This window comes from Rhinolophus ferrumequinum, chromosome 8 (assembly GCF_004115265.2).
Source record: "Rhinolophus ferrumequinum isolate MPI-CBG mRhiFer1 chromosome 8, mRhiFer1_v1.p, whole genome shotgun sequence".
Lineage (NCBI taxonomy): Eukaryota > Metazoa > Chordata > Mammalia > Chiroptera > Rhinolophidae > Rhinolophus > Rhinolophus ferrumequinum.
Genome location: NC_046291.1, coordinates 7,517,061 through 7,743,631, shown reverse-complemented (window position 1 = coordinate 7,743,631; position 226,571 = coordinate 7,517,061). Strand labels below are relative to the sequence as shown.

The following is a 226,571-nucleotide window of genomic DNA, read 5'->3' as shown; positions in this document are numbered from 1 at the left end:
TAGCAGTGCCTAAGCAGAGATCCCAGCTAGTGGCTCTGCCCTTCTGCAGAGCACAGCCAGAAGTCCCATGTGGCTAGAGAGTTTGGTTGGCAGTTCAGCCTGATTTGGGTCCCCTGTCAGGCCATACCAACATGGAGCCCATTGTGCCACCCCACCCAGGTGGTAAAGCAACTTTGCAGCCCCAGCCAACTGCTGAGTATAGCTCCTGGCCTTCCTTTGCCATCCAGAAAGTCTGGCCAGGTGACTGGGAAGCTGCAGGGACAAGCCTATGGTACTGATGAGCAACAGAGCCCTGTCACCAGCCCTGCACAACAGCAGAGCCCCACCTATGGCCCTGTCCAATTGCCAAAACAGGTGTGTCCTCACCTACTTAGGAGCCAGTGAGCTCCCCCAATCAGAGATCATTGAACTCCATCCAATGGGGGGAACCTGGAGAGCAACCTTGCCAAACAACAGAGCAGTCTCTACTCACCCCCAAACGCAGGATACAGCTCGAGACCCTTCCAAACCAGAGTGTGGACAAAAACTGCCGAACAGCAGAACACAGACAGTGGCCTAACTGATTATGAAGCCAACCTGTGACCCTGCCAAATTCAGGGCACAGTTTTCTGCCTCATCTTATAACAGCACAGTATTGGGCTCCATGTGACAGCAAAATCCAACCTGTGGCCCCTCCTAAACATGGAGTCTAGCCAATGGCAACATCAGATTGGGGAGTATAGCCTGAAACTACCCAACCAGGAGCTATTGCAGGAACACCCTGTAACATTGACCAATCACAGAGTCCAACTGGTGGCATCAGCCTGGTAGCATAACCAGAACAAAGGCGATTGTAGAGCCAAGCAAGTGGGCCCCTCTGACTGTAGTGCACAGCCAACAACCCTGCACCATCAGAAATGTCACCCAACCACGAAGCTCAGCCAGCATCCACCCCTCAACCTCAGAGCGTGGCAATGGCCTTGCCCAGCTGAGACCCTGATAACATACCCCACCTGTCCATGGATGCTACCAGCTAGTCCATCCAGTACCCAAGCAGAGATGACAGATGAAGATCTTTTTCCCTACTGAAGTGAACCGGTAACTTCTGGAAGAGGAGACCGCTTACTCAAGTGCTGTGATACCAACAAAAAGAATCAAGAATCATGAAGAATCAAGTAAACATGACACTACCTAAGGAAACTAATAAATTCTAATATCTGCCCCTCAAGGAATGAAGACTTATAAACTGCCTGACCAAAAAAATCAGGCTAATCCTCTCAGAGAAGTTAACTACAAAAATACATGGACAATTCAATTGACTGAAGAAAACAATGCATAAACAAAATCAGAAGTTCAAAAAAGAAAGAAAAACTATCAAAAAGACAAACAAACAGAAATCCTAGAGCTGAAGAATACAATGAATGAACCGAAGAATTCAATGGAGAGCTTCAACAACAGACTGAATCAAGCAGAAGAAAAAAAAAGTGAACTAGAAGACAGGTTATTTGAAATTATTCCTCAGAGTGGCAAAGGAAAATTTAAAAAGAGTGAGGAATACCGAAAGAACCTAGGTGACACCATCAAGGAATATATACACACATTATGGGAATACTAGAAGGAGAAAGAAAAGGAAAGGGACAGAAAGTCTACCTAAAGCAAAAATAAGTGAAAACCCAAATTTTGGGAGAGAAATGACCATTCATATTCCTGAAGCCCAAAGGACTCAATACGTTGAAACATGACCTGAATTCTCGGTGGTACACATTTGGGTGCACTTTCTTCTTAGTTACATGCACAGCGATTTAGAGCAGAAAGGAGGCAGAGGGAAGGTTGTGGCCCAAATTCCTTGACAAGAGATGGCTGTGTGAATAATTTCCTGAAACAAAAACAACATTCCACAACCATTACTCAATCACTGCCTTTAGCAAAGAAAAAAGAAATTCTTAGGTTTTTTTTGGGGGGGGGGCAACAACTTATATGTCTAATCATTATAGATAGTTGTTAAGCATTAATTCCAACTGAAATTTTATAGTAACCCATGTCTTTTCACTACACATACTATTTGCTCTGTTATTTTGTTTACGAAACAAGCCCACTCTAAGCAGGTGTGTGTTTGTTCTCCCGTGAGCACAGAAGAACAAAGTGTGCGTAGTTCTGTTTGCGTGTCTCCTAACAAAGGTGTGCCTCTGATGCCCTGCGCATAGCATCGCTCCCCCTTAGCTGGGCAGGGGGTTCTGGGGCCCTGGAACCACTGGGGTCTCCAGAAGCAGGGCCGGGCCTGGAAATGGCCAGAGCTAGTCTGCTGCTGACGAGTGAGGACGGAGAATTCTGCTTCTGATCTACAGGAGTGAGCTCCTAACAAACTGGCCTCCTGCAGAAAACATCTAGAAACTGGACAATATTCGGAGAACAGCTGCCTGAGACTTCTGGAAAGTAACCAAAGGCGACTCTCAAGGGAAATCGAAACTCAGAGGGAGCCAGAGTGAAATATTTCCTGTTTACTATGGTCTGGCTGTGACAGCAGCCATAGGCTTGCATGGGGTGGCACAATCTTTGGTAGAAAATCTGCTTTCTTCCTGGTCAGCAAAGGCAGGCAAGAAGCCAGGGCAGCCAGGTATTCTGGAAAGCAAGAAGGGAAATCCCAGGAAGGAGAAAGTCACAACCAGGAAGCCCAAACTCTGGGTATAAACCCTCCCCAAGTCTTCTGACCTGACTTCTAAACTGACAAGTAAAAAGGTGAGGCAGATGGGGATCAAAATACCAGCTTTCTTCCTGCTAAAGCTGGATCGGGGATAAGGCTTACATGTATGGTCAGAAAGGATCCCTAAATCTGAACCCCAGAATAGGGCTTCACCACAAGGCCTCAGGCTGTTCCACCCACCGCACACCCCCACACCCCACAGGCTGCTGTCCCTGTGCACTTGAGCTTGGAGAAGCACAGAGCCCTGGCCTCTGCAGGCAGGATGAGCCCAGGAGGCCCACAAGCAGCAGACTCCCATTGTACCCCCAATCTGAGAGCCTCTCCAGAAAGAAGGGAGGAAGCAGTGGGACCAGGTGGTGATTAATGGGCTAGCTCCTAGAAGGGACATTGTGAGGACCTGAGTTTCCCACTGAGGTCCCAGGTGCCCGCTCCCTCTCCATTTCTGCATCCACAGAGGTGCTGAGGGTTTCCATCCTCTGGCCCAGTGGCCAGCGTTGCTGCTGTCATTAAATGCTCAGGTCTGGGACTCTACTGCCTCATCTCAGGGACAAACCTCTGTCCCCGCAGGGTCTCCCAGGTTGGAGACTCGGCCCCACTACTGAGGTCTGAATGAGGCTGCTCCTGGTAAAGCTTAGAACGCTGGTCCCCTTGGTGTGTCCTCCACCACGTGTCCCTCCTCACTCGCTGCCTCTCCTGCTTCCCAGGTTTCCAGGCCCAGTATCCCGGGCCGCCTCCCAGACAGCAGACGTGGTCCCTGGTGTCAGTGCTCCTTGCAGCCATGGAAATGCCCGAGGTGCTCCCTTATTTCCTTCAAATCAGTGTGGCAGTGTTGTTAGGATTCAACCTGCTTCTGAAGATGGTCCTGTCCAGTTCCTACCCGCGTGTGTCTGACATTCATTTCTGGATCAAGGAAACTTTGCTTTCTCTGCAGAGGCCTCCTGATTCCACGGAAAGCACAGCTGCTCTCGCAGAGTGGGGTGCCTGCCCAGCTTTCTTTGACACGACAGGAACATCTCCTTCCTTGGACAGGGCAACCCCAGTGTGGGAGTGCCCACCCAGAGAGCTGGCCCCTGTGGGTTTGCCACCCAGCAGCTGCTATCAGCCTCTAATTCAGGTGGTGTACTTGGTGACTGTAAGCAGACCCAGGGAAAAGTGTCACATTAATACCAACACCCAGTATGGTGGTGGCCTGGTCTGCCTGCTGCTCAGGGACAAAGGAGAGAGAGAGGTGACATTAGAAAACGCTGCTGTCTTATGTGTCAGACCCTATCTGGGCCCCGTGCACGATGGAGGATCGGAGCATAGGACAAGTGTGCCCTTCAGAGACTCAGCTTACTAGTCCTTCTACCCCCCAAGTAAGGGAAGGAGGGTGCAGCGACAGAGAGATCCCCACGTGTGCTGCTCCTTGTACACACTGACACCCTGCCCACTGGTAAAGGTGTCCTCATCTGTGTCCTGGTATCTCTTCCAACCAGAATGATGTTTGCTCCTTTTGGGGAAAGAAAGAAGTAGAGAGAGGGTAGAACCTTCCCCTGCATCTTAAACATAATCGGACAAGAACCTTATTCACAGCCAGAGGAAGTCGGATTCAGGGGAACAAATGTTGAAACCATGGCTCTAGAGTATGTCCGCTTCTCCAGCCCTGGGTCGGAACATGGGGAGCAAACTCTGTAAACTCTGCACCTCTTAGAAAGTGGGAGCAGCTGAGGACAGCGGGATTCACACAGATGATATTAGAGTCTTTGCACAAACAAGGGGGCTCCTGGGAGCTGGCCCTGCTCCTCCTTTGGGGTCCTCCTCCCCTGGCCTCCAGGCTCTGACTGTCACTCCTCGTCTTCCATTCCTGCTGCCACGATCGCTGAGAACCACCAGGGGCTGCAGGAGGAAGGAGACATGTCTGACAGCTCAGGGAATGTTACTTTCACTTCTCTTTTCCTTTATTGGGTGGAGCCTTCTCAGGGAGAGTCAGTTCACAAGCTTCCTGCTCAGGACTCCAGCCTCCCTGCGCTCAGGAGGGAGACACCGGAGGGGTCAGAATCCAGTCAGTTCCCGGGACAGAATGATGGCCAGTGGGAGCAGTGACCTCAGCACCAGGTCAGTCTATCTCCCTTAACTTTCCCTTTGGCTATGTTGCTGCTTTCCAGGCTGTTATTAGATACCTTAACCTAGATAAGAACCGTCACACACAATGTAATGAAATGCAGGAATCGGTAATGAGAAACCGGGTTTTTAAACTGCAGCAGGGTGGCTACTGGCATGAATTTAGCTTTCCACACTCACATGACTTGTTTCACAACGACTGCTCAGCTGGCAGGCCCATCTGGTCTCAGCTGTCCTTTCTGACGCTTCAAGGCAGTGATTGTTCTTTTCTCGTGATCTCTGAACCGTCTGATTTCCTTCTGGCCTCCTGACCTTCACTTAGGCTGTTTCAAAGAAGGTGCTTTAGAAAATATAAAATTCAGGATAAACACATGACTTGTTTGCACACACTGAGTGCGGTGGTCTCGTACGTGACCTGGGGATGGGTCAGCTCCAGGCCAAGTCCCATTTCTGGGTGTGGTTTGGGGTTCTTCCTCGACCGATCTCTTTTTTAAACATTTTTTTTAAATTATTAGTTTCAGGTGTATGAAACAACGTAGTGATTAGACATTTACACTGCTCACGAAGTGATAACCCCAATAAGTCTATTACCTACCAGACACTGTACATAGCCATTAGAATATTGTTGACTATATTCCCCATGTGTACGTCACATCCCAGTCAGTCTTCTACAAGCCAAAACTGCACTTCCCAATCCCTCCACCCTTCCCACCCAGCCCCGCAATCCCCTCCCGTTTAGCAACCACCAGGCTGCTCCCTGTATCTACGGGTCTGTTTCTGTTTTGTTTGTTTGTTTTCTTTTTTAGATTCCACATATAAGTGAGGTCATATGGTATTTGTCTTTGTCTTTCTCTGTCTGACTTATTTCAATCTTGATCAAAGGAGTAAAAAGAATAGAAAGGACACTAAAGACTAGTGCAGGCTGAGTATTTTCATTTTTATTTCGATTTTCTTCTCTGGGTTATACCTCTGACAAGGAAAAGGCTAGAAATCCTGTCCCCATCCCCCTCCCATCTGGCAACCATCAAAATGTTCTCTGTATCTTTGAGTTTGTTTCTGTTTTGTTTGTTTAATTTCTTCTTTAGATTCCATATGTAAGCAACATCACATTGCATTTGTCTTTCTCTGTTTAATATACTCCACTCAGCACAATACCCTCCAGGTCCATCCAGGCTGCCACAGATGGCAAGAATCCATTCTCTTCCATGGCCAAGCAATATTCCATTGTATATATGTACCACCTCCTCTTTATTCACTCATCCATCGACAGATACCTAGGCTGCCTCCACATCTTGGTCATTGTAACAATGCTGCAATGAACATATGGATGTACACATCCCCTCAAAGTAGCATTTTGGGTTTCTTTGGATAAATACCCAGAAGTGGGATTACTGGGTCCTTTTTGTCTCTTGTAGCCTTTGTTTTAAAGTCTATTTTGTCTGGTATAAGTATTGCTACCCCTTATTTTGTTTGTTTGTTTGTTTGTTTCCATTTCCATAAAATCTCTTTACTTTTCATCCCTTTACTTTCAATCTGTGTGTGTTTTTCAATCTGAATGAGTGTCTTGTAGGCAGTATATGTAAGGATTTTGTTTCCTTATCCATTTAGCCCTCTTATGTCTTTTGATTGAAGCATTTAATTAATTTACATTGAAAGTAATTGTTGATAGATATGTAGTCATTGCATTTTATTATTCTTAATTTTGATATGTGTATTTTTATCATCTGAAAGAAGTCCCTCTAATATTCCTTGTAATACTGGTTTGGAGGTGATGAACCCCTTTAGCTTTTTCTTGTCTGGGGAGCTCTTTAATCTGTCTTCGATTTTAAAAAATAGCCTTGCTGGATAGAGTACTCTTCTTGATCATAGGTCTTTTCATTGCTTTGAATATTTTGTGCCAATCCCTTCTGGCCTGCAAAGTTTCTGTTGAGAAATCAGCATGACAATCCACTGGGAGCTCCCCTATAAGTTACTTGTTGCCTTTCTCTTGCTGCTTTCAGGAGTCTCTCTTTGTCTTTAACCTTTGCCATTTTAATTATAATATGTCGTGGTGTGGGCCTCTTTGGGTTCATCCTGTTTGAGACTCTCTGCACTTCCTGGTTTGTATGTCTATCTCTTTTGCCAGATTATGAAAGTTTTCAGTCATTATTTCTTCAAATAGGCTCTCAATCCCTTGCTCTCTCCTCCTTAATGCCCCTATCATGCAAATGTTGTTACGCTTGATATTCTCCCAGAGGTCTCTTAAAGTATCCTCACCTTTGAGAATTCTTTTTTCTTTTTGCTGTTTCAACTGGGTGTTTTCTGATACTTTGTCTTCCCAGTGGGTGATTCGATTCTCTACATCATCTAGTCGGCTGGTGATTCCGTCTAGTGCATTCTTCATTTCAGTTATTGTATTCTTCTCTTCTGACTTGTTCTTTTTTATGATTTCTACATCCCTTTTTATGTTTTCTATCTCTTCGTTGAAGTTCTCACTAAGTGTCTTGAGCATCTTTATGACCATTGTTTTGAATTCTGTATCTGGTACGTAGCTTGCCTCCGTTTCATTTAGTTCTTTTTCTGGAATTTTCTCTTGTTTCATTTGGGATGTATTTCTTTGTGTCCTTATTTTGGCTACTTCTCTGTGTTTGTTTCTATGCATTAGGTAGATCTGCTACATCTCCCAGTCTTGGCTGGGTGGCTTATATAGTAGGTGCCCTGTGGGGCCACCCAGTCTTGGCTGGGTGGCTTATACAGTCTCCCTCATCACCTGAGCTGGGGGCTCCAAGGGTGCAAGGGTGTCCCTTGTGTGGGTTGTGTGTGTCCTCCTTATAGTTGAGCCTTGATTGCTGTTGTCACATCAGTGTGTGGGATTGACCCCCAGGCTGACTGGCTGTGGGGTTTGGCCATACCCACAGCTTACAGGATGCTATGCAGGGGTCTTGCCTCACTGAGTGGAATTTACCCCAGTGAACTCTGGTGCCTGTTGAGACCACCCTTTGTGTGTGCCACTTATGGGGTTGATGGGTGGTGCTCTGCTGTGGTCTGAAGCCAACCTCCAAGTATGTTGGTTCTGGGGCCTCTTGGGAGGGGCTCCAGTGCAGGTGCAGGTCACCCACTGCCTGTGACTGGCTGGGGGCTACTTGGTAGGAGCTACAAAGTGATCCATGATTGTTCACTGTCTGTTCTAAACTTGGAGGCACGTGGGAGAGGTCACACTGCAAACTGAGGATATCTGCCACCAGTACCAGGCCTGGGCTAGCTCTGCAAAAATTCAGGAAATCCTGAGGCCTGCTGCTACCTGCCAGCTCCTTTAAAGTTCAGTTGCTAATAAAGCCTCATGTAGCATGCACATTCGCTGAGGCAGGGGTCTCAGTGAGTTACTAGAGTGGGAAGCATTGTAGTCACCAGGTTAACGTAGATCCTGGTTTGCTTCCAGTGCTCAGCCTAGAGCTACTCAGCAAAAGTCTCAGAGCACATCAAGGCCAGTTGCCACCTGCCTGAGGCTGCAGACCCCAATAGTTATCCAAGAATGTGTGCAATGTGGGTAGAGCTGGTTGCTTGCCAAGAAAGTGCCTCTGGCAGTGGGGAAGATGGGTAGGGTGGGGTCCCTGTGAAGCTCACCAGAGGAATTCAGGCTCAGATTTTCCATGTGGGAGAGGGCTGAACACAGGAAAGATGGTGCCTGCCTGCTGGCTGCACAGGTAGAAGACCCCACACAGGGAAAATTGCACCTTTCCCTCCAATCCTCACTCTGCACCCACACAATTCAGTTTCTCCTTGTATGTCTTCGATACACCCCAAGTCACTGTCCTTCCACTGTAGCCCAGGATGAGTGTCTGTGAGCGAGCGAGGCTGTGTTTAGGTCCTTTAAGAGGACATCTGGTTTCCCACAGTCTTCTATACCACCGGAACAGGAGGAATCCCTACGTTTTCATAGCCAAATGTTGTGGGGGCTCCTCTTCCTGGCACCAGTACTCCAGCTGGGGAGCTTGGTGTGGACCTGGAGTCCCTTGCTCTTATGGGGGAAACCTACATGGCTGAGATAACCCACCCGGTTCTCCACAGCCACATGGAGGTTTGGGGCTGGCCCATCCCGCATCTCTGCCACTTTTACCAATCTCGATATGGCTTTTTCTTTCTATCCTTAGTTATAAAACTTCTGTTCAACTAGACTTCAGATGGTTCTCCAGGTAGATTGTTTTATAATTTAGCTGTAATGTTAATGTATTCATGGAAGGAGACAGGCACAGGATTTATCTACTCCACCATCTTGGATTTTTGTGTTTGCATTTTCTGATAAGATGTAATATACCTGTGGTTTGCCCTGATCCCAAAGGAGGACATCTAGGTCTTCAACAGAGAGACTGCATTCAAGTAGTATTCTCCACTTTTCAAATTTTTGTCATATTTTCAGCCATTTGCAGTATTAGAACTGAGAAAAGTTCTTGAGGAGAAAACCCAACTGAAATTTTAATTCTTTGAAGTCTCTACTTTTATATTCCAACTTCAGAGGCATCAAAACTTCTGTTAAGTTTCTTTGTCCTTCAGCCATAACCCTCTGCCTATACCAAGCCCATTTTATCAGCCTTTAGCTATGTCAGAATTGACATGTGTTCCCAGGGGACAAAGCGATTACATTTTGTAGTTAGATTATGACCCTCTTCAGGGCTTTCAACTCTGTCCCTTTATGTTCTATAGACCTCATCATAGTTATCATTGCCATTTCTGAATGGTAAGCCTGCAGATGATTCTGAGCTTTCCAGAGATTTTTGACATGGTTTCTCTAGCTTCTTGGCCTGGAAAACTTTACCAAGTGTCTTGATGGGGAATGTGACTGTATGTTGAGTCCCCTCGCCTGTAGCCCTGCATGACCATCACAAACTCTTCTGTCTTCCTTGATCCCAGCCCAGATTTGACCTTGACCAAGCCCAGATTCTCATTCTCTGCTCTGTGACTAGTCTTTTCATTTTCTTAAGGAGTCTTTTGAAGCACACATGATTAAATATTTTAAATTCTAAGTTATTGATTTTTTTAAAATTAAAATTTTTTAAATTTAAAATTTAGATTATGCTTTTGGTGTTACAGCTAGCTCCTTTTTGTCTAATCCAAAGTCACAAAGATTTTTTCCTACATAGTCTTCAAAAACTGTTATCATTTTCACTTTTCACGGGAACAGCTACATAATTTGTGGGATTCAGTAAAAAATGAAAGTGTTGGGAAGCCTTGTTCATAAATCATGAAGAATTTCAAAACGGTGACAGCAGAGCATTAAACCAAGCACAGGGCCTTGTGTGACCACATAGGACACATGCCCATGAAGCTGGCCTAGCCTCACATTTAAGTCTACAGTACATTTTTGCATTGATATTTTGTGTGATGTGAGGTAAAGGTATAAATTAATATTTGTACATGTGGATATCCAATTGTCCTAGCACCATTTATTGAAAAAATTAATTTTCCTCATTGAATTGCCTTGGCACCTTTGTTGAATTTTAATTAACCAAAAATATAAGGGTTTATTTCTGCACTCTCAATTCTTTTCCATTCATCCATATATGTATTTTTATGCCCGTACTATGTGTCACTTTTTCTTTTTTTATTAAAATATAGCTAACATACAATATAATATTAGGTTCAGATTACTGTAACTTCATATGTGTTGAAATCAGGAAGTATAAGTCCTCCAACTTTGTTTTTCTTTTTCCTGATTGTTTTGGCTTTTCTGGGTCCTTTGCATTTGCACATAAATGTTAGTATCAGTTTCTCAATTTCTGCAAAATGGACACTGGGGAAATGATAGGAATTGCATTAAATGTATTGATCCATTTAGGGAGAATTATCTTAAAATTATTGAGTCTTCCAATCTAAAAAAAAAATTAATGTCTCTATTTATTTAGATCTTTAATTTTTATGTGCAATATTTTTATAGTTTTCAGCATAAGTCTTCCATTCCATTGGTTTAATTTATTTCTAAAAATTTTAATCTTTGCCTACCTTTATTTTTAAATTTGAGAAGCCAACTTTTAAATTTCTAAGTTTCCTAGTTTATTGTTTTGTAAAAACAATATTAACTCATAAGCTATGTGGTAATAAATATACTTACTCTAAAGTCTTGTTCTATTGGCACTATTATTTCTATTTCCTCTGATCTCATCAAAAAATGGTGAAAGAAGGATCTGATGGGACCAGGGTAGAATCTTACACTCTTTACTAAGGCAATGTTAACAGCCTTGGATGTAGCATTACATGCCTTTCCCAACATTTCTTCCAAATATTACACATAAGATTTTTATTACTTTGACTTATATAAAAATAGAGTCATAATATATGAATCCAAAATTAATGTTTTTATCCATCTATAAAACTATGATCTTTCACCAAGTTACTAAAAATAAATAGCTACCATGTTTCCCCGAAAATAAGACCTAGCCATACAATCAGCTCTAATGCATCTTTTGGAGCAAAAATTAATATAAGACCCGGTCTTATTTTTATATAATATAAGACCGGGTAATATAATATAATGTAATATAATATAATATAATGTAATACCGGGTCTTATTTTAACATAAGACCAGGTATTTAGTATAATATAATATAATACCAGGTCTTATGTTAATGTTTGCTCCAAAAGATGCATTAGAGCTGATTGTCCGGCTAGGTCTTATTTTCGGGGAAACACGGTATATAATGTTCCAATAATGTGGATTTATCATAATCTATTCAACTATTCATCCAAATGGAAAATCAGGTTGCTTTTAGGTTTGGGGGTCATATTAAGTTATTATTATTGTTTTTTTCCACTACTAAAGACAATGCTTCAATAAATGCTTTTGTACTGATGAGTATCTAATCAACAAGTATTTATGGGCATGTTGTGTATATCAGGTACTCAAGAAAAATTAATAGACAAAATCTCTGTCCTAATTGCATATATATCTGGGGGAGGACAGTGACAATTATAAGATAATAAATACTAAATAAAATACATAAGTAATTAATTTGGTATGTTAGGGAGTAATAAGGGCATGGTAAAAAGTAATAGAGCTAGATTAGGAGGTAGGGGGTATATGAACAGAGTGGGGGGCTGTGGCTTTCATAGGTTGGTCAAAGTAGGTCTCATTGAGAAGGTGACATGGAAGAAGGACCTTAAGGCGATGAGGGTGTTAGTTCACCACATGGATATCTGGACAAAGAACACACTACACAGAGGAGACAGCCAGCACCAAGTTTCTAGGGCTGAAGTGTGCCTGGTGTGGTCAAGAAACAGCAGAGGCAGTTTGACCAGTGAGAAGTGAGCTAGGGGAGAGGAGAGAAGGGCTGGATTTTTTCGGACCCTTTAACACTGTAAGGACTTAGTTTTCCTCTGGGGGAAATAGGGAGGCCCTGAAAGTTCTGGAGCTCTAGTTTCTGTAAGATGCTTATCAATGTTTTTATTTCCATAGGATAGGTTCCAAAAGTGGGGCTGGCTGCTAGGCCAATAAATATGTAGTGCATCTTAAAATTTAGTAGATATGGCCAGATCTTTTCTGTAAGGCTATAGCAATTCACACTCACACCAGCAATGAATGTCTGTTTCTCTGAATCTTCTGCCGTGCTGCAGTGTCCCTTATGAAGTTGTGTTTGCCAATCTAATGGGCGAGCAATGGTTTCTCATTGATGTTTTAGTTTGGATGTATTCACATGGTTATTGGACATTTTAATTTTCCTTTCTCTAAGTGTCTGTTCAGGTCTGTTTTCTTTGGGATTATATCAGTAGGCTGGAGTCTTTGTATATCAGATATATTTACCCTTAGTCATGTGCTGACAATATTTTTCTACAATGTCTTTTAATATTTTAACTGCATTTTAAACATTTAAATCTATTAAATCTTCCTCTATGTACTTTCTTTTTATACTTTTCTTTGCTTGACTCGGATGTTTGTTCTTCTGGCATACAAATTTTTAAATTACTTTATCCAGTTTCAATGGGATTACTAGTCGAAAGTGCACCACACTTTTACAATAATTTCAGAAGGATTGACAGTTTTAAACTGCTATGTTTTCCTAATTGGGGACACCTTCTACATCTCCATTTATTTAGATCTTATTTAATTTTCTTCAATTAGACATTATAATTTCCTTCATATAGGTTCATACCTTTCAGTTGTTTATAAATATGTGTATGTGTATTTACTATTGTGTTTGAAGTATTATTTTATTTCTTTTCAATATATGTTGCTGCAAATAAAATGTGTTTTATGTATCCTTTTTTTTTTTTTTTACTCATGCTTCTTAGCAAATACTTTTTCTAGTTCTTAGGGATTTTAGTTATGTCTGTAGGGTTTCTCTGTACATAATCATCGACCACATAATGCTGTATCTTATTTTATATTTATACCAATGACTTCATTTTCTTATCCTATTGCATTAGCTAAAACGTATATGGTAGGCATCACTGTTTGTTTGTTTTTTTAATGACCTCATCATTTCAATAATTACTATAGTATTTGCTATTTTTTTGAAATTTTATATTCTGATAGCTTCCATCTATTTCATGTAATTTTTCTAAAAATAGCTGCGAGGTGTTTTCAAATTTCCTTTTAAAATTCTTTACCAATATAATTGTGTACTTTTTTCTGCTTTTGTTTATTGCTGTAATAAATTATATAAACAGGTTTTCTAATATTCAATATCTTTATTCAATCTCATTCCATTATTTCCCCTTTTCTTCTTCTTTTTCAAACTAGCCTCTAACTGCAAGTTCCATTTCACCTTTTACCCAACAGAGCGCTTTCTGTTTCATTTAATAAAAATCCGAGTGTTGTCTTTTCACATATAGACTGTTAAGCTTCTATTGTTTATAACGTTTTGATACTTCTATTGTGACCAAGATTATGATGATCCATATTCATACGCATTTCAAGGATATTCGAAAAAATTGTGTTCTCTATTTTTTGGACACAAGATTAGACATATCTTTCTTGCTAAATACAGAGCCTGTATATTTTTATCATTTTTACATATGCAAAGAGTCAAAAACTGGAGGTGAAGATTTTTCAATCTCTGACAACACGGATGATGAGCAAGAGAAGTCAGACACAGAAGCATATCTGATGTATTTTCCTTTTATGAAATCCAGTAACGGGCAACATTAACACCTGGTGACAAAAGGACAGCAATGTTTGCCACTGAAAGGCTGCCCGGAGGCAGGTGGTCAAGATGCAAGACGAGAGATGGAGGGTCCAAGGTCCTGTTCTTCATTTTTCAAATAACACGTCAGTTTTCAGCACCATGTGTCCCTCAATCTTCACTGTGTCTTCAAGATTCCCCAGGGCACACTGATTGCTTTCCTGGCCTAACGGCTGGGAGCAACCTTCCCCTACAATGGCAATTAATACTCCTCTGACCAATTTTTTGGTCCTACAGATTTTAGTTGAAATCTCTCATTTACTCATTGCCTCTCTATCATTCTCTTGGTTGTTGTGAACTTAATTTCTATATTATCATTTTAATGGAGTCTTTAATAAGAGAGAAAATAAATGCTTCTCTTCAACCTCTTATCTTTAATCAGAAACTTGTTTTTTGTTTGTTTTTTTCCTACAGAATTTGACACAATAATGTGACATTATTATTCCCTGTTGCATATTGGGTACTGGGAAGTGCCAATGATTCTCTTCTGGTTTGAAACAAGAAAGCTTATACATTTGCATAACATTTCGGAATATATGATGTGTATTAAAACATTGTCAGAGAAACAGAATGATCAACTATCATTATAGACTCTAGTTAACAATTACTATCACAGGAAACAGAAGCCATTTCTGAAATTCAGATGCCTAAAAAGATTCACTATATAATACAATACCACAGACAGATTTATACTGACATAAAGCAGAAGTCCCAGGAGAAATGACTGATATTCGTGTGAAATTTCAATTTATACCTACAATATCCTTATTAAACCACATCGTATCATTTATGAACTAGTTTTATTATGCAGAATGGTATTTTTCTCAACTGCTGTAGGTCAGAGGACACCTTGTATTTTTCATTCTGAGATTTCTTTTCTCTTAGTTTTTAATGAAGATGAATTTTTAAGGTTGGATTCTGTTGTTATTCCATTGTATCTTATTCCTCTGTGGATGACCTGTTTACTCCAGCTCTCTTTTGTCCAAATTTAAACAAAAATTTTCTATTTTTTAATTCTCGTCTCCCTATCTCTTCTTCTTCGACAACCATTGGCTTCTTTTCTGTATCTACAGGACTGTTTCTGTTTTGTTTATTCATTTATTTATTTATTTTTATTCCACATTAAGTGAGATCTATTTATCAGTATTTGTCTTTCTCTATCTGACTGATTTCACTTAGCATAATAACCTCTAGGTCCATTCATGTTTTCTCAATAGCAAGATTTCATTCTTTTTTATTGCTAAATAATATTCCATTGTGTGTGTGTATGTGTGTATCATATATATATCATATATGACATAGTATATATATCACATCTCATAAGACATTTTCAATCTTATGTCTGTCTTCCTTATGCTCCATGCTTCCTTCTATTATTTTTTCTTTATTGCTTCAATTCCATTCATTCTATTTGCTCAGGACCACTTATTTTATATTTGTTGGTTCTTCAAGTCTATCACATATAAAGTGTTACAGCCTCCATATGCATCTCAAGATCTTGATGACCATTTTATCATGGTACCCTTTCTCCCTAGGATATCTGCAGAAGACCAGAATATAGACGAGAGGTTTATCTGTAAGACTGTACTTGAGCACTTCAAAAAATGTAAGGTGGAGATTTCAGATGCAATAAAAACAACATTTCCTTTCCTTGAACTTCTCCGTGACCATGGATTTATCTCCAATAAAATATATGAAGTAAGTGAGGTTTAATATGTCACAATCTGATAAACCAGCCCCGAATTTAGTTATGCTTACATATTCTGCAATCAAAGTAGGGTTACATATAGCCGACTGAGGAGTCTCCTACGTTGGGGACCTTCTCCGGTATTGTTATAAGTGTTCCTATAAGGTAAAAAGGGAGAGAAGGAGCAGGCATCACTGGAGATAGTCCTGCTCCTAATTGAAGGAACAGTGCTCCATGGTGCCCCGTGGAGTTGGGGTGAATCGCACTGGAGATAGGATGGATCTTAAGTGGGTGTGCTCCGTAGATGTATAATACCTTGTAGGAATGCATCCAATGTAGCATAAACTAAGAATTAAAAGTTATTTTAATGAATGGATGAATAAATTGAATTGATTTAGTGAAATAATAATTGACACAGCACTTCATTTGAATGGACAGCGATTTAAATACTTAGGTCTGCGAACATTAAAACCCACAGAGAACTAATGTTTTGTTAAGACAAATTTGGAAGTAGATGCTTGCTCTCCTTCTCCAACAGTTTTCAGTTTCCTTTTCTTTTTTTCCTTAACTTTTGATATTTCTAGAATCTTGGGATTTAGGTTAGTTTTAGCAAAAAACAGGTGCAGAAATAGAGATGCAAAATTTCTCTTTCCATAGGAAGATGCTTTCTCTGTGGCAAAACTCACAGTAAGAAGAAAGTCGTCACCTGGTTTCCCTGAGCTCTTCCAGGCCCAGTCAGTCCTGAAGAAGGACTGACTTGGTTTGTCCAGTCAGTAGAATAGCTGTTCATCACCTACCTGCTAAGTCTATTTCTAATATATTTTGCCAGGTTCTGAAAGGGCTACACATTACTAAATTTGAACCCATTTTTATTCTTCAAAATTGTTCTTTCTTCCTTCTAATGTAAATGAGGGTATGGCGATCAGATTCACAAATAGGCATTTTTAAGGAGGAAAGATTTACTTATTTCACTTAGTAGCCATACAAACACATAGACATTTTAAACATTACTTGACAAGATAACAATGCAGGAAAATTTTAATACGTTATCAGTAAAATCCCTTTCTAGAGCTCTTCTGTAATTTGGAAATCTGTGTTTATATTTTCTTCCTTCAATGTTTTTTAAGGATTGTGAAGATTCTTCTAGAAACCAAGTCCCTGTACAGAGAGTGGTGTACAGTGTTCTCTGTGAACTAGAAAAGACATTTGACCTGCCACTTTTGGAAGTATTGTTCAGCAATGTCATCAGGAGGACCTATCCTGGTTTAAACAATGTCTATGAGAGCTTCAGAAATGGTAATTAGGTTTATTATCTACCTTTTAATGTCCAGGGTCAACTTTTTCGACACGTACATATTGAGCTTCTACCACGTGTCTCACATGGGGATATGCAGTGGGGATACAGCAGTTAAGAAAACACACATATCCTGAGCCCTCTCGAAGCTTATGATACGACGGCTATCCGCGCAACACCCACCCAGAGTTCTGCTTAACTAGACATTTAGACTCACAGGTCAACCAGACCCACAGTGGCATCACATTTACTTAGAAGGACAAATGACAGGACATGCAGCCTCCCAGTAAGGCAGCATCAGTTGCTCCTCCTCTGTGGGCCCCCTTGCAGCGATCCACACAGCAGTCCACCAAGTTGACTCTCACCATCCTTGAGTGACAGCTTAGCTGTGGGTGCAGGACCCACCCTGGCTTAGCAGCACCACACCCACGGGAGTCAAAGTCTCATGTAACAACTCTGTAGTCATAAGTTCCAGGAGCCCCACGAGGGACAGCCAAGTTACAAGCGTCACCCCACTGAAGGAAGACCAAAAGTGGCTGATAGTCCACACACAGTTCCTCCCAGGCCACACGCAAGTTACCTACCTACAGTCACAGGTCACTTTTCACCCTAAAGCCAGTGTTGGCCTAGAAACACCACGGAGAGGCCACCGTTAACTGGTTTACAGAGCAATGGGCAAGAAAGTTAACCCCAGGTCAAATTTGCTCTTAAAGAAGGAGACATGATTTTATTAAATCGCTCTCTACAACCGGATGATAAATAATCCAATATCACAAAACCAGTTGCTCTGCCAGAGATGATTTATGATACTGTACAAAACTATAGGTTTAATTCTCCACCTTTTTCCTGAGAAGGCACGGTTTTGTACTTTTTAATTGGTACTTGGTAAAGAATATGTTTCTCAATAATTTTTTTTACTTGCTTAGAATACTTTTTATTTCAGCAATTTAATATCAACCAGGATCTCCAATAAAGATGGAAAATTCACACATACACACACACAAATGATTATGTGAACTGAGGAGGGCAGATGCTACGGGCAAAGGCATAGAGTGTGAAAGGGTCCATTGTGTCTGCAAAACAAGGACAATTAGATTTTTCTCAATCAGAGACTGATAAGCACACCTTGGGAGTTGATTCAAAAGGGATAAATTTGAAGTAGATTTTGGAAGGTCTGGCACCTAAAGCTAAGGAATTCCAAGTTTACTTACTGGACATTAAAGAGATACTACAGGTTTACTGCCCCAGAAGATGCATTGCCATCAGCACTGAACAACGTGAACGCACTACCAGTCAAGTCTCCATCTCCCTGGACTCTCCCCAGATACCCATCCCCAGGCTTCTTGGTTTACTTCTTTTCTCTCTACATTTGCTGAGTCACCATTATGCAGGGGCCCTGGGCTGGTGCCCTGCCTGCTGTCTCTGGCAGCCTCCTGGGTCCCTGGTCCAGGCATCTCTGGACGTCCCCCAGCACCTCCTGCTTTCAGCTTTAGAGTGTCCTTCCTTTTTACCTGGGATCTGGACCCCCAGGAGGTCTGTCTAGTTCCTCTGGTTTGTCCTCTGATGTCCCTTTGGGAAGCGCTCACTCTCCGTGACCCAACTAACTCCAGCCCTCCTCGTGTCCAGCCCCATATGTAAAGCTGTTGGGCTTCCTCTTTTATACACGCGGACTCTCTAGGATTCTAGTCTTTCTACCTGTGTTTCTTCTTAACAGTTTGAAAACTGTTCAAACTGTTCAAACCTAACACAAGAAAATCCCTGTGTTTCTTCCTAACAGTTTGAACATGTCAGGAAACACATTTCACTTGCAGTGTTTATTTTGACATCTGCATTTTACATGAATTTACATGAGTAACAAGCTCACGATATTTCCATGACTCCTTTATCCTGACATTTGAGTGGCTCCCCCTGTGTGGGAGACATAAAGGCTCCCTTGTTGGGGGTTCTCCTTTCTGTCCCAGGGATGAGGGAGAATCTTTACCATGAGGATTGGGACCCACTAAGCCCTGAGCGACCCAAGGGCTGAAAATTCCTAAATGTGTAAATTTGAGATGTTGTCTGTGGTCTCTAATGAAGACCTTTAATTGTTTTCTCTCTCCCTCTGTTCAGTGATCAAAGAGAAAATTTTTCACCAAGCAAGTGACAGAGTTGAGAGTGTGGACGGCCGTAATATCCAGCTAAAGCTTGAACCAGGTGATTGCGACCAGATAAAAACCGATTCTCATCTGATAAGAGGAAAGGAGAAAGGGAGGTGGGGTCCTGTCCTGAGTGGAGATGGGGGGTCAGGGAAGAAACACTGAGGCGCATGGAGAAGGCAGGGAGGGGTGTTCGTATCAGCCTGTGACCAGAGGCCGATCCTGCAGGAGTGGCTGTGACAAGCCACTGTTGAGCCAATGACCAATTCAACAAAACAGAAACCCAGGTGTCAGTCAGGAAACCAGACTTAAAGAGAATGATGACCTGGAAGTAATTGTGATTTACAAGGGCCCTTAGGAGAAGATCAGCATGAAACTGTGACGGGCTAAGAACTATGGGCCCAAGGTCAACTCAAAGAGGAGACCCTTGATGATCATGGAAGAAGGAACTGATTTAAATGTGGGGGATGATGTGCAAGAGCAGGAATGTTTAAGGAGACAGGCAGTCGTCTAGAGATAGATGACAGGAAGCTGTAGAGATGTGGGAAGAGGATGTGGGTACTTTGTGAAAAGGAAGAAAGGGAAATGAAAGACAAGGAAAAGGGGTTAAAAAAAAAGCACAATAAAAACAACAGTGTTATTAAGTGCTCACTTATTGAACATTCACACTGGCAGTTGTGGTTTTAGTGCTCACAGCTGCCATTAGAGGTTAGTATTACTTAAGAGCCCATTTTGCAGATAAGGAAACTGAAATCAGAGAGACCAGGCGTGTGGGTCAAATGAGCAGGGATGGACCCAGGCATTCTGAACCCAGAGCCTGTGTTCTTAACCCTGGACACACCCAGGTAATCTCATGGAAAAGACAGAAACATGAGACCAGAAGAGGGAAACATATGCAGAGAGAGAGAGAGATACAGAAAGAATACCAGGAGCCGGAGGAAGTGGAGGAGCATCAGACACTGAAGCTCAGGGAAAGGCCAGCAAGAGAGAGTGAACAGGTGCAGAGGGCGGGTGTGGTGTGAGGGTGGGGAGCGAGGCACCAGGACTTTGTAGGAAGTAAGGTAAGGCCACTTACCTTATCAGCGGCAGCTCTGGGGACAGAGGCAGGTTTGCTATGGCCGTGGGCGACAAGAAAAGCCATCGCCAGTTATCTGGTAGCTTTTGGAGGACACACAGTGAGATGGCCTGGCTGATGTCCTCTCAGCCAGGGGTGCAGGTGATGGCGAGAGTCGTGTGGGTTCTTCCAGGTCCAGATGAGCTCTATATTGATACCAGGAGGGGGTTTTTAAGTTCTACTTTATAAAAATTAAAAAGGGATTAGGGGAGAATGGCACAGCACATACTTCAATTTCTGAAAAAAACTTCTAATTTCTGTCCCCTAGGAACTGTTGAAAACTCCCTCTCCTGGATGTACACAAACACCTGGAATGACAATGGTCTGTTTCTGTTGACTGTTCCTTGATCCTTTGCTGTTCTTGTCCCATTTTCTGGGCGTGAGAGTGGGGGTGGGAGGTGTTGCTTCTATATAGTCCTGGTTGCCCAGGATTGTCCATCCTTGCATCCTCGATTTCTCCAAGGATTTAGGTAACAGAGTCTTTATTCTCTTGGTTGCCTGAGATGTCTGCTCTGTCCATAGTCCTTAAACACACTTGCAGCCAGTTCCTCATGGCTCTGGGCCAGGACGTTTTTGTCTGTGCTCCAGGCTTCAGAGTTTTCCACCTCCATCCTGCTGGAATCCAGCCACGGCCTCTGTGCTTTGAGGTCACATCCAGCAGTGGGTGGGCAGCGCTGCAGTGAGAGAGATGAGGGAGGGGAGGGGAGTGTGTTCCTCCTGGGCCAGGGTCCCTCCCCTGTTGGGTCCCTCACAGAGGACCTTGCACACCGTCTGCCTCCCGAGCAAACCCTCTCCCATCAACCCTGGGGCAGCAGGCCAGGAGCTGCCTGCCGAACACCAGACAATGCTCTGAAAAAGCACCGGTACTTTAACAACCACTAACCACTGCTTATACCCTTGACTTTCCTTTAATCTATAACCCTCAATAATGTTATTAAACTAATTAAAATATTATAAATTTAAGACATTAGGTATAATGATTTAATTTTCTGATCAGTCACAATATGCCTTGTAATGATACAGGCAATATTTCATTTAATCTTCTCAAATGCCTTAAAATGATGGTCTATCATCCACGTTTTTCAGAGGACAAAGAATCAGCTTAGAGAGTTGGATATTTGTGTAAATTTACACCCCTTGACTAGGAATTGGACTCTACTATGATGCGGTGTCAGAGCAGGAGGACTGGTGACCAACCACCTGGCTTCACTCTGCCCTGTGATCTTGGGGACGTGACTGCCCCTCTTTGACCCCCAGTTTCATCATCTGTAAAATGGATGTGATAATAGTACCCACCTCAGAGGGTGATGGATTTTAAACAAGTTGTGTCGCGTCAAGCATTCACTCTCATGCCTGGTACTTCCTCAGTGTTCCATGCATTTATTAATATTGATGTATTTAATAATCATTATTATTTGTATCTGGTGCCACAGGCTAAGCCATTAACCACTATAGTAAACTGGGGATTTTCTCTGCTCACATATGTACTTTGTGGATTCAATTATCTCCCCGGCCATGGAGCGATGAGAAAAGCAATATCAGCCCCAATCCCAGGAAGATAAAGTGAGGGCCCCGGGTCCCCATCCTTAGAGCACACTGTAATGAACTTCATGTCTTTATTCCATGACTCTCGTTTGGAAATGAGGGACATGGAAGAGTCTCAGGGAACTTCGGGCACCGTGGAAAGTCCCCACTATGTAGCTTCCAGTGGGATGTGTTGTTTAAGAAAGAATGTTCTAAACTAGTAATACATTTTATAAAAGAAATAACTTTCAGAGTGATTTTTGAAAGCATAGTTATACTTTTATAAATCACATTTATGCAGAAAGTTAAAATTTCAGAATGTAAAATATACAACATGAATCAATCCAAATTCTTAGCTGTGCATGTACCAGGGCAGCTTGTGGGAACAGGAAAGTTTTAGTGGAAGGAATTGTGACTAGTAATGAGCAGAAGAGAAGAATTTCGTGTGTGTGTGTGTGTGTGTGTGTGTGTGACGTGAGGGAAGGAGGAAGCAAGAACATTATAACCCAAATGATGCACACCAACCCGCCGGTAAGTGTGTCCAAGAGTCTGACCCAGCGACATGCGCAGACGAGAGAAGGGCTGTGTCTCATGCCCACCGCCCCAAGAGGAGGCTCCGAAGAACTGTGAATGTGGCACAAGGCACGCATCAGGGCCCATGTTCTATATTAATATTCTGAGAATTATTTTTAAATCATACTTTACATAAATTGCTATATTTTAAAAAAATAGCACTAAATGAAAAAATCGAAATGCACTGAAAAAGTATTTATCCGTTCATACACTATTGAGGTTGGTGGGATTGAGTGGGATGGGTTGTTGGAATCATAGTGAGCAGAGGGGGTTGCCATGGGGAAGGGGCTGTGCTGGTCCTGGATGGTTTGCGCCGGGATTCATTCCTTATCGTTTCCTGCTCTGCTTTGCCTTCTCTCTCTGACCACTGGCCCCTGCAGACTTGCTGGCCAGCTCTTGCTCGCTGGCTTCCTGCTGGGTTCCAAACATGGGCAACACTAGCAAGAGAATAAGGAGTGGGAGCCAGGGAGAACCCGGGTATTTTCCCACCGTTGCCTCAGACAACAATTCTGGCAGCAGCTGCATCTCCCTCATGACTCTACTTTTCACAAAGCAGGTCAGACATGGTCCAGCTTCTACCCATCCGGTGACCCTGGCCTTTGGGCTCACCCATTATCCCTCCCATGGCTTTCTGATGACTATTCTTCCATTTTGACTTCTCAGTTCTTCACATCTGTGTAACCAACCCCTTCGATTCAATTCCCTCTACTGTAATAGCTTGGAGAGGTTTATTTGTTACTGTTGGATCCTGAGTGATACAGGGGTCAAATTAAATATGAATCAAAATGTGTTTTAGATACAACCCCATCTGAAAACGCACTCTCAGAGCACCTCTGTGAAACAGAGCAGATGAACTCAAGGATAAAAGACACAACCAGTGACAACAATGATGCACTAGAAAGTCAACAAGCAGGTGAACAACGTGCCCAAGACTCTGAGCCAGCAGGTAAGGCTGAGTGACTGGGTTTGATGAGTGTGGAGGAGAACAGGCAATTACAGGGACTCGAAGTGGTGAACAAAATTACAGGGGAAGATCATTGGTGACATGAAGAAAACACTGGGGGTGCCAATAAAATGGATACATGTGGACACTTTGGTCAACATTGCTCAAGCAGTAGTTCGCCATAATCAGATGCTGGATGCTGATGGTAACCACTCTGAGCACCTTTTGTAATTGCAGAAGTCAAATGTGACTTGTATTCATCTTTTGTTATAGGCATATATTAATACAGTTTTTTTCTTTCTTAAAATGTGTATACACTCTTTTGGCACCCTCTGTATAAAGGGACAAAATTATCTAGAAGAGGCATTTCCAGGTCACAATAATAATTAAGAAACAGGGATAGAATAGAAGAGACTGGGAAACATAACAGAATAGATAAACTGAAATATTACATAGAGGACAGCAGGGCCAGGTCTAGGATGAGGTAAGGGAGACCCTAGAGCACAGTTAAGGAGACCCTCGCTCTCAGCACTTTTTGTGTCCTAGACACCTCCTTTGCTTCACTCTAGACCCTGCTGGGCCGTAGAAACAGTAATAAAAAGTGTAGAGAAAGTGAGTATGAAGAGAGAATGAGATACAGAGGGAAATGAATACCAATAAACAAACAAAGAAACGAAAATGGGTGGAGGCACAATGAAAGCTATGTAGAAAATGAATAAAGGGCAATGAACGAAAAATTGGAAAGAATGGACCAGGTAAAGAGAGAGCATACAACTCATTGTCCGATTTGAGGAGACCGCAGCCAGGAAAAAGGCACAAAGTGCTGTACCTAATACCACAGAGAAGGTAAGGTGTCCACAATGATTAAAATGGCCCTGGAACCCTCTCAGATAAAAATAGACCTCTCCTCACACAAATAAAAGCAAAAACCCCAGAGTTATGAGAGGCATAAAGGGAGGGGCAGAGCTGAGCAGCTGGCAAGGATGGGGTGGGGGTAAGCTGTCTCTTGCAGAGGCATTACAGGGACAAGGGCTTGTTAATGGCAGTGAGGGGTGCCCACTCCTTTTTAAGAAGGCCAGAATAAAAAAAGAATAAAAATTCTTCGTTCATTACAATTTAGTCCAGGAACGGAGCTACCAAACCATGGAAAGCAAGTCAATTCTTGTTCTGTATATCTGGTAGGTATAAAGAAGGAAAAGACATGTCTTTTAACCCAAAAGTTGAACGGCAAGCCCAAGCAAAGACTGACTATAACAAGGCGTCTGACATAATAAGGAAGGCTGACAGAAAGAAAGTATAATGGGAATCACGGTACCAGGCAAATGTGTGGGACATGTCATCAGGGCCCATGGAGGCAGCCCAGGGGGCCTTGGTTAGAGGCAGGAAGGGGAGGGGACCAGCGCCTCGTGCAGTGGGTTTAATTCACGTGGAGACTAAAATGGAGAGCCAGAAAGGAGCCCAGCACTATGAGCCGGGGCACCAGAACTGGTGTCAGTAGAAAAAAAGAGACGGAAATGGTCCTTAAACATTGTTGTCATCACAAGCTCATCTGACATGTTAGTGGTCATAGAATATGTCAGACTATTGAGAACAATTAATTGTTTTCTCCCTTTACTAGGGGTAAAATATCTCAGCCCCAGACTCTGGGGACAGTGAAGAATAAATTATTGACCTAGAAGACACATGCATACAAAAGGCAGATCGTGGAGGTCTGAGAAAATGACAGTCTTGCCTTTGGTTTTCACAGCTTCCCTAGTATTTTCTCTGTTAATGCCTTTGTCATACACTGTGACCTTCAAGGGACACTTGCTTCTTCTGCAGAGAGAAGACATGAAGACTCTTTACAGTCCAGTGTGAAGGAGAACCCAGGAGCCGGGAGCTCTAGCCTGAGAAGTGATCCTGATGAGAAGAGTAAGGACGGCCAGCACTGGGTCCAGGACATCAGGAGCCTCAGTTCAGAGCTCCTGTTTCTCTGAGCACACACCACACCTGGGAGCCCATTGTCGGCATTGATCTCATGTGGCCATTTTGAAAACTGCAAAGAAAGAAATCATTATGAATTCAGGCTTGACAAGATGGCCCCAGTTGAATGGCAGTGCCGTCTTAGTACATGTTCTCAGACGTATTATCCCTGGAAGTATTAGATTATAGAGTAATGTCCATCCCTACTCACCACCTATTTTGTAGAGAGCAGAGAAAGTGAGATAGTCACCAATTGTTCAGTTTTTTCACAAACTTGTTCAAAACTCAAAAACTCTTGTCCTGCAGTCTATTGAAAGAAGGAAAAGCTTCTAGTTATTACCATCAAATTTAATTTATAACTTTTGACACGTGACCTCCAACATATTGGCCTATATCATGATATTTGAAAATATCTTTGAAAAAAGAAAAAATATCCTTTTACATTTACAACAATCTAAAAGGTAGGCCAGATGCTGTAGTTACCCCCATTCCACATAGGAGAAATTCCTTCATGAAAACTTTTAAGGATCTTTTACATATTACACATGGAAAATTACCAGAAGAGGCAGAATGAACAGCCTGGACCCTTAGCAAACATCCATAATTCTTTATTCAAAACCTCTGAAGCCAGATGTAAAATAATAATGTTTTATTGTTTTAGAAAGACACTGTGGTTTACATCCTATATGTTACAAACACCCAACAGGGTCTGGGGAAGAATTCCAATCTTACATATACAATATTAATGTTTTTGCGGCAAATTGTGGGAATTCACAAGTGTGATAAATAAAGATTTTATGGGACTCATGGCAGCTCAAGTGCAGATTCACTGCCAAATTAGTTAGCTGCAAACCAAGAAAAAATGTTGGTTTTCAAAACTTCTTTGATTTTTGTATATGGGCGAAAAAATTGTGGATTTTTGCTCCATTTCGTAGTGATCTCTTTCCTTTAGATGGGAAGAGACAGAAATAATCATCATCTCATCTTTATGTTCCAAATTCTTCTACAATGTGAGGAGTCATAAAATTTAACTCTTTTAGTTATAGGTTACTGGCTGTGTGTTCCTTTACTTCCATATACTGTGGACACCGAAAACAAATCTTTTTAGGGAACAGGCAATTAGAAAAGAGTTAAAAGCAGTAAAAACTTTTGATGTAACAAATATCTTTCTTTGTTAGTAAAGTTTGATTCAAATATTTTTGTTTTTTCCTGAAGATAAAAAAATTAATTTATTGAGATTTTAGATGATGTACATTAAACATTTTGAAGTAAGTGGGCTGGGCTAATTGGTATGAAAGTTTAATGGCTCAAGTGCAGTACAAGTTTATTTTTTACACAAATAAAAGGATAAATTAGTTCCGCTGTTCCACACAATCATTGAGGACACAGCAGAGGGGTCTCTGACGTCTCACAAAAATCTTAAGACCTAAACAGGATACAATACCTATTCCTATCCCTGACTGAACTGAAGTACAGAGATATTTAAGAGTATTTTTCAAAGTGCTATTGAGAAATAAAGAAGACTCAGGGCCCATCCTGGGCTCCTACTTCTCAATTTAGTAGGTTTTCAGAAGAAATAAATCAAACATCTCTATTAAACTCAAGCCATCCTAAGATTTGTAACTTTTATTTATTCATTTCTGTTTTGTCACCACCACCTATTATTTTCTAGATACTATGAATCTTGGAAACAATTCTACTTTGGGAAAAGCCAAGAGGAAAAGAGGTAAGAATGATTTTACTTGCTTTTGATGTTAGAAGTGAGTTTTCTCATGCCGGAGTTTCATCATTATTATTATTTACAATATTGTGGTAGGCAGAATGATGCCTCCCAATGATGTCCATGTACTAATCCCTGGAACCTATAATCTGTTCTCTTACGTGGGAAAAAGACTTTCTGATATAATTAAACAAGGGACCTTGAGATGGGGGAGATTGTCCTGGATTACCTGGATGGGCCCAATATACTCCCATAGGCCTTAAAGTGGAGAACCTTCTTGTCCGTAGAGAGAGGGAGAAGTGACTATGGAAGAATGGTCAGAGAGATGCAATATTGCTAGCTTTGAAGAAGTAAGAAGGGACTAGGGAATGTGGGTGACCTTAAGAAATAAGAAAATCAAGGAAACAGATTGTCTCCTATATCCTCCAGAAAGGAATGAAAGTCTACTAAAAACTTGATTTTAGCCAATGAGGGCTATGTCAGAATTCTAACTGACATTCATTGTAAGATAACAAATTTGTGTTGTTTTAAGCCACTATTTGTAGTAAATTGTGATGGCAGAAATATAGGACTACTACAGACTTTGGTTCTTGGAAGTGGGTTATGGCTCTAACACATTTCTAAAATGTGGCAGTGGCTTTGGGCAGTGGGTGGAGGCTTGAAGAATTGTAAGTAGAATGATAGAAAAAGCCTAGATTGCCTTGAGCAGTTTGTTTGTAGAAATGTGGATGCTAAAGATTGTTAGTGAGGACTCAGAAGGAGGTGAAGAGCATGGGGCAGAAAACCTGTATTATCTCAGAGAATCCGTAAATCATCCTGAACAGATGTCAGTATAAATATGGAGGTTAAAAGCCTGATGAGTGAGGAGGACTCAGAAGGAAATAAGGAACATGTTTTTGGAAACTGCATTCATTCGGGTCACCTTTTTTGTTCTTCAACAAAGTTCTATAGTTTTCATTATATAGATCATGCATGCTTTTACTTTTCTTGTCAGCTTTGCTGAGATACAATTTATATACAATATAATTCATCACCTTACAATTTTAATTGGATATGTTTAATTGGATATGTTTATAGTCATGTAAATACTATCATGATCATGACATAGAACGTCATTCCCCAAAGTCCACTTGTGTTGCTCTTTGCATTCTCTGGCTCTTGACAACAGCTGATCTGTTTCTGTCACTATAGTTTTTCTTTCTGGAATTTCATATAAATGAGTTCATACACTATGTAGTTAATTTATGTCTGTTCCCTTTCACTTAGCATAATGCTTTTGAGACACATCCACATTGTTGTGTGTATCAGTAGTTACTCCATTTTTATTACCGAGAAGTATTACCTTGTCTACAGGGTAATTGCTTATCTATTAACAATAGCTCTATTGATAGGCATTGAGCTATTTCCAGTTTGGCGTTATTACAAAATAAGCTACTAGGAGCATGTTCACACAAATGTTTGGGTGGACATATGTTTTAGTTTTTCTTGGATAAATCCTACAAGTAGTAGGGCGATATGAGCATAAGTGCACATTCAACACTTTGTGAATCTTCCAAAGTGTTTTCCAAAGTGGTTACACCATTTGACATTCCCACCAGCAACATATGAAGTTTGCATTGCTTCACATACTCACCAGTACTTGCTACCGTTAGTTTATTTTTTTATTTTAGTCATTCTTAGTGGTTGTGTAATGTTTTTTCCTTGTAGTTTTAATTTGCATTTCCCTATGACTAATAGTGCTCAGCATCTTTTCATGTACTTACTTGCCATCAATAGATCTCATTCGGTGAAGTGTATTATCATCTTTTGCCCTCATCTGTTTGGATTATCTCTTCATTTCTTTAGGTAAAAGGGTTATTTATATACTCTGGATTCAAGTCCTTTGTTGGTTGTCTTATAGTCTGTGGCTTACCTTTTCATTTTCTTGGTTCAATTTGTTGATGAGCAAAATTTTTCAATGTTAATGAAGTCTAACCATTTTTTTCTTTTATAATCTGTGATTTTGGGTTTCTGTTTAAGAAATCTTAGTCTGATTCAAGATCCTATGTGTTCTTCACGAAGTTTTATGGTTTAGCTCTTACATGTAGATCCATGATCCAGTTTAATTTTTGCATATGACATTAGCTAAGGTTTGTTTTCTTTTGGCGTATGGATATCTAATTGTTCCAGCATCGTGTATTGAAGACTATCATTTCTATACTGAATTAATTGCTTTGACTTTTTTTTTTTTGAATGTCAGTTGGCCATAGGAATTTGGGTGTATTTCTGGACTTCTTTTGTTGTTCTACTTATCTATATGTCCATCTTATGTCAGTAGTATGCCATCTTGATTACTCTAGCTTTACAATAAGTCTGGAAATCAGGTAGTAAGACCTACAATTTTGTTTCTCCTTTTCCAAATAGTTTTGGCTATGTTAGGCCCTGTGCATTTTGAAGCTTCCTCTACCTTTCAGTTTAGCCACTTTCAAGATCACATCGTTGTCCAAGGTGCCTGCTGAGCTTCAGTCACATGTCTGTGTTCTAGGCTACCCAAAGGAGAAATGGTGAAAAGCAAAAGATATCTTCCTGAAGAGGTCTATCCCTTTTGTGTGATGCTTTCCTAGAGGTCGCTTCTTCCCGTAATATTCTGCTTTCACCTCACTCTTCAAATCTTAACCTGGTGGTCTTGCCAGCTCTAAGGGAAATTATGAACTACAGTATTTTGTCTGCACTGTGACGTTTCCCTGAATCCAGATATTCTGTTAGTAAATTAAGAATTAAAAATTATGTTTGGAACACAATATAAAGCCTTGACTTCATTAATTCTTTAAAATTTGATGAAAGTCCCTTTGGAACCTAATCTGTGATCAGTATTTGTAAATGTTCTATGTCACTTTAAAATAATGTACATTTCAACTATTTGTTGGACTCTGGCTTCTTCCATATACACCCTCTTTTACAAGCACAACTTTGTTGTTTAAATCTATTGGTCCATAGCAAATTAGGTTGTATTTGTTCCATCAGGTTTGTATAGAGATGTGTTAAATGCCACATGGTTGTGTATTTGCCAATCCCTCCTTTTACTGTTGTTTTATTTTAAATAGTTGGAGGCTGTTCATGACTGTTATAACTTAGCGTATTTCTTCTTTTATAGTTACAGAGTGTTCCTCTTTATTCTTATTAATGCTTTTTGCTTTCAAATCTCTTTTGCGAGTTACTAATATTGTTACACTATCTTTTCTGTTTTATGTTTTTTACTCCTTTTTCATTAAGCCCTCCTATGCAGCTTTGTTTTATGTCTCTTGTAATGACACTTAGCTTTTTGTAATCTTCTCTGATAATCCTAATCTTTTAATAGTTAAATTTCATTGGTTACTTTTATCACGATTCCCGATATATGTGGACCTTTATATTCCATTTTATTGCTAAACATTCTTTTTGTGGGTTTTTGTGTCTCTTTCCTGCTTTCTGATCAATTGAGATGGAATTCTATATTCTACCTTTTTTCTCTGCTGGTTTGGAAATTGGAGATAAATTTCTGTAATCTCTTTAACCATGCCCTAATCTCAAAAAATGACAAGGATTTTAGTATGAATTCCCTCAAATTGAACATCCTATCTCTATCATTAAGCTATTGCTGTTTAACATTTTGTTTATTTTCGTGTAATTGTAAATTTTTAAATTATTATCATTTTGCAGTCAATATTTACTGAAACGAGTTTTTCATCATTTTATGATCTGATCATTTTTTTCCTTTGGTTTCACTTATTGTCGACCTGAACTCACACCTGGTTCTTTTAGTGAGGGTATCTAAGTGGCAAACCTACCAAGTGTTATATGTGCAAATTTGCCTTTATTTTGATAGAATTTTTAAATGAAAAATTCTAGGTGAATGTTTATTTCTTCTCAGCATAATAATGTGATCACTTCATTGTCTTCTAGAATCTATTGTGTGACTGATGAATATTTTCCTTTTATTGTAACTGACATTTTTGGTTAATAAGCTTTTCTTTGTCACCAAAATTTCTTCTCTCCATTATTGAATTATGAATATTTTAAAGGTACAGAAAATGGGAAATTTTACAGTCAATAAACATTGATTCACAATTAACATGTACTGTTCTTGCTTTATCACATTTCTGTTCATTTATCCATTTCTCTTTCCATATGCTAACTATCTTCAAATTTGAAACATTTCATAGTTGCCAACATCAGTGCACGTCCCCCCCAAACATGTCAGCATGCATGTTGTTAACTAGACCTCAACATTTGTTTGCAGTAATTTTCTTTGTCTTTTGAGATAAAATTTGTATTGAGATGCACAAATATTAATACTTGTGATTGAAATATTCTCCTTGTACAATCCAAATCTTTATCAAGACACAGAAATGACCATCACCCTGGAACTTAAGAAATCTCCTCTGGGGAGGAGAGGGAGACTTTAATATCATGGAATATTTCAGGAGGGAAATGTTCTCTATTTTATACTGGACAGGAAACAGCATTAACCCTTCTAGCTGTTTCCAAGGTGCTTTGTTATCCTAACATCTTTGAAAAGATAGTGTGAGGCATGTGGAAATGCCACAGAAAATCGCCTCCCAACACATTCACCTCACCCAGCAGACTCTGGCAATTTCCCATGAGAACACCAATCCACCAGCCACTCTGATTAATCTGACCAGTGGGGACTGGGACCAAATCCATTTAATTTGTTTCCTGCCACATTTAACTAATTTCATAAACCATGATTCTTTTAGGTCTCCAGTGATCACATTCTAAATGTAAGTCACCATGTTGGCATCAGAGGCAAGTGAATGTGGTGCCCATGAAAGGGAAGCATTTACAATTGTTAAGGTCTCTAAGGAGACATACATCAGCTGGGGGAAGATGGACAGTGCCTCCAATGTGGGCTCCTGGCCAGTTATAAGCCTTAGAGTTTGCCGTTCTCTTCACTGTGTCTAGTCCTTGATGAAGCCTGAGGGCTGCCTGAGGGCAGTCCATCCAATCTGTCCTCTCTGTCCGTGACACCAACCAAATGGCATTTGTCCTCCCACAAGCCTTCACTGAATAACTGAAAATCAGTGTGGGGTCACTGTCCTGATGTATTCTGCATGGGATGTGCAGAGCGGGCACCAGCCCCCATTTCCTTGTATCTGATACAAAATGGCAGACTTAGCAGCTTTATGGTGGAAGAGTTGTACCAAGGCGTTTTTCTCCAGAAAGAAGAATTCAGGGCACTTCTGAAAGACAGATATCATTAATGCTCCTCCATCTCCCATACCTTCTAGGTGCTTCCTCCTCAGTTACCTGGATTTTTGCTCTTCCCACAAAATCTGTGTGGGAAGTTACCATTCCACGGACTGTAACTTCATCTTTCTTCCCCAGTTATCTCCTATTCTCACTCAGAATTTTCATCCAGAAGGGTCAGGTGTAAGCAGGGCAAAGGAATTTCCATAAAGTATAACCTACATTAAATCTGAATCCCCTCAGCACTCCAAGGCTGTGCCCTCCACACTGGTTGGGGAAGAACGAAACATCATTACCAATGGTGGTCAGAACAGAACCCAGAACTTTCAGAATTGGTCTACATAACACCATTTATCATCCGCTGCTTTTGTCCTGATGAGGATGCAGGAAGGAGCTGATCCCTTTCTGGGGACGGTTGTCTTCAGTGACCACAGAGCCATAATAGAGGAGTATGGGACAGGAGGAGATGAAGACACAGAGTTAGACAGACAGTGTCTTGGGTGTAGCTTCTGAAGAAGGGCCCACCATGGTCACATTGCCATGGACCAGCCAGCCATGTAATTCACAGGTTGTTCTAGCACTCCCTGTGCTCTTCTTGCAGCTATGGAGAAAACTGACGTGAGGGAAAAATGAGACAAAGCAGAGAACACAAACTGCAGGCAGACACCATCTCCATCAGGATACCATCATTACCCTTTCTCTGCTCACTCAGTGAACTCACATAGGAAGAGGCATCTCCGGTCTCTGGCTTTGTCTCCTGCTACCTAACTGCAGTGAAATAGTGTAGCTGGAGAGTCCCCTGCAGAACTGTGACAGCAGCTGTATGTTTCATTGTCATACAAGAACCAGTGGGCTGACTACATTGGGAGTTAAGAGAGTTTTATCGATGCCTGGTGTTTCTGCTAAAGCATTCTGTTTTGTGTGAGATTTGAGACAAAAATCAAAGTGGACATTCTGTAGTTATGTATCAAAAATGCCACCAAAAGAAAGACTTGGAAACTCTAGAGATTTGTGGAATAAAGTTTCCTAAGTACCCCTACGTCTTTATAGGAACGGCCTCAACATGGCAGAAGGGGTAATGGGCAATTGTAAAATGAGACAGAATGAAGAAGTCTTCTCTTTCAGGATTCAAAAAGCACACAGATGGAAGTGTGAATTTTCATTGGGAAATACTTCCTGTGACCTGTGGTGAAATGAAGGGGATGTTGCATAAAAACAAATTCAAACAAGGTAGGTTTCATAGTCTACTTTAATTTACAATTCCTATATGTAGGTTCCCAAGAAATAATGGAATTCCCCATGTGAATTACACATCGTTCAAGGAAGTGCGACCCAAGTTTGGCTTGAGAGAAGGAGGAAGGGATTCCTAAGATGATATTTTCACACTTTAAGAAACGGTACATATCAAGTGCCCACATGGAAGTGTCTATGAGGAAGCCCAAAAAAACAAAGAGAAGTGCAAGGACTTCAGTCTATGGGTGAAAATATTGTATATTTTACTTGAATCAGAAATAAAAAGGGAAGAGGCCCTCAGCCTCCACATTCATGTCCTACGGAGAACGATCACCAGGGCAGGGTGCTTGGTGTAGTGACAAGATCACAGAATTTAGAATCAGAAATCCTTAGTCCCAGCCTCAATTATACCAAGAGTGACCAAGTAAAGAAGGGGACCTTTCTGAGTCTGAAAAAGGAGCAATAATTTAAAACCTGCCCATATGGTGTGACTTTGAGAGTTAATTTACATAATAAATGTAAAATATTTTGTGATTTTTAAATTACAAAGTTTTGCAATCATTGTCTCTTATGATGGATCATATCAGATTTCTCTCATTATGGTTATGTAAACACCAATTATTACCAATGTTTGCATCATAATGCAATGTTTGCACTATTTTTAAACAGCTTTACTAAGATATAACTCATACATTACAATTCACCATTTAGAGTGTAGAATTTTTTGTTGGGTTGTTTGTTTATTTGTTTGTGTTATATATTCATAAGATTATACGACCATCATCACAATCTAATTTTACAATATTTTTGTCCCCCACTAAATGAAACACCACACCTCCCAGTAGTGAATGCCCTTTCCCACCTCACCCCACGACCCAGCCGTAAGCAACCACTAATGTATTTTCTGCTCTATAATTGGCCTATTCTAGGCATTTCATATCAATTGACTCATATAACACGTGCCTCTTTCACTCAGCATATTTTCAAGTTTCATTCATTCATTCCTTTTATTGTCAAATAATACAATATTCCATGACATGGAGATACAATGTTTTGTTTATTATTAGTTTGCGTTGTTTTACTCTTCAGCTGTTATGAATAACACTGTTTTGAATATTCGTGTAAAGTTTTTGTGTGGATATATTTTTTCAATTCTTTTTTTTTTTTTAAAGGGATGGGGGCGGGGGTCTTCTGGTAGACACCAGAAGACCTACTAGACAAATTCAAAAAGAGCTGTAAGCACTATTTTTTTTTTTCCAATTCTTTTGGGTATATACTCTGGGGTTGAATTGCTGGATCATATGGTAATTCTATGTTTAACTTATTAAGGAAAAAGCAAACTATTTTCCACAGTAACACAGCAGTTTATATTCCCACCAGCAATGTCTGAGAACTCCCCCAAGTCCTCACGAACACATATTTATTGTCTGCCTTTTTTATTATGGCCATACTAGTGGGTGTGATGTAGTCTCTCGTTGTGGTTTTCATTTGCATTTCCCTAATGATTAATGTTATTAAGTGTATGACTATCTTTGGTATATAAGTTAAATTTTCTACTGAACAATAATTCACAATTATTTTAAGGTCAGCTACTCGTGATTTCAGGGTTGGAAAAATCTCTGGTCAATAATGCCATTAAACTTGGATGGAAAATGTTGTAATAGATGACACAGATGTTGCCGTGGTGCCATTCTGAGCTGCAGGGCCCCACCTGGGATCTCAGTCCAACCCTCGCTTCTGCCTCCACATTGCCCCAGGGCCATGAGAAAGTCTCGCCTGCTCTCTGTCCCAGAATTCAATAGCAAATTGAAATCCTCTCATTGTTCAGAATGCCTTACTTCAGAATGACTTACTTTTCCTTCTAGGTGATTTTGAAATAATTTTATAAGGTTGATTTTGATGGTAATGATCAATTTTTAGTTGCCCAAAGTTCAAAGAGATGTGCACACAAAGCAGAAATCTCCTTGGAGGGGACTTACACTCTGGGTTTCGGGATTCTAAATCTGACAGGGGAGGCCCGACTCTCTGGCTATTGATCTTGAGCCCACATTGCATGGCTCCAGATCCAGTATGGTGAGAGCTCTGGGAACAGAGATTTCAGCACTAACTTTCCCTCATTCATCTACAGGAAGTATGGTGAAGTCCATAAAGAGAGAGGACGGAAACTGGTTCACCCCCAGGGAATTTGAAATTGAAGGAGGCTACAAAAAATCAAGTCACTGGAAGCTGAGTGTGCGCTGTAGTGGGAGACCAATAAAATGGCTGATAGAGGTATTCCAGTGGCAGGGGGCGGGAGATGTGACTTTCTTTGTTGCACCTAAGATAAGGTCACTATTTGCTCACCAAATACTTGTTGAGTTCTAGCTAAAGCCCTGAGGCCCCTGAGTTTACCCTCTCACTGGGGACTGGGACCGCACACTCACATCTCACTACAAGGCAGCATTTCAGTGTTGTAAAGGGAGCTCTGTCAGTATAGATGCGGGAGCTTGGAGGAGGGAAGTTCATTCTGACTGGGGGGTCGGGGGGCCGGAGGGAGGGCTTGCAGACAACTTTACGCACTGAAAGGAAGAAGACACTCCGGAGAAAGAATGGCACGAAAACTAAAACCATGACTATCGTAGCTCCGTCGGTTGAGGTAGACAGATTGTGTGTGATGTGGGGTAATCCACCAACTGAGTGGTTTGTGAAGGGATTTAATGCCAGCTAAGGAGTTTAAACTCATCACATAGACAATGCAGAACCAATGAGGTCTCCCGAGGTGTGAAGTGACATATTTAAAACAGTATCTCAGCCATGGGGCCTTGAATGACCTCCCTGTCTTTCAGCCCCAACAAAACTATACTCAGTGTACCATGCTCAGCTTGGATGTCACTTGTCTCTGAATATTCCCTGACTGACCTGGCCTTGGACATCCCTTCCCTGGGCCCCTGAACACACTATTAATGTCCTTTTTACACTGTTGTATACTTATCCTTCCATGTATTCCCTTTTCTCCTTAGACCCTCTAGGGTTTGTCCATTTTTGTGTGGTCAAGATTGTCCAGAGTGTCTGACACCCAGACAGGATGGGATAAGTGTGTGTTGATTGAATAACTCTGGTAAAGGACTCAAGTTTGAGTGGCACCGGTGTGAATGGAAAAGAGATGAGAGGTGTCATAATATTGTGAAGGAAAACCTCGCACAACCTAAGGGAAAAAAAGAAAAACGAAAGACAGGGAAAAGGTTCTAAAGATGATCCAGCTATCACTGACTGAATTGTAGAAGAAGGACAGGTGAGGAGAGGGAGAGAATTTCTCATTTAGACACCCTGAGTTTGAGCTGACAGAGGGACTTTCAGGTTGAAATATTTACGAGGAGGTTGAAAATGCCATACTTACTAGACAGAAATACAGGCTAACCAGCTACTTGAATCTTCTCTTTCAGAAAGGATTTCTACCTGACTTTCCAAGAACACACAGTGGGAAAAAAAAGGTGATTGTTACTTTGTACAAGTTCTTATACATAACTGGTTTTATATGTTCAGCGTCTTTTTTTTACGATTTCTCAATTGTGTTATTATAATTAAGCATCCTCCTCTTCTCTACCTGCCTTTTATTCCACATGTCTTCACAGTTGCTACTTTGAACACTATGTTATATGCAAGGTCTTCTTTGAAAGGTAAACCATTTGTGATGGAGGTGATAAGGAGCCATCAAAAGAGATCTCAGATGAGTTTTAGCTGTCGATGCAAACATTGTAAGGGTGTCAAAATTGTAAAAGCAATATAATTATAAAATACATAAAAGCATTGCTTAATTAGGTCACAGGGTCATCTTCAATTCAAAGTCAGATATTTTTCATCAGTTTTCTACCTTTAATGAAATCTGATGAAGCAAAAGTTTGCTCACCATCAATCAGATAAACCAGGTCTAGTAGACAGTCTACCTTGGGACACATACGAAACCATATACCATTCTTTAAGACAGGCATCTAAAAGCATAATTCTCTTTACAGTCTTTACATCTCTTCCATTTTTCACTAAAATATACACGCAGACACACAGAATTATTTGTCAAGTGGAAATTATTTGCTCTTCATGAGGATTGTAGATTGCTATATTTTGTTTAAGGGCCTGACCTGGAAAATTGTTTACTTTGATGTCACCTCTTTGGCTCCACCTCAGGGGCTGTGCAGACCTCCTTTCTATCTGTGAAAGTGATTTCTCCTTTTGTGAAAAAAGGCTATGGAGGCAACAAACAAACATGTTAAGCGCAGTGTATATTCAGGACGTGGTAATGGATTTTCCGTGAGGGATAGAGTGAGAACTAGAGAAGGAGAGGCAGGTGAGAACTGGCATTCTCATAGTGCAGATAGCAGTGGCCATCCAGGACATTCACAGGTCCCTAAGATAGGTCACGCATCGCTGGCCACGGGCATTTCATGGTCCACCGGGAATGTGAGGTCCAGGCCTTTACATTGTCTGATGTTCTGGATGGTTTGAACTACAGTCCTTGGGACATTTCACCCACTGGGTTTGCTGAAGGGAATTAGTGATTGACCTGCTCACTGACTGCTTTAAAGAGCAGTGTGTCTACCACTCCTCAGGTGTCAAGACTTAGTGTAGATGACCTGAAAGAGCCAGCAAGTTCCTTGTCCATAGCTGCAATACTTGGCAGTAACAAGCTGCAGATCCCTCTACATTTTGTCTCCTTCATTAAGAACAGAAGTTCCCCAAAGTGACAGATCTCAGGACCCAGTACTACCTCTGTGGGTCCTCTGTGCCTCTCAGAACCCCTCTTGCTAATGGAGCCCCCTTCCTTCTGGAAACATCAGTTTCACTCTCAGCACCAGATGTCAGTTTCCTGTCTCCGGACAATGGCCATGTATACTACCTGGTGACAGCTGCTGTGTTGTGAAATAATCTGATCAACTCATCCAGAACAATCACTTATTTTATGCTATTATTTGCTTATGAGATAGCAAATAATCTCTTTACCTAAGTGAACAATACTCATCTGTTCATTGATTCACCATATAATTGTCACGTGCATACTGAATACCTATTGGCCATTACAGAAGATTGAAATAATACCTTGACATCAAGAATTCTTTCAAAATCTATGTAATTTTACTAACAATTGTCACCCCAATAAATTTAAAAAATAAATAAAAATAAAAAAGTTAAAAGGGGAAAAAACAAACAAACAAACAAAAAAACAAACAAAAAAATCATTCTTAATCTCTCAGAAAAAAAAAAAGAATTCTTTCAGTTTTATTGTCTGACATGGGAGAATAACTGATGGGGAGGGGAGGGGTATTCTAGGCCATACAAAGAGGTGGGCAGTGACATGCTACCTCTCAGGTCATTGCCCAGTGGATGACACTTGCCTCTGACCCTTCTGCCCTGGGCTGGAGCTAAAAGCTGAGGCTGCCTGAAGGGAAGGAGCCCAGTCATTCCACTGAACATGCAAAAGCAACGTAAGTCTAGTGGGCGGTAGTCGGTTACCTCTGAAAAATCAGTCAGCTGACCCTTGGGATTTGGATGGAGGGGCAGGGGAGGTGACCTTCAGGAAGAAGAATTGCAGTACCAGGGACCTTTGATTTATTTTATCTTTGAGGCTGTGTCCTAGTAGAGCTGCAGAATGTTGTGGAGTTCTTCTCTGGGACACTTCCATGGATCCAGGATCCTGTATGCTGTGGTCCTTTGGGGTGGATGGAGACACAGAAAGTCATGTCACACTACCCATGGCCAAGAGTCGGTGGGGAGGAGAGGGCAACTGTTTTGGAAAGGGTACCCTCACCCCTGTTAATAATCTATCCTGGGAGAGATATTACAGGCCAATTCAACATTGACTTGTAATACCCCTGCCTTAATAACCACACTTGCTCTGGCTAAATCCCTACTCAGCCTGTACCCTGAAATCCCCTGAAGACCTTTGTAAAATAGCGCTGCCTGGATCCCACCCTCAGTGAAATTCTGATTTAATCAGCCTGACCTATCACTTGGACATAGAATTGTATAATAGTCCATAGATGATACTGTTACACAAATTACTCTTTATGACTTAAAAAAATACAATGCCTGTGCTTCAATCCAGACCAATTGATTCACAATCTCCCCCAGGCTCCCATGGGGAAGGAACCAAAGAGCTCCATCCTCACCAGCGCCCTCGTGGTCATCTGTGCCCATGGTCTTATCAACCCAAAGGCACTGTCACAGCCCCAGGGCCCCTCTAGGCACAGAATCTACAGTCCAGGAAGCCCTCCCAGGCCCTTCAGCTCATGGGGAGCAAATAGCCACGAAAACAGGATATAGTCCTTACCTAGAAGTTTATTTTGTCTTATTAAATTCTCAATATACCATCTTTCCACAAGTCATTTTAGTCACTATGGTGTAGGCAAATGATTTAACATTTTATTTCAGACCTTGTTTTTTGTTTTGTTTTGTTTGTTTTTTTTCTGTATCTATGAGTTTTTGTCTGTTTGTTTCTCTTGTTCCTTTCTTTTTTCTTTTTAATTTTTTTATTAGTTTCAGGTATACCAAACAATATAATAGTTAGACATATACACCCCTCACAAAGTGATAACCCCCCTACCACACTCTACTACCCATCTGACATCTCATATGGCTGTTACAATTCCATTGACTCTATTTCAGGACCTTGTTTTATCTGCAAGGTAACAAAAATGACTCAGATTCATATAAAATCATTGTCTTGTTTTGTTGCTAGTCTTTCTGTGTTATAATCTCTGAGTTTATAGAGCCAAGTTTCTGCTGTAGCACACAGATCCCTCCTCCTGAATGTCACTGCAGACCACGATTTCTTCTTCTGAAATCTCCACTCCATGCTGTCCCTTCATAGCTCAGGGAGAAGCACATGTGTCCCTGCAGGTTCACAAACGGCTGTGAGTTCTAGATGCCCATCGTGCTGGTCTGTGGGGTCTCACCGGTGATATATTGTTTTACCTTCTAGCAGAAAAACTCAGCTGTGTGTGAGATCTGCCAGAAAAGAGGAAAGCTGTCCTGCTGTGGTACTTGTGCGAGATTCTTTCATGAGAACTGTCACCTCCCACCTATGGCAACTCAGAGGTTTGTGAGATGCGGTCCCCTCCTCCCTTATTAGGAATCCTTCTTCCTGCCAGTCACCCTCCCCCTGCAGAGTTCCTACTTGTGTCCTGATGGGGAAGAGCAGGACCACAGGCATGGGCTCCACCAGCATGATCCGGGGAGCTGTTTACAGACATTGGCAGCAGGAGGGTACCATTCTCTCTCCTCTGGGACGCTGAGGCCAGTGGCGGGGTCCTTTGCCTACATGCTGCTGCTGTCCTTTCCTAGAACTTTTCCAGCAAGGACTCCTGTTCACAGGGGTGGCAATGCCACTGGTTTGTGTTCTGTGCTTTTTCAGAAAAGACAGAAACTTGGCCTGGTTCCCTCATTTTGCCTTGTTCTCAACAGGCTAATGGAGGCCTGAGGCCCCCGGGAGTTACGGCCCAGTTCCCCACAATCGGGCCTGGTGGGTGGGGCTTCTTGTGCTCGCAGCAGCTCAGATGGGGAAAGAGAGGTCACCACTCACTCTGAGGTCACCCTCCATCCACTGACTTGCCAGCTGCTACCCTCAATGAGGGAAGGGGAGTCAGCAGCTTAGATCCTACGTGGGGGTCCTGGAGACGATGGAAGTGTCTCCTTTGTTCCTCAGCTGTGCTCATCAACAGTGGCAGCAGTAGGAATGCTGGCTGTTTCCAGGGGCCTTGCCCTTGCTCACTTATACCCCACCTCTCACAGCCTAGGGAGTTGCACCTTCTGCAGGATGAAGATGTCTACAAGAAGTCAGGAGTGTCACATGGGATCTGAGGTCCTGGCGAGGAAGATGGGACCTGAGGAGCAGTTGGTGAGTCAGATTCAAACCCCAGGCCTTGTCTTTTCTGCTCACACATGAGAAGTCAGTCACAGGGGGAGGCGGAAGGCCCAAGGGGAGCCTGCTCTTCTGAGCCATGTTTCAACCACACTGAAACTAGAACTTGTTTGCAGAAAAAACTGACTCAGCTGTTCCATGACTGGTTCCTACAGACATACCTGTTTGGGGAAACTTCCAGAAGTCTGTTATGGTCATGCCTCTGCCTAGGCATGCATGTGGGCTGTTCTCTCCAAGCTGCTTTTCATTCACAGCCTCCTTGTTTTTCAGAGATGTGAGTTCCTCCTCTTGAAAGTCTATTGCCGTTTAGGCGGCCCCATGTTTAAGAAGATTCCACGTGATATTTATGTGAGTAACAATCACACTCCATGATTACAGGCCGCCATGATGTTATCTGACCTTGACATGGGCACTTGTGGGATTTGTGATCTGAAGCCCGTGGGAGTGAGGGCATGAGCTGCTGTTGTCTTTACCTTGTTGTATTTCTGCTGCATTTTACGGGGAATCCACACAAGGCAGACATTGAAGTATGTGAGAAATTTTCTCAATGATATTTGTTTTCACCAGAAAAAGGAGATTCCTCAATGCGTAAAGGAACTTAAGATGTTTAACAAAATCAAGAAGAAACTAAATGAGCGGAGTTACCACGAAGTGGGGTTGTTCATGATGGACATGTATCGTATCTTTGAGAACCACAGGGCATGTGTCAAGGTAAGTGGCTCTCCTGCTCCCATCTCATTTTTGTTTTGTTTTGTTTTCGTTTTCATTGAGTCTCTTAGCCCTCATTTCCTGGTGCTGGGACATTTTATAGTTGATCTCATCTTATCACAAGCCTGTATAAGCAAAGGTTCTGGAAGTGAGTGGCTTTTTAAATTCAGAATGGAGAGTAAAAGTGTCCCTGCCACCAGAACCCCAGGACGCTGAGAGCTCATTCCTCTCCTCAAAGACTCGGGGTTCCCACTGAGAACAGTAGCATCCTCCCTGCTCCAAACAAAGGGGGAAGAGAACTGGGTCCTAAAATCCTACTGTGCTTCTTCTCTCTCCCCAATTATACTCACTCAAACTTCTCAGAAATCCCAAACTCCAGATTCCTTTGCGTGTGAATGAACCATTTAGTTAACAGGGGTCACCAGAGGGGAATAGAAGTGGCACTTACACATCTGTACTATTTGATTATTACAAAGACCTTAAATTACTTTTCTAACTATCACTAAAGTAAACAATCCAAACCAGTGAGTAAGAGTCCACAAGCACGGTAATGATTTTCCCATTTCTGTGTAGTTAATAATAAATAGTCATGCACTTAGGACACAGAGGTTACTCTTAGCCACATGAGTATTTAATCTTAACCCGGTTAATGTCATTTAGGTGCTCAAAGCAAGATTTTGATCATTGTCAATTGCAAGGCATCCTAAGATACTAATAGTGACTGTCATTATTTTTGTCTTTTTTTTTTTTTTTTTTTAGTGCAATTACTTTGGCCTAATGGGAATTAGACTGGAGAAAGAATTTGAGAAGAATTTCATGGAAGTGTTTGCCATTCAGGATACAAATGGGAGAAGTTCACAGGTGTAATGGATGCTGTTGGTACCATGAACAGTCCCCTTTTGGGGTGGACTTCTCCTCCCTCAGCCGCTATGAGAGCGAGAGCACCGAATCCTAACCACTACACCACCAGGGAGTCACTGCAGCCACTATGAGGATTGGCTGCCAGTGCCACCCCTCCCCAGAGTATTGCACTGCACCAAAATGAGCCTCCTTCACCTGGAGGGTACACTTGTTGACCTGGGGTACAGCCCCAGGCCCCAGGGTGGAACCAATGAGCGATGTGATTCATACTCCTGGGCTCTCTCTCCACTGGGATCAGACTGGAGCTAGTCTCCACCTTGACCACATCCTTGCTTAGCTTTCCCACCATGCTATCCTGCTTCCTTCACCCCTCACTTGCTGACATAATCATAATAAATCACTTACTTAAGAGCTTCATCTCAGGCTCTGCTTCTTGGGAACCCAGATTAAGGTAATTGTCCTAGCAAGCCAGCCCAAAGAATGGAGTTCTGGAGTTGGATCAATGTCCAGCCAAATGGTGACAGGTGGAATATTGATGTCCCAAGGGTGCTATAACAGTGCCGTCGCCCAAACTCCTACCTGTAGGAAACTGGATGAGACAGAGGGAAAGAGGTACACTAGCTGGTAAAATGTATGGGCATTTACAAAAGGCGAAAATAACTGTGAGAACTATGGATTTGGGTGGCTATTCTTAGTGTCACTGATATATTGGAAGTAGTAAATGGCAGGCTTAAATCTATTAGTCACCACCTAAAGCAAAGGGACTCTCGTACCTGCAACTGGAAGGCAGACGATTAGGTAGGCCTGTCACAGGCCCCAATTTTAAGAAAGGTAGAACTTCAGAGAAGACTGAATTCTAAGCTCAGGGGGCCTCTTATTCCAAAGTTAAGGCCCTGATAAAGGAGGAATGAAGCCTTGAGACTCAGAATGGGGCTTTCTGGGTAGATGCACGTGAGAACTCTGAACTCCAGGCCCCCCTGACCTCCTGGGTCCGCAAGAAGTATCCCCCACCCTTTATTAGAAAGCAGAGCCCTTTCCCTCCCCTCCATCTTTCTTGACTGAAGACTATGCAGAGTCCTCTCAGCATGACCCAATGGGCCAGTCCTGGGTGGGGCTGCTGGGGGAAGAGAGGGTTTCTCGTCCAGGGGAGCTGCAGGACTGGCCATCATGTATCAGCTGGTGCCAGGAGATTATGTCTGGGAGTAGAGCTTGGATTATGAATGACGGAATATGAAACAGGATAGGGAGAATTATCAATCCAAGAGCCCTCTTCTGTGCCACAGAGTTTAATTAGCCCGGTGTTGTGCAGGGGATCCTGCCGACTACACCAAGTGTCGTGCGGGGCGTCCGGCAGGGTCTCTGGTCCCACTCCCCATATAAGAACGCAGGACATGGTGAGGCCAAAAAGGAACACCCACGGAGCCATAGGTAGGGGAGTCATACCACTATACTCTCACTGGCGGCTTGGTTGGAGACACAGGAACCAGGAGCAACACAATTCTCAACCCTCACTGCGCCGCTTGCAGACTCAGCCACCATCTTCTTGCTAGCTCCTCCTTTTCCTGCTAGCCTAGCCACGGCAGTTATATTAGTGCCCAATGGCTCAATGGTTACAGCTGACGGCCAACTAGCCACAGCTGATGGCCATTTGATCACAGTCGATGGCCATTTACTACCTGAGCCAGCACCTTTCTATGTGAGGCTGAGAGCCTGGAAACTGCTTTTTGGGGCTCTGTCCCCACACCCGGCAAGGGCCAAGGTGATGATTCTAATATGCTCCTGGGTGGCTCTTTGATGTTTGCTATAAGCCATGGTACACACTAGCTGAAGAGGAAGTAGAGACCTGCCAGGGCGAACTATGGATAAAGGGGATTCAAAGGCCTCAGGAAGATGGCATGGCTCTACTCTCTACAGCTGGAAAACCCATCCTCAGATGACTGTGTCCTCAGGAAGCCTCACAGACACTAACTAAACAAGGTGAGAAGAAACACACTGCTGAGGGGGCACTGGCATCCTTGAGGTTCTCTGTAGGGGCTGTGCTCTGTGGTTTGGAATAATGTAGGAATGATTTATAGAACTGGATCCTAGTAGCAAAGGAGATGAGAGGATTCCAGAATAACCAAAGCAGGTGCAGCCTTAACTGTCAGAGCAAGATGAAGTCATCTCTATAATGGACAGCAAGGTTAGAATGACCGCCAGGGGCCTGGCCCATAGAGATGTATGTAGAGAGCTGAGAGAACATGGTTTTCTTATAGGAAGAGAGACGGGCAGCCAACAAGGACATGGCTGCATAGTTTCATCAGAAGAGATTGAAAATACGTGATCAGAGGTCTGATGTCAGCTTCCCCAATGCCCAGTTTCCAGGCCTGAGCCAATTCTTGGACCCTGAACCTGCTGGTGGAAATGAGAGCAGGTGTCAAGAGAAAATCTCTAACTCCACCCAACTGCAGCATACAGCTGAGGGCCCTCCAAACCAGAGAGTGAGGCCAACAATCAGACCCCAAAGCAGAGAAGAGCAGGCTGCCTAACTGACTGTGAAGCCAAACCTGTGGCCCTGCCAACTTTAGGAAACAGAATTCAGCCCTATCTAATTACAGAGCACAATGTACATAGTAGTGACTGCTGAGTTCTTTACCAAAGGGACAGATGACCATTTATTCAAGTAAACATATGCTGGACAAAGGAAAATAGACAGATCGTTTAAGTGTTGTTGATACAGCATCTGATATGCTAATAGCTGAGGATCCAAAACACCATCATGGCCCCTGTTAGAGTAGAGTGTATGGAGGTAAGGTAATGTCTGTCTAACCGTGAGTCCACTCCATCCACAGAGACACACAGCAATCATTTCCCAAGTTCCCAAATGTATACTCAGGATACACATAGCAGTTGGCCAAACTGATTCTTTAACCTGTTGTTCCTTAAACTACGAAGTAGCAATGACTGTCTTTGGAAAGGTCAAGCAGAAGGTCCTGAACCTGAAGTTTCTCATGGTGAGAATTGTAAGTTGAAAGCAACCTCATATTCCTGGGGAAGGACAGAATAACAGAAATTAGTGCCACCTGCAAAGATTTAAGGATGCTGGGGTCGTCATCCCCATTACATCCCCATTACATCTCCATTTGATTCAGCAGTCCGGCTTCTGGAAAAGCTAAGTGATTCATGGCTACTAGGTAACTACTAGAACTGTAAACAAGGGTGGGGCTTACAGCAACCAGCACTGTAGCTCTTAGTCCTGGCCGTTCTGAAAGCCTGGCCAGAAACTCAGACCTCGGTGGGCCACATTCCTGTTTGCAATGGTGCTGAAGCAGAGATCACAAGTAGTGGCTGTGCCATTTTCCAGAGCCAAACTGATGGTTCCTTCTGTCCTGAGAGCTCAGTTGGCAGGACATCTGCCTGATTTGGGTCCTCAGGCAGGCCACACCAGTCATGGAGCCCACTGCAGTACTCTATGCGGGTGGTAAAGCAACCTTGCAGCCCCTCCCAACTGCTGACTGTAGCTCTTAGTCCTGGCCATTCTGAAAACCTGGCCAGAAACTCAGGAAGCCACAGAGAAAAACATCTGGTACTGATGAGCCGCAGAACACAGTCCACTGCCCTGCCTAGAACCAGAGCCCAGCCTATGGCCCTGTCAAATTACCAAACAGCTTTGGACCTCAGCCATGCAGGGAGCCTACCTACGAGCCCACACATCATAGGGCATAGATTGCAGCCTCACCCAATGAGGGAGCCTGGATGGCAACCATGACCAGCTGTGGAGCAGTCTCTAACTCCACTCAATTGCAGGATACAGCTGAGGCCCCTCCAAACCAGAGAGTCTGGCCAAAAATCAAGCCCAAAAGCAGAGAAGAGCAGGCTGCCTAACTGATTGTGTAGCCAAATCTGTGGCCCTGCCAACTTTAGGGAACAGAATTCAGCCCTATCTAATTACAGAGCACAATCCTGAGCTCCCATCCAATAGTGAAGTATTGCCTGTGGATAGTGAAGTATACTAAACATGGAGTCTAGCCGTAGGTACCATCAGGCTGGGTAACATAGCCTGAAACTCCACCCACCGGGAGCTATTGCAGAGCCCACCCTGTAACATAGCCAAAACATGGAGTCCAACTAATATCACCACCCTTCCAGAGAACAAAGCCTGAAACTTCACCTGACCAGAGGTGATTGCAGAGCCCAGCTAGTGTCCCTAAATGACAGCAGAGCACAGTCAGCAGCCTGCGCAATCAGGTAGACCAACTAACAGGTGTACCCAACTATTGAGTTCAGCCAGCGTCCATCTCCCAAACTCAGGTCATGGTCTAACCTAACTGAGTTAGGCCTAGCCTAACTGAGACCGATAACATGCCCCAACTACATGGCTACTACCAACTATCCCATCTACTACCCATGCTGGGCTGACTGATAAAAGTCTTTCCCTGCTGAAGTGAACCTGTAATTTATGGAAGAGGAGACTACTTACTCAAGTGCAGTAATACCAACAAAAGGAATCAAGAATCACAGAATCAGGTAAACGTAATACTACCTAAGGAAACTATTAAATGCTAATAACTGCTCCTAAAGAAATAGAGATCTATTAACTGTCTGAAAAGAAAAATTCGAGATAATTCTCTTAGAGAAGTTAAATGAACTACACAAACATACAGACAACTAAATTAAATGAGAAAAACTAAGAATGAACAAAATCAGAATTCATCAAATAAAAAAAAAAAACTATCAGAAAGACAAACAGCTATCCTAGACCTGAAGAATACAATGACTGAAGTGAAAAGTTCAATGGAGAGCTTCAACAGAAGACTCAATCAAGCAGAAGAAAAAAATTGGTGAAGTAGAAGACAGGTTATTTGAAATTATCCAGTCAGAGATGCAAAAGAAGAATGAAAAAGAGTGAAGAATGCCTACAGGACTTAGGAGACAACATCATGACAGGCATATCTGCATTATGGGACTCCTAGAAGGAGAAAAGAAAAAGAAAGGGATAGAAAGTCTATTTAAAGCAATAATGATAGAAAACTACCAAATTTGGGGATGGAAATGAACATCTGTATTCTTAGAGCCCAAAGGACCCAATAGGTTGAAACTGAAAAGGGCTACAGAAACAATTTAATTTATAATTAAATTGTCAAAAGTCAAAGACAAACAGAATTTTGACAGAAAAAAGAAAAAAAGTAACTTGTCGCATACAAGGGAGTTCCCATAACACTATCAGTGAATTACTTAACAGACACTTTACAGGTCAAGAGAGAGGGATGATATATTCAAACTGTTGAAAAAACTGTCAACCAACATTAGTACTCAAGAAAGCTATCCCATAGAATTAAAGGAGAAATAGACTTTTCTAAACAAATGAAGCTGAACTGCCTTATAAGAAATGCTACAGGTTGTTCTTCAAGATAAAATAAAATGATGCAAATTAATATTGTAAAAACATAACCTGAACCTTCAGTTATATATATTTGGGTGCACTTTCTTCTTAGTTAATTGCACAGGGAATTTAGAGCAGGAAGAAAGCAGAGGGACGGCTATGGCCCAAATTCCTTGGAAACAGATGGCTGTATAAATAAGTCCTTGAAACAAAAACAAGATTCCACAACAATAACTCAATCTCCTCCTTTAGCAAAGAAAAAAATATTCTTAGGTTTCTGGGGGGTTTTTTGGCAACAACTTATATGTCTAATCATTATAGATAGTTAAGTATTAACTCTAGCTGAAATTTTATAGTAACCCATGTCTTTTCCCTAGGCATACTATTTGCTCTGTTATTTTGTTTATGAAACAAGCCCACTCTAAGCTGGTGTGTGTTTATGCTCCCGTGAGCACAGAAGAACAAAGTGTGCATAGTTCTGTTTGCGTGTCTCCTAACAAAGATGTGCCTCTGATGCCCTGCGCATAGCATCGCTTCCCGCTTAGCTGGGCAGGCGGCTTGGGAACACTGGAACCACCGGGGTCTATTGAAGCAGGGCTGGGCCTGGAAGTGGCCAGAGCTAGTCTGCTCCTTATGAGTGAGGACGGAGAATTCTGCTTCTGATCTACAGGAGTGAGCTCCTAACAAACTGGCCTCCTGCAGAAAACATCTAGAAACTCTGGACAATATTCAGAGAACAGCTTCCTGAGACTTTTGGAAAGTGACCAAAGGCAGGGCGACTCTGGAGAGAAATCAAAACTCAGAGGCAGCCAGAGTGCAATGTTTCCTGTTTACTATCGCCTGGCTGTGAGAGCAGCCACAGGCTTACATGGGGTGGCCCAATCTTTGGTAAAAAATCTGCTGTCTTCCTAGTCAGCAGAGGCAGGCAAGAAGCCAGGGCAGCCAGGTATTCTAGAAAGCATGAAGGCAAATCCCAGGAAGAAGAAAGTCACAACAAGAAAGCCCAAACTCTGGGTATAAACCCTCCCCAAGTCTTCTGACCTGACTTCTAAAATGACAAGTAAAAAGGTGAGACAGATGGGGATCAAAATACCAGCTTTATTTCCTTATAAAGCTAGATCGGAGATAAGGCTTACATGTATGGTCAGAAAGGATCCCTAAATATGAACCCCAGAATAGGGCTTCACCACAAGGCCTCAGGCTGTTCCACCCACCGCACACCCCCACACCCCACAGGCCGCTGTCCCTGTGCACTTGAGCTTGGAGAAGCACAGAGCCCTGGCCTCTGCAGGCAGGATGAGCCTAGGAGGCCCACAAGCAGCAGACTCACCTTTCTTATAACTGCCAATCCTAGAGTCTCCCCAGAAAGAACGGAGGGCAGGAGTCCCGCTGATGGATGCGCCACCTCCTAGAAAGAGACATTATGAGGACCTGAGGGTTTCCACTGAGGTCCCAGGTGCCCGCTCCCTCTCCATTTCTGCATCCACAGAGGTGCTGAGGGTTTCCATCCTCTGTCCCAGTGGCCAGCGTTGCTGCTGTCATTAAATGCTCAGGTCTGGGACTCTACTGCCTCATCTCAGGGACAAACCTCTGTCCCCGCAGGGTCTCCCAGGTTGGAGACTCGGCCCCACTACTGAGGTCTGAACGAGGCTGCTCCTGGTGAAGCTTAGGACGCTGGTCGCTTTGGTGTGTCCTCCACCAAGTGTCCCTCCTCACTCGCTGCCTCTCCTGCTTCCCAGGTTTCCAGGCCCAGTAGCCCAGGCTGCTTCCCTGTTTGTGGTGTCTGCACAAAAAGGGGGCTCCTAGGAGCTGGACCTGCTCCTCCTCTGGGGTCCTCCTCCTCCGGCTTCCAGGCTCTGACTGTCACTCTTAGTCCTCCATTCCTGCTGTCACATCTCATGATGGCTGAGAACCACCAAGGGGCTGCAGGAGGAGGGAGATACGTCTGACATCCCACGGAAATTTACTTTTACTTCTCTTTTCCTCATTTGGGTGGAGCCATTTCTGAGTTAGACGGTTCAGACTTCCTGCTCAGGACTCGGGCCACGCTGGACCCAGGCAGGGGAGACCGGAGGGATCAGAGGCCCAGGCTCCAGGCCTGGGCAGGGCCCAGGGCGGGAAGATGGCCAGTGGGGGCAGCGACCGCAGCATCAGGTCAGTCCATCTCCCCTCCTTTAACTTTCTCTCTGGCCACGTTTCTCCTTTAGGGGCTGTTATTAGACACTCATGTGAACCTTAACCTTAGATGAGAACACTCACTGCAGTGTAATGAAATGCAGGAGTATGTAATGAGAAATCCGGTTTTTAAACTGTAGCAGGACAGCTGCTCGTGTGAGTCCAGCTTTCCACACCCACTTGACTCTTGTTTTACAACTACTGGTCAGCTGACAGGATCGTATAGAGTCTGCTGTCCAGTCTGATGCTTTGAGGCTTTTGAGGCAGCGATTGTTATTTTCTTGTGACCTCTGAACCTTCTCATTTCCTCAAGCCTCCTGCACCTTCACCTAGGTTGTTTCAAAGAAGATACTTTAGAAAATGTGAAATTCAGGGTAAACACATGAGTTGTTTGCAAACACTGAGTGCTGTGATCTTGTACATGACCTGGGGATGGGTCAGCTCCGGGCCTAGTCCCATCTCTGGCCCTGGGTCTGGATTCTTTCTCCAGTGATATTGATCAAAGGGAGTAAACGGAAGAGAAATGACCAAGACATGAAAGACTAGTGCACGCTGTTTTTATTTTTATTTATTTTTAATTAATTAATTTTTTTAAATTAAAGTTTATTGGGGTGACAATTGTTAGTAAACTTACATAGATTTCAGGTGTACAATTCTGTAATACATTATCTATATCTCACATTATGTGTTCACCACCCAGAATCAGTTCTCTTTCCATCACCATATATTTGGCCCTGTTTACCCTCTTCTAGAACCCCCCAACCCCCTTACCCTCTGGTAACTCTAAACTATTGTCTATGTCTATGAGTTTTTGTTCCTTCATTTGTTTGTCTTGTTCTTTTGTTGTTTTCAGTTTTATATACCACATATCAGTGAAATCATATGGTTCTCTACTTTTTCTGTCTGACTTATATCACTCAACATAATAATCTCAAGATCCATCGATGTGGTCACAAATGGTACTATTTCATCTTTTCTTATGGCAGAATAGTATTCCATTGTGTATATATACCATGACTTCTTTATGCAATCATCTGTCGAAGGACACTTTGGTTGTTTCAATGTCTTGGCCACCGTAAATAAAGCTGCAATGAACATTGGAGCAGACTTTTAAATAAATGTTTTCAGATTTTTTTCAGACTTTTCAGATTTTTTTTCAGATTTTCAGATTTCAAATTTTTTTCAGATTTTCAGATCTTCAGATTTTCAGATTTTTTTTTCAGATTTTTTTTCAGATTTTCAGATTTCAGATTTTTCAGATTTTTTTCAGATTTTCAGATTTTTTTCAGATTTTCAGATTTCAATTTTTTTCAGATTTTTTTCAGATTTTCAGATCTTCAGATTTTTTTTCAGATTTTTTTTCAGATTTTTTCTGATTTTCAGATTTTTCAGATTTTCAGATTTTTTTCAGATTTTCAGATTTCAGATTTTTCAGATTTTTTTCAGATTTTCAGATTTTCAGATTTCAAATTTTTTTCAGATTTTTTTCAGATTTTCAGATCTTCAGATTTTTTTTTCAGATTTTTTTTCAGATTTTTTCTGATTTTCAGATTTTTCAGATTTTCAGATTTTTTTCAGATTTTCAGATTTCAGATTTTTCAGATTTTTTTCAGATTTTCAGATTTTTTTCAGATTTTCAGATTTCAATTTTTTTCAGATTTTTTTCAGATTTTTTCAGATTTTCAGATCTTCAGATTTTCATATTTTTTTCAGATTTTTTTTCAGATTTTCAGATTTCAAATTTTTTTCAGATTTTTTTCAGATTTTCAGATATTCAGATTTTCAGATTTTTTTTTCAGATTTTTTCTGATTTTCAGATTTTTCAGATTTTCAGATTTTTTTTCAGATTTTCAGATTTCAGATTTTTCAGATTTTTTTCAGATTTTCAGATTTTTTTTTCAGATTTTTAGATTTTTTTCAGATTTTCAGATTTTTTTCAGATTTTCAGATTTCAAATTTTTTTCAGATTTTTTTCAGATTTTTTTCAGATTTTCAGATCTTCAGATTTTCAGATTTTTTTTTCAGATTTTTCTTTCAGATTTTCAGATTTCACATTTTTTTCAGATTTTTTTCAGATTTTTTTCAGATTTTCAGATCTTCAGATTTTCAGATTTTTTTCAGATTTTTTTTTCAGATTTTTTTCTGATTTTCAGATTTTTTTCAGATTTTCAGATTTTTTTTCAGATTTTCAGATTTCAGATTTTTCAGATTTTTTTCAGATTTTCAGATTTTTTTCAGATTTTCAGATTTCAGATTTTTCAGAATTTTTTTTCAGATTTTTTTCAGATTTGTTGGGTAGACACCCAGGAGAAGGATTGCTGGGTCATATGGTAATTCTATTCTTAATTTTTTGAGGAACATCCACACTGCCTTCCATAGCGGCTTCACCAGTCTGCATTCCCACCAACAGTGTATGAGGGTTCCTTTTTCTCCACAGCCTCTGCAACACTTGTTATTATCTGTCTTGTTGATGATAGCCATTCTGACTGGTGTGAGGTGATATCTCTGATGATTAGTGATGTTGAGCATTTTTTTCATATGTCTATTTGCCATTTGTATGTCCTCTTTGGAGAAATGTCTCTTCAGGTTGTCTGCCCATTTTTCAATTGAGTTGTTTGTTTTTGTTGTTGTTGAGTTGTATGAGTTCCTTGTATATTTTGGATATTAGCCCCTTATCGGAGGCGTTGTTAGCAAAAATCTTCTCCCATTCGGTTGGTTCCCTCTTTATTTTATGGATGGTTTCTTTTGCTGTGCAGAAGCCTTTTTTTTTTTTTTAAGTTTATTGGGGTGACAATTGTTAGTAAAATTACATAGATTTCAGGTGTACAATTCTGTATTACATCATCTATAAATCCCATTGTGTGTTCACCACTCGGAGTCAGTTCTCCTTCCATCACCATATGTTTGATCCCCCTTACCCTCATCTCCCACCCCCTACCCCCCTTACCCTCTGGTAACCACTAAACTATTGTCTGTGTCTATGAGTTCTGTTTCTCATTTGTTTATCTTGTTCTTTTGTTGTTTTTGGCTTATATACCACATATCAGTGAAATCATATGGTCTCTGCTTTTTCTGTCTGACTTATTTCACTTAGCATTATAACCTCAAGATCCATTCATGTTGTCACAAATGTTCCTATATCATCTTTTCTTACCGCCGAATAATATTCCATTGTGTATATATACCACAACTTCTTTATCCATTCATCTATCGAAGGACATTTTGGTTGTTTCCACATCTTGGCCACTGTAAACAAAGCTGCAATGAACATTGGAGCACACGTGTCTTTATGTGAAGATGTTTTCAGATTTTTTGGGTAGATACCCAGGAGAGGGATTGCTGGGTCATATGGTAATTCTATTCGTAATGTTTTGAGGAACCTCCACACTGCCTTCCATAACGGCCTGCACCAGTCTGCATTCCCACCAACAGTGTATGAGGGTTCCTTTTTCTCCACAGCCTCTCCAACACTTGTTACTATTTGTCTTGTTGATGATAGCCATTCTGACTGGAGTGAGGTGATATCTCATTGTGGTTTTTATTTGCATTTCTCTGATGATTAGTGATGTTGAGCATTTTTTCATATGTCTATTTGCCATTTGTATGTCCTCTTTGGAGAAATGTCTCTTCAGGTCCTCTGCCCATTTATCAATTGGGTTGTTTGTTTTTTTTGTTGTTGAGTTTCATTTTTTGTTGAGATTTTTTGTTGAGTTTGTTCATGTTTTGTTGTTGAGTTCCTTGTATATTTTGGATATTAGCCCCTTTTCGGAGGCACTGTTTGCAAAAATCTTCTCCCATTCAGTTGGCAATCCCTCTCCTGAGTATCTACCAAAAAATCTGAAAACATCTACACATAAAGACACGTGTGCTCCAATGTTCATTGCAGCTTTGTTTACGGTGGCTAAGACATGGAAACAACCAAAATGCCCTTCAATAGATGAATGGATAAAGAAGTTGTGGTATATGTACGCAATGGAATATTATTCAGCGGTAAGAAAAGATGATATAGGAACATTTGTGACAACATGGATTGATCTGGAGAGTATAATGCTAAGCGAAATAAGTCAGACAGAAAAAGAACTATATGATTTCACTGATATGTGGTATGTAAGCCAAAAACAACAAAAGAACAAGACAAACAAATGAGAAACAAGAACTCATAGACACAGACAATAGTTTAGTGGTTACCAGAGGGTAAGGGGGGCGGGGGGGTGGGAGATGAGGGTAAGGGGGATCAAATATATGGTGATGGAAGGAGAACTGACTCCGAGTGGTGAACACACAATGGGATTTATAGATGATGTAATACAGAATTGTACACCTGAAATCTATGTAATTTTATTAACAATTGTCACCCCAATAAATTAAAAAAGAAAAAAAAAAGAAAAGGTATCTGAGTAAGTTTCAAGTTTTTTAAATGGAATCCAAATATCACCAGATGGGGCTTGGGTGGGGGGAGGGGCGATTCCCAAGTTACGTCTCAGAAGTTCACCAGAAATGTGGTGATAAAGTCCATGACTGACTGACAGGCCTGTAATATATTCAATAGTGCAATCAATGTCAAAAGAGCAGGCATCTGGTGATGATGAAAGTAGTAATCTGGGAGAGGAAGCTGAACATATATGAAGAAAATATAGATACAGACAAAGATTGCAATTATAAAAAAAAAGAAAAGATCAAGACAAGATTAAGAGAAATAGACTAGAAACAAAGAGCAAAAAAAACAGAAAGTGAAGTGATAATAGAAAGAGGATTATTTCAATAATAAAACTAGATCCAGACATAGAAGCATAGAAAAATAGATGGGAATGAGATGCATACAAGGAATAATGAACAGAGAGGAATTGGAGGAGGCACAAAGAGAACTACGTAGACAAAGGGTTAAGAGATGAGAGAAAAATGGTAGAGAAGAGGTGGCAGTGCAAAAGTCAAAGAGGAGAGAGATAGAGAAATTGTGGGATCCGAGATGATTATGAGACCAAAGCAATGTTGGTGCAAGGGGTGGTTCACACTAGCACTGAGTTTTCAGGGTAAGGTGTTCCCAGGTATCAAAATGGCCCCTATAATTCGCCCAAATTACAAGAGACCTCACCAGGCATTTCATCCACTCTTATGGCTTCAATCACCTACCACAACCTACGTCTCCAGCCCACCCCTTCTCCTAAGCTTCTAAACTCATTCATCCAATTGGCAGAAAGACCTCTGACCAACGTCCTGAAGACCTTGGCCTTCTCCACTTCAGTGTCTTTCAATGTTTTGAAACACAATCTTCCAAAACCGAGCACATCATCTTTTCCCCCTAAAGCCAGCATCTGCTCCTCCAATGTTCTCTATTTCTAAAACACACTATTAACGTACCCATTCTTTCAAGTTCAAATTCTCAGAGTCATCAAGGACTCTCCTTAATCAGTACACCCCTCTGTAACCTAACTCTATCAATTCTTCCTTTTAAATGTCTCTAACCTGTCCATACACCTCCATCCCCAATGCTGTCACTTAATCCATATCCATGTCACTTCTCACTGGAACTAGAGCTACAAGCTCCTGTTTGTTCTCCTGCTTCTAATCCTGTCCTCATCAAACATATTCTGTGATTTAGATAAATTGATCTTTCAAAAATGCAAATATGTCCATGCTGCTACCCTACATAAAATCCAATGTCCTTTAATTTCCTTTAGGATTGAGTCAATTCTCCTCCCTGTGACCCCCAAAGCGACTGACCTCAAGGTCCCTGCCTTTTGCTCCTTTTTCATCGGTTGCCACCCACTTTCCTACTCCATTCTCAGACATACTAAACCCCTTTTGGTTCCTTACATTTGCTGAATCTAGACCTCTGCACATGCTTCTCCATTCATTCAGGGCTATTGTCTTGCCCCTTCCTCCCTAATCTGGCTACCTCCTGCTTCCATGGTACATCTTCTAGAAGAGGTCTCTCATCTCAAACTTAGGGTGGTTCTTCCTGCCTTATGCTCCCCTAGAGTATCCTGTACAGTGTGTGTCCTAACACTCTTCAGCTTTCAATGTGCTCACTTCTTTATGTATCAATTTCATGGTTCCTGTTAAGACTGACGAGCTTCAGTAGGCTTATGTCCTGCGTCATTGCTGGTGTCCATTCAGCATCTGGCACATGAGAGAAGCTTAGCAAACTTGTTGAGTCGATGGAAAGACTTGTTCACTTTCTGTTTTTCAACATTTGGAAATATGTCTGGCAAAATTTAGCTTATTAGAGTAATTATGTGGAATGTCTAGAAAAATTATTTTAATGATTAAATTATGTATACATATGTGTAGACATAAATGTAACAATATTTCTGGAAAACAACAACATCACATAAAGTAAATACAAATGTTTGTAAAAAATGTCACTAAGGAATGGATGGGAGAAGCATATAAAGAAAAAATTAAAAAAAAAACACAGAGATACAGAATTGGGGCAGAGAAACGATAAGAGAAAAAAACAGATTGGAAGGAAGGGACAGGGACAATGAGGAGCAGTAATAGATAGAGATTTCAGAGGTAAAGCCATCCTTTGATGTAGGAGTGAGGGAAAGGAGGATGGTTGGAGGGCAGGGGGACGGAAATAAAATTTTTTTACAAATCATAATGTAGGAGCAGATGTCTGAGGACTTGGAAATGAGAAGTGTTCCTGTGTCATGTGTTTTTCAAAAGGTGTGCCAAGAGGCAAAGAAGCAAGGACAGAAAGTAGCCAAGCATCTGATATGATGGGTAAGGCCACCCAGGGTTTCTGGGTGGAGGTGGTTCAGCAGATACCACAGACCCTGGGCATGTCAGTGATGTGTGATCAGGGTTTAAGGACATCAGACGGCTCAGCAGCAGGGAGTGGCTCAGTTATGAAGGTGAGAGTCACAGGCCCCGGGCTGCAGGATGTCAAGAGTCTGAAATCAGAGCTCCTGTTTCCTGCTACACTGGAGTCTGAGCACAGTTCAACCAGGAAGGAGTCTAGTCTCTGTCAGAATCCCATTCTCTACATTTGTTTGATCTGACCCTTTGGGGAACAGCAGGGAGGCCAGAGATCACGATTACAGTCGTGTTTAACAGAATGTTGGTTGTACATGGAAGATGTAGTAGAAATACACTCCTAAAATGGAAGTATCTAGATTACTACATCACTGTATTGAAAATAAAGACTTCTTTTGATACAGTGATTTCCATCCCTGTCACACCCAATATTCTATGGAACCCAAGAAAGCCAAGTATACTGTTGCTTCTAGATAATAGTGTCATTTTGTCACAATCTTAGTGAGGCCTGGATAAACAACTGATTCTGCCACAAAATTGTTAAGAGTGAAAATGTCAATTCAATGATTCTAACCCAGCACATATTTTTGATGGATGTCCTCCAACATCTCACGGCTTATATAGTGATTTCATACAAACTTTCACACACACACTTCCTCATAAAAATCTTAAGACCTTAAGACCTAACAAGGATACAATACCTGTTCCTATCTTTAATTAATCCAAAATACAAAGGTATTTAAGAGTATTTTTTTCAAAGTGCTATTGAGAAAAAAAGAAGATGCAGGGCACACCCTGGAGTCTTACTTCTCAATACAATAGGATTTCAGTTCCTTTAGAAGGAAGAGAGAAACAGTAAGTCGAGCATCTTTATTAAACCCAAGCCATCCTAAGATTTGTAACTTTTATTTTCATTTCTGTTTTCTCCCCACCACCTGTTTTTTCCTAGATACTATGAATCTTGGAAATAACTCTACTTTACAAAAAGCCAAGAGGAATAGAAGAATGATTTTACTTGCTTTTGATATTAGAAATGAGTTTTCTCATGCTGGAGTTTCATCATTATTATTATTTACAATATTGTGGTAGGCAGAATGATGCCTCCCAATGATGTCCATGTACTAATCCCTGGAACCTATAATCTGTTCTCTTACGTGGGAAAAAGACTTTACTGATATAATTAAACAAGGGAGATTGTCCTGGATTACCTGGATGGGCCCAATATACTCCCATAGGCCTTAATGTGGAGAACCTTCTTGTCCGTAGAGAGAGGGAGAAGTGACTATGGAAGAATGGTCAGAGAGATGCAATATTGCTAGCTTTGAAGAAGTAAGAAGGGACTAGGGAATGTGGGTGGCCTGAAAAATCAGGAAAATCAAGGAAACAGATCGTCTCCTATGATCTTCAGAAAGGAGTGAAGATCTACTAAAAACTTGGTTTTAGCCCAGTAAAGCCAGGTCAGAATTCTAACTTTCATTGTGAGATAATAAACTTATGTTGTTTTAAGCCACTATTTGTAGTAAATTGTGATGGCAGCAATATAGGACTACTACAGACTTTGGTTCTTAGAAGTGGGTTATGGCTCTAACGCATTCCTAAAAATGTGGCAGTGGCTTTGGGCCGTGGGTAGAGGCTTGAAGAATCGTAAGTAGAATGATAGAAAAAGCCTAGATTGCCTTGAGCAGTCCTGCTAGGAGGACGCAGAAGCAGGTGAAGCACATGGGGAAGAAAGCCTGTAGCGTCTCAGAGAATCCTAAATCATCCTGAACAGCACAAATATGTAGAAATGTGGAGGTTAAAGGTTTGCCTGGTGAGGCCTCAGAAGGAAATAAGGAACGTGTTTTTGGAAACTGGAGGAAGAGGATCCTTATTACACAGTGACAGAAAGCTTAGCAAAATTCTGTCCTGCAGATATGTGGGAAGCAGTGCTTTCTGGATGTACACTAAGGAGATTTCTAAGCAAAGTGATGAAGGTGCAGCTGGTTTCTTTTTTCTGCTTACAGTAAAACGTGAGAGGAAAGAGTGAAATTGAGGAAAGAACTACTAAACAAAAAAGAACTGGAACTCAGTGATCTGGATTATTCTTAGCTTGTTGTGGTTGCACAAGAGGCTAAAATCATGAGATTCACTGTCAGGAAAGTGTGCTCTGTGGAATGACCAGTAGTGTGGCTGTACAACTTCTTGCTACTGCCTTGGAAGTAGCAAAAGATCAGAGTATTAGGTCACACAAAGAATCTTTGATGAGATTAAGTATGTGACTCATAGATCCCCTCAGCCGTCTCAGCAGAAGCCAAAAGTAAATATATGATTATATAGGAAAGATCTGTGGAAGAGCTTCTTATCTAATAGAGCAAACCCCCGTGACATACTTGGGAGATCTATAAGGTTCTTGAGAATTTCATACTGACAAAAACAAAGATGTCCCTAATCCCTGTCATCTATTACTTTACATGTAGAAAGAGACTTTAAAAATGTGGCAGGAAAAAGAAGGTGATTGTTACTTTGTACAAATTCTTATTACATAACTGGTTTTATATGCTCAGCATCTTTTTTTTAATGATTTCTTAATTATGTTATTATAATTAAGCATCCTCCTCTTTTCTACCTGCCTTTTATTCCACATATGTCTTCAGAGTTGGTACTTTGAACACTATGTTATAAGCAAGGTCATCTTTGAAAGGTAAACCATTTGAGATGAAGGCAATAAGGAGCCATCAAAATAGATCTCAGATGAGTTTTAGCTGTAGGTGCAAATGTAAGGATATCAAAGTTGTAAAAGCAAAATAATTATGGGGGTGGCCGGATGGATGGCTCAGTTGGTTACAGCGCAGGATCTTAACAACAAGGTTGCCGGTTCGATTCCCACATGGGCCAGTGAACTGCACCCTCTACAATTAGATTGGAAACAACAGCTTGACTTGGAGCTGAGATGCGCCCCCCACAACTAGATTGGGAAAAAAAACAACTTGACATCCTGGAAAAACATACTGTTCCCAAATATTCCCCAATTAAAAAAAATAATAATTATTATGAAATACATAAAAACATTGCTTAATTAGGTCACAGGCTGATCGTCAATCAAACCCAGATTTTTTTATCATCAAAGTTACTATTTTTTAACATTAATGAAATCTGTTGAAGCAAAAGTTTGCTCACCATCATCCAGATGAACAAGGTCTAGTAGACAGTCTATCTTGGGACACATACGAAACCATGTGCCATTTCATGAGACAGGCAACTAAAAGCATATTTCTCTTCCTAATCTTAACATCCTCTTGCATATTGCCATAAAATATACTCACAGGCACACAGACAAGTTCTGACAATTACGTTCACAAACTAATCCTAGAAAAAGTCTGCATATCTCACTGCTGAATATCACTAGGGTCACCTTCAAAGTACTCCCCTTGGGAAGCTATGCACTGACACCAGCGCCTAGTCCACCCTTCAAAGCAATTTTGAAACTCTTCTGGAATGGCCATCAAAGCTGTCATCATATTCCCCTTGATGGCCTGAATGTCATCAAAATGTCTCCCTTTCAATATCTCCTTTGTCTTTGGGTAAAGAAAGAAGTCATTGGGGGCCAGATCAGGTGAGTAGGGAGGGTGTTCCAATACAGTGATTTGTTTCCTGGCTCAAAACTCCCTCACAGACAGTGCTGTGGGAGCTGGTGCATTGTCGTGATGCAAGAGCCATGAATTGTGGACAAAAAGATGAGGTTGTCCAACTTTTATATGCAGCCTTTTCAGCACTTCCAAATAGTAAACTTGGTTAACTGTTTGTGCAGTTAGTACAAATTCATAATAAATAGTCCCTCTGATATCAAAAAAGGTTAGCAATATCATTGCAACAAGTTTGTGAACGTAATTGTCAGATCTCATAATTCTTTCTCAAGTGTGGATATTATTTGCTCTTCATGAGGACGGAAGATTACTATATTTTATTTGAGGGCCTGACCTGGAAAATTGTTTACTTTGATGTCACCTCTTTGGCTCCACCTCAGGGGCTGTGCAGACCTCCTTTCTATCTGTGAAAGTGATTTCTCCTTTTGTGAAAAAAGGCTATGGAGGCAACAAACAAACATGTTAAGCGCAGTGTATATTCAGGACGTGGTAATGGATTTTCCATGAGGGATATAGTGAGAACTCGAGAAGGAGAGGCAGGTGAGAACTGGCATTCTCATAGTGCAGATAGTAGTGGCCATCCAGGACATTCACAGGTCCCTAAGATAGGTCACGCATCGCTGGCCACGGGCATTTCATGGTCCACCGGGAATGTGAGGTCCAGGCCTTTACATTGTCTGATGTTCTGGATGGTTTGAACTACAGTCCTTGGGACATTTCACCCACTGGGTTTGCTGAAGGGAATTAGTGATTGACCTGCTCACTGACTGCTTTAAAGAGCAGTGTGTCTACCACTCCTCAGGTGTCAAGACTTAGTCTAGATGACCTGAAAGAGCCAGCAAGTTCCTTGTCCATAGCTGCAACACTTGGCAGTAACAAGCAGCAGATCCCTCTACATTTTGTCTCCTTCATTAAGAACAGAAGCTCCCCAAAGTGACAGGTCTCAGGACCCAGTACTACCTCTGTGGGTCCTCTGTGCCTCTCAGAACTCCTCTTGCTAATGGAGCCCCCTTCCTTCTGAAAACATCAGTTTCACTCTCAGCACCAGATGTCAGTTTCCTGTCTCCGGACAATGGCCATGTATACTACCTGGTGACAGCTGCTGTGTTGTGAAATAATCTGATCAACTCATCCAGAACAATCACTTATTTTATGCTATTATTTGCTTATGAGATAGCAAATAATCTCTTTACCTAAGTGAACAATACTCATCTGTTCATTGATTCACCGTATAATTGTCACGTGCATACTGAATACCTGTTGGCCATTACAGAAGATTGAAACAATACCTTGACATCAAGAATTCTTTCAGTTTTATTGTCTGACATGGGAGAATAACTGATGGGGAGGGGAGGGGTATTCTAGGCCATACAAAGAGGTGGGCAGTGACATGCTACCTCTCAGGTCATTGCCCAGTGGATGACACTTGCCTATGACCCTTCTGCCCTGGGCTGGAGCTAAAAGCTGAGGCTGCCTGAAGGGAAGGAGCCCACTCATTCCACTGAACAGGCAAAAGCAACGTAAGTCTAGTGGGCGGTAGTCGGTTACCTCTGAAAAATCAGTCAGCTGACCCTTGGGATTTGGATGGAGGGGCAGGGGAGGTGACCTTCTGGAAGAAGAATTGCAGTACCAGGGACCTTTGATTTATTTTATCTTTGAGGCTGTGTCCTAGTAGAGCTGCAGAATGTTGTGGAGTTCTTCTCTGGGACACTTCCATGGATCCAGGATCCTGTGTGCTGTGGTCCTTTGGGGTGGATGGAGACACAGAAGGTCATGTCACACTACCCATGGCCAAGAGTCGGTGGGGAGGAGAGGGCAACTGTTTTGGAAAGGGTACCCTCACCCCTGTTAATAATCTTTCCTGGGAGAGATATTACAGGCCAATTCAACATTGACTTGTAATACCCCTGCCTTAATAACCACACTTGCTCTGGCTAAATCCCTACTCAGCCTGCACCCTGGAATCCCCTGAAGACCTTTGTAAAATAGCGCTGCCTGGATCCCACCCTCAGTGAAATTCTGATTTAATCAGCCTGACCTATCACTTGGACATAGAATTGTGTAATAGTCCATAGATTATACTGTTACACAAATTACTCTTTCTATGACTTAAGAAAAATACAATGTCTGTGCTTCAACCCAGACCAATAGGTTCAGAATCTCTGAAGCTGGGACCAGGCTATTAATATTTTATATACTCTCCTCAGACAATTCAAATGTGCGGCTGGGCTAAGAAACAAAGAGCCAAAGAGATAAAAGCACAGCATTTGTTAAAAGATTAGGGGTGCAAGACTCTTATGCACTGGTTACACTTGTTAATTCCTTGGTCTCCTGGGGAGAGAGTCACCACTTTCTGTAGAATGATGATGGAAACCTGTGTCTGCACCGTGGAGAAGGAAAACGGCCCCATGCCTCTATGTTACAGCACTCTGTCCCCACAGGGGATGTGCTTCAGGACCCCCCAGAACATTGAGGGGGAGCCTTGGCAAGATGTTCCTTGGGGCTTGCACTGTCTCATCAATGGATATTTGTAATAGTAAAGGAAATGGCCAGTATCTCAATTTGCCCAACTCAAGAATTTTCACCCAAAAGCCCAGAACAAGATTCAAAATAATTGTTAATTAGTGATGTTTCATCTTTTATTACTTTCTGTAATAATAGAAATAACATAACTATGTTCCAAATTACTTCTGACTATTGGCTTCAGAAAGGACCTTTCTGATCTTTGCGTGTTGTTAACTGAGATATAATGCAGTCTTTTAGAAACAGGCCACTTTTCTTTATGCATTAAGGTGGAAACATTCGTTAGGGTCTCAGTATCCCTGTTTGCAGTGGATCCTACAGGGACAACAGAACTAATAAAAGAAACTTAAAAATTACTGTCAGCAGGATTGGGGATAGATAGGATTTGGGATATAAGAAGGTAGACCCAGGATGGATTCTCAGGTTTAAGGTAGGAAGATTATGTTTTATAAAACAGAAGCACTAATGAGAGAACATGTAGTGAGGGTGGGAGGCAGGTGGATACGTTAAATTGTGACATGAGTTTGAGGTGTGTTTAAAGGGCCCAGGAGGAGAAGCTGGGTGAGAATAGGGACGTGCACAAATGCAGAGAGAGGGTGGACATTGAGGTATAGACACACACAGAGATGTAACTGTAGCTTTGAGAGTGATTTGGTCATCTGGGGCAGACCGTATAGCCAAAGATGGAAACCTGAGGAATTCTGTCTAAATGTTGGAGGAGGAGAAGGACAGGAAAAGAAAGAGATACGTCAGTGAGATTGATAGAGGAAACCTAGGAGAGTGGTGGCACAGACCACAGTGTTTTGAGAAGTAGAAATGTTCACGGCTGTCATCCCTGCCACTTCCTGCTCTTTGATTGCCCATAATCCTTTCACCCAGCGCTCATCAATGGGTGGGCCAATCCCCAAGCCAAACTTATTTGTGTCACCTCAGATGGTCACAAGAGGGTAGGAATTCCCCTTAAGCCCGCGGTATGGACAGGATGTTTTTGTGTGGGATAGAACTCCCCCCAGATTGCTCTCAGACTCTCTCTATGCTCTCAGAAAGCAGAACCAGGAAAGCAACTGGGGTTAAATACACCTACGGGCAGGTCACTCAGTTTCTGATTCATATGTTAATGCTGATGATCTTTTTTTTAAATGTAGTTTCCTGTTTCCCTCACTTCCTCTTCACCTCTTTGATGAGGGCCAGAGATCTACCTGACAGTTAGGGGGATGGCCAATAATGGCGTCTGTCACTGAAAAGATGGATTGACAACAATTTATTAGTCACATATACTCCCAGCCCGTGGAAGGACAGTGCCAGCCATGCAGGGGCTCACAAAGGCTGCCCTCAGGATCAGAGAGAACCAGCAGGAGCTGTGGAGGGTGGGGTGGCCTCCTGGTTTCTGTGGGAGGTTGTGGCCGGCTTCTTTGAATAATTCTATGGCCGACAGGGAACTGAAACCTGATATTCTGAGATGGGCAGATTTACAGGTGGTCCTTTGACAAGGAGCATTGTTTGGCTGTGGGACCTTTTCCAGGGGAGCAGAATGGGGAGGGGCATGTGCAGATAGGCCCTTGGAGGCCCTCTCAGTTTTACAAAAGCACACAGTATTGAGCTTTAATTTTAGTCCTTATACGGCCTTTTCTTGATTGACGAAGGGCTCAGTCACAGTTGTTTGTCATGAATACACATGTATTTGTAAATAACACAGTGTATCTTCATATTTATTCTATAGATTTGGTTGCGGTTAATGAGTAGGAGTTACTCCACACGAATTAGATGCAAATACTGTCAAATTTTATCTTCCCTAAGTGAAATTAAATCTAGTGAAAGGCCTCACGTATTGAGACTGGGAATAATCCAGTTGATTAGGGGGGCCTTCTCTGTTATGTTAATAAAACAAAGCAATTAGTACACTCCCTGGCCATTCAGAGATGGCACCTCCACACCTTCCATGCCAAGCTGAGTCATGGGGCATCTTCCCCAGGCTTCCACAGCCAAAGAGCTCCATCTTCACCAGCACCCTCCTGGTCACCTGTGCCCATGGTCTTTCCAATCCAAAGGCACTGTCACAGCCCCAGGGGCCCTCAGGCACAGAATCCACAGTCCAGAAAGCCCTCCTAGGTCCTTCCACTCACGGGGAGCCGACACCCATGAAAACAGGATACAGTCCTTTCTTGGAAGTTGATTCCATCTTATTAAATTCTCAATATACCATCTTTCCATGAGTCATTTTAGTCTCTGTGGTGTAGGCAAATGGATTTAACATTTTATTTCAGGATCTTGTTTTATCTGCAAGGTAACAAAATGTTTCAGATTCCTATAAAATCATTATCTTGTTTTGTTGCTAATCTTTCTGTGTTAGAATCGCTGGGTTTATAGAGACAATTTTTGAGGTCTGACACACAGATCCCTCCTCCTGAACTTCACTGCAGACAATGCTTTCTTCTTCTGAAATCTCCACTCCATGCTGTCCCTTAATGAATTAGGATCCTGATGTCTGGGTAGCTACTCTCCTGGCTGGCTCGCCAAAATGAATTAGGATCCTGATGTATTTTTCTGGGAACGTGATCCCGCCGTTAGCAAAGAATGGAAACAGGTATCCAGGGATGCCAGGTTTAAGTAGAACCAGTTTATTGTAAAAGCGTAAGAGAACAGGCACAAGAGAAAGGCTTGTGGAAGTGTGAGCTAGCTCTTGTGGCCCCTCTCCTTGGCTGTTGTAGTAATACCAAGCTGTGGGGGGGGGGGGGGGGGGGGGGGGGGGGGGGAGCCAGGCGGCAGAGAAGCAGCTGGCTGCTCCTGGCTGAAATATGTCACCAGAGAGTGGGCCCACCTTGACGTGGCATCCAGGTTCTGAGCATCTCAAGCAAAGAATTGAACGAGATACCAAGGTAAAGTAGTGAAAGAACAGTTTATTAGAAGAAAAAGTACACTTTAAAAAAGTGGGCCCAAGCAGAAAGCAGTGGCTCAAGGCCATTATTAGAAGAGAAAGCACATTCCAAAGGGCTTGGCGTGGCCCACAGCAAAGGCAAGGCTCAAAAAGGCATGGCTTGCAGGAGCCTGTGGGTTTTATCTGGGATGGGCTGTTCCTCTTCAGGTGGCACCACACGATTGACACCTGTGATTGACAAGGGGTTATTACCTTGTCTCTTCAACTGCGCACATTCTCTGCAGTTTGAAATTGTTAACTACAAGCTGATTGGCCCCTCCCCTGCACCTGGGCTTTCACCGGCATTTTAGTTTGGCTTTGTAACAAGATGGATGACCGTCCCCCTCTACACCTAGGCTTTGCTCTGATGGTCCTGCCGCTTGAATAAAGTTATGTCCTCTGACTTCGTTAAGTTTTCTTCTTTAATCTACCGTGGCCATTTTCCTGACTGCCTGTAATTTTTCTATCTCATTAATAGCTCAGCGAGAAGCACATATGTGTCTGTGCAGGTTCCAAACGGCTGTGAGTTCTAGATGCCCATCGTGCTGGTCTGTGGGGTCTCACCAGTGATACATTGTTTTACCTTCTAGCAGGAAAGCTCAGAAGTATGTGAGATCTGCCAGGATGAAGGAAAGCTATTCTGCTGTGGTACTTGTTCGAAATCCTTTCATCAGCAGGGACCCTGCCTACCTGTAGAAACTGAGAGGTTTGTGAGATGCAGTCCCCTCCTCCCTTATTAGGAATTCTTCTTCCTGCCAGGCACCCTCCCCCTGCAGAGTTCCTACTTGTGTCCTGATGGGGAAGAGCAGGACCACAGGCATGGGCTCCACCAGCATGATCCGGGAGCTGTTTACAGAGACACTGGCAGCAGGAGGGTACCATTCTCTCTCCTCTGGGACGCTGAGGCCGGTGGCGGGGTCCTTTGCCTACATGCTGCTGCTGTCCTTTCCTAGAACTTTTCCAGCAAGGACTCCTGTTCACAGGGGTGGCAATGCCACTGGTTTGTGTTCTGTGCTTATTCAGAAAAGACAGAAACTTGGCCTGGTTCCCTCATTTTGCCTTGTTCTCAACAGGCTAATGGAGGCCTGAGGCCCCCGGGAGTTACGGCCCAGTTCCCCACAATCGGGCCTGGTGGGTGGGGATCCTCGTGCTCCCCGAAGCTCAGATGGGGAAAAGAGAGCTCACTAGTCACTCTGACATCCACTGACCCCCAGCTGCTACCCTCAATGGGAGGAGGGTCATTGGTCCACACCTCATATGGGTCTTGGAGATTCTGGGAGATGTCATTTTTATCCCCCAGCTATGCCCATTGGCTATTCCTAAAAGGAAAACAGTGGCAGCCATAGGAATAATGGCTGTTTCCAGGGGCCTTGCCCTTGCTCACTTATAGCCAACCTTTCAGGAGCCCGTGGAGTTGCACCTTCTGCAGGATGAAGATGTCTACAAGAAGTCAGGAGTGTCACGTGAGATCTGAGGTCCTGGCGAGGAAGATGGGACCTGAGGAGCAGTTGGTGAGTCAGATTCAAACCCCAGGTCTTGTCTTTTCCGCTCACACATGAGAAGTCAGTCGCAGGGGGAGGCGGAGGGCCCTAGGGGAGCCTGCTCTTCTGAGCCATGTTTCAACCACACTGAAACTAGAACTTGTTTGCAGAAAAAACTGACTCAGCTGTTCCATGACTGGTTCCTACAGCCATACCTGTTTGGGGAAACTTCCAGAAGTCTGTTATGGTCAAGCCTCTGCCTGGGCATGCATGTGGGCTTTCTCTCCAAGCTGCTTTTCATTCACAGCCTCCTTGTTTTTCAGAGATGTGAGTTCCTCCTCTTGAAAGCCTATTGCCGTTTAGGGGGCCCCATGTTTAAGAAGATTCCATGTGATATTTATGTGAGTAACAATCACACTCCATGATTACAGGCCGCCATGATGTTATCTGACCTTGACATGGGCACTTGTGGGATTTGTGATCTGAAGCCCGTGGGAGTGAGGGCATGAGCTGCTGTTGTCTTTACCTTGTTTTATTTCTGCTGGATTTTATGGGGAATCCACACAAGGCAGACATTGAACTATACCAGTTATTCTCCCACTGATATTTTTTCACCATATTAAAGTGGCTTCTCGGTGCCTAAAAGAATTTAGGACATTGGCCAACATCAAGATGAAGCTAAATGAGCAGGGTCACTCCAAATTGGGGGAGTTTGTGTCTAACTTGCTCCACAGCTTTCAAAGTGACAGCTAATCTAAAAAGGTAAGTGGCTCTCCCTGCTTCCATTTCATTTTCTTTTCATTGAGTCACTCTACCCTCATTTCCTGGGGCTGGGAAATTTTAGTTTCCCTCATCCTATGACGAGGCTGTATAAGCAAGTGTTCTGGAAGTGAGTGACTTTTTGAACTCAGGATTTAAGCTCACCATGAAGAGTAACAGTGAGTCAGCTGCCCCTGCAACCAGAACCCCAGGTCCCTGAGAGGTCATTCCCTCAGAAAAGGCAACAGACACCCATTGAGAAAAGTTGTATCCCATCTGCTCCAAACCTAAGGAGAAGAGAATTGTGTCCTAAAGTCATTCTGTGCTTCTTATCTCTCCCCAAGTATACTCACTCATACTTCTCAGAAATCCCAAACTCCAGATTCCTTTGTGTGTGAATGAACCATATAGTTAACAGGAGTCACAAGAGGGGAATAGAAGTGACAGTGTGAAAGGAAGATCACCAATTGTACTTACACCAGTAAGGAAGTCTTGGCATAAGAATGCAGAACTTCAGAGAAGACTAAATTCTAAGCTGAGAGGGGCCTCTTGTACCAAAGTCAGGGCTCTGATAAAGAAGGAGTGAAGCCCTGAAACTCAGAATGGAGCTTTCTGGGTAGATGCACATCAAAACTGAACTATACATCTCCCTAAACCCACTGGGTACGCAAAAGGGTCCTCTGTCCCTTGTTGGTAGACAGACCCCTACCCTACCCCTATGTTCGCCTGAATTAATTCTATGCAGCTCCTCTAGCCAGGCATCGTTGTGAGAGTGACATCGTCTTTAAACACTGTGTGGCAATCCTTGACATACCATCGTGATGCTCAAGGAAGACAGAGTGACCTGAAAGTCCAGCTACTTCCTTAAGGTCATCCAACTCCTGGGCGATTATCCAAAATGCTTCACTGTGGGAGCAGACAGTGTGGGCTCCCAGCAGATGCAGCAGATCTGCATGTCCCTCCACGGGGAGGCGGTGATGCTGATGGGAAAGAACACCATGAGACCCAAGGCCATCAAAAGGCATCTGGGAAACAACCAGCTCTGGAAAAATGTTGCTTCATAGCTGGGGGAATGTAGGCTTTGTGTTTACCAAGGAGGACCTCACTAAGATCGAAGATATGTGACTGGCCAATAAGGTGCCAGCTGCCACTCGTGCTGGGGCAGCAGGTCTGGGACCCAAGAAGACCTCCTTCTTCCAGGCTCTGACATCACCACTAAAAGCTCCAGGGGCAGGGGCACCGTTGAAATCCTCAGTGATGTGCAGCTGTTAAGACTGGAGACAAAGTGGAAGCCAGTGAAGCCACACTGCTGAATATGCTGAACATCTCCCCCTTCTTTAGGTTGATCATCCAGGAGCTGCTTGACAATGGCGGCGTCTACAACCCGGAAGTGCTTGATATCACAGAGGAAACTCTGCATTCCCATTTCCTGAAGACTGTCTGCAATGTTGCCAGCGTATGTCTTCAGATTGATTACCCAACTGTTGCATCAGCACCCCATTCTATCATTAATGGGTACAAGGGAGTACTGGCTTTGTCTGTGGAGACTGATTACACCTTCCCACTTGCTGAAAGGTCAAGGCCTTCTTGGCTGATCACTCCGCGTTTGTGGCTGCTGCTCCTGTGGCCGCCACCACCACTGCTGCTCCTGCTGTAGCCCCAGACAGGGTTGAAGCAAAGGAAGAGTCAGAGGAGTTGGACGAGGATGTGGTATTTGGTCTCTTTGACTAATCCCCAAAAAGCAACGAGGACAGCCAACTTTATTTGTGAAACAAGGTAACAAAGGCTTACTTCTCTTAAAAAAAAAAAAAAAAAAAAGACTATGGAAAGACCTCTCAGTAGACCAAACTAGGAATATACTAGATGAAGCTGCTAGCTGAAGAGATGGTTTCCTCCAATGAAACTGCAGAAGTGGCCAACAGGTACCAGCAGGTGCCAACAGATTGTGTATGGGAGTGGATCCTGGACAAACAATGTTACACTGTAAACTAGGGGTGGGATGGGTGGGAAATGCTGATACAGGCACACTCTCCTGGGCCATATAGTTTAGTTAGACTGGAAAGGTCCAAAAGTGATGATTCTGATATGCTCCTGAGTGGCTCTTAGATAGTTGCTATAAGCCATGGTATACACTAGATGAAGTGGAAGAAGAAATACCATACTTGTCTGGGCCAACAATGGAAAAAGAATCTGAAAGCCTAAAGAAGATAGCATGACTCTACAACTGGAAAACCCATCCATCAGGTGACTATGTCCTCAAGAGGCCCCAGAGACAATAACTAAACAATGTAATAAGGAATGCACTATTTAGGGGGCAAATGTATCCTTGAAATGCTCAGTGGGGACTGTCCTCTGTAGGGTGGAATAATGTAGGAATGCTTTATAGAGCTAGATTCCCTAATAGAAAATGAAATGATAGGATTCCAGAATAGTTGAAGCCAGATGCCAACATTTAACTGCCAGAACAAGAAGAATAATTTCTATAGTGGGTAGGAAGCTTAGAATGACAATCAGGGGGGCTGGACCATTGATGTCTAAGGAAATATTAATAGCTAATAGAACATGGTATTCTTACAGTCAAGACAAATGGGCAGCCAACAAGGATATTGTTCCATATATATACCATTAAAAGAGGTTACAAATTGATGATCACATGGCTGAGGTGTTACCTCAATGAAAAGTCAACATTCCTTGCCCATTTTCCAAACCTGCCTGAGTCAATTCTTGACCCAGAACCTGCTGATGGAAATGCAGGCAGTTATTTTAAGAAAGAACCTTGCAAATGTACATAGTAGTGATTCCCTGAGTTCTTCACCAAAGGGACCTATGGTCATTTATTCAAGTAACAGCATGCAAGACAAAAAAAGTCACACAGAACTTTTAAGGGTTATCAATACAGCATTTGAGTTGATGCTAATGCCTATGGACCCAAAACACCATCATGACCCTTGTTAGAGTAGAGTATATGGAGGTAAGGTAATGTCCATCTAACAGTGAGTTCACACCATCAATGGAGCCACCCAACAGTCAATTTCAAGTTCCTAAAGGTATAATCAGCATATAGATATATAGATAGCAATATATAGATAGCAGTTGGCCGAACTGGATTTTTAACCTATCATTCCTTGACCTATAAAATAACAATGACTATCATAAGAAAAGCCAAACAGAAGCACCTTAAAATTCGTTTTACCATAATCACTATTGTGGTGAAAATAGTAACTTGAAAGCAATGTTGTATTCCGACAGAAGGAGGGAATGACAGAGGTTGGTGCCTTCTATAAAGATTAAAGGATGTAAGGGTTGTAATCTTCTTTAGATCTCCATTTGATTCAGCAGTCTGGATTAGGCAAAACCTAGGTGATTCATGGCTAATAGAGAACTACTAGACACTTAGCAAAGCTGGGGCTTATAGCTCCCAGCACTCAGATCTTGGTGGACTTTATTCTTGCTTATAGTGTTCCCTACAAAGAGATCTCAGCTAGTGGATCTACCCTTCTGCAGAACTGAGCCAGGGTGCCATCTGGCCAGAAAGCTCAGTTGGCAGTTTTGCCTGATTTGGTTCCCCAGTCAGGTCATTCCAACCATAGAGCCCATTCTCCTACTCTGCCCAACCAGAGAAGCAAATTTGCAGGCCTTCCCAACTGCTGAGTGTAGCTCTAGTCCTGACCATTTAGAAGGCTTGGCCAAAGACCCCAGGCAGCATGGCAACAACTTATGGTACAGCTGATCCACAGAGCCAGATCCGTATCCCTGCCCAGCCGCAGAGCCCAGCCTATGGCCCTGTCCAGGTGGCTAACATAGCCTGTGGCTTCACCCATTCAGGGAGCCAGGCAGTGAGCCCACACAATCATAGAACATGGATTGTAGCCCCACCCAGTGAAGGAGCCTGGACTGCAACCCTGCCCAGCTTCAGAGCAGTCTCTAGTCCCACCCAATTACAGGATGCAACTGGAAGCCCCTCCCAACCAGAAAGTCTGGCCAGCAATCATGTCCAACACCAGAACACAGCAAGCAACTTAACTGATTGTGAAGCCAAGCCCGTGGCCCTACCAACTTCAAGGAACAACCACTGGCCCCACCAGATCTCAGATCACAGCCTGAGGCCAAGTCCAACTGTGAAGCCCTTCCTGTAGCCCCTCTTAAGCATGGATTCCAGGCAGAGACATCATCAGGCTGGGGAGCATAATTTGAAATTCCACCCAACCAGGAGCTATTGCAGAGCCCAGCCTGTAACTCTAACAATCTTAGGGTTCAACCAGTGGCATCACCTTACCACAGAACACAGCCTGAAATCTCATCCAACCAGAGGTGATTGCAGAGCCCAGCAAGTGGATCCATGAGTCCCCAGTGCACAGACAGCAGCCCTGCCCAATCAGGGAGACCAACCAGCAGGTGATTCAATCACAGAGCTCAGCCAGCATACAATCACCAACCTCAGAGCACAAACAGTGTCCTTGCCCAGCTGAGACCCTGATAACCTGCCCTACCTGCCCATGGATGCTACCAGCTCTCTTGTCCTGTATTCCAACTTGGGCTGACTGATGAAGGCCTTTTCCTGATGAAACAAACCTGCAGGTCTGGAAGAGGGGACCAGTTACTGATATGCACTGATACCAACACAAAGAATAAAGGATCATGAAGATTCAGGTAAACATGATGCCACAAGAGGAAACTAATAAATTCTAATAACTACCTTTTTAAAAATGGAGATCGATAAACTGTCTGACAAAGAAATCAGAATAATTATCTTAAAGAAGTTCAGTGAGCTACAAAAACCCACAGATGATTAAATGAAATGGAAAAAAAATGCATGAACAAATGAGAGGTTCAACAAAGAAAAGGAAACTATCAAAAAAAAAAAGAAATGGTAGAGCTGAAGAATACAATGACTGGAAAAAAATTCAATAGAGAGCTTCAACAACAAACTCAATCAAGCTAAAGAAAGAATCAGTGAAGTAGAAGATCGGTAATTTGAAGTTATCCAGTCATAGGAGCAAAAGAAGAATGAAAAAGAGTGAAGAATGCACACAGGATTTATGAGACATTATTAAGAAACTCATATACATATTATGAGAAACCCAGAAGGAGAAAAGAAAAAGAAATGGACAGAAAGTCTATTTAAAATAATAGTGGTTGGAAACCTCCTACATTTAGGGAAAGAAACGGACTTCCAAATTTATGAAGTCCAGTGGGCCCAATCAGCTGAACCTGACAAGGGCTACATTGCTACATTTTATAATTAAATTGTAAAAAGTCAAAGACAAAGAGAAAATTTTGAAAGCAGCAAGACAAAATTGACTTGTCACATGCAAGGAAGCTTCCATGAGACTATCAGTGGATTTCTCAACAGAAACATCTCAGCTAGAAGGCGGGGATAATATATTCAAAATATTGAAAGAAAAAACTATCAACCAAGAATAGTGCCCAGCAAAGCTGTCTTTCATAAATGAAGGAGAAATAGAGTTTCCCAAACAAACAAAACCTGAGGGAATTCATCACCAATAGGCCAACCTTAAAAGAAATGTTAAAGGGCCTTCTTCAAGCTACATTAAAAGGATGCTAATTAATATCATAAAAAATATGAATGCAAGTGGTGGCTGGTTAGCTCAGTTGGTGAGAGTGTGGAGCTAATAACATCAGGTTGCCGGTTCAATCCCCACATGGGCCACTGTGAGCTGTGCCCTCCTTAAAACAAACAAAAACAAAAACAACAACAACAACAACAAAAAACTAACATGAATGCATAGAAGTCCCTGGTGATGGTAAATGTACAGTTGAAGTTAGATTCTCTTATATTGCAATGTTGTTACATAATTCATTACAACTACACTTTAAAACTTTAAAAAAATGTATTAAAACTATCCATAACTATAATTCATTTTTGGATACACAATATTGAAAAGATCTAAATTCTAAGATCAATAACTTTAAATATGAGGGGTAAGAAGTAAAAGTATAAAGTTTCTTTTTGCTATCAAAGTTAAGTTGTTATCAGCTTAAAATAAAAGTTATAAATATAAGAGTTTAAGTAAGCCTCATGCTAACCACAAAAGAAAAACCTGTAGTACATACACAAAAGATTATGATAAAAGAGTCAAAGTATACTGCTACAAGTCATCAAACCACAAAGGAAGACATTAAGAGAGGAAGCAAGGAACAAAATATATACAAAACAGTCAGAAAAGACTTAACCAAAGGGCAATAGTAGGTTCTTACCTACCATAATTACGTTAAATATAAATGGACTAATTTCTTCAATCAAAAAACAGAGAACGGCTAAATGGACTTTAAAAAACAAGATCCAAGTATGGCTGTTTACAGGAGACCCACTTTAGCTTTAAGGACACATATGGACTGACAATGAATTGTTGGAAAAAGATATTTCAAACAAATGGTAAGCAAAAGAAAGCAGGGGAAGCTACATTTATATCACAAAAATAGACTTTAAACTAAAAATGGTCAAAAGAGACAAAGAAGTCATTATAGAAATTATAAAGGGGTCAATTCATCAAGAAGATGTTATGATTGTAAATGTCTATGCACCCAACATCAGAGGCCTAAATATACCAAAAAAATACTAGTAGACTAAAAGAAGAAATAAAGAGTCATACAATAATAGTGGAGGACTTTAATACTCCACTGTCAACAATGGCTAGATCATTTAGACAGAGAATTAATAAGGAAACAGCAGATTTGAACAACACTGTAGCCCAAATGGACCTAACAGACATACAGAAGTTTCCATCCAACAGCAAGAGAATGCACATTCTTCTCAAGCACACACACAGATTTTTTCAAATAAATCATATGTTAGGTAACAAAACAAGTCCCAACACACTCAAGAAGATAAAAATTATATCATGTCTTTTCCAACCACAATGTTATGAAATTAGAAATCAGTAACAAAAGTAAAGCTGAAAAATTCACAAATACATTCAAATTAAACAACACACTCCTGAACAACTAGTGGGACAAAAAGGAAATGAAAAGGGAAATAAAAAATACCTTCAGACAGGGCCAGCCCGGTGGCTCAGGTGATTGGAACTCTGTGCTCCTAACTCCGAAGACTACTGGTTTGATTCCCACATGGGCCAGTGGGCTCTCAACCACAAAGTTGCCAGTTCAATTCTTCGACTCCCACAAGGGATAGTGGGCAGTGCCCCTGCAACTAAGATTGAACACGGCACCTTGAGCTGAGCTGCCACTGAGCTCACGGATGGCTCAGTTGATTGAAGCGCGTCCTCTCAACCACAAGGTTGCCTGTTCAACTCCCGCAAAGGCTGCGCCCCCTGCAACTAGCAACGGCAACTGGACCTGGAGCTGAGCTGTGCCCTCCACAACTAAGACTGAAAGGACAACAACTTGACTTGGAAAAAAGTCCTGGAAGTACACACTGTTCCCCAATAAAGTCCTGTTCCCCTTCCCCAATAAAATCTTATAAAAAAAAAAAAACTTCAGAAAGATGAAAATGAAAACACAATACTACCCAAAGTCATCTATAGATTCATGATTCCAATGGATATTTTTACTGAAATTGAAAAATAAGTCATAAAATTCCTGTGGAACCACAAAAGATCCTAAATAGACAAAGCAATCCTGAGAATGAAAAATAAAGCTGTAGGCATCACATTTTCTGATTCAAATTATATTATAAAGCTATAATAATCAAAACAGTATGGCAAGCAACAGGTGCAAAAATGAACAATTGGGACTACATCAAACTAAAACACTGCACACACAAAAAAAAGAAAAGAAAAAAATCAACAAAATGAAAAGGCAATTAGTGGAATAGTAGAAAATACTTGCAAAACAGTGTGCCACTGAACAACTGTTATCCAGCTGTTTGTTTTGTTGTTCTTGTTAGCTTTTTTGTTGTTTTTTAAAATTCCTTTAAAAACTTCACTCAAGAGTCCAACTCCCCAAAGAGAGTCTAACGGGCCTGGCTTGCTCAAAGGCCAGGATCAACAGTCCTTTCACTCCTGCACACAAAGGAGAGAAGTTGTCTACCCAAAGAAACTGGGGTCTTTGGAATGGGGCGGGGAGGAAACTGGATGACCAGGGAAAACATGACAGACTGATGACACTTACCCAGGGGACCCCCAGACATGGGCCCTGATGTCTAATGGAGGGAATAGGGCAGTCCCAGGCCAGTCACAGACCACTGGGGGTCCCGTAATGGAGCAGGTTGATTGTGTTCCCTCTGCCCTGTTCTGTGGAGATAAAGGCTGAGTTGGTCATCATGCTAGAAGGGAGGATGTCCACCCCACCTCGCTAGACAGCCCAGGGCAAGGAAGGCCATTAAGCCTGTCACTCTGCTAGTCCCATTTACCTGGACACAGATGCTGGCTGTTTGCTGTGATGCTGGAGAGCCCAGCTCTGGTCTTACCTGGTGGGAATGCACCTGTGTCCCGGGGATCTGCGGGAGAGCCTGGAGCTCCTGAGGTCCTGGGACTCCTGGTAATGACCCCTCAGGCTGAACCTCCCAGTGCGGCTCTTCTGGATGTCAGCACACACCCTGCTCTGCTGTGCTGGAGAGAAGTGCCTTCTGTCTGGGAAGAGGGGCAAGGGGTTCTCCAGCTCTGAGTACACTGGATGGGGAGACATCCCTGTGAGACTTCACAAGGCCCCCAGTCAGAGCCCAAGGTGTGAACTGTGTGCCTGTGTTTCCTGTTAGGCCAAACTCTCTCTTATGCATACACCACACAGTTGGGCTCTCTTCCTTCCTTAGTTACATGCACAGGGAGACACAGCAGGATGGAGGCATAGGGGAGGCTGTGACCCAAATCCCCTACAAAGAGATGGCTGCGTAAATAAGTCCTTGAAACAAAAACCAAACTTCATAACCATCACTCAATCTCCCCCTTTAACATAGAACAAATATTCTTAGGTTCCTCGGCAACAACTTATACATCTCATGGTCATAGATGGTTTTTAAGTATTAACTCCAACTGAAATGTTATAGTAACCCATGTCTTTTCACTGCACATACTATTTGCTCTGTTATTTTGTTTATGAAACAAGCCCACTCTAAGCAGGTATGTGTTTGTTCTCCCGTGAGCACAGAAGAACAAAGTGTGCGTAGTTCTGTTTGCGTGTCTCCTAACAAAGGTGTGCCTCTGATGCCCTGCACATAACATTGCTTCCCACTTAGCTGGGCAGGGGGTTCTGGGGCCCTGGAACCACTGGGGTCTCCAGAAGCAGGGCTGGGCCTGGAAGTGGCCAGAGCTAGTCTGCTGCTGACGAGTGAGGACGGAGAATTCTGCTTCTGATCTACAGGAGTGAACTCCTAACAAACTGGCCTCCTGCAGAAAACATCTAGAAACTCTGGACAATATTCAGAGAACAGCTGCCTGAGACTTTTGGAAAGTGACCAAAGGCAGGGTGACTCGCGAGGGAAATCGAAACTCAGAGGCAGCCAGAGTGCAATGTTTCCTGTTTACTATCGCCTGGCTGTGAGAGCAGCCACAGGCTTACATGGGGTGGCCCAATCTTTGGTAGAAACTCTGCTGTCTTCCTGGTTGGCAGCACCAGGGAAGAAGCCCAGCACCCCCAGGCTTTGTGGGGAAGGAAGGGGAAATTCCACAAAGCATAAAGTCACAGAGAGAAGCCCCAAAGCTTGTGTATAAACACTCCCCAAGTCTCTGGCAGATGCCTGGCACTAACTGAAATCAGTCTGAACTCATGTACGAGCTGCAGAGAGAATGTGAAGTTTGAGATGAGCCATGTAAATGACCTCCTGAGAAGAGCTGATTCTGTTCTGATTCTAGTGAGAGTCGTCAGTTAGGAGCATATTTAGTAGATTTAGATCCAGCCTGGACGCTGAGGTTGTTGTGTATTGGTTTAATACGATTTCAGATCCATTTGTTTATTACTTAAGTGAGGTTGTTTTAATCTGCTTGCTTATGACAAAGACAAAAAAAGTTGCTTTGATGTAAGTATGAAGTAACTCATGCCAGGATGTCACCATTGTACACCTGTTGTCATTGATAAGCAGTCAACAACCCAGTAGCTGAGTCCCTTCTGGGGACGTAGCAATAAGAACCTGTGGAAAAGCAACTATGGCAAGGGGACACTTGGACTTTAAATACTGAGAGTTTGTGAGGACTATTTGACAGTTTGGGTTTGGGAGAGGCAACCATTCACTAACCGAAAATCTCTCCGAAGACCCTTGGGGCATTGGCTCCTGTCTTGCACTCCTAGTGTCTATGTACTCCTGTAGACAGTGATGATAAACGTTATAGAGGCCTCGTGAAAGAGATCAGCCCGCCTACCAACACTGGCATCTTCGTTCCTTAGCAACCTGCTCTTAGCAACAGGGGACTTTTACATTTGCGCTAGCAGCTGCAAATCAGCTATTTGGTTAGTTGCCAACTCTCCTGAGTGCCTCCTGGTATAAAAAGGTACATGTCATATTAAATTTGAATTTTATTCCTTCATTTCCCCTTCCCTGGGACAACAGTGTGACTAATCTGTCATTTGTTTGGTGTGTTATTTCTTTATTTTGCCTAGTAAGATATATTATCCTGTATGTTATTCGCTTGTGAAATTCCCACAGTGAACCGTGCTAAATAAATTGCTGGCAAAGACAGACTCAGTCTGAGTATAACTTCTGCCTCCCCAAAACAAAACAAACAAAAACGGGTTCTGCAGAACAATGTAATTAATCAGAGACTTGTCAGACCTTCAGCTCGCACTTTTGTTCAGATCTGCTGGTCTGAAATTTTTCATCACACATGAAATCACTTGTTCCTACATTCCATTAAAACTAAGATTTTCTCTCCTTGAAATCTTCATTCAAATTTGCCCCTGAATCCACGGCGTGTGTGACAATAAGTCTACACTGGTCATACAAAACAGTGCATTCTAGAGTCCTCTTGGGGTAACCTCCCCGATATCTTAGCTGGGAACAAGGGTGTGGAGTGTCCAGGGAAGGGGGTGGCTCCTGTGCTGAGACATTGGTCTTACATTTTCAACTCCATTCTGCTGGAGCTGTTTGCACGTAGGTAGGACCACGATCTGTGGCGCTGCCTCCAAGGGTTCATCCACAGGTGCCTGTGTCTGGGTGGGGAAGAAGATTCGGGACCCCAGACATAGTCTTAGCTGTATAACGACATGGCCCAGTTTCTGGCTTGTCTGGTGTCTATGACCACTCCTGGGGGTCTCTGAGAACAGTCATTGAGCCCATGGCACATGCAACCTGCATTTTGTGGACATGTCCACTCTTGGAAGTTTTCACAAAATCTGTGTCATTGCACGTAGCCTGGTGTATTGTACAGCAGCTGGCTGGTTGTCTTTACTTTTGCTTATTCAGGAAATACATGATAGCCCCTGGTTCCTACACTGTACCATTGTCTGATGGTTGGTAAGTGGTAAACCTAGGCCCAACTTGCCCAAGCACCCCAGTGGGTGAGGACACAATTTCCAATATCTAGTTCTTGCAAACACAGCTCAAGGAAATCACTGTTATTACAGCCCAGGCTCTTGGATATATATGAGCCCCTCACTAAATATGGTTCCACATGCAGCAGGCTGAAGTCCCCCCTAGAATTATTCATGGGAGGGAGTGCCATACTCCATAGACGGCATGCATGGCGAGGGCAGGGAGGTCTTCCTTCTCTATAGAGGGGAGGATGTCACCTACTAGACAGCCCATTGGCCATTGTCAAATGGTTAGTAGCTGCAGGAATGTCATCTGACCTCCAGGGAACTTTCTCTCTATTCCCTTTATGCTCCAAGATAATGGATCAAAGTCAAATAAGATGGGTGAATTTTCAACTTCAATGTCATGGTTGTAGTCCTGTGTACAAAGCCATTGTATCTGGAGACCCTAGAGGCCACCTGCTCCTGACAAGCCTCATTCCAAGGTGAGACATAGGATATCCAGCAGAACCTGGTAAAGCTCCAGTGCCACACCTGTGTGTTCCTGGGGCCACGTTATGATCTGGCCAGACCCATGTGGTTCTCCTGTGCTAGTGTGCTGGGACCCTCTAGGATGCCAGCTTGTTTCATGGGCACAGCATTTGTACACATGAGAAACACGTGCACCAGGCAGAGGGAAAGCACAGGACTTGGCCCTGAGGGAAAGCTCATTAGAGGTATTTGGGTTTCCTCTGGGCCAGAGCTATTACAGCTGATGGTCTAAGAAGGCCCACCTCATCCTTTATGCGGGACTTTCTCTGCCCTGGGCACAGGTGCCCTGGGAGTGCCCGAGCCTAGCTGTCTCCCCAACCACAACAGTTTCTAGCAAGAACACTTGTGAGTAAAACAGTCTCCACCCCTCCCTATACATCACCTCCGGACAATGGTCGGCAGGTGTGCATTGGCCTTGCTAGTGTTAACTTAAAAATAAAAATGACTTTTAAAGTGACAAGCAACAAACATTTATTGAAATCAATAAGAATAGCTACTCGGGAATCATATTCAGGCAGAAGCCCAAATAATGTTCCAATTAGAAGACAAAGGCAATGGGTACATATGAGAAAGTGCCAGGGAACAAGTATACCAATAGAAGACAGGCATTTCTATTGGTGCAGATAATATATCCTAGTGACAATTCTAAACGATGTTTTTAATTTTCAGTCCAGTAGTCATAATAACTGCTTTCTTGTTGTCTTTGCAAACAGTTCTTTGGGACACAAGATTGCTTAGTCCCCGTCTAAATGTTATTTTGCCATGTTTTAACATTCCTAAGATTTGAGTCATAAGACATGCAAGACAGTTCCTCTGGCATGGCGGCTCCAGCTCCATTTTAAAGTGTCTCCATTTATGTTGTTGTTTACTCTAGAAATATACTCCGGATGCCAAGTCCTCTGTGCATCCTTCTGTGTGTGTATCTGTCGTGCGGGAGATCCTGCTCACAGCGTCATGTGTCGTGCGGGGCGGCCTGGGGTGTCTCAGCTCCCGCTCCCCACATAAGAACGCAGGATATGGTGAGGCCAAAAAGGAACACCCACGGAGCCATAGGTAGGGGAGTCACACCACTATACTCTCGCTGGTGGCTGGGTTGGAGACACAGGAAACAGGAGCCACACAATTCTCAACCCTCACTGCGCCGCTTGCAGACTCAGCCACCATCTCCTTGCTAGCCCCCATTTTTTTTCTAGTGTAGCCACGGCAGTTATATTAGTGCCCAATGGCTCACTGGTTACAGCTGACGGCCAACTAGCCACAGCTGATGGCCATTTGATCACAGTTGACGGCCATTTACTACCTGAGCCAGCACCTTTCTATGTGAGGCCGAGAGCCTGGAAACTGCTTTTGGGGGCTCTGTCCCCACAGTATCCCTCGGAGTCCTTCTGTGTAGGGACAACTTAACCAACTTCTTCCCATGGTGGAGCCTCCTTACGACATCCCACCTCCTGTCTCACAACCACTGAGTCTTCACAAAGTTGCATTTTCCATCCCCACTGTTTCTGTTCTGTTCAGCAACTCAGAGGTCCCTGCCATGGGCCCTCTACTAGATGGAAGCACCCACTGACAAGCAAAAAGAAGTGAAGGCTGCTTTCTAATGGGCTGCTTCTGTATGGAGAGTGCAGGTGATCTGAATGCGCCTCCAGAGACACACCTTTTCTTGCCACACATGCATCACCTGGCTGTCCTGAGGTCTAGGACTATCCAGGGACCATTCCAGGTCACCACGATTAGTAATGGATGCATGGAGGGACTGTAGAAATATTAGGAGTGGGAAGTCTACAAAGGCTTCATTGTCCATTCAACTGCCTGCTTCCCTCCTTCATCTCCTCTCCTTGTGGTGCCCCGCTGACCCTCTTGGGCTTATGAGTAGACGCTAGGTTGAGATAACTCCCAAGAAACATCCCTCGCCCTTCCTGGGGGCAGGGCTGACCCCTGCAGCTTTATTTTATTCCTTATGAAGCAAGTCTGATGTGGTACTGACTGATGCCATATCTGCCAGTGATGTGGACTCAAGGGGACAACGGGGACTCTCGAAAAACACGGAGATTCCACTAGGATCCCCAGAATATTAAACATGGTGAACCCTGTAAAAGGCCAAGCTTTTTCAGTCAAGCAGTTGGGCATGTAAGTCAGTAATAGCTGGGTAAAGCTAAGACACTCGGGTTCCAATCTCCAAGAGGCTGGAAACCCTCATGGTGGAGGAAGGTGAAGACCACCCCCCCTCAGGGAGATGGGGGTGGGGGAGACTTGCCTGAAGTTGTCTTCATGAAACCCCATAACTTCTTTGAAGTCTCATATTTTCTCTTAAAAATTCATTCTATGCCATCCATTTTTTAAACTTGTTTAATAATTTTAATTGCTTTAAATTACCCACTATTGAGTAAAACCATCATGCCTGGGGGGCTTCAGGATGATTCTCTGCTGTGCGCTCCAGGAACGCAGGCCTCCTGCCCAGGAGGGGCAGGTGTGAGCAGCTCCATCTCCAGAAGGGTGGAGGAGGCAGGGTCGTCTTGGGGCTCCGGGACAAAAACGAAGCCCTCTGGGTTTAAGATAGCTACCATCTTGAGAGGAGAGGGTTTGTTGTTTCGGTTTCTCTCAGCAGACAACAATACCCAGGTCTAAGGAGGCTGCAGTACCACAAATGAACACTAGAGGGGAGTGCAGGCGTGGCTGGAGCCAAGTTGGGGAGGAAAGGGCTACCCAGAGCCTGAGGTAATGGGGACACACGGGTGCTAAAAAGAGAAATGTGACAGTAGTAACAGATTCCTTCCTTGCTTTGTATCCACACTGTGTCTGGGGCTGGGTGTCCATGGGAGAGAGGCATGAGTGGTTTCAGTGGGTCGCAGGGAGTGTGGTGCTGTCCAGCAGTAACCAAGGTACCGGGGAAACCAGTGCTTGTTCGGTTGTGGATGTCGGTCACCAACCTCCCAGAAGTGGAGTCCAAGACTCCAACTGAAGGGCTCTGGGTGCTGGTGGCGACTGTGGGTGGGATCGGCCGTGGGGCCGCGGGCCAGCCTCCTTCCTCCTCGGGCAGCACAAGGGCTGTGGGCTTCCTCAGCGGTGTTTCTCAGGGATGACCCTAGACCTCCTGAAAGTGGCCCAGACGGACTTCCCAACGATCCCCTTCTCTTCCTCCCTCCGCACAACCCTCACACTCCAACCTCTTCCTCCTCTGCCCAGATGCCTCTTCCCATCCCTTTTTCCAAGGATTCACTCCGTGCCCTGTAAAAATAATCACATTTCACCTCCAACAATCCCTCTGGCTTCTTACAAACTAGGTAAAAAGCCTCAGGAGTCCACAGCTCTACCACTCCTGAGCCCAGTCACTGAGGTTCTACTAAGTGGGAGAAGGGGGTTCTGCTTCACCCCAGTCCCTAAAAGCCGAAATATTGCCACCAAGTATCATCGAGGCTACACATGGAATAATTGCACCATGCTATTGCTGGGGGCGTGGAGGGGATGATCCCTTTACCCATCCAAGGCACAGTGGATGAGAGCTCAAGGAAAGAGACATATGCCCATGTGCGCGACCCCTTTTAAGGTGTCAGCGGGCCCTCCAAAACTGCATCCCTTTGTCCCACTTGAGTTCCAAACTAACAGGCCAAAGGTGAGGCAGATGGGGTTCAAAATACCAGCTTTCTTCCTGCTAAAGCTGGATCGGGGATAAGGCTTACATGTATGGTCAGAAAGGATCCCTAAATCTGAACCCCAGAATAGGGCTTCACCACAAGGCCTCAGGCTGTTCCACCCATCGCACACCCCCACACCCCACAGGCCGCTGTCCCTGTGCACTTGAGCTTGGAGAAGCACAGAGCCCTGGCCTCTGCAGGCAGGAGGAGCCCAGGAGGCCCACAAGCAGCAGACTCACCCTCCCATTGTACCCCCAATCTGAGAGCCTCCCCAGAAACAAGGGAGGAAGCAGGGGGACCAGGTGGTGATTAATGGGCTAGCTCCTAGAAGGGACATTGTGAGGACCTGAGTTTCCCACTGAGGTCCCAGGTGCCCGCTCCCTCCATTTCTGCATCCACAGAGGTGCTGAGGGTTTCAATCCTCTGGCCCAGTGGCCAGCGTTGCTGCTGTCATTAAATGCTCAGGTCTGGGACTCTACTGCCTCATCTCAGGGACAAACCTCTGTCCCCACAGGGTCTCCCAGGTTGGAGACTCGGCCCCACTACTGAGGTCTGAACGAGGCTGCTCCTGGTGAAGCTTAGGATGCGGGTCTCCTTGGTGTGTCCTCCACCACGTGTCCCTCCTCACTCGCTGCCTCTCCTGCTTCCCAGGTTTCCAGGCCCAGTAGCCCAGGCTGCTTCCCTGTTTGTGGTGTCTGCACAAAAAGGGGGCTCCTGGGAGCTGGCCCTGCTCCTCCTCTGGGGTCCTCCTCCTCCGGCCTCCAGGCTCTGACTGTCAGTCTTTGTCCTCCATTCCTGCTGTCACATCTCATGATGGCTGAGAACCACCCAGGGGCTGCAGGAAGAGGGAGACATGTCTGACAGCCCACGGCAAGTTACTTTCGCTTTTCTTTTCCTCATTTGGGTGGAGCCATTTCTGAGTTAGACGGTTCAGACTTCCTGCTCAGGACTCGGGCCACGCTGGACCCAGGCAGGGGAGACCGGAGGGATCAGAGGCCCAGGCTCCAGGCCTGGGCACGGCCCAGGGCGGGAACATGGCCAGTGGGGGCAGCGACCGCAGCATCAGGTCAGTCCATCTCCCCTCCTTTACCTTTCTCTCTGGCCACGTTTCTCCTTTAGGGGCTGTTATTAGACACTCATGTGAACCTTAACCTTAGATGAGAACACTCACATGCAGTGTAATGAAATGCAGGAATATGTAATGAGAAATCCGGTTTTTAAACTGTAGCAGGACAGCTGCTCGTGTGAGTCCAGCTTTCCACACCCACTTGACTCTTGTTTTACAACCTGCTCAGCTGACAGGACCTTCTGGAGTCGGCTGCTCTTTCGCACGCTTTGAGGCAGCGATTGTTATTTTCTTGTGACCTCTGAACCTTCTCATTTCCTCAGGCCTCCTGCACCTTCACCTAGGTTGTTTCAAAGAAGGTACTTTAGAAAATGTAAAATTCAGGGTAAACACATGAGTTGTTTGCAAACACTGAGTGCTGTGGTCTTGTACGTGACCTGGGGAAGGGTCAGCTCCGGGCCTAGTCCCATCTCTGGCCCTGGGTCGGCGTTCTTTCTTCACTGATCTTGACCAAAGGGAGTAAAAGAAAGTTTAAGGACCAAGACGTGAAAGACTAGTGCAAGCTGACTGTTTTTATTTTTACTTTGATTTTCTTCTCTGGGTTATACCTCTGACAAGAGGAAAAGGGTAGAAATCCTTTTTCTCTAGTAAAATGACTCAGAAATAACATTACTTAATATGCTTAATTTAAAAAATATTTTTAATACAAAGAATTACATTTTACATTCTTGTTCATAAAATTTCAAAAAACATGAAGTATATAGAGGGAAAAAGTCCCACTCACCACCCTCCCCTGTAGCTTCCAGTCCTGGTCCTGTAGAGGGTCGCAGGCAGAGCCTTCCTTATCTTTTTCTATGCATTTACACATATAACTTATTTTCCTAAATACACAATTTGCATCTTCTTTTTTAAAACAATGGGATTATATTCTATATGTCATTTGCATTTTTACTTATTTTAATGGTAAAAATATTAGAGGTCTTTTCACTTTAATAAACATAGATCTTCTGCATTCTTTTTAACAGCTGCATACTACTCCATGGAATCGATATACCATAATTTTTAAACCGTTCTCTCTCATTGACAGACAGTTCATTTTCTATTGTTCACTTTTACCAAAGAGCTGTGATAACAACATTTATATATTTCTCTCTTTTTAGCAGATATACAAGTATTTGTCTATGTCACTAACCAAAAAAGCGAAATCGCTGAGGCAAAGAGTACTGATACTTGTTTGTAAATCCTGCCAAGCTGCCTTTCTGAGTAGCCGAACCAATATATTCTTCTAACAATGAGATGAACCATCTCCCAATACCCATTTTAGCAAAGGTGCTGGATAAAGGGATTCACTTAGTTAATTTGCATTGTCTGATTACATGGAAGGAGAACAGTTTTTTCTGTTTATTGGCCATTTAAATTGCCTCTTCTATGAATTGCTTGCTGTTTTATTTTTAGCCAGTGTTATCAGTTGAGGTGATTGTCCTTTCTAGATGATAAGTGAGAGTTTGCTAAATATTCTGAAAGTTATAGATATACTTTCCTTGTCTCTTAACTTTGTTTATAGTGACTTTTTTTAATTAAAGCTTGAAACTTAGAGTATAGATTAATGATAGCATTGATTTTATAATACACATACCCTTGTGTAATGATGAGCAGGAAAAAGAAGGAGGAGAGACACACTCTAGAATGGAGCTAATTTATTTAGCAATATCTAATCAATTTATTTAGTAATAGGTAATAGCAAAAGACAAAGGCAATTAATAGAATATGTTAATGTGAGAAAGTAAAGATGGTTAAGACTAAACTACATACACTGATAACAATGTCACGTCAAAGGAGTACACATACATATAAGTTTAAGAGACCTCAACATATGTTTACTATTGATCAAAAATCACTTGGCCAAATACACAAATAACATCAGTAAGGAGTACCCAAAAGCAGTAATAAGCTCTAGAGGATAGTAACTATTACAGTAGATGTCAAAAACTCACCAAACTGGGGGAGAACAGCACTGGAAAAGTCATAAATCAAAACGTTGCCAGGTATATAGCTGAGAGAAACTCAGGCATTTTCCACACCACTGTTTGCTAGTTCCCAAGAATGTTGCTGCTGCTGCTGCTGTTGTTGTTGCTGTTGTTGCTGTTGTTGTTGTTGTTGTTGTTGCTGTTGTTAGAAGTTAGGATGTCTTCTGATGTTTAAGCTGCAAGCTGCATACAAGTTTTCTAGATGCTAGCAAGTTCTCAAGAAGGCTAAGCGTGGGGAACACCACTGGAAAGGCTGGGAACCAGCCAGCCCTCACCAGGATCGAGGCTGGAAGTCAGGACATCCCCTGGTGTTGTAAGCTACATGTTACTGGAAGTCTTTAAAATGAGGAAAAATCACCAATGGCAAATGACCAAATGACGAAATAATAATAATAATTACACTGCCAACTGAGGCCGGTCTTCTATAGTTTCTCAGATATACCTTAGAGCCAAGTTTCTTGTTCCTGCCTCCCCCTCTCAAGGAATGGCCAGTTCCAGGAGGGTCCGGCAGTTACTGATATGAGTGTTGCCCATCTGGCCGATTCATCCAGATGAGCAACAAGGCCTGGCGTGTGTCTGTCACGTCGTCCTGATATAACTTAGCTGCTTCTTCACTTCATCTGCTGATGTGGGCGAAACAGACAGAACAAAGAGGGAATTCTCTCAACCCCTGATCAAGAATTTCTTTAACTCTAAGCTGACCATCACCTCACAACACGGACAGAACAACAGACATCATCTCATATCTCCCCTACTCAAGAGAATGAGACCAAACAGAAAACCTCATCTCATGTCTCCCCTGCTTGGGAGAATGAGACCAAAGGGGGACAGAAAAGCAACCTCATCCCATATCTTCCCTTCTCGGGAGAATGAGACCCAGAAAGCAACATCATCTCATATCTCCTGTTTGGGGGAATGAGACCAAAGGGGGAATTTAATCAACCCCTGATCACAGCACAGAAATTACCTCAAATACAGGAACAAGTCAAAGCAAATAGACAAAAGCTCACATCAACCAATGAAGGCAAATTTCTTTAACATCATCCCTACACCTTGGTATTAGGAATAATTAAAATAATGCTGCAAGTTATCTGTGAATTCCATGCACACTGTCTTTAACCATAGTCCTGTGTTCTTAAGGTGGCAGATTCAATTCCATCTTCACTTCAGGGAACGTTTCTTGTTCAATATCTTCAAAAACGTATTATTTTTTAATTTGGGGCCAAAACTATTTTTCCACTGGAGCAACTTTAGCCTCCACAGCTTTATCTGTACCTAATGCTTTCATCTCTTTAGCTTTTTGCTTTCTGTTCACACTAGTTGTCGCAAACCTTTCTTCTATGATAATTGTTTAATTTTTAGTAGTTTTTGGTGCCTTCTTATTCCCAATTTTTTTAAGTTGATTGCATTTATTTTTGAGGGGAGGGCCTTAATTTGTTTCGACAGCTCTGCAAGCTCGACTTTAACCCACGTTTTGTTATTATATAAATCTTCTGACACTGTTGCTTTATTTATTTAGGTTTTACTGCTATGTAAGTGCTTTGGGGATTTCTTCTTCATCCTCTCAGTTATTCCTTTAGATTGCTTCTGTCAGCAGTTTGGTTTCTGTGTTGCTTTACTTCCTTTTTCATACGGTTTTACTGCCCATTTCGCTCATGCTTGACCTGGGCAGCTCTCCCTTCACCTCTGGTTTGCACCGTCTTCATCTGAGTGAATTATGCTTCACATTTTCTGTCTTATCTGGCACTGAATAGCTTCTCATCTACAGTTTGATCTATCTTTATTCTTATCTAGTTTTTCTGAGGGCACCATTGTTTGGTTAACCATGATTTTCCCCACTGATTTGCAGTGCCACCCTTTTCATTACCCAAGTGGCCATATAAGCAAGGTCTGTTTCTGTGCTCTCTCTTCTCTGCCACTGACCTATGAGAGCCTTTCCTTGTGTCATACCACTCTGTCATAGTGACAGTGGCTTCATATGAACTCTTGATATCAGGTAGAGGAAATCTTCCCATCCTCTTTTCTTTACCAAACTGTCTTGGCCCTTTGCATCTCCACATCAGCTTGTCAAAATCTTGTTGGGATTTTGTTTGGGATTCCACTCAATCTATAGCTCAATTTGAAAAAAACTGACATCTTCATAATATTGTGTCTTCTATCTCATTAATATGGTATGTGTATGTTATTAATTTAAAATATTTTCTAGTAAAATTTATATTTTCCTCCTTAGAGGTCATATACTTCTGCTAGATTTTTTGCATGGATACTTGATATCTTTATGTAATTAAATCTACATAATTTGAAATCACTTTCTAGCTACTTGTTACTAAGATATAAACATAAATCAAAACTTTGCCATATTAAAAAAAATTCTAACGATTTATATGAAGATATATATGTATACATATATTAATTTACATCATGTATACATAACGAGAGTTTTGTTTCTTTACATCTAATCCTTACATCCACTATTTCTTTTTCTAGCCTTACTGCGTTGGCCAGGATTTCCTGTATTATGACTAATACAAATAGTGACAGTAATCATCTGTGTCTTGTGCCCAATCCCACAGGGGAAGCTCCTCTCATTGCACAGTGTTAGATGATGTTTCCTGTAGGTTTCCTTTCTTAATACAAAAACTTACACAGATTAAAGAGGTTTTATAGTTGGCATGTGATATTTTCAATGTACGAGGTGTTCCTGATCCTGTTTTCTATTGTTTCTACTATTCTCACTATCAAAGTTTTTTTTTAAATAAACTATTATTTTTGGAATAATTTTATATTTACAGAAAAGTTGCAAAGATAGTACAGAAGTTTCTGTAACTACACACCCTGTGTCACTTCCTGTAACATTATCCTGTAACATTACACAATTGTAGGACGTTTGTCAAACGTAAAAATCCAACATTGGTACATCACTGTTCACTAAACCACCCACATTTTTAACTTCACCAGTTCTTCCACTGAAGTCCTCACTCTATTCCAGGATTCAATCAGCGTACCACATTGCCTTCAGTCATCCTGTCACCTATTCTATCGGGTCTGTGATAGCTTCTCACTCTTTCCTTGTTTTCCATGACTTCGACAATATGAAGAGCACTGGTCAGGCATGTTGTAGAGCATCTTTCAATTTGGGTCCATCTTGATGTTTTTCTCATAATTTGACTAGGGTTATGGGTTTTATGAAAGAATACCACAGAGGGGAAGAGCCCCTCTCATCCCATCACATCAGGGAGATGTCCACCTGACTTCTCCTGGCTATTGTCCTGCAGCATTTGGTTAAAGTGGTGTTTGTAGGCTTCTCCACTGTAAAATCACTATTTTTCCCTTTCCACACTCTGTTTACAAAGGTTATTTTGCTGGGGTTTTCTTTGTTTGTTTTTGTTCTTTTTTTTTTTTTTACTGTGTACTCACTTGTATTTGAGAAACATTATTTAGAGGTGAAATTAGACCTGTAATGAAGGCACTAGCTTTTGGCAAGGATTTCTGGTTAAAAAGTCAAGGTGCCTGAGGGCACTACCCATCAGGGAACACTCTAAAACACGGTCAGGGTCTGAGGGAAACTGGAGCCACCCAAGTAGTTTACTGGGAATGTGATTCCCGGCCAAAGAGGTCCCCTCTCCTTTACTCTCACTGTGAAGATATGATGGTGATGGTCTGGAGTCCTGTTAGAAACTCTACCCTGTGTGGACTCCAGACTTTGTTTCCATCCCTCTCACATGTTGAGGTTGCCAAAACTGAGGATCAGCAAATGCCTTAAAGTACAAAGTGATTTCTGTACTGTCAGAAGTCCCTGGTTTCTCCTTCCCTTTTACTTTTTCACAATAAACCCTTTACAGTGTTTTCAGTGTTTTCATCTCTTCAGTGATTGATAACACTTAAGTGTTTTTTCCAACTTTTAAGTGTCTTCAGCAGAAAGCAATATTGCATGTAGGGGTTGAAAGTATTGAGATTTTTTAAAATTCTGTTTCACCACACCAGAAACTTAGGGTGATTGATTTTTGATTAACTGTCATTTTTGTCGAAGTTTATGCCTTGAGGTTTGGTTGCAGCTCTGACTGCTTCTAATATTTTTCTGTTAGCAGTGATGCTGTAATGAGCCCAGATTTTTGTTTGTTTTGCTGCTGGGATTTTCAGAGTTTCTTGAATTTGTGAGTTGATGTCTTTTATCCATTTTGTAAAATGCTTAGCCATTATCTCTTCATATATTTCTTCTGCCATCCCCCAAATGAGACCTTTTGGCTGTTTCTCACGTATTCCTTATATGCTTTTCTGAATTTTTCCATTTTAAAAATTTCTGTACTTGGATATTTTCTATAGATCTGTGTGTCTTATAGATAGCTAATTCATAAATTTTGTCTCTTTTCTGTTTCCAATCTTCTGCTAAATCTTTTCACTAAGTTTAAATTAAGAAATTATCATTTTCAGGTCTAAAAATGTCCATTTGATTATTTTTTGTGGTTTTCAATTCTCTTGTGGAGTTGCTCAACTTTCTATTTTTTTCCATCTTTTCATCCATTTTCTTGTGCATTATAATCATACTTTTTCTGTGCTCACTCCAAGCTCTGGATCATCTGTGTATCTGCATGTATTATGTGTTTTTGTCCCTTGGTTTCATCCTACAGTCCAATCCCTTCACATTATTTTTGATTGAACGCCAGGAATTGTTTACACAAGACACAGAGCCTCCTGATGTTATCATCTTCCATGTGAGAGTATCCCCCTTTCCTCTGCTAGGCACGTATAGTAATAAAGTGGATTACCTGAAGCAAATTAGGGCATAAAATGACTCGAGATGTGTTTGCATTTTCTGATAAGATGTAATATATCTCTGGTTTGTCCTGATCCCAAATGAGGATATCCAGGGCTTTCAACTGAGAGACTGCATTCAAGTTTTCCCTGCTTTTCAAAAGTTTTGTCACATTTTTAGCTTCTTGCTTCATGCAGCTTTAGAACTAAGAAAAGTTCTTGAGAAAACCAACCAAGTTTTTTTTATTTCCTTGAAGTCTCTAATTTTTGCCCTCCAACCACACATGACTGTTAAAAATTCTGTTACTTCCTTGTCCTCTAGCCATAGCCCTCTCCCTCTGCCAAGTCCAGATTCTCAGCCTCTAGTTGTGTCCAGAATTAAAAAGTGCTGTCAGGGGACAAAATGACTCCAGATTCTGTAGCCATAATTATCATTGCCATTTCTGAATAGTGAGCCTGCACATAATTCTGCTCTGCTTTCAGAGGCCTTTGACATGGTTTCTCTAGCTTCTTGGCCTGGCAAACTTCACCAAATATCTTGATGGGGAAAGTGACTGTGTGTTGGGGCCCCTCGTCTCCAGCCTGGCATGACCATCACAAGCTCTTCTGTCTTCCTTAATCCCAGCAGAATTCCTTGGCCTTGGCCAAGCCCAGAGTCTCAGCCTCTGCTCCCAGAATCGGCAGATACCCCCAGAAAACAGAACAACTATAGCTCCTCAGCTTCCAAAGTTCTCCTGTATGAAGCATCTTAAGTCTTTGGAGTCTATGTTTCTTCTGTAACTCTAATCCCTTCTCAAGTAGTGTTTTTGGTATCCTGTCCAGCAAGTCTAATTGTTACAGACTGAACTTCTGGACTGCCTCAAACTATAAAGCCCACCCTCTGACGAATTGTGGATAGATGACTTCTAGAGGTACTAAGCATGATTCATCTTTTGTTGTTACACTTTTCCACTTTACTCAAAAATCACATTTTAAACAAATTTTATGTACTCCACTTTACTAATGTTATCCTCCTTGTGTCTTGTTTAAGAATGCCTTTCATATGCTCAGAATTCTAACTATATTCTCCTATATCTTATTCTCAAACTTTACTTAGTAATTCCCAAATATTTCCCGACATCATGTGCCCAGTCCTTGATTAGGGGCAGGAATATAATGTTAAGACAAGCAGACTAAGTCCCCTGTCCTAATGGAGATGACGCTCTGTGAGAAAAGCAAACAATAAGCAAATGGATAAATAAATACATAATTTAATGGCTGAACATGGTAAGCATATGAAGAAACAGAAAACTTATGGGGTCCATGGATAGAGTGCAATGGGAGTGACTGCTGTTTTAGATAGGAGGTCCCAGGGGAGTTTTCTAAGAGGCTAATATTTGATGAGATTCCTGAATCAATGGAGGAAAAGCACCATGCAAATATCTGAAGACATGTTCTGAGCAGAGGAAGCAGCCAATGAAAGGTCAGGAATAATAACCAGCCTGGAATGTCTGAAGAAAGCTAGAAGATTAAGGTACCAAAGGGCGGTGGTCTACAACAAGCTTTCTGTCTCTGCGTTTTCTTGGTAATCTTGCATAATTTTTTCTTTTGAATCTATTATCTATAGAATTTTCTCAGATCATTCATTTCTCCTAGCGATTTTTAAATTTCTGCCAGCATAGTTTTAATTCCTAAAAACTCTTTTTAAAAGTTGCTTCTTTTTTATACCATCCTTATTTTTTTTAATGAATCCAATATTTTCTCTCTACTGTGGAAGATGATAATTTTTTAAATTCCATGTGTTTCTTCCAATGTTCCTTTAAGAATCAGTTTCCCCCCAGTTCCCGCCCCAGTATTTGCTGGTTCTCAAGGATTCCATCCGGCAACCCCTTGGTGTCCAGACCCATTTAGGAATGAAACATGAACACCAGCTCTGTGGAAGGGATGCCGCTAGCTGACTGGCGAACTTCATTTTGCCAGTTTTGTTTTTCACCTCCCAACCTGTCTCCTGAAAAGTATTAATGGTTTCTCTGATTCCTGAACCCTTTCACAATTCAGAAACCTAAATGGACTTGCCTCTTGCTAGTTTCCCCCCATGTAAGTAATTATATTTTTTAAGATTTATTGAGATATAATTGATATACAAAAAATTATACACATTTAAAGTATACATCTTCATGGATTTGGCAATATCCATACATCCACAATACCATCACCACAACCACGGTACTAACCAGAACCATCACCTCCCAAAACTTTTTCATGTTTGTGAAATATAAGTGCTATGGTTTACAGATCTCTAGAACTTATTCACCTTTCAAAACTGAAACTTTATACCCATTGAAAAGAAATTCCCCATTTCCCCCTCTTCAAGCCCCAGCAACCCCCGTTCTTTTCTCTACTTCTATAAGTTTGACTATTTCTGATACTTCATGTAAATGGAATCATACAGTATTTATCCTTCTGTAACTCATTTATTTGACTTCGCAGTGTCCTCTAGATTCATCCATGTTGTTTGTTGCAAATGCCAAAATGTCCTTCTTTTTTTTTAACACTGAATAATTTCATTGTAAGTATATTCCACATTTTCTTTATCCATTCATTTGTCAATGGACATTTGGGTTGTTTCCATATTTGGGCAATTGTGATAATGCTGAACTGAACATGGAACTGCAGGCATTTCTTCCAGATTCTGATCTCAATTCTTATAATGAAATATCCTGAAGTGGGAATGTTGTATCATATGGTAGTTCTATCTTTCATATTTTCAGGAATCTTCATACTGTTTTCCATAGTACTGTACTTCTTTTTCCCTCTAAAAGGGTACAAGGATTCCAATTTCTCCACATCCTTGCCAACACTTGTTATAGAGAGAGAGGTGTTTTGTTTTTTTTTTTTTTTTTTTTTTTATGAGAGCCTCCCTAACAAGTGTGAGGTGATACCTCATTGTAGTTTTGATCTGCATTTTTCTCATGATTAGTGACGTTAAGCACCTTTTCATATACCTGGTAGCAATGTGTATGTCTCCTTTGAGAAATGTCTGTTCAAGTGCTTTGCCCATTTTTTAAATTGAGTTTTCTTGTTCTTTTTCTTTCTTTTTTTTCTTCTTTTTTTTTCTGTTGAGTTGTAGGAGATTCCTATATATTTTGGACATTAACTCCTTATCAGATAGATGCTTTGCAAATATTTTTTCCCATTGCATAAGATGCCTTTTTAGTCTGTTGACAGTTTTCTTTGCTGTGCAGAAGAAGCTTTTTAATTTGATATAGTCTTAGCCGTCTATTTTTGTTTTTGTTGCCTGTGCTTTTGGTGTCAAATCCAAGGAATGAATTATTACCAAGAACAATGTCAAAAAGTTTTACAGTGTCAGGTTCTTTTTTTTAACATGTTTAAAATAAACTTTACATTTTAGAGCAGTTTAGGTTCACAGTAAACTTGGGTAGAAAGCAGACACTTCCCCTGTATTTTCTCCCCCAAACATGCACAGCCTACTCCACTGTCAACAGCCCCCACCAGAATGGTGCAATTGTTACAATTATGAACCTACACTGACACATCGTTATCGCCCAAATTTCCTAGGTTGCATAAGGGTTCAGTCTTGTACATTCTGAGGGTTTGGACAAATATTTAATGACATGTAGCAGTTATAGTATCATACAAAGTAGTTTTTCTGCTCTAAAAAATCCTCTGTGTTCTGCCTATTCATCCCTCCTCCTAACCCCTGGCAACCACGGGTCTTTTTACTGTCTCCATAGTTTTGCTTGTCCTAGAATGTCGTTTGGTTGGAATCAAACAGTACGCAGCCTTTTCAGATCGGCTTCTTTCACTTAGTCATATGCACATAAGTTTCCTCCATGTATTTTCATGGCTTAATAGCTCATTTCTTTTGGGCACTGAATAATGTTCCATTGTCTGAATGTTTATTTATCCATTCACCTTTTAGAGGACGTCTTGGTTGCTTCCAAGTTTTGACAATTATGAATAAAGCTGCTATAAACACCCATGCCCAGGTGTTTGTGTGGGCATAATTTTTCAGTTCCTTTTTGGTAAATACCAAAGGGCACAATCCCTGGGTTGTATAGTAAGAGTATATTTAACTTTTTTAATTTATAGATTTTTAAACTTAGATATAATTAACATGTAACATATCAGTTTCAGGTGTACACCATCAATATTTACATATATTGCAAAATTATCACCACAATGAATAGTTAACATCCATCACCAAACATAATTATAAAAAATTTTTTTCCTGTGAGGAAACCTTTTAAGATCTACTCTCTTAGCTGTTTTCAAATACACAATATAGTATTATTAACTCTAGTTCTCATGCCATACATAGCATTAAAGTTTCAGTAATTACATTTAGTCCTTACTCCATTTTGAGTTGATTTTTGTATACACTATAAAACGGGTCCAATCAGGTTTCTTATTCCTGCATTCTGTGAAATTGGCTATCACTTAAAAATTCATATCTCATCTTCGGAAATGTTTGCTGGACATCTGGTGTTTGATGTCCCTTTCTTCTCTGTTCTCTTGTCCTTGCTGCTTTCTGCAATAACTCTCTGATGGGATTTATTGAGGTCTCAGAGGGAACATTGACCAATGTGGGCGTGTGTTCAACCTGCCTGGTTTAACCAAAAGCATAGATAGATTTTCTAATATGACTTTTTCTGGAATTCTTGAGATGCTTGATCATAAACATTACTTTTTCATCCACTCTTGGACTGGGCTCACTAATATTTTATTAGAGAATTTAACCTCATGTATTTATAAGTAACATTAGTGTACGGTTTTCATTACTCTTGTATGTATCTGGTTTTGATAGCAGAAATATAGTAGCCTTATGATGATTTGAGGTGATTTGAAAAATTTTTTAAATAAATTGGAATGCTTATCTAATACAAACATTTTCTGTTCCTTGAAGGATTGCTGGAAGTTGTCTATAAAACTGTTTGAAATTGATATTTGTGGGTGTGGAGAGAGAGCAGGGTTAGAGTAGGGCTGGAAGTGCATTACTTATTTCTTCTATTACTTTTAGTTCTATTTAGTTCTTCCGTTGACTCTCAGTTTTGATCATACATATTTTCCTAGAAACCAATCATTTTTCCTAGATTGTCATACTTATTGGTAGAAAATTATATTTTTCCTAAGAGGACATGCAAGGATTTCTTTTATAAAGTTTTAATCTTCTCCTTAACTGGAGATATATCCCTTTCCTTATCCCTAGCACTGTTCATTTATGTCTTTTCTTCTGTTCTCTTGATCAAACTTTCCATTTTGTTGTTCTCTTCAAAGAACCACCTTTTGGTTGTATTGATTCATTTCTCTTATTTTTTGTTTGAGATTTAATTATATCCTGCTTATCTTTATTACATTTGTGCTCGTTTTTTTTTTTTCTTTCCTACTTCTTGTCTTCATCTTCCTTGGAGTGGGGGGATTACCTTGATTTCTTTTTTTGACAGCTTGATTTAAAACTTAATTTAATTTTCAAGGCTTCTTGTTTTCTAGTAAATGAATTTTAGGCCATGTTCACCTCTGTGCCACTTTGGGTATGTTTGTTATTTTTATATGTAATGTTTTATTGGGGTTTATTTCTTAATCATCTGTAATTTCTATTTTGATTTGCTCTTTAAACTAATGACTGTTTAGAAAAAGCTCTGAAAACTTCTCAGTAGATAGATTGGGGAGGTCTTCCTTTGTCCTGGTTCTTTGTTCTGATCTCATCACATATGGTTGGAAAATGTTTTCCTTAAGACTTCTTCATTTGAGGGTCTATTGTTATTTCTTGTATGGCCTAAGGTTGGTGAGGGGGTTGTGAACCCCAGCTCTGCTAATGCATAGCTGTAAAATATTTCCCTTTAATATTTTAAAGATATTTTCGTATAGATCATGACTTCTGCCATGCAATCTGGTAGAGTATACATTTTATCGGTATGAAATAACCTTCTGTGGTCTTTGTAATACTGTTCAACCTAAATTCTATTTGTTTCTGATGTTAGTTTTGCTACAGGGCACTCTTCACTTTGCATTTGTTTAGTACGTCTTTTCCAGTCTCTTTATTTTCAGTCTTGTTGAGCTGTTTTATTTTTGATATGTCCCTTATAAGTAGAATACATATAGTGAAATTTTGTTTCCTATCCAATATATATATTTCCATATTTTGTAAGCTTATTTCATTAAAATTTATTTTGATCACTAGTATATTTGTATTTATCCTTGTTATCTTAGTTCTTACTTAATATTTACAAGAATTTCTTGTTCTCCCACCCTCTTTCTTACCTGTTTTTGAATTGGGTGCCTTTCTTTTGCTCCATATTTTTTCATTCAATACAACTGGGAATAATACCTTGGTTTTTTTGTTTTTGTTTTTTTCAGTTGAAACTGGATTTTTTAATAAACATACCTAGGCTTGTATTGTTCTCTCAGTGTCTGGAGTCATTTGTTATCTTTTCCTAAGCTAAAACTGGTACTTGATTTTATTTCTTTCCTGCCTCTTTCTGTTCCCTCCATAAACTATTTGAGTCCTTGTGGTCTGAAAATATTTTTATTTTATTTTCATACATGAATGAATATGTGGGTGTGTTTACAATTAAGGTTCAAAATGATTTTGCACTTAAAATTTTGAAACTTTTTTTCATTGTCTTCCTGCATGCATTGTCACATATAAAAATTCCAGTTTCCATCAGGTTTTCATTCCTTGTAGGTAGTTGCTTTTATTCTCTGGAAACTTTATAATTTGTCTGTAATCTTTGATGTTCTAGCCTTTCACAGTAACATATCTAGGTGTGGGTTTTAAATATTCACTCTTTACACTTGATGGGCCTTTTTAATCAAAGGTACTAGTTTCCGTTTTAAGAAATGGAATTCCGTTCCTCCTTTTATTTGATTTCCTTGTTCTCATTCTTTCTTTTCTCTCCTTCTGGAATTCCCCTTGGCAGAATGTTGAAACATCAGATTATGCAGTATACCTTAATTTTTTAAAATGTTTTCCATATATTCATTTTTCTTGCATTCCAGAAAGAAATGTGGCTATCTTTTCTTCAAATGAGTCTATTCAGCTATTAACATGTCTATCTTTATTGTTTAATTGTTTTAATGCGGTATAGTTTGCTTAAGTTCACCTCTTTTAGGGGTACAATTCAATGACTTTGAATAAATTTATAGAGTTCTGCAGCCATCACCACAATTCAAATTTAGAACATTGTCATCACCCCAAAGAATTCACTCATGGCTATTTGTAGTCAATCCCTATTCCTATCCCCCACTAGCCTACTTTCTTTCTTTGTAGATTTCCTTTTTTCTGGAAATTTCATATCGATGGAATCATACATTATGTTGTCTTTTGAATCTAGATCCTTTCACTGAGCATAATATTTTTGAGGTTCATTCATGTTGTAGCATGTATTAATATTTCATTCCTTTTTAATTGCTAAGTACTACTACATTGGATGAATCTACCACATTTTATTCATTTACTTGTTGATGGACTTTTGGATTGTTTCCACTTTTTGGCTATTATGAAATACGCTGCCATGAATATTTGCATACAAGTCTTTTGTGGACATGTTTTTATTTCTCCGTAGTTGTCTAGGAATGAAGTCATTGGGTCATATGGTAACATTATGTTGAACGTTTTAAGAAACTATCTTACAGTGTTTCCAAAGGACCATTTTCTGTCCCCAGCAGCATGTATAAAGGTTCCAGTTTTTCCACAGTCTTGCTAAAACTTGTTATTTTATGTCTTTGATTTTAGCCAATGCACTGGGTATGCATTGGTATCTTGTTTTGGTTTTAATTTGTTTTTTTCCTAATGACTAATGATGTTAAGCATCTTTTCATGTGTTTATTATCTTCCATAAATCTCTTTGGAGAAATAGCTATCAAAATCAGCCCATCTTTCAATTGGATTATTTGTCTAATTACTGAGTTGTAAGAATTCTTTACATATCTGTGTATAAGTCATTTGTTAGAAATATTAGTGGCTAATAGTCTCTCCCAGACTGGGACTAGTCTTGTCTTTTTTTAATGGTGACTTTTGAAGCAAAAAAGATTTAAATTTTGTTAAATTCCAATTTATCCTTTTATGGATCATGCTTTTGGTGTTGTGGCTACCATTTTTGTCTAACCCCAGGTCACAAAGATTTTCTCCTATATAGTCTTTGGAAAGTTTTATCATTTTCACTCTTACACAGGATGCTACATAATTTGTGGAAACCCATAAAAAATGAAAGTGGGGGAACCCCTGTTCACAAATCATTAAGAATTTCAAAACCACAAAAGCAGAACAGTAAAGCAAGCACAGGGTCCCTTTGACTGCATGGGATAAGGATGCATGGCCATGGAGCTGACCCGGCTCTTATATTTAGGTCTACGATCCCTTTTGAGTTGAGTTCGGTGTGTGGTGTGAGGTGAGGGTATAAATTAATATTTTTGCATGTGGCTATCCAAATATCCTTGTTGAAAGACTAACTTTCCTCATTAAATTTCCTTGGCAATGTTGTTGAAAATCCATTGACCAATAACGTAATGGTTTATTTCTTCACTCTCTAGTCTGTTTCATTGATCCATATATCTATTTTTATGCCAGTATCATAACTGTCTTGATGAATGTAGTTTTATAGTAAATATTGAAATCAGGGAGTATAAGTCCTCCAACTTGGTTCCTCAAGATTGTTTTGGCTATTCTGTGTCCTTTGTATTTCCACATAAAATTTGAAGTCAGCTCCTCAATTTCTGCAAAAAGGCCTCTGGGATTTCGATAAGAACTGCACTGAATCTACAGATCAATTGGAGGAGAATTACCATCTTAAATATATTGTCTTCCAATCCACGAACATGGAATGTTTCTGTTTATTTAGAGCTTTAATTTTTCTTAGCAATATTTTGTCATTTTCAGCATAGAAGATTTGCATTCCATTTGTTAAATTTATTCCTAAATATTTTATTCTTTTGCCTACCTTTATTTTTTAATTTGAAAGCTCTGCTTTTAAATTTCTAAATTTCCCAGTTAATTGTTTTATAGAAACAATATTATCTCATAAGCTGTGGGGATATTAAATATATTTATTCTAAAGTCTTGTTCTGTTGGCTCTATTATTTCTATTTCTTCTGATATTATCAAAAATGATAAAAGAAAGATCTGAAGGGACCTACGCGAGACCCTAACACTCTTCACTGAGCCAGTGTTAACAGCCTGATATGTAGTTTTCCATGCCCTTCTCAACATTTGTTCCAAATTTTACACACATATAAAATATTGTTATACTTTGATTTGTATAAAAATGGGATCATAATACATTAATCTGAAACTGATGTTTTTTATCGATCAATAAACTATGTCCTACCATCCAAATTTCTAGAAATAAATAGCTATGTACTATGCCATCAGTATAGATTTGCCATAATTTACTCAACCATTCAGCCAAATGCACAATCAGATTATTTTCAGGGTTGGAGGTCAGGGTTATTTATTACTGTTATATTTTTCTACAAAAAAAAAATGCTTATGGCCATCTAGCCAACAAATATTTATTATTACCTTGTGTGTATCAGATACTCAACATAAATCAAGGGACAAAACAAACAAAATTCCTTTGCTGTGGCATATATATTTTTGAGAAAAGAGAGACAATGAATAGGACAATAAACAAAATAGGACACTAAATAAAATACATAAGTAATTAATTTGGTATGTTAGGGAGTAATAAGGGCATGGTAAAAAGTCATAGAGCTAGATTAGGAGGTAGGGAGTACATGAACAGAGTGGGGGGCTGTGGCTTTCATAGGTTGGTCAAAGTAGGTCTCATTGAGAAGGTGACGTGGAAGGACCTTAAGGCGATGAGGGTGTTAGTTCACCACATGGATATCTGGACAAAGAACACACTACACAGAGGAGACAGCCAGCACCAAGTTTCTAGGGCTGAAGTGTGCCTGATGTGGTCAAGAAACAGCAAAGAGGTGGTTTGACCAGTGAGAAGTGAGCTAGGGCAGAGGAGAGAAGGGCTGGATTATTTTGGGCCCTGAACACCGTAAGGACTTGGTTTTCCTCTGAGGGAATTGGGAAGGCACTGAAAGTTCTGGAGCTCTAGTTTCTATAAGATGCTTATTGTTTTTTATTTCCATAAGATAGGTTCTAAAAGTGGGCCTGACTGCTAGGGCAATAGTAGTGTATCTTAAAATTGAGTAGATCTGGCCAGATCTGTTGTATGAAGGCTACAGCAATTCATGTTCCCACCAGAAATGAATGACTGTTTCTCTTATCTGCCGCACTGCAGTGCCCCTTGTGAAGTTGTGTTTGCCAATCTAATGTGTGAGCAATGGTTTCTCATTGATGTTTTAGTTTGTGTATATTCACATGGTTATTGGACAGTTCAATTTTCTCTAAGTGCCTGGTCAGTTCTGTTTTCTTTGGGGTTATTTGTTATATTTTATTAATAGGCTATAGTCTTTCTATATCAGATAAAATAAGCCTTTGTTATAAGGGCTGAAAATATTTTTCTACATTGTGTCTTAACACCGTATTGCTGTTTTTTTTAACATTTAAATCTATTAAATCTTCCTCTACCTACTTAAAAAAATGTTTTGAGTGGACTCAGATATTTATTCTGTCATATAAGTTTTTATATTACTTTATCCAGTCTCAGTGGGATTACAAGTAGCAAGTGGACCACGCTTTTAGGATAATTTCAGAAAGATTGTTTTTAAATTCTTATGCTTTTCTAATTGGGGGCACCTTATATATCTCCATTCATTTAGATCTTATTTAATTTCCTTCAATAAGATTTTTATAGCTTTCTTCATATAGGTCCATACCTTTCAGATATTTATAAATATATGTGCATGTGTTTGCTATTGTGTCTGAAGTATTATTTTGTTTCTTTTCAATTTATGTTGTTCCAAATAAAATCTGTAAGTTTTATGTATTTGTTTTTTTTATTCATGCATGTTGGCAAATTGTTTTTCTAGTTCTTATAGATTTTAGTTAGGTCTCTAGAGTTTCTATGTATATAACTGTAGGACATATAATGTATCTTATTTTAGTGTTTGTATCAATGACTTCATTTTCTCATCCTATTGCGTTAGCTAACGCTTCTAAAACATGTATAAAACAATGATGGTAATGATAGACATCCCTGTCATTTTTCTTTAAATGACTATCATTTCAAAGTTTACTATAATATTTGTCAGTTTTGGAGACTATTGTATTAGCTTCTATCTATTTCATAGAGTTTTTATAAAAATAGCTGCTAAGTCTCATCAAATTCCCTTTGAAAACCATTTAGTGATATATTTATACACTTTTTTTCCTGCTTTTGTTTGTTAATGTGATAAATTACATAAAGAGATTTCCTAATGTTGAACCACCTCTACTCTTTCTTATTTCATTATTTTTCTTTTTGTCCCCTTTTCCTTAAAATAGCCTCTAACCACAAATCTCATTTTATCTTTGACCCAACACAATATTTTTTTGTTTTGTTTTTAAAGTCTCTGGGTGATTTGTTTTCTTTAACATGCAACCTGTTTAGCTTCTACTGATTATAACTTACTGAAACTGTTTTGCGGCCAAGTTTATATCCCGTATTGATCTACATTTCAAGGACATTGAAAAAAATGCTATGTTCGTTCTTTTAGGTCGTCAGATTAAATAATAAATAATTCTTGCTCATTTTTCCAGAGCCTGTATATTTTTTTTTGTGAAGGGTCAAAAACAAGAGGTGAATTGTTTTTCAAACTCCATAAAACATTTGTACCATTATTTGTTTCTTGAATTTTGCTTTGATATGGAAATGAATACACTTATTTTTGGTTTTGTTTATTTGAATACCTTAACTTGCCTACTATTGATTTTTGAAAATTTTGTCACTTCATCTGTCTTGTATCTCCTCTTGGATTCCACTTTTGATCCCGTGCCTACCAATGTCATCATGTTTTAATTTTCATTTAGTGTTTTAAATAATATATTTTTCATACTGCTTTTTGTCTATCTTAATGTTTAGAACGCCTATTGTTTTCCTTATTCTTTCCTCTCTGAAAATGCAAGCTATGTTTTCTTTTCATTTTATTTTTTATTGTTTCATAAAGTTTCATAGTCTCATTTCATTCAACCAGTGATTACTTCCAATTTTCCACAATTTTTAATCTATATTTCTGCATTTTTAGTACTGAATTTGAAATCATATTGTTCAATTTTTTTGGTTATTTAAAGAAATCATTTAACCCAAATGTTCTTTACCACTCAGCTCAACACTGTAAAAAGTCAGTTTCAGAAAACATGTGCATAACTTCTATATTGAAAACTATAAACAGTTATAGGCACAATTAAGGAAAACCAAAGAAATGGACAGCTATACAATGTTAACAGACTGGAGCTCAATATTGTTAAGATGTCATTTCTCACCAAATTTATCTATAGGTTTAATGCAAAAGGCTACAAAAATCCAAAAGGCTTTTTTGTAGAAAGTCACAGATTGATTTTAAAAGATACGTGGAAAACCACAAGACTTAGAAAAGTCAAGACACTCTTTTCCTAACTGACTTCAAGACTTTCTATAATAGATAGTATTCAAGCCGATATGCTATTGGCATAAAGATAGACAAACAGATCATTGGTACAGAATAGAAAATCCAGAAATATACTAATGCTTATACTATAAATGGTTTTTTGAATATTTTTTTTAACTTTTTAAAATTTATTTTTAAGTGTGTTTTTCCAGGACCCATCAGCTCCAAGTCAAGTAGTTATTTCAATCTAGTTGTGGAGAGTGCATCTCACACTGGCCCATGTGGGGATCAAACCAGCAACCCTGGTGTTATGAACATCGTGCTCTAACCAACTGAGCTAACCGGCCGCCTCGGTTTTTTGAATATTTCCATTACCTTTGAGTAGGCAAAGATTTCCTAGTACACTAAAGTTATTAACTGAAAAACAAATAGACTTAGCTTCATCAAAATTAAAAAATTTTATCAAAAGAAAGGTTAAGAAAATGAAAGGCAAACCACAGACTGGGAGAAAATGTTTCTAACCATAAATCAAACAAAACACTTCTTTCCATAATATATAACAAACTCCTACACATCAATAAGTAGTAGAAGACAACTCAATCATCTAGTTGTTAATTTAGACGCATGTTCAAGGTTTGATTCTACTTTTAGTTCATGGTTTTTTATAGCTCTGTGATTGACTTATTTACTCCATCTCAATTTTGTACAAATTAAAAATTTTTAATGAAAATAAATTCCAGATATGTAAAGATATTTTTACAATGGTTTTGATTGGGCCATCTTTCCTAACTTCCACAATTTCTTCCATTAAATCTTTGTTTATTGCTTCAATTCCATTTATTCCACTTTCTACTCAGGAACCACTTATATTGTACGTGTTGATTCTTCACAGCCTATCCTATAGAATCTTATAGCCTCCACAAAGATCTCAGAATCTTGATGACCATTTTCCACATATCTTTCCTCCCTAGGATATCCATAGAAGATCAGAATATAGACGACAGGCTAGTCTATGAGACTGTATTCAATCACTTCAAAAGATATAAGATGGAGATTTCACATGCAATAAAAAAGCCATTTCCTTTCCTTGAGATTCTTCGTGACCGTGAACTCATCACCAATAAAATGTATGAAGTAAGTGAGGTTTATTATGTCACAATCACTTAATAGCCATACAAATATATAGAACTTCTAGAACTTTACATGAGAAGATACCTATGTAGGGAATTGTAATACATTAACAATAAAATAACTTTCTAGGGCTCTTGTGTAACTTGGAAGTCTGCATTTACAATTTCTCCATTCAATATTTTTTAAGGATTGTCAAGAATCTTGTAGAAACCTGGTCCCTGTACACAGAGTGATATACAATGTTCTCTGTGAACTGGAGAAGACATTTGACCTGGCAGTTCTGGAAGCACTGTTCTGCGACGTCAACATGCAGGAATACCCTGACTTAAGTCACATTTATAAAAGCTTCGAAAAGGGTAATTGGGTTTATTATCTACCACTGGGTGAACTGGGCCAATTTTTTTTTGACAAGTACATATTGAGCTCCTACCATGTACCTCACATGGGGATATGCAGTGGGGATACAGCAGTTAAGAAAACACGCATATCCTGAGCCCTCTCGAAGCTTATGATACGATGGCTATTGGCGCAACACCCACCCAGAGTTCTGCTTAACTAGGCATTTAGACTCACAGGTCAACCAGACCCACAGTGGCATCGCATTTACTTAGAAGGACAAATGACAGGACACGCAGCATCCCAGTAAGGCAGCATCAGTTGCTCCTCCTCTGTGGGTCCCCTTGCAGCAATCCACACAGCAGTCCACCAAGTTGACTCTCACCGTCCTTGAGTGACAGCTTAGCTGTGGGTGCAGGACCCACCCTGGCTTAGCAGCACCATGCCCATGGGAGTCAAAGTCTCATGTAACAACTCTGTAGTCATAAGTTCCAGGAGCCCCACGAGGGACAGCCATGTTACAAGCGTCACCCCACTGAAGGAAGACCAAAAGTGGCTGAGAGTTCACACACAGTCCCTCCCAGGCTACACGCAAGTTACCTACCTACAGTCACAGGTCACTTTTCACCCTAAAGCCAGTGTTGGCCTAGAAACACCACGGAGAGGCCACCTTTATCAAGTGCCCAAAGTAATGAGAAAAAAAGTTAACCCCAGGTCAAATTTGCCCTTAAAGAAGGTGAAGTGGTTGCATTAGGCCTTTCCCCACAAGAGGTGAAACAAACATTAATCAAATAATCACAAAACCTATTGCTCTGCCAGGAGCTATTTTTGATATTATATAAAACTAAAGGTGTGATGCTCTACTTTTTCCTGAAAAAGCATAATTTGTACTTTTTAATGGTACCCAGTTAAGACAATACTCTACTATATCTATATCTAACCTATATTTATGTCTAATAGATAGATGGATAGATAAATAGATAGGTGATAGATAGATAGACAGATAGATAGATATATTTACTTGCCTAAGTAAACTTTTTATTCCAATGGAATCTCAGTAGAATTCTCCAAATAAGGGTTAGAGACATCACAAGAAAAATGGTCACATGTACTGAAGAGGGTGGATGCTATGTGATCAGACCTAGAGTGTGAAAGGGATAAGTATATCTTCAAAACAAGGACAAATTTGATATGGCCCAATCAGAGAGTAAGAAGCAGACTGTAGGAGCTGATTCAAGAGAAATACACTTGAAGATGATTTTAGACAGTCTACTATATAAAGCTAAGCAATTTAAAGTTCACTGCTAGGCAATAAAGAGATAATAACAGGTTTACAAACAAGGAAAAAATTTTAAAGCAGGTATAAAACGGGTGGCTTATTGATTTGTGTCCATAGTAACCCTTTCGAATTAAAAACAAAATCATTTCTACAGCGAGTCATTCAGTCAGAAAAAGAATAAAGGAACTCAAATACTTAGTCACAACTATCAAGTGAATATTATATTTGTAACCAGGAGGTCCCAAAGCATATGTAAGAAGGGAAAGGCAATTACCTCTACTGCCTGCATTTAAGGGCTCTGATCCTCTCCATGTATTGTGGGGACCCTCCTACCTGAACCCCAGCACACGAATCACAATTAAGTTTCTGGGGCTCTCTGTGCTGGGGTGAAAGACACCTACACCCTCTGCCACCAACCTGCCCCTGATGAAAGTCGCAGCTGCTGCCTCCGGAACCCTGTTGTCCATGGGAGCTGCGCGGCAACAGCACAAACTCAAGCAGCTGAGGACTGTGGTCTGGGGCATGACACTCTCTCCTGCTGCCTGGACCCCACCTTCGTCATGTGTGCAGATCCCTCTGACCCCCCGAGGAACACCTGCACACAGTTCCACTTCACCTATCCTGGGCAGCAGTCCCTTTATTCTTCTCGTAACTTCCCCCTGATTTTGCTGGGATTTGTAGCCATGTCAAAGCATCCGTGATTCCCAGACTCCTGTCCGTCTACCAACCGATCGATCGGCATTGTCCCAGGAGAAGTTCCCACCATCAGCCCTGGGGCGGTGCCAGCCCAACTCTTGCCATGGTATCTCCTCCTCCTTGGACTCCCCACAGACACCCAGTCCCAGCTTTCTTTCTTTCCTTTCTCCTTACATTTGCTGGGTTAGCTACATGCAGGCGCCCTGGGCTGGTGCCTGCCATCTCTGGCAGCCTCCTGGGTCCCTGGTCCAGGCGTCTCTGGACGTCCCCCAACACCACAATGTGCTCTCCTGCTTTCAGCTTCAGAGAGTGTCCTTCTTTTGTTCCTGGGATCAGGGCCTCCAGGAGGTCTGTCTAGTTCCTCTGCTTTGTCCTCTGATGTCCCTTTGGGAAGCGCTCACCCTCTGTGACCCAACTAAGTCCAACCCTCCTCGTGTCCAGCCCCATCTGTAAAGCTGTTGGGCTTCTTCTTTTATACACGCAGACTCTGTAGGATTCTAGTCCTTCTACCAAGGAAGCCCCTCTGTTTCTTCCTTACAGTTTGAACAGGTCAGGAAACACATTTCACTTGCAGTATTTATTTTGATATGTGCTTTTTCAGACATCTGAATTTTTTTTACATGAGTAACTGGCTCACGGTGTTTCCACGACTCCTTCATCCTGACGCTTGAGTCACTCCCCTCTGTGTGGGGGACATAAAGGCTGCCTTGTTGGGGGTTCTCCTTTCTGTCCCAGGAATGAAGGGGGATCTTTACTCTGGGGATTGGGACTCACTGAGCTGTGAGTGACCTGAGGGCTGGAAATTCCTAAATCTGTAGATTTGAGATGCTGTCCCTTGTCTCTGATGGAGATTTCTAATTGTCTTCTCTCTCCCTGTCTTCAGCGATCCAAGATAAAATTTATCCCCAAGAAAGTGATGAAGAACCCTGTGAGGACAGGACTAATATCCCACTCAGCATTGAACCAGGTGATTGCGACGAGATAAAAGCCAATTCTCGTCTGATAAGAGGAAAGGAGAAAGGGAGGTGGGGTCCTGTCCTGAGTGGAGATGGGGGGTCAGGGAAGAAACACTGAGGCGCATGGAGAAGGCAGGGAGGGGTGTTTGTATGAGCCTGTGACCAGAGGCCGATCCTGCAGGAGTGGCTGTGACAAGCCACTGTTGACCCAATGACCAATTCAACAAAACAGAAACCCAGGGTGTCAGTCAGGAAACCAGACTTAAAGAGAATGATGACCTGGAAGTAATTGTGATTTACAAGGGCCCTTAGGAGAAGATCAGCATGAAACTGTGACGGGCTAAGAACTATGGGCCCAAGGTCAACTCAAAGAGGAGACCCTTGATGATCATGGAAGAAGGAACTGATTTAAATGTGGGGGATGATGTGCAAGAGCAGGAATGTTTAAGGAGACAGGCAGTCGTCTAGAGATAGATGACAGGAAGCTGTAGAGATGTGGGAAGAGGATGTGGGTACTTTGTGAAAAGGAAGAAAGGGAAATGAAAGACAAGGAAAAGGGGTAAAAAAAAGCACAATAAAAACAACAGTGTTATTAAGTGCTCACTTATTGAACATTCACTCTGGCAGTTGTGATTTTAGTGCTCACAGCTGCCATTAGAGGTTAGTATTACTTATGAGCCCATTTTGCAGATAAGGAAACTGAAATCAGAGAGACCAGGTGTGTGGGTCAAATGAGCAGGGACGGACCCAGGCATTCTGAACCCAGAGCCTGTGTTCTTAACCCTGGACACACCCAGGTAATCTCATGGAAAAGACAGAAACATGAGACCAGAAGAGGGAAACATATGCAGAGAGAGAGAGATACAGAAAGAATACCAGGAGCCGGAGGAAGTGGAGGAGCATCAGACACTGAAGCTCAGGGAAAGGCCAGCAAGAGAGAGTGAACAGGTGCAGAGGGCGGGTGTGGTGTGAGGGTGGGGAGCGAGGCACCAGGACTTTGTGGAAAGTAAGGTAAGGCCACTTACCTTATCAGCGGCAGCTCTGGGGGCAAAGGCAGGTTTGCTATGGCCGTGGGCGACAAGAAATGCCATCGCCAGTTATCTGGTAGCTTTTGGAGGACACACAGTGAGATGGCCTGGCTGATGTCCTCTCAGCCAGGGGTGCAGGTGATGGCGAGAGTCGTGTGGGTTCTTCCAGGTCCAGATGAGCTCTATATTGATACCAGGAGGGGGTTTTTAAGTTCTACTTTATAAAAATTAAAAAGGGATTAGGGGAGAATGGCACAGCACATACTTCAATTTCTGAAAAAAACTTCTAATTTCTGTCCCCTAGGAACTGTTGAAAACTCCCTCTCCTGGATGTACCCAAACAGCTGGCGTGGCAATGGTCTGTTCCTGCTGACTGTTCTTTGATCCTTTGCTGTTCTTGTCCAATTCTAAAGGTGTAGTGGTGGGAGGGCTGCTTCTTTTTAGTTCTAATTGCCCAGAATTGTCAGTCTTTGCATACTCAATTTCTCCAAGTATTTAGGTCTTCATTCTCTTGGTTGCCTGGGAGGTCCGCTCTGTCCATAGTCCTTAAACACACTTGCAGCCAATTCCTCATGGCTCTGGGCCAGGACGTTTTTGTCCATACTTCTGCCTCTGTCCTGCTGGAATCCAGCCACGGCCTCTGTGCTTTGAGGTCACATCCAGCAGTGGGTGGGCAGCGCTGTAGTGAGAGAGGTGAGGGAGGGGAGGGGAGTGTGTTCCTCCTGGGCCAGGGTCCCTCCCCTATTGGGTCCCTCACAGAGGACCTTGCACACCGTGTGCCTCCCGAGCAAACCCTCTCCATCAACCCTGGGGCAGCAGGCCAGGAGCTGCCTGCCAAACACCAGACAGGGCTCTGAAAAAGCACCGGTACTTTAACAACTAATAACCACTACTTATACCCTTGACTTTCCCTTAATCTAGAACCCTCAATAATGTTATTAAATTAATTAAAATATTATAAGTATCAGATATTAATTATAAAGTGTTAATTTTCTGATCAGTCACAGGAAATATTTCATTTAATCTTCTCAAACACCTCAAAATGATGGTATATCATCTACATTATTCTGAGGACAAAGAATCAGCTCAGAGAGTTGGATATTTGTGTAAATTTACACACTGAGACTAGGGACTGGACTGTGCTGTGAGGCGATGTCAGAACAGGAGGATTGGTGACTAACCGCCTGGCTTCAGATTTGCCCTGTGACCTTGGGGACGTGACTGCCCCTCTTTGACCCCCAGTTTTATCATCTATAAAATGGATGTGATAATAGTACCCACCTCAGAGGGTGATGGATTTTAAACAAGTTGTGTCACATCAAGCATTCACTCTCATCCTGGTACTTCCTCAGTGTTCCCTGCATTTGTTAATTTTCCTGTATTTAATGATCATTATTATGTGATTCTGGTGCCACAGTCTAAGCCATTAACCACTACAGTAAACTGGGGATTTTCTCTGCTCACGTATGTCCTTTGTGGATTCAATTATCCCCCCGGCCATGGAGCAGTGAGAAAAGCAATAACAACCCCAATCCCAGGAAGATAAAGTGAGGGCCCCGGGTCCCCATCCTTAGAGCACACTGTAATGAACTTCATGTCTTTATTCCATGACTCTCGTTTGGAAATGAGGGACATGGAAGAGTCTCAGGGAACTTCGGGCCCCGTGGAAAGTCCCCACTATGTAGCTTCCAGTGGGATGTGTTGTTTAAGAAAGAATGTTCTAAATTAGTAATACATTTTATAAAAGAAATAACTTTCAGAGTGATTTTTGAAAGCATAGTTATGCTTTTGAAATCACAGTGATTAAAAAAGTTAACATTTAAAAATATCTTTTAAAATGCACGAATCCATGTTAACTATTTACCTACTAGTGCAACTGGTGGGAAGAGGAAGGGGAAAGTGGAAGGAAATGTGACTAGTGATGAACAGAGGAGAAGGATCGCGGGTGTGTGTGGAGGGCATGGGGGGACGTTGTAGTGATATCATAATTCAGTAAATGGCCTGGGGGCTGCCCCGCCTGGAAATGAAATCCCAGAGCATCTCAGTGAAGGGAGCAATGAATAGAAAGAGAAATGTCAACCTACAACCCAAATGAATGCACAAAAACCACCAAAAACTGTGTCCAAGAGTCTGACCCAGCAGGGACAGCTGACTGACATGCACAGGGAAGAAAGGGCTGTGTCCATGCCCACCACCCCAAGAGGAGGCTACGAGAAACTGAATGTGGCACAAAACATGCACCAGGGCCCACATTCTATATTAAAATTGGGGGAATTAATTTTTAAATCATACTTTCCATAAATTGCTATGCTTAGAAAAATGTCACTAAATAAAAAAATCCAAATGCACTGAAAAAACATTTATCCGTTCATACACTATTGCAGTTGGTGGGAATGAGTGGGATGGGTTGTTGGAATCATAGTGAGCAGAGGGGGTTGCCATGGGGAAGGGCGTGTGCTGGTCCTGGGTGGTTTGCGCCGGGATTCATTCCTTATCATTTCCTGCTCTGCTTTGCCTTCTCTCTCTGACCACTGGCCCCTGCAGACTTGCTTGCCAGCTCTCTTGCTTGCTGGCTTCCTGCTGGGTTCCAAACATGGGAGACACTGCTAGCAAGACATTAGGAGCAAGGGAGAAGCTGGGCATTTCCCCGCCACTGTCTCAGCCTGCAATTCTGGCAGCAGCTGCATCTCACATGACACCACCTCCCACCAAACGTGACAGCCATTGTCCAGCTTCTACCTACCTGGTGACCTCAGCACAGAGCTCACCCTGTGTCCCTCCCAAAGCTTCCTGTTGACAATTCTTCAAGTTGCCACCTTCTTCCATTTGGGTTTCTCAGAGCTTCTATCAACTATGTAACCAATCCTCTGGATTAAATTCCCTCTGCTTTAAAAGCTTAGAGCGATTTGTATTTTCCTGTTGGACCCTGATTGATGCAGGAATCACATAAAATATCTATAAATCAAAACGTGGTTTAGGTACAACCCCACATGAAAACGGACTCTCAGAGCACCTCTGTGAAACAGAGCAGATGAACGCAAGGATAAAACACACAACCAGTGACAACAATGATGCACTAGAAAGACAACAAGCAAGTGAACAACGTGCCCAAGAGTCTGAGCCAGCAGGTAAGGCTGAGTGACTGGGTTTGCATGAGTCTGGGGACCAAGGGGTACTTGCTGGTGGTAGACAAAAAGGTACTGCATGAATTAAGTAGACACCTATTAACAAAGAAGGGGAAATCACATAGACACACAGCTTGCAGGAATGGAGCCTGATATATTGATAGGAGAGACCTGCAGAGAGAAAGAAAGAAAGAGAAAGGAGAGGGAGAGAGACAGAGACAGAGACAGAGAGAGATGGAAGGAGGAAGGAAGGAAGGAAAGTAGAAAGGAAGGAAGAATTAAGAAATGAAGGATGAATAGCCACAGAGCCTCATGGGGAAGAGAGACAGAAACAAAATTCCATAGAAGTCGGGGAGATTGAATGTGGAATCAATAAAGCACACTTTCATGGGTGAAGGTGACAATATATGCAGACGGGCTACAAGTAGGAGCACGAGAGGAAAAGAGAAGCTGGGTGAGGTGAAACAAAATGGTAACAGGGCAGAGCGAGGCTCTGTTGAATCTCACCTGTTGTCTTTCATTTTCAGACTCCTGCGAACAAGTGTCCATCGAAGTGAATAATGAGGGTGGAAGATCAGAGACACCCAGCCCATTGCCCTGTGATGAAGAAAGTAATTATTACCTGTCTTGCCAATTTTCTAACTATATCTTTGTTTATCTATGAGAGCAAAAGCTTTCCTTTGTTCTCTCATACTAACCCTCTCCCCCACCCACCTTAACACCACCCAAAACACATAACCTTGTGGACAGTCTCTGACTGCTTTCAACAGGTATGAGATGGAATGGAGTGAAAGAGAGCTCATCTTTTCATGGAGAGGGTGTCCCTGGGGAGAGAATGCAAAGAGAAAGACCGTAGAATAGATGGTTTGGGGAACACCAAATAAAGTATAAGAGTGAGATAGATTTCAGATAAATTGACATGGAATTTGAACAGTGCCATATCGTGCTGTTGGTGAAAAGAAATAAGTTGCCACTGGGTTTTAGAAGTTAAAAACATGGAAGTCATCCTGCATGATGCTGCTGGTCAGCTTTGGAAGTAAGGAAGTGAAGGACCTTCAGAAATGAAGGGGCAGGTGGAGGGACTTGACATGGTGAACAAAGGCACAGGGGAAGAAGAGCTTTGGGGATGATTTCAATGCTTGAGATGAGGGAAATTTATGGAAAGACAAAACTAATACAGAAAGGCATACACAGGTCACACTGATAATTAAGAAACAGGGATAAAAAAATAAAAAGAAAAAAAAAGAAACGGATAGAATGGAAGTAGGAAACTTAACAGAGATAGGATAAACTGAAAACTTTGGTAGGAGACAACAGGGCCAGGTCTAGAGTGAGGCATGGGAGACCCTCGGGCACAAATAAGGAGGCTCTCCCTCTTGGCACCTTCTTGTGTCCTAGGGACCTCCTTTGCCTCACCCTAGACCTGCTGGGGCCTGAGGGAAAGCGATAAAAAAAAGGCGGAGGAAAAGAGTATGAATAGAGAAACACACAGAGGAAAATGAATACAAGAATGGGGGAGGCACAAAGAGAACTATGTAGATAATGAACAAAGGACAATGAAGAATTCGTAGAGAGCAGACAAATCAAGACACTGTCTCATTTGAAGAGACAGTCTCAGTAAAGAAGACACAAGGGGCTGTTCATAAAACATTGAGAAGGATAAGGTATTCACGATGATCAAAATGGCCCCAGAACCCTCTCAGATAAAAATAGGCCTATTACCAGCCTCTCATTCTCTCCATAATTTCAGTTACCATCTATAATCTAGTGATTTCTAAACAGACATCTCCAGCCCAGATCTGTCATATAGGTTCATTACTTCAAGTGTCTGATGATCTTTATTGGAAGATCTGATGGACGTCTGTATTTGGAGGCTATATCACTTATCTACTGCTGAGTAACAAACAGTCCCAAAACTTAGCAAATGGAAACAATCATGATATTAGGAACCCCTCTCTCAGTCCCAACATTAAAATATCTCTAACCTGTCCATTTTTCTCCATCCTAAGCGTACTCACTCTAATCCAGATCCCTATCGCTTCTCACTTCAATAGACGAACGGTCTCCTTCCTCTTATCTTACTCCCCTCAGATCCATTCTCTGCACTTCAGCTCAATGAATCTTTCAAAAGTTCAAAGCAGGTCATATGGCTTTCCTGTTTAAAACCCAATATCTTTTTGTGGCCTCAGCATTTGGTCAATACTGCATGGCGTGGAGTATTGAAAGATGCCTACCACAGAGTGCATATTTCCTCATTCCTTTCCTCTCACTCCCTCATGCCATATTCCCACCAACCAAACTCCTTTGAGTTACTTGAATTTACCAAGCTCTCTTAACTAAATCTCTGAGATTACATAGTTTTTGGAAAACAGTTTGATGTAATCTTCCAATGTTTTATTTTTAATGGATAATTTCTGTAATGGAATACTATACAGCAGTGAAAATAAATACACAAAATGAACACAGATGCCTGTCACACACATAATGTTGAGAAAATCAGTCAAATTCCCACAACCAAATGACAGAGAGGCAGAGGGAGAGAGAGGAAGGGAGGAAGAGAAAGAAAGGGAGGAAAACATGATTCTATTTAAACAAATTCATATAAATTTCTGAACTAGATAAATTAATTATCTGTGATGTTAAACATCAAAGTGGTGGTTCACTTGAGCAAGATCAGTGGGGACACTTAGGGGGAGGCATCACTAATAGGCTTTCTGGGGTGTTAGTAATCATCTATTACTTGTCAAAGTAATAGTTACTCAGATATGTCTCCTCTGTGATAATTCCAAATTTATAAGTTACCAATTTTATGTATGTTTCACTCCAACTATAATTTTTATTTTTGAAAAAGCAAAAAAAATTAATCATCAAAGAATGAGAAGTGTGGTAAAAGTAAAGTAAAAACAAAAATGAAAACAATAAACCCAAAGTTAAGAGTGGCACAACGGAAGGGACAGAGTTGAGCAGCAGGAAAGGAAGGGGTGAGGGTAAGCTTTCCTCCTGTAGTGGAAAGAGAAGAAGGGCTTGTTCTTGGCAGTGAGGGGTGCTCAATCCTTTTGGGGGAGACAAATAAAATTCTTCACTTATTACAATTTGGTCCAGGAGCGGAGCTACCCAACCATGGAATCCAACTGAATTCCTGTTCTGTACTACTGGTGGATATAAAGAAGGAAAAGCCATTTTTTAATTCAAAAGTTGAAAGGCAATCGCAAGCAAGGACTGAGTGTCACCAGGTGCCTGAAATAATAGGTAAGGCTGATGGAAAGAACATGCAGTGTGAATCCCAGGCAAGGGTTTGGGACATGTCATCATGGTCCACCGAGGAAATCCAGGTGACCTTGGACGGAGGCAGAAGGGGAAGCAAACCACTGCCTTATGCAGGGAGTTTAGCAGAAGAGGGTTCCCAGAAATTGGAAATTGACCAAACGACAGAAATGGCAGATGTAAGTATTGATGTCTGAGAGACTCAAGAGAGGAAAGTATGGGGGTAGGAATTAAAGAGAAGGGGAAAACATTGGAGAGCCAATAGACTCATGAGAGGAGATGGAGAAAGAGACATATAAAGACAGAGAGAGCTATAAGGAGAAACCATCCCCAGACAGACAGGCATACTTAGGGGAAATGAGCCAAGCTAAGAGGAAAGTGAAGTAAAATGAGAATAGAAGAGAGAGGTAAAATAAGTGTGGGAGTAGGAAGAAGTGCGGGATGGGCAAAGCTGCCCCCCGGGCATGAATTTCCTCACCTTTTGCATAAGACCTGGCGCCACCTCGGGTCACACGCATTCAGGCACAGACCTCGGTGACCTAGTTAACAGCTTCTAGGTCTTCCTGATACTCGTTATGGGGTTTCCTCTCTGTGGGCTCCATGGCGCCACCCTGAGCAACTAAAGGGTTTTGCTCCTCTGTGCAGTGATCAGCAGTGACGAATCCTCAGAATCCAGTGATGAAGACGAGACCCTGAGAACCTTGGAACGAAGGAGGCCTGGTAAGGAGGTGGGAGAGAGAGGCTTGGGCTGCAGGAACCTGAGTTAAGAGCTGCTGTTTACTGAGGCATCTTGTTTTGAGCCCCTTCTGTGCCATGAATCCAGTTTATTCTGGAATCCTACATTCTGTGCATTTATTTTACTGGATCTTTTTGGAAAACACAGGATAAGAAATCATTATATACTATATATAGTTTATTCTTGAAGGTGAGGCCTACTAATCGATGGGTCCTATTAGTCAACATATTAGGAAAAGTCATTGTGGTTTTTGCAATTATTATTAACCTTTTAAACTGCAATGACTTTTGCACCAACCTAATATGTACCCTATATTGATTGTATAGTAGCAATAGCTAGCAATGTAATGAGTTTGTTGCAAAACTTACTAGTGTCTCTGCCTATGAAGTGTTGGATTTCTACAGTGATTTCTATAAAGAAGAGGAAGCTACATGTTCCCCTATTGGAAGGTTATATTGTCATTTAATCACAAACTTTAAATAGTGTCAAAAGACAATTCATCCATCTATCTATTTTTCTGTCAGTAGAAATGGCTAAGTTATTCTGAAACCCAAAGTGTTATTTTTGACAGAGTCCTTCAGGAACTCATGACATACATAGTGATTTTTCAAGGGACCTTTACAAACAATACCTTACTTTTTCCTTTACAACAACCCTGGGGGGCAAGCAGGATGGACATGTTACCCTTGTTTCTAGATGAGAAAACACAATCACATAAATGTTTCAAGGTCTCTACAAAGTCTCATGGAGACAGAGGGAAAGACAAGACTAGCGTCCTGGATTCTGTATTATTTCCTTTGTAAAATTAGAGCTCGAAAAAGTCATCAAACTGTTGTTTTCTCAATCCTATGTGCTGCGTGAGTTGCCGTAAGATCTGTCGCTCTTTAGTGCACAAATTGGTGATGTTTTCCCTTTCTACTTTCTCAGAGGACATTAGAAACAAACCTATTTATGGAAACACTAGCAAAAGACTTATGAACAAATACAATTTTTACCTGATCTTGATATTACAAAGGACCAATACTTTAAATAATACATTCATTCTAATTGCTCCACTAGATCTCTGAAAGTAAAATGTAAATTTGCTTCAGTTTTTAGAGAGTGTGCATTCTGACTTGTGCCTTACTGTAGGCAAACTACTCTAAATGTAGTTCCAAAATAGGTCTGTGGAACAGACACAAGAGAATATTTCTCAGCCTTGCAAACAGTTCAAGGGGCACCCAGGGTGAAGGAGGCTCCCCATCTTCAACACAAGATTTCCAAGGCCTCCCGGCATGAGAAACAGCAGACGCGGGAAGTGTGAAATGATAGAACGGGTAAGAGGCAGAAGAGAGACAAGTGTAGGAAGGTCAGGTTCAAATAGAGCAGAGGTGTCCCTGCCAGTGAATTGTGTCTCCTCTGGGGACAAGAAATGGAGCATCACTAACCTGCAAGGCTGGTGATTGAGAAGGGCAGACCAGGGCGGCCTGGGTGCAGGCCATGCTTTGCATGGGGATTCAGGATTCTTCCATGTTTTATTTGGGAATTTCCTGCTGAATCGGTTCCTAGGTCACACACTGAGACACCTAGAGCATCCTATTCCTTGTGCAGAGGTCAATGACCGTGATCCGTTAGGATCAAGTGAGAGCCGAGACACCCATGAAGTCACCCTCTCAGGACCCCAGACTGACCCAGGTAAGAATATTAAGATTACGTTCCTGGATGACAAATATCCCATGTCTAAATTTAGGGCTCGGTTTTCCTGGTGAATCTTATCCTTACATTCTCCATATACCTTGATTCTATTAGTTCCAGGATATCATTTTTTGCAATAACATCTCTACCCCTACTGGGAAATGGAAAAAGATAAGAAGGCATTATAAACTGTTGTTTAACTGAAGGAGCCCAATTGATTGATATATTGAAAATGGAGCAAAAATATTCTAATAAAATGACTTCTTACTATGTACTATCATATCTATTAACACTAAAGAATTGAAATAATGTACTTATTTTCAAGCAATATACTTTATATCCTATAGAGCATAGTAAGCACCGTATTTCTTTGTTTGATTGTAATTTTGTCATTAGTCGCCATCTTAGAAAGTCTTCAAAGAATAATTTGTGCTGCTATTTAATTGTTGATGGAGAAATGGGCTCAGAACAACTGCTCTCAATCCCAAGTGATAGTTAAACCATTGGCTTACATTGTGATTTTTCATAGGGCTTTTGTAAATAAAGGTTCGTTTTGCTTTCACAGAAACCTTAACAGGCAGATAGGTAACGAGGTCATCCCAGCTTGATAGATGAGGAAACTGAGGATAGTAAGTTTAGAGGTCATTTACAAATTCACACAGACGCTAAAAGGGAGAGCCAATAGGAACCCAGCATCATGGTCCTGGGCACCAGAACTGGATTCATTTGAAGGAAAGAGAGAGAAATGATCATCTCAACATCCATATTATCACAAATCCTCTCTGCCATGTGAGTTGTCAGAGAATTCGTAAGACTTTTGTGTGTCACTAGCTGTTTCTTCCCTTTTATTTTACAGAGCACATGGATTTCACAAAATCACCTACACACAGTGAAGGACGTTGGAAAAGGGGTAAGAGTAAATAAGAACTCTTCATAGTTATAAGTGAGCAGTGTTTTCTACAAAATATTTATTCTAACTCTTTTTATGTCTTTCAAAGTAAAATATGAATTTGTTTTCATTTTAGCCGGTGTGGATTTTAACTTGTGTATTAGTTACTTAGGCTAATGGATGTAACATATAAACGCAAAGAAGTCAAAGACTCAAACACAATAGAATTTTAAATATTTTTCAAGTAAACATTCCTAGGATATTAGATGACAGAAGGGTGTGGCTCTATTTCACAAAGTCAATCTGGGAAGCAGCCAAGTGGGAGATCTGCCTTCCTCAAGAGCAGACTTTTAAAACTGCCCTGGGAGAGAAGCGGAGCTAAAAATAAATACAAATGCAGATACAAAAACAACAGCAAATTTATAAAGTACAGGTAAAAGAAGAAAGAGAATCTGCTGTAAGAAAACAGAGGGCCAGAACACAAAAGAACTGCCCATTAGGAGTGAAATATCTTAGCCTCCAGCTAAAGAGGGACAAAGTCACGTGAATACAAAAAGCAGATCCTGCAGGTCTGAGAGAGGGACATTATTGCCCTGGGTTTTCATTGCTTCCCAAGTTTTTCCTCTGTTGATTCCTTTGTCATACACTGAGACCCTCAAGGGACATTTGCTTCTTCTGCAGTGAGAAGTCCTGAAGACTCTTCGGAGTTCAGTGAGGATGAGGAGAGCCCCCCCGACTATAGCTTTGTACTGAGAAGTGGTCCTGTTGAGAAGGGTAAGGACGGCCATCACTGGGTCCAGGACATCAGGAGCCTCAGTTCAGAGCTCCTGTTTCTCTGAGCACACACCACACCTGGGAGCCCAGTGTCGGCATTGATCTCATGTGGCCATTTTGAAAACTGCAAAGGAAGAAATCATTATGAATTCAGGCTTGACAAGATGGCCCCAGTTGAATGGCAGTGCCGTCTTAGTACATGTTCTCAGACGTATTATCCCTGAAAGTATTAGAATACAGAATAATGTCCACCCCTACTCACCTCCTATTTTGTAGAGAGCAGAGTCTGCCTGCCATTGATTGATTTTGCCACAAACTTCAAAAGATTCTGGTCATACTCTTTATTAACAGAAGTGAAAGCTTCTGGTTGTTACCATCAAATTCATTTACAGCTTTCGACAGATAACTCCCAAATGACATTGGCCTATATAGTGATATCTGGAAATATCTTCACAAAAAGTTACCCTTTTACATTTACAACAGCCTGAAATGTAGGCCAGATAACTATTCTTCCCTCATTCCACAGATGGGGAAACTCCCATGATAAACAATACATATCGCACATGGAAAGTTACCAGAAGAGGCAGACTTGACCCCTAGCAAACATCCATAATCCTTTATTCAAAACCTCTGAAGGCAGATGTAAAATAATAATGTTTTGTTATTTTAGAAAGACACTGTGGTTTACAAAACATGTGTTACAAACACCCAACAGGGTCTGGGGGAAGAATCCCCATCTTAAACATACTGTATTAATGTTGCTGCAGCAAATTGCGGGAATTCACAAGTGTGATAAATAAACATTTTACAGGGACTCATGGCAGCCCAAATGCAGATTCACTGCCAAATTAGTTAGCTGCAAAGAAAAAGTGTTGGTTTTCAAAACTGCTTTGATTTTTGTATATGGGCCAAAGGATTGTGGGTCTTTGCTGCATTTCGTAGTGATCTCTTTCCTTTAGATGGGAACAGACAGAAATGATCATCATCTCATCTTTATGTTCCAAATCCTTCTACAATGTGAGGAGACATAAGATTTACCACTTTTTTCATTATAGATTACTGGTTGTGTTTCCCTTTATTTCCTAGATCCTGCAAATATTGGACACCAGTCTACCTGGACGATGAGCAATAAGAAAAGACGTAAGAACAATGAACAACTCTTGATACAACAAATGGCTTTCTTTGCTACAAAGCTTCATTCAAATTTTTTATTATATACTTTAAAATAAAAAAAGTAATTTGTTGGGATTTTGCATGATACAGCTAATACATTTTGCATTAGATAGGCTGGGCTAACTCATGTAAAAGTTCAATGGCTCAAGCGCCATACAAGTTTATTGTTCACTCACATAACGGATGAAGTGGTTCCCGGGGTGGAGGGGTTCTCTGCGGCGCGCAGTCACTGAGGGCCCAGCGATGGGGACTCTGACATCTTCAAAATGTTGTTTGCATGGTTCCCCAATAAGAAGCAGAGCCGGAAGCAGAAGTATGTGCAGACAAGTGGAAAGAGTAAGAAGTGTAATAATGGTGACAAAAGGGAGTGCCTTCCATGGCAAAGTTAACCCCAGTCCTTGGGGATGGTTCCTGGAGCAACCTTACCAACAGGTCAGATAGAGCCCCCAGGTGGCCTAGTGGTAGGAATATTTCTACTCCTTCTTATACGAGCTTCCCTTTTCCATTTTCCTTTTAAAGAATTTCATGTTGGATTGGTTCCTATAACACAGATTGAGACTGTTATGGAATTTCATTTCTTTCTGCAGGGATCAGCAATGCTGACTGTTCAGAATTGACTAATGCAGAAGAACCTCAGGAATGTTCTAGCTCAGCCCTAAGAAATGGGACAGGTAAAGAAGATTAGGATGCCAAGCATTGGCCTGCGAATGTCAGGAATTAAAAGCTATTGTTTCCAGATGCATTTTATTCTGAGCGCCATGACTACCTTGTATCCAGTTAATCCTGGGAACTACTTTCAACGTTTTGTAAAATGGAAAGAGGCAGGAAATTATTTTAAGCTTATGTTCACCAGGATAAAACGTATTAACTAAATGTATGTAACTGTATATCTCTGTTGTGGAAAAACATAATTACCAAAATGATGAGTCTTTTTAAATTTTTACTGTCATGCTTGCTTATACTTAGATCTTAGATTTCTGTAGTGACATATTGGTTGACACTGATAATATTTGTAATTGTAAAAGCCTCAAAATATAACTGGCCCTGCTATGTAATTATAGACAGAAATAAAAGCTTCAGATCAATCACTCTGAAAGTTTAGTATAGTTTTTGACAGATGTCCATCACATTGTAATTGGATTGTATCATGTTATTTTAAAGTACATTGCCAAATAAGATCTTCTTTGTCATCACAAAATCCTTAAGACTTAGGTAGGCTAACTCGTGGTGTCCCCATTTGGGGATGAAGAAATTGTTGTACAAATGGATAAGGGTCAAGAAAGGTGACTGTTGTATGTAACAGGCAGGAAGATAAGGACTATGTCACACGAACAATGTCCAAACAGGATTTCCAAGGGACCTGGCATATTCACAGGGGAATGTATCAGTGCCTGATGCAAGAAAACTTATTTAACAACTGTATATGTATATGTATGCATACACACATATATGTGTGTATCCATATTGGTGGTAGACATACAACCACCAATATTGGTGTGGATATTGAAGTTGTATATATAGAGACAGACAGGGGAAAATGAAAATCATGAAGAAACAAAGAGGCAGGAATAGTGCCAGCTATACGGTATACAAAACAACTAGAATAATAATAACACCAAGGCTAAAAGGGATGAAGAGAGAAATAAAAATAACCAGATATTTACAGTATCATTGATGAAAAAAAGAGAAGACAACACAGGAGAAAAGAGAAATCAGGGAGAGAAGCTCACAGAATCAAAGAGATGGAGATAGAAATGTGTAAGGCAGGGCAACAAGCAGAAAATTGAGAAATAGGAAGAGAATGAAGTATGGTTTAATAGAAAAAGAGACAGAGCAAATACCTCTTGGATATGAGCTGTAGTCATTAGAGTAGGTGTATTTTTTTCTCAGCTCACCTGAGCTGTGAACATAGTTCAACATGACCACACTGAAGTGTGTTCCCTGGTCACCATCTATTGTCCGTCATTTCCTTATTTCACTTCAGTGTCCTGTGGACTCAAAGGTCTTTAAAAGAGTAGAAGAAGAAAGAAGAGATGCCAGCCTGTTGGCATGTGGCGGAGAAGGCAATTCTGATACTACTTATCAGTTATCTTTATTTCCCTGTAGACATAGAGGGAAAGCTCTTCTTTCTTCACCTTACCTCCCCCCAAAAGCATTGCTGTACATGTGCACACAAATGAACACACACTTATACAGAGACAGACTTGTGCACAGATTAGGGCTACATCATCAGGCTTGAGGAAGCCAAAGACAAAGAAGAGCAGGGCTCCTGAGTGGAGGGAGGTGACACTGAGTAGACAATGAAAGGAGAAAGGATGGAAAAGGTAGGCTGGGGTCTTAAATGAAAAGGTATCTGAATAAGTTTCGAGTTTTCTAAGTGGACATGGAATCCAAATATCACCAGATGGGGGTTTGGTGGGGATGGGAGGAAGGATAATTCCCAAGATACAGAGGGTGCCAAAAAATGTATACACGTTTTAAGAAAGGAAAAAAATCTATTAATATAGACTAATAACAAAAGATGAATACAAGTCACGTTTGACTTCTGCAATTACAAGAGGAGCTCAGAGTGGTTACCATCAGCCTCCAGACACTTCTGATTACGAACTACTGCTTGAGCAACATTAAGCAAAGTGGTAACAATCTCTGAAAACCTCTCATCTCAAACTTAGGGTACTTCTTCCTGCCTTATGCTCCCCTAGAGTATCCTGTACAGTGGGTGTCCTAACACTCTTCAGCTTTCAATGTGCTCACTTCCTTATGTGTCAATTTTATGGTTCCTGTTAAGACTGACGAGCTTCAGTAGGCTTGTGTCCTGCGTCATTGCTAGTCCATTCAGCACCTGGCACATGAGAGAAGCTTAGCAAACTTGTTGAGTCGATGGAAAGAATTGTTCACTTTCTGTTTTTCAACATTTGGAAATGTGGCTGGCAAAATTTAGCTTATTAGAGTAATTATGTGGAATGTTTAGAAAAATTATTTTAATAATTGAATTATGTATACATATGTGTAGACATATGAAGGTAACACTATGTCTGGAAAACAATAACATCACATAAAGTAAATACAAATGTTTGTAAAAAATGTCATTAAGGAATGGATGGGAGAAGCATATAAAGAAAAAATTTAAAAAAAACAACAGAGATACAGAATTGGGGCAGAGAAACGATAAGAGGAAAAACAGGTTGGAAGGAAGGGACAGGGACAATGAGGAGCAATAATAGATACAGAGATTTCAGAGGTAAAGCCATTCTTTGATGTAGGAGTGAGGGAAAGGAGGATGGTTGGAGGGCAGGGGGACGGAAATAAAATTTTTTTACAAATCATAATGTAGGAGCAGATGTCTGAGGACTTGGAAATGAGAAGTGTTCCTGTGTCATGTGTTTTTCAAAAGGTGTGCCAAGAGGCAAAGAAGCAAGGACAGAAAGTAGCCAAGCATCTGATATGATGGGTAAGGCCACCAAGGGTTTCTGGGTGGAGGTGGTTCAGCAGATACCACAGACCCTGGGCATGTCAGTGATGCGTGATCAGGGTTTAAGGACATCAGACGGCTCAGCAGCAGGGAGTGGCTCATTTATGAAGGTGAGAGTCACAGGCCCCGGGCTGCAGGATGTCAAGAGTCTGAAATCAGAGCTCCTGTTTCCTGCTACACTGGAGTCTGAGCACAGTTCAACCAGGAAGGAGTCTAGTCTCTGTCAGAATCCCATTCTCTACATTTGTTTGATCTGACCCTTTGGGGAACAGCAAGGAGGCCAGAGATCACAATTACAGTTATGATTAACAGAATGGGCCGTGGTTGTACATGGAAGATGTAGTAGAAATACACTGGTTAAAAAAACAAACAAAGACAGTATCTCATTTACTCTTTAGCATATCAATACCAAAGTGTTGGATTTATGTAGTGACTTCCACCCTTGTTTATGGAGCAAAGAAATCCAAGTCTTCTTCTGGTGGTAGATAATAGTGTCATTTTGTCACAACCTTGGAAATGCCTCAAAAGGCAAATAAGTGGTCCTACTACTTGTTAGGAAAAAGATCTCAAATAACTATTGTTAAACTCAACATATAATTTTGAAGCATGCCCTCCAGCATGCGATTGATTTAATAGTGATTTCTCATTAATTTTTGCAAATGAGATCTTATTCTTCATTTAAAAAATCTAAAGTCTGAACATGATAACTTTTGCTATCCCTGTCTCATAAATGATGAAACGATTGCACATAAGTTATGAAGGGTTCTTTTCAAAGTCTCAGAGAAACAAAGGCCTTAGACATCAACTTGTACCTGTCTGATTCCTTTAGAAGAAGACAGAGAAATAATACACAGAACATCCTTATAAACTCAAGCTTTCCGCAATGTGAATTGTCATAAGATTTGTAACTTTTATTTATAAATTACAGTTCTCTGACCACCACCTATTACTTTCTAGATATCATGGATACTGGATGCAATTCTACTTTGGAAAAACACAGTGGGAAAAGAAGTAAGAGTGAATAAGAATTTACTTGATTTTTATGTTGCAAATGAACTATTTTTCAATGCTAAAGTTTATTATCAGTTTTCTTCTATACCTTTTGTAAGACAAAAAAATAGTGTCTTTTAAAGTAACTATTTTTTTCAACATGCTCATCTCTTCATGTTGCTTTTTATTCTGATTTTAAATTATATGTTGATTATAAATATGGGTGTATATCTTTCCAGAATTTTTCTATGCATATATTAGTACCTTTTGGACTATAGTTTTATTTATCTAAATAAACTAATTCTATGCATACTTTTCCTTTTCTTGCTTTTTAAAATTAATATGTCATACCTAGACAATAAATACATTTAACATTTTTAAGAGCTATTAAAAAAGTTGTATTTAAGGGTGCTTTAATATACACTATTTCATTTTTAGTGTGACTGAGCATTTTTCATTTGTTTTTGGTCATTTGTTTGTCTTCTTCATAGAACTCTTTGCCATAGCATGCTGTGTCAGTGTTTCCTATTGCGGTGTTTGTCTTCATCTTACCATGCTGAATGAATATAGAAATCCTTTTTTAAAACAAACAGTAACTATTTATTATTGCTCACTAGAAATTCTTATGTGAGATATACATATCTATTAAATCTTAGTCATATATGTTGCTAGTATGTTGTCCTATTTGTTATTTTTGTTTTGATTTCTTAGGGGGATCTTTGGTCCTAGAGAAGTTATAAATTTATAGGTAGTCAAATTGGTCAGCTTTTTCTCTCTAATTCTTGGGTTTCCTAGCATATTTACAGCAGCCATTTCTAGCTGAAGATTTTGAAAATATTATTCTATATTTGATTTTAGAGTGTTTGAAGTATCTGATCATTTTTACTGTTTACATCTTATAACCCCTAGGTGTTGCTTCTTTGTGTATCTGTGAGGTGGGAATTACTAAAATATTTCTTCCACAATTATATTGTGATCTGAATCACCACTTTGATCACACAGTGCCTTTACCTATTTATATACTATTTTTTGTTTTGCAATCAAAGGGGCTACAGAAAACAAAGTAGAGCTCAAAGGTACCGCCATGCTAATGACTCGTTGGGGGTGAATTCTAGAATCAACTCAAGATTTCCCCTACCTCCTTTCCAAGTTCATTGGGACCTCTGCTCAGAAATGCACTGAATTTGCAGTTTAATTTGGGGAAGACACAGATTTATACCCACTTATTCATATGTTATTTAGAACACATGAGTCTTCCACTAAAGATTTTCTTATACTTTTTCAAAATTTTTTTATATGTTGTCAGATTTCTTTGTTACTATGAATATCTTTTCCCCCATTGCAGTATAGTTTCAGTGAATTGAAGGTGTGCTTGATTCCTCCCTTTTCCTAATCCCCCCACATTCACTCATCATCAAGTTTCAAAACTATATATCTAATGTGTCCATTCCTTATCTCCCCTGCCACTATCCAGTTCAAGTCCCATTAGCTTGCATATGGAATACTGCAGAGTCCTCCTAACTGGTCATTCTGCTTCCATTCTTGCCCACCTATAATTCATTCTCCACTCAACAGTCTGTCACCCAACTACACAACCCTTCAATGGTTTCCAGTTGAACCCAGAAAAAAGTCTAAACTCCTTACCATGCCTACAAAGCATTATTTAAGCTGCTCCTGATTACCTCTTAAGTCTCATCTCTTACCTTTCTTTCCCTCATTCACTACTCTGGCCTCCTTGAACAAACTCAGTTTCTGCATCAGGACCTTTGCACTTACTGTTGACAGTACTGTTACTGTTACAGTTTCTGCATCAGGACCTTTGCACTTACTGTTGAAAGTATAAAATGCTTTCTCACTCAGTTCAAATGTCTCCTCCTCAGAGATGTCTGCCCTAATCGCTGTTTCTTAAATATCCCCTTCAGCCTTTTGCATCACCCTTTGACCTGTCTTTTCACCTGATGTATCATTATTGTACAAGAAATTTTATCTCTGTATAATCTAACTTGCCTATATTATCCTTTATGATTATGTTTTTTAATCTTAAGAAATCTTTGGGGCTGGCCCAGTGGCTCAGGTGGTTGGAGCACCGTGCTCCTAACGCTGAGGTCGCCGGTTGGATTCCCACACGGGCCAGTGAGCTGCGCCCTCTACAGCTAAGATTGTGAACAACAGCTCTTCCTGGACCTGGGCTGCTGTCAGCAGCCGGGGGTTGGCGTGAGCTGCTGTGTGCTGCCGTGGGCTGCCATGTGCTGCCATGAGTGGCCGGCAGCTGGGGAGAGCTGCCGTGTGTGAGCAGCCAACTGCTGACCAACTGCCTCAGTGAAAGGCGGGCGGGCGGGGAGCACAAGGCTCATAATACCAGCCTGGGCCAGGGAGCTGTGTCCTACACAACTAGACTGAGAAACAACAGCTTCAACCGGAGTGTGTGGAGGGGGCGGGGGGAACGGAAGAAAGGAGGAGAAAAAAAAAATCTTCCCCTAATCTGAGGCTACCTTTCAAGTTATCTTTTCATACCTTTCTATTTTATTGGACATCTTAGCAAATAGAGGACAGAATCCAGTAAATAAATACTCTCTCCTCCATTTCTAAGATGAACAGTTTGAGGATCATTCTTTATAGATTTTCAAAGTATCCCCAGCCCAATTGGGTCCCAGTTGACAAAGTGGTAACCAACCCCATCGGCTTTCTCTCCTATTCTTTTTTTCTTTTCCCAGATCCCCACTCCTGATCCTTCGGTTAGTTTCAAAATAAACTGATTAAACACACACCCTTATCTCAACAACTGCTTTCGGGAATAGTCAGCTAAGACACCCTTATTTCCCTTTCTCATTGAGATCTTTGATCCTTTGGAATTGAATTTGTGTGTGTGTGATATGATGTAGGGAGTCTAATTTTTTTCTCTGATAGATAACCAATTGTCTCAGCTTCACCAATGATGTGTGATGTCACATATGGCATGCATCAAAGCCATATGTGTGTGTGTGTGTGTGTGTGTGTGTGTGTGTATAGTTTCTGGGTTTTCTAGTCTGAGCCATTGTTCTAGCTATTCTGCATCAATATATAGTGTACTCTATTAAGTACTATAACTTTATAATATCTTCATATGTGGAAAAGCCAGTTTCTGTCAATTTTTTTTTTCTTTTTCAAAATTGTTTTATCTAGTATAGTCATTTGCTCTTTCATATAAATTTTGGTATCATCGTGTCAAGTTCCCTTGAAAACCCTGTTGAGTTTTTGTTGAAATTACAGAAAATTATTTTGGAAATAATTAACATCTCTAAAATATTGCATTTTCCAATTTATGAATGTGATATATCTCACTACTTATTTATTCTGGGTTTTTTAGATTCATATTTATTGCTAAAGCTGATCAATAAGGACAAAGAAGTGAACAAAATCTTACTGAGCTTATGTTCTAGTGGGGGGACATAGACAAGACAAAAATAAATATATATAATATTTTAGATGGTGACAAAACTGTGAAGAAAAATGAAAAGTAATGATTGTATTGAGTGACAGAAACATGCCATCTTATATAGGGTGTTCAGAGAGAGCCTCATTAACAAACCGACACATAAGTGGATATTTGAGTGAGGTGAGGGACTAAACCACAAAGCTGAGTCTGAGAAGACCTTAGTGGAAAGACAGACAGGATGTGAATGGTCTTTTGGAGAATAACAAGGAGGCCACTGGCTGGGGAAGTAATCAGAATGGAGCGGGAAGTGGTTTTTCAAGGTCATGTAGAATTCCTAAGTCATGGTAAAGCCTTTGGATTCTTGTCTTAGTAAGAGGAGAAAGCATTTGAGAGTTTTGAACTAGCGAATGATATGATATGAATTATGTTTTTTAAAGATTGCTCTGGAATCCACATGGGAAATAGACTTTAGGAGGATAGGATGAGAGATCAATAAGGAGGCTATTGCAATGGTCTTGGCAAGGGTGATGGTGGATTGGACTAAGCTAATAGCAATGGAGGTGTTCAAAAATGTGTGAGTTCTGAAAATACATATATTATCACACACACACACACACACACACACACACAAAACACTCCAAAATATATATGTTGTATATATTTTATTTATTTATAAAATATAATTATATAGTATATAAATTTTCAATATAATATAGAAATACACTTAGTAGATAAGTATGAATAAATTATATATAAACATATATATAAAACTCCAACATATTACTGACCATCTAGAAAGCCACACACATGTCTAGGAAAGTAGTGTATATGCTCCTAAGGCTGTGTGTACGCTCAAGAAAGACCTAGGAAAGCCCTGAGCTTTCGCCTCTGGCTAGCCTTGAGACTCTGGCAAGCAGGAAGTGAGAGCTAAGGTGGAGTTGTAAACTGCCTAGCTGTGTGTTGAAGGCATCTATCAACATATGCTTAGACCTCTTGACAAAATGTAGGAGACTTATTAGTTCTAGGTATTTAAGGAAATCTCTTTCCAATCATTAGCTGACTAACTGAGCAGTGGCCACATGGCAAAAAAATACAGACTTTGCAAAATTAACTCAGAAAAAAAGGACTACAGCATACTTTGGTGATATTGTGGGTTTGGTTTCAGACCACCACAATAAATCAAATATCACAATAAAGTGAGTCACACAAATTTTTTGGTTTCCCAGTGCATATAAAAGTTATGTTTAGACTATACTGTAGTCTATTAAATGTACAATATCATTGTCTAAAAAAAGTACATATCCTAATTAAAGAATACTTTATTAATAAAAAATGTTAACCATTACCTGAGCCTTCAGCAAGTCATAATCTTTATGCTGGTGAAGGGTCTTGCCTCAGTGTTGGTGGCTGCTGACTGATTAAGGTTGTGGTCCCTAAAGGTTGGGGTGACTGTGGCAATTTTTTAAAATAAGACAACAATGAAGTTTACCACATTAATCAATCTCTTCCTTTCATAAATGGTTTTTCTGTAGCATGTGATGCCATTTGATAGCATTTTACCAATAGTAGAACTTCTTTCAAAATTGGAATCACTTCTCTCAAACCTAGCCTCTGCTTTATCAATTAAGTTTATGTAGTATTCTAAATCTTTTGCTGTCATTTCAACAATCTTCACAACATCTTCAGCAGAAATAGATTCCATCTCAAGAAATCACTTTCTTTGCTCATCCATCAGAATCAAATCCTCATCTATTAAAAGTATATCATGAGGTTGCAGCAATTCAGGCTCCACTTCTAATTCCAGTTCTCTCGCTATTTCCACCCACATCTGCAGGTACTTCCTCAACTGAAGTCTTGAACCCCTCAAAGTCGTCCATGACAGCTGGAACAAACTTCTTCTGAACTCCTGTTAATGTTGATATGTTGACCTCTTCCCATGAACCAAGAATGTTCTTAATGGCATCTAGAGGGTGAATCCTTTCCAGCAGATTTTCAATTGCCTTTACCTAGATCCAGAAGAATCACTATCTATGGCAGCTATAGCCTTACCAAATGTATTTCTTAAAAAATAAGGCTTGAAAGTTGAAATTACTTCTTGAGCCATGGGCTGCAGGATGGATGTTGTGTTAGCAGGCAAGAAAATAACCTTAATCTCATTGTACATCTCCATCAGAGCTCTTGGGTTACCAGGTGCATTGTTCATAAGCAGTAATATTTTGAAAGGAATCTTTTCTCCTGAACAGTTGGTCTGAACAGTGGGCTTAAAATATTCAGTAACCCATGTAATAAACAAATAAGATGCCATCAGGCTTTGTTGTTCCATTGATAGAGCACAGGCAGAGTACATTTAGCATAAATCTTAAGGGCCTTGGAATTTTCAGAATGATTAGTGAGCACTGGTTTCAACTTAAAGATCCAGCTGCATTAGCCCCTAACAAGAGAGTCAGCCTGTCCTTTGAAGCTTTGAAACCAGGCATTAACTTCTCTTCAGTTATGAAAGTCCTAGGTGGCATTTTCTTCCAATACAAGACAGTTTTGTCTACATTAAAAATCTACTGTTTACTGTTGTCATCATCATTAATTATCTTAGCTAGATCTTCTGAATAACTTGTTGCTGTCCATCAGCACTTGTTGCTTCACCTTGCACTTTTATGTTATGAAGATGGCTTCTTTCCTTAAACCGCACAAACCAACTTTTGCTAGCTTCAAACTTTTCTTCTACACCTCCCTCACATCTCTCAGCCTTCAGAGATCTGAAGGGAGTTAGGGCCTTCTTCTAAATTAGGCTTTGGCTGAGGGGAATGTTGTGGCTGGTTTGATCTGCTATCCAGATCACTAAAACTCTCTCCATATCAGCAATGAGGTTGTTTTGCTTTCTTATCATTTGTGTGTTCAGTGGAGTAGGAGTAGCACTTTTAATTTTCTTCAAGAACAAAACCTTCGCATTAAAAACTTGGCTAACTATTTGGTGCAATAGGCCTAATTTTTGGCCCATCTCAGCTTTTGACATGCTTTCCTCACTAAGCTTAATCATTTCTAGCTTTTGATGTAGTGAGAAATACGAGACTCTTCCTTTCACTTGAACACTCAAAGGCCATTGTAGGGTTGTTAATTGGCTTAATGTCAATATTGTTGTGTCTCGGGGAATAGGGAGGCATGAAGAAAGGGAGAGAGATGGGGGAATGACTGGTAGGGGGCACAGTCAGAACACACACACACACACACACACACACACACACACACACACTTATCAATCAAGTACAGTCTTATCTGAGAGCATGGTTCATGGCACCTGAAAACAATTACCATAGTAACATCAAAGAGCATTGATTACATATCACCATAACAAATATAACAATAGTTTAAAAGTTTGAAGTATTGTAAAAATTACCAAAATGTGACACAGAGACATAAAGTGAGCAAATGCTCTTGGGAAAATGGTGCTGATAGATTTGTTACTTGACACAGAGTTGCCACAAACATTCAATTTGAAAAAAAAAACCAAAAACACAGTATCTTTGAAGCACAATAAAAAAAGTGCAATAAAATAGGGTATGCCCATACTCCTTGTTTGTCCAAATATCACCATGTGACTCCTAGCTATAAAACAGACAACGACTTTGCTCTACTACCCCTATTTCTACCTTCCCCCAACTTTTTTTGTTGTTGTCGTTATACTATTTCCATATTGTCAGGGCATGTATGCTTAACATTTTAGTTTGTCATTTCATGCCCCACTTTCATCGTGATCCTTTTGTCAAAATTTTTCCAGTCCTGTTTGGTTTGCTGAAGTGGATCCTCTAGTAGTTTTCTCAATAAGGACTCACAGGAACAATATTTCCAGTATTTTCCTATTCAAAAGTATTTGTTTTTGCTATTTATACCTGATAAATAATTTGCTCACTAATTATTTCTAGAAGTATCTTGTAGATTTTTCTCCACTTTCCTGTGGCATTAAATATTGCTGTGGAAAATTCTATAGCCAATAAGAGCTCCTCCCTTGAAAATATGACTGAGTCTTTTTGCTAAGGCTTTCCATTCAATTTTTTTCTTTATCTTTAAAGTCTAGTGAATATGCTGTAATATATCTAAGGGTTGGCTGTTTGGAGTCAATTTTTTCTGCTACAGGGTGAAAATATGCACACCTATGACATGTTTATTCAATTTTTTATTATAATTTCAAGAATTTTCCCTTAAATTTATCTCCAAGTATTTCTTCAATTATTTTTATTTTCCCCCTTGAAAACTCCAATGATTTGTCCACTATCATCTATTGATTATTTTCTCTCTGATCTTTCTTAACTATTTTTAAATTTTCTTGTTTCCCTTTCTACTTTCTAAAGTCTATATCCGTCACTCTAATGTCTGAAACATCTAATCTCTTTTATTCTCCTTCTACATTTATCTTTGTTTCTCTGATGGCTTTCTTTTTCTTCCACATGTTTCTTAAGCTCTCATTATTAAAAACATGGATTATAGCTTTAGTTTTCCAATGCAAGCCTCTGAATTCATGATGTATACTTTTCTGGTGATCTCTGGGATCTGCTATTCCTTGATCTCCTTGACACTCCCCCTCTTTTGCTGTCAGCTTCTGCCTGATTTCAGCTGCTATTTACATTTTTCTTATTGTGAATGAGAAAACTTCATGTGAATATGTAAAAGCATTCTGTAAATGATTGGTACTGTGTAAATGTAGGTTGTTTTGTTGCTGGTATTGTCTTCAGTATGATGACAAAACGAAAATTTGTATTGGTAGATGGGGATTTAGCCCCACAAAAGTTGAAGGAGGACTTAAAAATGAAATAACTGAGGGTTACTGACATATAAAGCTTGTAAATCTGTTTATAATTCTAAACTCTATTTGTCATTTATAAGTGATTATTATCTTTTCTGTTTGAAGGAGAAAAGAGAAGACACATATGTAAAATAAACAGTCTCCAAAAGAGTAAGTATAAATGTGAGCTTCTGTGAGCCTACTGCTGATCTTCCTACAAGACTCTATCTGTGCTGCAGACCCAAAATCTCCTATGGGCTTCATAATTAATGGTATATTTATGGTATAGGTTGAATTGTTGTAACAAAGAGAACCCAATATATATGTGGTTTAAATCACATAATTTGCTTCTCTTTCATCAAACAGTCCAGAAGTGGTAGGAAGTACCTGCCTTTCTCAACATATGGTTTCCCTCTGGGGCCAAGAAAGCTGATTTGGTTGCCATTGTCTCCTAACAGTGGGGATGGAATAAATGGAGAGGGAGATCACCCACATATGTCTTTTAATGGAAAGACCCAGAGTCTTCTGCTCATATCCCATTGGCCAAAATGTAATCACATGGCCAGAGCTAGCTGCAAGTGAGGCTGAAAAATATAATCTCTAGTCAGGCAGCCATTGGTCCAGCTGCAACTCTATTCCTATGGAACAGAGAATGATTATGGGTAACAAATAGCAATCTGCCTACTTGCCCTACATGTTTTCATTCAAAGTCACTGATTTCCTCAAATAAGGAGGAAAATTCAGAATCTCCATTGGTCTTCTTGTCAACCTGATACCCTATGGCAAGAAAAGAAGCTGGAACCTGGATACAGCACAGAGATATGTGGCCAGAGACAAACTAGCCCTAAGTGGTAAATAAAGGACCTAAAGAAAGCGTTAGAAAGGTTTGTTGTAACTAATGAACATAGCCTTTGACAGAAAAAGGAGAAACAGACAGAGCAAATTTGAGTCGATTAAGCAGAAGACAGAGTCCTAGTATCACATCAGTTCTAAGTCTGAGAAATACAGTTACTTAAACCAAACTCAATCAGAGCATATACCACACTAAGTTTGTGCAGTAAAGGATGGAAATATTGAGTGACTCACCATTCTCTACATGGGGTTTTGCAACTTTTCATTTCTGTTACATTCTCCCTTTACTTCCTCCTCTTTGCTTCTAGTCGCTTTCCCTTTCCTCTCCAATTCTACTTATGTTTCTTTTTTATGTTTTACTTCTTCTGTTCATTCTTTAACGTCATATTATATAAAATACTGCTACTAAGTTTACATGGCATTGTAGAGATGACAGGGTTTTCCCTCTGGAGTTAAAATGTATTTGGATATATTTTGTTTCCTTTCCATTTCTTCTAAGTATTCCTGTCACTCCATTATATATATATATATATATATATATATATATATATATATATATATATATATATATATAATATATATATGTATATATATATGTATGTATATACTGTGTGTATATATATATATATATATATATATATAGTATTTCCCCAAAAATAAGACCTAATTGGGAAATAAGCCCCAGCATGATTTTTCAGGATGACATCCCATGAACATAAGCCCTAATGCATCTTTTGGAGCAAAAACTAACATAAGACTCGATCTTATTTTTGGGGAAACACAGTATATACATATATATACATATATATGTATTCAAATAAATGTGTTCAAATAAATATATTTAAATACAGTATAAATAAATATATACATATATTTCTAGTATATCTATCATTTTATCTCCATGCTTATCTTTATCATCTTGGTTATTTCCCAGGTTATACTTACTCAGGTCTAAGATGTTTTACCTCTAAAACCTCTTTATCTTACCTGCTTTATTAAAATAGATGGAATTGGTAGTGTAAGCCCAAACACATTTGTTTTTTCTCCTGCTTCCTTTTCAAACCTATTCTCTCAAATGGTTCTTTTCCTTCCCCATGGTTAAGTCTTAGATAAACCCCAGAGCTATGTTAGTCCCTTTCAGCAGCAGTGATATATTCTCATTCAATATTTAAAAGCATGAGCTTATATATTAAAACTGGAAAATATGTAGTGAGGAAATTGTGTGAGGCCAACCTCTTCTACCATCCGTACTTCTTTAATTCCAATCAGTACATATTGCTTTTAACTAATTCCAGTTTGTGGAGGAAGGAGAGAAGGAGGTAAGGAGTAGAAATAGTCTTCTTGTGATAGATCCTTCATGTCTCCCAGATATGGTGGTTGCATGAGTCACATCTGTGGGTTTTTTAGAGACACCCCTCTTCAGAGAGAATCTCTCAAATGAAGTTCCCCTAATGCAAGAACTCCAACTGACTCCTTACCAGTTCCCTCTTAGTCTCTCAGTTTTCAGGAGGTCCACACCTCATCCATCTAAATGGTCCTCCTGAAAAGAGAATCTCTTAAGAAGAACTGAGCTCCTCTTTTCCTCAGAAAGGCCCATGAGAACCATGCCTCTTCATGGTCCCACTGTCAGAGCATGTAGCTGGCTCCCAACAGAGTCATCTTCTCTAGACTTTCCAGGCTTGAGATTTTAAATTTCTCTGCCTCCTGCAAATTCCTGGAGACACAGCTCAATTACCTTGAGGCTGAATCCTTCTCACTCGCCTTGAGGGGTGACGGAGCAGCTTACTCAACTTCTATAGAAAGGAACCCAAGAGTAGCTCCTCTACTTCCTGTGGGGTATTTGAGCAAGGAAATTCACAAAGAATGATTTTAAAGAAAGATCCAGTAGCTCTATATTGTCAGTAGGTCGTAAGCCCAGAATCTCCCAGGAAGGAGAGCTTTGTGAATCTGAGCTAGGCTACATTTATAACTTTAATTCATATGGCCTCAACAGGTTTAAGGAAAGGTGAATCCAACAGTACCAGAGAAAGACACAGAGGACCACAAAGAGAGAATGTGTTTGTCTAAGATGTCTATTGCTCAACAAGCCCAAATTGTAGTCCTACCATAGAACTGGAGAGAGAGAGAGAGAGAGAAAGAGAGAGAGAGAGAGAGAGAGAGAGAGAGAGAGATCAGAATGGAAGGGTGAGCTTTTCATGGTCCTGTCTTGGAGAGCAACATACATGAACATGGCAGTCAGGAGATCTACCTGCATATGCCTCACCATCTTTCCACCCACACCTCATCATCTGCTGAATCTGAGAGCATATTTACCTGAGATAGAACTCTTCTTTGATATCTCTAACCCTGAGGCTTTCTAAGACTTGAAAAAAGATTTTTTTCAACTGAGGAATATTTCCCTTATTTGTGCTTTCTTTTTTTTTTTTTAACCTTTGAATTTTTATTTCTACAAATTCCCTTTGGGTAATATTCTCTTGGCTAGTTTCTTCGATCCTAATGTTTTGTCCAAACCCATGTAGTCACTTTCACTGTATTTTCAGCCCAAAAACCTTCATTCAGGGCTAAGATAATGGTGAGTGTTTCATCTGTGTAGCTCACTATCATACCTCTCTAGACAATCCAAATTCTGGCATTGCTGCCATTGATTTCTGCCGCGCAACCAAAAGAAATCTGCATTGCTACACATAACTTTTTAAATTTCTGGATGTTTATTTTCTTCATTGGTAATGAGGATAGTAAAAGTCTCTATTTCATAAACAGATTAGTAGATATAAGGGTTTTGTATTTGTGCCTAATACATAAACATTTAACAACTATTAGCTCTCATTATTATTATTGTCACAGTGTTCCTTGAGATACAAATGAAACTCTGTCTTAAATTCTTTTTTTTATTGGTGGGTATAAATGAATTAGGATTAATGTGAGGGTAAAGCAAATGAAATCTAGGATGAAACCAGGTTAAACATCTAAGGCTTGGTAAGTACATGGCTATGAGATATATATTTTTCTTTATGCATCAGGCTCTTGAAAAGTTACAGTAAAATGGAATTTTTAAAAAGAACTATTACATACAATGCAACTTTTCACAGCGTTTGTTTTTATGTTTTTATGTTTTCTCAGTGAGAAAGAGAATCCAATCTCTGCATAAGAGAGCCCCACGGAGAAAATACAAACCAAAAGGTAAAATTTTAAAAGATGGATACATTGTCAATAACTAAACGTCCAAATTCCCATGCTTTATTCTTTGCTTTTAGTAACAAACCTATTTCCCTAATTGCTTTATGTAACTATACTAACCATTGAGAAATATATCAGATTTAGTACATTTCCAAAACACATCAGGGATTGAAAGATGATAATACCATAAACAAATAACTTGGTGATGCATCTGCAACCAGAACCCAGGGCCCAGGGGACACGCAGTGCGGCCTCTGCTGAACTGATAACTTTCGAGGCTGTGAATACAGTTGTCCTTTGAACAACAAAGGTTTGAACTGCGTGTACGTACTTGTAAGCAGATTTTTTCAATAAATACAGTCAGCCCTTCCTATCCACAGGTTGTGTATCTGGCGATTCAACCAACCATGGATGGAAAACAGTATTTTGGCATTTCCAACCACAGATTCCCAGCTGCAGATTGAAAATATTATTTGCTATTTGTGCTGTTGAATCAGTGTGTGTGAAGGGCCAACTGTAGAGTCAAAAGTTATATCTAGATTTTCGACTACATGGGGGTGGAGGCCCCTAATCTCCCTCCCCATTATTCAAGAGTCAATTGTAGTAGCTAGAAAACACTGTGTAACTCACAAGTGATGTAGCTGTCCTTTCTCACGTCCTACCACCTTGAGGTAATCGTGTGGACTTGGGTCTGTTTCTTCACCTCTTCTGCCTCACTTTACTCGTCTGTAAAGTGAAATAAAGTGAGATAAATAATAATAAGTAGTAATAATAATAAATAGGCTGACTGCCCTCCAAGGCACATCCAAGGTTCACACACAGCTTCATATCCTGTGGATCTCCCACTGAACCATGGACCGCTTCTTCTTCTGCATCCTGAAAAGGGAGCCCAAGGAGTGTCTTTAATGGATTCCCCAAAGCTTTAATACATTCCCAATGTCTCTGGCTGGAATGGCAGGAACAGCGTCTCATCATCCTAGAGTAAATTTTAAAATGTTTACATCTGTTTCTATGATGTCAGATTTTTAGTTCCTCACCCTACCCCCTATACCACAGAGGTTATAAGATGCAAAGCCTCCTCCCTGTGCAATTTAAAGATGACTCTAGAACTCCACTGAGCTTCCCTTTCAGCCAGGAGAAAGCTGCTGTTATCTCTTGTTAGGCTGTCCCGTGGTGATCCTGCTTCCCATTCAGCCAGTTCCTGGCTCAAATTCAGACAAATTTGTCAAATTATAAACAAATTACAGTCCAAAACTCTTTCTCTGACCACAAAACTGGGGGGAAGGGAAGATTTGGCTAGAAATTTCCTACTTGTATAGCAGAAGCAATATATTTTACCATCTCTTAGTAGTTGAATGGTGGCCAACTTGCTGGGGAATTAAGACATTGGATGGTCCTCCTGGAAGATCTGCACCCTTGCTGCAGGTACCTCATCACACCAGGTGGTTCTCTTGGGCAGAGTATCTCTCAAGAACATTGAATTCAGGTCCCTGCAGGCCCTGGAAATCTAGCTTCTTTATTGATTCCCTTGCTGGCTCCCAGCTCAGCCTTTCTCCCAATACAGAATGCTCTGGCCATGACCTTCACCTTTACATTTCCTAGGAATGAATCTAATAGTCTCTCTTTCTTTGACATCCTCAAGGGCAGAGGTCCATCTCTTGTGCAGATCTTTTAACACCTTCTCTCTTGGCTTAAGGGGAGGTGTCTGACAATTCTCAGAAAGGAATGTAGTCTCTGTCTTTAGGCCTGGAGGTAGGGAAAACCTATGCTGCAGAACCAGACTCACTTTCTCCTATCACGTTCTGTGCAGCAGGGCTAGACTAGTATTTTTCTCTAAGATTTAGGCGTATGGGGCTCCCTTTGCATTGTTCTTGGATACTGACACCTCTGCTGATACTCTGAGGCAACCTGATATCCTGATATAATTTTTTGCCTATAATGATTACTCCCAACTCTTAAGAAAATTATTTTTAAACTGCTTTCAATTTTTCTGACCGCATTATTATTTATAAGGACTAATGTGGGGTTTTGGTGTTATTAAGTAATTATTAAAATAGAAGACCGAAGAATAGTTAAATTCTACTTTGTCCAGGCATTTTACTACCTGTTTGTAAGATAACAAGGTGCTGGAACATGCTAACACACATGGTACCATTTTAAATCAAAGCTCATCAGCACTTTGATACATATGATTTGCTCTTCTGCCCGAATTTCTTTATGCTGAGATCTGGACTCGAGTACACGGAGCTTCTGTTTGTTTGCCTGAAGTTGCTTGTCTGAAAACCTCAAGGTTTTGATGAAAGCTCACCCACTAGTCCCAGAAGGATTTAAATAGAGAAAAACGAAGAGCAAGAGAATGTATGTTTGCCAATAACGGCTACTGATGGACAGACTCAGGTCCTCGCCAGGGGTATACTGCAATCTTCTGGGACATGTTTGTGTCCGTCCTTCGCGTTATCTTTAACTCTACAACTTGCAGAACGTGGGCATCATTTTCTGTAAGTTCTTCTTCATTGGGTTAGTGTGAATAGTGGCACGATTTTGCCACTACTTTCAGTACAAAAATCTTTCAAATTTAGGTTTGTGGCAACTCTCTGGTCAGTAGAGGCCACCATTAGATCTCCCGTGAGGCCATATATTGCTGCCTTTTATCTCTGTTGCTTCATCCAAGGAAATCTTCAATACTGTATTTATTTTGTATTTTTATCGGTGCATATTTATTTCCTCGTCTACTAGATGAAGATCGTATTAGTCCCTATCTTATAAATTTGTTCTAACGATGAAGTATTGAACTATTTTTGGGTCTTCTATCTTAATAATTACCTAATAATATTAAAACCCCACCTTAGTCCTTATAAATAATAATGTGGTCAGAAGTTAATAGAGGTAAGGTCTAAGGAGAGTTTCTGGTACAACCCATGTCTGAGTTCATTATTCTTCTCACCCTGTTGCTTGGGAAATATAAAAAAACACTCTTTCAAATTTATTTGGAGTGATTTGGAGATATTAGTAAAAGAAATGTAGAATAAATCTTAGTTAAGTATCATCTTTATAACTATGTTTGAGCCAGGGTTCAGCAAACTATGGCCCACGGGGCAAATCCAGCCCACTGTTTTGTAAATAAAGATTTATTGGAACACAGCCACCTCTTTTCATTTATGTTACCTAGGAATGCTTTTGCAACAGAACAGCAGAGTTGAGTAATCACAGCAGAGGTCATGGACCTTAAATATTTACTATCAGGTCCTTTACAGAAAAAAAGTTCCTAACTCCTGATCTAGGCATTTGATAGTCTTAGTGAAGTACTAAACAGACTCCTGAAAACCTTTTCTTTCAATGGTGCTTTTGTAAAACACTGTCATTTGCAATACAATGTTATAAACAACAGATATTTATGTTATTTTTTTTTCCCCTTAGAGAGAAAAACAATCAACAGCAGGCCTTTAAAAAGAAGAAGAAAAAGAGGTAAAAAAAAAAAAGTGATTAATACACTTTAAATAATTAAGCATCTACATTTTTATTTTCTAGTCTGTGTTTTGAGTGATCAGTTTCCTTAATTGGCTTATAGAGCCATAAAAAACATTAGGATATTCATCAGCCTTGGTCAGTTTCGACAGCATGACAGGATGGTGATGACGCCCACTTTACTGATTTTAGCCAGTTGATCTGTGAGAGCACGGGTTTCCCTGGGCCTGTGCAGGTCTCCCTGCACCGCACTGACAACTTTTAAGGAAGTTGTGTGTGACTCACATGCTATTATTTAGCTGAATCTTCTCTTGCCCACACAGAGAGCCACCGATTGCCCCACCAAGGGGGACGCTGCCCCACCAAGGGGGACGCTGGGTGGTACTACAGGACTTGTGTCCTAATTCCTAAACTTCCTTTGATTTTTTGATTTTGGCTTGTCATTTATTATTTTTTGCCTCAATTTCCTGCTCTGCAAATGGGTAGGTGGCAGGCAAATTAGACGGAATGGACTTCCAGGCCCACCTTAGCTCTAAAAGAACTGATTCTAAAAGGCCCAGGGACAGTGCATCCACCCATCCCAGAGAGAAGCCCCAGCATGTGTCTTTAATGAATCCCCCTCAGTGTTGGCCAGAAGGGCAAGGGCAGGTGCTCCTGCTACTGAAGTTCATTTTAAGACTTTCAACGCCTGCTTCAGCAGAATCACAGCCCAGTGCCCCCCACCGCACCCCCCACAAAGGACGTGCAATTCCTTCCAGAAAACCCCACCCTGAGCTTCACAGAGTGAAAGCCACAGAGAAAGCTCATGTGAAGGAGAAGTGAATCAAAGCAGAGAGCAAGGAGGGAAGACAGAGACTGTCCCTGCTAGGGCCCCATTGCCACCCTGCTCTCTGTTCCCCCAGGGGGTGCCTCAAAAAGGGAAACAAAGCTAAAAGGTGAGGATTGTTCCTCCACCTTCAGAACTCCAAAACAATGATGTGACTAAAAACCGTCCTCATAAAAAACAGGAGGACATCACTGTGCAATAGGAAGTCACTGGCCAACAAGGTTGGGAATTCAGATCCTTCCACATGAAGACTTTATGTAGGATTTCATAGGGTGGGAGTGGAGATGACCTTATTTTTATGTATCGAATCTGCCATAAAAGAAAGATCTAGAAATGTAACTAATCCGTGGGGAAACTCCCTCCAGTACATTTTAAGTTATAAAAGAAGAATCTCAAGATGGGTGAGGAGAAAGAGGGCACCACTGAAGAGGACGATGATGAAAAATAATAATAATAATAATGCTTTCTTGCAGTTCCAAGAATTCCCAGAGATAAAAATATGGATTTTCGACCTCCTACACTTCCTGTGAGCTGTGGTCAGGCGAAGGGGATTTTGCATAAGGAGAAAATGAAACAAGGTGGATTTCCTGCTCTTCTACACTTTCAACTGGAAAACTATCAATGTGGATAATACATTGTTCAGGGGGTAGAGACTTGTGTCGGGGTCTCCAAGACCATCCCCAGGTTTGGTGATTCACTAAGAGGCCACAGAACTCAACATATAGTTGAACTCATGGCTATGATTTATTAAATTGATACAAAGCAAAATCAGCAAAGGAAAAAGGCCCATGGGACAAAATCCAAAGGAAACCAGTTGCCGGTTTCAAAGAGTTCCCTCCCAGTAGAGTCACACAGGACACACTTATTTCTCCAGAAATGAAATATAACACCATGTGTGAAATGTCATCTATCAGGGAAGTTGCCCTGAGCCTCATAGTCCAGGATTCTTGTCAGGAGTTAGTTACATAGGTCCCCTCTGCCTACCACATGTTACAATTCCAGACTCCCAGAAGGGAAGCAGGTAGCCAGCATAAACCATATTAGAATGGGAGGACCCCTCTCAAAATCCAGGTCCTCGAATGCCAACCTTGACAGCAGACATTCCTAAAGATAGCAGTCTCGGGTCTGCTCTATTAGCTCTTTTCTGCACAGCATCCCAGACAGGCTGGAGTAAAGATGGAATTTCCAGACATTTAAAATTCATAAACATTAGCCTACAAGGCCGCCTCCTCTTTCCCCCATGGAAAAGGTCCATATGATGCCCATCCAGCACCTAATACAAGAGCAAGTGCTTCAATATAAGGGTGGAAAATGTACACATTTGAGAAATCCAGCAGCAACTTCAGAGCCCCATTCTCTGTAGCAATTGGACAGCCTGTGCTAACCAGAAGAGCACAGGATTTAGAATCGGGATTTTTTTTTTTTTTCAAATTTCAAATTTCAGTTATAGCAAGAGTGTCTGTTTCATCCTGGCCAAGCTACTCAGTCTCTCTCAATCCTAAACTTCCTCCTCTACAAAATGGAAGTAATAATAAAACTGGCCTTGCTATATTATTATGAGAAAAAAATGGAAAGACAGATATAAAATAATTTGCAAATTATAATTGTTAAAGTACAGCGCAAATGTTCATCTGATATGCTTGATTGCTCCCTCCCAGAATATAGTTCTTTAGGTACCAAGTATAAATGTTTGCCCTATGACTACATTGCATATGAGTAACTTAACTTTTCCCACTACATAACATTCCCAAAATTGCTTTAAACATAAAATAGCCATGAGTCCAAAATATGAGAAATAATTGATTGCCATTAACTGAATGATCAATATTGTACAAAACAAGGCAGACGTGGCTGTGCTGACAACTGCCACACGGCCACCTGTGTGCCCTCATCTGTCCCCTCTGAAATTCAGCCTCTCTATCCTGGGTCTCAGAGAAGGGAAGGGAAAGACTCCTGCTCATTCTTCTGAAGAGCCATTCATTCTTTTTTCTCTTTTGAATATGGAAAAATGCTTTTTAAAAGTAAATGTTGATAATAATTATTGTCCTTCTCAAAGGTCAAGGAAATGTGTACCGATGGCAGGAAATTCGCTTCTACCCTCGCCTTTCAGGTTGCTGTGGGGCCCCTGAAAGGGAACCCAGCTCCCCTGTGTTGCTGATTCTGAGCCCAAAATGGGTGGCCCAGAACCACGTGGTGGGAGGCTCAGTTCTGGGATTTTCACAGTCGGGAGCACTCCCTGGCAACAAAGGGAGCTCATCTTGTCTTTGTCTCACAGGAGTGTTGGCGAAGTGTATAGAGACAGAGGATGGGAAGAAGTTCACCCTCAGGGAATTTGAAATTGAAGGAAACCATGGAAAATGCAAGCACTGGAAGATGAGCGTGCGCTGTGGTGGCTGGCCCCTGAAACACCTGATTCAGGTATTCCAATGACAAAGGGCTTCAATCGAGGTAATGGTGTCACAGTTCACCGACTCCAAGCTTTAGCGGAATTTCCCCGTTTCAGAATGCCATCATAACCTCCCTTACCCTGGTCACAATGCATAGATTATAACTAACATCCCATTCAGGCGATATCTTAGCTCGGTTTTATTACAACTTAATGTGTTAGTGCACGGACTCTTCTCCTTTTGAAGGTAGGACAGTTAATTGTGACCTTGACTCTGCCACCAGTAGTTGCCACTGTGTAATTTGGTCAAAGGAAAGTAATTTAAACTGGGGAGAGGTTTTTAGGCTTTGGGGGCCAATGTGTAAAGTAGCATAGTTGAACTATGTATCTGAAATAATACACCAGTATGGATGTTTCCTGGATTACAGAATATTTCAACGTAATTTCTTTTGATACCCATCTGACATTCATCCTCAAAAGAGAATATAAATAAATTGCATTTTTAAATATCTCTCCTCAGATCAGCCCCCTGATGTGGACAAAACAGGCCAGATCTCTAACTGCAGATAAACCTGTGCCTTCTGACTCTATCACACGCCCCAGACAGCCCCTTCTTTGCACCACTCTAATAATACAGAAAAGCTCTTTGCTCAGAAAATATCTGTTGAGATACGTCTAAAGTGACAGGGTCTGTAAGGTCAGTCCCTAACCAGGAGGAAGGCTGCACATCCATAACCACAGGACTGCACGTGGAGAGGCACCTGCAGGAAGAGAGGCAGGGTCTTGGGGGAGGGGAAGTCATTTCTGACTTTGAGGTCGAGGATAGTTTCATGGCAAAGTTTCCACTGAGCTGGATGTTAAAACAAGAATAGTTTTGACAAGTTTGGCAATAGTTCCTACAAAAATGTAGGAACAACGCGTTCTACATAAAAAGGATGGCCTGAAAATCCTCCCCACGTTATCAAGAAGTTGTGGGTGACGAGGTTTGATACATGGGCTGGGCTGACTGTACAGGTCTTGAGGCCAGAGGAAGGAGAGTGCACCCTTCCTTTTTAATCACAGGAGGTTTGTGTTGGGGACTGACATAGTTGAAATAGTGCTTCAGAAGTGTTAATCACATCAGAGAATGCAATATGGGTTGGAGGGTGGAAAGAAGCCATGGGAACTTCAAATGACCTTCACCACCTTTCTGACTGATACCTCCCCACTCAATCTGCCAAGCTCAAACAGCACATTCTCTGAAGTCCTTTAAACTCACTGTATTTGTTTCCTATTGCTGCTGTAACAACTTTCCATAAACTTAAGGCTCAAAACAATACAAATCTGTCATCTCACAGTTCTGGAGGCCAGAAGTCTGAAATCAAGGTGTCAGGAGGGAGCATTCCAGGGATGCAATCTGTACCTTGCCTTTTTCAGTTTCTAGAAGCCTCCTGGCCTCCTTGGCCCATTCACTACAACCTCTTGTTCTGTCACCACATCTCCTACTATTCACTCTGATCCTTCCGCCCTTATGAGGACCCTTGTGATTACATTGGCCCCACTCAGATAATCAGAATAATCTTCCCATTTCAAGTCTTTAATTACATCTGTAAAGTCCCTTTTACCATGTAAATTAACATATTCACAGGTCTGAGGCTTAGGACAGAAACATCTTTGGGGGCCATTATTCAGCCTACCCTACTCACCCACCTTTGGAATCCAAAATACTCTGAGAGCACAGTTTGCACTTTATTGTCCTTACCCATTACATGCCAGCTTTTTCCACTTGTCTTCCCAATGGCCTGGACACCATGGTGTGCCCAATGTCACTGGTGGGGCCTGACACCCGTCAGTCACTCACCAAATATGTGCCCCTGGAGTAGCTATAGTATATGAAGTATAAGACACAAGCCAGAGGGGTCCTAGGGGAAATTGAAAGGAAGTGTGGGTGTAGAAGAGATTGTAGAGGAACACTTGGCAAGACTTTATAAGGAGAACAGAGAGAAGGTGCAGTTGTTTTTTGTTTGGTTTGGTTTTGTTTGGTTTAGTTTGGTTACATACAATTTATATGTTTGAGAGGGTACAGTTTTTAAAGCTGATTTTAAAGCTGAGTCTGGATAACAGAGAGCAACTTGTTACAGATTTGGATCGGGAGGTTATTGTCCATGAAGACACCTTGTGTGTGTGTTGTTAACAATGGGACATATCTGGAAGGCAGTTGGAAATACCAAGTTCAAAAAAGTAAAAAACGGGCAAAAGTACAAAGTAGAAGACCCATCATAATATTAATCTCACTTCTCTTTCAGAAAGGATTTCTACCAAACCCACCAAGAACAAGAAAAAAGGTAATTATCACATGACCTACTCTCATCTTTCATATTGTTGATTTTTCATCTCTCTGGCCTTATTTGATAGTTTCTAAATTAACCAATTCTAATAAAACTTGATTTTATAATATGGTACTTTTAAACTTGCTGCTTTCAAACATCACAGTATGGAAGGCCAGGACTTCTTTGAGGATGAAAATATTTGAGATAGAGGTGAGAATAATCCTTTAAATAGATAATAAGACAGAACTGACACTATGTTTATTTTAGAAAAAGATAAGACGAGGCAGCTGGTTGGCTCAGTAGGTTACAGCACAGTGCTCATAACACCAACGTCGCTGGTTCGATTCCCACATGGGCCAGTGAGCTGTGCCCTCCACAACTAGATTGAAAACAATGTCTTGACTTGGAGCTGAGCTGTGCCCTCCACAACTAGATTTAAAACAACAACTTCTCTTGGAGCTGATGGGTCCTGGAAAAACACACTGTTCCCTAATATTCCCCAATAAAAATTAAAATATATATGTGTGTGTGTATATATATACATATACGAGATTTTTTTAAAAAAGTAGAATGCCGTAATGTCTTAAAATTGAACATAAAAGATGGGGTTTGAGTCGGACTTGCATGATTTTGAAAGGCACAAAAATGACTATTGTCTGTGCAACACTATTTTTTTCTTGGTTTTTCTGGGTTTGAGCTTTAATGAAATAAGAATAAAGTAAAAGTTTCCCCAGAAATGTTCCATGGTCACTCTCGCTGACCTAATGTAGGGGAGAATTCCCTATTGGAATGGCTATATCGCCGTATGTCACCTGCTGCAGCAAACAACCAAAATCACATTCTCTGCCCTTCTTTTGTATCTTTTCTGTCCCTCACATGCACACATTCACATGAAGTCCTTCTCCATGGGATCTGTCTTCAAGGGAAATTTTATTTCCTTAATGGAGATGACACTTAGAGAATAGAGTGATTGGGAGGCAGGTACGTCCTGAGAGGGAGGCTGCGGACCTGGAAAATCTTTTCCTTTGTCGAGAGGCCCTTTGGCTCCACCCAAGGGGCCTTGCAGACTTCAGTTCCATCTATGAAGACGAATTCTCTTTCCTTTGAAGTAGTACACGGAGTTCATCGACCACTGGTTGTCATGCTGTGTGAATTCCAGAGAAAGCAGTGAGATAGTTGATGCCCTCCATAGTTTCTCCAAGACTGGGTGTGAGAGAGAACCCGTGACGTGAAGAAAGGAGAGGGAAGAGCTGCCATTTTCCTGACCTTTGACAGAGATGACCTGGACTCTCTGCCACACCAGAAAGTTGCCATCTTCACAAAGGTGGTTTCTGTGGCTACATGCTCCACTGAATTTATGCGAGAAATTCAGTATAGGTTATGTATCCACTGGGTTTTCTGGAGAAAGAGACATTATTTGATCTGTTAAGACCAAATATCTCTACCCAGTCCTAGGAAGTCAAGAGTAACTCAATCTGGGTTAATCAATTAGTTGGCCATTTCTCATCCCTCTTCACAGGCATCCTCTTTTGGTTCCCTCTGGGCTTACAGCTCTAAGGTATGACCACCTCACTTCTCAGAGGGTTTTCCCAGAGGCTCTCTGCCTTCTCCAGTCCCTTGGTTTCTGTCGCTTATGTCACTCTTTTTGTTTTACCCCCTTCTACCGCCTCCCGCCCATTGTTCCTCAGTCTAGTTGTGTAGGACACAGCTCCCTGGCCCATGCTGGTGTGATGAGCCTTGCGCTCCCCCCAGCTGAGGTGGTCGGCTGCTCACAGCAGCTCACAGAAGCTCTCAGCAGCCAGCCGCTTGTGATGGCTGCCAGCCACTCACGCTGCTGCCGGCCACTCACGGCAGCACTTGTGTCACTCTTAACACCAAATGGCAGGTGGTGCTGTTGGCAGCTTCCTTGCTCATAAGTTTCCTATTAAACCCACTAGTAATGACTGAAGTGTTCCAACATAGTAAGATATAAAACTCCACGCTGATCATTTACTGGCTGATAACAAACCTCTTCTCCCAAGTGATAACAGTATTCATTTGTTCGTGCACTTATATATCCATTAAGCAAATAACTGGAGCAACTACTCAGAGCCAAGTGATACGTCTGGCCAATGGCAAGGAGGCCAAAACAACAAACCTAAAGGATTGTTTCAACTTCGTTGTATAACATGAGAAAATAATGAATGGAGCGGGGGAGGGGTCCGAAGCCCCTCAGAGAGGCAAGCAGTGACATGGCTATCTCTCAGTCATTATGTCTTGGATCACACAGGGTGGTTTGTCTGTGGCGCCTCTGCTTGGGCTAGAGGTAAAAACTGAGGCAATCATTGTTCCAGACTAGAAGGAGGCCAGATCATTCATAGATACCCAAGGTCAAGGCAAGTACTTGGGATTCAGGAGAAAGTGGAGAGGTGCTTACCTTCAGGAAGAAGAGATGCAGCACTGCACCATTTTACCCATTGTATCTTTAGGGCTGTGCCCCAGGAGAACTGCAGAAGGTGACGGAGTTCACAGGGACACTTGCGTGGCATCCAGAAATCTGGGCCCTGTGGTCACTAGGGACTGCGGGTGATGAGCTCATTGCAGCTCCAACTCCATCTGCAGACACCCACGCCCTACTCCCTCCCGACACGGCATCACAAAAGCCTGCCCTGAGTCTGAGAGCCAGAGAACAGAACTTGCTTTGGGCCAAACTATCACTGACACGTAGTTTAATGGTTTTTAAAATTCTCCGGTTGGATATACAGACCCATAAAAGCAGATATGAAGCTCAGGGAGGGCTGTGGCATGAATTCTTTATATAAAGAATTCTGCTCCACTGTGTGGTTAAGGAAAACTCATATTAACGTTGTCACTCCATCTTTCTCTCTTTTCTGTAGACAACACCAGCGTTTTCCAGTGGTGACTTTATTGACCCTTACGTAAGTATTAACTCTTGCCTGTAACCCCAGAACAATCCAGGCCTTTTCCCTCAGTACATTATCTGTGTCATTGTCGCATTTCCCTGAAGCACGCTCAGACTCAGTCAGCGCATGTGTCTGTGTGTGATGAGCAGGAAACAGCAGACACATCACCCACACCAGGTAGATGGTTCTGGAGTTGGGTGCCTCAGTGTGAAAGCATCCTTTCCATTTGTTCAGTGGAAACCTTCCCATTGCCTCATTTCCCCTCAAAAGTGAGCATAGGAAGCAGAGGTCTGGAGCGCTGAGGTTTCTAGAGCTGAGACTTGAGGTGGTAACGGGCAGGGCCAGCCTGCAGATTAGGAGTAAGGAGCAAACCTGAGAGGATAGTCGCATTTTAAATGAGGCAGCAGGGAAGGAAAGGAAAAGCCCAAACATCCACTCCAAGGTGGGGATGATATTCTGACTGCTATGATTTGTAACACAGACGGCAGGCCATTTTTCTTTGGCTAATAAGATAGTATTATGATTAGGTGTTCGATATCCTTGTAGCAGCAGACCTCACAGAAGCGCTGAGAATGAGTCGACATGTTTAAAAATTGAGATCAGCAAGACTGGTGATGGATGTGGATATCTGAATGGGGATATTCATTTCTAGGCTCCTGGGTGAATGATGGGGTGCTTGGTGAGAAGGAGAGCACGAAATGGGGAGCAGATTTGAGACAGGAAGATCAGGAATGGGGTTGGGACAGAATAGGTTTTAGACACAGTGAAAGACATCTAAGTGGAGATGATGGAAAGTAGGTTGTGGATGTTTGGAGGCTCGAAAAGAGACAGAGACACAGGTCTTAAAGTCTGGGGATAAATGTGGTGGGCGTGGTCATGAGAGTAGTTGTGGTCAACCAGGAGAGTGAGAAGAGCAGGGGAGGCAGGACAGAGCCCCAAGGAATTCCAGCGTTCTAAGTGAGGAACCCGAATAGAATGAGGCCATGTTGGGAAGAAATTCCAAAAGAGTAGCCTGTCACAAAACAAAGCATAGTATTTCTAGAAGGAAGAGGGGACGCTGCCTGTCACCTCCCACTTCCTCACCACCCACCAGCATCCCAACTATCCGTCACTGGGTGGGCCAGTCCCCAATTTTGTACCTAGAGTGTCACATGAGCATGTGAATTCCTCCTTTTTTTTTTTCTTTCTTTTTTTGCTTGAATAACCTTACCTCTTTATTTCATGGCTTTGTGAGAATATTACTGTTATAACTCTTTTAAAGGCATTGTTTAAATAGTTTTTAATATCAAATTCATCAAAAGTCAGAAGGGATATCTTTACGGTATAATAACTGCACTGACTAAGCACTAAATATATGCCAGCCATTGTACTAGGACTTTGCATGTGTTATCTTGTTTAATACTTGCAACAACACTATGAGAAAATTCATGCCAATATTCCCATTTTAAACATGAAGGAGCTGATGTGAGGAGAAATTAAGTAACAACAAGGCTGAGAGTAGAAAAATCAGTATTTAAACCAAAGCCACCTGTTTCCACAGTCTATTGTACTGGCTTAGAGCTACCCTCTATTCCAGGACGGAAGGTTCCCAGAAGCTGCCAAATAACACCCATTTTCCATCACTGACTAGGAATTAATACTACTTGCGAGGAGACAGGGAAATGAACTGTTTTGTGGAAACTCATATACCCAGCTAAATAGCTCATGCTATGAAAGAGGAGAAAGAAATCAGATTTAGAAACAACTAGAAGTCTCTGCCCCGGCTAATAGAATAAATATTTATTGTATCTCCTGTATATAACATTATCTTCATCTTGCCTTCCTAGTAAAGCATCTACATTGATGAACTTGTCTGGTATAGAACTTGGTATAAATCACCTCCTTCTAACCCATGGTATGAACAGAATATTTTCATCTGTGTGTAGAGCTGTCACCCATTGGAAGAAAAGTTCCCCACCACACAGTTCTCCTCAAATTGCTCTCTGCTCAGGTGGTCCCAGGAGAGGAGCCAAATCTTTCTGGGCATTTCTCCATCACAGACACACAACTCTCATACATAGAAATGTTAGCATGAAGGGATTCACATATTATTGCCATATAAATTGTCACAAAAAGAGAAAATGTGATTTCCCTTGCCCACCAATGGGCTCATTCCTTGACCAATTCTTATTTTGGTTTATAAATTCTATCTTTTTTTAAAAAAAGATTTTATTGGGGACTTTATTGGGGAATAGTGTGTACTTCCAGGACTTTTCCAAGTCAAGTTGTTGTCCTTTCAATCTTAGTTGTGGAGGGCGCAGCTCAGCTCCAGGTCCAGTCGCCGTTGTTAGTTGCAGGGGGCACAGCCCACCATCCCTTGAGAGCCCGCGCTCCAACCAACTGAGCCATCTGGCCACCCGGGAGCTGAGCGGCAGCTCATTGACTTCATTCTAGTTGCGGAGGGCAGCTCGCTGGCCCATGTGGGAATTGAACCTGCAGCCCTGTTGCCCAAAGCTCGCACTCTAACCAACTGAGTCACCCGTCTGCCCCTATAAATTCTATGATTTTAATATGTGTTTTTTCATTCCACAATACTCAGATGCAAAAACACTGTCAAATTTTTAACTTCACTAAATGAAATTAATCTGGCTGAAAGACCCACATATTAAGATTGGTGGAAAATCCAGCCTCAATCAATTTTGTGGGCTCCTCCATCGTCCTCATATGGAACAAAGCGCCAAGTCATCCAAGGCGCCAAGAATCAAGGCGCCACTGGGCGCCAAGAACAAATGGCGCCCAGTGGTTGCCATTACCACACACCCTGGCCATTCAGAGATGGCACCTCCATATTTACATACCAAGCTGAGTCATGGGGCATCTTCCCCAGGCTAACAGAGCCAAAGAGCTCCATCCTCCCTGGCACCCACCTGGTCATCTGTGCCCAGAATCTTTCCAACCTAGGGGTACTGTCACAGGCCCAAGGGTCCTCCAGGCACAGAATCCATAGTGCAGGAATTTCTTCCAAAGCCTTTCAACTCATGGGGAACTTATGGCTGAGAAAATGGGATGCAGTGACATCTCAGAAGTTTATTCCATCATACTAAATTCTCAATAAATCACTCTTTGATGAGTCCATTTTGATGATGCAACGTAGACAACCAGATAAGACTGTACTCCTGAGCCAGATTTCGCCAGCAGAATAATAAATTGCTCAGATTATCTTTAATTCATCCTTCTTTTATTGTTGTTGCTCGCCTTTCTATTCAGAATCTCTGTCTTCGTAAGGAAAACTTTCCTGATCTAACACACAGCCACTTCCTCCTGAACTTCACTGCAGACCAGAATGCCTTCTGAAATCTCTGCTCAGTGTTGTTCCTTAATATTTTGAGGGCAGAAATTTAGTGCCACCTTGGTACAAGCAAAGGCTGTGTGTTCTCGAGTCCCTTCCAGGGTCTCACTAATCCCAGTGATGTCTACCTTGTCTCCCCTTCTAGCCACAAAACTCAAATGAATGTGAGGTGTGCTGTGAACCAGGAAAGCTATTCTGCTGTGACAGCTGCTCAAGGTCCTTTCATGAGAAATGCCACATCCAGCCGATAGATGCTGACAGGTTAGTGAGACCCAGCCCCCTCTTGCCCTTCCTTCTTGTGGTACAGCTCCTCCCACCATACACTCAGTCTGCAAAGTTTGTCTCTGGTTTTATGTGTCTTGATAAAGAGGGAGCAGGGTCCTTAAGTATCAGGATCCAGAAATATGACCCAGAACTACTTATCGGAGCCAGCAGCAGTAGAATAATGGGAAACGAAACCCTTTATGTGGTTATTAGGTGTAACAGGAAGCAGTGTCACCACCACCTCCCCCACTTGGTTCCCAGACCCAGGTACTTTGATGGGGTGATGACATCATACATTAGCTGCCGGTTTATAGCACAGACGACCTGCCATGGGAACATCACAAAGCTGGCAAATCTGGGACTGTGATGAGCCTTCAGAAAGCCATTCCAGCAGTCTATCAAGTCAGCTGACCCTGGCTCACGGGGTCATGATAAGACCCATAAATTCTGAGGGTGTGAGCCCACTGCTGCATTTCCTTTGCTGTATAATGTATCGTTGGTCAGAGGAGATGGTACGTAGGCGAACGTGGAGATTGATAAGGCAATTTTGTAACAAGTGAGTGCTGTAGGCAGTGGATGGTGTCTACCAGGAATGTGTGTATCCCTAGGAGGACAGAGCATTGCCCTCCATAATGGAAAGAATCTAATGCAACCCACCTGCTCTCAGGTACCTCCCAGGGACTGGTGCCACCCTGGGGATTTAACGTAAACCTCTGCAGTCGGGCAATCTATAGAGGCAGAAGATGGATCTGCTTTTTTGTTGAGTCCATATGCATATAGTCCCCATTCCTGCACCACAGGTACTTTGTAATGGGCCAGTTTCTTTTTCAATTACAGTTGACATACAATATTATATTAGTTTCAGGTGTACAACACAGTGATTAGACATTCACATAACTTGGCAAGTGATCACCCTGAGAAGTCTAGTACCCATCTGACACCACACATAGTTATCGCACTATTATTGACTGTATTCCCTGTGCTGTACTTCACATCCCTGTGACTGTTTTTATAACTGCCAACCTGCACATTTTAATCTGTAATGGGCCTCTTGAGCAAGCACTACGGTGGCCCAGGAGAGGGGCTAAATGGCATCTCTAAGATGAACCATTGTATCAACCTGCTTATTGAGAGCCTCCAGCTCGAGAGCCTGGTAGACAGAAGTGAAGAATGACTCTAGGGACAAACGGAAGATACCTGGCACTCTGTTGGTAGATTTCTTTCTAAGAAGTCTCCGCAGCACAGATTCTGGGTATAGATATGGCAATTCCAGAGGAGAGGATGCCTATGGCTTGTGCTGTGTGCTTATTCAGCAAAGGCGAGAGACAGGAGCTGGTTTCCTGACTTTTCCTGTGGCCTGATGGCTCATCAAGGCCTAAGACCCCAGTGCTTACGGCACTGATTTCCCACTCTTGACTCTGGCAGACAGGGCTCATTACCACGCTCACAGTGGCTTCCTCCCAGGGGAACCCTAAGTTTTGAGATGACTGAACGTCCATCACCCACCATGGCACCTCACTCAACAGACTCTCAGCCCTGAAAACACTACTAATGGGAGGGGTGTCTTTGTTAATTGAGCCCAAATGGGGCTCTAGTGTAGAGGGGCCTCCAAGAGAGAAGTTGGATACAAGGTGGAAATCATTCATCATTCTTGAACAGAGGACTTCAGCAGCTGTAACAACAGTGGCTGCTTCACAGAGAACCTGCCCTTGCTCACTTTACATCTTTCCTCTCAGGAACCCATGGAATTGCATCTTCTGCTGTATAAAGGCCATTCAGAAAAGTTATCCAAAAGGTCATCCACGTCACCAGGAGTCTGAGGTGCTGGAGAGGCCGATGACGTCTGAGGAGCAGTTGGTGAGTTGAAGTGTGAACCCTGAACCTTCCTCCTTTCTATTTAGTTGAGAGAAGAAGCACAGTCTTGCTGGGGGCTGGAGGAACGGTACCCAAAGGCAAGCTGCTGTCTCTTGCTGTGTTTTGATCACATGACCTAACACAAAAAAATTGCATTCCAAAGGAAATCCCCACTCTGTGTTTGTTTCAGAGACCACAGGTTTGGGACTTGTGGGAGTTGTGCGTTTTATCTGAGCATGCTTAAGAGCTCGTTCTCTCCAGGATGCTTTTCACTTAAGATCTCCTCTACCTTTTGCAGAAATGTGAGTTCCTCCTCTTGAAGGTCTACTCCTGTTCACAAAGCCCCTTTTTTGCTTCGGAACCATATTATGTAAGTAACAGCAACACAAACCCAAACTGGCATTTATCCAATTTGTGATATGAGTCCAATGGGTACAAGTGGCCATTATCTTGGCCTTGTTGAAGGATGTCTTTGTCAGCTTCGTCAGTCCTTAGCAGCTTAAGCTGCTATGACAAAGTACCACAGACTGTGTGGCTTCAACAACAGAGATTTATTTCTCACAGTTCTGGAGGCTGGAAGTCTGAGATCTGGGTGCCAGGATGGTCAGATTCTGGTGAGAGCCCTCTGCCAGGTTGCAGACTGCCAACTTTGCTTCGTGTTCTCACAAGGTGGAAACAGAGGGAGAAAGCTCTCTGGGGACCCCTTACGGAGGGCACTCATTCCATCATGAGCACTCCGCCCTCATGACCTAATCACTTCCCAAAGGCCCCACCTCCTAACACGGTCACATTGCAGGTTAGAGTTTCAACATACACATGAGTTGGGGGGCGGGGGTGGACACAAACACTCAGACCACAGCAGGGAGCGTCTACAGAAGGTCGACTTGGAGCCACGTTAACAGCCTGCCCTTTGGCACTTTTGTCAACAGAGTAAAGAGCCATCTTGGAGACTGAAGTCCATGTGGTTGAACAAAATCAAGGAAAAGCTGATTATGAAGTTGTACCGCCAAGTGAAGGGGTTCGTAAGGGACATGCGCCTCATCTTTCAGAACCACAGGGCATTTTACCAGGTAACTGGCTCTCCCCGCACCTCTTTTTCTTTCAATTAAGTCACTCTGCCTTTCATCTTCTTGTATCAGGAAAATGTAACAACTTCGCCTCATCCCGCAGCACCGCCACACAAGTGAAAATTCTGGAAGGGTTCTAAAAGCCCTGTGGTCTCCAGAGAGGAAAATAACAACACACCAGAGGTGTCACTGCAAATAGTATCCTAGGACCTCAGAGTTGACTCACTTCTAGATAACCGATTTTCTCCCACAGAGAACGGTAGACTGCAGACCTAGTCCCTGCCACAGGAAACAAAAGTGCATTTTAAAGGCAAACAGTGATTCTCTTCTCTAAAGGAGAATACCAAATCAAATTTCTCAAATTTTAAATATTTGGATTTCCTTACATCGGCCTTCTCTACTGCTGTGTCAGAAAGTTAACAAGTATTGCCTCAAGGGGTGAGAATGAAGGGAAAAGGAAGGCACTGTGAATTTATCGCAGACATTTCTATACTATCCTGTTGTTACAAGTACTATGTGCTGTGTTTAAAACTCAAATATCTAGAATTCTTTCTAATTAAATCAATCAGTCAATATCCGATGAAGACTTAGACTACAGTACAGTATTCTTTTTGCTTCTCTGTCTGCCAGATAAAGAGAAATGGTCAAGCTCTCAGAGAACATGAGCTATTCTTAACTGGATCAATTCTCACTTGACATCCGGGGTAGCCTAAAATGAAGATCCGGATTATCTGAAACTTTGGGAGTCTAAGCTCAATAATAGCAATGGCTATTACTCTTTTTGTCTTTACTTTTTCAGAACAAGAAATTCATCAGTCTGGGACTTCAACTAGAGCACATATTTGAGAAAAATTTCCAAGACATTTTTGCAATTCAAGCAACCAGCAAGAGCAGTTCTCAGTGTGAGCCCAGTGCTGTGTAAAATGTTGTCCGTTTCCATTTCACCCTTCAGAGCCTCCGAGAGCACCTGAGAACATGCCAGATCCTACTGACTCTTCTGTCTGTGCAAACATCATTGTATCGTACTTCTTTTTCAAACCGTTTTTTGTTGCCATATCTGCTCATTTATTTTTCTAAATAAAATTTAAAATTGCCATGTCAAGTTCCCTTATTGAATAATTTGGAGTGTGAAATTTACAATAGAAGATATTAAGTCTTTCTATAAGGGGTCATATTATATGCTTCCATTTATTTGAATCATGAAGGTTCTTAAGTAAAGGTTTCTTTTCTTCCCCTCCCCCACCCCACATAGAACGAATGCATTTCTTTCCTTTTGTTTTACTCTCGGTATTTTATGCTTTTCCTTGTCATTGTAAAAGCGACCTTTTTTCCGATTATATCTTATTATTGATTGCTGCTGGGGATAGAAAGCTACTGTTGTTTACATATTTTGGTAAAGCTACTATTACTTACATGTTTTGGTCACTGATAACCGTACTGAATACTCGACAGCATCTTTTTTGCCTTTTGCCCCGTGGCATCAGGAAGCATACCATTTCCAAGTTTCAATTCATAAAATTACAATTGGTACAGCGGATGGAAGCGTTTCTCACTTAGGCACTAAAGTGACAATTCTTGATTCTCTTGGGGAATGGCTCTGCCGTGGCAGCCTGATGACCATGCATGTCTCCACATAGCCCCCTCGGCAAGACTTAACTGCAGCTGGTCTGATTTAAGTCTTGGCAGAATGCCCTATGATTCTTCCAGAACAAGAGAGCATGGCAGGCTTGTGAGGCACTGCTACAAGGCCATTTCCCATTCATTCTCTCCTCGAATTCCAAGTTCTCATGAGGTCTGAGGCCTTCTGTCTCTTTTTTGAGGGTACAGCTATAAAACTGCTTGGCTACCATATAAATGCACACCGTCACTCATGTTGAACCATATGTCATCCACATCCCCTTTTGTTTTTGTACAGTCCTATGGGACAGAGGATGTGGGAAGCTGGCACCTTTGCTCTTCTTGCTTTTGTTGTCTGTGTAAGTAATAAACTGTCTGAATAGCAAAAGGGTGCATCATCTCATATCAGCCAAATCTGTCAGCCCTGCTGGACAGGTTCCCAGGCCCAATATATTCTGGTTATAAGAAAAAGAGTACTATATACGTATTGGTAGCTGGTTCAGAGCACATACTACAGGGATGTACCTCAACCTCAGAATTATTGTCTCCAGCTGGCTCCAAAGTGAGTCTCCTGTTGATGGACATTTGGCATCTTCTTGATATGGGCCACTTCTGGGTGCTGAGATAGAGGCTTCCTAGGGCTCTCCTCCATCACTCACTTCCAGAGAATCACTCCTGACCTCTCGACAGAGAAACGAAATCCCTTTGAGGTCGTAGTGGGTGCACAAGGAGCCAACACAAAAGGAAATCACGTAATAAGGTGTCGGGATGACCTGGGAAACTCCAGGAACTCCGGGTAGGAGTCTGCCGACCTGAGGTCATTGGGGTGTGCCTCCCAGAAGCATCTCACCTACAGAGGTCAATGTTGCTGCAGCCCTTTTGTCAGAGACTGAGAAAATGTCACTCAAAATTGGTAATTCTGCTTTGTCTCACTTTCCATTTTTCTATACCTCATTGCCACTGCTTCTTACTTTTCCTGCTTGTCTCTACACATCTCTTGTGACTCTTATCTTCCAGGGTAATTTTGGAAGATCAGTGTTGAAGATGGCATTGCCTTCTGCATCCTGGATCTCTGAATGACTGTGTGGGCACAGGCCCCTCTCCTCTCCCAATACCCGTCTCTCACTCATGGCCTGCAACACAGATCATTCCCACAATTGAGAAACTTCTCCTTTAGCTATCATAAATGTTCAGATAACAGATAGCCTACTATAAGTAATTAAAAAAGATAAACTGGACTCTTTAAAGTTCATCTTACTTGTGAATGATCTAGCAAACAATTGGATTTAATATTTTGTAGAAAAAAATGTTGTAAAGATTCATTTGTATGCCAAGAGTTCTTATTTGGACATATCTCTTTTCCCAACACATATGTCCGGAACAGAAGGGTTCCTAATAAGAGGACACAGTAATTTATACATAAAAAAAAGTGGTAAATCTTTTTTTTTTTTTTTTTTTTTTTTTTAAGATTTTATTGGGGAAGGGGAACAGGACTTCATTGGGGAACAGTGTGTACTTCCAGGACTTTTTTCCAAGTCAAGTTGTTGTCCTTTCAATCTTAGTTGTGGAGGGTGCCATTCAGCTTCAAGTTGTTGTCCTTTCAGTCTTAGTTGTGGAGGGCGCAGCTCAGCTCCAGGTCCAGTTGCCGTTTCTAGTTGCAGGGGGCACAGCCCACCATCCCCTGCAGGAGTCGAACCGGCAACCTTGTGGTTGAGAGGACGCGCTCCAACCAACTGAGCTGTCCGGGAGCTCAGCGGCAGCTCAGCTCAAGGTGCCGTGTTCAATCTTAGTTGCAGGGGCTGCTGCCCACCATCCCTTGCGGGACTCGAGGAATTGAACTGGCAACCTTGTGGTTGAGAGCCCACTGGCCCATGGGGGAATCGAACCAGCAGCCTTCGGAGTTAGGAGCAGGGAGCTCTAACCGCCTGAGCCACCGGGCCAGCCCAAAAGTGGTAAATCTTGACATTTTACACAATTCAGTCAGGATTCAGATGCATTGGTTATCATTTCTCTCTCTTTCTTGAGAGAGTATACAGCTATAAGACTGACTTCTAGGAATTAAGGATGGTAATTCTAGCTCTGTCTTTAATTCTCTATTTGGCATTGTGAAAAGAGAAGAAGGGAGGAGAACCTTAAACACTTATGTGTTTTGGTTTCCTCATGTATAAAACAGGGCTGTCAACCTTTATACTGTTTTATATCTCATGATTGTTGAAAGTTAAAATGAGATTTTCTTTTTCAAAGTTCTTTAATAAACTACTACATATTCAGTGACATTAAGAAAGTAGAAATTAGCTCAATCTGAGAAAGGAAAAATCTGCCCTGCCATTCATGAGGCTGGAATCACATATATGGGGAGAACCAGATGCAAAATTAATAGGAGACAATATTTCTCCTAAGAATTTGCTGCAGCTGTAAAGTGTCCTAAGAACCCTCCTTTGAATGACCACTGCTTTCTTACTCACGGAGGAACTTTGTTGTCAAAAGTCACACACACTATCAGAAACTTGCTGTTTGAAATGATATCAGTAAGAATGTAATCTTGATATTTAATCCAGGTGCAGAGTTTCCAGTAAGGGATTTTTTTGAACAAAACAGTCCACATTTTCCTAACTTTGCAGTTTCCTAGCAAACAGGACCCTGGGTTCACTTCGCAATCCAGACCTGACCTCGACCTCTTTACACAGCTCTGGCTTGCTCTGAACCTATCAAAGCACTGCGTCTTATAAATTAGACATAAACTCCACCATTTCCCAAGCTATAATAAGTCTATCTGTATCTTCCCTTTGGCGAAATATCCCGATTCCTCTGGTGTGTGTTACTCTCCTTTGTTGCAATGAGTCAGTAAATCTGACTGTCAGACTACAGGCCTGTCTGTCCCTGGTAATCTGAGGCTGGATGAATCAGAACAGTTTGCTGGAGGACATCCATCAAAATCTAAAATTTAATTTTGCAAGTGGTTGCTCTGAATCCTTTTTTTTCCCCCTCTCTTCCACCTTCTCCCCCCCTGCCGCCCCACTCCGGTTCAAGCCGTTGTTTCTCAGTCTAGTTATTTAAGACACAGCTTCCTGGCCCCTGCTGGTATTATGAGCCTTGCACTCCCCCCAGCTGAGGCGGCTCAAGGCAGCCCAGGGCAGTTCACACCAACCTACAGCTGCTCATGGCAGCCCAGCTCCAGAGAGAGTTGTTGTTCACAGTCTTAGCTGTAGAGGGCGCAGCTAACTGGCCCACGTGGGAATCGAACAGGAGACCCCAGCGATAGGAGCACGGGGCTCCAACCACCTGAGCCACCAGGCAGGCCCATGAATCTTCTTCTTCTTCTTTTTTTTTTTTTTTAATAATTAGATAGCAGGACTTCTAAACTTTTCTAGGCTTTTGACCAAATGATAATAATATTGTTATCCAAAAGAGGAATACTTAGCATTCTGTGCTTCATAAAAGATAAAGAGGTGGAAGAGGATGGGTGGAAATCACTGTATAAATTCAAGACTTCAGTATAAATAGGCATGACAATAGGTGATCAAAAAGGTGTCAGTTTATGAGCGTATTTCTACAACATCAAAATATCAGCACAACTATTTAATCAACAGCATTCATACTGCTAAATATGAATTTACGATTTCTTGACTCTGCACATGTAATAAAGGAAATGTCAGAGAATGGGATTTTAATATCACTGATTCATTTGCATGTGTTTGGTACTCAAAGTAAAAGACCTCAGGGAAAAGTAGCTCTGAATTCAGACTCCTGGAACCCTCAAACCCAAGTCTCGCATGCCTTTCCTGACCCAAGTTTTGGTGAGCTAGAAGCTTCCTGGTTCTCTTTTCCAACATTGGTTTTCAAATAGCTGTTACAATGTTCTCTGAATAAATGAATGCATGTCCTTATTAATTGCAGTGTGTGTGACCCACCAACATAGAATTCAAAACACAGAGGTTTATAAAATTAGCCAGAGAGTCACGCTGGCTGAAACAATTTTCCTAAATTAAAGCCAAAGCCAGTTAATGTCCTACAAGACAGTAAAACCATAATCTTTGGGGTTATCTTTTCTACCAAACAATTTGCATCTCTACTGGACAAAAATCTATACGTTAACATGTAATTTCACAAAATCAGGCCCTAATTAATAGTAAACAACAAATCAGGACGTGCAGTTATCATTTTGCCTTATTGCCAAGTGTGGATCATTTTTCTTAATAATCTGATTGACCTTGATCTGCCACTTTGAGAGAATATTACAATATATTTGATTAACAATTTATAATTTACAAAGGCTTGAACAGTTAATAGCTTTGTAAGGTTACATATGAATTACAGAATTGATATATTATGACTTTATAGTCTGGTAGAGAAGTTAATCCCAAAGGCGGTATTCCTTTATTCCCCTATAGAAAGCCAACCAGCTATATACCTAATTTAGCAATCTTAATTGGACATTCCTTTTTACCAAATATATAATTCTCTGTTTCTTAATGCTCTTAAGTTAGCAATTTGATCTTTCTACTGACAATTCTGTGTGATTTCTGCTGCTTTCTGTACAAGGCAATCAATCACTTGGAAAGCTCAGTGTTTGGCCAACGAGGCCACATTGAATTCCTTAATAAGGAATTGAAAGACCAGGAAAAATCATGTAAAATTTCGGGGCATTCTATTCTGCTCTTTAAATTCTACTGATCCCCTATGTTAATGTTGCTTTTGTCACAGGCTGCAAAAATTTACCCAAGAAGGGCAATTTTGCTATGTCTTGCTCTGCCTTTTCTTACACCTCACTTTTTTACTTCTTATCCTTTGCACTAATCTCTACATATTTTTTCTGCCTCTATTTCTCACCCCAGACAACATAGGAAGATGGGTCCCTGAATGAATGTGTGGATCAGAGCCCTCTCTCCTTCATCCTCTATTTCACCCCAATCCCACTCAAACACCGTCCCACACCCAGAAGCTCTTCGGATTGTTTCCATGAATAACGATGGACTTCTAATGTTTAAGCCATTACACATTTGTTAAAAACAGACGGTTGGACCATCCTGAAAAATAAATTTAGTTTTTTCACTTATGAAAAAGATAGCAAGCAATTAAAATGAATCCTTCGTAGGGAAAAAAAAATGAACGTTTTGACATTGAGTTATCTTGTTTGCTATTATACCTAGTATGTGTTTCCAAATTAATTTTGTTCATAAAATCCATGGAAGAGAAACAGTAACTGCTTAATAAAAGTTATAAATCCTGTAACAACTAACACTTGCAGATGTGTTTGATTATTATTTCGTTTTCTTCCTTCCAAACAAAATAGACATCTGCTGAATTGAGATGTAGGTGTCCAGGATACTGGCCCTGGCTCCACCTTTAATTCTCCATGTGACTTTGTAAACAATGTTTAAATAGTTATCTACTTAAGTTTCCTCTATTAAACAAGAATAACGGCAGTTATTCTGCTTACTCCTAACTGATGTTTTAAAGATATGAGATATTATTTCCGAAATTATTTTTGAAAAAGTTGGTATATAAGCTAAAGTCATACAGGAGAAAATGTGTGAAAAAGACTACTATTAGGTCTTTCCAAGTTTCCAATAACATTATATGTATTAAAGCAATCAAAAATCACTTACCTTTTTTGTGATCTGCAGATAGGGATTGGTTGAGGCAGAAATCTATACATAAATTGAGAACCTCAGCATGACTAGGTGTGTGGTTTTTCTGACACCAACAATCTGGTGCTCTTTCCAACAATAAATATGTCATTCCAGTACCAGTCAATTCTCCAGCAACCACTGGGTGTCCCACAATTCAATTCAGTTCTGACACTAACTGCCCAGAGTTAGCACAGACCACACAGGTCAAGGGTTCAGTCCCTCCAGACCGCCCCAACTTCAGACACCAGCCATTAATGGGGTCCCCATGCTATCCACATTAGTGCCTGGAAAACTGTAAATTTGGAGTTCCCTCAACCCCGTTTAGGTTCAATAATTTGTTAGAAAGACACAGAATTCAGGAAAGTGCTCTGCTTACAATGATACTTTTATTATAAAAGACTACAACTCAGGAACAGCCAAATGGAAGAGATGCACAGGGTTTGGGGTGGGGGGGGCCTCGGACCTTCCATGCCTCTCCAGCACACCAATGTGCTCACCAACTCAGAGGCTCCCTGAGCCCTGTCACGTAGGGGTTTTAATCAAGGTTTCATTATACAGACATGATTGATTAAATCATCGGCCACTGGTGACTGAACTTAAGTTTTCACCCTTCTTTTCTCCCCAGAGGTCAATGGATGGAGCCGAAAGCTCTAATTCTCTAATCAAGTAGTTGGTTTTTTAAAGACACTCATTAGGTAGTGTTCTAAGGGTTTGGGGAGCTCTGTGCCGGGAACTAGGGACAAAGGCCAAATATTCTAACATCAGTATACGAACACACGTATTCAATGGATATGGCCTTGCCTCCCACACTTCCCAAAGTGCCACATGATGCAAATGCAGAGAAGGGGTTCCCAGTGTTAAGTGGACCATTGGCTGTGAAGTGCACTCAAGGTAAAATGCATGGAAAAACAGGAGCTCTGCATCCAGACGCCTGATGCTCTGCAGCCCCAGGCTGGCCATTTTCACCCTCCTCACCCAGCCCTCATCTTGGCGCTGGCTCTAGGCTTCCAAAGGCACTCCCTCTGCACTGGATTCACTGCTGATCACTGCACAAAAGAACAAAACCCCTTAGGGGTCTCAGGATGGGGCTGAGGAGCTGGCAGGAAACCCCGTAACAAAGGGACACCTGGAAAGACCAGGCAGGTTGCAGAACTTCTAGGCAGAAACATCCCTGCTCTAGGCAGGCTAAGTCTTCCCACGAGCTCCTGTGGCCTTCAGGTTACTGGTGCTTTGGTCACTCTCCCTGGATACTGCGGTAAGGACCCATGACCACAGTGGCCAGCTCTGCTTGTCTTGCTCTCCGTTTTCTGGCTGCTTACTCTCTTCCTCCCCTCCCAGCTGTCTCTCCCCATTTCTCTGCCTCTGTTTCTTTCTTCTGGTGCCTACCTCTTTGTTCTTCTCCTAATCTCTGCATGTTTCTTTCTCTGGCACTTTCTGATGTGTCTTCTGTCTCCTGATCCCCTCTTGTTACCTTGCTCTACACATCTCAAATATTTCTCCCCTTCCTAGGTCTCCCAGCACTTTTCCATTTCCCCTTCACTTTGCTCTGATAGGAAGAGGCTCCCTTCACCAAGCACCAGGGTCTCCCTCCCCTGCATCCATCCCATACTCCCTGGGCCACCTCCTGTCACCTCTGCTGTGACACACACTGTGTCACTGCACCACAGACTCCCTCAGCCAGCCTTACCGATCATTTCAGGAGCTTGGTCACATGCTGGCCTTGCTTGCTGGACTTCTTGGTCCATTTGGGGGAGACAAGGTGAAATTGTCTCCTGCGCATCCACCAGAGTCACAGCACCAGATTGTACTTGATTTTTGGATTTAGACAGCTCTGCCCCTAAAATAAATAATGATTCATGAAGAATCCTCTTTTGTCCCCCATAAAGAGCCTGCTGGCGCCCTTTCCTTCCGCTCTCTCCATTCACTTGAGAGGTCGCTCTTGTGCTGAATCGCGCCTTGTCCACTGCCCGGCTGTTTTTGTCTTTCTCTCTTCATTTCTCAAGTGCTTTTCTTCTGACCTTGAATTCTACCTTTTGGTTTTTCTCTTTTCCCCCTACCTGCTATTCTCATTAACTAACTGATAATTATCTTGGCTGAATTTTGTGTTTATTCTTAAGTTACGTTATTGTTCTACAAAGGTAGCTTATTACATGTATACACAAATGCAATTTTTAGAACTGTTTTTGTTCAACTTTCCATATAAATACATCAATAATGTAATGTTTGCCAAAATATGTGTTCAGTCTTTAGGGTACAGAAATACGAGCACTTTCATTTCCTGGCAAATATTAATTGAGCTCTTATTATGTACCAGATATTGTGCTTGGGTCAGAGGACCCAGCAAGAACCAGACAGACATGGTTCTGCCTCGAAAGCACAGTCCACCAGGGACGGCACCTACTAAGCACATTATCACAAAGAAGCGTGTTATCTCACAGCCAGTACACAGTGCCTGGGGACACACAGCCAGAGGAACTGTCCCATCCAAGAAACAGGGAATGGCTTTCTGGAGGAGGCATCATGTAACCAGGAGGTGGCCAGATTACGGAGGGGGTGACAAAAGAGGAGGCCAAGGAAATAGACCCAAATAGAGGACTGAGCATGGGCGAGGACCATTCAAGAAAAAAGAAGTCAGCATGACTAAGACGTGGAACGAGAGAGTAGAGACTAGAGAAATAGGAGGGACCCTATGGCCTGTAGCCTTGGAAGCTTCAGGAAGGAGATCGATCTTAATCCCAAGTGTTAAGAGTCACTGGAGTTTAGACAGGACAGCAGGGTGAACACATCTGAATGTTTGTGACCTTTATGGGCTGAAGTTCAAGGGAGAGTCGTCAGAGATCTGATTAGTATCACAGTGTGAGCGATGGAGAAATGGCCGGGTTGAAAATACTGCCAAGGTCAAGTCACAGGGCTGGGTGACTGACAGGTGTGGGTGTGGAGTGAGAGGACGACTTGGGAGGCGGTTTCCCTGAGTTTCCGGCTTGAGAAAAATGGATGGCAGTGACACCTTTACAAAGAGGGAATCTGCAAAGGAGAAGCAGAAGGAGGACCTGGTTTCAAGGAAGAAGATGATGAGATCAGTTTGGGAAGCAGGAAATCTGAGGTTCTCAGGTGAAGAAGCAGAGCTCTGGTCTTGGGATCAGTCAGCTGTGGATGTCGACTGAAGCAATAGATGGGTGCAACAATCTGAAGAGAGGCCTATTTAATCTGAACAGGTTACAGATGTTGCTTTGAAAAAATGGGGATACTTTACCCTGAAAACTCACTGTTACAGAGGAGACAACCCCCTGTACCAGAAGCTTCTGTCCAGTGTTCCTCTCTCAAATTCTAAATATTTCAGTGTGTCTCCTCTCTCCCTGTCACACTGACCTCTATCTACCACTTGTTCACTCACCCTCACTTAACATTCTGTCATCATGGTTTCATTGTGCCTCTCCCCCACTTTCCCTTTTCTTGGTATTTATTTTGCCCCCAATATTTCTCTCTCCATGTAATAATTTTTGTCACCGTCTCTTGTTTGAGTTGTCAGTTTATCTCCTCTCTGCCATGTGCCTCACTTCCTCCCCTCGTCTCTGTTTTTCTAGGTTTTATTTTGACCCCCTGGCTGCCTCTAGTCTTCCAGTCGTCGGCGTCCAATGTATTATCCTTGTCTCAAAGGTTGTGTGGTCCCTCCATCTCTTCTTTTGCTTTTGGCCGTATCACCAGAACTCCTCGCTCCTACCTTTTCCCTCTCGAGGTCTTCTACAGTCATCGTTCTTACTTGCCAATCTGACAGCCACACACATTGTTTGTGTGTTCCTGTGACAACTTATATAAGACCCGGTCTTATAGTAAAATAAGATCTGGTCTTATTTTACTATAAGACCACGTATAATATAATATAATATAATATAATACCCGGTCTTATATTCATTTTTGCTCCAAAAGACGCATTAGAGCTGATTGTCCAGCTAGGTCTTATTTTCGGGGAAACATGGCAAATAGAGGTTATTTTAGAGGTACAACATTGCACACTTTTAAAGGGTTAATTTTATGTTATGTGAATTTTACCTCCATTAAAACAAAAAAGAATAACAGGCTCTGGGTTCAGAATACCTGGATTCGTCGCTGCTCATTTGACCCCAGACCAACCATACATGGTCTCTCTGATTTCAGTTTCCTTGTCTGCAAAACGGGCACATAAGTAATACTACCCTCTAATGGCTGCTATTAGCACTAAACTCACAGCTTCCAGAATAAACATTCAATGAATTAACCTGTCAATAATGTGGTTGTTTTTACTCTGTCCTTTACCCCATTCTTCTCTCTTTTCATTTCTCCCACTTCTTCTCTCTTCCCCATATCTCTACCACTTCCTTTCTCCTTAAATATTCCTGCTCTTAAATAAAATTCCCCACCTTTAAACCAGTCCCTTCTGCCATTACCAAGGGTCTCCTCTCTGACGTTGACCTTGGGCCCATAGTTCTTAGCCCCCACAGCTTCACACTGAAGGTCTCCCATGGAAACTCATACTTCACACTTAGATTCTTTTTCCACCTTCCAGGTTATGGAGCAGAAAGTCTCTCTTTGCCCCCTCTTGCTAATACTCTTGGATTCCACATAGAATTGGGTCATCCTGGAATCGATTCAAAGTAGCACTCATCCACCTGCCCCACCTGCTTCTGGTATTCCTTTCCCAGTATCCCAGTCTCCTTTGGGCTCCTTTGCCTACTTTTCCTCTTCATCACCAGAAAACAAAGTTGGTATCTTGTCATAATTACCTTGTTCACAGCTTAGCTGAGTGTTGGGCAGTATTTGTGTCTCTTCTCTATCACTTTCTTGGGAGAAATATTTCTCTTGGATCACTGAGCAGAGGAAAAAAATAATTAGAGGTTTCAGGCAGGTGATCAGACATCTGGACCACCCATGAATCCAGGGAAGACTTCTGGCCCTTGTGCTACTCTGAATCTCAGTGGCTCCTGACTTGGTGCTGCTTGTCCCTTTCCCCAGGACACTGAAGAGAAAAGAAAATAACCACTGAAATCTTATAGGAGATGAGCCTCTGGGATTTTAAGGATGGTGGAACAAGTGGGAAAGTTATAAAAGTAATTAATCACCCAACAAGATGATCAGAGAGGAGTGAAAGCTTATCTCAATATAAATTCCATAAGTGGAAAGTCTCTGTAAACTGTACAAACTTCAGGGAAGAACAGAGGAATTTTCTCAGCAGAATATCCATCTTCTGGATATTCCCAGAAAAAGAAAAAGGACATAATTAAACCCAAATTTAGCCATAGCAGAGTAATTGGCTCATCATTTTAATGATGAGATGAGAGAACATGTCAGTTTTGTTCACTGTTACTTACATTCACACTACCTAGTATAAGGCCTGGGACACGGTAAACATTTCACGCATACTTGTTAAATAAGTGATTGAGTGAATGACTGAAAATGACACATGAACCCCAAAAGGGAGGGGAGAGAATTGATTACCATTTTCAAAGCTTCTATGAACCTGAATTAAATTAGGATACTCCTTCAGATGAGTCCTGCTGAATATGGCTTGTAGAAGTGATCTATCAAACGTCTTCTCAAGGTGGCAGAGAATATGATACACCACCTTCCCTAAAGGGACCAAGTTTTTACAGGCTTCTTGAGAATCCTTTTTAAAAAGTACAATGGAAAAAAATAGAAAATAATAGTTTCAAAGTTAAACAGATATCGAGGAAGTAATTGCATAGAATACTCATTCTATTTTTCTCAGTATAGACTACCATTCTTTACACAATATTTTAGAACTTCTTAAGTGTTCGATCAACACAAATGAGCCCTTCCTCTTCACTTTTGCACTTTCATCCTGCCTAGGTTTGTTTCGAGAATGGATCTTATAGCAATTCTGTTGACTGCACAGCAACCATAGGTGTGAGAAGTCCTGATAGAGCTCCAGGAAATCCTGCCCTTGCTGTGAAGAGCACAAAGGGAACTGCACAATCGCATGACAGAGAGATGGCTTCCTCCTCTAGTTCTCCAGGAGGGCTCACTAATCAAATTTACTTGAATTCCAAGACTCCAGAACCCCCTAACAAAATGTATACACTTTGGAGGAGACAGCAACAAGGCAGAAATTTGATTTATAATAGCACAAATTCCCTGAAGATAAGCAGATATTAGAATGGAATACTGCCCCAATTCTTAATTATTTTAATTTTGTTTCATTTTATTATATTGTATAAATTGCTATGCATTTGCAAAGCATATCAGTTTCAATCCAACCATATCACCATTACCTTCTACTCCTACACACACACACACACACACACACTTTAACATGTCCCACAGAAAAGAAGGGCTTCAATTAGAACAGAAGTGTCTTTAGTGATGTCTGCTTGCCTTGTCACCCTTAAAATTATAGGATGATTAATTAACTTACAAGAGTCTTCCCGTGAAAAGCATAAAAGAGCTATCAGTCAGTTAACGACACACTACATTTTGAATCCAGAATGCCAAATATAAATTAACGTGGGGTTGAATTACCACGGGAAAATATAATAAACTTCACTTACATTACACAATTTTTCTGTGATGAAAGAGCGGTCTCGGAGGCTCTCAAGGAAAGGAAACGGCTTTGTTATTCCACTTGCTATCTCCACCTTATTTTCCCTGAAGTGATTCAAACAGGTTTCATTGAACATTGTCTCATTCTGTACTATTGAAAACATTCTAAGGAAAAAATACAATGAGAAAATAAACATTAAGATTTCAAGATGCCGTTTCCCCCAAAACAACAACACAAACAGCAACAACAACAATAAAAAAAACCTAGGCCCAGATAACTTCACTTGTGAATTCTTCAAAACATACATGAAAGGAAGTATCTTACCAATCTTGCACAAAGTCTTTCAGTAAATAAAGAAACAAGGAACACATACAGCCCAACTTGCTATAGGAGAACACCATAATCCTGATACAAACCTGACAAAGACATTACGAAAATGAAAAGTACAGGTCAACATTTCTCATTAACATAGATGAAAACACTCCTGCAGAACATCAGCAAATCAAATCCATAAATAGATAAAAGGAATAATACATCATGACTAACTGGGACTTATTTTAGGAGTGCAAGAATTCTTTAACATTTAAAAATAAAGGAATGTATATCCCACATTGACAAAATAAAGGAAGAAGCCCTATAATAATTTTCATAGACCCCCCCCAAGAAAGCACTTGATAAAATTCAACATCGTTCACTCTTTTTTAACTCTCAGACAACTAAATATAGAAAGTAACTTTCTTAATTTAATAAAGTGTTTATACAGAAAAACTATGGTTAACGTCATACTTAAAGGTGAAATATTAAGTACTTTCAATAGTACTTAAGTACAATTTAAGAACAAGACAAAGATATACACTGTCACCATTTCTATTCAACATTTACTAGAAATTTTAGCCAATGCAAATAAGCTATGAAAATGAATTTTAAAAATAAACCTAGGCCGGCCCGGTGGCTCAGGCGGTTAGAGCTCCATGCTCCTAACTCCGAAGGCTGCCGGTTAGATTCCCACATGGGCCAGTGGGCTCTCAACCACAAGGTTGCCAGTTCAATTCCTCGAGTCCCGCAAGGGATGGTGGGCAGCCCCCCCTGCAACTAAGATTGAACACGACACCTTGAGCTGAGCTGCCTCCCAGATGGCTCAGTTGGTTGGAGCGTGGGCTCCCAACCACAAGGTTGCCAGTTCAATTCCTCGAGTCCCACAAGGGATGGTGGGCAGTGCCCCCTGCAACTAAAATTGAACACGGCACCTTAAGCTGAGCTGCCGCTGAGCTCCCGGATAGCTCAGTTGGTTGGAGTGCATCCTCTCAACCACAAGGTTGCCGGTTCGACCCCCACAGGGGATGGTGGGCTGTGTCCCCTACAACTAGAAAACGGCAACTGGACCTGGAGTTAGCTGCGCTCTCCACAACTAAAACTGAAAGGACAAAACTGAAAGGACAACAACTTGAAGCTGAACGGCACCCTCCACAACTAAGATTGAAAGGACAACAACTTGACTTGGAAAAAAGTCCTGGAAGTACACACTGTTCCCCAATGAAGTCCTGTTCCCCTTCCCCAATAAAATCTTTAAAAAAAATAAAAAATAAAAAAAAATAAACCTAAAAAGGAAAAAATATAACTGCCATTATTTGCAGCGGATTGTGTATTTATGAAAGTATTTATAGACAAACTATTGTTATTAATTAGTAACTTAGCAAGATAACTGGATTCAAGATCAATATGCAAAAAATCAATTGTATTTCTATATATTGGCAATAAACAAGTTGAAATAAAAATGAAAAATAATGCCATTTCCAAAAGTTTCAAAACCATCAATAATAAAAATAAATCTAACAAATGATATGCAATAACACTGCACTGAATATCACAAAACATTTGCTGAGAAATTTTTTTAAACTAAAATAAATGGAAAAGTATACCATGTTAATGGATTGAAGACTAAACATTAAGATGTAAATTCTCTTGACTTGATCTATAGATTTAATATAATTTCAGTAAAATTCAGGTAGAGGCAGGCGATATGACTCCTGGCTCAAGTGCTCCAGACACAGTCACAATTGCCACCACCACCACCACCGTGACAGAAGAAATGTCTCATGCAGGACCCCTCTCCAGGGACCTCTTTTTGGACACCTTCCTTTATGAGCATATTCGGGCACCTGAGGAGGTTCTCAGCATGATTGATCTCATTGAGTACTTCAATCTCGAGTCCTCCCCAGACAGTGACAACCTCGAGGACGACATGGCCCTGCATCAAGCTTTCATTGGGACTAGATGGATGAGCTGAATGCTGCCCCGTTACCAAGCTGCCCAGCATGGCCACGCACAGCTTAGCTTTCATCTACAACCTGTCAGGTGTGAGAGGTGTTTTCGAAGTTTCATGGATGGTTTCACTACCCTCAGAGAAAACATAATGTTCTGGAGCTTCCTGACCCTCAGGAACAGTGTGTTCCCCAAAGGGAGGTGGGAGCTGGAGCTACCTGTGGTGCTGCGCTGGTGTTGCTGTTCATCTGGGGCTCCACCGCCTCCAGTGACCCTGCTTAGAGCCAGCACCAGAGAGGGGCTGGTACCCTCCTGCTCCACCACCACCACCCTGGAGGTGGCCCTGCTGGTTTTGTTGCCTTTTGAACTGTTTTCTAATCCCCCTTTTATATTTAAACTCTGAATGCTGGGACACTACTGAGGTGCCATACTAGTTTTTTGTTTGTTTGTTTGTTTGTTTTTTTGCTTTATGTAAGAGAAATGAATTCATATTGCCTCTGGGGTCATTACTGGTTAACTGCTCCATATCTGGGCCTGCTCTCCTCCTGGCCTCACCTGACTCTGCTGTGGCCTGTCCTCTCCTGGGCTGGTTGTATGGTAGGCAGTGGGAGAAGTGCTGGTCTCATCTCCCTGTCTGTGATGTCCACGACAAAGAGAAAATCTGCTGGAATAGATTTCTGAGGGGGTGGAGAAAGCTCAATGAAATGTTGGTTGCTAGAGCAGAGAGGAGCAGACTGGAAAAGAGCAGAGCAGATGGAGCAGAACAAATCAGATCTGAACAGAGCAGAGCGGTCTAGCTGGAGAGGGGCCTCCCCCCAGGGCCACCTGGCCCCAGGGCCACCTTACAGCCATGCTGTTCTCACAACCATGCTGTGTCACAACTGAGCAGTTCACTGCACACCAAACTGGGGATTTCTGTTGGCATTTTATAAGCCAATTCACCAAAATGTGGGCATGAGACGAGGTATAAATAAATAAATATGAAAGCCCACATTGACAAAGATGACAAAGGTAGTGCCTCCACCTGCTGGCCTCCTGTTTGCCTAGACTGGGATTCCCCAAATGACTTTCAGGAAGTCTGAACTGATTCAAAAAAAATAAGTGCAAGTATTTCTCATTACTGAAAACAAGGCCGCAAATAATTTTAGTCTCCTTTCTCAAACTCCAAGAAGTTTTCCAGAATTCAGGGGAATGTGATGGCAGGGGATTGAGAAGGACTTACAGAGTCAAGGCCTGGAGAAGTAGGGGAAGGAGCAGTGCAGGAAGGAGGAACGGACCAGCCAAGGAGTCCACAGAAGACAAGGGACCCTGTGTCAAAGCAAAGAGGATGAAAAAGTCCATTTGACCAAAATCAACCAGTTATTTTTAAGTCCAATGACATAGTTTATATTAGGGGGAAGTAACCTCCATGTTTGCCTCTTCTCTTGCAGAGATTTCTATAGGAAGGAAAAGAGAAAAACAGAAACTTTCAATGTCTCAGGCCCATGGGTTAGTCAGGCATATTAGTGACTTTGACTGGATAAGTTAGACCTCAAGCATTTGGATACAAAGCTGGAAGGAGCTGAAATGCTCTGAATTATAAAGTGGGGAGAGTGTTCTTAGAGTTGCTGAAAGCACAGTGGAGGAAAAAGAGAAACCTCCAGGCCATTGGGATCAGAAGCAGGAGACAAGCTGGTAAAAACAGCCAACCTTTTAAGGGTAGTGTGACACTTTAAAACATGCCCCCAGAATTACTTGACACTCCTCCCATTGAGAGGTGGGAGTTTATGTCCACTTTCCTTGAAACTAATGGAATATGGCAGTAGTGCTGCGATGCCGGTTTCCAGACCAAGGCCTTAGGACGTAGGCCAGCACCAGGCAGCCAGCCATGTGGTGCGCCATGATGGAAGGAGATTTGGAGTCATAGTGGAAGTAGAATCCTCCTGCTCCAGTCAAGTCACCCCAGCGATGCCACACAGAACAGTGACAAGCCATCCTCGCTGAGCTCTATCAGAATGAGCAAAATAAATGATTTTTTTTATTTTAAATAACTACATTTTGGGTGATTTTTTTCACAGATTTTGAAGTGAGATGCTATTGTAACAAAAATATGAAACACGTGACATTTGCCCACAAGCAGTGGGCAAAAGCCTAAAGTTCCCCAAGGAATTGTCAGTGGGGCTTACAGGAAAGTGAGGAAAGTATCAGTGCAAGCAAGCTGGAGGAAAGGAGAACCTTGTTATATAGCACAGAAAAGTTTCAGGAAACTCTCCTGAAACCAGTACTAATGTGGAAAATAGAAAATATACCTAATGAACTCAGTGATCTAGTTAAGATTTCTAGGCCAAGTGTTGGGGAGATCAAGAAGGGTTATCAAGGGGTCGACCAAAGGCATAAAAATCAAAATCACCTAGATCTTAAGATGCAAGATGAACACTGCTAACACCCAGCGACATCTACGTTTCTAGACAACTATTTTTTTAATTCATAATCTGTCATCATTCAACAAAGGATTTAAAGTGAGTTTTTTTAAATACTTAAAATATATAAGCAAAAGTTAAATATAAATTGGAACAAAAAGAAAACGAGAGCAGGACATGAAATAAAACCAGAACGGAGAGATCTAGGTGGGACTAGGTTTCGGTCTAGTGATCAAGGCATAAAGAGTGGGGAAGAAAAAAGGATGTCTGATCCCATCAGACCCACATATAGAAGACAACAGCAGAACTAACCTAAGAAGCATGCTGAACTGAAAAATCCTGTTGGGACAACTTGAAGGAAGTATGTAACAATAAGGCCTTTCCACAGCTACAGGGAAGGGACTGACATGTGGTATTTCTGCCCCCACAGAGACAGTGTAGATTATTCAACGCCTGAAACACTTAGAAGCAGAGGAAGATGTGAAGCTGGGGAATAACACGGGCCAGCAGTCATGCTGGTCCTTACTGGACCACTGAGGTAACTGTCTTCATAAGTTTCACCAAAAACAGTTTCAATTCAGGATTCTGTATTGAGGCATGAGTCTGAGCTGAGACCAGGGATTTATAACTCAGAGAAGTAGGTGCGCTGGCCTGTGGAATTGAAAGGCAGGAGGCAGAAGCAGCAGTGGCCACTATGACTCAATGATAAAGAGCCCGAGCTTTCTCCTGTGGATAAGAACTGGAAGAAAAGAGCAGGAGCCTGAGAACTTTAGGTGAGAACATTTATTCCCAGCTCCTGATGTCTCCTTCCAGGAGGGAGGACATCAATCAACATGACATTCCTAGTCCCTCCCTGCACACTCCTCCTGCCCATGAGAGATAAGTTCTTAGATGTTTCTGGAGAAGGCACACAGGCTATGAGGTGTGGTCTCTTCCTGCCTATTTCTCTGGAGCCAACCACAGGGCAGAGTGGAGGCCTGTAGACTGGTGCTTCAGGTATAGCCATTGCCAAGAGCAGGCCTTCCCTGGCTAGGGCAGGTTTCCTAATCATGGTGCCCAGTATGCGGAAACCCCTTGTGGTGGCATATCTAAGACATACACCCCAATCCAGTTTTGATTAGTAATAAGACAGGTATTATGATCTCCAACTACCAGACTTCTTATCTATCCCCTTAAGAAACTCTGATGTCAAGCACATAAAAGGTGTTATGTGCTTGTGGGGCCCCCTTGAATCTCCACAAAAAAACAAGTGAGATACACAGCTATAGTCTTTGCTTGGAGAGGTGCCTGTTGTAAATGAAGCTACCTCTCTAGACAGGTCCAATGCTGATTCACCATCGGTGTGCCAGAGCACAGGGATCAAAGGACAAATGGAAATCAAACAGTTTTAAATATCCAAGGCTTAATAATGGGAGGTGATGTCACAAAAGATGGCAAAGTAGGAAGCACCAGGAATCTCTCTCCACTTAGACAATAATTGTACTAGCAGACACTGTCTGAAGTCAGAATTTTGGAACTCTGGAGTCTACTTGAATGCTTGCAGCTTCTAGGAAAAAGCTGGACTGGTAAACTGGGGCTCATTTTGGCTAATTTCAGCCTTTAATGCTGCAGTAGTTACCTATCCCCCACCCTCGAACCCAATGGCAGGCAGCTGTGCCCACATTCCTGGCGTGGCTTGCTAAAGCCAGGGTGGGCAATAATATTCTTCACATATCAGGATTCTGTTCTGATTGCTGATCACTGCTTTTCATCTCTGAGGCTCAAGCACAGAGGCAGGCAGCCTTGTTGCAACCCCTACTGGCTGAGGTGGTTTCCTGGGTATTTAAAGGAGCTGCACCTGGTTTTTTTTGTTGGGTTATTGTTTTGTTTTGTTTTTTTCCTTTTTACCCTTTCTCTCCTTTTGGAAGCCAGACATTTAAGATTAGGACATTCAAAAACAATCACATACACAGGGGAATTTAGAAAGTCACAGCACATGCCCAGAGACAGATGCAGGTTCAGATAAGACCTGAAACCAGCCTAAGCTTTCTCTTCCAGCTGATCCCCAGCACAGAGATATTCTTCAAAAAAAAATTTTTAAACAAAAATTAAGAAAGCAACTCCATCTACAATAGCATCTAAAACAAGAAAATACTTAGGAGTAAATCTAACCAAAGAAGTGAAAGAAAGACTTTTTGCTGAAAACTATAAAACATTGCTGAAAGAAATTACAGAAGGCCTAGGTAAATGGAAAGACAGCTCATGTTCATGGATTGGAAGACTACATTGTTAGGTGTCAATACTACCCAAAGCACTCTACATAATCATCACAATCCCTATCAAAATTCCAACTGCCTTTTTCACAGAAATGGAGAAGGTGATCCTCAAATTTATGTTAAATTGCAAGGGACCCTGAATAGCCAATCTTGAAAAAGAAGAAGAAAGCTGGAAGACTTACACTTCCCAAATTTGAAATGTAGTGCAAAGCTAGTATGGTACTGGCATAAGGGCAGACATATAGATCAATGAAACAGAAAGACCAGAAATAAATCTTCATACAGTCAATTGATTTTCAACAAGGATGTCAAGACCATTCAATGACAAAAAGGATAGTCTTTTCACCAAATGATGCTGAGGAAACTGTATATCCACATGCAAAAAAAAAAAACAAATTTAGACCCCATATACAAAAATTAACTCAAACTAGATCACAGACCTAATATTAAGAAGCAAAATTGTAAAACTCTTAGAAGAAAATATTCGGGAAAATCTTCATGACACTAGAGTTGGCAATGATTTCACAGATATAACACCAAAAGCACAGGCAGCAAAAGAAAAATAAGATAACTTGAAATTCATTAAAATTAAAAACTTTTGGGCCGGCCAAAACTTTTGGTGGCTCAGGCGGTTAGAACTCCATGCTCCTAACTCTGAAGGCTGCCAGTTCTATTCCCACATGGGCCAGTGGGCTCTCAACCACAAAGTTGCCAGTTCAATTCCTCGAGTCCCGCAAGGGATGGTGGGCTGTGCCCCCTGCAACTAGAAACGGCATCTGGACCTGGAGCTGAGCTGCGCCCTCCACAACTAAGACTGAAAGGACAACAACTTGACTTGGAAAAAAGTCCTGGAAGTACACACTGTTCCCCAATAAAGTTCCCAATAAAGTTCTGTTCCCCTTTCCCAATAAAATCTTTAAAAAAAAAAATTAAGAACTTTTGGGCATCAAAAGACAGTATCAAGAAAGTGAAAAGACAACCTATAGAATGGGAGAAAACATTTGCAATTCATATATCTGATAGGGGATTTATATTCAGAATACATGAAGAGCTCCCAAAGCTCAGTAACAACAAAAACCACACACAACTTGATTCAAAAATGGGCAAAGGACTTGAGCAGACATTTCTCCAAAGAAGATATAAAATGGTCAGTAAGCACATGAAAAGATGCTCAACATCATTAGTCATTATGGAAATGCAAATCAAAACCACAGTGAGATATCACTTCATTCCTACTAGCATGGTTATAATAATTTATTTTTAATTTTAAAAACTACACACAGAAAGTAACAAGTATTGGTGATGATGTGAAGAAATTGGAATCCTCACACGTTGCCAGTGGGAGTGTAAGGTGATACAGCCACTGTGAGAAACAGCTTGGTAGCTCCTCAAAAAATTAAAGATAGAACTACCATGGGAACGAGCGATGCCATTCCTAGGTACATATCCAGAGATTCACACAGATATTTGTACAACAATATTTATAGCAGCATTATTCACAGTAGCCAAAAAGTGGAAACAACCCAAGTGTCCATCAACAGATGAATAGATAAAATATGGTTTATCCATACAATGGACCATGCTTCAGCCATAAAAAGGATTAAAAATTTTAATATATGTCACTACCTGGATAGACCTTGAAAACATCATGCTAAGTGAAACAAGCCAGACACAGGACAAATGTATGATTCCATTTATATGAGGTACCTAGAGTAGGAAAATTCATAGAAACGGAAAGTAGAATATAAATTACCAGGGGCCGGGGGGTGGGGGCACGGGGAGTTATTGTTTAATGGGTACAGGGTTCATGTCGGGAAAAAGTTTTGTGAATAGCGTGATAGTTACACAACATTGTGAATGTATTTAATACAACTGAATTGTCCACTTACAAATGATTAAAACTATATGTGTGTGTATATATATATGCATTACATATATATATATATAACATATATATAATGCATATATATCCATAATTCTAAAACTAATAACCAAGGTCGGGGTCCATGTGATTTGAATTTGGAGCTTTGTGTTAATTAGCCCTAACTAAGCTCTCGGGTGGTGCTCTGGAAAGCCAGGACACTAGAGCTGAGCATAATTGGGGACAGAAGAGTAGCTGGGGCCGAGTGGGGGCAAATTTTCGGAGCCAGAATCTTATAGATGACTAATGTAGAAACTTTTCAGAGCCACATCTGAGCTTCTTACTCTGCTGATTTCGACTACCTACAAAGAAGCGGCAGCAGAAAAGACTGGGTTTTCAGCTTGAAGCAAGCCTTCCGGGACTGCGCTCCTCTCCTGCCCACATGCAGCCACACCCCGGTGTGAATTAGTGTGGGCTGTTAAATTTAATGGTTAAACAGAAAACATAAGTGAAGAAATTCAGGATGAGGAAGACCTCCCGTCCCTTGCTCCTAGCTCTTCCCCAGAGTAAGGAATCCTGACCTGATGAAGACCCTTCCCCGGACCCTGGCTGAGCCCTTGAAGCCGCGCCGCAGCAGCGCTTGGGTGACACAGGTCAGGCACCGGGACGTTGCACCAGTAAACATCGGAAGGGAAACCGGGCGGTCCGCCTCAGTCTTGCACAAGTGCTCTTACTGGAAGTCAGATACTGGCACCATTTCAGCCGGCTGAGGGCCCAGTCACTTTCCCAAAGCACCCTCCTCTTTCGGGGGCTTACGTCAGCCAGGGCGCTCCGCTGAAGCCATCCACATTATAAAGGCATAAACATGCTTTTGACCCAGTTGCCAAATAGCCGCTGCCCCAGCCCCTTCCAGGGCCTCCCTCTTCTCCCTCACCCCCACCCCACAAACCACCCCGATCAGGGACCTGATGTGGGCTCCTCCAGGAACAGGCTCCAGCCTTCAGCAGGCGTCAGTTCTTCTCAGGAGCACACAGAATGGAATAAAAGGGAAGATTCTACTACCGGGGTTATTTTTTATTCTAATTTTAGCAAGTGAAACTTCATTTTAAATTTGCATTCTACCGTCCCGTTCCCTCGGTAGGCGTGGCCGCTCTCCAGTTTCTCCAGAAGTCTGCACTGCTCTCCGCTGGCAGAATGTTGCTACTGCACAGTCCCCTTGAACACTGCACCCTTTCCCCTCCGAATTCACCGTCTGTCTTGATCAAAAATAGAACTCTCTTCTCAACCCTCTAATTAAGTACCTCAAAATCAAGGTTCGAAGTGCTATTATTTCCTTTTAAATAAGGGTGAAATATATAAGGAATTGGTGCAAGAGATGGTTTTCCTATTTGGCAGTTCCTATGCCCAGAAATGGATTTATGACCTAGACAGAGAGTTTTAGTTCACATTGTGAACTAAACTAGAAGTTTTAGTTCACATTGTGAGGGAGGCCCTGTGTCTTTGACTCTTTCCACTCCCTTTCTGAGCTGTCCATCTTCCTAGGTCCCTGAGTCTTCCACTGGGCTTAGGTGTCCCCTGCCCTGTGGATTTCCCCACAGGCTGGAATGCTCTGAGGTGAGCTCCCCTCAGCTGACTGCCACAGTGAGCCAGCCGGTATCTGAGGTTGCAGAGCAGTGAGATGGCACCTGGATACCCATCTGGGCAGCCTCCCCCAGAGCACAGAGCCTGCTAGCTTCCAATGGCTTGTCCTAGAGGTTCTCTACTCTGTGAATGCTTCCTGCAGGTAGAGACTCAATGGTGCCTTGACCAGGGAAGAAAAAGCTGGGTTTGAGGTGAGCATAACCACAGCGGACAGTTGTCTTTTAGAGGGAGACGTGAAGTGGGTTGTTGTAAGTGGAAACACTTCGTGTGCTCATGAGGGTCCCTGTACAGAGAACAGGGTGGGTCTTTTCAGACTCACAGCGAGCACTAAGATGGCATCATGGCTGTGGTCCCAGGAAATAACATCTACATAGAACATCTGCCAGGAGCAACCAAATGTTCAGAGCTGGCACAACAGTACCCGTGCCCCCTGCCTCGTGAAGAGGAAAGCAGCCCCACAAACAAAAGAACTTCATGTCACAAAACCTGAAAGTTGAAAATCCCAAGAAACAAAGAAATCCTTAATATGTTTCTTCCCTGCACGAATATGGAGAACGCTTTATAAATCCTAAATGTTTTACTGGACAAATACTATGACCTCTTTCAAATGTTCATTATCAGTACTCTTTCCATGTGGTCTTTGTGAAGAGTGTTAACTGTGGACCACAGTGTTCCATTGTGCCACCCATAAGTGTCACTAGATCTTATCTTCCTTACCTGCATGTCATGAGGCCCTCTCTGCCCAGCCTGACCCCAAAGCAATCCATAGAGGGGTGAATCAATGGTGTTCATGGTATGCTTTTCAAAAAAAGGAATAAGGCCCGCCCGGTGGCTCAGGCGGTTGGAGCTCTGTGCTCCTAACTCCCAAGGCTGCCGGTTCGATTCCCACATGGGCCAGTGGGCTCTCACGATAAGGTTGCCAGTTCAACACGAGTCCTGCAAGGGATGGTGGGCAGCGCCCCTTGCAACTAAGATTGAACAGGGCACCTTGAGGTGAGCTGCCGCTGAGCTTGTGGATGACTCAGTTGGTTGGAGTGCGTCCTCTCAACCACAAGGTTGCTGGTTCAACTCCCCCAAGGGATGGTGGGCTGCGCCCCCTGCAACTAGCAACAGCAACTGGACCTGGAGCTGAGCTGCGCCCTCCACAACTAAGACTGAAAGGACAACAACTTGACTTGGAAAAAAGTCCTGGAAGTACACACTGTTCCCCAATAAAGTCCTGCTCCCCTTCCCCAATAAAATCTTTTAAAAAAAAAAAAAAAAGGAATAAATACGGGCGTGATAAGGGGGGAAAATCATTTCCAAACTTATAAATAACAGGCAACAGGTCTTTGCAAAGAGCCCTGGAGCAAAACACTCTTTCTTTATCTCCATGCCTGTTTCGAGCAGCTGTAGGTCCAGAGACTGAATGTTCCCACCATTAAGTAATAGAGTCCCCCGTACAAGGAAACAGCCACAGAGGACAGAACATGGTAGGACAATATCCACGTAGGACACATGAACAGAACTGGCTGAACCAGTATCAGACTAAAGAGAAATCCAGGTGGGATCAGAGAAGTGACAATTTCCAGAGCCCTGCTCAGGGAAGTTTTCACTCAAAAAGAGAAATCAGAAGTTCACTTTCGGCCTCTCCATATCCATTCATTATTCTGTTGTCTTTCTGATGTCTTGAGTTAGAGAACCCTCTGGGTAATATCTAAGACAATCATGTTGACCAGAGACTGTTGCAATCAGAACTGTAGAATCGTTTCAATGTGGTCCCCAGGGACGACTTTTGCAATTGTCTTTCTCTACCCATTTACACTTTTCTTTCCTCTAAGAAAAGACTTTTATAATCAGCAAATGCTACAAATCAGGCTTTTGTTTTCTCAGTTTTCAGGCTGTTTACAGAGAGTTGGTTTACCAGTATAATATTGACCAGCCCCCATTTTTTGTAAACAACAGTGAATGAAACAATCAAGGTCATACATAACCCTGCAGAGTATATGTTTCAGGAGGCGGAAATCAAAGACCTGATCAATTGATTGATTGAGTGAATGATTGACAAGCAAGGGAAAACTTCAACCTATCCAGAAAACAGACATACAAGAACACTGATAACCCATACTAAGTGTCAGGTGAATGCATTCCAGCTTAAATGCACTACAGTGGATGAAGGAATGCAAAAACCAAAAGTGGGGTTTCCCAGGGAGCAGGGAAGAGGCAAGTGTCTTGGGTTTCCCATTTAATTTACAGCCATTTGTTTACCCATACAGTGTATCCTAGAAGTTTACCATCACTCATTTGACAATGCTCCCCATGCAATTTAACATACCAAATAAGCCTAAGTAGTTTAAATTTTTTCTTTTATGAGGAGAGAAAAGAAATCTTTTAAGGTGTTCCAGGGGCTCTTTGGAATACCTCAAAGTTATTTCCAGGTCAAGAAAAGACTCTATTTATAATTTGAATTTTGGGGAAGATGGTCAAAATGCACCATAAGGTTTAGATATTTGACTAAATAGGATTATAAGTCATTATGAAACAATACTTAATTATCCATTTAACCAAAGTAACAATAAGAGATTTCAGAGACAAATACAGAGGCTACATAATTGTTAGCAAAACTTAGTTCTTACTATTGGGGAGATTCTGTTTTCTTAAATAATCAAGGAACTGATTAAGACAACATAAAACACACAAAAATTATTTTGCTGAAACACAGAAGCTTTGCTTTCTCAGCAGATTGCTAGAAAAGAAAAGCCTTTTCACAAATAAAAGAAAATTAAATTTTAGCTTTACACGAGCACACTGTTGATATTAAAGATTAGTTTTTAAAACCTTTATAATAACAATTTAATTTCAGTCAGCTTGCTTACACAAGGTAAAATTTTCTCTTCAACTTTTTGTGTACCCTTCGTTTTTCCTTTGTAAACAGAAGTTCTAAGTTTAGACAAACTTACTCTCATTTCCCTTAGCAAAAATCCTTCTTCATTCCTCATACTTTTTCTTAGCTAAAAACACACCCTACTGTCCTTACATATCGTCACCTTTTATTATTTCCAGTAGCATATATTAGAAATTTTAACCTTTAAAAAATCTTAATTTCTAATAAAAACTAAGAAGTAAATAATTATGAACTGTCTTTTACATTAGCATACTGTGGGTTGGCAGGTTTATAAGTACTATTTATAATTTCTAAAAACATGCTTTTTTATAGAAAATTTCTCAACATGGCATAAAACATGTTTACTAATAGATCCAAATTTATCTGTTTAGTTTTTCTGCAACCAGAAACCAAAAGTAGAAAAACTTACACTCAATAATTAATGTTTCATTTTTTTCTTATTATGAATCTATCTACATATTTAATAAATTTCTATAACTTAATTTAACTTAGCAAAACTCTAAAGATTTGGGAAACTATTTTTTAAGTACAAATATCATAAAACATAATTTTCTAAAGAATCCACATAAAAAAACTCACCCCACTTGCATCTATTTAATTCATTAGTTCTTACCAATTATGTTTAGATTACTTATGAGAATTTCATGAGACATCAAAGTCAATTATTATTCTAAGGTATTTTTCTCACTGACAAATTTTGCCACTCAGATTACAAGAATTTATTTAACTAATAAAGCCAGATAGGGGCCTGCACGGTGGCTCAGATGGTTGGAGCGCGGTGGTCCTAACGCTGAGGTTACAGGTTGGATTCCCACATGGGCCAGTGAGCTGCGCCCTCTACAGCTAAGATTGTGAACAACAGCTCTCCCTGGAGCTGGGCTGCCGTTAGCAGCCAGAGGCTGGCGAGAGCTGCCTTGAGCTGCTGTGTGCTGTTGTGCGCTCCCCGGGGGAGCGCAAGGCTCGTATAACACCAGTATGGGCCAGGGAGCTGTGTCCTACACAACTAGACTGAAAAACAACAGCTTTAACTGGAGTTGGGGGGAGGCGGAAGAAACGGGAAAAATTTAAAAATAAAAGTAATAAATAAACAAATAAATAATGCCAGATAGAATAAAAGTATTATATTTAATTTTCATAACTCTAAAGACACGTCTATTTAACCAAACCAAACTCAAACCAACTTTAATATCAAATATTTTCCCAGATCACATGATCCGAAAAGTATTTAGGTTAGTTTCTGTCTTATTGTTGAGGATTTTTAAATATATGAGTTTGTTTGTTTAAGCCAATTCAATAGAGCATTTTTACAAATTAGCACTACCATCCAGAGGTAGGAAATACCACACAACACACGAACATACAGACAGATGCAAACAGAGACCTCCTAGCCTTCACTTAAAAATTGCTGCCATGAAATGAGTAGTAAGTTAAGCTTATCCACTCAGTGGTTAAGGCTTTTTCATTTTAATATTTGTGGAGAAGACAATTAAGATTTTTATTTGTCTTGGCAAGGGAGCCTGGGAGCCAGAGAAGCAGCCGTTCATGCTTTCAAAATAACCTTCATCTCCTTTTTTTTTTTTCAAAATTTCTTCAGTTTTAAGCGTTGGAAACGATAACGATCAGAGGCTCGAATTGCTTCGAGAGCTGTATTTCTGGTTTTGCAAAGATTTGCAAGATACGGACAATTGCTTTCAAAATTGGGTTGTAACTGAAATGGCATCACAGGTTGATCTACCTGTCTAACTACATAATCCCTAATTTGCTTCTTTCCCTCTGGGTACACAGTTGTATTTCCGCTTTGGGGAGGCCTGGGTTTAAGAAATTCTCTAATTATGGCCCTTAGGTTGGCCTTAGACCAAGAAGTGAAAGATATCCAAGGATAGTCACCTGGCAGGGGTAACGTCAGTTTTATAGTCTTTTAGGTACCTTTTTTCGCTTTATTTTTTCATTAGCGTATCAACAAATCTTTCAATGAAGCTATTTAATTTTTTCTTTAGCATATCTAATTAATATTGCTTGAAGGGTTGATTTATATTTTCTGTTTTACAATATTAGTCAAGAGACTGTTCCCCAGTGAGACACAATGTCTGTTCCACGATACAATCAGGTAAAAGAGATGCAATCACTTCATATAAGGCCGGTTCAAAATATACCAGTTCACCTATAAACTTTTTCCTTCATTCCATCAACTCCTACATTCTTAACTACAGCCTCCATTAGAACTTTATCAATAGTTTTGGTTTTACAATACTGGGTAGAAGTGTTCCTGGACTGACACAATATCCATTCTCATAAAACATACAGCTAAAGTTGACATAACTTCTGAATATAAAAACTATTTAAACATTCCAATTTTTAGAATCTTATTAGTCCTTACATGTCTGTATTCTTTTAATGTAATTGTAGCCTGAGTCAGAGCTTCGCCAATGGGTTTTTTTTATACCACCATTCACGTAATTCCCATATCAATTAGTCCTCCATATTTCTCTTGTCTTCCCCTGCATTAGGCCATATTTAGGCCAGGAACAGGAACAGTCTTATCTTAAAAGCCATCTTGTCTTGCTTTGTACCTTGTACTGCTGGCTTGTGTTTGCCTTAGGCCTGGAGAATCGCCTGGAGTGTACAAACCATCTCATCCTTTCTTGCTTTGTACTTTGTTTGTCTCCTAGGGGCATGTGAAGGGTGGGCCTGGGCGTGCCTGGGTAGTCCTGCTGGATGCCTGGGGACCAGGATATGGAGCTGGAGGGCTTGGTCATGCCCCAAAACCCTTTGTTGCTAGAGACAATGCAATGAAAACCCCCTGAAGCATTGAAGGGGGGGAAACCAACCTCGGTTACTCCCTCCTATAAAACTCCATACCCCTCTTTGCTCCGAAGGTTATGGTCTTTTCTAGCCTGACCTCCCGCGGCTCAAACATGCCAAATAAATTCTAATAGACCAATTTTGGTCTCCCATGACTCATTCCTCCGGCCGTGCCTAACACCCTGAACACTTTACCCACTCTTGGGTAAAAAGGCTTTGGGTCCCCAGCAAAGGGGTAAAGCCAAGGGCCCCTAGCCCTGTTTATAAAACTTTAACTTGATTTAACCAGTCTAATTGCTGCCCCAAGTGATAGATAGCTGGTCAAGTTTTTCTCATTGTAATGGCTGGCTTCCGACTTTTTAAATTTCTCCAAACTGGGGTAAATAAAGCAGACCCGTTTGGGACTCTAAAGTTGGGAAACATACCGGGGATCACTTTGGCCCATCCAGCCTTTGGTAGATTTTTTTTTTAATGAACATCTAAAGATTTTCACCTTGTTGCAAAGAGTCTCTTCACTGTTCCCTCAGCCTCTCCCATTCTTTTGTTAATTAACCTAAAGTTTTTATTAGCATCTGTAAGCCCTGTGAGGGGAGGCTAAGACAGCAAATTCAATAAGGCTTCCCAAATTGCTTTTTGTTCATAAGGCTCATCATTATACTTCTTTGTATTCACTCTCTAAACATGGTTTTCTACAGGTACCAGTAAAACAGCTAGCTGTTTATGATGAGAGGTTACTAAAATTTCCGATTTAAAAGATTTTCCAATTAAAAGGATCCATTGTCTGGTTATTGATGGCAAGATCTACAGCAACGCAAACCAATAAGCTTTGCATGGCTTACTTAAACCAAAGAAGCAAGAACGCAGTTAGAGAAAGCAAAGATCATTGCACAGGTGGTAAGTATGGAGTCGCTCTAGTCTCCCATAAAATGTGAGATGCCTTCAGCCACAAACCCACTAATTCATGGCACCAGACAGTTGCTACTGGAATGGGATTTTTCCAGCACTAACAAACAATGATGGTTGAGACGACAAAGGCCTTTTACCAGCTGGGGCCCCTTCTGACAAACTCCCTGAGAGTTGGCATGGCTGAACAACAAAACTGCTTGGCACCCCAGTCTGTTCAGTTGGCCACCAGATGTACCCCATTAAGTGCATCTTGTATACGGTGGAGACAAGAGAAAATACTGTCACTGGTCATAAAGGCCAAGCTCTCAGGACATATAACAAGGCAAAAGGAGAGATACCAGATAAAGACAGAGAAAAACAAAATTAACAAAACCCGTAACTACTCATACAGCATAGCCAAGAGTCATTGAGCCCAAGAAACTAGTTTCACAAATATTTTGTCCTGCTAATTGTAGACAAAAAGGGGGGCAGAGGGGTGTGGAGGTTCTGGAATAAAGCTGACAAGTCCAGTGATGGAAAGTCACCTCACAGGGTAAGCTGATCATAAATTGCTAACTGGCATATCATGGTGGGCAGTCACGCCCCAGGCCTTTAACTTCTCTAGTGAAAGGTTCTCTCTGCCTTAAGCAATCCCTGTTCATTGTTCCTGTGCCTCTAGGTTAACATACCTTTGAAATGCCAGAGTAATCCTCTTTTTCAGACCTCTGGAGCATAACCACCCTCAAGAGAGCACATAATCTGGTTAACTATCCTGTAAACCAATCCCCACCTTGCTTTCTCCCACCTTCATTTAATCTCCCTCACCTTCCCTCCTTAGTTCCAAATGCACAAAAGAAATTACAAATTGTCTTTCTTGGGAACATTTGCAATCTTGCTTCCCGGCATTGTTGTCATTTTGGCTCCAATAAAATCTTATAAAAATTCCTTACAGGCTTGGATGTTTCTTACATCAGCATATACTTGGCATAGTCAGCAGGATTCTGAAGAAGCCCACCCAGGACCACCCTGCGGACCTGGACCCCGTGCTAGGTACCAGCAGGGGACCACGTGCCCCACCGGTGCCCTGTTTTGCATCGGGTGAACTTGGGTCAGTTTTCTCTCGGAATCTTAGGCCTCCCTGCTTTAGGTAGCAGGTCCTGTCTTTACTTGAGCTGTTCTCAGAAAATCCTCAAGGTGAGTAAGGATTCAGGTAACCCAAGGGGAGGTCAAGAAAAATGCATGTGGTTTGTCTGGAGACGTTCACAGAAAGGCTGGTTTTCCCTAGAAGTTTGTTTGATGGGGAAACTGAACTTAAAATGGTTCCCTGCCACGTGGAACTGAGCTAAAACGGTGGCCCGAGTGGAGAGAGAAGTCCCCAGCCTAAGCCCCAGCCCACTTCCGCATAACCCCCTCCAAGCCACACCTTGAGCCAATCACCAGACAACACCTACCCTTTCCCCGACTCAAGGAAGTCCCCAACCCATAAAACCTGCTCAAAACCTTGCTAGGGGCTCAATCTTTTTGGAAGGATCCCGCTGAGCCCGCCGGTAAAATAAAGCTGACTCTCCTAACTCTCTGAGTGCCACTTGGGTTCTTCCCGGTCTTGGATTCTGCAACATGTTCAGACTCCACAGATCTCAAAAGAAAAACTAAAACTTGACATGGGAAATCATGCCTCTGAGGCCGAAAAGCCCCAGGACAGGCAGCGTCCTATTAAGACCAAGATGGCCAAGATGAGGATCATTTGACATTTCTGAATTAATCTTTTGCACACACAGTTAGAAAAGAAGCCAGCTATAAAATTGAGAACATATTTAATTGTTCTCTTGAAGTTTCAAAAAGAGGATTACTCTGGCATGTCAAAGGTGTGTTAACCTAGATGCACAGAAACAGTGGACAGACCTTGCTTAAGGCAAAGATAAACTTTTACTAAAGAAGTTATATGTCTGGGGCCTGACGACCCCCCATGACCTGCCCAGTTAGGAATTTATGATCAGATCATCCTGTGAGGTGACTTTCCATCACTGAACTTGTCAGCTTTATTACAGAACCCCTTTTTCATCCACATAATCTAAATTTAGAAAAACAATTTAAAAGTCTCTCACCACTCTGCTTCCACCAAACTCTCAGGTAAAGATCTGGGATTCTGACTTGACAAGAATTCTTACCTTTGCCAGATCACATTAGACGTCCCAGGATGTTTCCACTGTGGCAGCTTCTGGTTGAGCAGAACCCAGCTTGTGAAGTGTCCTGCTCACAGAAACAGCACTGACTGTGGGGTAGGAAGAAACTTTTCTCTACCATCCCAAATTCTTTCAGCTGGTCTAATAATTAAATCCACAGGAGACAAATGAACAAGTGAAAATAATCAACTTTAATTACATTCGCATGCATGGGAACCTCGCATACATGAGGGAGTCAGAGACCCCACATACATTCGAGGTTCTGAGACAGAAAGAGAAAATGAGTGTCAATGGAAGAACGTTCAAACTTGTAGAGAAGTTTTATAAAATTTATTTGAACCAAAGAGATACACCTAGAAGCAAGATCTCAACAGACTGAGATAAATGCTTCCAAGAATAACAGTTTGCAGTTTCTTTTATGCATTTGAAATTAAGGAGGGGATGTGAGGAAGATTACATGGAGGTGGTAAAAAAACAAGGCAGAGATTGGATTACGTGATGGTTAACAAGATTATGTGCTCTCTTGAGGGTGGATCTGGCTTATTTCAAAGGTGTGTTAACCTAGATGCTCAGAAACAATGGACAGGGCTTGTTTAAGGTGAAGATAAACCTTTTACTAAACAAGTTATATGCCTAGGGCATGACTACCCACCATGACCTGCCCAGTTAGGAATTTATGATCAGATCACCCTGTGGGGTAACTTTCCATAGAACCCCTTTTTTCATCTACGTGAGTTATATATGATGTTCTGAGTTAAGGATGAGGTAAGATGCCTTGGGACTTCGGAGGGCAAGTTCATTGCAGGACGATAAGAAGAGCAAATGTTTAGTAATTAGTGGTTTTCCCTCCCTATAAATGGGTCATAAAAAGTTATTTCTGATAATAACTATTATTATGGGCAGGGCCCCTAATTTAAATTCTTCTAGGTAGTTGGGGGAAGGGGAGGGTTAGTTCTTGAGCCTGCAGTGTCTCAGCTGCCTTTAACTCAAAAGTATCCACATACCACAGAGGCACATCTTGGGTGACTCGTTCTGAACCCTTATACCTCTTTGACATACAAATTATTTTTGAGCTGAAGGCAATTAAGAAGCAGCAAACACAGGAAAGTTTCTCTCTACCCCCCCTTGTCTGCTTAAAGGCTGGATATAAATTCTCCTGTACTGGAGACAGACTCTTATCAGCCCAGACTCTTATCTCCACCAGAGGTATCAGCAAACAAACCTTACTCCCTCAGTTTCCTCCCATATATTTACCTTCCCCCAGGGAGCCATCCTCGAAGGTTGAAAACTGCTTTCCTTTGTCCTATCATTTCTCTGCAGATTTTTGTTCTTTGCTGAAGATGCTAATAAACCAGGATTCTAAGCCACCTGCTTGAGATACTTTTCACTGAGGTTTCTCCCACATAATGTGCACTGCACAAGTTCATAAACCGTTTTTTTTTTCTTGTTAATCTCTTGCTAATCTTTTGTTAAAGAGCCCAGCTGAAAAACCTAAGATAAGTAGAGGTAAGGTTTTGTATCCCCTTCTCAGAACTGAAGTAAGGACTTGGAGACAGGACGTTTATGTGAAAGGTGGACTAGGACACACATGTGATGGAGAAGGTAGGATGGGGGGTGGGGGAAGAGAGAAATGTCCTGTTCCTGAGGGAGTGGACCTCTGGGGTTCCATGCTATTGGGAACTCTGCGAGGATATGGCAGTGCCATGTGCTCACTCCCATCCTCCATTGCTTGGGTTGTCCCTGGGGGAGAGTAACTGCTGAGAAGTTCCAAGTCCTCCTGCTTGCAGCCCTGCCAGCTCCCATGGTGACAGAGAACTCTCTGAGGCAGAGACGGCAACAGACCAGGCAGGAGAGAATGAGGCCAATTCCCATTTTTTTTCTTCGTGCTCTCTCCTTACCATGGACTCTCCTTTCCCGGGATCCCCCACTCCGCGTCAGCTTTTCCTCGCCTCCCTTTAATCTTAGCCTCTCTGGCTCCCACTAAACTTTCTTCTGCTGTATGCCCTGTAACCCCCTCTGTGTTTCTCTACCGCTGTCATTGTTTCTCTGCCTTCTCCCTTGGGCCTGATGCCCTGCTCTCACCCAGTCGTCACTGCTATTCTGTCATCGCCCACCATTTCCAGGCTGTGAACTGTACCCTCAACAGCTTACGCAGTAGGAAGCTTTCTGAAATATGCTTCTGTCTCTACATTTTGAGTAAAAAAAAAAAAAAAAATGTATCGTACCATAAAAAAGAAGGTCAGATATGAACTCTGTATGCCAAGGGCATTAAGTGTCTTGTGCACTTTGCAGGTTCGAGCCATATTGTTAGCATGATCATGGGGAATCCCAACACAGGGAAAAGGCAATGGCCCCCGCAAGAGTCCACGGGGTAGCCAGTTCTCTGCCGCCCTCTCACCGAGCCTGTCCAGGGCCCTGAACCAGGAAGAAGCCTGCTTCCTGCAGAAATTGCTACAGGCAGAGGAAGGACCAGAGACTACAATTCTTGATCCTTCCAAGTTAGAAAAACTGTCCATTGGAAGCTAGACGCAGTTTTCCGTCTCCCAAGAGGGAAAGTCTGAACATACTTTTGGGCCAGGCCAATCCTTTGGTCTGGAAGAACCTATTCCATGGTCCCTGTGGCAGGCAGAATTTTGACCCCAAGACCTGCACCCTCTCGTGTCACACTTGTAGTTATGTTTCCTTCCATGGCAAAAGGAATTTTGTAGATCTAATTGAGGTTACTAATTAGCTGACCTTACAATAAGGAGGTTATCCTCGATTATCCAGGCGGATCCAATGTAATCGCACGAGCCTTTGAAAGCAGAAGAGGAAGGCCGAGAGATTCAGAGCATGAGAAATACTCAATAGCAGGTGGCGGGTTAGCTCAGTTGGTTAGAGCGTGGTGCTAATAACACCAAGGTTGCCAGTTCGATCCCCACGAGGGCCACTGTGAGAAGACTCAACAAGCCATTGTTGGCTTTGAAGATGGAGGAAGGAGATCAAGAGTCAAGGGATGCAGGCAGCTGCCAGAAGTTGAAACCACCCCCAGCTGACAACCATCGAGGACACAGGGACCTCAGCCCTACAAGCACAAGGAATGGTATTCTGGCCACAGTCTGAATGGGCTTGGAAGCAGATTCTCCCCAGAGTCTCCCAGTAAGAACGCAGCTGGCAGAGACCTCGTCGATCTTTATTCTTGGGAAAACCTGAGAGGACCCAGGCAAGCCCAGATGGAGCTTTTGACCAACAGAACTATGAGATAATAAATGGGTGTTGTTTTAAGGTGCTAAATGTGTGGTGATTTGTTACAGCAGCAATAGGAGATTAACACAGTCCCTCTAACTAGACAACTATAACATAGGAGATATTTGTAAAACTGGGGCCCTATGGTGCTAACTGGGATGATGAAAAGAGTCATTGGAAGTGTGGCAGGAGCCTCACCTCTCCTAGAGAGGCGTTTCTGTGCCAGCTATAGGTTGTGCAACCCCTGCACTAAAGTGCTATTGGGTCAACAGAAAAGTCCTCTCCCACCCCAGCTACTCTGGGAGATTTGAGCAAGATCTCCTTCTCTTCTCCCTTTCCTCTTGGTGGAGAAGAAGCCCTTCCTTAGAATATGATATGTGGGGAAATATAATGCAAACTTTCTTCTAATTCTTTGTGCTGCCAAGGCCTGAGGTCTGATGTATTAGTCAAGGGCTCTCCAGAAAATAGAACCAATAGAATGTGTGTGTGTGTGTGTGTGTGTGTGTGTAGATATATATATATATAATAAATAATAATTATATAAATAATATATTATATATGTATATTACATATTATGTATATATAAGTTCTTCTTGTCTGGGGGAAGTCAGTCTTTTGTTCTATTCAGGATTTCAACTGATTGGGTGAGGCCCACCCACATTATGGAGGAGGGACCGTCTGCTTTACTTAAAGTCCACTGATTTAAATGTTAATCTCATCCAAAGTCACCTTCATCCAGAATAATGTTTGACCAAATATCTGGTCGCTGTAGCCTAGCCAAGTTGACACATAAAATTAACCATTACACCTGGGTTGGTAGTTAAATGCTTGGTTTGTTTAGGAATGTGCGTGTTTCCAAAAAAAAAAAAAGAAAGAAAGAAAGGAAGGAAGGAAGGAAGGAAGGAAGGAAGGAAGGAAGGAAGGAAGGAAGGAAGGAAGAAAGAAAGAAAAAGGAAAAGAAAAGAAAATCACATTTAAACCTGAATAACAATACTGCATATAATTATAGGGATACATGTAGAGAGAGGTTAAAAGTATTAAAAATTTTATGGAATGCTAAACACTAGACATAGAACAATTGTTACCACTGGAAGAGAGGAAGGGAGCTGGGGTCCAGGGAGCTTCAGATGTATTAGCAATGTTTAATTTTTTTAACTGGATGCTTATTATGTTTTTCTTTATGCATTTTTATATATTTGAGTCATTATGTAATTATGTTTTTAAAATAAATATGTAAATTACCCAGAAAATTTTTTCAAAGAAGAGTAATGAAGGATTAGACTTACTGTATCTAAAAACATGTTATGAAGCATCAGTAACTAAAACAGTTTGGCATCAGCAGGAATACAATGATCCATGAAACAACAAAAAGTCCAGATACAGCCCCTAAATGTATATAGAATAGAGACTATGGTGGAGAGTGCATTTCATACTAGTGGAATGAGATAGACTCCATAAATAGTTTCAGGATGACTGGCAACATTTTGTCCTTATCCCTAAAATAAATGAAGATAGTTTTTTTAATGTCATATAAAAATTAAACCATAAGAGAAGAAAACATGTAGTTATATTCTTGTCACTGAGAAGGCCATAATAGCATTACATATCCAAACACAACAAACAGAAAAAAAGTCTTCATTTTTTGTCTAAATAAAAAACTTAAACTTCTGCAAGAGAAAAGACAAGGCAGGAGAAAGTATTCATAGGTATATATGGCTACTTTCTTTAAAACCAATAACGTTATAATAGTCAACAACATGAAAGGTAACTCAATAGGAAAATAATAGATAAAGGAGGTGAACATTTGATGGAGAGAAAAAAACAGTTATTAAGCACAGAAAACGTACAACTTTACTAACAGTTAAACACAAATAGAAACAACTAGAAACCATTATTTTATTAAATCAAATTTGCCAGATTTAAATGTGTTATTGGTGAGGCTATGGGAAGAGAGGCAATGGGAGAGATAAATGAGGCAAATTCTTTGGAGAGTAATTTTGCAATAGCTACCAACAATCTCAGTGCACATCCCATGATTCACTAATTCCAATTTTTTGGAGTACACTCCTAGGAGTCTACTGAGAAGTGGTGTGGAAATATCCATGCATTACTGATTGTGACACCAAAAAAATGGAGAGAGCCAAGTCTCCATTAATTAGGTAATAGGTAATGTTATGCACCTGGACAGGACTGGGTGGGTCTGTATAAGTCAACGTGGATATTGTCCTAAGATATATTATTATTATTAAGTAATGAAAGCAAAGCGTACAACAGTGTTATTGCGTAATCCAATCTGTGATGTTTTGAGAATTCACATGTTCTAAAATATACATAACCACTATGAAAGAACATTATTTTTACTTTGCACACTTTAGCAGTTCTTCTTTTTAACCACGTAAATATAATACTTTTGTTTTTAAAAAGCTCATTTTTTTAATGAGAAAAATGATGTGACAGGTATAAAATTAGTCACATGGAGCTCTATTATTAAGTGGAAAAAGTCAGGTTACAAAGCAACCTGTGTAGGACAATCACATTTCTTTCTTTATACATCTGTAATTGTTTCCATATATATTTTTGTGCATAAAAATGCCATCTGGAAGAATTTGGCTAAAATGTTAATTGTGGAAATCCCTAGTGGTGATTATTTTTTCATTTGCTTCTTTGAATTTTCTACTGTTCTACGGCAGCATTCCTCAGCCTTAACACTGTTGACATTTGGGACCAGGTAATTTTTTATTGTGAGGGCCGTCCTCTGTCTTGTTTAGCAGCATCATCAGACTTTGCCAAATGTCTCCTGGGGGGCACACCCCCACCCATTGATCTACAGTAAACATAATTTGTTTATGTAATTAAAAAGTTAAATATGTATAGATAGAAATGTTGACGATTGATAGATAATACAGAGGGTGCCAAAAAAATGTATACACATTTTTAAGAAAGGAAAACTATCAAAATTGTAACACCCAATATATACCAATAACAAAAGATGAATACAAGTCACGTTTGACTTCTGCAGTTACAGGAGGTGCTCAAAGTGGTTACCATCAGCGTCCAGACACTTCTGATTACGATGAACTACTGCTTGAGCAACGTTGACCAAAGTGTCCACTTGTATACAATTTTTTGGTACCCCCATAGATAAATAATAGCTAGATAGATAGACAGACAGATAGATGGATAATAGGAGAAAGAGTGGAATATATACAAGACATACAGAGTAGCCATTGAGAGGCAGATCACTTGAGAAGTACTTGGGATATGTGCAGCTGAAGAGATCACTCCACTGAGATTTTCCTCTGACCTTTTTCTAGGTTCCTCTAAGGGGGGGATAATGAGAGTGACTGTTCCCCAAACTCACCAGAAGGTGTTCATCCAAATGAGGGAGTGCCCATAACACTGTCTGTCAGAGGTTTCACCTGTACTCTAACGGTGCTGCCAAGATAAAAATACTTTTTATATTCTTTGGAATTTATCTTCAGCATACATAACATATACTTTTGAAAACTTCAGAGAGGGTCGATATTTCTCTGGGTTTTTTTTTCCTTTTAAATGGAACTCTTTATAAGAAACAAATTTAATTTTGGATTCAAGTGTGATGAATAAGTTATATAATCAAATTAAACAATTTTGTGCAAAAATAAGCTATGGGGATAGTTTTAAGTAGATGTTCATTGTTATGGGTTGAATTATGTCCCCCAAAAAGGTATGTTGAAATCCTAGTCCCCACTATCTCAGAATGTGACCTTATTTAGAAAGAGGGTCATTGCACATTAATTAAACTGAAGTCATACTCTAGTCGGGTGAGCCCTTACTCCAATATGACTGGTGTATTTGTAAGAGATGAGAATATCTTGTGAACACAGACATGTGCAGAGAGAAAACAATGTGAAGACACACCAGGAGAAGATGGCCACGTGACTGGAATGATGCTTGGCCAAGCCAGGGAACTCCAAGATGGCCAGCAAACATCAGAGGCTAGAAGAGGCAAGGCAGGATTTTCCTCTAGAGCTGTCAAAGAAAGCATGGCCATGCCCACGTCTTGATTTTGGACTTCTAGTTTTCAAAACTATAAGACAGTAAATTTCTGTTGTTTTAAGTCATCCAGTTCTGGGTACTTTGTTATGGCGCTAGAAAACTAATACAGTTGTATACTCCACATCCATTTCCATCTTTCTAACAATATCCAGATTTTCATTTGTGTATTTAACCCTTCTGCAACAGTAATCATATCTAGGGAGGAAGTGACCTGCCTCCAAAACCAGGTTGGAGCCTGACTGGCTTAGCCAATTAACATCTCCCATTCCCTCACCCATGGTTCAGGGATAGACATGTATCTAAAACTAGGCCAATCAGGGTGACTCGCAGGCCTCTCACTTAGAATGGTGGAACAGAGGGGTCTCCAGAGAAGGATGTAAACCACTAGATGTGAACCAGAAAACATAAATCCTGGATCGCATCTGGTAACCACCATCTTCAGATGCAGCCAACAGGATGAGCAAAAAAGCAGAGAAACACAAAGACTCCAGATCCTTGGAGATATCTTTAAACAATTAGATCAGTCTGCCCTGAAACCACCAATCTTCAGTTAGGTTTATAGTGTAAACAAGTTGGACTTAGGTTTTGCACTCCTTGCAACCCAAAGCTTCCTGGCTGACAAGCTGGCATCACAAGGCAGTATGCACCACCTCAAGCCAGTTACAGAGGCATTAAGAGAAATCCTGGAGACTAGACATGCTGGACATGAGGCTGGAACCACACTCACAGAGCCTAAAGGCTGGAGGCTGTGTCTGGAACTCACCCTGCGAATTGCAGAAAGCTGAGAGCTGTAGGAAGAGACACTGCTATCAAGGGACTGCACTTCAGGAGCCTGATGGGACAAGGACGCTGTGCATCTCACATGAGTCTGAAGTGGGCCTGCCGAAGGGAGTGGACCGGGTCCTCTTGAGGGAGACCGGACAAGAGAATCACAGAGAAGTACAGCAGGGGAATGAATCAAAAAGCAGAAGGGGGAAGACTTGTACTGGTAATCAGTTGGCCAGCAGGAGGAGTCACTGCCCACTTCAAGGGAGCTTGTGGGTGCAAGATACCCAGGATGGTAGAATCCCTGAAGAGCCCCTCAAAAATGTTCCCAGAAAAAATAATCCAGGAACTGGCCCTTGCCTTGGAAAGAGAACACCACGGCCAAATTACAACGGAATCGTTCAAGCAAGCCTCCCCTGCTCCTTACCTCTCCTCGCCTGCCCACTCCAGAGCAACGAGAGGCTCTCTGGAGGGAAGGGCTAAGTAAAGGAGGGAAAACACTGAGTCAGAAAGAAAAGCAATCGGACCGTTTTCCTGCGGGTCCCCAGTCTAAGGCAGGCCCCAGCTGAAGTAGGGGAGAGGATTTAAATCCAATAAAATTGTTAAGAGGAATCTTTCCTTATGACTAAAAGGGCCTGGGAAACCATGAACCCTCCCCAGATTCTAACCAGTTTTAGAGGACGCGGTTGCATGCCCACATGCCTTGGCATTGGTGCTATGAGGAAGGCTGTGTTTTGTGGAGACCTATGACGCCGGTTGAGGGATCTTATCTGGTGGGAGAGTGTGTCCAACCCTCGAGCAAGGCAAACCAAAAGTGCTGCAGAGCTCAGGTGTGGGGAAGCAGTCCTCCACCAATAAGGGGTGGGAGGCTGGAGATTAAGTACCATAGCTTCCTGGTCCCCAGTGGGAACAGGTCTGTGATGCCTGAAAACTCACTTGTCATGGGCTCCTTCCCTTCCCTCTCTCACTCCCTTAGTTCCCCTACCCGTGGGTCCTGGGCTTGCCTCCAGATAAACTGCTTGCACTCAAATTCATGTCTCAGGGTCTGTTTCTGAGGAGACCCAAACCAAGACACCAGGCAAAGAGAAGCTGATTTCAAACAGCAGGTTGGAGTCGGCATTAGGAGAAAAAGAGGTTTCTTGGGGTTTGTCCATTCAATACATGAATCACGCTGGTGTTCTGGTTTTACTCATGACAAAGTTTCCTGCCTAAATCCTGGGGACCCGAAGCAGTGGGGCTTTCCATTCTCTTCTGCATGCTCATCACATCTTGAAACTGAATCTAAATAGAGTCAGATACTCATCACACAACTCTTCTGACTTCTTCCTGCCTACTGAACTTTCCATTTCCTCCCATGATGCCCTCAGGATGGGATGAACGATAGACGGGGGGCAGAGGTCACATGGTGCACACTTCAGAGTATTGGGGTTGCTGGCTGATCTATGTCAGGATAGCTAGCTCCCAACAGCCCAAGAGCCTTACTTACTTCGTTTTCATATTTTCTTAACAAAGCATCATTTACATATAGTAAAATTCAATCATTTGCATGTATAGTTCATATACTTTTGTTTTGCTTTTCAAATAAATTTTATTATGAAGTATAATTCATAGCTTAAGAGAGCATAAAACATAAATATATAGCTGGATGAACTGTCACACAGCAGACCAACTGTTAACAAGTTCCTGTAGCCATATAACCACCACTGGGGTCAAGGTATTCCGTCATACTTGTATTAACTTCCACATTTAGGATGAGCATCCATCTCAAACTAATTATTTTTATACTGTGTAAAGGAGGAGTCAAGATTAATCTTTCCATATGAATGTTCAATTGACCCACATCATTTCCTGAAAAAAAACATTCATCCCTTACTGACTTGCCATGAAGCTTATGTCATAAATCCAGATACCATATATGTGAGGACAGTTTCTGGACTCTCCTTTCTGTTCCATCTGTATATTTGTCTATTCTTGCTCCACTACCAGACTGTCTTAATTACTACAGCTTTTTAGTAAATCTTCAAATCAGGTAGTGTAAGTCCTCCAAATTTGCTCTTTTTAGAATTGCCTTGACTATTCTAAAGCATTTGAATTTCCATGCAAATTTCAGAATCATCTTCTCAATTACCACAAAATAACCAGCTAGGATTTTCATTGGGATTGCCCTGAATCTATAGGTTAATTTAGGGAGAACTGACATATTTATTTCTTAACAATAGTTAGTCTTCCAATCCAAAACTGTGTTCTGGCTTTCTTTAAATTTCTTCACTTATTCTGGCTTTCTTTAAATTCTCTCAGTAATGTTCAATGTTTTCACTGTAGAAACCTTCACATCTTTTATTAGATTTATTCCTTGCTATTTGATATTTTCTTATAGTTTCTTAAGGCCAGAATGAGGGTGAGGCGACAGAGGAGGAGAATGAATGCCTCCTTAAATTTTGCACCCTGGACTCTCCTCTTGCCTCTTCCTAGTCCCAGCCCTGACTCCACATATAGATATGACTTTAAAATTTTCATCTCTAGTAATTTGTTTCTAGTATGTAAAAATTCATGTGATTCTTATGCACAGATTTGTATCCATCAACCCTTGTAGCCCCAACTCTCAACTCCCAGAAAGGAGAGTGGAGCATCCATGGCTTGACTTGTGCCCATTAAAGCTCAGTGACAGGCAGATTCTGTAGGTGCTGCCCCACAAGTTTAAAAATAAAAATAAAAAATGGAGTGTCTGTGTTTTTAAGGATCTGCATGCTCTCTATTGCACCCCTTCACTTCTGAGTCCCTCAGCAGCCTCCAGTGTATTATGGAAATCCAGCTGGGAATCCAGGAAGTGGAACCAGAAAGCAGAGCCAGATAGTTGGGAAAGAGCAAGCACCGAGAGAAAGAACATGCTCCATGAGTCCATGGATGCCAGGAGTCTGTTTGCCTGTCTCCCTATCTACCACCTCTTTGTTTTCCCATGTTTTGTGCTTATTACAAAGGGGATGTGAGATGCTTCATAACACTGTCTACAATTTGGCAAGATAAAATGAATACATCGGGAAAATGGGACATGGACACAAACTGAAAAAGGCAGGAGTGAGCAAAACTGTAGACAGAAAAACAAGTCAGAGCCAGGGAGAGCCAGAGCAATGCCAAGGCCAAAACCAGACCGAAGGCTCTACCTTATATATACCTTAGAGAGTGTGAATTTATTTTGACCACCATCATCTCTTGTCTGGATGACTGCATTAGCTTCCCATCTGTTCTCCCAGTTCCAGCTCTCCCCCTGCCCCACAATCTACTCTCAAAAAGTAACCAGAGTGGTCTTTAGAAAACACAACTCAACTCCATAATGGGAGAAAATATCTATGAATCATACCTATGATCAGGGTCTAGGACCCAGAACATTTAAAGAATGCATACAACTCACTAATAAAAAACACAACCCAAATTAAAAATGGGGAAAGAATTTAAATATACTCTTCTCCAAAGATCTTCAAACGGCCAATAAGCACATGAAACGATACTTGACCACATGAGCCATCAGGGAAAAGCAAATCAAAACTATAATGAGACAGCACTTCATACCCACCAGGATGCCTGTGACCCAAAAGACAGAATAACAAGTATTGGTGTGGATATAGAGAAATTGGAATCCTCATACTTTGCTGGTGGGAACTTAAAATGGTACAATCCTTTGAAAAACAGCCTGTCAGTTCCTCAAAAAGTTAACAGAGTTACCATGTGACCCAGCAATTCTACTCATGGGTATATACTCAAGTACACAGGCATAGTACAGGCAGTGAAAGAAAAGGCTACTGCTATCTGCAACACAGAAGAATCTAACATATTGTTGCATCAAAGAAACCAGGACAAATGAAAACGAATTGTATTATTCCATTTATATAAGGGTCCAAAAGAAGCAAAACTAATTTTTTGGCCCAAGTATAGGAAAGGACTGGAAGCCTTTGGCCTTGGGGATGACAAGAATCAGGCCTCAGGTGCCACTTGGGCTTTCTTTGCATCTTATCTCAGCTTCTAGTTAGAAGTCAGCTTCAGTCTCTCCAAAGGTCTTGCTCGACTGTGCAGAAACCATGGCCCTGGCCAACTCTGGACACACACACGTTTCCAAATCCCTCACCTGGAGCAAGATCTCTCTTCCCTTACTTCCCATTCAGAAAATGCTGGGGAAGGCTTCTAATCAGCTGGAGTTTATATTTGCTGATCCTTGCTTAGGCTGGCAATAGTAGCACAGGCAGATCCTACTAGAATCCAATAGTTAAAGAGTTGGAAGAGGTCTCTCCCAAAGGGAAGTGCTGTTTCCAAAAGACAGATGGATGCTAGACAGACAATTTCATAAATGTTCATGTCATTCAGGCTCCACCTTTCCTGGAATTCACTCAACTGATGATGTCTGTCCTTTCCAGATCTATAGTTTATGCCTCTGTCCTCTGCTGGGTTAGTCCTCACATGCAAAGATGTCTCAAGTCTGACGGCAGTTAGGGAAACACTCTCTTGGGTGTACCCAAGATGAACAGCCACTTCTCGTGCCCGGTGACATGTTCAACCTTCAAGAAATCCACAAACTGAGCCATAACAAGACTTGCTGCATCAATTTGGCAATGCCTAGTAAATTTGAAGTGTTTATACCTTTGACCCAGTATTTTTGCTTCTAGAAACCATACCCTAGACTCATAGAAACACTCACAAGTATACAAAAACATATGTGTAAGGATATCCATTGCAGTATTGTTTATATACAGGAATACTAATGTTAGAAGAGGTTGAATTCCAAGTATCTACCAATAGGAAATTCATTACATAAATGATTATTCGTAGACACAACAAACACTGGACAATCATTTACAAAATGAGATCCTAATACTGAAAGATGTTCAAGATATATTAAGTCAAAAAGTTGCAAAACAGAATTTATGGTAACACTGATGTTACAATATTTATGGTGACAAAGGGTGATGATGATGATAATGCTATTTATGTTATTAGGTGCAGAAAAGAATCTGAGTCATATACACCAAGGTACTGTATTAACAATAGTTTTCTGGCATTGGGGGAGGAGAGAAAGGTGGTGCAGATTTATAAGGGACATTCGTCTTCCAAGTCCATATTTCTGTAATATTATATTTGAGTTTTTAAAAGTAAATGTATTTCTTTAGGTTCTAAAACATAAAATAATGATTTGTTGTTTAAGAAAGGGTCTTGAAAGTTGGGGAGAGTGTGACAGATGTTGTCGGATTGCCTTCCAGACAGATGTCTTGCGTTCACAAGGTTGTTTAAGAATTCAGACATCTCCTTGCTCACTGACCCATAACATGACAGACTAAATGTTTGACATGGGAAAATTCTCAGGGACAAAAGAGCTTATTCAAGCCGACCTAACAGCCAGGAGCTATCTCCTAATCAGCAGAGAGACAGGCATTTTTGTGCCTGCGCTGGGGGTGGGAGAAGGTGGGAGAGGCTGGGTAGGGACAGCCGTGGGACAGCCGTGGGCTGAGAAGGTGACCAACTCTTCTCGCCTAGTACCAGCTCCAGTGTCCTTGGCTTTGTTGAAAAACGCAGCAGTGGTGGCTGGCAGCGGGGGTGCCTGTGCTCGGTCTGAATGTCAGGGAGCCTGGGTAGGACGCCCCAAGGAGAGTCAGGAAGCTGTTGCATGGAGGAAGGAAACCGTGCACTTCAGAGGGCTTCAAAGGAGCATTCATCAGTCAAGAAAATGCAGATAGTGAGATGCGTTTTGCAGGAGGGAGGTTGAAAACTTGCATGCCATTTAAAAGTAGGCCTATTTTAGGGAGACCAGCGTAGAACCTGCACCCTGAGCTTTTTTTCTGGCATGAGGCAGATTATATCTGAATCAGATGATGGTAATAACCCCTGACTTGCAAGTTGTATTCTACTTTTCCAAATCTCATTTGATCAACACAGCCTTTGAGAGAGTCAAGGCAACTATCACCCTTGTATGAACAAGGAAACCAAGGGCCACGTGCCTGGGGTCCAGCTCCCTCTCAAGACCCATCTGACCCATACTGGTCACCGTGAACCTGTTTCTGTCTGAGTCCCAGTTTAGACTCAAGTGGACCCTCTACCACATATTGTATCGTTGTTTTAGGGCCGTGTGTGTGTGTGTGTGTGTGTGTGTGTGTGTTAAGCCTCTGTTTATGGAAGGAGCAGGGAAGAGCTATTCCCATGACTTCCTCAATATACCCAGGGGCGTGTCCTCCGCTCCTTCCTTCTACAAGGCAGCTGAGTAGTCTGGGTCCTGGCTTCCCACTAGTCTTAATTCCATTAAAGCTCATTAGAAATATGCTTATACATTTCATCAAGAAGGCTGATTTCTTCCCACAGGAAATTTTTAATGGCATCACACACAAAAAGTCCTGTCCCAGACTAGTTTGGAGACAATTTTCCTTTTACAGATTGTTGGCATACCTAGAAATCACCCAAGGTACTGATTAAAGAATCAAATGTGTTCACAAGGAGAGTGGGGTGTGGACCCCTCCGTACCCCAGGTTTGTCCATGCGACCCCACTCTTCAAAGGTGACTCCTTATTACAAGTCCAAAGTCCGTGTGCTTCAAAAAGCCAACACTCAGGAAAAAAACACCAGAGTTTGGAGTAAGGAGAGGTTTATTGATTGAGAAGGAGCCAACCGAGAAGATGGAGCCATAATGGTTCCTCAAATCCATCTTAAGAAAGTACAGACTTCAGGCTTCTTTTATGTCAAGGGAAAGGGAAATGGGAGGGGCTATTTTTGGAAAACTCAAGCTGCAAGCAGAATCCCTCTGCTAATCAGCAGGTCTGTATGCCAGACAAAGCAGGAGATATCAGCCTGGAGGCCATGGGTACAGAACAGGCTTAACCAAGATGGAGTCAGAAAGAATGAGCATTTCATTCTCTTACCCCCTCTCCCAGAACTTTCTGCTCCACTGGGGTCACTGATCACTTTGACGCTGGCCACACCAGGACAATAGACTCAGGGTAAGTGTGGCTACCTCCCCTAGGGCCGCCCCAAGGGCAAGGGGGTGGGAGTTTGAACTTGGGAAAGAAAGAACCTCCCTTCTGTTTCCAGGATGAACATTCCAATATGGATTCAGCCGACTTTATGGAAAGTTTGGGAAGATCCACAGGGCCCGCCCCTCTGCAGTAATGAGGTGAGCATCCCTATTCTCACAAAGTTCCTTGGCCTTTCGGCCAGCAGTCGTTCTAGACTCCCCCATCACCCCCTTTGTTGATGCCCTGACCCACCCCCAACTCCAAAAATATTTCTCCCCAGTTTATTATGCAGAGCAACTCCATACTTTTTACTTCCTACAACCAACCTGGGCCCCAGAGGGCTTTCTGCATATTCAAAGACTCATTACTATGCTCCTCCACATAATGGGGTATCTTCTTCTGGCCCCACCCCACTTTTGAGGAAGGAGGTAGGAGGTGGGTAGAGCCTTACCTCTTCTCTGAGGCCCTGTTTCTCTCGGTAGGATCTTAAGATTTGCCATTTGCAAGGGGGAAGTGGCTCTTTGATATGAATGAAGCCACCAGCTCCACATTCAGTGGCTGCTCCCTTTTACCTCTTGCGACATGCTGAGAATGCGTGTCTGCAAAGGCTGGGGGACAGATGCTGACTGCAAGACAGAAGACAGAATGGAGGCCATCGAGGCTAAAGAATGTCCCCCAAGGAGCCACCTCTTCCCCTCATGTCTGGACCTTTCAGAGAGGCACCCCAACTTGGGTCCTTTTACAAAAATAAGAAGAAGGAAAAGGGAATAAATAGAGCATAAATGGACAGTGGGGGGAGGTCTATATCTTCGAAATAGAATTTGCTGCTATACGAAGTAAACATATCTTCATCTTTATTAAGAGCCTAATATAATTCAGGAACTGCTGAGCACTGAGGATAAAACACTGAAAAACTGACAGTCATGAACAGACAATTACATGCTCACTCTGCGTGCCTCTCCGAGGTGCCAGGAAGCCCATGTGAAGGGCACCCAGGGAGAGTCACGAAAGGTATCCCGAGGCTGTGACTCTCCACAGCAAATACAATAGACACTTCCACTTAAAAAACAGAAAGAGGGCTGGCCCGGTGGCTCAGGTGGTTGGACTTCCGTGCTCCTAACTCCGAAGGCTGCCGGTTCGATTCCCACATGGGCCAGTGGGCTCTCAACCACAAGGTTGCCAGTTCAATTCCTCGAGTCCCGGAAGGGGTGGCGGGGATGGGCTGCGCTCCTGCAACTAGCAACGGCAACTGGACCTGGAGCTGAGCTGCGCCCTCCACAACTAAGACTGAAAGGACAACAACTTGAAGCTGAAAGGCACCCTCCACAACAAAAACAAAGATTGAAGGGACAACAACTTGACTTGGGGAAAAAAAAAGTCCTGGAAGTACACACTTTTCACCAATAAAGTCCTGTTCCCCCTCCCCCAATAAAATCTTAAAAAAAAAAAAAACAGAAAGAAAAGGAAACTGGAAGTAAGTAGTGACATAAACATTGAAAAACTTCAGGCTGAGTAGGAATTGGGGCGGGGGGAGGGAAGGTTTGAGGTGGGAGGGTGTTCCAGACAGAGGGAACAGGTACAAAAATGTAAGGATTCCAAGAAAGCAAGGTCCAGGGCTCTCAGGTAGAAACTTCCAAGGGCTGGGACCCCGAGGTCCGAGAGGTGGACAGGTGGGAAAGAGAGTGAACAAGCTGAGCTCAGGGAGGAAGGCCTTGTTTGCTAAGGAATTTGGAATGCTCTCCAAAGGGCCTTGGGGTGCCCTTGGAGTAACCAAAAGGATACACAGGATCCCCCCTCCAGGGGAGTGAAGGCATCTCTCCAGAGGCCTGGGCAGCCCCCAAGTTTCGAGGGAACTGGTCGTCCCCGACCAGTCTCCTGGTTTCTCCCCCAGTGGAAACACCCAGACCAACTGAAAAGACATCTTAATCCACTATGGGGTGGGGACAACACGGTGGCATTCATGGAGCAGAGAGTACAAGGCAGGGGGACTGCCTCAGCATCACACGGAGTCCCAGCTCTGCACACGGCTGTAGAGGACTGGGTCCAGCGAGCTCCAGCCCTGCCCATGAGGACAGGGAAGGGGCTGAAGGGCAGAAAGGGTGCAAACGGCCATGTAATTTGGTTCCAAAATAGGCTGACACTCCAAACTCAGGGCTCCTTCCACAGTGTGCTGGAGGCCCCCTCTGAGAGTGATAACAGTTCCCGCTACTGAGCACTGGCTCTGTGCCAGGCGGGCGCCAACACTTTCAGGCCTCTGATTTCATGCCCATGGTGGTCCCATTACTAATCCCTAAGTACTATTAGCTGTTGTCGTTTTCATTGTGTCTCCTCAGGCCACTCCTGTTTCCCTCCACACACACCTCCGTGATCCTTGCGCCCGGTCCCCCTGTCACTGTCCCTCACAGCCCTCACAGCCTAGTTCGCAGCCACTTGCTCCCTGACTCCAAAACCCACACACTGTCTTTGCTTCTTTGGGTGGAAGGGCTTTTCTGCTTCTTGTTGGGGTGAAAACAGGGCTCTGTTTTCTTATACACCTTTCTCTCCTGTACACGTCAGGCTCTTCATGGACCTCTGGAAGGAACCACTTCATGAAGGGAAGAAACCAGCCTTTCCACTGGGTAGGGGTTCCCAAAAGAGAGCAGTGGGGGAGTGATAGCCTCTGCTCCCCAAACTGGGGCAACTGTCCCCTTAGTGGCCATGGTGTACAAACCACAGTGCTCTGTCACAGCCCTGTGGTAACCAGACTACCGGACAGTCTGGTCACCCCTCCCAGGGCTACCAGCCCCCTCTGGGTGTAGCACCCATCACAGCCTCTGGCCCCTGCAGCTGCAATGCCCTCTTCAGGTTCTTCCAAAAGAAAATGCTTTGTCCTCCAGTCCCTGACCCCATCCTGACCTGCACGCCTGCTGGGCAGATAGAGGCTCGGGCCACCTGCTCCCTCTCAGGCCTGCAGTGATCCCTCAGCAATCTTGATGTGGAGCAAACAGCACCCGCACTGAGCAGGCTGTCACAGGTAAGCCCCTGGGAGCCTTGGCCACAGTCCTGGTGACCACAGCCCAGCCTTGGAAACCTGCCCCACTCTTCAATTCCCACAGAGATCGGCTCTGCTGGGCCTGGTGTGTCCCCAGCATCTTTAGCCAGACCTCTGCTGCCATCCCTAGATGTCTCCCACCCACCCGTGCCTGATTTCCCCCCACCCCCAGCCAGGAATACCCCCCAGCCCTCCCCAGGCCCCTCCGACGCCCCCCCTGGGCCACCTGCCCACCCAGCTTTCTCAAAGCACACACAGTTGTCTCAGCAAGTCTAGTTCAGGCCTGGGTCCTCTCATTCTATCCCTTTCAGCATTAAGTAGCCAGAGATGTCCCATGGAGTCATGAGGTCTGTGTCACCCACTTCCCAGGGGCAACACTTCTCAGCACACAGCAGGTTCTAATTTCTAGAAATGCAGAGTCATGCAGAAAATGAGAAACAGGGTGTTAAGTGTCCGATAAGTGAAGATAGGGGTTTAGAGGAGGTTATGGGGTGGGGGGAGGTCAGAAGAGAAGGCAGTCACACTAAGTTTTCTTCAGAAGAGCCCGGAACGCAGTCCATGAAGTAGGATACGTGTGGTTGCAAGATGAGAGCTTTGCCAGGAGAGTCCTCCCAGGACACATAGGAGCACCCCCTCCACTGTGGGCCTCTTCCACCAGCCAGCTCCAAGCCCTGCCCCCTAGGTAGGCCACAGCCCCAGAGGCCCCAGATGTGCAGCTGGGGCCTTTGCCTACTTGTGGTTGACAAGCATGTGGACCTGGGGCTCTGCCACTTCCTCAGACTCTGATGAGTGGGCGTGGACTTGGGCAGCTTCCTCATGCCCTCTGGCTTCCCAGCAAGGCCAACAGCCCACCTGCCTCTGTGTCCCAGCCTGTTGACATCTCTGCCCCTTTCCTATGCCAACCACCCTCCTATTGGCCATCTGGGGACTGTGACAAGAAGCAGGGTGGCTAACAGACATGGGCCACGCTCCTGGGCACGTGCAGCCTCCCTCCCCAGCCCTTCCCTACAGAGGACTCGTCAGACATGGGGGGCCCGCCACCCCCACCTGGACTGGCCACACTCACACCAGGGAGAGGTGGCTGGGTGACATGCCGCTGGCCTCTGGCACTGGGGGGGGCAGTTGAGTAGGGCCTGCTGGCTCACCTTCCCCCAGATTCTGACCCGCAGAGTGTCTTGGGGCTGTGAAGCCAGCAGAGGAAGGAAGAGGCTTCCAGCCAGACTCCCACAGCCTGGTGGATGGTCAGAAGGCCCGTCCTCGGGGCTTTTTCGGCACAGAAGGGAAACGGCCCCCCACGATCCTAATGAGGAAAGGAAGAGGGCTCTGCTGGCCAGAGGGAAGTGTTCCCAGAGCAGAGCTCAGGCACTTCACCACGCAGTACCCACAGACCGTGCTTCAGACTATCTCCAGGCTGTCCTTGTTCCTCCAGAAAGGGCCTGGACACTTCCAGCCCCAGGGAAATTTCCTCCCCTTCCTCTGCTCTGGACTGACCAGGGTGTTTCCTAACCAGCTACCAATGACAGAGCCGGAGGCAAAGGGCACTTCCTCTCCTCCGTGAACCTGGCTGAGATGAGCATGGAGTGGCTTTGAAGGGGGAGGCTCAGACAGAGGAGACAATCTCGGCTCCAGGTAGAGGTGGTTGGTGGGGGAGGGAGGACAGGCAGGGGAGGTTACTGATCTTTGTCACGCTGGTTGGCAGTTTTCGTCCTCTTCCCCATGAGCTTCCTTCCTAATTCTCTGCCCAGCACAAGGGTGTGGGGAACATGCCTGACCAGCTGCGGCTTAAGGGAGCCCAAGACAGGGTGTACAGTCAGTGTCTGTTACTGGTGAAGAGAACCAGCACCGGAGTCAGACCCACCATTCACAAGCGGAGGGGCCAGGTCACTTGAACTCTCTAAGCCTCAATTACCTCATCTGTGAAATGGTGATAATATCAGTGACCAGCTCCCAGGGCTGCTCGGAGGAGAGACTTTCTATAATGCATGCAGCACAAGGCTCGGCACCTTGTGCCACTTCTGCCACTTGTTAGCCACTTCTGTCGTCGTGACTGGAAGTGATGGCTGAAGAGCCAATGGGCGCCTCACACCTCGTCTTGGAGAATCTGCCTCTCTGGGCAGACCCCTCACTCAGTGCATGGGGACTGACTGCTTTGAGGGACACTGAAGAATTCTTTCCTGCCCATAGCTGTGTTATTTCTCCTTCCTCCATTGGCAGCGGTGCCTGAAATTGCATCAAAGAGACATGTTCCTTTGGGTCGCTCCAGGCAGCGTCTCAGATCACCGGCTCTACACAAAGCTGTTAGTGTAGCAGATTGGGGGTGCAAGGAGTCCAGCGTAGGACCACTTATGGGTGGGGTTGGGAGTGGAGAAGGTGGGAGACAGGCCTGACTGCCCATGGAACTCCAGATAAGGAGGTTGCCCTGGTGGGCCAGCAGCTGAGGCTCCCTTCCCCCAGCCACAGGAGGCCTAGCACCCCAAGACATAGCCTTCCCTGGGCCCCTCATCATCACTTCCTGGGCCTCAGTTTCTGCATCTGAGAAGTGAGTGCTTATCTCTTAGGGTTGTGGTTGAGATCAAGTGAGACAACCCTTCAAACAGAGCCAGGCATAGTTACTGCATTCGTTTGCTGGGGCTGCCATAACAAAGGACCACGGACGGGGTGGCTTTAACTACAGAAATTCATTTTCTCATGATTCTGGAGGCTGGACAGCTGAGGCCAAGGCGTTGGCAGGATGGATGTTTTCTGAGGCCTTTCTGCTTGGTTTGTAGTTGGCCACGTGTCTTCACAGGGTTTTTCCTCTGTGTGTGTCTGTGTCCCGATCTCTCCTCATAAGAACACCAGTCATTGGATTAGGGCCACCCCATGACCTCATTTTAATGTAATTCCCTCTTTAGTGACCATATCTCCAAGTACAGTACTGAGAGGTACTGGGACTTAGGACTCCAACATAGGAGTTTGGGAAGGGAACAATTATCCCACAACAGTTGGTACTCAGAAAAATCCCTGTTTAATCCAACGAATACCTGCTTTATGCCAGCATTATTGTAGGCTCTTAGAATGCATTAAAGAACAAAGCAGACCAAGACCCTGTCCGGGCGGCGTCTCCTCCTGGTGGTCAGGGGAGGGGTGATAGATACCATACGGTGAATACTAAAAGTAGATTATATAGTATGCTGGGAGGGATCAGTTCTATGGGAGAAAAAACAGAGCAAGGTAAGGGAAATTGGGAGATGGGGTGGAAGTTTTAAATTGGGTGGTCAGGGTAAGCCTCATTGAGACAACGTTTGACAAAGCCTTCAACGAGTTGATCTACTTATTATTATTATTATTATTATTATTATTATTATTATTATTAATTGTTATTCCTAGGGAATCTCATCAGATTCCTTGGGCTATGAACCCCCACATCTCTGCCAACCCCTATCTACTCTAGTATCAGAGGACAAACGGTGTCCCTGAGATGGGAGATCTGATTTTGACACTTCCCTCTGCTCTTTACTAGCTGTGTGATGAGGGGCAAGTCACTTAACCTCTCTGAGCCTGTACTCCCACACCCTGCACTCCTCTGCACCATCCCCTCTGAGTGCTGGAGTCTGGGCGGAAACATGCCATCCACAGGCAGGGCTGCTCTAGGGCTAGTTGGAGTAGGTGCTGAGATTTCAGAAGGAGCTACCAGAGTTTGTATCGGATGGGCTGTGTACCAGTTAGGACTACGAAGTAGAGTAATGGGGGCTTAAACAAAGAAAGGATTTTTTTTTTTTTAATCTCATGCAGAAAAATAAGTTCAGAATAGGCAGTCAAGGGCTGGTGCCTCTGCTGAAGGGTGTCAGCCAGGATGCAGACTCCTGTCATCCTCCTTCAGGGCACCTAGCATCTGGCTTTTATCCTCGTGGTTGAAAAATGGCTGCTGCACCTCCAGGCATCCAGGAAGGTAGAAAGGGGAAAGAGTGAGGTCAGCGATTAGAAGCAAATGGCTGACAAACATGCCACTTGAGTCAGTTCCTTTTTCAATATCTACCCACTGACTTCCCCTCTTATTTCATTGGGCAGAACTGGATCAGCATGGCCACCACTAGCTACCAACTATCCTAGGAAGCATCCTAGCTGGGCACGCAGCTACCCCACCAAAATCAGGGCCCTGATAATAGGCAAAAGGGGAAATTAGACATTGGGCCTAGCACACTGCTCTCAGCAGAGCTCAGTATAGCAAGGACGGGCATTAGATCCTTGGTGAGGCCAGTGCTGGGGCCAGGGCCTGGCCCAGGACCACCCTCCACCAGCAGCAAGGACCCCAGGACTGGCAGGAGAGTCCACAGCTGAGAGGGGCAGAGCCTGGGCTGCAGGTCTGGAGGGAATGCATGTGGACAAGCCGTTGGTGGGTAGATTTTTTTCCTTCTCTAGAATGTACTGCCCCATCTCACTCACAGGCATGGGGCTTCTATGCACAAGCACAGTGCAGCCTCCGTTTTCACAGAGACTGTGGTGCTCTTATCTCTCTCTCACTCACTTGCCCTCGAGTCTCTCTGACCCTATGAGCATGGTACCGTGGGAGCAGGGGATGAAAACTGTCCTTCCTTGCTGCTTCTCAGAGGTTACCTCCCACCCCAACACACACACTCTGCCAAAGAAGGGATGTGAAGGTGGGCAGCGGGATTGTGTGCTAAGGACGACTATCCTTCTGGTGCACCCTCCCCCTAACCCCACCTCAGAGCTGACACGGTGGGGGCTGTGGAGCATCCTAAGAGTCCCCAAATCCAGAGCCTGTGGGCTACAGCAAGTAAATGTGAGGATGACAGCAAAAAGAATGGGAGAACAAAAAGGCTGCCCTCCCTGTCACAGCAACATTACGGGATGAGCCCAAAGATGGAAAGAGGAGTCCTGGCGGTGGGGCGGAGTCCTCTCTCTCCTCCTTGAAGCTGCCACCTGCATGCCTAATAGACATCTCTAATTAGCATATCCCAAAGCAAACTCTGGACTCCACCCAAGGGAGACCTGCCCCTACCCCACCCCCAGCCTGCCCCACCTCAGCCAGCCACACCCACATTCTGCAAGTCGCTCAAACCACAGTGGGGAGTTCTCCTGCACACTTCTTCCTCTCCCACTTCCCCCTCACGTCCAGTCTGTCATCCATCTCTACACAGCCATCTTTACTAAACAGAGACTACCGGCTCCTCCCACCTGCCCCACTACCACTGACTCAGGACCAGGCCAGCATCTCAGGGACTGGGCTCCCAGCTTGGGCCCTTTGTCTATGAAACCTTCCCCAGAGCACTGGGTGATTGCCCTTCAGGCTATAACACCGACCGAGAGGCTTTCTATGAACTCCTGTGTTAATAGACTGCTCCCCTGCCCGCTTTCTTTTCTCCACAGTAGGGGTCACCACCAGACACAGAGTTACTCCTTGAGGGAAGGACCATTTCATTCACTGCTTTAGCCCCCCACACTTAGAACCTTGCCTCAACTATTTAACCAGTATGTGCTGAATGAATGAATGAATGAATGAATGAATAGAAAATGAGACCTCAGGAGCGAGCATTGGGATCACGGTCTCACTGAACTCTGCGTTAGAGGACTTGGCACATTCCTCAGACTTTCTTTCTTGAAATCACCCTGGGAAACATGGAGAGAAATAGAATGGAAGTTCCACCCTGAAGCACAAGCTGTGAATGAGGAGGGCAGAGACAGAGACCGTGGTCACTGACAGGACCCCGTAGGGATCACAGCGGCCATGGTTGGGTGACCCCATTGATAGCTGCTCCACTGGCCAGGCTATTGGGATTTGGCTCTGCTACTTCCTAGAGGTATGAGCTTGAGAGACTGAACTGCTCTAAGCCTCACTTGCCTTATCTGTATAATGGGGATAAATAACACATTCACATTCTTTATTGCCCTTAAATCAACTGAATGCTGAGGCTGACCCTGTTTTGAAGGGGGCTGGCTTAGATTTCCATCCGCGCTGAGATCTCCTCTTCCTCCCACTGAAACCCAGGAGGCTTTGAGACTCCTGTGGCTTTTGTACATCAAGGTCACCCCTGACTTCTTTGCTGTCCAGACTTACAGGGTGTGCCCCCCTCCCCAATTCCCAGTGCTCCAGCAGAGTGGGGGAACTTTGGCAAGCCTGGGTACCTGATGCCAGCCCAGGTGCCCCACCTAGGGCCCCCCACACCAGGTTTGGCTACTTCCTCTGATTGTTGTGGGGTACTGGGGTCCTTGCTGCTTGGGGGCCCCTGACACTATCTCCCCTGAGGGCCGGGGGTCTATGCTGGTCTCCAGGCTAATGTCCATCCTGACCTCCCAGGACACCTAGAATGACCTCATCAACATCTGGCTTAAATGCTGGGGGGTCTGCAAGGTGAAAACTCCAGTGCTTCCTGGGGCCTGGTAGGCCAGCTGAGTGTGTGAGCCATTAAACCACAGACAATGCTGGGGTCTGTATGAGTTTGCTGGGGCTGCCCTAACAAAGCCCCGCAACAGAAACCTATCGTCTTAAAGTTCTGGAGTCCAGAAGTCCACATTCAAGGTGTTGGCAGGGCCAGGCTCCGTCTGAAGGTACAGGAAAGGACCTGTCCCCGCCTCCCTCCTGGCGTCTGCTGTTTGCTGGCAATCCTTGGCATTCCTTGGCTTGTAGCAACATCACCCAGATCTCTACCTCCATCTCCGTGTGGCCTCCCGGCATGCGTCTCTCTGTGTCCAAGTTCCTCCTTTTTATAAGGATACAGTCATGCTGGATTGGGGCCCGCCCTTCTCTAGGGTGACCTCATCTTAACTAATTACATCTGTAATGACCCTATTTCCAAATAAGGCCATATTTTGAAGTACTGCGTGTTAGGATTTCAACATATGGATGGTAGGAGAGAGACACATGTCAACCAATGAGACCTGGTGGGGCCAATGAGACCTGGAGAGAGAGTGAGAGTGAGCTATAGATGCTCATAACCTGTACAGGATTTCCTGGGATGTGGGACTTTTGGTGCTAAAACAGAATGGCAGGTAAACCGGGATAGCTGGTCACGCTAAATGGAGATCCCATCTTCTAATATTTCAAGAGAGGTCAGAAAATGATTTTGTGTAAAAACCTCCCAATTTTAAACGTTGGCAACTAATTCAACAAATTTAAAAATCTTGCATGGCCCCGAGTGAATGTGTCTGTAGCCTGTAAACGGCCAGTTTGCACCCCCGCTGGAGTCTTGGTCGACAGGCCACGCTGGGCTCCACCAATGCCCAAGGCCAAGTCACACAAAGCGTGGTGCTGTGCTGGAAAGGGGGTGGAGGCAGGCGTGCAAGGAGACGAACCCCAAGTTACCATTTCAAGAAATCATGCTGCCAGCCATGTGGGTTGCCTTGCAGGGTACAGGGAACTGTGGCGATGTTCTGAAAACTCGGTAAAGAAGGGCCATTGTTAGCTTCCGCGGAGGGATCCGGGTCACGGCAGTAGAGGCTTGATCTCATCACACCTGCTTAGGAAGGCTTCCTGGGCCTTCCTGCCCACGCTCAGTAGGGCTTCATTCTCCAGAAGCTTCCGGCACAGTTGCAGGTAAGGCGCCTTCACGATCAGAGCTGGCATTTGCAAATTGTCTTAGAGCTTTGGGAAAGCTGCAGTTGGTCACCCAGCAGAAAAGCCCTCCAGACTGGAGGAGGAGGAGAAGACAGAGGGCACCAAGCAGGGGATTCTGGGGAAAGGGACTGTGTTAGTTGGCTACCATAACGAGAACCAGACTGGCTCACTTACACAAGTGGAACTTGTTTCCTCACAGTCCTGGAGGCTGGAAGGCTGAGGTCAAGTGGGCAGGTGTGGTTTCTCCTGAGGCCTCTGTCGGTGGCTTGCAGATGGTCGCTTCTCCCTGTATCCTCACATCGTCTTCCCTCTGTGTGTGTCTGTGTCCTAATCTCCTGTTCTTACAAGGACCACAGTCATTGGATCAGGACCCACCCTCATTTTTCACGTGATTACCTTTGTAAAGACCCTGTCTCCAAATACAGTCACATTCTGAGGCACAGGGGATTAGCACTTCAACAAATGAATTTGGGCGGACGTGATTCGGCCCATAACAGGAAGCACGTTGTGGATGGGCACTGCGTGGGAAGGGGGTGAGGGACACTGAAAAGGTGGCCCAGCTACGCAGCCCCCACTTCTGTCGCCACCACCAGACTGGCTTGTCAACTTGCCACTCACACCATGCCACACACTGCTCTTTACAAACTCAGGTCAGCTCTGACGCCTTCTAAGGCAAGATTCGCCTCTCAAACAATTTCTAAGGCTTGAATCAGCACCCACCATTTGCTGGCAGTGACTAACGGAGGGAACGTCAGGCAAGGTCAGAAAGGAGGTTGGCACAGGGTACAGTGCGGCAGGATGAGGTGTTCTGACTGCTCCCCCGGGGCCCCAGGCCCCTGCCTGTCCAGGCCTCTGCCCCCTGACCGGGCTTGCCCGGTGCAGTCTCTGTTTTCCTGGCCCAGGCAGCGCTCTGACCTGCTCCTGGACACATAGCCAGGGCCTGCAGATTGGGAAGAGGAAAGAGGAAGCGAAAGAGGAAGCGGTGTCAAGAAGGAGAGGGAAAGGGCAGGGGCTCCCCCTTCCCTCTTGCCAGGCCCTGCAGGACTGGGGAGCCCCCCATGGGAGGCCATGTTCCAGTTGGGAGCTGCACCCCTGCTCAGCTTGCCCCAGGTGTCCTGTTCTGCCTGCCGTGACCTGCGCAAAGCACGCTGTTCCTGCACACACTCGTGCTTTCTGAAACCCGAGGAGGCCAGGGGTGTAAGGAGTCCCACACAGCCCAGGCCCAGCTGGTCAGGCTAATTTTAGGTTTTCCCCAGCCTGACTGAGGCCCACTAATCTCCATCCACCCAGAGAATGCACACTGATCAGATGGCGCTTTCATTCATGGTGTCCTCCACACCGCCCCAAGAAGGCACCTCCCTCTGTCTAATTTCAACCCCTCTGTTACCTGCCCCAGTCCACCCCTCTGAGGAAACCTGCCCTGACCATTGGCTCTCAAAGGGAGCTTTCCTCTCCCAGCGCCTGGGGCAACTGCCATCCGAAGGCACAGTGGCGTCCTGTGTCCCCACTGCTGTCAAAGTGCTGGGCCCAAAATCAGCACTCGGTCAGTATGGGTGGAATGAATGAATGAATGAGCACTTTATTACATAATGCCATCACATGCTACATGGAGGTTAGGTCTAAAGTTAGCAAATAAAGTCAAAAGAGTGGAGTTTAAGTCACTCTTAAAACTCCATCAACAAAGCATCAATCTCTCAATAAGTCCCGTGCAATCATATTTCCTCCACAAGACCTGGTTCCTCAACCCTTCACCCCCACCCCAGACTAAGGAGAGGGACCCGACACCCAGCTCTCTGCCCAACACTTGGGACTGATAGGTTGATAGGTGCTGGCTCAGGAATTCTAGAGGTTTATGCAACAGGTCCCTAAAAGAACCCACATCTGGAAATCTTCACGGTAAGAGGTTCTCCGTCCTCTCTCAGCCTCCTCTGTTGCCATGGCAGTCAGGGCAGGGCCTCGGGGTCCTCAGAAAGTCCAGCAGGCTGAGGATGAAGCCAGACAGGCAGAGAGGTGGCCCCAAAGCAGAGAACAGTGGAATGCCCAGTTCTGAAGAACTCTGAAGTGTGGCAAGGAAAACTCTCCAGCTCTGGGCATGAAAATGAAAGTGCCCCAAGCTGGAGCCCAAACCAACTGGCCAGGAGGGAGGGCTGCTCCTCTTACCTCACTTGTTCTCCTATAGTTAATGGATTTTCTCCACCTTTTCATTTGACAATTTCCAAACGTAGAGAAAAATGGAAAGAGCGGGACAACAGCCAATCACAAACCCTCCATCGAGATTCAACGGTTGTTCGTATTTTGCCTTATTCTCTATTTCCCTGTGTTTGGAACATTTGAGAGTGAGTTTGGGAACCACCATCAGCCCTAAGGCTTCAGCTGCATCTCCTAAGAATCATCTATTCTGCGTAACCAGAAAACCAAGGTTAATGGGTATTTGAATTTAAAAAACAACAAGTTGTACCCAATATTTGTTCTAAGTAGAGAAGCTTTGCAAGACTAGAAAAATAAGGGAGGGTCAGGGATGACAGAGTACAACCTTACCAAACCAAGTTTAGATTTATTCTGAAAAACTTCTAAATTGGGTTTTCGTCACAGAAAAACAAGTGAGCTTCTCAGCTCTGCCAAACACCTACCCAGGAAGCCTCTAGGTATATATTTAACAGCAAGTCTCGAGGTCATATATTTATACTTCTCTAAGTGATGTTTTGTGAAGCCGGAGCTGTTCGACAAATCTGTGCTTACCCCATAGTAGGTGCTTAATCCATCTAAGAGCAAACTGCCTTGGGGCTGTAGAAAGTGTTCAGAGCCCACTGTCTGGGCATACAAGGTGCTCAGCCTGAACTGGTCAGACCTCAGCCTCCTGAGAATGGCCTTTACTTAACCAAAGACGGTCCCTCTGGTCCCATCAGAGCTCTGGCTGCTGAGACCAGACCTCCTTTGCCACCCAAGTCCTCCCAGCTTTTCTTCTTAATATAAATCCCCAATATATTTGTAGCCAGTATTCCAGTTCGGCTCTTACTTTGTCCTGTTTTCTCCCTGTGGGTTTGTCTTTTTCCCAAGCCAGAGTCTAAAGCCCTCCATCTCTTTACCCTGCAGCTCAGAGCTCACAGCCAGAGTTTGTTAGACTGCAGGCGGGTGGGTATCAGTCATCACAGAATCCCTGACGCCTGGTATGTCAGGTATGGAGCTAAGCCTTTCCAAACACGACCTCATCTAATCGTCACAAAACCCTATGGTGTGAGTACTAGTATAATCTCCAATTTATAGATGACGAAATTGAGGCTCAGAAAGATTAAAGAAGTCACAGAACTAGTAAGTAGCAGAGGCAGGATCCGAACTGCTCACTCAGGAGACAAGCCCCAGATTTTTAACCACTAGGTGCCAAAGATGAGATGTCGGGCAAAGGGGGCTGCGTGGGTTCCCGTGCAGGGCAGGGAGGGTGGGGACGGAGCCACTGTGTCCGCGTTGCTGTGGTGTGTTCCACGTGCGAGCTTCGCATCCTACCTACAGAGGGCATCCCACAGAGCCAGGGACTCAGTTGTCTCTTTCAGCCTTCTCCTTGGATGACACACAACAGGTGCACCATAAATACTCAGTAAATACAGCAGGTATGAAGAAATGCGACGTATTTCCCCTTTGTCATCTGCCAGCAAATTCCCAAATGGCAGAGTGCAGGGGACTATCGAGGCTCACCCATTTGTGTCCCCTTGACAACTGCAGGGAGCATGCTGTGCTCGCCACTGTCCAGGTTGCGTCTGAGGTCCTGGCATTGTCTCCCAGGGGAATGGTTTTTCCACAGCAGATGACCAGGGGTAGGTACCCCCCACTCTTCTGTAATATGTAGGACAGCTGTGTGGGATACAAGGGAGGCCGGAAATGGAGCAGGATGATAGAACTTGAGACGAGAGAATAAAGGGCTGCCTCCAACAGATTCCTTCATTGTTTGACTCATTCATTATCCAGAAATACTAAGAGAGACACAAAGAGGAGAGCTCAGTTCTTTCCTCAAACAGCCAAACAAACCGTTTGTGTTTTTTTTAGAGAAGAACTTTCTACATAAGGAATAAATGAGTAGAAAAGTGTGCCATTTGTTTAAGGAATATTAATGAGACCTTGAATTTCCACCTTAGTCTGTGCTGCATTTATCTACCTTGGGAATTTTTAGGATCTGTTATAGAAGTTAAAATTAAGGGGAAAAAACTAGGGGTTATTCAACTTCTATAGAAAAGAAAAAATAGCCTTGCAAGTCAGACTATTGCCTTGGAAAAGATATTCTGAATTACTACCCACCTGCCCCCCCTACGCCAAGTTAGCTTTGAAACAAATGTGCTTTCCTCATCCTTTGCGGAAGCAAAGGAAGAGCTGGCTCCTCCAGCCAAGGAAATACTGAGCTTTGAGGAAGAGAGGGGATGGGGAACGCAAAGTGGGAGGTGGTAGGATATAAACAAGAGCAGGCAGAGGGGAGAGGAAATCCTTCTCCTGCTCTCCCCACCCTACCCCAGCCCTACTCCCTACGCAGGCCTCTGGGGAGAGGCTGTCTGTACCTGCCTGGGATGTAGCCACATCTGCACCAACCTGAGGGAAGTCTTGGTTAAGCGAGGCCCACCCCACATCTGAGCTCTGCCAGAGACACTCTTACATCTTGGGAGCATGGGCTGGACTTAGAAAGAGCTGCTAGTCTAGACAGGGAACATCCCAGAGGAGCTCCTCTGACATAGCAGGGCAGTTGGGGCATAAGCAAATAGCTAATGTGGAACCAAGTGCAATGCCAACCAGGCTGACCTCCGATGGGTTTTCTGCCCCAGTAGGAGCTGGATGGAGTGAGTTGGTGGTGTGACACTGCTGGAGCATTGTGGGGCCACAGAGTAGCTTCTGAGTATGCAGCAACCACAGTGTTCAAGGACACTGTGACCCTGTCCCCTTGCTCTGCTGAGATCGCCTGGGGACAGGTGGGAAGATTTGCATAGGAGTCAAGGAACCTAACAGGACAAAAGCAACCCAGACCCTGGCCACCATCCTTTGACCTTCAGTATAGCGAGAGCATCTCTGAGGGACTGAGATTGTCCTATGAGGTTTGGTGGCAGAAGGGGCCTCAGCGGGAACTCATCGTGAAGATAGGCAGTGACAGGACTCAGAGCCCAGGTGCAGCAGAGAGGACTCAGAGCCCAGGTGCAGCAAAAAGGCTTAGGGGTGCAGCTTGTGGACCGACTCGGCTTCCCCCAGAGTGGCCTTCAGAGACCACGCTGAGCAGGAGACTGCAAAGTCAGCATCGGAACCTCAGGAGGCAAGGGTGGGGCCCTGTGCCAAAGCAGAGCAGGGCACCATCCCAGGGGAGAACAAGGAAGCCTTCTTCTGTACAGGACCCTTTCCCTGCGGCGACAGCAGCCAAAACGAGGCATCTGATTGACATCTCCATCCAGTCACTGGACCCCCCTGCCATCTCAGGTGCCTGTCGCCAGGTCCTAGGTCCTGCTGTCCCTCTGCTGACCAAGATCCTAACCTCTCTACTGTTACAGACTGAATTCCAAAGTTTCCCTGGCTCTGTGGTCCAGGGTGATTGACTGCAGAGGGGCTTGGTTTTTCATTTCCTAGGAGAGGCCGCCACACACCCCTTGTGGTCCTACATGGAGTCCCAGCACAAGGGTGAGAGTCCTTACCCCACCTCAAAGAGGGACACCTGTAGCTTCAGTTCTGATCTCACCTCATCAGTATCTGCCTACCTGGACCCCCCGGATGCAGCTGCACCCACATCACAAGCCTTTTCGCGCTGAGGACAGCCAGTCCAAGCATACAGCAGGCTGGTCCTTCCTTTTGAGTCTTTGCTTGTGGTGCCTTTTTTCCTCTTCCTACCCAGGTTCACCTGGCTGATGCTGAGAGACGCAGCTTAGGCATGCTGGCTGCAGAAAGCCGTCTCTGAATCCCGAGTGTGGACTGGATTTGTCCAGCACCCCGCACAGACCTGGCTCCTAGTAATTCATCCATTCCTTCAGCAAATACTTAGGTACCTACTATGCACCTGTCCTAAGTCCTAGGGGTGCATAAGCGAACAAAAGAAACAAAAAAAGTCCCTGCCCTTATGGTATCTACATTCTAGAGTGTGTGGAAGGAAGACAACAAATAAATAAAATGAACTACATGGCATGTCAGATTCAAAGTTCTATGAAGAGAAACAAATAAGCAAAGGTGGTAAGGGATGGGGAGATCATTTATGTGTGCGTATGTCACGGCATAGTCCTGGAAGAACGGCATTCTGGGCCCAGGTCCAGCTGGGCACCCTACAGAGTTGTCCTTCCCACAGTGCTGCCACATGCCCCTTGAGAGCCCAGGGGTCCCTGGGTGTCTGAACCCATGCCACCCCCAACCCAGATCACCCAACCAGTCTCCAAGGAGTGAGGGCCCAAGAAAGTCAAGGCAGGGCTTCTACAGGGTGTCAGACCACCCAAGTGACCCCTGCCAGCTCAGGCCTTCTTGAAACCAGTCTGCGGACTGAGCCAATATCGTTTCTGTGAGCCCTTAAAGAAGGGGACTTCGGACAAAGAATCAATGACCACAAAATTCTGATTTTTGACAAACACATGAATCCTGATGCGGCATTAAGAGCCAGATGTACTAGAAGAAAAGCCTGCCCAGATAGCTTCATAAGAACCATAATCCATGGGGAGGAGGGTTATCACTTTGTGAGTGGTGGGAATGCCTAACTAGTACATTGTTTTGCACACCTGAAACTAATTTTAAAAAATAAAAATTAAAAGTTAGAAAAAAGAAGCATAATCCACTCAGAGAATGTGGCTCTGGGCATGGGGAAGAGGAGCCAGATTTAATGCTGTTTTCTAGAAACTCCTTTTTTTTCTAATCAGTTATACTAGAGGGGAGTTCGTTTCCTTCGGGCCACAGCTCAGGGAGGCGGCCTGTGTTCCAGGAGAGCTCTCTCTAACCCCAACCTCAGTTTGCCCAAGGGTCATCCCTGACCCCAGGTGGGCCAGTCACTTCCTCCTGGGGACATGGACGTGAGTCCTAGAGTCCCTAAGGTGCTGCTGCTGCTCGGAAGCTGGCCCAGGGCACTGCAGCCGGGACACGCGGTGGAGCTAGAGTTGGTGCCACATGCAGGGCCAAGCTTCCCCAGCTGTTAAGGGGAGACTGGAGAAAATGTGCAGAGGACAGAGGGGTGCAGGCTGCCGAGATACAGAGGTGGAGGGGTGGAGAGGTGGGGAGAGACAGAGAAGGGAGAGAGGGAGGGAGGGTGGGAGACGGGGAGAGAGAGAGAGGCTGGGTCTGGCCATTTGAGATAATGTGGAGGCCGTGAGAGACAGAGAGATTGGAGATGTGGGGAGGGACAGAGAAGAGACGGATGGCGGGTGGGGGGGGGGGGGAGAGAAAGAGGCTGGGTCTGGCCGTTTGAGATACTGTGCTGAGATGCGTGCGGTGGCAGAGGCATGCCCAGAGAGGGGGCACGTGGTTCTGCCTGAGGACACCAACCAGGTAAAGCTTCCTGGCAGAGAGAGGTGATGCCTAAGGTGAGCACCAAGGATGAGTCAGAAAGAAGCAAAGGAGAAAGGAGCGGAAGGGAGTTCCAGGCTGCACGTGTCACAAGGCAGAGGCATGAGGCATCACGGCGCGCCCTGGGAAGTCTTGTCAGTCTGGAACGACTAGACAGAGTGAGGCTGAAGAAAGAGCAGGAGCCGAGACCCGAGGGCACATATGTCATCGGGAGGAGCGTGGACTTGGTGGTCAGCCATGTGGCCACGTTCATGGAGCAGCAATATATACAATCCACAGATAAAAGAGAAGCGTTTTAAACCTTAGCTGCCGTGTCAGGGCTGAAGATAGATATCAGAGCACTGGCAGCATAGAGGGGCTGGAAATCCTAACGTGGATGAGGAGTGTGAGAGAGAAGAGCACTGCGCTCAGCATGGAACCCCAAGGAGCGAGACTCAGATCCCAAGACCCCGAGCCTCCGTCCAAGAGCCGCAGAAGAATCCACTGATGAGTAGAAGGGACACCAGGCAAGAGGCTGTCGGAAGCCAAGCAAGTGGGAAGTCTCAAGAACAAGAGTCAGCGCAATCAAGCAGTACAGAAAGATACGAACTGAAATGTATTCAGTTTGCCTGCTAATCGGGAAGTCTCCGGAGACTTCTGTCAATAGTCACAGGTCTGGTAGGAGCAAAACGAGAGGTGTGGAGCAGGAAACGATTCAGTGGTGAGGAATAGACTTACCCAAGGAAGCTGGCTCTTCAAACAAGCTCAGGGCGAAAGGAAAGAGAAGAAAGAGTGCAAGCAGGGAACACAGCATCAAAGGAAGGTGCTTTGGGGGCGGGGGAAGCTTGAGCATGTTTCCAGGTGGAGAGGAAGTGGGAAGAGGTTGAGGACATCAGGGAGACAGGAAGAAGTGGAGCAAGTGCTGGAGGCACCAGAGGGAACAAAACCAAGTGCACTTGGGAGGGGCTGACGTGAGCTTGAGGAGGGACGCCTCGTCCTGGAGACAAGGGAAGGTGGGCAGGTCTGTGTGGAACACAAGGAAAACCAGGAGGATACGAACGGCAGCAGGGCTCAACCTCGGGCGAACGTTGGAAAGAAATATTAACAAGAATTAACATGCGATCCTGACCCTTTCCAAAGAGAGTCCAGCATAACTTTCTAACTTAATAGCACTCTTTTATAGTCACTCCAGGAATAAGGAAGGATCAGAGTTTGGGTCAGAAAATTAGCGGTTTGTATCAGTTATTTCAGGCATGGAATAGTTCAAGGTGACAAGGTCTAGGATTTGGATGTGGTGTGGTGCTGACATGGAGCAGAGTTAAGAGCCACCGGAATTGAGGAAAGCAAAGAAATCTGAGGCTGGGCTCCTGGATAAGTGTATCAGGTAAGAATGACACTCAGCTGTAAGCAACAGAAAATGACTACAGTGGCTTACATAAGTAGAGGGTATACATAATAAGAAGTCCAGAAGTAGACAGATGTTGGCTATTCAATAGCCTTTTGATGACAGGGTGGTCACTGTCATCCATTTCCTTATGGTTCAAACATAGCTGCCCCTGCTCCAGCCATCACTTCTACTGTCAAGGAAGGAAGAATGGTAGTACCAACCATGTATGTCCTCTGTTATCAGGAAAGCAAAAGCTTTTCCAGAACACACTCCCTCACCCCTAGCAGATTCCCACTTAGGTCTCTTTGTGAAAATGAAGACGTGTGGCCTTTCCTGACCGCAAGAGAACTGAGACAAGGCTACCGTGGTAGAGTTAAACCCTGAGCCTGGGCTCACTGCTACATGGAACTAAATTCAAAGAAGAAGGAGGGACTGGATATTGGTTAAGCAAGGATGAGATCTACTGCAGTGGGTCCTTTGTGTGGGGAAAGCCATCTTGTCCTGCCCCAGAGGGTTGACAAACCCTCAGAGAACCCAGAGGGTTGAGACTCGCCAGAGAAAGATGGGACAGTCGTTAGATCTAGCTCAGGGCAGGACTGGGAAGGGGGGCAATGGGAAAGTGGTCAGAGGCTGGAGCTTAGGGGTCCTTGGCTCCAGTCCTGAGTTTCCTTTGTGCTCAAAGGAGAGCTCTTAGCAGGGTTTGGATCAGGTGTGTGACAGGTAGAGCTGCACCTGGGAGATGGGAGAGACAACCTTGGTCAGACGGAGGTGAAACAAGGGAGGACGATAGCACAAGTTTGGGTGGGAACAGGGGCTTCCTGGCCTCTCACATCCCCTTTAGGCCTCTGGGCACCCCAGAAACATGAACTGGGCAATCCAGCATGCTGCATTACACTGCCTTGTTCACAAGAGGGAGGCCCCACCTGAGAGCCGGCCCCAGGTCAGTTTGGCCTCCACAGGCCTCAGGGCCTCCCACCCCCACGCCCTGTGGTCCTCACCATGGTCCTCATTTAATGTTGACCCTCACTCTCCTCTCACAGCATCTGGTTCCACCCTCCAGCAATGATGGGTAAGAGCTTCCCAGGACCCCTGCCTCCATCCCTCCCTAGGCCCCTGTAGTCCTATTAGCAGAATAGATAGGGCAACACAGAGGAGTAGGCCGTGAGCAAGACACTGCCCAGGTGGCTACTAGCTGGCTGTGAGGGGCCGAGGAGGTGGGAGGGCAAAGCTGAGCCCATTTCAAGCCTAGGTGACCTATCCTGCAGCCCATGGCAGTCCAGAGAACTCGGGCGGCAGTGGTCCTAATGGGTGGCCTGGATGTCAGGCTTTGTTCCAGATCAGCCAGATAGTGAGTGGGAGCTCCTCCCACCGAGCTCTCCTGTCCCTCCCCTTTGCTCATCCCTATACCCTTCCCCTCTAACCACAGGACATTTGCATAAGCTGTCAGTCTGTCTGAATGCTCCTCCCCACGTTGTTCTACAAGTTAACACCCACTCTTCCTTTGGACCCTGGTCTAAATATCACTTTCCTAAGGATGCTTTTTCTGGCCTCGCCTCATCAGTTCTTTTTCCCCTTTTTCCTTCATATGAACATGTAATTTGTATTAGTTAAGGTAATTACCACCAGCTGCCAAGTCAAACCTCAGGTCTCAGTGAGCAAGCACAACAGAGGTTTCTTTCCCCGAAATGTGAAGTTCAATGTGGGTTGTGTAGCCCTCCCTGATCTCAGAGCTACACCATCTACATGGTACCCAAGGTCATCAGAGCAGAGCAAAGAGGATTGAAAGAGCTGCACCAGCTCTTAGAGTCTTTCCCTTCCTCTAGAGGGGACCCACATCACGTCCACCCAAGGTCCTTGGCCAGAATTAATTACATTAATTTGGGCCCAACCCAAACTGTAAGGGGAAATGTAAGGGAGCACACCGAATATTTGGGGAGTCTGCCTGTCTCTGCCATAGCTCTTGCTGAGAACCTTTTATCACAGTTGTGATTTTGCACTTATTTACAAGGTTCATTGATGACATCTGTCTCTCTCGCTAGGCTGTGAATCTCGTGAGGGCAGGAACTGTGTGTGTTGGTTTGTCAACCATCTTCAGAATACCTGTGTATAATAGGTGATCACTAAATATTGATCGAATCACCGATTGAATGAACCGAGTAAGTGGGCAGTGGGCTCAGCAATTGGGAGTTCACCTCTGGAGATACAGAACATCCATTCAGAGAGGGCAAAACTCCAAAGTCTAAGGGGCGAAGCTGAGTTAGATATCAGAGGGCAGCTCGTTTGACAGAGAAGAGCAAGAGCTGACAGGAGGGTGTGGGTAGATTTTCCCAGCAGCCTCTATCTCTCTAAATCAGCTTTTATTAATCCACTTGCAAGCCCTGCAGCCCTCCCTGGCTGCCTTGGGGCAAGAAGTAGAGAAGCAAGGTGCTGGGGGGGGAGAAGAAAGCTTGCATAGCCATCACCAACACCCCCTCCTCCCCCTCCCACCCTACCACTGCCAAAAATAAATAAGCAGCAGCAGGATGGACAGCCTCTATAATTAGGCATCGTGAAGAAGGGAAGCTCTCAAAAGGCAGTATGTTTCAGTTCCATTAGCCGTCCAGTAACTTGAAGGGGAGGACCTAGTTTCCAGGACAGTTTAGAAACTGGTTGCTGAGAAGAGGCGGGCAAGGAAAAAGAAACTGCTCAAGAGAAAGAAAGAAAGAAAAAAATGGCTTCAAACCTCTGGAGAGACAGAG

The 226,571-nt window shown here is 42.5% G+C and overlaps 3 protein-coding genes, 1 non-coding gene and 1 pseudogene across 13 annotated transcripts; 3 read left to right on the top strand and 2 right to left on the bottom strand.

The window, feature by feature from the left end:
* The first annotated feature begins 4,559 nt into the window (after positions 1–4,559).
* Positions 4,560–43,220, top strand: LOC117026080 (nuclear body protein SP140-like protein). 2 transcript variants are annotated; one of them, XM_033112546.1, is made up of 16 exons: positions 4,560–4,774; positions 15,469–15,631; positions 16,748–16,916; positions 19,024–19,107; positions 20,432–20,485; positions 23,057–23,206; positions 25,025–25,114; positions 26,838–26,891; positions 33,237–33,341; positions 35,473–35,615; positions 36,767–36,814; positions 40,300–40,412; positions 41,106–41,211; positions 41,506–41,583; positions 41,803–41,946; positions 42,703–43,220. In XM_033112546.1, the coding sequence occupies exons 1-16, from the start codon at positions 4,593–4,595 to the stop codon at positions 42,808–42,810; spliced, it is 1,791 nt and encodes a 596-aa protein (XP_032968437.1). In that variant the 5' UTR covers positions 4,560–4,592; the 3' UTR covers positions 42,811–43,220. The 2 variants fall into 2 exon arrangements, with proteins under 2 accessions (XP_032968437.1, XP_032968436.1); XM_033112545.1 differs by having other exon boundaries at positions 4,561–4,774; positions 40,297–40,412.
* On the bottom strand, positions 34,527–34,589 carry LOC117026406 (U7 small nuclear RNA). Its single transcript, XR_004423757.1, has one exon. It is a non-coding gene; the product is annotated as a U7 small nuclear RNA (small nuclear RNA).
* A 6,973-nt stretch (positions 43,221–50,193) lies between the features above and the next one.
* SP100 (SP100 nuclear antigen) lies at positions 50,194–157,510 on the top strand. Of its 6 annotated transcripts, none has more exons than XM_033111888.1 (28): positions 50,194–50,320; positions 105,245–105,407; positions 105,592–105,760; positions 108,599–108,682; positions 110,004–110,057; positions 112,678–112,827; positions 113,352–113,435; positions 115,921–116,073; positions 116,734–116,808; positions 118,373–118,498; positions 119,355–119,408; positions 120,069–120,161; positions 121,248–121,301; positions 121,922–122,005; positions 124,729–124,785; positions 125,764–125,817; positions 134,112–134,156; positions 137,958–138,017; positions 141,432–141,479; positions 142,779–142,883; positions 144,581–144,723; positions 146,977–147,015; positions 149,877–149,918; positions 153,377–153,492; positions 155,232–155,352; positions 155,648–155,719; positions 156,279–156,419; positions 157,216–157,510. In XM_033111888.1, the coding sequence occupies exons 1-28, from the start codon at positions 50,289–50,291 to the stop codon at positions 157,336–157,338; spliced, it is 2,541 nt and encodes an 846-aa protein (XP_032967779.1). In that variant the 5' UTR covers positions 50,194–50,288; the 3' UTR covers positions 157,339–157,510. The 6 variants fall into 6 exon arrangements, with proteins under 6 accessions (XP_032967779.1, XP_032967781.1, XP_032967780.1 ...); XM_033111890.1 differs by lacking the exon at positions 50,194–50,320 and adding an exon at positions 84,579–84,815; XM_033111889.1 differs by lacking the exon at positions 50,194–50,320 and adding an exon at positions 84,863–85,011 and having other exon boundaries at positions 115,927–116,073.
* On the top strand, positions 69,222–71,471 carry LOC117025750 (60S acidic ribosomal protein P0-like; annotated as a pseudogene).
* A 6,560-nt stretch (positions 157,511–164,070) lies between the features above and the next one.
* Positions 164,071–180,106, bottom strand: LOC117025611 (nuclear body protein SP140-like protein). Of its 4 annotated transcripts, XM_033111500.1 has the most exons (8): positions 179,944–180,106; positions 174,153–174,449; positions 173,019–173,140; positions 170,209–170,365; positions 169,139–169,307; positions 168,427–168,510; positions 165,354–165,503; positions 164,073–164,712 (listed from the first exon to the last, which is right to left on the bottom strand). In XM_033111500.1, exons 3-8 carry the CDS (start codon positions 173,087–173,089, stop codon positions 164,666–164,668), a joined length of 678 nt encoding a protein of 225 aa, XP_032967391.1. In that variant the 5' UTR covers positions 173,090–173,140; positions 174,153–174,449; positions 179,944–180,106; the 3' UTR covers positions 164,073–164,665. The 4 variants fall into 4 exon arrangements, with proteins under 4 accessions (XP_032967390.1, XP_032967391.1, XP_032967392.1 ...); XM_033111501.1 differs by lacking the exon at positions 174,153–174,449; XM_033111499.1 differs by lacking the exons at positions 173,019–173,140; positions 174,153–174,449; positions 179,944–180,106 and adding an exon at positions 179,560–179,684 and having other exon boundaries at positions 164,071–164,712.
* Between the last annotated feature and the right edge of the window lie 46,465 nt (positions 180,107–226,571).

Coding starts and splice junctions, on each gene's coding strand:
- LOC117026080 (XM_033112545.1), top strand. CDS start 4,593: ATGTTACTTTCACTTCTCTTTTCCTTTATTGGGTGGAGCCTTCTCAGG. Junction 26,892..33,236: donor AAAAGCCAAGAGGAAAAGAG/GTAAGAATGATT, acceptor CTTCTCTTTCAG/GATTCAAAAAGCACACAGAT. Junction 33,342..35,472: donor TAAAAACAAATTCAAACAAG/GTAGGTTTCATA, acceptor ATTCATCTACAG/GAAGTATGGTGAAGTCCATA.
- SP100 (XM_033111888.1), top strand. CDS start 50,289: ATGGCCAGTGGGGGCAGCGACCGCAGCATCAG. Junction 153,493..155,231: donor CAGCCGATAGATGCTGACAG/GTTAGTGAGACC, acceptor CTTTCCTCTCAG/GAACCCATGGAATTGCATCT. Junction 155,353..155,647: donor TGACGTCTGAGGAGCAGTTG/GTGAGTTGAAGT, acceptor TACCTTTTGCAG/AAATGTGAGTTCCTCCTCTT.
- LOC117025611 (XM_033111499.1), bottom strand. CDS start 179,663: ATGTTTACTGGTGCAACGTCCCGGTGCCTGACCTGTGTCACCCAAGCG. Junction 170,366..179,559: donor CGGGGAAGGGTCTTCATCAG/GTCAGGATTCCT, acceptor TTTTTTCCTTAG/AATGTTTTCAATAGTACAGA. Junction 165,504..168,426: donor TCAGCTAAGCTGTGAACAAG/GTAATTATGACA, acceptor TATTTATTTTAG/GGGCAGAGCTGTCTAAATCC.